The sequence below is a fragment of the Girardinichthys multiradiatus genome, chromosome 19, assembly GCF_021462225.1.
Source record: "Girardinichthys multiradiatus isolate DD_20200921_A chromosome 19, DD_fGirMul_XY1, whole genome shotgun sequence".
NCBI classification, from domain to species: Eukaryota; Metazoa; Chordata; class Actinopteri; order Cyprinodontiformes; family Goodeidae; genus Girardinichthys; species Girardinichthys multiradiatus.
The window spans coordinates 29,742,849-29,950,495 of record NC_061811.1 but is presented as its reverse complement, the minus strand read 5'-3'; the positions used below and the strand labels follow the sequence as shown (position 1 = coordinate 29,950,495).

The following is a 207,647-nucleotide window of genomic DNA, read 5'->3' as shown; positions in this document are numbered from 1 at the left end:
TTGTATGACTCAACTAACTAGCTGAGATGTATTTACTCACCGAAGACAGATGGACGCGCGTTCAGCAGCGGGGATATAGCGCCGGTAGTTGGTGTCCCGGAGGTTGATTCGTCTCCCAACGCAGGACAGCAGATCTTCGAACTGGGTACTGGATAGACAGAAGTACCGCTGAAATCGACCGTCATCCAGATGCAGCTCCTGGAGTAGGTGGTGGTAATCTCCGAACTGTTCCCATCCCTGAAGAATCTGGTGAACCCAGGGACGTCGGCGGCGTTTTTTGGCTCTCCACAGGTAAAAGATTGTGATTATCCGTGAAATTAATGTCCGCCATGTTTAGTTGAAACAAGCAAGCAGCAGATGGAAGCTCCTCCTACTTGATGACGTGGCGAAGCATTGCCGTTTGTTGACATTTGGCAACACGGAGTTCATGTGCAATGTCAACCGAGCAACAGCACACAAATAACGCGAAATATTCGCAGAATCCGCGTTCGATGTGAATGCACCATAAGAGCGCTCGTACTCATCGTCTTCCGCTTTATCCGGGACCGGGTCGCGAGGGCAGCAGACTCAACAGAGACGCCCAGACATCCCTCTCCCCAGACACCTCCTCCAGCTCCTCCAGGTGGAGCCCAAGGCGTTCCCAGGCCAGCCGAGAGACATAGTCCCTCCAGCGTGTCCTGGGCCGTCCCCTGGGCCTCCTCCCGGTGGGACGTGCCTGGAACACCTCCCGAGGAAGGCGTCCAGGAGGCATCCATTATAGATGCCCAACCCACCTCAACTGGCTCCTCTCGATGTGGAGGAGCAGCGGCTCTACTCCGAGCCCCACCCGGATGGCCGAGCTCCTCACCCTATCTCTAAGGGTCATTCTTTCGGTCATGACCCAAAGTTCATGGCCTAGGTGAGGGTAGGAACTCAGACCGACCGGTAAATCGAGAGCTGCGCTTTTCAGCTCAGCTCTCTCTTCACCACAACGAACCGGCACAGCGCCCCCATTACTGCGGCAGCCGCACCGATCTGTCTGTTGATCTCCAGCTCCATTCTTCCCTCACTCGTGAACAAGACCCCGAGATACTTGACCTCTTCCAGTTGAGGCAAGAACGCCCGTCCAACCTAAAGAGGACCAGCCACCCTTTTCCGGTCGAGAACCATGGCCTCGGACTTGGAGGAGCTGATCTTCATCCCAGCCGCTACACACTCGGCTGCGAACCGCCCCAGCGCATGCTGTAGGTCTTGGCTAGAGGGGGCCAGCAGCACCCCCCACAGAGTATCACGAGGGACACAGTCGAATGCTTTCTCCAGGTCCACAAAACACAGGTGGACCTGTTGGGCAAACTCCCATGAACCCTCGAGTACCTGTAGAGGGTATAGAGCTGGTCCAGTGTTCCACGGACGAAAACCACACTGCTCCTCCTGAAGCAAAGGTTCGACTATCGGCCAGACTCTCCTCTCCAATAGCCTGGCGTATGCCTTACCAGGGAGGCTGAGGAGTGTGATCCCCCTGTAGTTAGAACACACCCTCCGGTCACCCTTCAATTCAAATTCAAAAATACTTTATTAATCCCAAAGGGAAATTAAATGTTGTAGCTCATTGTGAAGGTTTCTTCAAAGAGTCGTTGTAGATGCTGATGGCTGTGGGCAGGAAGGATCTCCTGTAGCGCTCCGTCTTACAGCAGATCTGAAGAAGCTTCTGACTGAAGACACTCTGTTGTTGTAGGACAGTCTCATGAAGAGGATGCTCAGAGTTCTCCATAATGTTCTTAATTTTATGAAGAATCCTTCTTTGCACAATGATCTCCAGAAGAGTCCCCAGAACAGAGCCAGCCTTCTTTATCAGCTTGTTGAGGTTTTTTAAGTCCCTGGCTCTGATGCAGTCTGCCAGTCCAGAGGCACTGTCCCCGACCGCCAAGCAATGTTGAAGAGGCGTGTCAACCATCATTGTTTAAAGCAGTGGTCCTCAACCTGTGGTTCCTGGACGCCTGAGGCCCGTGAGCCATAGATTGTGGCTCAGTGAAGAAAATTTAAATAAATTGATAAAGGTATGCTATTTAACTGAACAGAGTACATTCAAATAAAAATAAAAAACAACCCAAAATACTACACTTATTACATAAAAGATCTAAGCCAATGATGGGTTCTGGCTTTAAAATCTATTAATACTCAAATTAGGTTTCTACTCTGGGGAACACAGATTGAGGCTGAAGGTTGTTTTGGAGCCAGGGCTAGGATTCAGGAAATTAAAACTCATAGTGATTAAAGTCCTTTATAGGAAAGACCTTTATGGGGCATAAAGGCATGTAAAGTCCTTTATTTTAGGGATAAATAAAGGCCCCTCTTTTAACATTAAAGAGGAAGAGTGGCTCAAACTCCAGTCTCCTCCCCAGGGAGAAATGTTTGAGTTCATGACAACTTGGATGAGTTTGAAAATGTTAATATAAAGGTTTCATTTTTGGGGACTTATAGGGTAAAATAATAATTAAATCCTACACTACCCAGGAGTACCAAACTAATTTTAAATTAGCACAAAAGATCATTTCAAATTACCAATATTTCAAATAATGGAACATTTTCTAGCATTTGAATTATAACAGAGGGGTCCTGAGAATAATTTTCTTCCCTAACTTTCAAAACTTTAATAACCCTGATTTAAAGAAAATGATGTCCAATTATGTCTTTTGAAGTGCTATAATGAAATAAAATCTCGTTGGGGATTAAACTTAATTGTTCATTTTTCTGTTTAAGTTTTAACACTGCAGTGTTTGTGTTTGTTTAGTGTCTGGGTATAACCATAAAATGTCAATGCCGGCCTAAAAATAATTGTCTACATTTAACCTGAGCAGAGAAATTCTGAAATACAACTGTGATCAAATTAAACTTAACAAAAAGAGAAATTGAACAGCAACTCTGCTGTCATTACAATGTTTAAAGTATGAAGAATTAGCAAAGAGTTTCAGCAGCAAAACATTTGGATTCATATACAGGTCCTTCTCAAAATATTAGCATATTGTGATAAAGTTCATTATTTTCTATAATGTAATGATGAAAATTTAACAGTCATATATTTTAGATTCATTGCACACTAACTGAAATATTTCAGGTCTTTTATTGTCTTAATACGGATGATTTTGGCATACAGTTCATGAAAACCCAAAATTCCTATCTCACAAAATTAGCAATTTCATCCGACCAATAAAAGAAAAGTGTTTTTAATACAAAAAACGTCAACCTTCAAATAATCATGTACAGTTATGCACTCAATACTTGGTCGGGAATCCTTTTGGCAGAAATGACTGCTTCAATGCGGCGTGGCATGGAGGCAATCAGCCTGTGGCACTGCTGAGGTCTTATGGAGGCCCAGGATGCTTCGATAGCGGCCTTTAGCTCATCCAGAGTGTTGGGTCTTGAGTCTCTCAACGTTCTCTTCACAATATCCCACAGATTCTCTATGGGGTTCAGGTCAGGAGAGTTGGCAGGCCAATTGAGCACAGTGATACCATGGTCAGTAAACCATTTACCAGTGGTTTTGGCACTGTGAGCAGGTGCCAGGTCGTGCTGAAAAATGAAATCTTCATCTCCATAAAGCTTTTCAGCAGATGGAAGCATGAAGTGCTCCAAAATCCCCTGATAGCTAGCTGCATTGACCCTGCCCTTGATAAAACACAGTGGACCAACACCAGCAGCTGACACGGCACCCCAGACCATCACTGACTGTGGGTACTTGACACTGGACTTCTGGCATTTTGGCATTTCCTTCTCCCCAGTCTTCCTCCAGACTCTGGCACCTTGATTTCCGAATGACATGCAGAATTTGCTTTCATCCGAAAGAAGTACTTTGGACCACTGAGCAACAGTCCAGAGCTGCTTCTCTGTAGCCCAGGTCTGGGGAATGCGGCACCTGTAGCCCATTTCCTGCACACGCCTGTGCACGGTGGCTCTGGATGTTTCTACTCCAGACTCAGTCCACTGCTTCCGCAGGTCCCCCAAGGTCTGGAATCAGCCCTTCTCCACAATCTTCCTCAGGGTCCGGTCACCTCTTCTCGTTGTGCAGCGTTTTCTGCCACACTTTTTACTTCCCACAGACTTCCCACTGAGGTGCCTTGATATAGCACTCTGGGAACAGCCTATTCGTTCAGAAATTTCTTTCTGTGTCTTACCCTCTTGCTTGAGGGTGTCAATAGTGGCCTTCTGGACAGCAGTCAGGTCGGCAGTCTTACCCATGATTGGGGTTTTGAGTGATGAACCAGGCTGGGAGTTTTAAAGGCCTCAGGAATCTTTTGCAGGTGTTTAGAGTTAACTCGTTGATTCAGATGATTAGGTTCATAGCTCGTTTAGAGACCCTTTTAATAATATGCTAATTTTGTGAGATAGGAATTTTGGGTTTTCATGAGCTGTATGCCAAAATCATCCGTATTAAGACAATAAAAAACCTGAAATATTTCAGTTAGTGTGCAATGAATCTAAAATATATGAATGTTAAATTTTCATCATTACATTATGGAAAATAATGAACTTTATCACAATATGCTAATTTTTTGAGAAGGACCTGTAAGAGAAGATTGCTGCTGTGCTTCTAAATTATTTGAGATCTCTTTGGATTGTGTGCGCTTATCTTTAAACAGGATCCTGATTATTATCAATCAAAGCATCTGGAGATATGCTAAGAAAAACATTTTTGAAAAGAGATTGTTGAAAATTTATTTAAATTACTGAAGCTTCATTAAGTCACTGAGTAGATTCATTAAAACATTTATTAAATTTGATATTTACAATTTGATCGGAAAAAAAACCAAAACTAAATTTTAGCCAACGGTGTCTCTGTCTGTGATGTGTGTCTTTGTTTCATTGGAATGAGTGTTTGTTCATATGTTGCATGCTATAATAATTCATGTTTAGAATAATGTTTTCTAACCCAGGCTGCTTAAAACCTTCAGTTTTCAGGAAAGCTTCTTAACTCCTAAGAAGCAGCGTGTTTTTGATGTAAGCTGATGTTAACAGTTCTGCAGTCTTAGGTCCTCTAAAACGGGTTGGAAGGACAGAACCGTGGGGACCGCCCACAGCCCACCCATAGACAGCCTATCAGAGGTTGGTTCCGCCTGGCTCCGCCCACCTACCAGGTTTGAACACACCTTAACTTCCATGGAAACGCTCACCCCTCCCTGAGTTCAACACTGTTTGAAAGAAAAGTGAGAATAATAAAGGGGGCTTGTTGTGATAACTTCGTTAAAATGCATATTTGAGTAAGGATGAGTAAGGATAAAGCATGAAATTTAGATGTATGTGTTTTTATCATTAAAATGTTAATGAAATAGTTTAAACTTCTTCAAATAATTAGTTTTGCTTGCAGAATCATTGGGGATTTAATGGACTGAAAACTTTATCCTGGTGCCAATAAATTAAACTAGTTGAAAGTTCAAGATATGCCACAAATAAGGAATATATTTTGATAACAAACCTGAGTCGTGATCCTATACTATAATTAATGATTAGGTTCAATTGGTAGGACTTATGCATTAAACCTGCATGATTTAAATTTACTCATCTTAAACCAAGACAAATCAAGATGATGTGACTCATTTAGAATTGAAACATTAAAATTAACTTTATAACATTTAATGTTTTATTGTTAAAACTGAAATGACTGCAAATAAAAACTCTGAGACCAATTTAATTAATACTAATTCATTTGAAATACATGATGATAAATTAATTCATTCTTAATGAATAATTCTAATGATGTAAATGGCTAAAACATAGAGCTAACAAAAGCTATAAATATTTTAAATGCATCAACCCTATGTGGTTCTAACTAGGTTAAAATTAAATGCATGAGTTCAAATGAAATTTAAAGGAAAATGCCACATTACCTACACAAACTGAAGCTAACGCAATTATAAAATAAACAGTCAAATAGAGAAAATAGACCTTTATATCAATGTACAAAATGAACCTTTTGAGGAGCAATCTATTGGCAAGAAGCAAATAGATTCTTAATTTCTTTAAATTATATTTAATGTGGTCTTGGTTGCTAAAACTTTTTTTTTCAATCATTAAAGACAAAAGTCAGTCAGTCATCTTCTACCGCTTATTCCATAGTGGGTCGTGGGGAAGCTGGTGCCTATCTCCAGCAGTCTATGGGCGAGAGGCGGGGTACACCCTGGACAGGTTGCCAGTCCATCACAGGGCAACACACATACAACCATACACAAACTCATTCATACATCTAAGGGCAATTTAGAGTGACCAATTAACCTAACAGGCATGTCTTTGGACTGTGGGAGGAAGCCGGAATACCCGGTGAAAACCCACGCATGCACAGGGAGAACATGCAAACTCCATGCAGAAAGACCCCCGGCTGGGAATCAAACCCAGGACCTTCTTGCTGCAAGGCAACAGTGCTACCAACTGCGCCACCGTGCAGCCCTCAAGACAAAAGACAAATGCTAAATTAACTAATGGGTTGAACCATGCGTACAAAGAGGGGATGTCAGCCTTAATAAAATAAAATGAAACACTGGGTTACAAAGGTTTTAGCACGTATGGGAGCAGTACTGTAACTATGGGGAAGGTTGCTCATATCTCCAGTGAGGACTTAGTGACATTGTGAGAGAAGATAATACTTTGTGTTTTGTCTATAAAACTGGTGCCCAGCTCCCTAAAGCCTCATCCTGAGAACTTGTCTGAATGTACGGGGTTAATTCCTCTAAATTAGTCAAGGGATTAATTTTCCTTTGCTGGATATTTTGATGAAGATCCATGTAATTATTAAAGTAGTTTCTGCTTAATGGAAAAGGTAAAAATACAAACATTATTTTAACCTTCAGTAACTGAACCAACTGTTGGAAATGAAGGAGTTCAGACTGCAGCAGATCTAAAGTTTGACATCGCCAAGTGATACAGTGGATAAAATGCAGACTCAGAATGGACCAGTCTTACTTATCAAAGTAAATATCCCTATTTGAAGATTTAAGAGCTTTAATATGATGGAAACTGAGTTAAGCACCTGGGCTAATAATGAACCACTGCATTTGGATTTCATGCAAAATAAAGGTAGTCATAAGTTTCATTTTGTTTTGGTGCAATGAAAACATAAAATAGTTTATTTATTCTAGAACTGTTGAATGCCACTGAAAACAGCTATTACTGTAGAAGTTTGTCTGCAACCGTATATCGAGCCTTCTCTCTAGGTGGAGCTGTCTGCTATTAGCAGGATGCAGTCAGATTACACCAACTGCAGCAAGGGTTATTGGACCAGCCAAGGAAGAGACATCGAAGGTCCAAACGCAAACAGAGTCCATTCCATGGTGCTGCTGGTGGCTCGAACAGTGGCTGCTTACCGCAGACAGCTTCCTAATCCACCAGACGACTCCACTCCTGAGGGACGTCGGCCCAAGCCAACGGGCTGGAGCACTAGGCCTGCTTCAACCATCACAGGATGTAAAGAAAGGAAATCACCCCATGAAGGACAATGGCCCACCACAAGCCAAATAACTGTAAGCTAATCACTGGAGAGTGATTGAAGAGGTGGGTGAAGAACACTGTTTTTACAATGGGCATAATAATCCCTTGGGCAGTGCAACGTTTGCTTTAAATAAGATCAAGGATGAGAAGAAGATGTCTTTTATCTACCTCAAGTCTCCCAAATTGAAGATGTACAGAAGATGGGACTTTTTGCATGTTTGTTCTCTGTCTTCATCATTGTTATGTTATGTTGGTTTATTCTTTCCATGTTTTTTTTTTTATCTAAGCTTATCAGGTCTGACAGAGCTGTCTCCACATCAGAACAACTGAGACAGGTAACCGTAAAGGTAACCCTAAGAATACCACAGTGGCAGCAAGGATTGACCTCTGTGACATGGTACCCCACAGAGGTTATGACAGTTGGTTCAGAATGCAGATGCGTTCATTTGTGTCACACCTGGGTCCGGACTGGACTTATGTGTACTGGAATTCAAATCCAAAAGGAAGAATCCCTGGCCTACTGTTAATCATGCAGAACTTAATGAACTTGTTTGGGTTTTAGGAGCTGATGTCTCTGGAAGAGACCCACTGGGATTGTTTCGAATTCAGTTTGTGGATCAACCTAAACCTCCTGATGAAGTTCTAGATATTTCTGGTGTTAGCCCTTCTCCTAGCCCAACCACACCTCCTCAAGCATTGGTCACTTACTTAAATGTCTCATTACCTGAAGTAATATTGCAGGTTGAAACTGGATTTTCTGACAAAAACATCTGGTTAGAATGGATAACATTTACTGCTAAAAGCAATAACATGACAGAGTGTATTGCCTGTTCTTCAGCCAGACCACAACTTTTCACTACTCCTGCTCTCCCACGTGGTGTTCCAGATGAGTATAAGTTAGCCAATCCTGTAGTCAATGGGTTTGAATCAATATTTCTTTGGATTACTCCTAACAAAAACGTTGATCGCATTAATTATGTCCACTACAATATGCAGCGCTTAGCAAACAACACCAGAGATGTAATGGTTGGCGTAACTGACCAATTATCCTCCAGTTCTCTTATGTCTTGGCAAACCAGAATGGCTTTAGACATGTTGTTGGCTGGAAAGGGAGGTGTTTGTGCCATGTTTGGTCCTTTATGCTGTAACTTTATTCCAAATAACAGGTCCTGATGGTTCAGTAACCAGAGCTCTGGATGGATTATGCACCCTGGCACCCTGACTGTTGCTGATTCTTTGTCTGATTGGTTTACTGCTACCTTTGGTAAATGGAAGGGTTTTATTTTTGCAGGTATTACTTCTTTTTCTTCGCAGGTATCCTCAATTGCTGTGCCCTGCCTGCGTACTCTAATTAATAGATTGATTAACTCTAGGTCATATCAGATGCCCCTCCTCACAGATGAACAGGAACCCTTGGATTGCTCTGATGAGTCTGAAAGTGACTCTCATGATGATGATGCTTTCTAATAAATTTACCGATATTCAATTTACATCTATTCAAATAATCCTCCTAATTCTAATGACGTAGATGTGTACCGAACACACACAGGGTAGATGATAACTCATGATTTTATTTTGCTATTATATTGGTGTACTAATATATTCTACTATATTTTCTTCAATTAATTTTTTTGAGTGTTTGAATTCTCTATATTATTTGTGTATTCATTTTATCTGATCATTCCTTAAAAGGTTGTTGATGGAAGAGATGTTTTGTTTCCATCAGAATGACAAATTGTTTCCAACAAAGAGGATGACAGAGTAGATTTGTTGTAGTATTTAGCTTTGTAATAATGTTTCATTATTCATTTTACATTATTTGGTCAATTTTTATTACTACTTATTTCATATAATCAATTTTTGATTCGTTTTTATTATTCATTTTATTACTAATCAATTCATATTTTTGAAATTCATTCTCTTGTACTTTCCTTTGTCATTCAGTAAACATTTTCTTGGGTGTTCGATAACATATGAAACTTGTTTCATTATAATCGAAGAGGGTGGATTGTTATGGAAATTTTTAGTGACTTGCTTGATTTGCTCTTTGATACTCTACAGGAACTGACAAGAGTATTAGAACCCCTCACTGTTGTTCCATTCTTTTCTTATATAGTCTTAGAGTAATGGTTTCTCAGCCTTCTGCTTGCACCTGTGTGAGATAATATGTAAGCCACACTGTTAAGATTATGTCTGGGACCTCATCTCTCTGGGTCTCATGAGAGTTACCTAGAAAACTTTTGTAGCTTATAAGGAGAAACTTTGCTTTGTCTAGGCAGAACGATTTGGCAGCACTACAGAGCATATCTCCAATGCTGTTAAAAATCTTTCTCTCTTGCAAGATTATAATAAAGCTGATTCTGAGTGACAGGGCGGATCTCATCCACCCCCGAAGCCCTGCCACCGCGGAGCTTTTTAACCACCTCGGTGACTTCAGCCTGGGTGATGAAAGAGTCTAACCCCGAGTCCCCAGCCTCTGTTTCCACCAGGGAATGCGTGATGGTAGGATTGAGGAGATCCTCGAAGTACTCCTTATCAGTAGCTTGAATTAAAACGTCTTTCTTTAATAGGTGTGATCGGAGAGAAAAAGTTGCTCTAGTTTTAAAAATAAAACTTTACAGGTGAATGAAAATTTCTTACTTGGTGTCGGATTTTGTTTGAACAACAATTTTGGGCCTACTTTGTATATTTTGTCTAAAAACATAACCGCAGGTGGACCGGTTTAACCCAACACAGGTTAGTACCACTAAGACACGCTACTAAAATGTAACCAGAATGTTGTGGCAGCTGAAATAGGAAGGACCACCTGTAAACATGCACAGACTAGGTGAATGACTGCAGTACTCTAAATATGTATGTAGAAATCCATTTTGGGTGACTTGACCTGCAGGTCTTGCATGTCATGTGTGCTACTGTGCCAATATATCATGCTGGCGTCTGAACTGGAATCTTCTCCTTAACAGACTTCTAATAAATGATCATAGTCTAACCCCTTGTGTACAGAGTAGGAACAGGCAGGAATGTTGGGTGGATGGATGGATGTGAATGAATGAATGTTCAGACACCAATCTAAAAAGAATTTAATCCAAGCAGTTTGAGCATTTATTACATTCTGATGTCTGGTTTAAACTGCAACTTTTTGGGGAAATTGGGTGAAGATACAGGAAATCAGTATATTGATCTGCTGATGTTCCATGTTGATTGTTGTGTTTACGTTGAGGGAGTTCGATAAGATTGAGCTGAGTCAACACTGACGTGCAATCTGATGAGGCTGCTGCCTGACCCTATCTGTAGTAGATTTGCCCACTGTAGTGGACTTTATTCAGGCCAGCCTGATCCAGAAGAATGTTGAGCTGACTAAAAACCTGGTGTGTGTAACTACTTACAGGGAAGTTTGGCAGAACATGTAAAAAATTGCACCTGGCCCATAATGCTGACCTCACACTCATCCACTAATCAATAAAGTTAAACTAAGCTTGAATTTATACAATAATTTAATGCAAATGACACACATTAAAGAGTTTAGAATAAGATGATTAATTGTAAATAAAAGCTTTACATAATCCTGCTTTTTTATTTTTCCTTTTATCTTTTAAATGGTCTCAGAAGGGCACTAAGGGTTCACAATTGTCTGAAAGGTGCTGAAAAAATAAAGCAGTTTGTCATTGTGTAAACAGGAAGACCTAAACGTATCGAAACTGGCTGTAAACAGGACACATGAATAATTAACTGAACAAACTCAATTCTGAGATTAACAACTGATGTCCACTTGATGTTTGATATGTAGTTCAGATGAGACGTTTTGGGCTTTTCATGTTCCAACAGGACAAAGATCCCAAAACACACCAAATGTTGTGTTGGAATGAATAAAGCAGCCCTACTAAAAGGTGGTGGACTATGCTTAAATGCTGGATCCGTGACAGCAAACAATCAGTTTTAATAAACTCAAAAAAGCTCACGCATTCAGCCAGAATGAACCCAAAAGCTTTGTTTGCAATAAAAAGGGTTGTGGAGGTGCACCTTGCTAGCATGTGTTCTTCACAGAGGGTGTGGACCAAGAAATAAGCCCCTTTGCTGACACGGGCACACCCTGAGGCTTTCAATCCAGACGACACTGCACCAACTGTCAAGCATGGTGGTGGTGACAACATGCTGTGGGCTGGTTTTGTTCAGTTCATTTGAGCTAAGATTACAACTGTGTCCTCATGCCTTAGTTTCTTGGACTGTTAGACCACCCCAATTATTGTTTTGATTTATTGCAGTTATTCAGAACCAGGGCATTCATAAAAGAAATTGGTTTGAAAAAATCATGAAAAATACAAATGACTGATGAATGCCTGTACATTTCTCAATTGAGCTGTGGCCTATATGTCGTTTTATGCTTACATTAAATCAAGAAAATTAATTTGTCAAATTTATTCAGTATAGAAACAGGAAGACAAAATAAAATATATATCTATACCCAAAACCAGTTTTTATGTATAGTGTTAAATGTTGTGTGTTATCAGATGTTTGCCCCTTTTTTATTTTCATACACACTATTTTATAAAACTGTTATTCTGACTGTTCTGTCATAACAGACAAATTCACTTTAGATACATTTTTCACATATGGTCAGCTTTTCTATTTCTTTAATTATTTTGTAGTAAATCATTATTTGATCAAGATCAAATCTTTCCATCCACCTGCGCATGATTTTGATGACATCACATAAGGGATCTGATTAGAGTTTAATTGAGTTCATCCATTTTTGAAATTATTTTCACATGTTTAAGCGAGAACACTGCATGGATTTTAAGTCAAGTTTGTCAACAATAAAATACCCATGAATCAATGTGCTCCAATAAGAAGATTTTCAGGTTTCAGCAATATTTCTGGAATAACTGCTGCATTACCTGCAATGAGCTAAATCCTACCAGATAGCTCCACAACGAACCGATCTTCAATACAATCCATACCACTTCCTGCAAATCACACAACCTTTTAAGGTGGTACAAGCGGAACACTTTACTTTTTTCACATTTTACAAGTGGAGAACAGACGTGGAAACCAATCCGATGGAAATTTGACAACCCCACGAATACAGAGATTTTAATCAATTTCAATGCCAACGTTTGTTCAGCTTCTCAAGCAGCATTTATTGTGGCTAGGGAGTTAAAAGTCATGGAAAGCCTTGCAACTTAAATGCAACCCTGATGTTTCAGAATCTATGTCGTGATCTGCCAAAAACCGCTGGTCTACCATGTTTACTAATGCCAGCTGATTTCAGTACCTAGCTGCGTTTTAATTGCCTGTTTGCTTTTATTAGTGAAAACGGAATAGCTTATAGTATCTATAAGTATTTCCCAGTTTGTAAATGAAATAATGAAGCAAATTCGATTCAATTCAAAAATGCTTTATTAATCCCAAAGGGAAATTAAATGTTGTAGCTCTTTATGTAGGTTCCTTCAAAGAGCTGTTGTAGATGACATTTACTTGTCTCGCTGAACTGTACTGTACTAGTTTCACGTTCACGTGAAAAAAGAAAAACACGACTCCAGCGAACACGTGACACTTGAGGGGGGAAACAGCACAATGGGGCGGGAAGCGTGCAGCTCGCGACCCGCCCTGAGGAGACACGGCGGCACCGAGCACACGCAACACACGCACAGGGAGCACACGCACAGCGAGCACACGCACAGCGAGCACACGCACAGCGAGCACACGCACAGCGAGCACACGCAGGCAGCGGACAGGGATTGACAGATTGTACGATCAGTGTGGCGGTTTGTTGATAGTGGAAGAAACTCGCTCCGCTGCTGAACTTTGACCCGTCTGCTTGTGTTCGTTGAAGCTCCTTCGGGAAAACCATTTTCATGTTCCACAGCGTGGCTCCCGCCGCGTTGTCTTGCAGGAGTTGAGGTTTTTTTCCTGTAAGGAATTGTCAAGTAGAACCAAGGTGAGACGGGGGCTTGTGCCTCTGCAGTTGCACAATGGTCGCTGCTTTGCATGCTCTCTGAGCTGAGACGACGCGTTTAGAAAAGCTTCTGTTGGTGAGTGGAAGTTGTGAATCTTTGTTTTAAGTCTATTGTCAAATTGGCTCTGAAATCTGTTTTCTCCCTCTCTATTGTCTCTGGGTTGTTTTTAAAGCTTGCACCCGAAGCATGTTTTCTACCTTCTGCTTTTTTCTTACATGGTTTAGCTCAAGCGTGGTATTGGTGCTTGTGTTGTAGTTATCTCGCATGATGGCTGCATAAACGCACCGATAGCTTTGCTCACTAATCCCGCAGTTTAGATCAGATTTGTATTTTCTGTCTGTGCAGGTCTCTACAGGGTAGCATCATGACAGGGGATGCAGTGGTTTTAAGGGGTCTGGGCTGGATAAAACAGGCAGCTAGCAGAGCCCCAACAAGCAGCCTGACCAGCTCCAACAACCACAGGCTGGTAAGCATCCATCCCACCATCAGATCACCAGGGGTGGGCTATGAGCAGTAATTTGTCCCATGATGCAGCTGCAGGGTCATGTTTCTTTGACATGCTACACAAGATTCTTTCTCACCTCACCAACAGTAGTGATCATGAGCTAGGTGATGGTCGGAGAAGACCATAAATGGGGTTTACAAAAGTCTGATTGAGCTATTTTAATTTATCAGTTGGCAAATAAGGGCTTCCAAAACGAAAGGCCATTTTATCAGCATTGTAAGGTAAACTTTTTCATTAAGCCAAGAAACTAAATAATAATAATTAGACACGTACCATTCAGACCGGCCATAGACTGGAATCAACGAGTTTTCACTTGATCGGCTCTGATCAATGATCAACAGGCCAAATGGTTGAAAAGATTTTTTTCCCCTGTTTATTAAATGCTTTAAAAGTCAGCACTGCCACCATGTTCAGTTTGTGAATGCATTTCTTAACAGGATGCACGTTTTGAGTAAAAAAGGGTTGGGGACATACGCTTTGATTCATACACCAGAATAATCATGTTACTCTATCCAAGAATCGGCAGCTCAGATTTTCTTCAAGCTGTTTTTTTATTTTAATTTTACATACAGCTGCATGTAAAGCTGCAGAGATGGCGCTTGCCTTAATTGATGTTGAAAATCTACTATTGTCCCTGATTCTTTGTAGTGGTTTTTGTAGTTGTCCGCTTAGCGAACCTGATTGGGGGCCCAGGGAGAAAATTCAATGTATGGATCCTTTGACCCAACTGTGGATTCTCTAGGGCCTCAGACACGGCTTTGGTTTCAGTTGACGTAAAACTGGTTTTAGTCACATTCTTGTGCTTAAAATTACCAGAGTTTTTATCTGTAAAGCACAATTAAACATGCATCTATCTGTACAGAGGACTTAAAGGCAAACAGAGATTTAAAACAACACACAGTGTTAATTTGAGACTTTTTCATGGTTTTCAGTCCCCTATTCAAGTAACTTGATCTGCAGACTAAGGTAGTAGAGTTGCCACCTGAGCTTTAAGCAAATGTTTTTAATTTCATTATTTGGGCAACGACATCATACTATGTAGCTAAATAAATTTCAAATGCGAGATAATTTACCACTGGAATGTTTTTGTATACCATGCAAACATTATAAATGGGTATAAAAAATCACATTAAAACGGTAAATACCTGAACTGAAAAAGTATCCTTGATGGTTTACCATACAATTTGATTGTAAAATCAGCTTCTAAATATATCTTATACGTTCATCTCTTGGTAGATGACTTCTGTGGTATTTACAATCTAAATAATATCTCTGATGGTTTAAAAAGCTAAAAATTTTTTTAAGGTTGTTCATAAACCTGAAAAACCAGTTCAACTGTCGGACATGTGCTTCAGGTTATTATTTAACCAAAAAAAGCCGAGTTGTTTTTTTTATTTTGAGTCTCATTCCTTACAAGTTCTGTGAAATGTATTTGTGATGTGATATTTCATAATTACTTAGGAATTACGTGTTAAAATTTTAACTCCACTGGACAGGTCTCCAGTTCATCACAAGACTAACATGCAACCATTTACACACACACACATACACATACACACACACAACATAGAAGTTGGCCATCTTGCTGCACAGGAACAGCACCAACCGCTGCTGTAAACATTGCTTTTTCTGTATTAATCTCTTCTATAAAGCTATTTTTCATAGGTTCTGCATCCTCCTTTGTTCCCATTTTCAGTCCCCATGTTCTCCTCAGGCTATGCCAAAAGAAATGTTTGTGGTTCTGGAGTGGACGGTATGTGCTAAAATAATCACTTCAGTTGCGCTTCAGCCGCTATGAGATCCCTATGTTAGATCAGTAAAAATGCCACAGTTTTCTTGGTAATTGCACAAAAATAAAAAAAGAAACGTATAACAACATAATTTAATTGCTTTTATTTTAAACAAAAAAGCAACAACGATTCCTTCGTGTGCTAAAATAATACAACTCATTGAGTATTAAAGTCATAATAATACTATCTAGAACATTTATTTTTTTTTTCTTTTAATTTTCATAACTCACCTAAATAAAAATATAGAATAAACACCTGCCGAAGTGCTTATTGCGCAGAATATTGTATGGTATTTTACTGTTACTCAGGCTATCTGCTCTGGTAGCTAGCAGCTGGATGCTTAACAGAGTTTTAAAACAGTTTCCCTCAATAGGAGGAATAGATTACTCATTTTATTTCCTGCAACATGAAGGTCTGTATTTTTCACAATATTTTCTATTTCCTGCGACATGAAGGTCTGTATTTTTCACAATATTTTCTAAACTGCTACATTTTTTGCATTCTTTCAGCAAGCTGACCAGCAGTGACCAGTGTAGTTATGTAGATTTTGATCAGCTCAAATTCTATCTCAGAGCATAAAATTAGATCTTGAACTGTGTAATATTTTTGGATGGATTTAGACATTAATGTTTAAATATTTTTATAGAAGGCACATAGTGGGCACAATAGCTGTTCTTAAAGAACCACTTGGCTACTTGTCTTTCTCTTTAATTGGGTGAATTCCTGAGTAAATGTATGCCTGAATGTAGTCATGTGCTGCAGTTTTCTCTCTCCTGCTCAGATAATTGATGCTGTTTTGTTTTTCATCCAACAGACTTTCAACAAGCAGATGGAAAGTGGCGCCCACAGAGCCACAGCGACGCAGTTTCACAGATACTTCAGCACCTGCTTAGCTGGAAGGGTGAATAACAGTCACGGGATGTACAGCAGAAGATCCGGTGCTAAACACATGAGGTACCACAGGAACTGGTCAGGCCAGCTGTACTCTGGACATACACGGCTGTTTAACCAGGACAACTCCACGGTGGGGCGGCTGACGGTGGAGGATATCGAAAAAGCAAGAAGCGCCAAGAAAACTGAAGCGAAGCAGTATAAACAAGCGGTACTGTGTCTTAACGTACTTAAAATACACAAAAATACTGTGTTGGGTTTGTAATTTTCTAACATGATTGTCATAAATACAATACTAAAAAAAATGTCTTCTTCTTTATTTAGCTGAGTGAAAGTGCTCGGGAGAGAAAAGTGCCCGTCACACGGATAGGAAGGCTGGTCAATTTTGGAAGTAAGTGTTTTTGGTATTTTTAAAATATTTTTTAAAAGCTCCACTGATCAGAGATCTGTGGCTGGTTTCTAATACCCTTGCTTTTATAAACCTTTGATGTGCCTTGACCTAGGTTTTTATATTAGGAGCAGATGGGATGTCACACTGTGTGTGTGTGTGTGTGTGTGTGTTCCTGTCTTGGCATCACAGTGAGAACCATGTGTGTGTGTGTGTGTGTGAACGCCATCACTGTAAAACAGGGTTTTAATTATTTAAAAGAAACATAAAATAATTTGGATCTGACTCTTTTTAAACTTTCTTTAACAGCTTACATAGGCCATAAACATAATTACCACACTTGGCTTTTCTGGCTGCATACAGTGTGTGTATTTCCCAGAGATTGTAGATCTTTGCCTTAATCAGCTTTCCAAAAGGCTGCCAACATTTTTCAATCCAGAATATTCCATTATGTATGCATGTGTATGCCTTCTTCCACATATGTGGAAGAAGGCATTGAAGTGAGGTGACATATATGGAAAAGCAATCTACTTGCATTATAGAGCTGAAAAAAGCTAGTATATGTTGATAATTATATATTTTCTAAGGCAAGTTATATTTAAGTTATTCCAATTTTGTGAGTTATTGAGTCAACGCACTTTAAATAAAAAGGTCTTAAAAAGTCCTAAATTTAAAATAATGACACATTGCTAATATACCTCACCAAGAATGTGCTGTGCAGCTGCAGCGTGCTGAGGCATAGAGCATGCAGGCAGAGGATCTTATTAAAAAGGTTCAGACCCAGCATACAGTGTTTGGATCCTGTCTGACTTTCAAAGTGTAGGTTGGTTGTTTTAATTACCATTTTTTTACGTTTAGTTTTAAACCTGCAAATTATTTCCAAACACCAGAATATAGTGATTCGATAACTAAAGCTAGCCAGTTGTACTTTTTTATGTTTCCGCCTTTCCCTAAACAAGTTCAGTGATCCAGAAACTATATAGAAATATAATTTGTTATATTGTTTATGATATCAAGATGATTGTAATAATCCTTAGTAATGCTATGAAACAAATCCATGCTACTCCTAACAGAAACCCAAAGTATGTAGCATTGTCATTTTTTTGTATTGTATTCATTCTCATTTAAGCATGTCTGTCACTGTGTGGCACAGAGCAAAGTTTCACTATATATTTAGTTAAAAGAGGGTGAGCTCATGGTGTTAGTCAGCAGTTTTCCACATGTGCTGACTCGTTCCCTCACAAGAATGGAAGTTCAAAGTATCAGTAGCTGAGAAAAAGTTTCCGGGACGTGCCGAGAATGCAGCTAATTTAAAAACATGCTGTCAGAGTGCAGCTCTCTCCCACTGGTTGTTTCCTCAGCTTTCTCCTGGCCTCACAAAGACTGAGTGTTACTTTGAGAAATAAGATCCATCTTCTGCTGCTGATGGCTGTTATCAACTCCCTTTCTGTTGCTGCCGTCATCAAATGCAAACTCAGACCTTACAATTTCCAGGCTTCTAATCATGACTTCCATCCTCAGTGAGCATCATGTTTGATCATTGTGGTGATTTCTGTCTGCAGGTCTGGCAGTTGGACTCGGTATCGGTGCGATCGCAGATATGGCTAAGAAGAGTTTAAAACTTAAACAACAAGGTAACTGGAAGGGCGCAGCACTGATGGTGTAGGGGTTAAGCGCTCGACCATATGCAGAGGCTACAGTCCTCAATGCGGCTGTCCCAGGTTTGAGTCCTGGACCCGGCAACATTTGCCGAATGTCTCCCCCTCTCTCTACCCCTCTTTCCTGTCTGCCTACTGTCAAAAAATAAATAAATAAAGGCCACTAGTGCCGAAAAAATATCTTTAAACAAGGTAACTGGAAGTGAACTGAGGTTTAGTTTGTTGATTAATGGCCTCATTACAGATGATTGAGGACTGTGTGTATATAGATCTGCTGGTGACGTCAGAACATTTAGTTGTGTATCTGAAACAACAAGAGCCTTAACCTATCATTGTGCCGCACCAGTTTAGATCAACACTAAGACCTACACGGAGCATTGGACGTCAGTGTGTGTTGGGAAATGCTGCTCCTGCATTTGTTCTACTCAAAATCTTATTTCAGTGTGTTTTATTGATATTTTGTGTGATAGCAAACACAAACAAGCTCAGGAAGGAAAAGGATGAATTGTTATCAATTTTGAAAGGTTTAATGTGCTAAGTATCAAGTAAGTATTCACTCCCTTAAGTGAATACTTAGTTAAGCCCAAACTTCTTCATACCCCGAGCAGATTTAGATTTAAAATTATTTCTACTATTCAAATTTTTTTTAGTAAAATAAAACAAGACACCATTTACTTACATTTTGACAAAAAATGGCAGGTCAAAAATTATGTATATCCTTAAAAAATAATGGAAGAATCTTTATTGGCATTAGAGTTCCTATACTAGCTAATCTGCTTTTTGCATATTTCCGCTAATGTTTTACATTTTATCTTTGGTGATGGGCTCCAAGTCTTTAAGGTTGGAAGGCCTATTTGCCATCAGCCTAATCTTTAGCTCCCTCCACACAAAGAGTGTCCTCTAACACCAGTTTTCATGTCTTGCCACAGATTCTCATTAGATTTAAGTCTGGACTTTGACAGGGCATTTTAACACATGAATATGCTTTGATCTAAACTATTCCATCCACCCCAAACTCTGAACTCTTTTGCCCCGTTTTAACAGGTTTTATTCTAGGATTGCCCTGTATTTAGCTCTAGCCTTCAGCTTCCCTCTCCCCGCTGAAGAAAAGCATCCCTAAAGCATACTGATGCCACCACCATGTTTAATTGCTGGTGCTTCTTGCTTTTTAACTCTTGACATAACAGCTGTGATGTAAAGAGATTAAGAGGTTGCACTTGGTTTTATTTCAGGGTCTCATGATGCAGGGAACTAAATACAAAGGTATATCACACATTTTGAATTTTAATTTTTAAAACATTTAGAAAACAATGTTTTATTTTCCTCCCACATTACAATTATGTGCTTCACTTTGACATATAAATAAAATTCTCTAATGTTTGTGACAAAATGTGAACCAGTGCAAAGGGTGCAAATACAAATCTATCAGATCACCATGCAGAAGTAGCTATGGAGACCTTTAGAAACACAGAAGCTCTTGGTCTGCCACTTGACCTCTGCCTTACTTAAGGTCAGTGGGCTACTTGACAAAACCCGACAACACAGGATGTTCTCTGCTGCATCATCAGGTCATGCTTGGATAATCAGACAAACTAACTGCTATGTTCTGAAACTTGGTCATTTTTCTGACCATCATTTGTGAATCATCTGTATTTGTTTACAAAGGGAATAAAAAGGGCGTCCTGGATTCCAACCCCTTCCTCTCTGAAGCCAACGCTGAAAGAATTGTTCGGACACTTTGCAAAGTTCGAGGAGCGGCTTTAAAACTTGGCCAAATGCTCAGCATTCAAGGTGAGATTAAATAGTTTGCTTGCTCTAAACTACATTTTCAGTCATTTTTGAGTTATAATATTTGAAGTGGCCTGTGTCTTAGGTGAGTCAGGCTGCTGCACAATATAGAGCCATATTAGGATGTGTTAATAAAGCTTCAGTTAATGTCTGTCACGGATTCAGTTTCTTCAACCAACAAGCGGAGTTCCTTCATCTGCACCGAAAATAACCCCCAGGCTGGCTGAACAAACTGAGTGCCATTCCAGTTGAGCTATTGTAGGCAGCAGTTTAAACTGACTCTGAGGTTGACCGGACGCGGTATGCTTATATTACTGTGCTGTTTTTGCTTCCATCCTCTGCCCGTGCCGCTGTCAAGTGTCTTTCATGTGAGCTCAATGAGTCAAGTGTTTGTTGCCTGTGACATAAATCCCCTGTTTTCTGAAAAATAAACCCTCTGCAGCCTTTCAAAATCCCACATAGACATACGGCAGCTAGCGGTCTGAATCCGCCATTCTTTTTTTTTTCAGGTTTCAACTTGTTTCCTAACTACAGCGAACACAGTTGGAATCATTTTAATAGTGACCTTCAGTTAAAAAACATGAATGTTAAGCATGTGTTTTTTTTACAACGTAAAACTATATTTTAGTCAACTCATGCTGCATTTTTCAGGAGGCTGTCTTGACTTGTTTTGTGGATTTAAAGTATGTTGCCATGTAACCATCTGACTTGCTGAGGCTACGGGCCATGACTGTTGACCTGAGCTTAGCATGCTGACTGTTCTGTTTTAGCTCAAAGACCTACAAAGGGCCAGACTGATTCTTAGGATTTTGCCAACCTTTCCCAAACTGTTTGACTTAGTCTATTTTCATCAAATTTGTTGATTTGATTAGTAACTCATCGGGTATTTAATACAAATGATTAGCTTATGCTCATCTATCTAACTAACCCTGAAGAAGACATGTTTTTCTTGATGACTCAATGAAATTTTAGTGACTGGGTTTGGTCAAAATACCACAGGTCTTCAGTAACAAAGCTCACATGGGTTTAGAATGATCTTTGTTATGGTCCATTAAAACAATAAACCCCACTACTTAGCCTGTGCTTTTGAAACAGTCACCTTTGTAAACCTGATTGTTGGCCATTTGTTAGTTTCTATACTCACTGTACATGATTCACGACTGGGAATATTTCTAAAAAATCTAATTTGTCTTTCCTGGAAGGCAGGGAAAAGTGAAATAGTCTTCTTCCATCCAGCCAACCAGCAGTGCACACCCACAGCTAGGGAAGAAGCAACGCTGCTACAGTTAGCTTAAGTATTTAGCTACATAAAGCTAATGGCTGTGTGTGATGCTATTGTTGCTTGAACCAGATAAGAGTGTTTTGTTTTCCTCTGTATAAAGCAAATGCTCCTTTTAATGTGATATTTTCCAACCTTCATAGTGAGGTGACAAAAAGTCAAACATTTCACACACAAAAAACAAAATGTAACACTAGCTACATTTAGCTTTGGCTTGTTAGCTACATTAAGGCAAAGCTAAATGTAGCTAATAGCTATATGTAGTGTTTCTGTAAGCTTTGCCTAAATGTAAAAAGCTAAATGTAGTGTTTTTTTAGACAGCGAAAAAGACGTGTCCAACACTTGTTTATATCTTTTGAGGTACATAGATAACAGTTTTGGCTTTTTGGCAAAGACTTACTACATAGGGCAAAAAACAATCAGGCACAAGGGTTAGGCTTCCAGTTTATTTACAGTGCCTTGCGAAAGTATTCGGCCCCCTTGAACTTTTCAACCTCTTGCCACATTTCAGGCTTCAAACATAAAGATATAAAATTTTTATTTTTTGTGAAGAATCAATAAGTGGGACACAATCGTGAAGTGGAATGAAATTTATTGAATGTGTCAAACTTTTTTAACAAATAAAAAACTGAAAAGTAGGGCGTGCAATATTATTCGGCCCCCTTGCGTTAATTCTTTGTAGCGCCACCCTTTGCTGCAATTACAGCTGCAAGTCGCTTGGGGTTTGTCTCCATCAGTTTTGCACATCGAGAGGCTGAAATTCTTGCCCATTCTTCCTTGCAAAACAGCTGGAGCTCAGTGAGGTTGGATGGAGAGCGTTCGTGAACAGCAGTCTTCAGTTCTCTCCACAGATTCTCGATTGGATTCAGTTCTGGACTTTGACTTGGCCATTCCAACACCTGGATACGTTTATCTGTGAACCATTCCATTGTAGATCTGGCTTTATGTTTTGGATCATTGTCTTGTTGGAAGATAAATCTCCGTCCCAGTCTCAGGTCTCTTGCAGACTCCAACGCGTTTCTTCCAGAATGGTCCTGTATTTGGCCCCATCCATCTTCCCATCAATTTTGACCATCTTCCCTGTCCCTGCTGATGAAAAGCAGGCCCAAATCATGATGCTGCCACCACCATGTTTGACAGTGGGGATGGTGTGTTCAGGTTGATGAGCTGTGTTGCTTTTACACCAAACATAACGTTTTGTATTGTGGCCAAACAGTTGGATTTTGGTTTCATCTGACCAGAGCACCTTCTTCCACATGTTTGGTGTGTCTCCCAGGTGGTTTGTGGCAAACTTTAAACGAGACTTTTTATGGATATCTTTGAGAAATGGCTTTCTTCTTGCCACTCTTCCATAAAGGCCAGATTTGTGCAGTGTACGACTGATTGTTGTCCTATGGACAGACTCTCCCACCTCAGCTGTAGATCTCTGCAGTTCATCCAGAGTGATCATGGATCTCTTGGCTGCATCTCTGATCAGTCTTCTCCTTGTTCGAGATGAGAGTTTAGAGGGACGGCCGGGTCTTGGTAGATTTGCAGTGGTCTGATACTCCTTCTATTTCAATATGATTGCTTGCACAGTGCTCCTTGGGATGTTTGAAGCTTGGGAAATCTTTTTGTATCCAAATCCAGCTTTAAACTTCTCCACAACAGTATCTCGGACCTGCCTGGTGTGTTCCTTGGTCTTCATGATGCTCTCTGCTCTTTGAACAGAACCCTGAGACTATCACAGAGCAGGTGCATTTATACGGAGACTTGATGACACACAGGTGGATTCTATTTATCATCATCAGTCATTTGGGACAACATTGGATCATTCAGAGATCCTCACTGAACTTCTGGAGTGAGTTTGCTGCACTGAAAGTAAAGGGGCCGAATAATATTCCACGACCCACTTTTCAGTTTTTTATTTGTTAAAAAGGTTTGACACATCCAATAAATTTCATTCCACTTCACGATTGTGTCCCACTTGTTGTTGATTCTTCACAAAAAATTTGAATTTTATATCTTTATGTTTGCAGCCTGAAATGTGGCAAAAGGTTGACCAGTTCAAGGGGGCCGAATACTTTCGCAAGACACTGTAACCTTTGTAGCTTAGTGAATATCAAGTTTATGTATTCCTGTTTTCTAATTTTTCCTCATCAGACGATGCCTTTATCAACCCTGAGCTGGCTAAGATCTTCGAGCGTGTCCGACAGAGCGCAGACTTCATGCCCACTAAACAGATGATGGTACAGTTACTTTGAATAATAGTATGAGAAAATAATTTGTCTACCAGTCTCTTCTATAGATCTTTATTTCTTCCTCATCCACCTCCAGAAAACCATCACCAATGATCTGGGTCCAAACTGGAGGGACAGTCTGGAGTACTTTGAAGAGAAACCGTTTGCAGCTGCCTCCATTGGTCAGGTGCACTTTGGGCAGCTGAAGGATGGGAGAGAGGTGGCCATGAAGATTCAGGTGAGTGTGGTGTTTGCACACGGATAAAGCATTAAGGTACATTGTGACATAATTCTGCAAACTGATGCCCAAATGTTCCACCAGTACCCTGGAATTGCCAAGAGTATAAAGAGTGACGTGAATAACATCATGACTGCACTAAGTTTAAGCAACGCTTTGCCTGAAGGTAACATTGTTGGAGGTTTTTTTTTTTTTATCACCAGTACGATAACAACTGCTATTGTGTGACGTTAGTCACGTCTGATAATGGCTATGTGCTAACCAAAGACACCTCGTCATGTACACCCCTACCCCACCTCCACAGGTTTGTTCCCTGAACACCTTATTGAGGTCATGAGTCGTGAGCTGGCTTGGGAGTGTGATTACATAAGAGAGGCAAACTGCGCCAGAAAGTTTCAGTAAGTCTTTCACTTTTATTCCTATGGCACAGTTAAATTAGTAAGTTTGTCACTATATAGACATATAGCACAATGATCAATAATAGATGTCTTTAGTTTGACCTGGCGGTTCCTCCAAAGTCCTTATTTCTGGATATATATATGTACAGGGGTTGGACAATGAAACTGAAACACCTGGTTTTAGACCACAATAATTTATTAGTATGGTGTAGGGCCTCCTTTTGCGGCCAATACAGCGTCAATTCGTCTTGGGAATGACATATACAAGTCCTGCACAGTGTCAGAGGGATTTCCCTGACCTAAATCCAATAGAACATCTATGGGAGATCATATTTAGGTCTATCCGATGTCACTAGGTTGCACCGCAGAATCTCTGGGAGCTCAGTGATGCCCTGGTCAGGATCTGGGAGGGGATACCCCAACGTTGTCAGGCATGCCTGAGGGGTCATACAAACTACTGAGAATCATTTTGAGTTGCTGCAAAGACATTTAAGCAAATGTACAGGGGTTGGACAATGAAACTGAAACACCTGGTTTTAGACCACAATAATTTATTAGTATGGTGTAGGGCCTCCTTTTGCGGCCAATACAGCGTCAATTTGTCTTGGGAATGACATATACAAGTCCTGCACAGTGGTCAGAGGGATTTTAAGCCATTCTTCTTGCAGGATAGTGGCCAGGTCACTACGTGATACTGGTGGAGGAAAACGTTTCCTGACTCGCTCCTCCAAAACACCCCAAAGTGACTCAATAATATTTAGATCTGGTGACTGTGCAGGCCATGGGAGATGTTCAACTTCACTTTCATGTTCATCAAACCAATCTTTCTCCAGTCTTGCTGTGTGTATTGGTGCATTGTCATCCTGATACACGGCACCGCCTTCAGGATACAATGTTTGAACCATTGGATGCACATGGTCCTCAAGAATGGTTCGGTAGTCCTTGGCAGTGACACGCCCATCTAGCACAAGTATTGGGCCAAGGGAATGCCATGATCTGGCAGCCCAAACCATCACTGATCCACCCCCATGCTTCACTCTGGGCATGCAACAGTCTGGGTGGTACGCTTCTTTGGGGCTTCTCCCGGATGTGGGGAAAACAGTAAAGGTGGACTCATCAGAGAACAATACATGTTTCACATTGTCAACAGCCCAAGATTTGCGCTCCTTGCACCATTGAAACCGACGTTTGGCATTGGCATGAGTGACCAAAGGTTTGGCTATAGCAGTCCAGCCGGGAATATTGACCCTGTGGAGCTCCTGACGGACAGTTCTGGTGGAAACAGGAGAGTTGAGGTGCACATTTAATTCTGCCGTGATTTGGGCAGCCGTGGTTTTATGTTTTTTGGATACAATCCGGGTTAGCACCCGAACATCCCTTTCAGGCAGCTTCCTCTTGCATCCACAGTTAATCCTGTTGGATGTGGTTCGTCCTTCTTGGTGGTACGCTGACGTTACCCTGGATACCGTGGCTCTTGATACATCACAAAGACTTGCTGTCTTGGTCACAGATGCGCCAGCAAGACGTGCACCAACAATTTGTCCTCTTTTGAACTCTGGTATGTCACCCATAATGTTGTGTGCATTTCAATATTTTGAGCTAAACTGTGCTCTTACCCTGCTAATTGAACCTTCACACTCTGCTCTTACTGGTGCAATGTGCAATCAATGAAGACTGGCTACCAGGCTGGTCCAATTTAGCCATGAAACCTCCCACACTAAAATGACAGGTGTTTCAGTTTCATTGTCCAACCCCTGTATATTCCTCTGTTATCTCAATTTAGAGACCCATTATCACTAAAACAAAAGCTCAAGATCTTGTTACCTCGAGATACTAAGATAAGTGAATTATCCGTAAGACAAAGAAAGCTCAAGGTAGTAAAACTGTTGGGATAAAGCAGTGAGAACATAATTATGTCAAAAATACTGATGTTTTATCTGTAGATAACATTGAAGTAACTCATTATCTAATTTCCCCTTGGGGATCAATAAAGTATCTTTGAATTGAATTGAATTGAATTGAATCTCATTATCACACAACAAGCATGGGATATTATCTTGATGTAAGCAGATATTTAAATTTAGCACAACAAAATCTGCAGATGTCCTATCTCGAGATAATGAGATACTGAAAATATCACTACAAAAAAAAGCTTGAAACCTTGTCATCTCGAAATAATGTACTCACTAGAACATACTGTAACAAGCATGAGATCTTATGCTGAGATAATGAGAATGTTACTATTATCACAACAAAATAACCTTACCTTAATATGAGATAAATTGACCCAAGCTCATGTTATTTCAAGTTAAAGAGATAATTGAATCATTATCCTCCCAAAACAGCTCTAGATAATGAACAAGACAAAGTGGGCTTAAGTGCTCCTTATGTCATAATGAGACCCCTATATCAAAATGAGCATGAAGTCTGTTTATCCTGGGGATTATGTTAAAATAATACATTCATTTCTAAAAAGCAAGCATGCGATATTATATTGGTACAATTAGATAATTAAAATTAGAAAGACAAAAAGCTTTTTGTCACAACAAATTGTAGCATTGTTGTCATGAGATAAAGAGGAAGTAATACTCTCTGCAAAACAAGCTTGAGTCACCTTGATACTAAATGATAAAACCTTATTTCAGGATAAGTAAACAATAATGTTACAGGCATGCTATGTTTGACATATTGAGTTTGTGAAGTTTTGGCTCTTTCAATGCTTCAAGTACTCTGAGCATTATCTGTTTTCCTCCTGTCTTGCTTTTTTTTTTAACTAACCGGCTTGTTTTGTAGAACTGAAACTTATGAATCATTATGCTGTAGAAACCGGCCTTCACTCCTTATGTGTTCCAGTAAACCCTGATTGCAGCCTGCAGAGCTGGGAGAGGTTTAGTGTTAAACAATTTATTTCCCAAGAGGTTTAGCTCATTTATGCTAGATTTTAGCTAGATTTTAAAATGTAAAGCTTGGTAATTTCATCAAAGGTAAATAGAAATTCAGATTTTAAAAGTGCCACTGAGAGCTCTGCGTCTGACATGCCAGTGTCTGCATTTTGCTCTAGTCCTAGACTTTATTGCACAAATGCAGGAATACACTCAAGTTTCACATTAGGGAACCTGCTCAGTGTCAATGGACAAGAGATAACGCTGAGGCATTTAGCTCCGAACAGAGGGAAACGTCCCTGGGGAGGACAACACCAGAGCCCACAGCTGAGTCAGTGTTGGACTGTGGTTTGGTTGTTTCACAGACTACAAAATGTTTAGAGAAAAGAAAGCTAGTGTTGTCCACAACATACTGACAAAATCCTTTTAAAGTCAAAAGCATTCATGAAATTAGACAAATCTTTGTGTTTTATTTAACCTTGTTAGGCTACCATGTGTACTTCTCTTTGTGGCAGACAGCTGCTGAAGGATCATCCCTTCTTCTGTGTGCCTGATGTGATAGACGAGCTCAGCAGGGAGCGTGTCCTCACCACAACGCTGGTGTCCGGTTTCCCTCTGGACAAGGCTACGGACCTTTCTCAGGAGCTCAGGAACGAGGTATGCCTCAAAGCTTCAGAGCACGCTGAACCCTGCAGGGTTAATGGTGGAGTCGACTCCTGTGGTCCGCCAACGCTCCAGTCCTTGTTGAAGTGTAAAAAGTGGTGGGCCAAACACTGTATTGTAAAGGTTTGCAAAGGTTTTCCTAGCCTTGAACTTTTCTTTTTTTTTATTAATTACATTGGTCACAATATAACCACAAACTTCCATGTTTTTGTCAGGATTTAATGTTAAAAAACCAGCTGGAAATAGTTTGAGAAATGTGCAGTGAAAGCTAAATTACACATGGTGGTGTGCATTTGTATTTAGCCACCTTGAGTCTATACAGAACCTCCTTTTCTTGTGATTACAGCTGCTAGATGTGAACATAAATGTTTCTTGTCAAAGACTCTCAATTGGATTTAGGTCTGGACTTTGACTGGGCCATTCTCACACATGATGCCAGATTTCTGGAGTGCATGACTAATGGCTGTTGACAGATTCTCCCACCTGGGCCGTGGGTCTTTGCAGCTCCTCCAGAGTTACCACAAACCTCATAGCTGCTTCTCTGGAGTCTTTCTTCCTCCAAATGGGTTAGAGTGCTTAACTGATGGTAGACATTACGAGCACCACTTCTTTGTTTCCACCGAGACAAAGTGAGTTTCATGTAGAAAACTCCAGAGTTTAGGTTAGTTTTTGACCGGTCAAATTTAAAACAAACAAAAAAATAACAAAATAACAACAGTAAAAATAGCAAGAGGGGCCTTGGCACCTCCAACCCCCACCCTGAAGTTCCCCCCCACCAGCCCCCTACCCACGCCGAGGACGGCTCTTTCCATCCAGGAGAGGGACGTCAACAAACTCTTCAGGAGACAGAACCCCCGGAAAGCTGCTGGTCCGGATTCTGTCTCACCAGCCAGCCTGAAGCACTGCGCTGATCAGCTGTCTCCAGTCTTCACAGACATTTTTAACACCTCACTGGAGACATGTCATGTGCCAGCCTGCTTCAAGTCCTCCACCATCGTCCCTGTTCCCAAGAAGCCAAGGACCACAGGGCTTAATGACTTCAGACCCGTCACCCTGACCTCTGTGGTGATGAAGTCCTTTGAGCGCCTTGTGCTCTCACACCTAAAAGACATCACCGACCCCCTCCTGGACCCCCTGCAGTTTGCCTACAGAGCCAACAGGTCTGTAGATGATGCAGTCAACCTAGCCCTTCACTTCATCCTCCGGCACCTGGACTCCACAGGAACCTATGCCAGGATCCTGTTTGTGGATTTCAGCTCTGCCTTCAACACCATCGTCCCAGTTCTGCTACAGGAGAAGCTCTCCCAGCTGAGTGTGCCCGACTCCACCTGCAGGTGGATCACTGACTTCCTGTCTGACAGGAAGCAGCGCGTGAGGCTGGGGAAGCACGTCTCTGACTCCCTGACCATCAGCACCGGTTCCCCCCAAGGCTGTGTTCTCTCTCCTCTGCTCTTCTCCCTGTACACCAACAGCTGCACCTCCAGTCACCAGTCTGTCAAGCTTCTGAAGTTTGCGGACGACACCACCCTGATCGGACTCATCTCTGATGGTGATGAGTCTGCGTACAGATGGGAGGTGGACCATCTGTTGGACTGGTGCAGCCAGAACAGCCTTGAGCTCAACGCTCTAAAGACAGTGGAGATGGTTGTGGACTTCAGGCAGAACCCAGCCCCACCTGACCCCATCACCCTCTGTGACTCCACAATTGACACTGTGGAATCTTTCCGCTTCCTGGGAACCATCATCTCCCAGGATCTCAAGTGGGAGCCAAACATCAGCTCCCTCATCAAGAAAGCCCAGCAGAGGATGTTCTTCCTGCGGCAGCTGAAGAAATTCAACCTGCCAAAGACTATGATGGTGCACTTCTACACAGCCATCATTGAGTCCATCCTCACCTCCTCCATCACCATCTGGTACGTCGCTGCTACAGCCAAGGATAAGGGCAGGCTGCAGCGTGTCATTCAGTCTGCTGAGAAGGTGATTGACTGCAGTCTACTGTCGCTCCAGGAACTGTACACCTCCAGGACCCTGAAGCAGGCAGGGAAGATTCTGGCTGATCCCTCCCACCCCGGTCACAGACTCTTTGAGACTCTCCCCTCTGGCAGGAGGCTGCGGTCCATCCGGACCAAAACCTCACGCCACAAGAACAGTTTTTTCCCATCTGCCACCAGCCTGGTTAACAAAGCCCGGAAACCACCCTGACACTGTCCCTTTCCCCCACACACCCCCTTTTTTGCTGACAGGACACTTGTAACTTGTAACTCTATGCGTTACATTAACGCTCAGCTTGGACTCCTACTTTACTTGCACTGCTTTACTTGCACAATGATCACCTGCACTGTTGTATTGCTCTTGCATCTTATACTGCTCTATATTTACTCTCACTCACTTAAAACTGTGCACATATATTTATATTCTATTGTAGATATGTTTATACTGTTTAATTTGTACTGTATTGCACCGACTACGCCAAAACAAATTCCTTGTATGTCCAAAAACGTACTTGGCAATAAAGCTTTTCTGATTCTGATTCTGATTCTGAAAATGTTGGATTAGCATCAGAATAACAGATACTGACTCTCCCTGTTCTTCCCACAGTTTATTTTGAAATCACCTGTCAGAGTTTAAGTTGGACATTGCACTGCTTACAGCTGCGCTGACAGCAGATTATTTTCCCCTGAATCCATAAGCGCCGTTTCTGACTCGGTTCTTCACTGCCAGTTCTTCGACATCTCCAGGTGGTATTTATAACACTAGCTCTGAAAGCTTTGCGTAGCCCCCTAATTCCAGCTGCTGGTGTGCATGAGGGACCAGCTGATTAAGATCGGGAAGCGTTCAGAAGCAGCACTACTGGTTGTTTAAACCACCGATAATAAACTATGGTGGTGATATTAGGCCATCTGTTTTAACTCCTCATAACTGTTTGTTTCCACTCCTCAGATCTGTCAGCAGATTCTGATTTTATGCCTGAGGGAGCTGTTTGAATTCAGATTCATGCAGACTGATCCAAACTGGTCAAACTTCTTCTATGATCCACAAATTCATAAGGTTAGTTAACCTGAGTGTCCCTAGAAGAAAAACACTCTTTAAGGTGACTTTTTCTCACAGTGATGATGGGTTGTCTGGTTTGGGGGGGTTCAGGTTGCTCTGTTGGACTTTGGAGCTACACGGGGATTTGACAAGAAATTCACTGACACCTACATTGAGGTAAAAAGCTGTGGACATCAAACCTTTTGTTCTTCACATCATATCTTGCTTTAAGTACATTTGTCTAAGCTGTCAAATAAGGGAGGTAAATCCTCATCTGGCCTCAATACACTTCTTAGCTACAAAAAACAGATTTTTCTGAAAATAAAAAAAAAACATTCATTTCTAGAAGAGAAAGCATTGCAGTCTGTAACAACAAAATAACATTTTCAAAAACTAACTACTTGTTAGAAAGATTTTATGAAGCTGAATTCTAATAATTTGACAATATTTGGGTTAAAACTTGCTAATCGTGTAACTTTAAGGCCAAGCTGAGCAGAAGAGTGTCTTCAGTTCAAAAACTGCCTGATAAATAATAAGTATTCAAGGCTTCTACATGATTGTATTTGGACGTTTCTAGGCGATTTAAAGCCTACATTTTGTATTGGACTCTTAGTCATAAAACGTTATACATTGCTTTATACCCTTTATAACCCAATTTATTCTAAAAGTCATGATGTAGGATTCACATTAAAGTCCTACTAGATGCAGTTCCAGAGTTAGATGATAAAAAAAATGTCAGCTAAAGTTTGTCCAAGGAAGTCCAGCTGATTGCATGAAAGCTCCACTTCCCCATCGTCCCTCATCCTGGGAGGGTTTCAAATTCCTGCTGAGAATGTTTGCAGCAGAAAAATGAAAAAAGGCACATTGAGTAAAGATCTTGTTTCTAAATGCATCGCTATGATGGGGCAGGAACACGGGTGGATTGAGTACAAATGCGTGTTTAGTCAGAACCCGTTATGTCAAGCAAACAAACCTGTATGTTTGTGTAAATTTGACAACAGATCATTAAGGCAGCTGCAGATCAGAACCGAGAAGGCGTCCTGCTGAGATCCAGAAAAATGAAGTTCCTCACAGGATATGAGACAAAGGTAAGAACCTTTTTCAGCTGCAAGAAGCTATACAGGTCCTTCTCAAAATATTAGCATATTGTGATAAAGTTCATTATTTTCCATAATGTAATGATGAAAATTTAACATTCATATATTTTAGATTCATTGCACACTAACTGAAATATTTCAGGTCTTTTATTGTCTTAATACGGATGATTTTGGCATACAGCTCATGAAAACCCAAAATTCCTATCTCACAAAATTAGCATATTTCATCCGACCAATAAAAGAAAAGTGTTTTTAATACAAAAAACGTCAACCTTCAAATAATCATGTACAGTTATGCACTCAATACTTGGTCGGGAATCCTTTTGCAGAAATGACTGCTTCAATGTGGCGTGGCATAGAGGCAATCAGCCTGTGGCACTGCTGAGGTCTTATGGAGGCCCAGGATGCTTCGATAGCGGCCTTTAGCTCATCCAGAGTGTTGGGTCTTGAGTCTATCAACGTTCTCTTCACAATATCCCACAGATTCTCTATGGGGTTCAGGTCAGGAGAGTTGGCAGGCCAATTGAGCACAGTGATACCATGGTCAGTAAACCATTTACCAGTGGTTTTGGCACTGTGAGCAGGTGCCAGGTCGTGCTGAAAAATGAAATCTTCATCTCCATAAAGCTTTTCAGCAGATGGAAGCATGAAGTGCTCCAAAATCTCCTGATAGCTAGCTGCATTGACCCTGCCCTTGATAAAACACAGTGGACCAACACCAGCAGCTGACACGGCACCCCAGACCATCACTGACTGTGGGTACTTGACACTGGACTTCTGGCATTTTGGCATTTCCTTCTCCCCAGTCTTCCTCCAGACTCTGGCACCTTGATTTCCGAATGACATGCAGAATTTGCTTTCATCTGAAAAAAGTACTTTGGACCACTGAGCAACAGTCCAGTGCTGCTTCTCTGTAGCCCAGGTCAGGCGCTTCTGCCGCTGTTTCTGGTTCAAAAGTGGCTTGACCTGGGGAATGCGGCACCTGTAGCCCATTTCCTGCACACGCCTGTGCACGGTGGCTCTGGATGTTTCTACTCCAGACTCAGTCCACTGCTTCCGCAGGTCCCCCAAGGTCTGGAATCAGGCCCTTCTCCACAATCTTCCTCAGGGTCCGGTCACCTCTTCTCAGTTGTGCAGCGTTTTCTGCCACACTTTTTCCTTCCCACAGACTTCCCACTGAGGTGCCTTGATACAGCACTCTGGGAACAGCCTATTCGTTCAGAAATGTCTTTCTGTGTCTTACCCTCTTGCTTGAGGGTGTCAATAGTGGCCTTCTGGACAGCAGTCAGGTCGGCAGTCTTACCCATGATTGGGGTTTTGAGTGATGAACCAGGCTGGTAGTTTTAAAGGCCTCAGGAATCTTTTGCAGGTGTTTAGAGTTAACTCGTTGATTCAGATGATTAGGTTCATAGCTCGTTTAGAGACCCTTTTAATGATATGCTAATTCTGTGAGATAGGAATTTTGGGTTTTCATGAGCTGTATGCCAAAATCATCCGTATTAAGACAATAAAAGACCTGAAATATTTCAGTTAGTGTGCAATGAATCTAAAATATATGAATGTTAAATTTTCATCATGACATTATGGAAAATAATGAACTTTATCACAATATGCTAATATTTTGAGAAGGACCTGTAATTAAGTTGATTGGATGATGTGTTCTGTTTTTGTTGTGAAAACAAAAATCCTCAGCGGGAAACTGAGGATTTTTCACACTCAGCTGAACTTCCTGCTGTCTGAATTTTGGTGAAGGTGAAATAATAGTTTTAATTTCAGATCCTTGCATGTTATTTTTAACCTATTTTGAATAGAGTTTTTTAATATGACAGTCTGACCTCCAACGAAGTGAGATAACTGATTGTTTCCTCCCGCCTTCATTTTTACCCCTCAGTCCTGACGTATAGCCGTGGAGATGTTGTCTTGTCGTTTGTATTTTTCAGAGATCTATCATCTATCTCTGGCATTCAAGTCAGGGGAGTTTGCTGGCCTGTGGAGAACAGTAACACCATAGTCACTGTACCAGCTTTTGGTACCTTTGACAGTGTGAGCCGGTACCAAGTCCTGCTGGAAAATAAAACCAGATTTTTCATACAGCTTGTCAGCAGAGGGAAGCGTTAAGTTCTTTAGAATTTCCTGGTAGACGGCTGTGTTGACTGTGGACTTCAGAACACATAGTGGACCAACACCAGCAGATGACATAGAACCCAAAACCATCACTGAATGTGGGAACGTCACACTGGACATTAACATGTAATTTAATTTGAGTCACATTTTAGTCAACTGTAGACATTTTAGTGTAATATAAGGCCTCGATTGTGTCAACTGATTGTTACCAGAATCTTTTCACCAGCTGTATGAGCATATCTGGAGTAAAATAGATTTGTGCTCATTTCCCCCCTTAAACTAATCAGATGAATGATTGTAGCTGAAACCACTGCTGTGTTTTAATGCTGCAGCCAGAAACCTCTACCACAGACAGATCATTTTAGTTTGAATGTGCCTTTAGCAGAGTGAAGCATGAGTCCACATATCTTTCCATTAATTATATGGAAACTGAATGAGTTGGTGTTGGATTCTAAAAGACACAAATGTGACCAGCTGGACCCACGCTGATGTGCACATGAGGATATGTTTTGTAGAACATGGAAACACTGTTTCCTATTAAATGATCCTCATTAAGGCTTTTCCTCTGAAAATATTCCTGCTCTCCTAGTTCAGGACTCCTCAGTAGAGATCTTTCAAGGCATGCTTTACACGTCTGCATTTGGCCTGGGTGCCGCGTAGGGGTCCATGTGTTCTTCTTGTGGCGGAGGATTGTTTTACAACTCTGTGTATGTTTAGCAGAGGCCTCTCTGGTAGGACTGCAGTTTTACACATTGCAGTATAAGGTGTTAACGAGGCAGCTTTAGAAGATGGAGTTGTGCTGTTTATTGCAAATTGACATAACCCTTTTTTTAAAAGTGTTGCTAGAAGCCAAGTGCTTTATAGCTGCAGCCTTTCTTCCGTTTTCAACATCCCTCTAAATATGAATTTAACTTCTGCTTATATAGTCAATGGAGAACGCCCACATAGACGCGGTGATGATCCTCGGCGAGGCCTTCAACTCTGAGCAACCCTTCGACTTCGGGGAACAGAGCACCACGGAGCGCATCCACAGACTCATCCCGGTGATGCTGAGGGAGCGCCTTACACCACCTCCAGAAGAAACGTACTCCCTCCACAGAAAGATGGGCGGCTCCTTCCTCATCTGCTCCAAACTGAAAGCAAAAATCTCCTGCAAGAACATGTTCCAGAAGGCGTACAGAAACTACTGGAAGGATGGACTTCCTGACTCCAAACAGTGAAGACTTTTTGTTTAATGCAGGAAAAACATGTTTCATTAGGATTGTCTTGATATTTTTTTGGTATCATGTTGGACAATTGAGTCAAAAATGTCCTAAAGTTGCCTTTTGTTTCTTTTACAACTGGAGGTCTGCTCTGACCTTCACTTAAACAGGAAAAAAATGGATGCCAATAGCTGCTATAGTTCTCTTAATTGCTTGTTTTGACTAGGACTTCCATCCAAACTAACCCTGCCTTTTTAATCTTCATGATTGAATAGTACATATCCTTTAAGTGAATTTGTTGTGCGTACTGTATAACCTCACTATAATGTGCCTAAATTGTCAAGACTATACTTGACAATACTCCGTCTGATCAGGACCGCCATTGAGAATGAACTAATACTGATAGTAACCCCCCTCCTCCCCAAAAAACGTATTTGACACCAATCTGCAACCTGAAAAATGCACAACACAAAAGCCAAAATGTTTCACAATGTGTGTCACGCCTGAGGGAGAAGTGAAAGTATAATTCTTTTAGCCATTTAATGTGCCGTGCCAAACCTAGTGTTGTTAAACAATTCTTCTGCTTTATCTGAAGAAAAAAAGACAAAAATGTCTAAATCTCAAATGGCTCTTTATGAATATATGAAGAATTTCTAGTTTTAGGCAAACAAATGTAAAATTAAATAAAATATCTTCATCTGTTGTCTATACCCGCTTTTCTGGGGAGGGTCATGGGGGCAGGTGCCCATCTCCACAGGTTGCGGGGTCCATCACAAGGCAACGGAGACACAGGATAAACAACCAAACCCTCATACCTATGGGCAATTTAGGGAGTAAAAATATGTAAATAAAAAATAATCTCAAACGAGAACTCCACCCTTTGCCTAACTCCAAATTACTTTAAATATAATGGAAACTAAGTTAAGCTAGAAAGAGTTGTTGCATTAATTGATTTCAGTGGTGCCTTATGGTTACGTGAGTGAGACTCACTGATGACTTATATTTCTTTTTGCTGGTTTTCTAAAGGTTTCTCAGCTGCAACCCTTTCAAAGTGTGTTCACTTACAACAGCCTACAATGGTGCACAGGCTCAGTTCTTTGAGAACATACATGCTCTTGAACAGTCGGTAAATAATGCATTATTTTTGCATATTTACCACCCTATTTTCCTCTTTCTGAACCCTGCCTCTGACTCACTTGCAGAACAAAAAAAGGAAGTGCTACTTCTGTCTAAATGTCGCTTTAACATATTGAGGTAATGCATCTCAGATATTTCATCTAACAGAGGCTAGAGACCAGGTTAACAAGTCCAGTTCTTTGTCCTTCCTCAATCGTCTTCTGAAACAGGTTTCGCCACGAATACGGACAGTTAACTGCCACAAGATGTCCAATAAAGTTCTCAGTGAAAAGTGTGAAGACTTTTGTTTTCATTTTCAATAAATACACAAAATGTTTTTAACTTTATTTGGACTTTATCAAGAATTGAATTATTTAAGTCTATGAGAGAAAACAGTTTGGATCCACTCATCTGGGATGCAAAAGCCTACAATTTTTAAAACCAAGAACTGAAAGCATGAGTATGAATCCAATCCACTTACCACCTGGACCACACTTCTCCTGCAGACAACAAGCTTCTGACATAACTCTGGCTGAATAATTCACTCATGTTCTGGGTGGAATTAGTAGAATTCATTCAAACTGGTTTTCTGGCACAGACCCGGCTTTCAAGCCTAGTCCAAGTTTGCAAAGTCTGCCTCATCCTTTCCAACAGCAGGTTTTGGATGTGTTTGGGACCACGGTTGTGCTGGAACATCAGATTGTTTGAGATGTTAAAAGGTAGTTCCTTCTTTACTTTGTGCAGTACCAGTTGCCCTTGGCATGATGTTGCCACCTCCATGCTTAACAGTGGATTGTTCATAGGTTTGAAAGCCTCATTTTGACACTTCCAAACATCCTTCTCACCATTGTGATCAAATTGCTCAATCTTTCTCTCCTGATCATGAAACAGTTCTTCAGAGGACATCTGGCTTGTCCAAATGGTGATTTGAAGCAGGAACCTTTCTTTTTTTTTAAATGGGCATCCTCTTAAACCTGTTTCATTATGGCCACCGACTCTGGTGTTCTGGTAGTTTCCAGTTTTTAACAGGCTTGAGGCTTGGTGGTTAATGAACATCCAAACCATTTTCCTTTTGTCTGAAGATGCTTTTTGGGTGCGTTATGGAAACTTTCACACAACTGGGTGTTCCAACAGAACAATGATCCCAAGTATGGATAAAGCAGGCAAACACAAAGCATCTGAAATAGCCCTGACCTCAAGCCTATTGAAAACCTAAAGGCAACGTTGATATCTGGGTCTGGAAAGTCCAGGTACCCAATCAATTTAAATGAGCTCTACTAATTCTTCTGAGAATGATTACAAACACCAGCCAGAAATATACTAAATGATTTTAGATAGCCACAAAAACCATATGGTTGGAATGCAGCTTGCTAAGGGATATTTAACCATAATATTAGTGAGGGGTGTGTATTTATTATTTTAACTAATATTGCCATTATTATATTTTGGCACATCAGAAAATCCAGATAAACTCAAACTTAAACAATTCACATAGGTTGCATGTGGTGTAATTATTCCATCCTGGAACAAGGACGTTCAGATGCATCATTAAAAACCCCAAATTATTGCAGGATGGTTGCATTTGCAATTCTATGCAACCTGCACATCATGTTGAGTCTTTCCTCTTTTAAAACCAGCAGTAGGTCGTCGCCACAGTGGGAGCCGCCAGTCAGAATCATCTTGCAGCAGAAGTCTCAAAATGCTCCACCTCAATTGTGATGCTGGAGAAACTAAACTTGGAACAAAGGAGCTTTGTTGCCTTCCCGAGGATGATCTGTGAATCTGCATCTTCATCTGTGAAAATACATTTTGTTTACTTTCTAACACACAACACCACAATGAACAGGTCTTAAACCCCCTGTTGAACTGTGTTACCGTTTTAGCCTCTACCTATGGCAATGTGTGCAACAAGCAGAGAATTATTCACGTTGAGGCTCCACGTGTGCAATCTGTTAACAGCCTTGGCTTTTCCCACGGACAGCAGCTGCTCTCCAACAGAACCAGAGCGGACGGCACGAGGAGCACCTAAACAAAATCAATACACAGAGAGAAACACGGAACATTACCTGCTGTCAATAAGTTCAAGTCAGCAACACGTGGAGTAAAAGGTTTACCTTCCATCAGTTACCTGAACACGTCTTTCGTGACGGGAAGTGTTGTCCCAATAACAAGGACGGAGAACAGGTGCAAATCGGATCTGCTTTATATTCAGGCTGTCAGGAAGGAACATTAATATTAACGGAAGTGAACAACAAAGCACTAAGGAGGTGGTTAATGTCTGTATGTAGTAGCCTTGCAAAAGTATTCATACCCTTTTAACTTTTTCATATAAGCACAAAGTTGAATTATGTTGGGAATTTATGTGATAGACCAACACAAAGCAGTGCATAACTGAAGATGAAGGAAAATATTGTTTTAATATAAAAAAGTATCGACTTGTGAAAACCACTTTTTGCAGCAATGTCAGCAGCAAGTCTTTTGGTGTCCATCTGGAAATTTCCTCCCAATTCTCTTTGCAAAAGAGCTGTGAATATCAATTGTGAGCATCCCCACAGCCTGATGCTGCCACTACCATGTTTCACTGTCAGGGTGCTGTTAATCTTTAGCCAGACATCTCATCTTTGTCCCTGTGTGTTCCTTGGTCTTAATAATGTTCACTAATGTTCTTTAACTAACCTGCGAGGTCTTCACAGCACAGCTAATTCTGTCACAAAGTGTGAAAAAATAAATAGGCATGAATGTGTGATAGTAGACTTCTTGAGTATTTGGAACAGAGCCGTGCAAAAGTACCAAATAGAGCAGTCATGTGAAGACCTCACAGGTTGGAAGCATGGCGGTGGCAGCATCATGCTGTGGGGATGCTTTTCTGCTTTAGGGACAGGGTTAGCTGGTGAGAGTTGCCAGAAAGAGACACTGGACGGTAACCTGCTAGAGGTTGCCGAAGATTTACTGCAGAATTGCAACAAAATGTGGTTCTGCAAAGTATTAAGGGGTTATTCGGGAGTTGTTTGCTACACGTTTCCTTTCCACTTCACAATTACATTGAATTCAATAAAATACATTGATATTTGTGGCAGTAACATGACAAACTGTAGAAAACTTCAAAGGGCATATATTTTTTAAGACACCGTTCACAATGACTTAAAACACAACATAACTTCAATAAAAGTGAAATGAGTTTTCAGGCCAATCACTGATCCTTAAAAAGCCTGACCTGCCGATTCCGATTTTGGCCGATGATGATTTTTTTCTATAACTGACAGGGTCAGGTGTTATAATACACCTTTAATGTTCCAATTTTTTTATTGTAAAACACTGAACAATATCTGTGAAACAATACAAATTTCTTTTAACTGCACATGAGGCAGTTCACATATAAATGAAAAGTTTAGAATATTGCTCTCCAAACTAGTAAATTAACTAAAATAATCAGTTCCTTAAATTTTTCATTCGTCACATTTTCAAACCTTTGTGGAGGTAGATAAGATCGGTGGATATGATTGGTTTCACAATTAAGTATCGGCTCTGATTTTCTTAAATTTTGGGTGATCGGCAATTGGGCAGCTGATTCTTATACAAAAAATTTGGCAGGTTTTTTAAATTTCATTTATACTTCACTTTCTTTTATATGAATAAGAGGTTCTATGAACAAAAAAATAATTTGTGACATGCCATCCCCCTTTCTATTAGCTGCTGGTCACCAGATTTGACTAAGATCGATCTTTTCAACAACTAACACTCCTAGTGGGTTTGGTATGAAACAAGGGATGAATAAGTGGAGCAACTCATGGTCCCTGTTACGGTACACTGAAGGTTCTGTGATGCTGTGGGTTTGTTTCACTTCCAAAGTCCCTGAGAAGATTTTATATAAAAATCTGGCAGACTCCGGGGCAGATCTGCTGTAGAGCCCAAGATAAGATAAAGAAGGTTCCCACGTTTTAACAAAGATATCATCTTTGTAGCGTAAGTGACATGTCAGGTAATCTAAAGGAACATAGTCAAGTACAACCTTCTGCCACTGAGTCTTGGAAAGAAATCTTTTTAGTTATGTAGTTCAGAAGAATGTATTTTCTAGCACAAAAAGTTAATCTATAGTTGTTTTTTTTTTAAATATTTATTACTGATATTAGGACCAGTTATTCAAAGTAACAAATACTTGGTGGGCAGAGCCCAACAGTATACTGTAAATGGGCTCTGACAGAGACTCTCAGCAGGATAATGATCTGAAAGATTCGGCCAAATCAACACAGAAACAGGGAGTACAGTTAAAAATAATCATCTCTTAAGTGGATCTTTCTACTCCCACTAAATAAATGGACTCAAAATAAAGGATAAAAGAAATTGTTACTGCAATAAGAGAGGACTTTGAGGGCTTTTTACACATCATACCAGGGGCACATAAGGCATTGATTAACCTTTATCTCTACATTTTGAGAATAACTAGTCATAACTAAAGAGCACATTATCTTTTCAGTCTTCAGACAAAATGAAAACAAAAACTTTTTCCTCCACTAAACAGTTTCGTGGGAGATTTGGCTTTCTGTCCTATAAACCTGGTCCCTCTGTTTCTGCAGCTTAATCCCACCTGCTCGATCCCACCCAATAGACATGGTTTGTTTGAGGCCTGAAGGAAATCACTAGGGAGGAGATACTGATCACAATGATGCCCAACTCCTTTAGAAGATGAGCTGTGTCCGTCATGATGGCCAAACTGCATGCAGAGTATCCACCTAAAGACAAAATGGATCTTAGTGTTTTTATTTCAACTCAAACTTTATTAGGCACAATATTTTGTAGCTTTTTTTCCCATTTGTTTAACCTAAAGGAGATTCCTGAGATAAATTCAGCAACAGGATTCATAACAAAAGACAAGAAATGATTTTATCTCACTAATCACCTCTCCTGTCATAAAAACGAGGCTGACGGCGCATGCGATGAGGAGCATCTTTCTGGACACACGTCTCGTATCATCTTCAGATGCTGACATGTTGCCCGTCTCCTGGCAGACCGCTCAGGCAGCCACAGGCTGTCCACACTGCAGGCATCTTCACGGAGCTCCGAACCCGAATCCCTCATCTGTGCAGGACACGTCCTTCACGATAACACACAGTCCACGTATTAGATACTCCAGCTGACACTAGAAAAGCAAACTGTGCTAAAAGGTTGAGATGAGACAGTAACAAGTACCTTGTAAGAGGCTCCAAATAAGTCTCAATGAGGAGTTGTTTCTCAGAGTCAGACGTCAACTCCATGTTTTCAGGTGTTTTTGCTTTAGAGGCTCCCTAATCTTAAGGAGCGTTGAAGTAAAGCTTGAAAACTTGCCACCTGTTTTAACGCATGTTATCTTCCAGGGGTGGAGTCAATGGTAGGTGTGATGCAAAAATTATATAGATATTTCCAGAATAGCCCAAACATTTGTTTCATCATACATTTGTGTTGCTTTCATTTTACAGAAACATTTAAAAAAGACAAATAGAGAAACCAATATTTGCAAATGTTGAGGCTAATTCAATATTTTAATTAAAAAAAAAGATTTTAGGCACATCTGAGTCATTTCTAACAATTATACAGACTTTATAGCATTTCATTTAAGCAGCCAAAGAAAAACAGTATCCAAATCCATCTAAATGAGGCAAAAATGATCATAAATATAAAAATATAAACCTAGTCAGAAATATAATTTAACATCTTAGTCATAAAACCTCTAATCAAAAACAGAGCTCTGGATTCACAAAATAACTTATTATACACCAGAAAGGAAACAATAGAAGAATTTGTTTGATCCCATCACCAGGTTCAAGAGAGCAAACATTTATGGTTTAAATCAAAAAATAAACAAACACATAACAGTGTGTATGGATGTAAGAGCAGCAAATAAATCTGAGTTTTTGTGAAAATGCTTTTAAAATATCCACCTGATTTTCTCTGGACACAGATTCAGGTACTCACTTTCCTGTTGTGGTGATCACTCATTTCTTGAGTGATCACCACAACTGCAGCAAATTACCTTAAACTGCTCAACATCTCCAGACCTCCTTGGTTGAGTTTGTTCAATTAAGTCAAATCAGCATCAAGATTTATGGTCACATTGTTCTTTACAGCGTATCCAATAATAAGCTCCACAAATTGCTTTTCTAAAACCAGAGAATCAGAAGACGCCATGCCGGCCATTTCCTCCACATTCAATGAAAAACACTAAAGCAAAGTGTGCCTCTGACTCCCCCTGTAGGCAAATTTTGAAATGGTCACCCTGAGGCCAGAATAATAAGCTCCTGACTCCTTAACTCCAAATGCTGTGCTCAATGCTACAGATCTATACGCAGACTACTGCATTGTTGCTGATTACTGACGATGCACAGACAGGTTACTGGTATCAGGGTTATTAAAAAGTCAGTTTCAAAACCACAAGAATTCCTACGGTTTAAAGTCCTTATAATGAGAGGCCAGAGAAAGTGCCGGAACGACCGTAGTCTTTTCGCTTCTTACATAGAAAAAGATTAATTTGGCTGTTTGGAAATGGTTCTGGTCACAAAAAACATAGGAATGGTTTGGAGATGGAAGAAAGCTCTGAGCAGCATGTCCAGCTAATGTCAGCTTGTTAAGCTCGTGTTTTCTTTATACAGAACCGAATGACAAAAAGGGACATTTTTCTGCGCAATAAGCAAATTTCCTTGAAACCTACCACTAATTTGAACAAGTTTTGATTTCATATTTTTGCTTGAAACTACATTAAAATGAAAATAAGAAATACATGTTATACATAACACTATAACCCTGTAAAACCATGGGGTTTCAACTCAAGGTTGTCATACCACGAGTCTCATAATGGCCCATGCGCAACACTAATGAAATCTAGCCAAGCCAAACCTGATGAAACAACCCTGTGCAGAATAAATAGGAAAACGCCTTTTAGAGCTGGCTAATTAAAACTAACCTGAACAAAGAGGTCTGAGGAATTAGCTGCAGCAGTTTTGGCTTCATATGTAAAGTGTTGCTGGAATCATCAGGTTGAACATCTCTTAATCTGCTGCATGCAAAGGAAAAACTAAAGGGGAAAAAAGCTTAAAAATAGTCATCTGCCTTATAATCCAGCTATCACATGATGTTGAATAGAAAAGAAGTTAGTCTGAAATAGATTTACAGGCATCACCTGACATTGAAACAAACCTGACGTTTCCACCAAAGCCATGAACTCATTTATTTTTTACTAAAATAATATGTTACTATGTACAGGAAGACAAGTGGTTGGCCTCAAAGTCTGAAAAACCTGAATTAGCCTGTTAAATATAAAAACACCATTCAACATGTAGGAATCCTGAGCAGACATTCTCAGACCATTATGGCAACTTTTAACACTAACCTGTGGGTTTAAAGTGCACAAGAAAAAACTGTATATATCAAAATTTTATTTAAAAAAATCCATGGCCATACCTTGATTCACGTAAACGAAAAAGCCTCTGGTGGGAAAATGTTTCCTGTGCATCAGTTTGTGAGGAAAACCTAAATGACATCGCTAGTTGATGAGCTCATAAGGAATGCTCCTGGTGTGACCTCACTGTCACACAAAGTCCAAAAATTTGAAGCTTGTGTTCTCAAAGATTCACTCATCCATGGTTTTATTCGGTCACTCTACAATCGTCAGAGCCATGTGGGTCTCCCTGGGGCTCGAGGTGCCGTTGGTTGCCTGGACTTGGATCACAATCGGTGTGTTCTCACCTGCAAAACGACACAAAGACACTCTGCTGTTTAATTCTAACAAAAAGGTACCTGCCACAAACATGATTTGCCAAAGGAAATCTGCCAAGATTTGTGATTGGATAAAACAGCTTCTGGACTCATTTCAATAACGTCAAGATTTCCTAACTTTGTTTCACAGCCCAATAAATCTTTAGTGGGTTGGCAGAAAAAGGTTGAGCCAAAACCTAGAGTTTTAATAAAAGACAACCCCTATGAAAGATGACCACAGGGGTTCCTGCTGTACGGATGGTAGCCAATCCTGCTTTCTGTTGAACTACAGATGCATCAAAATAAGTTAGAGTATCATTAAAAAGCTAATTTGTTAATTTATTTAAGTATTTTATCACATGCATATTAAGGTGTTTTTTTCTGTTAATCATTATGGCTTACAGTTAAAAAAATGTTGTAGAAAAATAGAGTTAAGGCGGGTTTCACCAGGCATGGACTGAATCAGAGCTTCGAGAGCAACGAGGCCAACCCTAAACCAGAGACATTGTCTTTTTTTTTGGCTAATCAGAATAAGGACCAGACTGTTCACTGATCCAAGGTCCTTCTTTTCAGATGAAAGCAAATCAGGGTCCGAGATTCTGGAGGAAGAGTGGAGAGGCACCAAATCCAAGCTGCTTGAGGTCTAGTAAGAATATTCATTGGGCTGACATTTCTGTAAAATAAATTTTTTTTTTTTGAAATTGGTCCTGTTGAATACAGCAATTGTCTGAGAAACTGAATTTTGGGTTTTCATCAGCTGTCAATCATTCAGATCAGCGGAAATGAACACTGGAATAAACCCAAATCCAGAATGAAGCCCAGGGGCTTGCAATTAGAAAGTTGTGGGTTGTCTCCAGCTTCCTGCTGCCACATCTTGATGTGCCCCTAGGCAAGGCACTTACCTACAAATCTGCATGTACAGGTCCTTCTCAAAATATTAGCATATTGTGATAAAGTTAATTATTTTCCATAATGTCATGATGAAAATTTAACATTCATATATTTTAGATTCATTGCACACTAACTGAAATATTTCAGGTCTTTTATTATCTTAATACGGATGATTTTGGCATACAGCTCATGAAAACCCAAAATTACCATCTCACAAAATTAGCATATTTCATCCGACCAATAAAAGAAAAGTGTTTTTAATACAAAAAACATCAACCTTCAAATAATCATGTACAGTTATGCACTCAATACTTGGTCGGGAATCCTTTTGCAGAAATGACTGCTTCAATGCGGCGTGGCATGGAGGCAATCAGCCTGTGGTACTGCTGAGGTCTTATGGAGGCCCAGGATGCTTCGATAGCGGCCTTTAGCTCATCCAGAGTGTTGGGTCTTGAGTCTATCAACGTTCTCTTCACAATATCCCACAGATTCTCTATGGGGTTCAGGTCAGGAGAGTTGGCAGGCCAATTGAGCACAGTGATACCATGGTCAGTAAACCATTTACCAGTGGTTTTGGCACTGTGAGCAGGTGCCAGGTCATGCTGAAAAATGAAATCTTCATCTCCATAAAGCTTTTCAGCAGATGGAAGCATGAAGTGCTCCAAAATCTCCTGATAGCTAGCTGCATTGACCCTGCCCTTGATAAAACACAGTGGACCAACACCAGCAGCTGACACGGCACCCCAGACCATCACTGACTGTGGGTACTTGACACTGGACTTCTGGCATTTTGGCATTTCCTTCTCCCCAGTCTTCCTCCAGACTCTGGCACCTTGATTTCCGAATGACATGCAGAATTTGCTTTCATCCTTTAAAAAGTACTTTGGACCACTGAGCAACAGTCCAGTGCTGCTTCTCTGTAGCCCAGGTCAGGCGCTTCTGCTGCTGTTTCTGGTTCAAAAGTGGCTTGACCTGGGGAATGCGGCACCTGTAGCCCATTTCCTGCACACGCCTGTGCACGGTGGTTCTGGATGTTTCTACTCCAGACTCAGTCCACTGCTTCCGCAGGTCCCCCAAGGTCTGGAATCGGCCCTTCTCCACAATCTTCCTCAGGGTCCGGTCACCTCTTCTTGTTGTGCAGCGTTTTCTGCCACACTTTTTCCTTCCCACAGACTTCCCACTGAGGTGCCTTGATACAGCACTCTGGGAACAGCCTATTCGTTCAGAAATTTCTTTCTGTGTCTTAACCTCTTGCTTGAGGATGTCAATAGTGGCCTTCTGGACAGCAGTCAGGTCGGCAGTCTTACCCATGATTGGGGTTTTGAGTGATGAACCAGGCTGGGAGTTTTAAAGGCCTCAGGACTCTTTTGCAGGTGTTTAGAGTTAACTCGTTGATTCAGATGATTAGGTTCATAGCTCGTTTAGAGACCCTTTTAATGATATGCTAATTTTGTGAGATAGGAATTTTGGGTTTTCATGAGCTGTATGCCAAAATCATCCGTATTAAGACAATAAAAGACCTGAAATATTTCAGTTAGTGTGCAATGAATCTAAAATATATGAATGTTAAATTTTCATCATGACATTATGGAAAATAATGAACTTTATCACAATATGCTAATATTTTGAGAAGGACCTGTAAGTAAGTAAGTGTGTGATGTGTGCAAGTTTTTTTTCTCTGTAACAAGAACCACACCTATGACTGTGTTATTGTTTAAATGACCGGTTTGGTCAGATGGCGAGAACACGGATTGGAAAGTTTTTATTTACTGTTTCTGATTGGCTTGTTCTATCATCGCTTTATGATGCATCTCTTGTAGATATTACATATACACTGCAGGACTGAAATGCTACCAGCTTTTTCTCTTTGCCCTAAAGAAGGTGTCTGAAACTCCAATCCAGGAGTCCTGCAACTTTCAGGTGTAGCTCTACTTAAGCACACCTGAATCAAATAATGAGGAAATTAGCAGGACTGCAGAACTCGATTGCGTCCTGGGGAGGCAAGCAGCCATTTGATGCCGGTGTATCGGACCAGGGGCATATCAAACGTTTTCAGCCAACCAGCTCTCATGGTCTGGTGTTTAAAAACCTCTGCACTATGGTCAGTTTGCTTTATCGCACGGTGCGTGGTTTAGCGGTAGTTCACGCGACCCATATACAGAGGTCCCAGTCCTCGACACAGCTGTCCCGGGTTCACGTCCTGGACCTGGAAATCTGTGCTACGTTGTCTTCCCACTCTCTCCACCCCACTTTCTGTTATCCTACTTGCAAAAAATAAAAGGCCACTAGTGCAGTAAAAAAAAAAAAATTATATTTTTACATGCTTAGATGGCATGATACAATACAAAAGTTTATCTTAAAAACACATACACAAGCAATTTTAGAACATGAAAAAGTGCTTAACAGCAAGCTATTAAAGCATTTTTCATAAATGAAGCTGAGTACAGAGCATAAGAAGCAGAAGTCTCTAAGTTGTTGAACTTTGCACTTTAAAGAACAGAAGGAAGCTGTTGGACAAGGACTCTTCAGTAGGGATGGGCAAACTATATTATTTTATCATGGCACTCTGTAGCATTTATTGCAATACTGAGAAAATGAGGCTAAAAGGTCTACATTATGTTGTCATGTTTTTGGGAATACCTTCTTCACCTTACTGTTTGCATGTGTCTTGCTTATGTGCAATAAAACCCCTGCAAGTTTTCCCAAACCATCAGGTCTCACATAAATGGGTGTATGAATCAGTGGATCTGTATAGTCGATTTCATTTATGGGTTCACGTTAACGAACAAATACCATCTGATTTCTTTCTTGACCTGTGAAAGAAACAGAACAAAAATGTCCGGCTCAAAATGTCATCACTCAAACCGATTTCAAGCCAATTTCTAAACTGCTTTCTATTGCCTTGATCAGTCACTCCTTATCCAACATGGATGAAGTGTAACAAGTTATGCTGATATGCTGTGTCATATTTACATGGTGATGGTGATATTAAATCAGCACTGTGGTGCCCTTTGCTTTATGGTGGACCATAAATCTGAACAGCTATCCTTATTCGGCTTTGGCCATTTAATAATATTGTTGAGGACGCACTCTGAACTTCTGCATTAATACAAAAATACAGGGGTGGAATCATTATGTTAATGGAAAAATAGAAGGAACGGAACACAGGGCGATCCTGGAAAACCTGTTAGTGGCTGAGGCGGAGGGTTCACCTTGCAGAAGGACAACAACCCAGTTGGCAATCATGTGCAACTTTGTGTTGGTCTGCCACATCAAATCCAAATGACATACGTTGATGTTTGTGGTCGTAACGTGACAACAAGGACTATAAATACTGTTCACAAAGTTTCCCTTTCATTAATGTATGATGATACAGGCATAAGATCAGTATGTAAAACAGGCAGAGTAGAGTTTAAGCAGTACAGAGCAGCAGAGAGCCAAGGACAGGTCAAGATTACCTGAGAAGGAAAGACTTACCTGAGGTCTGACTGGAGCTGGGCTGAATAACTATTACACGGTCTTGTGCTGGAAAACACAAATCCAGATTTTTTTTTTCTTCTAAATGCTAATGGAAAAAGGGAAATCTCAAACCATCTTGCTTGCAAAACAGCCTTATTGAGGTTTTTGTTGCAAATGTTTCATGATTCAAAACACAAAATTATTCTTTGATTAGAGCAAAAACAATCATTGATTTTGTGATTTAATGTTATAAAAGTAAGAAAAGTTTCCTTGTGGCTGCAATTAAAGATTATGTCAATGATCATTTACATTAGAATTGTTCTATAAAACCCAACAGGTATAAGATGAGGAATTTCATTTAGTTTTAAATTTAATGTACAAGGCTCAATTTAAAAACAGGGTGTTAGCAGTTGGAAGACAACCATCTTTTATGGCACAACGTGTATCTAAATCACCAGAAACAAACAAGGCAGACCCCTTACCTGTTTCCTGTTCTCCGAGCTCTGCCTCTAAATCTTCAGGGTCCATGTAGGGAAAATCGTGGTCCTCAGATTTGCACTTCCCACAGCAAAAACAGCAGCAGCAGAAACAACAGCAGCAGCTGAAGATAGTGCAGCAGCAGAAAAGGGCCTGAAACAGAGGAATTTTAATTGTATTTAAGACTTTTAAGCAAAAGCCAAATACATTCTGCACCCATGTATCCTCTGGTTTGTTATTTTGCAATGCAATGCCAAACTTCACCTTGAACCAGCACTTTGACATGAGGAAATAATATTTGACACCCTCTTCGCCAAACTGCTCAGCCACAGAGAGGCCCATAGAGCCATATTCATCGTAGATTTTACGTTTGTTCTCATCGCTAAGGATGGAGTTGGCATTGTTGAGCTCCTTGAATTTCTCAGCAGCTTCTGGGCTATCTGGGTTCTTGTCAGGGTGATGCCTTAATGCCAATTTCCTGAAAAACAACAACAACAAAAAACACAGAACAAGGATTATAATTTAGGTAGGGTGTAATCAATCAATCATATGGTTAAATTTAACAAACCAACGTTGGTGGATCTACTACACATAAAACAGTCCAGGCTTGGCATTCACCAGCCGACAACTAAAGGATGGACCCAGAGTGACACCCTGAACCCTGTTGGGTTTGGGTTTGGTTGTCTCAGCAGTTTTGGCAGCATGAGGAAAACTGTACTAACACACAGCACTTTGGAGAAACAAAAACTGTTAGGACTTTTAGGAACTTAAAAAAAAAAAAAGAGGAATCATATAAATGACTTTTCAACTAAAAGTATTGAAATAAGCCGGTTTTTATTCTCACTTTGAGTTATCATGACAGCAATTCCTGTACTCCTGACCGGCAAGCTTTGATTAGTTAACTGCATATTAAATCGAGCATCTGTTGGATTGATAAACATCCTACCAACCACCTCATTTATAGACAGATTGTTAATATTTACAACTCCTGAGTAATAAACTTACCTGTAGGCCCGTTTTATCTCGTCGGGGGATGCTCCTTTCTTCAAGCCCAGGACCATGTACAAGCTCTCTCCGGCCCTGGACATTTTCCTCGGTGGCATGTTTGAGTCCTCCATGGTTTAATGAACGCTGACTGTACGACAGGAACACCAACAAACAGGACATTTACCAATAAACCTGAGCTGTAACTTCAAACCTCAGGTGAGGAAGTCAGCAAACAGAAACCGTTGTGCAATAAACGCTGAGAGTCGTGGCAGCTCCTTGGTACCCTCTAAACGAGGTTTAAACAACTCCCGAGGCATTTACACGCTGAAAATCATTATTCTGACTGGGTGTTTTAGAGTTTCGTGTCACTTCATGCTAAACCATATGAGCTCGAACATATTTACACCGCTAACAGTTACAGGTAAGGGTAGCAGGGAGACGCGGAGAGCAAAATGAAGCTTGCTTACCGCCGGCGGAGTGATTAATGTCGCAGATTTGCGTCGAAACATAGAGTCCGACAAAAAGTCTCACGAAAGCACTATTTCAAGGAGAGAAACTAGTTCGCAACTTTCTGACTGAACTCCCGAATGGCCCCGGAAGATTTGAGGCAGAAAGGAATTCTGGGTAAAAAAAGGGGGGCGGGGGGGGGGGACTGCCGAGCCGTAAAGAGGGAGGATCTGCTGTGACATGTTAACTTCAAGCAGGTGTAAACATGCGCTCTAGATCCTGCTCGATTTTTCCAACAGGTAATTATAGTGAGCGCTTTATATTTAGTAGGTACCACTGATTTCCTGGATCTGTGTCAAATGTAATGAGAGCAAAACTCATGAAGCAACATTTTTTTCCTCACGGGTCAATGGAAACATGGCAAACAGAGAAGATGAGATATTTTATTCTTGAGTTGAGCTCCTCTGGAGTAGGATTTGAAGAACAGCGCCTGGACAAAGTGATCGTACCCCTGGCTTTCAATCTAAATAAAAATTATGGAAGTGTGGCATACTTGTATTCAGCTGATGTCCATAAATAAAATTCAGTACAACCAATTGCCTTCAGAAGACACCTAAGCGAAGTAAAAATAAAGCTTCTTTGTGAAGACCTCAGAGGTTTGTTAAAACAAACAGCATCATGGAGACCAAGGAACACACCACACAGATCAGGAATATCATTCAACGTCTCATGGATTATTATTCAGCCATGTGAAAATGGAACGTGTGATGTTCTGCACTCCTTCAAACAACTAGCCATCCACTGACTGACAGACCATGCAATGCGAGTAGTAACAAGCAGGAAAGAGGCTATTGGTAACTCTGGAGGAGCTGCAGAGATCCACCACTCAGGTGGGAAATTTGTTGAGAGGACAACTATTAGTTGTTTGCTCCACAACTGCTTTCATGAAAGAGTGATACAAAGACGTCCATGTCTAAAGAAAGCAATAAGACGTCCGACAGGCATCGTTAGACCTGGTCTACCAGATCAGAAGAACACTTGGTTTTTCCAGGGCTATTTTCTATATAGCCCTGGAAATGTCTTTGTTTTGAAGTCACACAAACAATAAAATATATTTTTTTCCTAAGTCATGGCAGTGCTGCTGAGTCTGGAGGAGGGAAAAAAAAGTTTCCTTGTTCTGCTGATGCAGTAACAACAGAGCTCAGCTGCTTCCTCTATAGAGGGATTTTATCAAGGGGGACTCAATAATAAGGAATAAGGAAGAAGATATATGTATGTTTTGAATATTTCAAACTACTTTTTCTCTTCCTCTGAGGAGTCAGACCTTCCTTCAGTGGCTTTAAGGGAACACTTCGCAAATTGTTTCTCTGGGCTTTGGTTGTTTTTTTAATCCATGTTTCAAAAAAGGATTTTAACAAGCTAAAAAATAAAAAGTAAAAGTATAGTGAGCAAATGAATGGATGGCTGGATAGATAAATTATTAACATAAATTTAATGAATAAAAAACCTTGCCAATTTAATTTAAAATATTACTATAAAGTTTGATTTCTAAACAAAATTAATTATAACAAAACAGGGCTGCTTTAAAACCTTTGCAAAGACGTGTTCACTCTGAACAATACCAGGTGCAGAAGTTAAGCTGGTGGGGGACAAATAAATCATATTTCGAGGATCTATTGTGTTCTAATGTTATGTGAGATCTCTGTATAAATAAAATAAAGAAATAATGGGATTTTAGTATTTAATCATTGCATCAAGATTTAAGAAAATCATCTTTAATAATTTAATTATTTTTAAAAACTTAAGAAATTAGGGACATGGAGGAATGGAACACTTTGATTAGACCAGAAGATTTACAAAGGTCATTTATTTAAATGAGAAAAGGGTCACATTCATGAAGAGTGAACCCAGTTTTTCTAAGTTTAAAAGCAACTTTTGTCCGAATGAATGAGCAGAATAAAGAATCTTTTTTTAAAATATCACAACATTTTCTCATCTAGTTTACCAAAGTATGTTGTTATCAATCCTAAACCCTAAGCTTTACTTAGTCCTTCACTTGAACTGTTAAAAAACAAGTTCTGATCAAATAAAAGGCTTGTCCACGTGTTTTTATTAAATTCTCAATACCTCGGTCAGATGAGACCAAAACTGAACAGTTTGGCCAACAAGCAAAATGCTAAGTGTGCTGGAAAACGCTGCACACCACCCTGAACACACCAAGGGAAAAGGGAAACCAGGCAGTGGCAGCATTATGCCGTGGGTTGCTTTTCTTTAGCTTGAGGCTGCTTGGGGCTGATGGGCAGATGACTGGTGCAACATGCAGGAAGATCGTTTAAGAAAACCCATTACAGGGACAGAGATTCACCTTCCAAGAGCACAATACTGCCACATCTATAAGGGAAGAATTTATATCAAAGCATATGCATCTTTTCGAATGGCCCAGTCACATTCTAGACCTAAATCCAATTGAGAATCTGTGGCACAACTTAGAAAATTGATGTTCACAGATTCTCTCCATCCAATCTGACCGAGCTTGAACTGTTTTGATAAGATAGAAATTGCAAGAATTTCCTTTTCTAGATTAGTTAAGACTGCCCCGAAGACTTGCAGTAAAATGTGGTTCAACAAAGACGGGCTGAATAGATTGCACAACGCACATTTCATTTGTCTAACCATTTTGAAAACCACGTATCATTTCCCTTCTACTGTTGGCCTATTACATAAAATCCAAATAAAATACAATGAAGTTTGAGTTTGTCATGTGACAAAACATTAAAAGGTTAGATGTGATCTGCTAGAGAGCAGAATTAATTCATAGATCCATTAATTACAGTAGTCATATTTATACAGTCATCAAGGAGCTGAAGCAGCAGAGCAGCCCCAGACCATCATACCACCACCACCATGCTTTACTGTCAGTATGATGTTCTTTTTCGGAAATGCTTTGTTAGTTTTACTCCAGATATAACGGGAAGCACACATTCCAGACAGGTCCACTTTTGTTTCTTCAGCCCACAGAATATTTTCCCAAAGGTTTTGGGGATCATTAAGAAGATTCTTGTCAAATGTGAGACGGGCCTTTGTTCTCTTTTTGGTCAACAGTGGTTATAGCCTTAGAACTCCCACATGGATCCCATTTTTATGCCCTGTCTCTTTCTTATTGATGAATAATACACTGACCTTAACCGAAGCAAATGAGACCTACAGTGCTTTAAATGTTGTTTTGGGTTCTTCTGTTACCTCTCGGAGAGTTGTCAGGGCGCTCTTGGAGTAATTTTGGTAGGTTGGCCGCTCTTGGCACTGTTTCATGTTTCTTCATTTAATGGCTCCCACTGTGGTTCACTGGTGTCCCAAAGCCTTAGAAATGCCTTTGTAACCCTTTACAGGCTTGAGTCAGTGACTTTATTTCTCATCTCTTCTTGAATTTGTGTGGAACGGGGGATGATTTTTCACTTTTTCAGAACCTGTGGCCTACTTCACGTTGAAAGACGGGTTCTAGCTAAGTGATCTCTTTATTCTACAGGTCTGGCACTAATTAGCCCCAAGTGTGTATACTTATGAAGATTAACCAGTTAATTCATGATATAAAAAGGATGGGGAATTATGTATCGGGCTAGGTTAGGTTACTTGGCATTGTCTTTTTTTTCATCGAAATCATAATTTGAAAGCAGGTTCTTGTATTTAATCAGGTTATCTTTGTCTTTTATGTTGATGCAGATTATTCTGAGTTCATAAAAACATCCCTGCACCTCAGTAGTGAATCGCCTCCTTTGAAAGTGCTGTTATTTCCAATCATGTAACTGAGCTGTTGCCCATTCGTTTGTTGCATTATGCACCTCCGTCTGTTCCTTTTGATTACTGTTATCATTTGTTGTTGTTGCTGAAACCGAGACCCATCCTGTTGCTGTTTTTAGATTCAGACTGAGCCGACACATTTCTTGTCTGCTGTTTTTATAAACCAGACATGGCTGTATGAGATTTACAAATAATTTGATTCTTTTTTTTTTCGATGAATCACACAAATGTTATTGAATTAAGTTTAAATAGGCAGTGGGGAGTATATTAGTTCTGCCCTTTCCATTTACTCTCCATTTTTTTATATGAATTTGTGTAATTTTTATTCCGTGTGCTTATCAGCTGACGCCGACTTTTATCTTTAGCAAACTAATATTAAACAGTAAGTTTTGGGTAATCCTCCTTTGCAGAATAAATGGCACAACAGAAAATCATACCAATTTTATTATTGAATGAACCATATGTAAGCAACCACAAATTTTACTGTATAATTTCTTAGCTAAATAAACATTTTAATTATACTGCATACCCATGATCATTTGAGCAGGTATTAATCAATGAGTTTCCTCACTTTGTGGAGTCACAGTAATAACAATCTTGCCTATGTTTCTGTTTGCTTCCATGTGTCTGTGAGCCTCTGCAATTTCCCCTAGCTTAAAGGTGCTGTCGATCACTGGCCTCAAGGTGGCAGGCTGGGCTGAAAAGCATGGCAACGTCCTGTCTGCAAAAGCTTTAACCAAGTCAGCCTTGTACTGTGAAGGAAACAAACGCATTAATATATATATAAAAAACTAAAATAAATCAGGCCCAGTCATAGACATTGAGGCAAGAACTGTATAAAGTGCAAGACAAGATGAGAAAGTAGGAAGGAACAGGAAGAAAAAAGTGCCACATTTGCACAATGGATGTGGTTGCAATGCATAGAGGGAAAAGAGCAGTGGATGAGAAGATGCCCAACACAAATTCTCACCTCAAGGCTGCGAGAGCGAAGGAGGCTGCAGAGTAGGTGGCCTCGCTTGGAGAGCAGCTTGCCCAGCAGATCTCCCTCCAGTGCCCTGCCTCCCATGGTGCCATACAGCACCCATCTGCCATCCACAGCCAGGGAGTTCACATTTTTCTCCCAGTTACACCCACCAATGCAGTCAAGTATCACATTCACTCCTTTTCCTGTCAAATAACACTCTGTTTACTCATATGACACAAGATATGTTTTACAAAGTAGCTTTGGCCAAAGTAACTTTTAAACACAGGCAAAATAAATGGAGGTTCCATCAAAAGAAGTCAAGACTATTACAAATACAGCCCAAACTGATGACCAATTAAAACAAGAAACAAATTATACGGAAAAAAGCTTTAAGAACCCTTTGCAGAGCCGCACATTTACCTCCTGTGAAATCACGAACTCCCTGAACAAAGCTCTCCTCCTTGTAGTTGTATCCAGCAGCTGCGCCCAGCTTTTCGGCCACCTGCAACTTTTCTTGACTCCCTGCAGTCACAATGGGCACAGCGCCAAACAGACGGACCAGCTGAACGGCAGCCGTTCCGACACCACTGGCTCCGGCGTGAACTTACACCACTTCACCCTCCTTCACCTGCGCTGTGGTGGAAACAATAGATGGAATGTATGGCAACCAAAAATGTTCTCTTGTTTTTATCATAACTCACTCAAAAGATAAAAAGTTAAATACAAGATGACATTCAAGCATGTTGAAGTTTTCTTCATTTAGTCATGCTAAACCACAAACTTAGTTGGCATTTTGAATAAGATTTTATGTGTGAGAACAACACAAAGAACATAAAAAGTAGAAGGAAAATGATACAAATAAAAATCTGAAAAGCATGGATTTGTTTTCAGCCCCCTTTTACTTTGATATCCCTAAATAAAATCAAGTGCAACCAATTGACTTCAGAAGACATGCATACACTAAAAGGAGTCCACCTGTGTGTAAAGGAATCTCAGTATAAATCCAGCTGTTCTGTGAAGGCCTCAGAGGTTTGTTACAGAACATTAGAGAACAAACAACATCATGAAGACCGAGGAACACAGCAGGCAGGTCAGAGAGAAAGTTGTGGAGAAGTTTAAGCCAGAGTTAGGTTCTAAAATAATATTCCAAGCTTTGTACATCTCACAGAGCACTGTTCAGTCCATCATCTGAAACTAAAGAGTATGACACAACTGCAAACTTACATATGCATGGCCTTCCACATAAACTGACAGACTTGGCAAGGAGAGCATTAATCAGAAAAGCAGCCAAATGGCCCTGGGCAACTCTGGAGGAGCTGCAGAGATTGACAGGTAGGAGAATCTGTTGACAGGACAACTTTAGTCAATCACTCCACAAAGCTGGCCTTTATGGAAGAGTGCCAAGAAGAAAGCTATAATAAGTCCTGCTTGTTGTTTGTCTTAAGTTATATAGGGAAACACGTGTGTAAGGAGGTGCTCTGGTCAGCACTGTTTGGCAAAAAGCTAACACTGCACATTGCCCTCAACACACACCATCCTCAAAGTGGAGGTGTCTGCTTCATGCTGTAGGGATGGCTATCTTCAGCAGGGACAGAGTATCAGGTCAGAGGTGATGGGAACATGCATGGAGCTAAATACAGGGAAATCCTGGAAGAAAACCTGTTGGAGGCTGCAAAAGATTTGAGACTGAGGTTTCACTTTCCAGCATCAAAAATGACAGAAGCTTTACATCAAATCTGACTGACACTGACTTATGGAGCAAAGAAGATTTGGTCAAATCAGTGTGATAGAGACAATCCTCCAAAGGCTTGGAGCTGTAATGGTGGTCTTACAAAGCAATTACTCAGGGGGCTCAATTTAAATGCACACCACAGCTTTCAGGTTTTTATTTGTAAAACATATGGAATACTATGCATCATTTCCCTTCCCCTTCATAATTAGGCACCACTTTGTGTCAGTCACATAAATACATTGATGTTTGAGATCGTGGAAGAGTTCAAGAAGTATGGATACTTTTGTAAGGTACTGTACTTCATCCCACGTTGGTCTGTATTATGTTTAGCGTAGCTTTATAAATTTGTTCAACGTATATTGTTTGTTCTCAGTGATTCATTGCGTACCTATAAAAACCAGCAGCTGAAAAGCAGTGAGCCAAGCCTCCGGGATGGCAGCAGCCTGGCAGAACGTGAGGTTGTTGGGAACAGGCATTAAAAGCTCCTCGCGCACAGAAACATATTCAGCATATCCTCCTCCACCCAGCAAAGCCATCACCCTGTCGTCTGGTTTCCAGTTCCCTTTCACTCTTTGACCCAGAGTGTCCACGGTTCCAGCTACCTCCAGACCAATGATGTCACTTTCACCTGCAGGAGGAGGGTAGAAGCCTTTTCTCTACAGAAGAAAAACATTTGATAGGTTTCCAAAATCTCCTTTAAACTAAACCAGAGAGTCTTGTTATTGCACAATTTTGTTGCACCTGTAATAAATCGGCCCGGTTGAGGGCAGCGGCGTGGACTTTAATCAGGACCTCTCCGTCTTTAGGTGTAGGTCTGGGAATGGATCGCAGCACCAGATTCTCTGGTCCTCCTGGGACATCAACGCAAACTGCCTGCATCATCTTTGCGAAGCTGGAGCAACTCCTATACAAGGTCTACAAAACACAGCAAACACACTCACAATCTGACTTGATTCCAGTTAGGTTTTATTAGTTTAAATATATCTTTGGACGCATATATATATATAAATATAATTTTCCCAAATTTTCATCCACTTACTGTGCTGTAGATTTTTCTTAGTAAAAATGTTCCACTTTGAATGATCTGAGGCATTTGATAATCTCAGGGTGGCTAATGTGATGTGATAGAAGTAGTAATAAAACAAATGATCAGAAAGAGATTAAAAACTCATTTAAAAAATACATACGATCAAATTATATAAAAAGTAAATAGAAACTTGATTTCAAAAGACAAAAGAACTGAAAAAAGAATAAGACAATTTAAATGGCAGCAAGTTTGAGCAGTCTTATGCATAATTTATAACCTTTAGCAAGTGCAGAGGTATATACATCTGTATTTTGGATGCTTCGGCTTCCCGTACGGAGCATAGCAAACAGTGGAAAATACGCTCTGCATTAATAACAAAACTATTAAGAGGAAGAAAGGGACGAGAGAAAGGAAGGACCAGATGTGGAAAAGCAGAAGAGAAACCAAGACACTGCAGTAATTTAGTACTGAAATGACACGATTACTGCCATAGACATATATAAAGATTTGTATGTCTACGATTACTGCAGGGTAATAGGCACTGCGCATGCGCTGAAAGATGAACTCTTTCTTTTTGAGTGTTTGATTAAAGCAATTAAAGTAATAGCAATGTTTGTAATTTAATGATGTGATTAGAGTGGGGAAATTCGAAAATTATAGATAATTTACAAATAACTGCAAAGCAACCAGAAACGGGTTATTTCAGCAATGTGGAAAATAAACAATTAACTCACCAAACAGCAACGTCAACAGTTGATCAGCTCTTTAGAGACTATGTTTATGGGGATTTCTTCTCTTTCTTCTTCTGGTGGTTGGCAGGAAATTGAAGGTGTGCCTTAACGCCACTGACTGGTAGGGAGTGTGGTTTACCATGGATTAATATCTAGATTGAATAATATATAATCAAATTCTATTGAATAATGTTGGTCTTTTAAAAAATCGTATAATAATTTGTATATGTTTGCTCCCTAAGTTCCTTTTCAATGTGTCTATTATACTAAACTTTTCTTTAATCTTTTCAAATTCTCTTCTCATAAACTTCTTTCTTGCTCATATTCCTGACACCCATCTTTAGTATTCTGAATGATGTAAGCTGTATTTCTAGTTAAATATATGGGCTGCTGTCTGAATTATTATGAGCATGAATCTGAACAAATTATAGTTTTTAATGGTTTTAAGTCCTCCACCCACTGTACTGCTAATAAAACTGCTAACATTTCTCCTGTGTATAACGATAAACCGTTTGTGACTCGTTTTCCTACTTTTATTCCAAATTCCAGTGTTGTGAAAGCTGTTCCTATTTTTTTCATTTGTTTGTGATGTAGGAGCAATCCTGCCATAATTAAGAATATATACAGAAATAAATAAATGCTCAGTAAATAAATGAGTATACGAATAAATACACAAAATAATTTAAATACTTTATTTATTTACTGCATTTTTTGTGTGTTTAATCATGTGCTTATTTATTTATTGAGCATTTTATTTCTGTATATATTCTTAACTATGGCAAGATTGGTCCCCCATAGTTTAAATCTGAATGTAATAATTATTTACATATTCCTGTATTGTATTTGATTCTAAAATGCACGTCCTTTTCTTTTTCATTAAAGTCTTATCTACTGTTGCTTCTGGTAAAATCCAGGGTGGTATAACAGCTAGAGGCAGTATCGGACTTATTTCTACATTTTGTATTTGAAAGTCTTCTATCATCTTTCTAATAATCCATCCAAAACTTCTTGTTTCAGTTTTTTATTTTTCCCAGCATGGCTTTAAGATTTCTCCTGTTGAATGATCTGGGTCATTGCCTTGTAAATTTAAGCAGTTATTTATTGTTAATTGTGTTCTTCTCAAATCTTATGACATTTCTATCATTTCTACCTCGAGAGGCTTAAAAAAAAAAAAAAAAAAAAAAAATATATATATATATATATATATATATGATAACAAAGCACAACATTCTGAGTCTCTGTTGCTAGGAAACATCTAAGAAAGATGATGTCACATACCGCTTTATGACTTCAAAGACATGACATGTCACATGAGTTTATGACATCACAGCTATATCTTCCAGAATTTCACACTTGTATCTCTTTGTGCCTGATTCAGTCACTCGAGCAGCACGCGTTGGAAACTAGTTCACTTGTTTGTTCCAAATACACGTCCAGTTATTTGGAAAGAGAGCTGAGACGACTGTCTGTATTATAACGACAGACTTTAAACGCTGAAAGCATGGAAACGCAACTTAGCTACAATCTGAGCAAAGACCAGAAAATGACAAGAGGAAACCCCACAGATTTGTGGGCATGGCGTAAAAACCTCAGGTATGATGTCCTTGCTAGATACAGAGGAATCACAAAGTTGACTATCGAGGAAGAAGGTGGATCCATGCCCCAATCTAGAGATCCCTCCTCAATTCCAGGTAAGGGTTATGCAGGTTTGAGGGCTCTACGTAAAAATTACAAATATGACTTGCTTGCCTCCCACAGAGGAATCACTGAAATGAATATTGAGGAGGAAGGAAAACTGGTAGTTATAACTAAACTATTAAACCAGTTCAGTAAGATTGCAATCTCTAACATCAGACGAAGAAGTCCAGCTACAATCCCTAGCAAGGATTTGTCTGGTCTGTGGGCTTTGCGTAAAAAACATAGGTATGAACTACTTGCACGCTTCAGGAAAGTTCACAAATCAGTGATGGAAGAAGCTATGAACTGCACTGAAAATACACCAGTGATAAACAGAAAATTGGTAAGTTGGCAGTCTCGAGAAAATCAAGGGTGGACTCCTCACTGGTGTCCTCCTGGTTTCTGGAAAAGAGAAGAGCCCCACTGGTTCAAAAAATATAATTACATGACAAGAGATGGGTCAAAAACGGATGCCACAAAGCAACAAGGCACCAAGAACTCTTACTATGGAAGCAACTGCGTGAACAGAACCCAAAAAAGATTCAATGATCGGCGTCAAAGAAATTGGGGATCCAACAATGGAAAGTGGTTCCCCCAGGTACAAAATCAGAGAATGTCTCCTGGGTACAATAGGCTCAATGCAGTGCTTCGTACAAAATATAGTATGTCCAAATTCAAAAGGGAAACTGCTAACTTTTACCAACACAATCAAGGTAACGCACTTACAAACGGCCACAGAAACAGCTGCGACCACTGCAAAAGACCTCTGTGGAATCAAAGATCAGGTCCACAGCAGGAACAAAGAAGACATTTTCACTCGTGGAACCAGACAGGGTACAGAGAAAATGAGGCACAGTCAAGACGCCAAGGTTGGACCAACAGAAACCGGTGCAACAGCTTTCATGGTCCCCAAACGTTTGGAGGACAAAGGATGAACAGAAATGGTCAAAATTTTAGAAGCTTCGAAGTTTCAAGAAATCTCTCAGCTTGGTCTAGCAATTTTAACAACAAAAATGGCATCAACAGATTCTCTGGCTTCCAGCGGTTCAGAAACCACAAAGCAAACCAGCAAAATCAAAACTATGGTTGCTGTGATTGAGCTCTGTTGAGAATAGAAAAAAAAAAGATAAAATACAAAACAAAAACAAAAAAAAAAAGTCAAAACAAAAAGACCAAAAAAAACTCAGATGTTTTATTGTTCAGTACTTTTAAAAATATTTTTCCTTTTCCTGCTTTCTTCTCCTTTAATAGAAAAAAAAAAAAAAGTTAAAAAACTAAAGCAAAATAAGCTCAGTTAAGAATTATGTTCTTTTTCTGCTACTTTCTTTTCCTTTACTTGAACATAAGTAAAAAAACAAAAACCTCAAAATAAAAAACTTAGGAGTCATAAAAAAATCTTATCAGCAAAACTAAAATCAGCAGATTCTCTGGCTTCCAAAGATTCAGAGGACACAAAGAAAAAACTGGATTACTCTGAAGAAAAAGGATTTATGAAGCTGGTTGTGGGAAAAGTCGAAGTGACGTTGGTATTACTCTGCAGAAAGCTTGATTTCAGTATTTATCAGCACGATTACACTGGTGGACCATTTACTTTTGACCTCCAGCCTAAGAGAGAGAACTTTATAAAGGTTTGATCTAATTAGAAGTAGTAAGTAGGTGAGTCGGCCGATGGCCTGTTAAGGTCTGGTAACATTCACCCGCTCTTCTTCTAGTTGATCTACACATCGAGGCCACAGCAAAGATACATTAAAACCAGTGCCTTACCACTAGTGCATTACAACCAGTGCATTACCACCAGTGTAGTACAACCAGAGCATTACAACCAGTGCATTATCACCAGTGCAGTTCAATCAGTGCATTAAAACTAGTAAATTACAACCAGTGCAATATCACCAGTGCACTATAACCACTGCACTACAACCAGTGCATTACAAACAGCACATTAACACCAGTGCACTACAACCAGTGCATTAAAACCAATGCACTACAAGCAGTGCATTAAAACCAGTACATTAAAACCAGTGAATTACAACCAGTGCAGTACACTCAGTCCATTACAAGTACTGCATTATGTAAGGATTATGATTATTGATTAATTCGTATTTCAAAAAAGTATAATAAATATAAATGTGATGTCATAAACTCATGTGACATGTCATGTCTTTGAAGTCATAAAGCGGTATGTGACATCATCTTTTTTAGATGTTTCCTAGCAACAGAGACTCAGAATGTTGTGCTTTGTTATCATATCTATCTATCTATCTATCTATCTATCTACCTACCTACCTACCTACCTACCTACCTACCTACCTACCTACCTACCTACCCACCCACCCACCCACTATGGAATAAGTGGTAGAAAATGACTGACTGACTAATTTCTTAACCAAAATTATTACTTACAAATAGAAGTCAGAGAAGTCCTCTGGTGTTGTGATTATGGGCTCAAAGCCCTTAATAATTACAATTAGTAAATTTGTTTTGAGAGATAAATCACTCTTGCATGAAATAAACACAAACGCTTCTCTTAATTATATATATGAAGATTTATTGAAGCCAAATAATTCTGAAATACCATCATTCTGGTCCAAAAAATCCTCATCTAACAGGCACTATTCTACACAAAGGGGATAAAAATGACTACCTAACAATAATAATAAAAGAAAAATATATGTGCATCAAGTGTCTATGAAGATTAAACCAGCAGTTTTATGGACAAAATTTGCAATTTGGGTTAAATGGGAAGATAAATCCTCTTGTATGGAAGCAAATTGTTACCATATTTCAGAAATGCTTTTTCATTTTAAGAATGTGGCTGCGTTATTTGACCCATAGATAAAATTAGTAATCAATCATCCTATTTGCATTTTCTTCTTCATGACTGCACATTTTATGCCATAATCAAAAAGAAAACAAAGCAGACATTGCTTTTTCGTTTTCATGGTCTGCCCGCAAAGTACTGCCCAGAACTTGAAAACGAAAAAGCATTCCGAGCGGCGGGCGCAGAAGAGTGACGTCAGCAGCCGCTCTTCCTCAGCTCCCTGCTGACCGAGCTACCCATATTGTTTAGTAGGGGGCGCTGTGCACGTCTGCATTGCATTACATTGCAAACGTGCTGAGAAATTGATTGAATTGCAGCAGGGCCGAGCTCAATTTGTGGCAGTGGCAGGCAGAACTGGTAGTTCCGGTGGCAGCCTTACGGCCTGGGACATCCAGCGTGTTTTTAAGCATTTATTTATAATTTTCTGTGAGTGACAATTCAGAATAGCCGCTTGTGCTCTATAATAAACCGGCTGTTTGTGCTATAAATCTTCGTCATCCTTTCAACACGTCACACATACACATAGTGCTATTTATTTTCCATGTCAAGTAAATACAATCACCTTATGTTATGGGTCTAAAGATGTTTATTAAATAATAATCAATAATGAAATTATTTAAAGGTAACAGGCTATAACAATAATGACAACCCATTTGCCGATAATCAGCATTAGCTTCCACAAAAACAGCGGCAACCGCATTGGCAAGCTTTTACGGCCGGTCTGGCACCTTCTGGCATCCTCGCGGAATCCCGTGCCACCCTGCGACAGGCTGTGGCAGTTCCGGTGGTAGTTCCGGTGGTGTTTTATAATCTCGGGTGACGCCAGAGCGGCGATGTCTGTTGAACAGTGGCGGATGCTGGTCTTTCAAGGAGGGGAAGCTCGATTTCAAGATTGCTGATTTGCTCATTTTGCTGTCAATGAAAAAGGGATTCAGCCTCAGACAGATCATCCAATCATCATGAAGAAGCTGAGCGTCCGGGCCAGCCCATTGCCCCATAGACCCCAGAGACGCTGAGTGTCCGATGGGCGGGACAAAGCCCAGTATTTTTACTTCGCTACTGAACTCACTGTTTAAAGCACTGTGAAGCTGCGGGAATGAGTGAGAGGAAAGTCGCATCGTTACCAGTGATAAGAAGCTGATTCTGAACAAAAGTTGAGCGCGTTGTAGCACATATTTAGTCAATGACATGAACACACAATAGTATATATCTGATCACTCATTTTTTTGACATTTTAGGGGAAGCCGAGCTTCCCTTGGAGTCTTAGAGCAATCGTCACTGCTGTTGAGCTGCGCATGTCGAACTGCCCAACCAAAATGGATGACCCCAACATCCCCCCTACGTTCGAACAATGTGATTAATCGCAGTCTTTGAAGTTACCGGGTCCATCCATCATAGGAGCGGAAGTTCAATGATCCATGATCCATGAGGAGGCAAAAAATAAAAACATAAATACTGTGTGTGTTCCTTTGCTTCTCAAAGGCCTATGACTGGGCAGGGTTAAACTCTGACTAGCTCATCCCTGTCTATGTTGTTCATTGAGGAAATACAAAAATAATATATTCACATCATCACATTCTGTTGGTCATCAGCTTTGGTAACCTTGAGACAACGTGAAACAACAATAAAAAGAAAACAAAAACAAACAAAAAAAACAAGATAACCAAATAATCGGGTCATAGCTTAGTCGTAGCAAATTCCAGTCAGGCACGGGAATCAGCCTGTCATTGGCATAGGTGGTGCTATGAACCATGGGAAAATAAATGTGAGGGAGTCAATCCTGGTTTTTAACCGACTGTGCAGAATGTGTAATCTTAACAAAAACCATTTAAGACGGGTTTAGAACACATTAGCTCTTTCAAACGATGATGGGATTTAACATAACTCCTGTCTCTAAACTATATAGATGAGAAAAGGGAAAAACAATGGAACTGCACTACTCAGGCTATAAGCCAGGTGTTTTTGTGGAGGTTGCAAGGTGTCTGCTGTGGTGGACTTTAGGATTTTTTTTCTACTAAATCCAGCAGAACTAGGCAAATAGGTATCCGTACCTCGCTGGGACTGTCTACAGATGAACCAACCTCTCTTAATAAGACTTTGCATGACATATCAGGCAGCATGTGTGTCCATTAAATCATTCTTAATCACTTCTGTGAGGGTCTGCAGTGCATGCAGAGGGTTAATGGAAAAATAGCATGCAACTTGAAGTTTAACACTGTGTCCTGAAAGGTAGATATATTTTTACCAGTTTCTGTTCAAGGAATTTGTTAGTGGTTAGTGCATGGTAGTGTGAGTTTTGAAACATGCACCTATCTAAACTGGTCTCTCCTTTCCCAGACATGGAGACTAGCTCTGTTCTTGGGGAGGAGAGTTCGATGTAGAACTTAATCTTTTTGGCACAAGCAGTCATACAGATCTCCACTGGTTGATACCTTTTTCCAGCCAGAATGCTAGAAGCACTTCTGGTATGAACAGGGTTTCCAGGTGTACACCTTCCACCACTTTGGGGTTGTAAGTTTTCACACCTGGGTTTTTTAAAGAGCAAAGTAATGAAAAATGACTGCAGGAAGGAGTTTTCTGGGTGGCTGGGTACAGATGTGTACCAGAGGTGCCCATGTCTGTCTCTCACAAGGGCCTGAGAGGTTCCTTGGGCTCCTCTAAGCTGGCAACCTGGTTGGTCACAAAGGATGGTTTGCTGCTTGCTCCAAATGGTTTTGGCACCTCCACCTGGTCCCAAAATTGGTCCTGATGGCAGTCAATGAGCGCCAGAGTCATGTCTTGGGTTGTGATGTCCAGCTCCACCCGACAAGTGATGCACGATCCGTCTTGGGTGTGGCTAGTGATACTTACATCACAGGCTTCGGCCTGAAATGGTTTACTGAGGGAGAGCATGGCTCTACTCACCTCCTCAAACAAGATTGAGCACATCAGACTGATCTCTGATCCTATTTTACAATGGAAACGTGTCCTCCTATACTGCTGAGACAGTATAGATGACGTTCATTTTGGTTCAATTTACCTAAGAACCTTGAAATAATGGTTTGTGGTGTTTCTCCTGGAGAAGTACCAAGGGGTTCTTGGAGTTTCCCTGATCTGTCTCAACATCCGATCAGTTAGACCCTGATGGCTGTGGAGACTGGGTCCATGCCTAGTCATGCTGGTGGGGGTTTTGGGTCCGGTTTCACCGAATGGTCGGCAGCCTCTAATAATGGTGGAGGTTGGGCGCATGCCTGGCGCACTGCTTCTGTTAGAATCTTGCAGAAGACATTCTACATTTCTCTCTTCAGGTTCCATCCTGCATATTGACTCCAACCTTTACCATCAGATTTACCTTTGGGCCTAACGTGATGATCAGGTAGTTTGTTCGACCGGAAGTGATCCGGCAACTTGGACGGTGGTTGGAACTCAGTACCACCCCTCCGGTCCAGCTGACCAAACCTACGTTGTTCCGTTAAACTGTTCTTAACATGGGTTCTGTTTGAAGGCATTTCTCGGCCTTATAACGCAAGACTGTCTTCTTCTGTGTGCACCGGAAAACTCTATCCTCACCTTCTGATCCATTAGCAGGGCGTGGACGTGTTTCCCAGGCCATCTGAGTATATTTACGGATCTCTTCCATGGTGAGGGTTTTTGTTCTACAGTACATAGTAATGGCAGCAGTTGAGGGCGGTATGAGCCCCCTGAGTCCCAGACACGGCTCTCCTGTCACCTTGTTGGAAGTGAGGGATCGTACAGGTGGGTACTGCGATTCAAGTGTGAAGGCTGCTCACCTCTAAACCTTGAACTATTTACTTCTAGTGAGTCCACTGCCAGGTGTTGTTCATGTCTGTCTATTACAGTGGGGTGGGACACCGCACCAGTGAATCTATTCTGCCTACTCATACCTGTTCTGGATTCTGTGAATGTGTGGGGAAAACCATGAGCTTGGGAAGGAAATCTCTGGAGAGCAGCTATGTTTTCCAGCTCTAAGTGGAAGGTTCTTTCAGGGTGTTGCAGGTGTGGCTCACCTTCAGAGGTTTCAACCTGTGAGACGGGATTTATCTCCACCCACCAGTCCTCTAGGGATGGGGGTGTGTTCTGGCTACTCTCATCTACCCCGAACCTTCCCGCTCTCAACTGCTTCAAACTTCTCTTCCACTTCTAACAGTTCACACCTAGAGGCACCTGCTGTCTGCAAAGTATCATTCAGCATTAACTGCAGATTAACACACTGGTCTCTTTCCAAGTAGTAGTAATCACACCAATATATAATGATTAATTAACTAGCAAGACATAAACAAACCTGAAATTGGCATTGACAACCCAGAGATTGTTCATATATTTATTAGGCCCTCTGTTGGTTATTTTAGGGTATGGAGCTGTTTTAGAGAAGCCTATGCACCAATGATTACTTCGTCACGCAGCCCCATCAATGAAACTGCAAGCTCCACCTTTGGGCTTGTGCAAACAAAATTTTGGTGTCGTCACTGCATGGGCCCCATCTTGTCCCTGTCTTTTCCTTTTTTGAATTCTGCTGTTCATTTTCTAAATTGAAAGCTTTAGATGTTTTATTTAGTTGATGTTAGTCCATGAATGTTCAGATAAAAGTATGCAAGTTCACATTAGATAATTTTTAGAAAAATTACCATTGAACTCTGTCAATCATAAATTTAGCAGGAACAAAGTAACCCTAAATAAACATTTACAGATTCATAACACACAGAATAAGTATTGTTATACAAATGTACAATGATAGTTAAAACACAGTAAGAGTATGGATTGTCACTGCCGGATTTTACAAAATAAAAAGTATGTTAAAGAAACATAGCCCAGTCTGCTTTGTGTATATTTGGGTTCATGATTTCACAGCAGGCACAAGAATCAAGCAGATCTGCTGGTATTACAAAACACTAAGGCAGATGAGCAACATTTTATACATTTCAACAGATTCTGTAGCACATAAATTGAAGGGGGATTAACTTTACCAGTTTGAGACAGAGTTTAGCTCCAATAATCCCAGAACAACCACTCTCATACTTCTTCTCCCTGGTGTTGACTGCAGCAGCGGTCGTGGTGTACAATGTGGTGCAGTTGGAAAAATGGTGAGGTTAACTAGTATAAATGGGATGATCCAGCAGGATGATACAGCAGTTCTGCATGCGTCCCACCAGAGACATAAACACACTGGACCACTGTTACACAACTTTAAAGGACTCATGCTGTTACCAGGGCTGCTCTGGGATTTGTGGATCATTGTCTTATCCACCTCATCCAAGCCGACAGGCAGAAACTAAGAGCTTTCAAACCTGTGGTTCACACTGTTGAGAAGTGGACTGAGGAATCAGATGCTACATGCCTGCTTTAAATGCACAGACTGGACTGTTTTTCAAACCTCAGCCACTGACCTAAACCAATTAACTGATGTGGTGACATCATACATCAGTTTCTGTGAGGACATGTGTGTGCAGACCAAGACATTGTGCACTTTTGGGAATAACAAGCCATGGTTCACTCCATATCTCAGGAACCTGCGCAGGGAAAAGGAAGAAGCTCACAGCAGTGGTGATTGGGCACGGTACAGGCAGGCCAGGAACAGACTAACAAAGGAGATCAAAGAGCCAAGAGAAGCTACAGTGGGAAGCCAAACAGCCTTTCTACTGGTGATGTTACGGCTGTTTGGACCGGTCTGAGAAAGCTGACTGCCTATAGGAGCCCCCCCATCCTGAACAGAATCCCCGCCTGGCTAACCGTCTGAATGGCTTCTACTGCAGACATGACAGGAAGCCGTTCACACCCCAAACCATCTCCCCCACATCCCATTCAGAAATAAGTTCTTCCAACAAAGCTACCAACCCCCTACCTTCAGATCCTCTGCCTACACTAAAGATCTCCGAGGAAGATGTAAATAGGCTCTTTCAGTGCATGAAAACAAAGAAAGCTGGAGGACCTGATAACGTCTCCCCATCATGCCTGAAAGCCTGTGCACATCAACTCGCTCCGATCTTCACCCGGATCTTCAACAAGTCACTGGAGACGTGTGAGGTCCCCTCCTGCTTCAAATGATCCACCATCATCCCAGTGCCAAAGAAACCCACCATCCTAGGAATAAATGACAACAGACCTCTAGCCCTGATGACTGTGGTCATGAAATCCTTTGAGCGGTTGGTGTTGAAGCACCTGAAAGACATCACAGGCCCCCTGCTGGACCCCCTGCAGTTTGCTTACCGAGCAAACGGGTCGGCAGATGATGCTGTTAACTTAGGTCTACACTTCATCCTGCAACACCTCGACCATCCAGGGACGTATGCCAAGATCCTGTTTGTAGACTTCAGCTCGGCCTTCAACACCATTATACCAGACATCCTCCACCAGAAGCTCACACAGCTCAACGTTCCAGCCTCCACTTGTCAGTGGATCAACAACTTCTTGACGGACCGACAGCAGCAGGTGAGACTGGGGAGCATCTTCTCCCGATCCAGATCAATAAGTACTGGTGCCCCCCAAGGGTGTGTTCTATCCCCATTCCTCTTCTCTCTGTACACAAATGACTGCACCTCATCGGACTCGTCCGTGAAACTCCTGAAGTTTGCAGATGACACCACTGTCATCGGTCTGATCCAGGACGGTGATGAGACTGCATACTGACAAGAGGTGGATCAACTGGTACACTGGTGGGGTCAGAACTACCTTGAACTCAACCCACTCAAGACTTTGGAAATGGTGGTGGACTTTCAGAGTACACCACCCCCATACACCCCCCTGACCATCCTCAACAACACCATAGCAGCTGTGGACCACTTCAGGTTCTTAGGAAACCCCATCTCTGAGGACCTGAGATGGTCCTCACACAGACAATGTTCGAAGGAAGGCCCAGCAGAGACTGAACTTCCTGAGGCAACCCAAGAAGTACAACCTTCCACAAGAGCTGCTGGTCATCTTCTACATTGCCATCATTCAGTCTCTCCTGTCTTCATCCATCTCAGTGTGATTTGGCTCATCCACAAAACAGGACAGGTCCAGACTGCAACGAATAATCAGGACTGACCTTCCCTCCATCCAGGACTTATACAGGTCTAGGGTCAGGAAAAGAGCTGCTACAACCTCCAGACCCCACACACCCTGCACATAAACTGTTTAGAGTTTTACCCTCAGGCCGTCGCTACAGAGCACTGTTTACTAAAACCAGCCGACACAGAGACAGTTTCTTTCCCCACGCTGTTTCTCTGATGAACATTTAATAGAATACCTAACAACTGCATACTGAAGTCGCAAATCCACCTTTGTATATGTGTATATTGTATATATGTATTTAAAGACAAAGATATATGCAGAATATATCACACAGAATATAACACAAAAAAGAAACCCAGAGAGCAAGTGCACCGGAGTCAAATTCCTTGATTGTTGTATGTACGAACTTGGCAATAAAGCTGATTCTGAAACTTTGTTGGGACTTGAAAATTATAATGGAACATCGACCAGATAGCATGACTTTTATAGCAACTTGGCTCAAAAATGATCTCTGAACATCTTTGTTAATGAAATCTGGTCAGCAAATTTTACCATGGTCCTCTTTACAAACCACTTCAGGAGAAGCAAAAAACAAGAAAAACACAAATATACACTCAGGAAAACTCTGACTGGCTGCCTTACGTGATGTCTCCAAAGGCATGTGCAGTCGAAGGCTTGCTTTGTGAGGGTAGATCGTGTCTTGATTAAAGATAAATTTAAAGCAAAATTAACACGTTCTCAGTGACAAGGTTTATGTAAAGTCAGTTTAACTGATCTTACAGATAAGTATAGACACAGGTATGCCCATAAACACCACTGTAATTTGTAACCAGAAATGTCCACACTTACTGAATTAGTCTTGAATGAAAGCGCATGCAGGTTTCATTAGATTCAAGCCTTGCTATTGTTAGGAATAACCTTTATTAATATGCTTATAGCTGTTTTCCCATTTATACCATAGTGAAGTAAAGTATAAGTTCTAATGTTTCCCCTTCTGTTACAATAGGATAAGAATGCTCATAAACATACAATACAAGGATAAATGGCCCAAGGATTGTCATATCTGAAGCTGGGGCACTGGGTTTGCTAGTGGAGCAGCTGGTATAACTGGGTTGATTAGAAATCTACAGCACACTTAGATTAAGGATGGAACCCGCTACTACACAATCTAACAGATAGACACCACAATGGTGACACAGTCTACTGATAATCACTGAGGGAGGGAACATCCATTGCATTGGAGAACCAGATATACAACTACATGTGACCTTCTATCGAGGCTCTTCATTATCCTCTAACAGACGGCGACGGTCCGAGACGGGAGCCTCAGTGCTGATCTCTGTAATCATTCCTCTGCCGTAACTTAGATTAAAGGAGCTAAAAGTTAGAAACTGAGAGTCGTTCCTTCAAGAGTCTTTAGATAGAGTGGTGACTGCTTCCGGGGTCCAAGTACCAGTGGAGCTCCGAGGCGTCTGACCACCAACAGGGTGTGGTAACTCGGACACTGTGCTGTTAGTATATTAAATCATAGAAATGGCCTTTATTTAACATGAGAGCCTCACTTCAGTGCTTGTTTTCTGCTGTCTCTTGTGCAGAATCATACAAACCAACACAAGCAGCAGTTTCGAGTAAATGATCGGCTAGGGAAAGGCCTCATCTACAAATGGCTGCTGAACAGCGGCGCAGGATTCATTTTAGAGGTGGGGGGCCGTGGGGTGTTGTGTCGCACATACTCAATTTTGTCACACTATAATGTTGGTGCGTAGTTAAGAAGCGTTTTTAGGGTCTTGATATTGTCATCTTAATGTTAACAGCTCTGACCCACATGCAGATAAACTCAGGAGACTTGAAAAGAGTTCTTAAGTTTGTTCATTGAATCGGTAACAGGCCGCCGGGATCAGGATTTGAAAGCGGCGGGGATCAGCTGCACAAGAAGAGAGTGGTGAGTTTGGTTTCTTTCATAAAAATGGTGACTTTTAGTGAAAGGAATTGTTTGCTTACATGGTGAGGAGGTAGAAGCCGCCAGAGGAGGAGATGCTAAGAAGCCTGGAGAAGTTGGATCTCTCCGGGTGAAGGTTCCAAGTGGATGAGGTAAGTTTCAGTCATTTCCATCCTTCAACTAGGAACGGTTAATGAAGCTGTGTGCGGTGGTTCGCTTGACTGACGCTGGAGAGTGGGCAGGTTCGTTTTGCAGATGTTTGATGATCCGGAGCTTTAGGAGGCAGCCAGCCAATATAGGTCAGAGAAGCTTCTATGGAAGGTAATGGAGACTGGATCGGAGCTGATGTCCTTCTCAGAACCAGGAGGCAAGGTCGCAGGAAACCTAGGAGGACCAGACAAGGAGTACAAAGAACTTGAGCGTTTGGGATACAAAACGCGGAGTAATTCTCAGGGCCAGACTATTTACCACTGCAGGCTAACACTCAGGCAAAGAAGTGCAGGCTGCTTCTCCCTTTTGAAGCTCCGGAGAAGAAGTAAGGACGATCATTGTTCCCATTGGACAGAAATGATGGGGGCGGGACAGAGCACAGACCCGGACATTTAGGAAAACAGCTGTAGACGTGCTGCGTGCAGCGTCTCTGTTCTGCATATTTATGCCGTTATTACAGCTGCAATATTATTGTGAGAGTGAAGAGCAGCTCATTCAACACAGACTTTGAGACGTTTCATTTATAATGTTGGAACCCCGTCAGAGAATACGTGCTGAACGCCGACGTTCTCTACGTTCCTTGTCACAGAACAAGCCAGTAGCTTTGCGAAGCAACACAGCTTATTAGGTATGATTACCTTACAACACATACCTTTGCTACCGGCTACGGTGGCTTTTTATGTCTAAAGAGACGTACGCTTTTTGTAGTTGGTTCGGATCGGGGCCGGTTTGTATTCAGACCATAAGCGAACCGAGCCAGAGTCCGTTTGGAAGCGGACCGAGACCACCTCAAAAAGTAGGTCTCGGTCTGGTTGTTTGGTCCGGACCAGGGTTCGCTTGAGTGTATTCACACCTGCACAAAAGGTCCGGACCAAGGGGGGAAACGAACTCTGGTCCGTTTAAAGCGAACCAAAAGTGGCAAGTTTCAATTCAATTCAGTTTATTTATATAGCGCCAATTCACAACACATGTTGTCTCAAGGCACTTCACAACAGTCAAGTACATACATTCTAATTAATCCTAACCATTGAACAGTGCAGTCAGAGTTAGTTATTTATTCAAATTGGATAAAAAGTTTTTCTATCTAAGGAAACCCAGCAGATTGCATCCAGTCAGTGACTTGCAGCATTCCCTCCTCCCAGATGAGCATGTAGAGACAGTGGACAGTCACTGACGTTGACTTTGCAGCAATCCCTCATACTGAGCATGCATGTAGCGACAGTGGAGAGGAAAAACTCCATTTTAACAGGAAGAAACCTCCAGCAGAACCAGGCTCAGTGTGAGCAGCCATCTGCCACGACCGACTGGGGGTTTGAGAGAACAGAGCAGAGATACAAAGAGAACAAAGAAGCACTGATCCAGGAGTCCTTTCTATAGGAAGGAAAAGTAAATGTTAATGGATGTAGCTCCTTTAGTCGTTTCACCTAGAAAGAAAGAACAGATAAACTCTGAGCCAGTTTTCAATGTTAGAGTCTGAAAGAGAGCACATAGAGTTAGTTACAGTAAAAGCTCAGTCAATCGCCATGTCTAGGAGAGAGAAAGGGTTAAACACTGAAAGACAAGGCCATGTGGGTCATCTGTAGAAGGTGAGCATTAAGTTGTTGCCAGCAGAAGCTTGGACGATGCCCCCCCTCCAGAAAGGTGTCACAGGTAGACACAGAGTCAGGCCAGGTGTAGCTTCTAGGAAGAGAAAAGAGAGAAAACATAAAGTTAAAAACTGAAATAACAGCAAATAATGCAAAATTGGAGAGTAGTGTGAGAATATAGCAAAGAGGGTGAAAGTGGTCATTATGTCCTCCAGCAGCCTAAGCCTATAGCAACATAACTACAGAGATAGCTCAGGATAACCTAAGCCACTCTAACTATAAGCTTTATCAAAAAGGAAAGTTTTAAGCCTAGACTTAAAAGTAGACAGTTTCTCCATCTAGAGCCCACTGAGGGTCATTGTTATACTAAAAACCACAACGATTGGGATACCTCTCTCTGTCAGATTGACCATAACCATTGGAAAAGAGAAGGGGTCATACAGGTAGCAGAAATGGAGGGTGTGTTTGCACCTCAACCATAACTGACCCGGTTTAGGCTAAACCTGACTCCCCCTTACTCCATCCAACAGGGAGGGAAGAAGACGGAGGTAAAAATAAGGAAGATAGCTCAGGATAAACTAAGCCACTCTAACTATAAGCTTTATCAAAAAGGAAAGTTTTAAGCCTAGTCTTAAAAGTAGACAGGGTGTCTGCCTCACAGACTAAAACTGGGAGTTGGTTCCACAGGAGAGGAGCCTGATAACTAAAGGATCTGCCTCTCATTCTACTTCTAGAGACTCTAGGAACCACCAGTAAACCTGCAGTCTGAGAACGAAGTGCCCTGTTAGGAACATATGGAACAATCAGATCTCTGATGTATGATGGAGCTAGATCATTAAGGGCTTTATATGTGAGGAGGAGAATTTTAAATTATATTCTGGATTTAACAGGGAGCCAATGAAGGGAAGCTAAAATAGAAGAAATATGATCTCTCTTTTTAATTTTCATCAGAACTCTTGCTGCAGCATTTTGAATCAGCTGAAGGCTTTTAACTGCATTTTGTGGATAACATCCTAATAGTAACGAATTAAAATAGTCCAGCCTTGAAGTAACAAATGCATGGACTAGTTTTTCAGCGTCAATCCCGGACAGGATATTTCTAATTTTGGCAATGTTCCGGAGATGAAAGAAAGAAATCCTAGAAACCTGTTTAATATGGGATTTAAATGACATGTCCTGGTCAAAAGTAACACCAAGGTTTTTTACTTTATTATCAGAGGTCAATTTAATGCCATCCAGGTTAAGTGATTGACTAAGCAGTTTCTTTTTTAAAGACTCCGGTCCAAAGACAACAACTTCTGTCTTGTCTGAATTTAGAAGCAGAAAATTTAAAGTCATCCAAGTTTTTATATCTTCAAGACATGCTTGTAGTCTATCTAACTGGTTGGGCTCATCAGGATTTATGGATAAGTAAAGCTGAGTGTCATTAGCGTAACAGTGAAAATTTATCCTAGGCTGCCTGATAATTTGACCTATTGGAAGCATATATATAGTAAAGAGAATTGGCCCAAGTACTGAGCCCTGTGGTACTCCACAATTAACCCCGGAGTTTAAAGATGATTTATCATTTACATGAACAAACTGGAATCTGTCAGACAAATAAGATTTAAACCAGCCTAGCGCTGTTCCCCTGATCCCTACGGCATATTCCAGCCATTCTAAGAGAATATTGTGATCGACTGGATCAAATGCAGCACTGAGATCTAATAGAACCAGTACAGACACAAGTCCATTATCTGAGGCCATAAGAATATCATTAGTGATTTTCAGCAGAGCTGTTTCAGTGCTATGATGAGCTCTGAAACCTGACTGAAACTCTTCAAACAGGTCATTGCTGTATAAATGCTCACACATTTGATTAGCAACTATTTTCTCAAGCCTTTTAGATAAGAATGGAAGATTGGATATAGGTCTGTAATTTTTCAAGTCACCTCGATCAAGCGAAGGTGTCTTAAGCAAAGGTTTAATTACAGCTACCTTAAAAGCTTGTGGTACATATCCATTTACTAAGGATAAATTAATCATATCTAAAATGGGGCTGGTAATCAGAGGGAACACTTCCTTAAATAATTTGGTTGGGATTGGGTCTAACATACAAGTTGAAGATTTAGATGAAACTAATATTTCTGATAACTCAAGAAGCTCCACAGGATCAAAGCAGTCCAAACACAGATCAGGTTCTACAGTTACTTCCAATGTTGTCTCACTTGCTGAGGATGAAGTAATCATCTTCGGGAGTATGTCAAAGATTTTCTTTTTAATAGAATCAATTTTATTTTGGAAGAATCCCATAAAGTCACGACTGCTGAGAGCTAAGGGAATGGATGGCTCAACAGAGCAATGACTGTAAGTTTAGCAAGTGTACTAAAGAGAAACCTAGGATTATTCTTGTTCTCTTCTATTAATGATGAGAAATGAGCTGTTCTAGCTTGGTGAAGTGTCTTTTTATACCACAGTAGGCTATTTTTCCAGATTAAGTAGGAATCCTCTAGGTGTGTAGAGCGCCATTTTTTCTCCAATTTTCTAACATTGTGCTTTAAAGTACGCAACTCTGAATTAAACCAGGGAGCTAACCTCCTATGAATAATTACCTTCTTTTTCAAGGGGGCTGCATTGTCTAATGCATCACACAATGATGAAGTAACACTATGAACAAGAGCATCAATTTGTGAAGGGGCAGAAACAAAATAATTGCCCTCCAATGTGTTTTTCCGTGATAATGAGGAAATTAAAAGTGGAACAGATTCTTTAAAGGTTGTTACAGCATTGTCTGATAATGATCTACTATAATGAAATTTTCTTTCAGGTGTGGGGTACTCGGTTAAATTAAACTCAAAGGTTATTAAAAAATGGTCAGACAGGACAAGGTTATGAGAAAATATTGTTATGTCTTTACACTCAGTGCCATATGTCAGCACAAGGTCCAGAGAATGAAGACAAAGGTGGGTAGGTTTGTTAATGTTTTGAGCAAAGCCAATTGAGTCTAAGATAGCATTAAGGCTTTATTTAAGCTATCACTTTCAGTGTCAACATGAATGTTAAAATCCCCCACTATAATAACCTTATCTGTATTTAACACTAAATCAGATAAAAGGTCTGAAAACTGATCTAAAAATTGAGAGTAAGGGCCTGGTGGACGATACAAAACAGCAAACAGAAGTGGTTTTAGTACTTTGCAATTTGGATGAGGAAAACTAAGGATTAAATATTCAAAAGAGTTGTAGCTATTGATTGGTCTGGGACTAGTCAATAAATTGGACTGAAAGATGGTTGCTACTCCTCCTCCTCGCCCAGTAATACGAGGAATGTGAAAATTTAAATAATTAGTAGGAGTTGACTCATTTATAGTAACATAATCCTCTTGCTGCTGCCAGGTTTCTGTGAAGCAAACTAAATCAATCTGATCGTCACAAATCAGGTCACTAACTAGCAAAGTCTTTGAAGAGAGAGATCTTATGTTCAGTAAGCCACATTTAATTGTTTTATTTTTCTTTTTAGTCTGAGTTTTGTTTATTTTTATTAGATTTTTCTGATTTCCTTGTTTTAGATTATTTTTTAATCTATTAAATTTTGGCCGTGGTCGAGACACTGTCTTAATAGGGTAATGGGTGGGTAGCAGTTCAGAAGCTGCAGAGAGGAGAGTTAAACTACGACCCTGCTTCCTGGTCTGAACCCTGGATTGTCAGAGGTTTGGAGAACTAATAAATTTGGCCAGATTCCTAGAAAGAAGAGCTGCTCCATCCAAAGTGGGATGGATGCCATCTCTCCGGATCAGACCAGGTTTTCCCCAAAATGTTCGCCAATTATCAATGTAGCCCACATCGTTTTCTGGACACCACCTAGGCAGCCAGTGGTTGAATGACAGCATGCGGCTAAATATGTCGTCACTGGTCAGATCGGGAGGGGACCAGAGAAAATGATGGAGTCCGACATTGTTTTGGCAAATTTACACACCGAAGCAACACTAACTTTGGTGACCTCCGATTGACATAACCGGGTGTCATTACCGCCAGGGTGAATAACAGAATAACAATCTTACTATATTTACGCTTATCCTTAGCCAGCAGTTTCAGGTAGGATTCAGAGTCTGCTTCTCAGTGGGTGTGTCGCTGAGCAGGGAAAATTTGTTAGAATTTAAGTAAAGGTTTAATTACAGCTACCTTAAAAGCCTATGGTACATATCCATTTACTAAAGATAGATTAATCATATCTAAAATGGGGCTGGTAATCAGAGGGAACACTCCCTTAAATAATTTGGTTGGGATTGGGTCTAACATACAAGTTGAAGGTTTAGATGAAGCTAATATTTCTGATAACTCAGGAAGCTTCACAGGATCAAAACAGTCCAAACACAGATCAGGTTCTACAGTTACTTCCAATGTTGTCTCACTTGCTGAGGATGAAGAAATCATCTTCGGGAGTATGTCAAAGATTTTCTTTTTAATATAATCAATTTAATTTAAGAAGAATCCCATAAAGTTATGACTGCTGAGAGCTAAGGGAATAGATGGCCCAACAGAGCTATGACTCTGTGTAAGTTTAGCAACTGTACTAAAGAGAAACCTCAGATTAGGTGTGAATACACCCTAGTTTTTCTTGCTATCGTATTGTTGAAAAGTTTAGAATTAATTAAAGCATAATTGAAAGCTTTTAAGCTAACAGTTTTAACTGAGTTAAAAACAATTAAATATCAGTTTCTGTATTGGGATCATATATTTGTACATCCGACTCTAGACGATTCAGGGCTTCACCAGTCCTGGACCACACTGCACGTCACTGAACTGAGATCAAATATAGCCCGGGAAATAAAACGGTGGACAAATATGTTCATGTTATAGACTATTATTAGATCACAAATAATCCCGACAACAATTTTATACATTGATACACAAACCAGTTGAATAATGATAAACAGGGGTGTTTTCATTGTAAATCTAATTTGTCAGATGTAATATTTTTTTTATTAAAATAAAGAAAATTATAAAATAAAAAATTGTCTTCTGTTTTGTTGTTAAACAGTTTTTGCAGAACTTCTGACAAAAAAACTGTTTTTTCCTTCTTCTCTTATTAACCAACTGTCTTTAATAAAAGAAAAAGTAAAATAGAACATCTCCAGTCATTAAAAACGGTTTTGTGCGTCCTGGGTTATGTGACGGCCGTTCCTGACTGGCAATGGATTCAGAAAACGAAACAATGACTCCGACAGGCTGCCACAGGTGCTGATGTTTTACTCATAAATGAACCAATTTCAAAGTAAATGCACGTGTTCTCATGAAGCTGGTAGTCATGTACTGTGTTTACTGTAGGATGTCATCATGTAAACACAGCAACAGTGTTCATTTAGCATGTAAATATGTATGACTCCAGCTGGTCTACAATAATTACAACTATGAAAAATATATGCAAAACAAATGACTGATTACCAAAAGACGGGAGACAAAGCAACATGACAGCTGCACCAAATCTAGCTGGTAATTACTTGTATAATGTGCAACAGGCCCCAGTAATTCAATCTTTATGGAATGCATAAGCTAAGAATTACAGCACATGTCCAATTACAATGGGCTTTTGTACTTCGAATGTTTGCATCCGTAGCAGCAAATTCCCTCGTATTACTGCTTTTTGCATGCTGCACACAATCAGGTAAGGAACGATTTACTCTTCAGCATTAAGGAAAGCAAAGTTAGTAAAAAGTGTAAAAGTTTAGTTTTATTTTAGTTCTTATAGATGATGGAACAATTCTACAGAGGACCTGTGCTGAAGGGAGGGTTGAGAGTGCAAAGAGTCCTGAACCAAAAGGAGGAACTAGATCTCCACCGTAAACTAAAATCGTTGGCCAAATAGTACAGCTTCACCTGCAAAAGGCTTCGGCAGAAGAAAGAATTGCTGGTAGCTGCAGAGAGAAGATTGTTGATGGTCAAATTCTGTGAGCCCAAAGCTAGGGTGAGCATCACCATGAAAGAAATACAAGAACAGAAAGCAACAGAGGCACGTTCCAGGAGGGATATTCACACGTCTGATGGGAAAATGCATTCTGGCAGATCCCAAAATCCCTATAAAGGGAATGTCGTTCAGGGAGATGAGAAACATCACAACTATTGACTCGATAACAGACAGAGAGCTGGCAAGACGACGTCTGGAAGCTCGAGGAGACGCAGAGATACTGAGACTCCACAGGGAAACTTTACATAACAAGGTGAAGGAATTTCTAGACAAGCTCAGAAACAGAGGCAGTGTGGAAAAATGACCGAAAATGTCAACTATTTAAGCAAAACCATTTAATATGTACATCAAAAATTACATTTATAAAATTGGACAATAAATTAAACAATATCCCTTGATTTCCTAATGGCTGTTAAAGCTCTGTGGACAGGGACCTCCGTCAGTAGGCTGCAGTTTTTCTTCCACTGTGGAGCGTCAGGGAGCCGTTTGTCTGTAAAAATGCACAGACTTTACAGTAAGTTAATATAAATAAATTACTTTATTCTAGAATATATTACGTTACATGAACTCTGGTATCCTCTTCTGTTAGACCACAGAATGGCGTCATTTAATGAAGACTTATAGAAACGTTGGAACATACAGAGATGGTCAAATAGTGAAAAAAAACTTTAAATAAACTCATGTTTTATTACCCTGGCAGAACCTCACATAGAAAGAACATTCAAATGGGAAATAAAATCCCATCTTAATATTTTTTTGTAAAATAAAACAACCAGTGGTACAATTATTGGCATGCCTCACAATCCATTTAAAATAAATAGAACACATTTATTTAACACATTATTTAAATGTAAGTCTTTATCAGGGCTGCGACATTTCCCCCAACATCTGTATAACCCTTTTAAATAGAAAAACTGATGGTTTTACCTCATTTGTGTTACAAAGAAACCAGCAAAAACCCTACCTTCCGATTCCAAATGGACCCGAGTGGGGAGACATCTGGTGTGATTGGTGTATTCCAACGTGCAAAGCATGTGTGTCTTCTCTTTGGGCACGGTGAACATCAGCACCAGTATCGAACACAAAAGGTTGCTCTCCATCACTTCAACAGACTTATGTTGCTCCTGTGACATTAACAAGAAGGCAATATCAGCTTAGGATTCATTCAGAACCAGAATTCCCTGCTCTTCTATTACTGTGACTAAGAATCTAGAACGGCTCGGGGACACACCTCTCTTCAGGGTCCAGCTTTTTGTAACCTAGAAAAGTCAATCATGACAAATCATGTCATGATTGAACCGGACAACAAATCTGTTAACAGTTAAGATCTAAAAAAATGAAGAGAAATTCTGCAACAGCCTGATTCAATAAGTGTGAACACGAATAAATACTTAGTTTCACCAACCTAAGATTCAATGCAAGCATTCAGTCTTTGAGTTTACACCTGAAAACAGTTACAAAAAAAAATCAGCATAACCAGAAATTACGATCAGCTGTCCTATCTGGATTTTCCTGATGTTAGCGTAATTTAATTAGAGCCTAGGTTTGCAGAGGTTAAAAAGGAAGTGGAAAAATACAGGACAAAAACGGCATTAAGAAGAAACTGATCAGGGAGGCTGCCAACGCCGCTGAGAGAATGGCGGCAATTTCTAATGAGTAGTAGTTGTGTTCAACATGTGACAACGGTGTCCTATACACTTCAGGATGCAGAACCGGCCTTTCTTCCATAGAAAAAATCCAAATGTCGCTAAAATCTCCCCAAACCTCGTGGGACAATGTGTTATGGTCTGACATCAAAAGAACAACAGGACAACAGTGAAACATGGTGGAATGGACTGACTGCATTTGTGAAGAGGATGTAATTGTAAAAAAATATTCATATACAGATGAGTTTTAAGCCAAAACCTTCACTGGTCTACTTGAACACTAGATAAAGCTAGATTTTTCAGCACCACAGTGAGTTCAAGCCAACATCTAAATCAATCTAAACACCTAAATCTAAACAATCGAAATCTAATCTAAACATGTAAGAAAGGCATCATGGGAAGAAATTTAAAGCTTTGGAATGTCTTAGCTAAGTCCAGAAATAAATACAACAGAAAACCTGCTGGGTCACCTGAAGAGATTTCCTCAAATCTAAAACTGGTAACCCTTTGCAAGGTAGAGGGAGCGAATATTACCAGGTCGAGATGTGGGATGCTGCAAGACTCCAAAGAACAGAGAAAAGTGAAATTTATTCTAAAAAGGTGCTTCATTAAAGCCGTAGCTTAAATGTCTACATGCAACCAAAGTATTGCAGGCCTTTTATTTCTTTACTATTTCTCCCAACAGATTAGTTTGATTTTAAGTTGAATTGTTCTGGATAATTATTACAATGAAGGTTTTGAAAGGATTTTATAACAATCTAATATTTTACACCAGTTTACACACAATAGCTACAGCAGAATTAAATCGTTGATGATGGTTTGGGTGTAATATTATTTCAGGCATTCTTTTAGTTTTAATTAAAGACAAAAAAAAAAAGAAGTCTGGCACCTTAACAAGCTGCAGCTGTTGCTTGCGACCTGCAAATGCATTAAGATGCTGGCTGACTGTGTCCAGAAAAGCCCTCAGGCCTGTTTGCAAGTCGCTCTGCTCAGCGAGGTTGTTCAGAGGAATGAAGGGGGGGATGTTGTGGCGGGTGATCCTCACTTTTGGCTTCAGGTCAATCTCCAGGTTGTAGGTGTCCAGATATATGCCCTCATACGCGGTCGCCAGAGAGAAGCACATGCCTTTACCTTGACGAGTTTTGATGACGTCATACCCACCTGGTGACATCAGTAGAGAAAGTCCGAAAAAGGGGATTCACAAACAAATAAACTGCAATTAGAGAACAAAGAAATAGAATCCAAACTGAGGTCATTACCAATGAGGTGATGAGCATGAAGAAGATCTGACAGCTCAGAGTGTCTGGCCATCAGGCGCAACAACTCTGAACTTTCTGAGTCTACATCCATGTCCTCTTCTTCTCCAGCTACTCGCCGCTTGTCTACGGATGGCCTCAGTTTCTGGAGGTTCTGTAAACATAGACAAAACATTATTTACTCAAGGATACCATGGCTTAACTTTGAGCTCAAGATTCCATGAGTTTAAACTTGAATTTTGAAATTGAAAAAGGTCTTATAAACATACATTTTTGAGCTGTAACTGAATAATGGCTGAAGGACACAGAAAAACTAATCCATGGCTCTGTTTGAAGCCCACTGGAGTATTTCAATGCACTTTTTTCCAGGCCTTTCATTTGTTAAATGAAAAAAAAAAAAAAAACCTTCTACTTCACAGTTATGCACCACACTGTGTTGGTCTCACATAAAATCCCAGTTCATTACGCATGAAAACCTTTGCATCCTCATCATCAATATTTACTCTGAATGACGTGATTAGTTGTAGTAGTAAATTAGTAGTAATTTGCAAATGTACATTTTTTAAAACATTTCAAGGAAAACGTTGCAGCAGAAGTGTGTGAAACATCTAAATATGGCTTTTCTTTAATAAGAGAGAGCAACATTTGCTCAGAGGCCCTGACGTCGCTTCACCTTGTGTGTCTGTATCTCTGCCTTCAGCTGGTCTCTCTGCGAGGTCAGCGCTTCAACTTTAGCCTTTAGCTCCTTCACACGACACGGCTGCTGGAGGACCCGACTCCCTCGGCTACTGGCCTGGTCTTCCAGCAGACTCAGGTGACTCAAAACACCTGGAGATAGGAGACACGTTCACAAACCCTCAAAGGAATTAAGAGATGGCTAATACGTTAGCATCGCAGAAACAAACTTATTTCAAGCTAACAACAGCGTCAACGGGCGAGTTAGCTTTGCGGGTTAAGGCGTACCTCTCGTCGAAACTCCCTCCATGTTTGACCACTTTCCTCCTTTTAATTTGGTTACACCTAATGAAGCTACTCAAACAAAAATATCCGCTGCTTTTTTTAATTTTGGCGGCTGTTGCGCGCGCACGCCACGCCCCCCTGACGTCAAAACCCGGAATAGAAACAAACAATTTTGCATCACATGGAGCAGCAGGTTAGCCTGCCTGGCTGTAGGTAAGAGGTGAACGCAAAGCTTAATGTGCTCAGCATAAGAAATAAAAACACGGAGTTCAACTTTCCGCAAAACGTGGCCACTACATTAAGAACAGCCACAGTGTTTACTCGTGGAAAAGGTTGCATTTAACGAGTGGCTCCTGAATGTCCCAGCAAACGTGTCCAATGACAGCGAATGTGACCCGGATGTCGGTGTTCCCTTCAACTAAAGGTGAGTTTGATTATGCGTTATATTTATATACATTTCCAGGCCTTTTTTTAAAGATCGGAAAACACTTTATTGATTTACTTCTTTTCTTTTGTTCATATTTCTTTAGTTTGGGTGAAGCTCTGTAGCTGTTTGAGGTATGTTTAATGCACTTTGGAGTGTTAAGATTTGAGTGATAAAAGGAGCAACAAGGTTTATTATTAGGCCCGAGCAGCGAAAGCCCTAGAATGTCGCTTGTATTTCGTGGATTTCTTTTTAATTATTATTTTTTGCATCTATAGGTGACTTCTTGGAGACCTAAATATATATGTAAAGTAAACAAACGTCACCCAAAATTGTCCCCCGCCTGAAATATGTGGATTTAATAGAATTTAAAATGGGCGTGGCCAAACAGCTGTGATTTGAAATTTGGTATACAGGTAGATCTCGTAGAATAAAATAAAGTCTCCTGGAGGTATGTCCTAAAACAGACATTATGGGTCAAATTGTCATTTTGGGCCTTTTTTGGCGAACTTCCCACAAAAATATTTGAGGTGTTAACTTCAAATTTGGTCAATATGCCCTTAAGGCCTGGAGGATTAAAAGTTATCAAAATCCTGATTTTTTTTTTTTTTTAGCATGTTTAGGGGGCGCGGCCAGACTACGAACTTTACCTACTCGCCAAACAATTTAAAACAGCTGCAAGTTTCACATAGAAAGACTAAAATACACAAAACTTTGTATGATTGATCCCCTTTGGCAGCCCAACGATCCTATGTGTACAAATGCTGACATTATCAAAGCCCCGCCCCCTGAGAACAAGAAGTCACTTGTTTTGCTGGAAAAGGTTCCCCTCTGAACCACTTGATCTGATCAACTTGAAATTGTGTCAGAAGTCGGGTAACAAGTTGGTCTAACTTGGTTTGAAGTTCAGACACTCTACGCTTGAGGGTGTTGCCGTGGTGAAGTGCGATGTCACGCTGTTGCCATACGTTTGGCTCTAATTTCCACATATACCATAGGGTCTTCTACACAGCAGTTGATCCTCATCCCACCCGCTTCACACTCGGCTGCGAACCGCTACAGCGCATGTAGGTCTTGGCTAGAGGGGGCCAGTAGGACCAGGTCATCTGCAAAAAGAAGAGACGAAATCCACTGGTCTCCAAACCAGCTTCCCTCTGGCCCTTGGCTGCATCTAGAAATCCTGTCCATTAAAGGTATGAAGAGGATCAGTGACAAAGGGCAGCCCTGCCTGAGTCCAACATGCACCAGGAACAGGTCCGACTTAGTGCCGGCAATGCGAACCAAACTCCTGCTCTGCTTGTACAGAGACCGGATTGTCTCTAATAAAGGGCCCCCGATTCCATACTCCTGGAGAGGTTCAGCTATCGGACGGACTCTCCTCTCCAATATCGTGGTATATGTGGAGGCTGAGGAGTGTGATCCCCCTGTAGTTGGAACACACCCTCTGGTTCCCCAGGGGTGTGACACTCATGATCCGATTTGCTTCAAACTGGATTTGAGTGATCTTTGTCAACCACCAATCAGCTTAATTGGAATAAATTGAAATTTGACCCAACTAACCCCTCTAGTATGTTTCAAAATGTTACATCGCCCTGTTGCATTATTGAATACGTGCAAAAATTTGTGTGCTTCGTCGTGGATGGACGTTCAACCCTTTGGCATGGTCAATTGATGACATCACTTTAGCCTCTTTTCTGTTTTTTTCTTGAGGTCTAATCTGCTGATTTGGAATGACACACTTTTATGACACATAAAAGTGAAACGTGTCCTGCAGGTTATTTGATCCAAGAGAAAAAATCCTCTGACTGAAAAAAAAAAAGAAGCCTCTGACTGAAGACACTCTGTTGTTGTAGGACAGTCTCATGAAGAGGATGCTCAGGGTTCTCCATAATGTTCTTCATTTTATGAAGAATCCTTCTTTCCACAATGATCTCCAGAGGTTCCAGAGGAGTCCCCAGAACAGAGCCAGCCTTCTTTATCAGCTTGTTGAGCTTTTTTTAAGTCCCTGGCTCTGATGCCGTTTCCCAACAGATGATGGCAGAAGAGATAACACTCTCCACAACAGACTTATATTTAAGAGTATATTTCCTTTCCAGTCTGCATCTCAAATCTTATTCTGCTGCTTCTGTTAAGATCAGCCAGTAGTAAAGAATTCAGTGCTTTGAGTTACCTGGCTTCTGTTTGTCAGCTGGTTGCTTATTTGCTAATATCAGACATATTTTGGGTCGAAGTAACAAAGTCTACATCGTACTTAACACAAGTGTTGTAACTGTGCAATAAAGTCTGTTTAAAATATGTTTATAACTTTCTGTAGGTTTGTTTTTTACTTACAGCTATCATTTGGTGCTCTTGAAGGATTTTAGAGCCATTCTGACTGTTGTTTTTGTATTTATACCAGATTGTTAACAGGCAAAACAACCATAAGACAGCTAATTTAGAATTAAACTTTTTCTCAGCTTCAAAGCCACGAGATGACAACCTTAGAGACCTGACGTGACCTTGTCCATCACCGATTGAACTGTATATTTGGTGATAAGCTAACCAAACAACCACATATTGACAGCTAAAACAGCCTCACCAACTAAGACATTTTTTTACCACATTTAACCAAACTTGCAATAATTCTTTATTAAAAAATATTGTTTATTTTTGAAACTCATTTGATTTTTGGAGATTCCTTCTTACTTGGAGTGTTGACCCACTCTGTGGTCCATATCCCAGCGTTCGGACCCACTGACTTTAAACAACATGATGTTTTCTATAACTGCATGTTCTGATTAAGGGTGGGCGCTACTATCTTGCAATACAGATTTATGAATGCCTCTCTGCCACATTGTATTGTGTTGACAAAAAGTTTTATCAGTGACCTTCAACATTCACAGAGATTGTTTGTAGCGCTGAAGCTGGAGAGCCCGACCTCTGATCCTCATGTTGCTGAAGCAGGTGGCATTATTTTCAGAGCTGCTCCGTCTGACCTCGTTGTGTTTTATTTCGCAGGCTGGAGGTTTTCTCATCTAACAATACACCTCTGCTGCTAACCACTTTGTTTACTGCATTCCTAAATGTCTTGTTTGATTTTTCTTATTTATGTTTTTTTCCTAGGCTTTCTGGACTCTTGACTGATGACTGTTTCCAATTTGCATGAAGGAGCAATGCCAAGAGCACCTTGAACTCTCCTGCCAGGAAACAAACCGAGATGGACCCGTCCGATCAAAAGCACTTCACCGTTGTAGACTATGTTGTATTTGCTCTTTTACTCGCAGCCTCTGCAGGCATCGGGCTGTACTACGCTCTCTCCGGGGGCCGTCAACGCACCACGCAGGAGTTCTTGATGGCAGACAGGAGCATGCAATGTCTTCCCATTTCCCTGTCGCTCATCGCCTCCTTCCAGTCAGCCGTGGCGATCATCGGCGTCCCAGCTGAGATCTACACTCACGGCACCCAGTACTGGTTCATTGGCTGCGCTTACTTTTTAGGGCTTTTAATTCCTGCTCACGTTTTCATTCCAGTGCTATACAGACTGCAACTCTCCAGCGCTTACCAGGTATGCAAAAACTTTTATTCGTGTCATCTGTACGTTCTCTCTAAGACCCACGCCTGTTGTTTCTGTTTTACAGTATCTAGAGCTGCGTTTCAGCAAAGCAGTGCGCATCTGTGGAACTTTAACATATATCTTTCAAATGGTGAGTGCATTCAGATACTTCAAATACCACTAGCCACTAGAGTATCTGATATATAATAACATCTGAGACCAAAATGGAAACCCTGCTGTGTTGTAGTGAAGTTCTGTTGTAGTTTATAGGAATGTTTTGTGAAAAATGCAGGAACTGTCCTTTGAACTTCAGAAATGCAAGGTTCAGGTTTCTAGCTCTAGTATAGCCACTCTAAATTGCTCTGAGGTCTGAGTGTTTTGAGTGAATTTTGGTCTTATGTGACTTCTTTCAATAAAATTCATTTCTTGCTGCCACTCTTCCATAAAGCTCAGATTCGTGGAAAGCACAACTAGTAGTTTTCCTATGAACAGATTCTCCCACCTGAGCTACAGACCTCTGCAGCTCCTCCAGGTTTACCATGGGTCTCTTGGCTCCTTCTGATTAATGCTCTCCTTTCCTGTCTTAATGATGCTGGTTGTTCACTGATGTTCTCTAACAAACCTCTGAGACCTTCATAGGACAATTGGATTTATACTGGGATTAAATTGCACATTGGTGGACTCTCTTTACTAATTGGATGCCATCTGAGGCATTTGTTTCTCTGTACTTTATTTATGGGGATCAGAGTAAAGTTGGCTGAATATAAATGCATGTCACACTTTTCAGATTTCTATTTATAACAAAGGTTTTCCTTCCACTTCAGTTATGTACTTCTTTGTTTTGGTCCATTTCAAAAGTTGTCCCATAATACATTGAAGTTTGTAGGTGTAAAGTTGCAAAATTAAAAAAGTTTACTTTTGCAAGGTATCGTAAACCACTGACTAAATATTGACACCCAGAATTTAACATAATTTGTACCAATATCATTTTGTACGTCAAGGTGAGATTCAGTAAAAACTGTCCAACCAGTGCAGGGTAAATGGTGCTTGGGGTCTGTTTCCTGTATTTGGTGTTTTTTTGCCTTTAAAATATAATAGTTTCTGATTTGTTTCTCAACTTGATTTCAGGTTATCTATATGGGTGTTTGTGTGTACACGCCTGCTTTCGCACTTAATGCGGGTATGAAGAGTTTATCTGCTTTACTTTGATTTATTGAAATGAAGTGAGTTTAATATGCTTTTCAGTATGTTGCTGTGTTTAATTTCAGCTACTGGATTCCAGTTATGGGGAACAGTGCTGGCAACTGGACTAGTGTGCGCTCTGTACACAACCCTGGTGAGTTGACAGACATGACTGATCTTCATTCTCTACCTGGGGCCCTGATTTTAACATGTTAAGGAGTTGTTCCCTTCAAGTACTTGACCATCTTATGTGAGGAGATTTTCAGCAACACTTGTTTCCATCAAAGATACGTTAAATCCTGTATTTGTGAAGCTAACCGCAGTAGAGTTTTGTCTGGTTTAGAGACGTTATGCCGTGAGCGGGACATGTTCCCAAAATAAAACGCTTTCCATTATTGAAAACCTTTATCTATTTGTCTGATGTAAAATGGCTACAAAACACAAAAAGGTTACTTTGGATTAAGGCTGCAAAGATCTGAAAATATCTCATTGAGTAAACATTTCAGCTCTATTAGAGCTCAAAAGAAAATTATCCTACATCTCTTTTTTTATATATCCCCAGAACTGTTCTAAACCTCACTAAAAGGGTATAGTATATAGTATTATTCTGCGTTGGCATAGATCTGCTATTGATACCAAAGTACTTAAATGTTTTTAAACAGTTACGTTCCTGTGTTTAAAAGTTCTTTAATCAGAAGCCAAATAAAGTTTTCCTCCAGCTGTATGAAGCATAGAGTAACAGAGTGTAGCCCCTCCCTCACTTGTTGCTGTGCACTGCCAGTTAGGAGGTTGAAATAAGGCTCCTATACGTCTCACATTTACTAGAAAGACAAGTTCAAATGTTTCTTTTCAAGTCTCCCGATGATTTTCACCTCTAAGCCATTAGCTAGACAAACAATGCCTTATAAGAGTATTAACACCATTTGAACTTTACCACATTTTCTCACATTATAACCACAAATTAAATGCATTTTATTAAGGTGTTATGTAGTAAAGCACAAAGTAGTGCATAATTCAAATTCAATTCAAATTCAAAAATACTTTATTAATCCCAAAGGGAAATTAAACGTTGTTATAGCTCATATTATGAAGGTTTCCTCAAAGAGCCGTTGTAGATGCTGATGGCTGTGGGCAGGAAGGATCTCCTGTAGAGCTCCGTCTTACAGCAGATCTGAAGAAGCCTCTGACTGAAGACACTCTGTTGTTGTAGGACAGTCTCATGAAGAGGATGCTCAGGGTTCTCCATAATGTTCTTCATTTTATGAAGAATCCGTCTTTCCACAATGATCTCCAGAGGTTCTAGAGGAGTCCCCAGAACAGAGCCAGCCTTCTTTATCAGCTTGTTGAGTTTTTTTAAGTCCCTGGCTCTGATGCTGCTTCCCCAGCAGATGATGGTAGAAGAGATCAGACTTTCCACATCAGACTTATAGAAGATATGCAGCATCTTGGCTAATGGCTAATTAGAAGGAAAATCATACATTTCTACAAAAATGCTTGCATTTGTATTCAACCCTCTTTACTCTGACACTTCTAAATAAAATCCCAGAGCAACAAATTACCGTTTTGTCCTACGTGCAACATGCTATGTGTGGTGGAGAGCTAACACTGCTCATAACCATGCCCTCCTCACAGAGACACATGATGGTGGCAGTATCATGCTATGGGGACCCTTTCCTTCAGCAGTGTCAGGAAATCTGACCAGAGTTGATAGGTTTGTTAATACAGGGTGATCCTGGAAGAAAACGTCTTTCTTTCTCATTTCCTGAACCGGGTTTGTTGCCGTTTAGATTTGATCAGGCTTTAAGCGAATGTTTCTGCTCTGTTTTTCACAGGGTGGCTTGAAGGCTGTGATCTGGACTGACGTCTTTCAAACGGTTGTGATGTTTGCGGGCCAGCTAGCTGTTATCATTGTGGGAGTGCGGCGGACTGGAGGAGTGTCGGAAGTCTGGAGGAAAGTGAAGGAGGGAAACCATATCTCTGGACTGGAGTGAGTTCAGTCAATACTAAGTTATCACAGAGCCTTGGGGGAGAATGTCAACAATAAGTCTGGAAGGAAAGCTGCACACATCACATGCTATCTTTGTTAAACATCTTTAGAAACTTCTGGACTGCAGTGGATCTGTAACAGTAGTTGCAAACAAACCCCCCATTTAAAATGATTAAATTCTTAAACTGCCTCTGCTGTAAAATGGGAGTTTTTACTCTCTTTCCTCCCTGTGCACCACCGGGTCCGTTTCTCTCCAGTTCCGAGATCCAACCAGTAAAACCAGCAAAGTATTTACCTTGTGAAATAATGAGAAATGCTTAAGTATAAAATCAAGATTTAATATAAAATGAGTCAGTGTACAAAATATGCCAATGAACAGATGCAGAGTGACATTCACCTTCGGTACCGGGCTCCACTTAGCACATCTAGGATGAGTCAAATGAAGCCAAGAGCAGTGCGTGAGTCCTGCTTTATCTATGCCTGTTCTTAACCCTCCTAAAGGGTGTCATCCTCTTGTATCAGTTTATCCTTGATTATGTGTTGCATTTTATGTGATCAGTGGTTATGGTGTGAAAGCGTGCAGCAGTGAGCAGTGCGGCAGATAAGTAACAAGGGCAGATATATTTAATTAGAGCAGCAAGGAGATGATTCAAAAAGGCTACAGAATCATACATCCATAACACTTCATTGTTTTAGCTTAAACCCAGATCCTACAGAGAGACACACCTTCTGGACTCTGGGGATCGGCGGTGTCTTCCTCATGCTGTCCTTGTATGGAGTGAACCAGGCTCAGGTTCAAAGATATCTCAGCGCTCGCACAGAAAAAGAAGCTGTGAGGTATGCGGCATGGCAAATCTTCAGAGATTTTCTTTTGTTTTGTTATTATTATCAGCTGTATGTGTGCAAATTATGCTGAGGAGTTCTGAGACTCAGACTAAAATTAATTACATCAGTTTCCAGCTTCTTGTAGAGACTTTTATACCGTTTGAACTTTTCCACATGTTGGCAAATTAAAAATCACAAACCCAAATGTATTTTAACAGAATGTTGTTTAGTAAAATAATGCATGATTGTGAAGCAGAAGAAATATTGTTGTTCAAAATTATTTAAAATTAATATGTTCTTCAAAAATCACCTAATTAGTTTAAAAAATAAACAGTCTACCCATGTCTCACTTGATACCAGAATAAATTCAGCTGTAAAGGCCTCAGAGGTTTGGTAGAGAACATTAGAAAACAAATGGCATCATGAAGCCCGAGGAGCACTGTGGGCAGGTCAGGACAAAGTTGTGGAGAAGTTTAAAGCAGTGTCAGACGGATCTCATCCTTAATCCATCATCCGAAAATGGAAGGAGGTAGGGCACAAATGCAGACCTAGCAAAAGATGACCATCCGCCTGGAGAGCATTAACAAAAGAAGCAGCTAAGAAGCCCATGTTGACTGTGGATGAGCTGCAGAAATACCGGCTCAAATAGGAGAACGATTAGTCATGCCTTCCACAATTCTGGCCTTTATGGAAGAGTGTCAAGAAGAAAGCTTGAAAACAAAAGCATAAGAGGAAAGAAAGAAGAAAAGTCATGTTTGCATTTTGCCAAAAGTAGGAGTAAAGGAGACGGCAAAGATGTGGAAAAAGATACTATGGTCAGAAAGGACCAAAATATAACCTTTTGGGCAAGCGTGTGAGGCAAGGAATGTGAGGTGTTTAGTTTGTACACCAGAGGGCACTGGTGGACTTATCACACACCTAATCTGTTGAGTAGACTGATTTAGGTACTTTGAGTGCCATCAGGGGATGTGTCTGAATGAATTTCATGGTCCCTGTTTTCTGTAACCCAACAAGCGAGTTGGCATCCTTTGTTCACGATTGAATATCAAAACGTTGGTTTTGCTCTGGGTGGTTTGTGTCAAAGAGTGATTCTAACCAACTTTTGTGCGGGCAGGTCGTGCTACATGGCGTTCCCTTCCCTTCAGCTGGCTCTGGCTCTGAGCTGTGTGATGGGTCTCGTCATGTTTGCACGTTACTGTGGAGAGGACTTTTCTGAGAAGCTGGGCAGCTCTTCGAGAGACGCAGTGAGTCCCATTCTGTTGTTTCATCCTTTGGTTATCTCCTTATATGTCCTGAAACATAATATTTATTTTTAACCATACACAAATTTAGTATAGAATGTTCTTCATTGTCAAGTTTTGTGAACTAAAAAAATTCACATGAAGAAATAATGGAGAAATGTTACTTGAAAATCATCCAACCCCTCCGAGGCCATAAACTACTACAGCCTGAGTATTTACATGTGTAACAGGAAGTTCCACATGACATGGCTCATGTGGCGTAAATGTGGAGTCTGTTCAGCCTCAGAGGTCACGTTGTCATATTTGTTCTGTGGTTGCTCTGACTAAATAGACATGCAAATCTGACACTTCCTGGAAGGTTTAATGTTACTTTGTTCTGCACAGATGGTGATATATTTTGTGATGGACATGCTTCAAGGCCTCCCGGGACTGCCTGGACTGTTTGTTGCCTGTCTGTTTAGTGCGGCGCTCAGGTACGGGACTTTCCACAGTGTCAGTAGATCTAATATCTGGCACCTGTTGGGCAGCTGAAAGTTGAATTTTGCAAATTTAGAGTTGTTTTTTTTTTTTTTTTTGCATGGTTTCTTTACAGTTGTGAAAAATTTGGGATGTTTTGTATTTTCCAGTTCTGGATAAGTCTCGGAATAAAGAACAAATTTAGAAAATGTTTGCATGATTAAAGTCTGTTCTGCTCAAATGCAATTTTCACATAATCATCAACAAAGAATATAACATTTTACCCATCAGTATGTTCGTTTTTATGTTACTCACTGAGACAGGCATGCTTATACAACTTTACAGTGCCCCCCCAAAAAATTTATAAAATTCTCCATGTTTTGTCATATTACAACCTCAGACTATTTTATACGTTTTTAAAACAATATCCCACATCCTACCATCTGAAAATGTAGAGTATGTCCCATCTGCAAACCCATCAAGATGTAGCCGCCAACCTCATTTGGCAGGCGGATCAAAGAGAGCATTAATCACACAAGCAGCCAAGAGGGTTGTGGTAACTCTGGAGGAGCTGCAGTGATTCACACCTATGAAGGTGCTCTGGTCAGATGAGACCAAAATTGAACTTTTCGCGCCTATATACAAACGTTATGTGTGGATGAAAACTAACACAGCCCATCACCTCAATGACAGCCTCCTCAATGTGAAATATGGAACTGGCAGCATCATGGTTTCAGATTCCTATTTTCCGCAGGGATAGGGAAGTTGGATGTAGCTAAATATAAGACAGTCCTGGAAATAAACCTGAGACTGAGGTGGAGGTTAAACTTTCAACAGGACACCGACCCTAAACCAGATTCCTGCATCCTTTACAATCCAGAGAGCCATGTTTACTCTTGTTTCTACTAACAAATGTCCAGGTCTAACAAAATGTATAATAACCTTAATAAATAAGTATATTGTTTAAGCTCATAAATATATAAATATAGAATTAATTTCATTGTGAAACCAAGGAGCTATAATTCAAATTATTTATGATTAGAAAATAAAAAACCTTTTGAAAATAATTTTTTTTTACAAGACAGAAAATACACTTTCTTGAGTAAAAGAATTTCAGTTGAGTCTTTTCCAGATTTATAGAAAATAAAAATAGTGGTAATAAGTAGCCCTATTAAAACAGAGCACTGAGTTTTCAGCCTAATGACAAATACTAAAAAATATCTGTTGTACAATTAATGCCATTCTGTTGTAAAACCAGATGTTGCTCATGATGAGAGGGCCTGCTTAAACCAGGCTTTCATATTTGTTTCTATTTACAAATTTAAAACGTCATTAATAATAAAAGTTGGAAGGAGCCACTGTGGGTTGGTTGAAGAGGCAGAGGCTGCAGACCCCTGCCCTAAACCCACAGCAAAGCTACAATGGAGTGATTTAGATCAAAGCATAGTCATATGTTAAAATGGTCCAGTCAAAGTCCAGACCTTAACCACATTGAGAATTTGTGGCAAAACTCCATCCATCCAATCTGACTGAGCTTGAGCTATCTTCCAAAGAATGGGTCAAAATGTCCTTATTTTATTTATGATTCAACTAAAGAAATTGGAACAAATTGTGTGTCTGTGATAGGCTGCAAAGAACCCCAAAGATTTAAGTTAGAATTCATTCTTTCCTAAGTTGTAAAATAAAATAAAACCTGAGATTATTTTTTGCATTTTGGAGCAGTTTTGCACCCTAATTTTTCAGTAGTGAGAAGAAAGTAACATCTGCAGTGAAGTTGGACCACATAAATCCGCTAAAACATCTGGAAATTTGGGTCTGGAAAGTATAAAATGGGAAAGGTTTTTTTTGGATAAAAAAGAATTCAGCTTACATGTCCAGGTTTATTATAGTTTATTAGGACCAGGTAACTAGTATCCCATACAGACACAAACCCCTTTCTATTAATCTAGCAGACAACCTTTTTCATATCAATGGACTGGCAGCCACCACATTATTGCATATTCGGTTTTAAAATGAATTCATGTACAGTGGGTCCCATAAGAGTAAAAAAAAAACTGATGCTCATAAAGTTTTAACAGAGAAAATTGAGTTTAGCTTCAATCATTGATTTATGAAAGAAAACAAACTGAGAATTTTATTGAGAAAGTCATAAAATCCTAAAACTAAGTAGAACAAGCTCACATTTGTGAGACCTGGAGCCCTCATCACCTGTAACCTGAATAAATGAGGAACATGAAGCTAAAAGGGGCCTTTGTGTGAATGCCGGCATTGCGTGACATCAGTTGGCTGAAATAAACGTTTTATGGCTCAATAATGTATTCAGACACAGCAGCAATGCAACCTGTGGCTGAATGTACTGTACATGCTTTAAATAGCTCCTCTTTACCACGCAGCTTCTGTAATGTGAGCCTCATAGCTTCATATTAACAGAGAAGTGGGATATGCTTAGTGATTCAGTTCATTTCCAAGGAGTCATTTCACAATGCAAGCTATATCGAGTTACTGGGTTACCGTACAGAAAAATAAAACATGATCCATTCAGATCCACTTCCATTACAGTTCTGTTTCTCCTGAGCGTGGCTGCCGATTCTGATTTTTACACCTTCCAATATTGCACATAAAATAAAAGATGGGCATCAGTTAATGTTTTGATTTGACCATTCAGCACCATCTCCTCTGCCTTCAACTCTTTGGCCACTGTGACGATGGAAGATCTCATCAAACCATATTTTCCTTCCATGTCAGAAGGGAGAGCAACAAAGGTGTCCAAAGCTTTAGGTGAGCTGCTCTCGACGCTAAATTCAGCCTTACGTGACCTGACCTACGTAAGCTGAAGTTTGTTTCTAATGTTCTGTCTCTACCTTAAGCGATGTCCTATGGGCTGCTCTGTCTGGCCATGGCCTATTTGACTCACCTCATGGGGGATTCAGTTTTACAGGTGAGCTCAGTACTCTATCTAATTATTTTCAGTAACTTTGACTGGATTAGCATTAAAGTTTTGTTATGGTTGACCCGCAGGTAGCTTTAAAAATCTTTGGGATGATTGGTGGACCCCTTCTTGGCCTGTTTTGTCTCGGGATGTTCTTCCCATGGGCCAACTCCATCGTAAGTTGGCCTTCGTTGTTACAGTTTTGTATGTTAAAGTCTTGAGGTTATAAACGATATGAAATTATTCCAGATCACGGGTTTTGCAGGGCAATGTAGTAATTAACATCACAAACGTCAGTGTATTTCATTTGTATTTTATGTAATGGACCAATAAAATACATTGGTCTGTTTTTGCAAAATCCCTGAAGGTTAGTCTTGATTGGAAGTAGAACATCTGTGAACATCGTTTTTTTTTTTTTAATCTTGCCACCGATTCTCAATGTAATTTTGGTCTGGACTTTGACTAGACCATTCTAACTCATAAATATGTTGTGATCTTCATGTGATGATCATTCCCTTGTAGGTGACTATGTTTAGGGTCTAGTCCAATCTAGTCTAATCTAGTCTCAAGTCTTCTGCAGCCTCTTAACAGGCTATTTACTATGATTGCCCTGTATTCAGTGCCATCCATCTTCCCATTAACTCTGACCAGCTTCCCTTTTCCACACAGCATGATGCTGCCACCAACATGTTTCACTGTGGATGATGTGTTCAGGCTGATATGCAGTATTAGCTTTTTGTATGAAAGCCAAAAAGGGTAGTTTTTGTTTGATCTGACCAGCTTGCCTTCTTCCATGTTTGCTGTCTCTCCATGGTTTGTCATAAACCGGACTTCTGATGGCTTTCTTCTTGTCACTCTTCCTTGAAGACCTGATTTGTGGAGTGCAAGACTAATAGTTTTGTAAACAGATGCCCCCAACTGAGCTGTTGATCTCTGCAGCTCTTCCAGAGTTACCATGGGTCTTCTTGCTTCTTCTCTGATTAATGCTTACCATGCTCTTTAAACATGAAAATAGTGGTCTGTGAGATGTTCAAATCTTCTCCGTGACTTTATCCCAGACAGTAAACATGCCAGACACTGTGTATAAAACACAAAGGGCAGAGCTATATTCAGCTGGTCACAGATATTTTCTGTGTAACATGGTTAACGTTTTCTGTTCTACATTTGTTTCCAGGGTGCAATAGCTGGTCTGGTTGCAGGTCTGGCCGTGGCTTTCTGGGTTGGCATCGGGAGCATCATCACTCGCATCTCTGGCACAAAATTGCTGCCACCCAGCTGTCACATCAACACAACAGCCGGCATCCAGACAGCACTCAGCAACGTAACAAGGTTGGTCTCCCACCATTACCAGCGAATTTTATCTGTACCGGGCTCATCTCACTCCTGAATCATCTCTGTGTTCTTCAGCCGACCCACGGGGCTGCAGAGGTTTTATTCTTTGTCCTACATGTGGTACAGTGCATTCAACTGCTCAACTGTCATTCTTATCGGGCTGATCATCAGCTTTCTCACAGGTGGGCAAACTCCCGACACGTATTCGTGCTTGCTCGCTTTTCTTTACATTCAACTTTAAAGCGTTTGAATGAATTTTTGCAAAGGCCCAATGAAAGAAGAGGAGGCGACGCCTGGAACAATCTATCCGTTATTAGGAAAACTGCTTTGTTTTCTACCTGAACATCTGAAAAAGAAGCTCTGCTGTGTGACTCCTCTGAGACAGTCAGTAAGTAAAGATGATAGTTTTATTATGGAACAAACAGCTGTCAGACATGCACAACATGACAAAAGTTTGCACACACCTTAATCATTTAATGGCTTTTGCTTTATTTTGTATCACTTTCTACATTGTAGATACATAGTGACAACATCAGAACTATGAAGCAAAAGTAAATAAACTTATTTAGCAGACAAAAATAACTGGAAACATCTTTAATATTTTAGATTCTTCAACATAGCGCCCCTTTGCTTTGGTCTGGTATTCTCACCATGAGCTTCACGAGGTCGTCAGCTGAAATGGTTTTCTCCGTCTTGAAGGAGTTCCCAGAAGCAGTAATAAAAATTAGAAACCATTGTATGACAAGGTGTCTCCAAACCTTTGACTGCTAGTGTACAGTCAGACAAAAAGAAAGTTTTCATGACTATTAATGCTGGGGAAAACAACTAAGCACACCCTTGGGGCTTCAACAGAATTTAAGAGATCAAGTAGCAGCCAGTTGCAGTTAATCAAATTCACTAGATTATTTGACCTTCATCAGCCAGTATGACCATTAAAAGCATGAGTCCTGGTTCTTTGCCTGTTTAGAGGTATGTGTTAAAACAATGCCAGGATGGAAAGAGATCAGCAATGACCCTATAGCAGCTCTAGAGATGCCTTTCATCAATCTGGGTATATATTATAGGATAATTCCCAAACAATTACCAGTCAGTCATTCTACAGTGACAAAACATTTTGGATGGTTCCCTATCCTGCCAGGAGTGGAAATCCTAGCAAATTCACTTTGGTGGGAACTTGCCTTATGATGAGATTGTAAGAACCATAGAGCCACACCTCAAACTCTTCAGATGTCACTTGGCATGTTAAATGATAAGTCATGGATAGTACTATTACTATTTGTTTGAAATGTTTTGTAGGATAAAGCTTTTTCTCACTACGACTGGAAAGTCTTATGTCCTGTGACATTGCTAGAATTAGTACAGACATTTGACCTTAATGCACAGTACCATGTTTGACGAAAAGCAAACACAGCACTTCTGCAGAATCACCTTTTACCAGCTGTTGAGCAAGGTGGTGGATGGATTGTGATTTGGACTCATTTTTTTTTAATGGCCACAAAACCTGGACATTTAGTCAACCATGAACTCCTCTGTTTACCTAATTATTTTGTAGCCAAACATGAGGTCGTGTCACAGTTACAGTGTTGATTTAATAAACTCAATGACACAATTAGAAATTGCCTAAAACATGTAGGAAACCAGATTCTACAGATGGTATACTTGAAATGCAGAGACAGGACAGAGTAAGGGCAAGGTGTGGCAAAGTTTCAATCAGTGTTTGGATCTCGGACTAATCTAAATGCTTTAACAGAACCTTAGGAGAGCTGAGCAGAAACCTCACTGAACTAAAGCCATGCTTTAAAGCAGTGGGCCAAATTTCAGACAGAATATTACTGTTTCACTTCAGTTCATCAGATTAGTAGCAGTGTAATTTCCTTACATGAGCAGTTTTTACACAAACAGACATTAATACATTTATGCATAAGAACTCTTAATTTGAATGTTGGATTAGTAAAACAGCAGTCTAAACTAACATGTCTAAATCAATTCCTTCATCTTTCTCTTTGTATTAATATGTTATAACTGTTCTGTAAGATCACAGATCAACAAAGGCTACACTCACACAAGGAAAATAATGGAGGGGCCTCTCTCCAGCACACCCCATCTCAGGAGCAGACGGAGGGTTTTCTTTCTGAGGTGGACTCCCGTGTTGTTGAGTGTGAAACCTCTGTGTAACGTCGAACTCTCCCACATGAGGCAGGAAATCTCCCGGAACCTAAAGCACTTGCACTGGATCACTGCTTGCGTTGGCATTTCTCAGTCTGACGCCTTTGATTTGGGATCAGGGATGTTCTGCAGGTTTGCACCTTTGAGCAACTGCAGCCCCTGACTAATTTGTGTGATTTAATGATTTGCAGCCGAGTCGGTAGATGTTTTGCAGACTGTAACAGTTTGTTTCTGTTTGAGTCAGCTGCTTGAATGTTTGAATAATTTGTCTTTATACTTGTAAACGTGCACTATGCTGTTACCTAAAAATCAAAGATTTCTGAGCTGAAGAGCAAGTCATCTTTTATGTACTTGAATGTTGAGGACTACTTCATAGATATGCACCAGTCAGGCTTTGTGTTTATAGACCAGAAAATAGTGGGAGTTCTTAGTTTTGATGCATTTAATGAAAAAGAAGTGATTTCACAGTATTTCACTGATTACAGCTGATCAATAATTGACTTGTCAATTGGTGCATCTCTACTATTAAAGTTGCGCTGATGGTGCTGTGACTTGGAATCCCCTAACTTTTAAAACAGTCATGGAATTATAACTGTAATACAGTTTAAACACAAGAAAACACTTTTTCTACAATGGATTAAAGATTTTTTTATACAAATTTCTAATTTGTGCGTAATTATTTTGTTACTTTTAATACTCCTCTTTGACATTTTTACACAACTGCATTACATAAGAAAGTCAACAGATATTTTTTCCCTCATTTTCTTTGACTTTTTTTTAGTAGTTTAGCATTTGACCAGGTTAAGTGTTGCTACTGGTAGCCAAAGATGATACCTGGACCCTGTAGAGGTTGCACAGGCAGTCCACTTCCACCAGGATGGTGCATCAATATGTGCCAGTGCCAGAAGGTGTGCTGCATCTCCCAGAACAGGCTCAAGAGCATGGAGGAGATGTCAGAAGACAGCCACTTACTCTAAGAGAGCTGGACAGGTCGTCAGAGGTCCTTAACCCATCAGCAGGACCGGTATCTGCTCCTTTGCGCAAGGAGGAATGGGATGAGTAGTGCCAGAGCCCAACAAAGTGACCCCCAGCGGGCCACAGGGTTAAGGTGGCCTGAGTGCCTGAAGCCCTCTAGTTGTCCTGGGTCCCTCATGTGCATCATGTGGTAAGACTATGGAGGCAGTTCCTGGAGGATGGAGGAGTTGATGCCATTAACTGGGTTCCATGCTTCCCTGACCTAAATCCAATAGAACATCTCTGGGAGATCATATTTAGGTCTATCCGATGTCACTAGGTTGCACCGCAGAATCTCTGGGAGCTCAGTGATGCCCTGGTCAGGATCTGGGAGGGGATACCCCAACGTTGTCAGGCATGTTAATCCTGTTGGATGTGGTTCGTCCTTCTTGGTGGTATGCTGACATTACCCTGGATACCGTGGCTCTTGATACATCACAAAGACTTGCTGTCTTGGTCACAGATGCACCAGCAAGACGTGCACCAACAATTTGTCCTCTTTTGAACTCTGGTATGTCACCCATAATGTTGCGTGCATTTCAATATTTTTAGCAAAACTGTGCTCTTACCCTGCTAATTTAACCTTCACACTCTGCTCTTACTGGTGCAATGTGCAATCAATGAAGACTGGCTACCAGGCTGGTCCAATTTAGCCATGAAACCTCCCACACTAAAATGACAGGTGTTTCAGTTTCATTGTCCAACCCCTGTATATATGTGTATATATGTACTGCTACATAGATATATGTATGTATGTATGTAAATGTGTATATATATATATATGTGTGTGTGTGTGTATGCATATATGTAGGGGCTGCAAAACAAGTTTAATAATTACACACATAAAACAGTATATATACGAAGTTACATTTACAAAGACACAGGTAACTTAAACACAATAGGCTACCTTTTTTTCTTTATTTTCGATAAAAGTGGGAACCACTCAATTGGGCTTGCTCTTCTCAAGAAAGTGTTTTTCCCAAAATAATTAAGCAACAAAACAATTTAAATATGTGTATGTATAAAAACATTTTTTCATCAAGCCTCAAGAATTGCAAAGATGGCTCTTGTAATTGTAATATATAACAAGAACAGAACCAGAAAATGTTATTTGAAAACCGAAACTGTGTGCCTGTTCAGGAGCATCACTGGTTTGGCTTTCAAATGTCCCTCATAATTATATGATCGTCTTGTTAACGATTGTTGTTTCCTGTGTAATGATGGTAAAAGGAACAGCACTAATATGCAAAGTTACTCTGCTGTTGTGCAACAGTTGTATAACAAAGTCTTTCATCAGGCCCAGTAAAGATGAATAGTGAGATAAGCACTGAGCATATGACCTTAAAGTCAAGAGATCAGAAAACTAACAATTAGATCAAAACTAAAAAATGACCAATATGACCAAAACTCAGATCTCAACACCTGCTTTCAAGTAACTATGAGATATAAACAAAGCTGCATTGCTATCCTTGTTTAAAACCAAAATAAACTATTAAATGGAAAATAAAATAAATTGAAGGTATTATATTTGTTGAAACTGATGGATGTTAGTTTAGAAAACAAATATCTGCTCTTTCAGTTTAAAGTGAGAAAACCGATAAATTACAGATAAACTAATTTTGACCAATACCAAATAAAAATTCTGGTTGATTCTCACAACCTGAATTAACTGGACACAAACCAGTGAAATTATTGGATATAAAAATCCGTGGCATGTTTGGTTAAACTTGCTAAGATCAGTGATGGTGCCAGTTTGACGTTCAGGGTTAATGTTTGGTCTGTCTTACGTTTAAAAACATTCTTAAAAATGTAAACATTTAATAAAGTAATTCCTGCTTGTATAAACATTTACCGCTTTTTTTTTTTTTGCATCTTGTAACTAAAAATTAATGATATTATCCCCACAACTAGTCCATAGCAGCATAACAAGTAGCTGCTGAAACAAATTCAATAAACATTTGAACAATACCATGAAGATACCTGAACAAATCGTAGAATTACACAGAGAAACGGGTTAAGAAAAGTTTATCAGCTGCATATGAGCACTGGGGGCATACTGGGGGTATATATATATATATACATACATATGTGTGTGTGTTAATTGTTACTCTCATCTGTGGCCCCAGTCCAAACTCCAATTAATTAAAATGTATCAATATTTTACTTTACTGTAGGCTGTTTGTACATGCAGAAATTAGAATCACTTGACAATGTAGAATATATATATATATATATATATATATATATATATATATTTCAATTGTTAAAGAACTGCCATGTATGAAACAATGATAAACCATTTTCTAATTCATAACTTTTCATCTTCAGTTTCCGTCTTTTCTTTTAAATAAAAAATTTGACAGTTCGGTTGTTTCCTGTAGATGGTAAGTGATTTATTGTTCATCATGTCCTTATGCAAGCGGCGGTTTTTTATGTCTGTGCACCACCTGTGTAAAATCAGCCAGTCCATTAAATCGAACGCACCAATCTCCTTGGCAACCGCTCTGTTTTGGAGGTAAGCGCGCATGCGCTCTCGTGTAGCGTGTGAAATCTCGGGTCATAAGCGGTGTTTTCGAACTGTACTGTGTTGTTGTAAATCAGCAAAATAACATGAACCACAACTAGTTAGTCTCCCTTTGCTTTTAACTGGAGTATTTAGCAGCGAGCAGACAGACATTAAACGTAGCGGTGCTCGTTTTAAACGCTGGCCGTTCACTAAAACCTCGAGCTCCGAGGGGAGAGAAGCAAAGCAGGAGCATTGAAGCTTCAGCATAGCAGAACAGTTCAGAAACTATTTAAGTCGTGTTTTAGAATGCCTATTGGTAGCGGATCTGATGTTCTTTGTGTGCTCGGGAATTGTTGCAGCCGTAACTGATTCTGGATGAAGGCTTCATAGTAGACAACCGTTGTTCCCTCTTCCCGGTACTGCGTACTGGCGCAAAATCTTTTAGTGGTACGCAGTACCAAACCGTACCGGCTCACTTTCACCCATAGTCAGAGGGTAGCACAAGCAGCTTCTGACTATGATTCTTCTATTGCCTAATTGTGTGTCAGGTCAATGTAGAATGGATGTGTCCCTCTATTAGGGCTGCTCAATCATGGAAAATACACTCACCAGCCACTTTATCAGGTACACATCGAACTGCCTTAATCCTTCGTGGCATAGATTCAACAAGGTACTGGAAAAGTTCCTCAGAGAGTTTGGTCCATATTTGTGTTCAGGTGCGGCAGCTGCTCAGGCGTTCAGGTACTTGGCGTGGTGTTTGATGTGGTCATTCATAAACGAATAGATGAAGAAGTAGCTGTGGTCGTAACCCGGCTGTAGTCTGAAGACGACAGGGATTTTCTTCTCTGAGCAGACGGAGAAGAAACATTCCTCAGAGAGTTTGGTCCGTATTGACATGACAGCATCACACAGATGCTGCAGATTTGTCAGCTGCACATCCATGATGCACCAGTGCAAAGAGGATTGGGTGGCGGACGAAAGTGGAGACCTCAGCGGCCCGATCCCCGGATGCTTAGGCTGGCTCTAGGGACGTGGAATGTCACCTCGCTGGGGGGGAAGGAGCCTGAGCTTGTGCGGGAGGTCGAGAGATATCGACTAGAATTAGTCGGGCTCGCCTCCATGCACAGCGTGGGCTCTGGAACCCATCTCCTTGAGAGGGGTTGGACTCTCTTCTACTCTGGAGTGGCCCACGGGGAGAGGCGGCGGGCTGGTGTGGGTTTGCTTGTTGCCCCCCAGCTCAGCCGTCTTGTGTTGGGGTTTACCCCAGTGGATGAGAGGGTCGTATCCCTGCGCCTTCGGGTTGGGGAGAGGTCTCTGACTATCATTTCAGCCTACAGGCCGAGTGGTAGTGCGGAGTACCCGGTCTTCTTGGCGTCCCTGTCGGGGGTGCTGGATAGTGCCCCTCCCGGGGACTCCATTATCCTGTTGGGGGACTTCAACGCCCACGTGGGGAACGACACTGACACCTGGAGAGGCGTGATCGGGAGGAATGGCCTTTCCGATCTGAATCCGAGTGGTGTTTTGTTATTGGACTTCTGTGCTAGTCACGGATTGTCCATAACGAACACCATGTTCAAACATAAGGGTGTCCATCAGTGCACTTGGCACCAGGATACCCTAGGCAGGAGGTCAATGATTGATTTTGTTGTCGTATCATCAGACCTTTGGCTGCATGTTTTGGACACTCGGGTGAAGAGAGGGGCTGAGCTGTCCACTGATCACCACCTGGTGGTGAGTTGGATCCGCTGGAGGAGGAGAAAGCCGGACATGCTGCTGTCCATAGCTGCGGCTGTAAGGTCTGCGGTGCCTGTCGCGGCGGCAATCCCAGAACCTGTGGGCCTGGAGAAGGCACTCGACTGTGTCCCTCGTGATGCCCTGTGGGGGGTGCTCCAGGAGTATGGAATCGGGGGCCCTTTATTAGGGGCCATCCGGTCCCTGTGCGAGCGGAGCAGGAGTTTGGTCCGCATTGCCGGCACTAAGTCGGACCTGTTCCCGGTGCATGTTGGACTCCGTCAGGGCTGCCCTTTGTCACCAGTCCTGTTCATAACTTTTATGCACAGGATTTCTAGACGCAGCCAAGGGCCGGAGGGGGTCTGGTTTGGGGACCAGTGGATTTCGTCTCTTCTTTTTGCGGATGACGTGGTCCTGCTGGCCCCCTCTAGCCAAGACCTACAGCATGTGCTGTGGCGGTTCGCAGCCGAGTGTGTAGCGGCTGGGATGAGGATCAGCTCCTCCAAGTCCGAGGCCATGGTTCTCGACCGGAAAAGGGTGGCTTGTCCTCTTCAGGTTGGAGGGGAGTTCCTGCCTCAAGTGGAGGAGTTTAAGTATCTCGGGGTCTTGTTCACGAGTGAGGGAAGAATGGAGCGGGAGATCAACAGACGGATCGGTGCAGCTGCCACAGTAATGGGGGCACTGTGCCGGTCCGTTGTGGTGAAGAGAGAGCTGAGCCGAAAAGCAAAGCTCTCAATTTACCGGTCGGTCTACGTTCCTACCCTCACCTATGGCCATGAACTTTGGGTCATGACCGAAAGAACGAGATCCCAGATACAAGCGGCTGAAATGAGCTTCCTCCGTAGGGTGGCCGGGCACTCCCTTAGAGATAGGGTGAGGAGCTCGGCCATCCGGGAGGGGCTCGGAGTAGAGCCGCTGCTCCTCCACATCGAGAGGAGCCAGTTGAGGTGGCTTGGGCATCTATACCGGATGCCTCCTGGACGCCTTCCTTGGGAGGTGTTCCAGGCACGTCCCACCGGAAGGAGGCCCAGGGGACGGCCCAGGACACGCTGGAGGGACTATGTCTCGGCTGGCCTGGGAACGCCTTGCGCTCCCCCTGGAGGAGCTGGAGGAGGTGTCTGGAGAGATTAACGTCTGGGCGTCCGCTGAGTCTGCTGCCCCCGCAACCCGGTCCCGAATAAGTGGAAGACGACGAAATACGAAATACATCCATGATGTGAATCTCCCGTTCCACCACATCCCAAAGGTGCTCTACTGGATTGAGATCTGGTGACTGTGGAGGCCATTTAACTACAGTGAACTCATTGTCATGTTCAAGAAACCAGTCTGAAATGATTTGGGCTTTATGACATGGCGCATTATCCTGCTGGAAATAACCATCAGAAGATGGGTACACTGTGGTCATAAAGGGATGGACACGGTCAGCAACAATACTCAGGTAGGCTGTGGCGTTGACACGATGCTCAATTGGTACTAAGGGGCCCAAAGTGTGCCAAGAAAAGCTCCCCCACACCATTACACCACCACCACCAGCCTGAACCATTGATACAAGGCAGGATGGATCCATGCTTTCATGTTGATGCCAAATTCTGACCCTACCATCCGAATGTTGCAGCAGAAATAGAGACTCATCAGACCAGGCAACATTTTTCCAATCTTCTATTGTCCAATTTTGGTGAGCCTGTGCGAATTGTAGCCTCAGTTTCTTGTTCTTAGCTGACAAGAGTGGCACCCGGTGTGGTCTTCTGCTGCTGTAGCCCATCCGCCTCAATGTTCGACGTGTTGTGCGTTCAGAGATGCCCTTCTGCATGCCTTGGTTGTAACGAGTGGTTATTTGAGTTACTGTTGCCTTTCTATCAGCTCGAACCAGTCTGGCCATTCTCCTCTGACCTCTGGCATCAACAAGGCATTTGTGCCCACAGAACTGCCGCTCACTGGATATTTTCTCTTTTCGGACTATTCTCTGTAAACCCTGGAGATGGTAGTGCACGAAAATCCCAGTAGATCTGCAGTTTCTGAAATACTCAGACCAGCTCGTCTGGCACCAACAACCATGCCACGTTCAAAGTCACTTATATCACCTTTCTTCCCTGTTCTGATGCTCGGTTTGAACTGCAGCAGATCATCTTTACCATGTCTACATGCCTAAATGCATTGAGTTGCTGCCATGTGATTGGCTGATTAGAAATTTGCGTTAACGAGCAGTTGGACAGGTGTACCTAATAAAGTGGCCAGTGAGTGTATCTTAACAAGAAGTTTAATCAATATTGAAATGATTATTTCAAACAACTATTCATTAAACTTGATAAAAACAATATGTCAATTGCAGTTGAAAAACAGTAAATTGCCTTGAAACCCCAAAACTCAGATTCATAGCTCTGTAAAAAAAAAAGTTGAATTTTTATTCCCTCTCCTCACTGCAAAAGGAGAAGCCTGGAGAAGTCGTAAATTTTATAAGATTTTTTTTTTAATCAAAGGCAGAACAGAGCTGTAGGACGAGGTCCTGCCTTTGCTGAGGGGAAAACATTTAAAACACTTTTAATGTTTGTATGTAAAGTGAATGAAATGTGCATTGTTTACAAAATCTGCTAATAATAATAGTATAGGAAACAGTGTTTTTATTTTGAAAGAATCCAATGCATTTGAAGTACAACACTTTGTTTCATAGCAGTTTGTGATCTATCATGATGGCTGGATACCACAAAGAGTGGACAGTCATCCCATTTGACAGTCAAATTAAACTAACATTGTAGCCATTTTACTTTGCATATCAGTTATAAAGCCCGATGTAAAACCTGACTTTCTCACAGGACGGCTGTTTTTTGGCTAGTTCACTGATGTGAAGGTTCACTGATGTGCCTCACGAAATAAACAGGTGAGCTTCTTTTCATTACTTTAAATAAAAATCAATGTGGTTATTTTCTCCGTACGATGTCTTTGGGTTGTATGCCTTTAATTAATAAAATAATTAACACAGAAGCTAAACAAAGTACTTTTGATGATGCATTCAGGGCTCTGGGTATTTTGAATATTTTGATCAAAACAAAGAAAACCTCTGACAGCTACTCCAATACAAATCTGCTTTAGCAACTAGAAATAATGTTGAAGCCACTGTAGCTGTACAACTGTATTATTAGACAGGCTTTTTAGTGTAAAATTAACAGAAAATAAAGAACAGTGTTCCATGTATTAATAATCTTGTTCCTACACTTTAGAAAAGTCTTAGTTCACAACATTTAGTTCACAGCTGTCACCGGAGCAGCACTATAAGTACATTTTCCATCTATTTCTCTACAAAACATTAAAATAGAGGGTTTTGAATTGAAGGCACCCCATTATTGCAACATGGACACAGTGTCAGCTGTTCAAGTACTTGCACCTGATGAGTCTCACAGCTTTTCATCGCTGATTTGTAGTCTATAAATTTGTATGATTTTCATACATATGATGAATGTATGCAAAATAATCCATGTGAAGCACTTTTAATAAACCTGTGAGAAAAATTGTTTAATCTTCTCTAACATATATCATTTAATGTCAGTTTCACAGTTTTTGACCTTTGACACATCAGATGAATTAGAGCACAACATTTTACAGCAAACAATATCTGTGGATCTTAATTGCTTTAAAAACAATGTCAAATAGTTAGACGTGTTTCTTATTTTTACCTTCCTTAAGCAATGCCTTTGGACCAAAAATGCTTCCAAAACTTATTTTATGAAATAAAAATGACTAAAGATGTCATTTAAATGTATTATTTAATGTATGCTCAGGTATGTGGCTGTTTTTTGTAGGATTTACTTTTTTATTTTGCTCTTTTTGTGGTTTCTTTAGGACTGGAGGCTAACTAGTCAACGAGTCAAACTAAACACATAACCCAAGTTTGACTCGAATGTACTTTTAATTTTTAATTTTTTTATTTTCTTTACCTTAGTTACTGAAATACTGGAACTTAAATGAGTTTGAAAAGTTTGAAACGGAAGACATTATTAGTTTTCATTCAGGGAATTATTTTAGAAAGTCCAGCTACAATGTGAATATATATCTTGTGTAACTCTTGTTGAACTCTTTAAACACCAAAAAATAAAAAAATAAAAGCTTGTTTGAAATTAGATTTAAAAAGCATGTTCAATTTCATATGTGATCTACAGCCTGCAGTTTCCCAGTGCGTCACACCAAGCGGTCATTTGAAGGTACAGTGGTGGTCTATTATTTTAATCCCAGATTACTTCAACCAGAACAAACTTTTTTGCTATGTTCTACAGTATTTTATTAGTTGTTCTTGAATGAATCATTCATCCATGTATAGAGGAGAGATGAAAACTACCATCCATCCATTGGCTTCCACTTATCTGAGATCGGGTCGCAGGGGTTACAGATCCACAAGTGAAATGCAGATTCCCTCTCCCCAGCCCGTTCTTGGTGTTACCAAGTCAGAAGTTTCATATAATCCCTCTAGCAATCTCTGGATTTCTCTAGGGTCTCCTCTCTGTGGGATAGACCCAAAAACCCACCAGATTCCCAAACGTCCTCCTCAGACTCGATGTAGAGGAACAACAGCTTCACGCTGTGCTCCTCCGGGATGATGAAGCTCCTCGCTCTGTTTCTCCTCTTTCCAAATACCGCCTGTGATTATGAGCTTTAGTTTCAGTAAATTATTTATTTTACAATTTCCCTCAAGGCAAACAGATCAATATACTGCTTACCTGCTATCAGAGGAACTCCTGCTTGTCTCCAACAGGTGAAGGACAGGGTACACCAACACAGAGATATGATACAAACAGGCAACCATGTGCAGAGTTTTGCTTGGTGATTTTTTGGAACCCAGTGAATTGGTTCAAAATGTTTTTGTACTATTTATTATTTTATTACAGGAACAAGATGTGGATCCTTGTATTTCTCTGCATGCTGAGTCTAAACATTACACAGGTTTGCATTAGTTGACTAAAAAATAATAACATTCAAAGTGAAAACATCAGACTGAATTCAATTTGTTTGTTTTTCCTTTATAGGCTCCTGTAAGAGGTAAAGATGGTTTTTATGAAGCTGTTGTCACACTGTTTATTATCCCACTACATTTGTTGCTGTATATAATAAACTGAATGTAAAGAAACGAAGAAAAATAAGTCCTGTCACATTACTTTCTGTGTCATTTATGATGCACCCGCCCTTTGTACAGTGTGGCCCTGATCTTCAAAAAATGTGTGTGTACGAAACCACATGAGGATATGCTAGTGTAATCCTTTACCAGCCACAACGCGATTTATCAAGCCTGAAAAGGATTGCGGGTGCTATTTTTGCATCTAATATATATTTTTTTATTTGCACAAATGATTTAGCAGTTCTTAAAGATATTTTTTCAGCACTAGTGGCCTTTAATTTTTGACAGTAGGCAGACAGGAAAGAGGGGGAGACATTCGGCAAATGTCACCAGGTCCGGGACTCGAACCCGGGACAGCCGCTTCGAGGACTGTAGCCTCTGTACATGGTCACTCGCTTAACCCCTACACCATCAGCACCGTACCCTGATTTAATGCTTCTTATTTGAAATCTTTAAAAATCAGAACCTCTGTGTGTTGGGATAAATGATGTAAAACTGAGTGTGCAGGTTTAACAGGACAAACCAGTTACTATTTCCATGATATCAGTGTCTCACCTAGATTTTTCCTTATTCAATGACCACCTGACCATCTTGGGATGAAATTTGTAATTATCTATGAACACTCTATCAGTGCCCCCAAGTGGTCATATCGATCTTAGCTGAATTAATTGAAAAATAAGTCCAACTGTCATGCTTATGCACCCACTCTGAGCTTTCTGTATGGCGTCACATTCCTCCCAAAATTCAGAGGAGCGTATAAAGCAATAACAACATCTTTTAATCGAGAGAGCGTATAGTTCTGATCGCGGGCGTGCAGCTTTATTCGAGAGCCTTTGAACGCAGAACGGCGAGCAGTAAAACACACCCTGCACCCATCTGTTCGCTCTCACAGAAAAATTCTGCTCTCTCGCTCTGTTTAGTGGGCGTATTTGTCAGTTGGGGGCAAAAACTCTTCTGATTGATCTGACTGGCCGGATTTTCACCTCATATCCGGTCGCAGCAGGCACAGGACATTGCCTTTTAGGAGAAGAAGAAGAGCAGAACTATACGCTCTCTCGATTAAAAGATGCGCTGTTGTTATTGCTTAATATGCTCCTCTGATTTTTGGCAGGAATGACACACCGTATTTCTGCATGCTAAGGTGAGTAATTGTTTATCAGTGCAAACAGAGCGTCTGCATAGTTTAACATGAGATTAGGTAATGTTATCCTGGCGTCACTACTGCAACCCTTGAGCAGCAATGGTGCATATGTGCACTGTGCACAATTTTTCAAAATGTTAAAAAACCATTGGCTGTTTGCCTTAGGTGTAACTCAAAATAGATATCCTACAGTATCAGATGTGTAGAAAGGCATTTTTATTGAAGCTCACTTAAAGGTACGTATCTTCATATGCTACTACTAACTAAGTATCACAGTGTTTGTAATGTTTCAGTGTCTCTTTTGTGTCTTTCAGGAAACTCTACACAGATGTATTATGCAACACTGATAATAGACAGAAGTGCAATTGATAAAATCTATGAGAGCCTACAAAAATTCATATTCAAAGACAGTAATGTAACTATCAGCGAAATTAAAATGACAACAGGTAAAAAAGAAACAAAGGAACATTCCAAATACTGTAATTTCAGATCTTTTAAGAAAACTACCTAATTAAAAAAATGTTTCTTCTGTTTTTTGTGGCTCAATTGTTTTTTACACCCCTAATAAGAGTGTAAAGTACAAAATGAAGGCATTTACCCCCACAAAAAGTGCATGTGCAAACAAGGCTACAGATGGAAAGATGAAGTTTGTAGCAATACGTCACATCATGATCAGGAGTGGTGTTTACATCAACCAAACTCATTTCCAAGGTGCATCTCAAATAGTTCAGGCATGTAGACTTTTACTGTTTTTAACCAAACGTTAATACTGTACATTTGTGTGCTGTCTATAAAAAGGATGGAATAGATTTTAATCGTCACCATTTTTGTCTTAATAGTTGGTGTCACAGGGAATATCCAACTGGATGGAGATGGGTATAAAGGCTGCCTGACAGTCAAGTCATCAGACGCTTATCGGACATGTAATGACAATGTGACAAAAGCGGTAAAGTTATGTCTACAAATAAACAGTAAATGTATTCATCTGATACCTGTAGCACTCCATAATTTAATTCAGTTAATGTCTTTTTAGATACAAAGAGAATACAGTCTAATAAGAGGATTTGACACTCTAGGAAGCCTGGAATACAGGTACTTGCTTTGTGTAATAATAGAATATCTACCAGCATCCATTTTGTAAATGTTTAAAAGAAACCTTTGTTTTTCACTGAAGGGTTGGAAGCGTTATTGTTAATTTTGCAATGAAGTTCGCATCTGCTGTTGAATCGCAAAAATTATTTAGTAGTTCCACAATCCTGGGTAGGACTCTGCCAGGCTCGTTAACTTTGGAGACAACAGGTAATTATTTATATCTCACTGGTTGGCTTTATATTAGTTATTTTTCACAAAAGCTTTCCTGCATTCCCAAATATACCCTAATAGGGCAGACTGGAACATGTATTCAAGGATTTCTTGATTTCTACTGTGCATGTAAACAGGCTCTGTAATATTCTCTGAGCGGTCTCCATCTTGTCTTTTCATGAATTTTGGAAAAACATCACTGTCATCTCAAATGTTCATCCTTTGTAACTTCTTCGCCAACTCTGGCTTTAACTAATAGATGAAATATTTTAAGAAAATCCTGCTAAGCCACCTGAACTTTATTTCAGGCAAGTCAGGTTTTCGAAAACCGATGATAATTCTGAAATAAATTACAGGGTTGCTCTAATAAACTCTTACTTTTGTAACTTTTAAAATATTTTTTCCAAAATACTTCATCTAAGATATTAGTTTTGTTTTCAGTTGTGTTTTAAAGAAAAATACAGTACATATTAAAGTTTATCATGGCCTAATTTTTTTAAGCTCACAAACCCCTGGCATGTGTACACTTTAAATCCACTGTACCTCTTATTTTCACAGGTTTTGTTAGTTTGAAAGTACCAAGTTCTTCAGTGCTGTACAACAGCAATGCTTCTATGAATTGTACAACTGAGGAAGACCTTAATGCCGAGCCAAAGTGGACTCTGAAAAGAAAAGATGGAGATTTTCTCATTACTAATGGCAGTATCTCAACAGTGTCAATAAGCCCAAAACAAACCACAGTCAGTCTGAAGCAAGTTAACGAACTCTGGGAAGGTACGTTTGTTCCAGACAACTTTTCAGATCCATTGCTCCCCAAATCATTTACATTAGATAATGATGACGAATAAATCGATCTCTTTTATATAATAATTACGCTCAAGTTTTATGGAACTCTATAATCAAATACAATTTTTTAACAAAGGTGGAGCTAAGGAGGTCTCCCAGCTCTCTGTGGCTCCTTTATTAATAATCAAACATAACGTATGAATCTCCGGCTGTCCAGTCAGTGGTCCAGTAATCCTGTGAGAGGCACACATTATCTTGCAAAACCCTGGAACTTTTTCCCATTTTGTCATGTTACAATCACAGACTTGCATTGTTTTAATTGGGAACTTATGTGATAGACCAACACAAAGTAGTGCAGAATTGTTATGTGTTATGAAAATGTAATCCTTTTGAATCCAGTCTGCCTGAGTGAATCCTCTGTAGAACCAATGTTTGCTGCAATTACAGTTGCAAGTCTGTTGGGATATGTGTTAGCCAGCTTTGTCTATCTACAGATTGGTGTTTTTGCTCAATGTTCTTAGAAAAATAACTCAGTCTTAGTCAGACTGGATGGAACGCATCTGTGAACATTTTTTTAAGACTTCCCACAGATTCTTGATCGTGTTTAGCTTCAGACTTTGACTAGACCATTGTAACACATAAATGTGCTTTGATTCTGAACATTTAACAGTAGCTCTGTTCTGCTTTCAAATCTTTTGAAGCCTCTATCAGTTATTCTCCCAGGATTGCCCTGTATTTAGCTTCGTTCCCATCAACTCCGAACATTTTCACACCAGGGTCACAGCATCAGCAGGTCAGGCAGGAATGCAGCTTTTTAAAAAACCCATATCAGTAATCATCTCAATTACCCTACAATCCTGCTTAAATAGCCCCAGACGCTACCACTGATCCACCATCATAGGGTTTTAGCTGAACAGTGCATTTACACAAAACTATACCGTTTGCTTCTAACGTTCTTTTGCAGACACACACAATACATCTGGCCACCCACTAATACAGATTGAATATATATAAAAAATAAAATAAAATCAAACTAAAGTTCAGTCCACTTCCCCCTCATCTTGAGCCCACTGATCTACCCCAATGAAGGGGATGACTAGGGAACTAGAGATTAGGGAACCAGAGAAATATATTTTTCTCACATTCTGTTCATTAATCATATTCAAAAATGTACATTATCTTTTGGATTAAATATTACAGGAATTTTTGTTACGACAAACAAAACAAAAATTCAAATCTGTCAAAAAAATTTAGTTTTGATTTCCATGACACTACACGGCAGTCTGTCACGAGATTTAACTGAGGTCATAAGGTGGGGAAATGCGGGCTGATTCCAAATTTTCATGTCTTTCTTTCTATTGAGAAGTGAAAGTAAATAAAATGTGTGAGATGTCTTTTGTTTGAAGTAGCTACTTACTAGAGGTCAGTTACGTATTTGTGCTTTATAGACCCAGCTCCTCTGCTCCTGATCGGACTGCTGTGTCTGTTTGCAGTGGTGGGGGGCTGCCGCTGAGCTAATGTCTGTGCTAATGGCACTATGCTAATGATTTGAAGACCAAGTTTGTAATCAAAATGTGGACAGGCCATAGCCAATATAAAGCGTATCGTTAATGTTTCGTCCCTACCAGTGAATGTGCCATAGCTGTTTATCCGCCATCATTGGTGGCCCTGCTTACTACCCCGCGTGTTTACAGCAGGCTACGCTATGGATGGAGGGCTGTAGCACAGCAGAGAGTGAGGGGGATGGACCTGTAAGGTGTGCTTGTTCAAACTTTCAGGCTACGTCCACCGTTTCCTCAGAACTCCTTACTGCAGCTTTAATCATTGACCAATTTTGTTATTTAGTTTCATTTCTGTAGAGGATCACAGCACAAACCTGTTGATTCACAACCCAGACCCCAGCATTAGGAAGTGCTGGACTTAAAGTCCAACACAATGTGTAATTGTCATAACCAGGATCATCTGTAGCAATAAAGCATACAAAAAACACAACTGTAATATATTACATTTATTAGAATGCCTCTTCTAAACTATATCAGTTTAGAAGGGGCCATTCCTTGTCTTTGATGAAAAATTAAACCTCAAGTCTACAAATCTTACATTTGGGACATAGAAGGAATGCTCTTATAATTTAGAATTAATTTTACTAGTTAATCTTTAAAAAAACAAAAACCTATAATACCCATTTGGTTTTATTCATGTATGGTGGGGGAGAAAGATCCAACTCATTCTCATTGTCTAGAGCAATATGCAGTTTTTGGATAGAATAAAGGTTTGGCATAAAAGACATATGCTGGTACATGTAAGGTGTGCTCACCTTTTTTTGTGCACAAATAAAGAGCACCCCCACCTCCCCATGCACTCCTACAGCACTTCTGGTTAGAACTGTACAAAAAACAGCAAAAAAGAAAAACAAAAAACAAATTAGAAGTTGTTAATTGAACATTAATCACATAACGGTTGTCTAATCCTCTGAAATGTATTTTGCACATGCCGCCTTTGTTTAAACCCACCTCATTGTTCTTTCTTTAGGAGAGTATGTATGTCTCTTTGTACAAGAACAAAACGGCACAACTATAAATCACAGAGCCAATGCTACAATGGATATATGTCTGAAACCGATAATTGAGACTTCTGCAGAGCCGACATTTCCATTGTGTAAAAGAGAGATCGATATTTTTCTTGTAACTGTGAAATGTACAATAAAGAAAAGCAGTGAAAATTACACAGTGACATGGAATAATGATGCCACTCCAAAGGGCAGCACTGAAGGTAGGACAATTTTCCTTGTGTTGTTCATGTTCGCTTATTATTTTTAAGCCATCTCATGTCTAAATTTGTTCTTGCAAAACTTGTCCTGTTTATGTTACTTTAACAGAAGATGACACACAGACTTATTCAGCTGAAAAAGTAATCGACTGTAAGAAAACCTCGAGCAGTGGTTCGACTTCTCCAAGTGTATCATGCACTTTTACTAATCAGTGCAATCAAACTCAAACACAACACATGATGGTCAGTGTCATTTATGGTATGTATTTTACTGCCCCCAAAGGCATTGTTTGAATTGATTAAAGTGATTAAAATGCAAATGCATCTATCTGATTAAAAAGTACTTTGAGAACAAATTAGAATTTCACTAAAAAGTTTCTTTATTTCAGTACTTTAATTTTTTTAAATGAAAAATTTGCAATACACAAGTGTTAATTTCCCTTAATTTTGATGATTATGGCTTACAGTTAATAAACCAACGAACAGCTTGAGCCGTTACAAATCAATTGACAGCAGCTCAGTAGGTATATCTGTCAACACTATAATGCACAGTTCCCACTCTGCTTATAGATTTATGCTTAGGGAGAGTACATATTTCTAGGTATCATAACGTCAGCATTTTTATCAACTTTAATTTGAGCCGTACAACATAAGAATGGATAAGAAATAGAGGCGCTACAATCATTTTTGTGACAGATGCATTCTCATCCCACATCGGAACAGCATGGCTTTGTTGACGTGAACAAACATATTCTCAAAGCTTTAGCCTGTGCTACCTCTAATTTTGCAAGATTAGTTCTGGCTGCATTACCATATACAAGAACGAATTATAGCTCGATAAATCATTAATATAATGGCTTTTTCAACTCCCCAACTGCTCCCTGGTACACTCAGTGTATTTTGTATTTCACTAAAAATAAACCCAGTATTCCTTCCTCTCTTCCACACTGCACCATCATCAGTGAAAAGACACAAACCATATCCTGAGCCGGAGTCCTTAAAAATTTCATTTACCATCACATTAAATAAATCTGGACTAATGATACTCCCTTGAGGGGTTCCATTTTCAATATCCACAACTCCTGAGAAGACCCCACCTACACTAACTTGAATTGAGCGAACTTTTAAAAAAGCCCTAATCCAATTCAAAATCCCCACTCAACGCTGTTTTCAGGAGGCGTGATTCTACGCTAAGCGCTACTACATTGTGTCTCAATAATTGTGTTGTAATTCATCCCGTGCTTTGAACAACTTTACTATTTAGAATGTTTAGAAGCCTTTGAAATGTGGATCTAGAAAATGGTTTCCCAAAATTATTAAAAATGCTTCGATTCAGAGCTAGGAGAAAAAAAAAACGTATTTGGAGCAATAGCTAATGAAGTGGACAATATGAAGACAGAAATAAACATGTGTTAACTTAGTCATTACAAAGAAAAAAACACTTTGTTTATTCCAATCAGAAACTCAAGATTAACAGGTTGTAATTTCATTCTATTAATTTTCTTAGAAAATAAATGCCTATTTAATCAATTTTCAAAATTATACAAAGCAACCTTTAGCAGAATAACAAGATTAAGATATAATTTTTATGAAAATTAATAGATTTAAAGATAATTATCAAATAATAATGAAGTTATGTAGGCCTAGAGACAAACAAGTTTGAAATACTAACCTACAGTGATGCAGGGTTAGAGGTGACCTATGTTCTGGATTTGACCTTAGTCAGTCAGTCATTTTCTACTGCTTAATCCATAGTGGGTCGCGGGGGAGCTGGTGCCTATCTCCAGCAGTCTATGGGCGAGAGGCAGGGTACACCCTGGACAGGTCGCCAGTCCATCACAGGGCAACACACATACAACCATGCACACACTCATTCATACACCTAAGGGCAATTTAGATTAACCAATTAACCTAACAGGCATGTCTTTGGACTGTGGGAGGAAGCCGGAGTATCCGGTGAGAACCCACGCATGCACGGGGAGAACATGCAAACTCCATGCAGAAAGACCCCCGGCCGGGAATTGAACCCAGGACCTTCTTGCTGCAAGGCAACAAAATGTTTATTTCATTCATTAGAGACTTGAGGCTCGACTTCGACTTAGGGCAAAAGACTTTACTTGGACATGTCCCTCAAAGATTTGAGACTTGACTTGGTCTTCAGTGACTTGAGACTTGGCGTGGACTTGTCATCACTTGTGCACATCTCCGGCTAGAGCTGTCACATTTGTTGTGTGAAGCAACGCCTGAACCAGAGATAATGTAAGAAGTGTCTTACCTGGAATAAGAAGGAAAACGACAGGAGAATAGTACACTGGTCCAAATTCCTCTTTTCAGATTAAAGTTCATTTTTTCCATTTAATTTGTAATTCAAAGTTTCAGAGTTTTAGGAAGGGTGAAGAGGCACATAATCCATTTTGCTTGAATTCAAGTGTAAAGTTTCCACAGTCAGGGATTTTTTTGAGAGCCTTGTCATCTGCTGGTGTTGGTCCACTGTGTTTTATCAGGTCTGCCATCTGTGCTGCTGTCTGCCTGGAACTTTTAGAGGGCTTAATGTTTCCTTCTGCTCACTTGCTTTATGGAGATACATATTTAAAATTTTCCAGCAACACCTGCCCACAAAAGTACCAATACGTGCTTTAATGCCCAGAGCCAGCAATGCAGATGAGCTGAAGGTCCCCATTAAAGCAACCCGGGTTTCCTGAACTCCTCAGCAGAGCCACAGGCTGATCCCCTCCTTGTCACATCGCACTGATGCAGTAAATCATGTAAAAAGAGGCCCAACCAAATATTCAGTGCATATACTGTACAAGTTTTCAGTACACTGATATTTCTATATTATAACTCCTTGTGTCGGTGTTGACAGATGTTCTCATTTACATTAGCTGTAAGTAATAATCTTCAACATTATTAAAAATGACATCTGAAATGTATCACTCTGTTTCTAACGGATCTTTAAATTTCCCTTTAAATCAAAAGCAGTTTAAAGATTAATACTTCAGTGTTTGCACATAAAACTTTACAGTATTTTTGAGATTGGAGTTATGTACTGTGTACAATTTGTGTACTAAATGAAAAAATACAAATTTCTCATTTTATTTTTATTTTTAATGAACAGTTGGGGATAAATACTGCGTAGGAGAAGGTGATTGGGGACACACCAAGGCCAATTTCACTGCACAAATAAAATGCCGTAAGCAAGCTGGAACAAGAAAGCGGAAGTGTTTACTTCCATCAAAGTAAGATTTGAACTCTTACTATCAGATAACCTTTTCTTCCTCTTCCCGACTTTAAAAAACACCCTTTATAATTTATTTTACAGTTAAAAACAAAAGTAATGAAACTTGCAGTTTTCAACATAACATTTAACTTTTTGTGTGGATCAGTTCGATTAACCTTCATTTAATCCTTTCAGTGGCGAAGGGATATGGCAAGACGAGGTTTCAGAATGTGTTGAAAAGAATCTCTATGATGTGCTCGAAAGTGCCAAAGTATGTGTATTTCTTAACATATTAACTTTCAATTATTGGAAAAAAATGTTAGCTTAGATATAACCTACTTATATTAGCACAGCGTAAAGTAAGAAATTAAACACCCCTTTTAAGTACAGATGTACTTAAATACTACTTTTTTCCGCTATATAGTTATTTTATTCTGACATTTATATAAGTATATCAAATTACTAGAAATGTTTCCAATAGAAATTCTTCTACTTAAGGTGTAATAATATGTCTCAGCTTGCTGGTTGAATTAGTTGCTACAGATTATACAATAATAACCTTTCATCTTTGTTGTTCTTACAGATTAGTGATATTGGACTTGGTGAACTAAGTTTAAATGCTGCAATAGTATTTGAGCGCTTTAAGAATGTCACCAAGACATCAACATTACCTGGTTATGCCAACTTAGATACATCAGTCACAGTACTTACCACTATGAATGAAAAGCTATCGAACAGTTCCCTGACGAATCAAACAGCAATCGACGTGAGTATCAAAGAATCCGAAACATCTCTAAATGATTTATGACCATCCAGATCTTGCTGGAAAAGAATGTACAGTAATATTTTATTTAAAGTTGCAATTCTTAGAAACTTTATGAGTTACAGTATATTCAGTATGCTTGAATAACTTCCTTAAAATATTTTATTTCAATACAACCTCACTGCTATCTTACACAGTTTAGTTTTAAACAAATCTAAAACAAGCCATGATGTTGAACATTGTGAAACAGGTTCCAACTCAAAGTTTTAAGCAAAAAAGGGATATTGTTAATAACTGTGAAATATAACAAACCAGTTGTCCATGTTGTAGAACAATTGTCCTTTTTGCAAATGTAAAAATGCTGATTATTTATGTGCATTTTCTATGAAATATAAATAAATAAATAACTCTGTCATCCAATTGGAGGGGGGATGGGTGTCTGCATGAACAACCTGTTTACTCAGGCCACAGTCTCTGAATCTGATATCCCAGGTGTTTTTGAACTTAAGGTCACAAACCGAATCACAAATTTCAATGACTTTGTCTCTTATCTGTTGGTGAATTTCTTTTGGTCAGGGCCAGAGGTGTTGCTTTTTAGGGTCTTTTAGCCTGCTTCATGTTGTCAGACAGGTTCTATTTAAGGGATTCTTGATGTCTATGGGGCAGGCGGTAATAAGGTCTAGAGGAAGCTGGTAAAATGTAACTTAGTTTTCAAATAAATGTGGAACTGTACCTGATCGATACTGTTGCTGTATGTAAATTAGCATTACCATCAACAGTGTGGGTAATAGCAAAAGCCATGAATAAGTTGGGGCCAATAATATGTATTTTTTCTTATGAACTAATGAACTTTCCAATAATATTATGACAATTTGTAACTGAATATGACTGCATATACTTTATATATATATATATATATATATATATAGTGCTTGTCACAACTATGTTGACCTGCAATTCTGCTTTTTTCAGGATTTTCTGCTCTCATCCAGTCATCTGCTGAATAAGAGTCTTGAAAGCACATGGAACACAACGCCTCCTGAAAAGCTATCATCTTCAATGGCTGAGAGATACATGCTTTCTGTTGAGGAATTAATTAGCAAATCAGATATCATAGCTAAGAGTAGAAATGAAAATCTGGAAGCGTTACCATGTAATGTTAGCAGCAACTGTAACAACTCTGTTTTCAATACCACAGTTAGTCTTTTAGATGCAGAGAAAATAAAAACAATTGGATTCCAAAACCTGGCGAACTATTTGCCCTGCAACAACAAATCAGTGCCCAACAGTATCATTGTGTCAACAACTACAGAAACTAAAAGTGAGGTTAAGATTTCTATTGACTTTCAACTGAACAACCCAAGGCCTCGCAATGTTGAGTTACATTGTGTGTTTTGGAACAAAACACTTAATGCTTGGTCAACAGATGGATGTAAATGGGAAGTTAACCACAATGAGGGGCACTGTGTGTGTGAACATCTCTCCTCATTTGCCATTCTAATGTCCAAGGAGCCCCTGGAGGTCCCTGGTTTAAATTACGTTACCTATGTAGCTCTGTCAGTATCAGTGCTGTCACTCATCAGCAACCTTGTGATAGAACTGATCGTCTGGAGCGATGTAGTCAAGACGAGTACTTTATATTTACGCCATATTGCCCATGTGAACATTTCTCTGTGTTTGCTGATCGCTGACCTCTGCTTTTTGGCATCTGACCCAAAGAATATTTCAGAACTCTGGTGTCGAACCTCTGTGGTGCTGAAGCATTTCTGCTATCTGGCCATGTTCTTTTGGATGTTTTGTTTGAGCGCCACACTTCTTCATCAGGCAGTCTTTTTGTTCCACAAGGTGAGCAAGAAAAACTACCTGAGGTTCTCAATGGTCATAGGCTATTTTTGCCCCTTGCTCATAGTCGTCATTACGTTTCTTACTAATGACGGTGGCATTGAGGGGAAGTACTACTCAAAAGATACCTGCTGGCTGGTTTATGGCGGACTTTTCGAGGGCACCATTTTTACATTTATCATTCCAGTTGGAGCAATTGTTTTCATCAATGTGTTCTCGATGCTTGTGGTTATCATGAAGCTCATAAGTCACCACACAGAAATACAGCAAAAAACTGAAATTTCACCAGAAAAGGAGAAAGCAGCTGCCAAAACTGTCATGAGGTCGGTTATCCTCCTGACCCCGATCTTTGGTGTGACATGGATCTTTGGATTTGCAATTTTGGTTCTTGATCTCACAAGCGGATCTCTAGCCTATGCAGTCCATTACATCTTTACCGTGGCCAATGGATTCCAGGTAGGGTCAAAATGATTTCGTCAGTTTAACAAATAAACAAGCTGAAGTCTTTTCAATACAATTAAAATCTCTTTTAATTCTAGGGTTTATTCATTTTGTTGACCACATGCTTTGGAGACAGAATGGTAAGGCAATGAAAAATGAGCTAGATAATAACATTACTAAGTTCTGTACAATCAGCAAATGTTCCAACCTGTTGTTAACTGAAATGTTAAGACCTTATGATGACAGTTTCTCTAAGTTTAAACACCTCTGTTAAAATTCCAGGATAGATGTGACCTATAATGACATACAGTGCGTCCCTTTTTTATTTAATTGAAAACACAACTTGTTAAAGAGAAAAGTAAAAAAAAATCCTCTGGTTGCATGTGTCCACACCCTGAAATTAATTATTTGCTCAAACACTTTTTGAATTAATTCCCGCATTCAGTCTTCTTGAGTTCACCTCTACTATCAGTTACAATGAATCTAAATAATCTAAATAATGTTCAGCTATCCTCGTATTTGCATACTTCAGCAAACAAATCCAAAGCTGCCTTGGCAATAACACCGAAGGAGCTGCAGACATATCTGGTGAGTACTGACCATGTTCTACATTTGACAACATATGCTCCATATGTTTGGACTAACAAGTAGGGTTGAAAGACAGAAGCCCTGTCTTCCAAGCAAAACCTCCAGAACAGACTTTTAACCACAAATGTAGCACAAAAACAACAAAAAGCACACCAAAACGAGATCACCATACCCACAGTAAAACATTTTGGTGGCAATATCATGCTGGTATCATGGGTTACTTTTCTTTGGATGAGACTGGGGGTTTTGTCAAGGATGATGATTTTAGAAATAGCGCCAAATACCAGTTGCCTCTGACCCAAAACCTTCAGAAGTCTGCTAGAAAGCTGAGGATGATGGGGATTTTATGTGAGTCCAAGCATATCTCAAAATAAACAAAACAACAGCTTCACCTGAAGGCTCTAGCCAAAATTCAGAACTAAATCTGACAAAAAGAAAGCAATCTGTTAGTTTGGGGAATGTTGGCAAGCGAACATTGCTGAGTCAAGCTGTGTGATGCTGACAGACTCCTACCAAGGAAGACTAAATGCCTAAATTGATTCAAACGTTGGTTCAGCAGAGTATTAGTATAGAGTATAAATGTATACTTATGCAATTAGTTTGTTGCATCCTTTTAATTTTAATTTTTTATTTTAATTTTAATAGTTGCGTTTGTATTTCAGTTAAACTGTACAGGATATACAGGGGTTGGACAATGAAACTGAAACAACTGGTTTTTTGCAGCCAATACAGCATCAATTCGTCTTGGGAATGACATATACAAGTCCTGCACAGTGGTCAGAAGGATTTTAAGCCATTCTTCTTGCAGGATAGTGGCCAGGTCACTATGTGATACTGGTGGAGGAAAACGTTTCCTGACTCGCTCCTCCAAAACACCCCAAAGTGGCTCAATAATATTTAGATCTGGTGACTGTGTAGGCCATGGGAGATGTTCAACTTCACTTTCATGTTCATCAAACCAATCTTTCACCAGTCTTGCTGTGTGTATTGGTGCATTGTCATCCTGATACACGGCACCGCCTTCAGGATACAATGTTTGAACCATTGGATGCACATGGTCCTCAAGAATGGTTCGGTAGTCCTTGGCAGTGACGTGCCCATCTAGCACAAGTATTGGGCCAAGGGAATGCCATGATATGGCAGCCCAAACCATCACTGATCCACCCCCATGCTTCACTCTGGTCATGCAACAGTCTGGGTGGTACACTTCTTTGGGGCTTCTCCACACCGTAACTCTCCCGGATGTGGGGAAAACAGTAAAGGTGGACTCATCAGAGAACAATACGTGTTTCACATTGTCCACAGTCCAAGATTTGCGCTCCTTGCACCATTGAAACCGACGTTTGGCATTGGCATGAATGACCAAAGGTTTGGCTATAGCAGCCCGGCCGTGTATTTTGACCCTGTGGAGCTCCTGACGGACCGTTCTGGTGGAAACAGGAGAGTTGAGGTGCACATTTAATTCTGCCGTGATTTGGGCAGCCGTGGTTCTATGTTTTTTGGATACAATCCGGGTTAGCACCCGAACATCCCTTTCAGACAGCTTCCTCTTGCATCCACAGTTAATCCTGTTGGATGTGGTTCGTTCTTCTTGGTGGTATGCTGACATTACCCTGGATACCGTGGCTCTTGATACATCACAAAGACTTGCTGTCTTGGTCACAGATGCGCCAGCAAGACATGCACCAACAATTTGTCCTCTTTTTAACTCTGGTATTTCACCCATAATGTTGTGTGCATTTCAATATTTTGAGCAAAACTGTGCTCTTACCCTGCTAATTGAACCTTCACACTCTGCTCTTACTGGTGCAATGTGCAATCAATGAAGACTGGCTACCAGGCTGGTCCAATTTAGCCATGAAACCTCCCACACTAAAATGACAGATGTTTCAGTTTCATTGTCCAACCCCTTCACATTGACTGTGGAAAAAGATTTGAAACAATTCATCATGTTCTGAATTGAAAACTTTAAAACCTGGAATCCTAACAGGGGTGTTTACATTGCTGAAACCTTGTACAGATAGCTCCCATTTCTCATTGTGATTAATCTTAGACATTTTTGTTCCATATGACGGATTTAATTATATCTTAGCATTACTAAGGCTGTTTACTGTCATTTCTACAGACCCGTGAAGCTCTGCGGAAGTACTTTAACAAGAAAGTAGGTCCCCAACCACTAGAATTACATATTTGCATGCTACCATGGCTACTTGTTACTGTCGTGCCTTTTTTCCTCTGATCTCCAGGCTCCAGCATCCAGTGTCAGTGAGAGCAGCACTACGATGGAGTCAAAACTGAAGAAATAAAACCACCTTCAAGATGTAAAACTAGAGTCACATTTAAAATGTACTTTATAAGAGTACATTTACTTTTACATGCAATTGCTTATCTGTACATATATAAATGCATAGTTAAGTTTGTTTGTTGTTTGTTACCCTTTGCATCAACTTCTTCTGTATATTCCTTTAGGTCCTTGTAGGTTAGCTCAGCTTAAAATACTGTGTGTGATCAGAGTAACATTGAATGCTGTGTTGCTAGTTTTATGTGGTATATTACTCTACATGCAGAAATCATGTTTAAAACCTATTTTGTTTAAAGCTGATTGCAGTCTAAGTCTGATCGCTGCTTTCAGAAACAATATTTTCTTCATTTCCTTTGCTTTGCTGTTCCCACTCCTCATCTGTGTCATCTAATAAAATTCCTTGTTGTGCTGCTTTCTTGCGGTAGGCCTGGCACTCAGGCTCTGCTCTGCAACATATTAAAAAATAAATGCCACATGAATCGTGAACATATATAATGGTTGTAAATAATAAAGCAAGAATTGGTGAAAAGTGGGATTTGGGTCTTACTTTTTAAGGAATCGAACACAATCTTGGTGTCCATATATTTCGGCTATCCTTACTGGCTTATCTCCACAGGAGTCCTCCTTGTCCATCGGTGCATGGAGGGAGTGCAGCAGCCGCAGCACCTCGAGCCGACCGGACTCCGCAGCAAAGTGGGCGGGTGTCCATCCGTGCTCCGTCCGCAGACACGGCCTGGCTCCATGCTGTATGAGGATCCTGATGATCTCTGTATCTCCTGTGAGAAATGCAATACAGAGTAATCTGAAACATGAAATCCAAAAAAAAAAAAGTTTTAAATCTGGTCTAATGAACCCAAACTGAGACTTTTTTATGGCAAATGTCACGACTCAAGCACAAGCAACTGGAGAAGCAATATTGATCAAATAAAATTGGATCACAATTATTTAATACAAGTCTAATAGCCAGTATCATAACAGTTTCTAAACCAGTCTTGAAATAATCTACATACCAGGGATGACCCCTGTCACCACAGTTACACAGATTGGCCTTTGAGGCAACAGTTAGAGCACATAGGCAAGCCTATGAGCATAGCTGAATGTAACCTTAGATGATAATCTGATTCTTTTGATAACTTTTCTGCCAGCCTATTTATTTTTTACATCAGACTGTATTATTTGGACAGGTTCTGGGATATGATACTTACAATCCAAAGTCATCAACACATTTGTAAATTAAAAAGAAAGCTAAAATCCTGTAGTAAAAACAATTTTTGTCAGTCCAAAAAAAGGATAAATTCATCTTGGTGTCAAATAAATAAACGAGTCACCCATCAAACAATACCCAGGAAACATATTCACAGAATTTGTTTTGCAATTCAATATTTTAAGACAATAAATATTCAAGCACTTTTTGTGCGGTCCAAGATTTTAGTTCAGACGTCTCTTCAAGACTTTTTGTTTCAAAGTTCCTTGTGTTAATTTTTTGTCCCCCAAAGTTCGAGTCCATCTGCCCAGGATAGTAAGTCCAAACGCAAAAAAGGGGAGGACAAGAAAGAAAATACATGCCCTACCAGCTCGCCATCAGCTCAAGCGTTCTTCAAAGTGTAGACAAAAAAACACCTGACCTGTAAAGAGGACTGTAACTTATTCGTAGGAGGTTTAGCCATAACTTCAGGGTGTCGGGTCAGGAGAGCAATTTATATGTTCAGGCGAGTTGAGATGACACAACACAATATCTGGGTCCAATCTTCGAGTTGTCTTTAATAAGGCATCAACATTGTTCCATACAGGTATCAGCAGTTTTTTGTGTGTGTGTGTGTGTGTGTGTGTGGTTTCTTCAAGGAGAAATAAACCAATAAGCAATTCTTAGTACCAGTCTGTAAGCACTCCTTTCACAAAGATAACTAAAATTGTCCACACGGGGGAATAAACATGTGACTAAAGTCTACCACAAGACTAAGAGTTTACTAATAATTAGCAATGAAAATGTACAACATTAATGCACATGAATAATAACAACAGCTGCCAATAATAGTCTAATGATAAAGACTTACAGCACAAATAAGTAATTTTAAATGTAAAATGATAGCAACAACATTAACAGAATTAAATGGAACTAATGAGCTTAATTACCAACGCTAAGCGGCTAGCAGTTAGTTTTCTGTATAGTTTGGGGAGCTATCTCAAACTATCTCAAATACAGCTTTAAGGCTTTTAAGAGACAAGGGTAGAGCACAAATAGTATTAATCACTTGTAATGGACGCACATAGTTAAGAGGCTGGATTAAACAATATCTGTTTCATGCTGATCCCTTTCAGAACAACGTGGGGCTCAGAACTACATAATGTGGTCTGATAGCTATCTAGTGGCAGAAATAAGAACTACACGAAAAGAAACCTTAATAGAAAACACTGAACTAGAGGCTGAAAACAAGGCAATTACAGTCTTTTGTACATGACCGCTGAGTCAAAAGTACGAGTGAAGCATTTAAAGGTTCTGAAAGACAAACCAGTGTTTTATTTCGCCCTGAACACCAGTCTACATGCAGCTAGCCAAAACAGAAGGAACATTTAAAAAATGCCACCATGCCAGCAGACAATGAAGGGCAATTCAGAAAGGGCTTGTGGATCACATATCGGTCATGTGATGGTTTTAATGATGCTTCGTATAATGGGTTACAACCTGTGAAGTAAATGAAAACCTGGACTGATGGATACCAAAGCACCCAATAATTAAATTAATATGTATTCAGTTTATACAACTAGAGAAAGGAGATGAATTTAGGGAAATATGGAACCTTTTTATCTGACGTTTTGGGGCCTTATGGACTGCAGTGATTGATGTGATACTTCAGTTTTGTTTTTCATTTAGTAATTTCTGCACTTTATTTTTCTTTTATTATATAAAAAACATGAAACATGTGCAGCAAAAATTTGTCCAGTTGTGCACAAATCAGTTTAACTACAGTAGCTGGGATCAAAAATATCTTAACAGCTTCTAAAAATATTTGAACTATATAATAAGCAGGATGGCCAAGTGGCAAAATGTAAAAACTGTGACAGCGGGAAAGACTAAAACAACTCCAAGATGCACATCTACATTGACAAAGTAACAAAAGTGGACATAAATTAAGGTGCAGAAACATCTCAAGGATGATCAATGGAAACAGGATTAACCTGAGCTCAGTTTGAGCTTCATGGCAAAGGCTGAAACTACTTATATACATGTGATTTCTTAAACCTTTAATTCCCAATATATTAGCAAAAATGATGAGGTGTGTGGAGTTTTGATGGCAAAATCATTTAATTAGTTTAAAACTGAAGATGCCCTTCATGCGTGTTAAAGATGAACAGAAATTTGCCCTAGTAAAAACAAATGTATTTAAATTTTTTAGTATTGCATTGCAAGTATACTGACAAAAATATCGTGTATGGTATATACTATATTTCTAACATTTCTGACTTAAGGTACATCATTTTTCAACATTAACTGAGGTATACTTACGGTTTGTCTAACTGTATGCATACATAAGTACTTCAAAATGTAATATACTTAGTAAATAGACCCCTCACATAAAATTGCATTAAACTACACTGTTTTTGTTGAGTAAGCTGTGCTCCTTTGTTCTTACCCTGCTCCAGGTGTGTTAAAACATCTAGGAGAGTAGCCCTGGAGTTGAAGAGCCCTGTTCTACAGCTCCTTCGCTCCTCACATCCACCAAATGACCCTGACGCAGCTCAGCATCGTTCCTCACTTTTGAGATACTGACCATTGAAGATCAGAAACACCCCACAAGAGCTGAGGTTTTGTAGGTGCTCTAATCCAGTTTGCTGCTTGTCAAACCTGCCCAAATCCTGCTGCTTGCTCATTTGCTTCCTAATATATCCCATCCACCACCAGGTGCAGTAATAAAGAGATAAGTATTCACTTCACCTGTCAGTGTTCATAATGTTATGCCTGAACAGCCTACCTTCATCATGTTGAGGTGCTTGGTAGTTTTTTTTTTTTTTTATGAGATCAGATCTTCAAACAAAAGAATGGCGGTAACGGAACTAAACCTGACATGACAAAAACATACACTTTACACGCTAAAGGTTATTTTACATGTACATTTCCTAAAAAAAGAGAGGAAGAACGGAAAAACTCGCATTTTTCCGCTGAACAAGGACAAGTGTAACTTGAGACAGCGTGAACAGAGTAGACCTGAAGGTAGAAGGTATAAGTTCCTCCTAAAACGCCCACCAGTATCTGCTGCCCAGTGCAGAGGTGTTTTGTTGCTCCAGTCGATGTCTTTCTGATTGGGACAGCATCTCTGCTGCGTCAGAATCTCTTTCACCTTCTCATAATCTCTCGCTGCTGCCGCTTGGTGCAGCTCTGTCATTGCTTTAAAGTTGCCTAGCAACGGCTTCTGAATTCAAAATGGCCGTCTTCACCTGAGCCAGCGAAAGGGAATGATGCCACCTGCTGGATAGGACGGAGCACAACGGGTTTGAAACCCGTCAAGAGCAGGAAACAAAGAGTACTTTTAAAACCGTGTTTCCATGTGAAATTGGTTGGCAAGTTCGTAAATTTAAACATTTTTGGTTTATGGAGAAAGATTAGAGATTTTTCTATCACGCTTTGCTGTAAAAACGTAAAACCTCACCATCACAAACTTAAATACATTTTATTGGGTTTCATGATAACCAACAGAGTTACATATAATAGTATGGAAAAAGATGGTTTTCAAAAATAGTTTTTTACCAATAAAAATGTGCAAAGGTTGACATGCATGAGTATTCAGTCCTTTTTACTCTGATGCCCCTACATAAAGTCTAGTGCAACCAATTGACTCTAGAAATTGCATGTGTAATTGAACCTCAATGTAAATAAAACTATCCTGCCAATGTATCAGGGGTTTGTTAGACAACATTAGTGAACACACTCATGAAGACCAAGGAACACACTAGTAAGGCCAGATGGAGCCAGTCCATAACAAAAGCCAACTAAACCACTTCTTAGAACCACCAAACTACCAAGGGCCTTCCTCAAATACTTGGTTTTTAACACAGACCATAGATCAAACATTTTTTTTGTTTACTGAGAATGAAAATATAATTAAAATTGATTTGATGGTTTCTGCACAGATAGATTGAGATTTAAAATTGTTTTAAGATTTAAATTGAAGAGATGTTTTGTTTCCATCAGAATGACAAATTGTTTCCAACAAAGAGGATGACAGTTATAGATTTGTTGTAGTATTTAGCTTTGTAATAATGTTTCATTACTCATTTTACATTATTTAGTCAACCTTACTTACTTAGCTAGTAACATTTGTGGATTATGGCCTGGTAATGGCTCATAATATGATCATGTTAGCTGTGGCTTCATAATAACGACCACATAAATGCATCTCCAAATGAATAGTGAATTAAATTACTTTGGATCATTTAGGAAACAAAATAACCTTAACTGAACTCCGACATTCTCTGTCCGTTTAGCTAGCTGCAACATTACAAGGGAACGTCTGTCTGAAGACAGAAAATAACAGCACTTTCTGTTCCATTTATCTAAAAATATCAGCATAAACGCACTTCCTGCTTAAAGGAACCACATTCAAGCCTTCAAAAGATTTGATTGACTAGGATGGAGATTTACTTTTCAGCAGAATGTCCCTAAACATACAGCCAGAGCTAGAATGGAATGGTTTAGATCAAAACATACATTACAAAAGCCTAGTTAAGTCTAAACCTAAGCGCAATTGAGAATGTGGCAAAACTTAAATGTTCAAACCCTCCACCCCCATTTGACTGAGTATAAAGCTTACAGCAAAAAAAGAAAAAAAGAGACAACATTTTCCATCTGTAGCAAAGTTGATCGAGACGTGCCCCTAGAGATGGGTAGAAGATCATAACTCAGAGGGGTTGACTACAAATCAATGTGGCACTTTCAAGATTTGTGAGACTGTTTGAGAACATATCCTTTTCACCTTATTCATTAGTGAGACATAATTTAGGAATTAGCGTTGGACACAGTGCAATTAAAAACACCAAAGGTGATTCGTTCTCCCAACTAGACCAGATTTTAATACCAGCAAAACAATACAAAAAGATGTATTTTTTTTCTAACTACCAAATCTATTTATTGAAATGTCCATAAACCTCTTTAAAAAGAAAAATGCCATCGTCATGGGTGGAAAAGTGCAACGTTTGTAGTTTGAGCTGCACAAGCCTGTAATTCTTTTTCTCTACATTAAGAATGAAATACACAGAATTAGAACGTAGAAGCTAATTAGCACCCATTTAAAAAATGTATTTCACAACTTTTTTTGACCATCACCTTTTAACTTCTGACTCTCTATAGGGCCTCATCTCTTTTTCATGAAAGAAAGACATTTGTTAAGACCAGTTACAGAACCAAACACATGCAGTACCACCAAATTACCCCCCCAAAAAGTTATAAAAATGCAATTACAGGCTTTTTAATTTAGATTTTTCATGAACAGCTTTATTTTGTTTTGTAAACGTTCTAAAAGGAAAAAAAGAAATGGCAATGAGCAATCCTCAAGGGCATTTCCATAGGTCTCTCTTTGGAAGCGATTGTGACTGCAAGTCACGAGTCTTTGTTTAGATCTTCCATGTAGAGAGGATTAACACAAACCCACTGTCATATTTCTGGATATATTTAAGTCTTTATATATGTGCCATTCATTTCCCTTGTAAGACACAAATGGGGGCAAGTTTGCCATTAGTTGATTATCTAAGGGTTTTCTGTCACAGCACATTCTCCTTTAGTTTCCAATGTTGAAGCAGTGATGCATTTATAGATACTCCCTTACATTCAATTTCCACGGAATACTGAGGAACTGGTATCTCCGAATGGCTCTCCACACTGAACACCTGCAGTTTTAATGGTTTTTCAATCAGAAGATTGTAGAAGAAATCATAAGCTTGGTCATCCCAAGAGCCCTTAGACTCATCAAATCCAAACAAACGACACAGAAAGGCCTGAGGTGCTTGCTCCAGGAGATTCTGAGGCAAAGGTCTTATGTCTTGGATGTCAATGTCTGACTCGTTTCCATAGTCTACAAACAGGACATGCAGCGTTTTGCTGCCTTTCTGAACTATCAATGCTCTGTACCACAGCTTGTCATCAGGAAACAAAGCGAGACAATGGCTGCCTGGTCCAATACGTTGAGGGAATGTCACATCCTGCTGTGCCTCACCGGCCTGCTGGGCTAGCTGGGATACTTTGCACAGATCCTCCGTGTTGGCAAATTGACACCAGAAGAATGTTGGTTCTGCAATACAGGATGCATAAACCATTTCGGTTTTGCTTCTGGACATTTCTGGTTGCTTATACATAGAAGTACTCATCTCTTTAGAAACATCAAGGTTATGCGTGTTGTTGCGGTTTTGAAAATTATGGGATGAAGTGTTGGTTTGTGCCACATCTCCACAATGTTCTGAAGAAAACGACTTCCAATATTTCTGAATTACTTTGTTAACCTCAATCTTGTCACACTCCACGGTTACGGAGTGCTGAGGAACTGCAATCTCTGAATAATTTTCCATGGCTGCAACTGTCACTTTAAGTGGCTTGTCAACTATGAGATTGTAGAAATCATCGTAGACCTTTTCATCCCAGGAGCCACTAGACTCCATACTACCATCCAAACAACACAGAAATCCCTGAGGAACCATCTCTAGCAGGTTTTGAGGCAGTAATCTTACATATTTTTGCTCAACATCACACTCATTTCCATAATCAACAAACATAACGTGGACAGTTTTGTCTGCATTGCTAGTTACTTGAGCTCTGTACCACTGGTTGTCTTCTGAAAACAGAGCGAGGCAAGGAGTACCAGGTTTAAGATTTTCAGGTGGAATTACATCTTGTGCCTGTGCAGCCGCTTTAGCAAGTGATGATACTTTGTTAAGGTCTTCTGTGTTGGCATGTTGGCACCAGAAGTATTGTGGTCCTGCAATGCTAGAAGCATATACATCCACAGTCATGTTTTGGGAAATATTTGGCCACTTGTACAGATCACAAGACTCAGCCAGGTGCTTAGGCAGACTGTCAGATGCAGATTGAATATATTCCATGTTCAGTTTTAGTTAATCTTCAGATGTTACGAGCTTCCCAGCACATTTCAATCTAGTGCCAGATGGAGGGCACAAATCCATAAAGATCAGAAATGATCTTGCAGCATCAGTCCATTTGACCGCAGTATTATTGGTGGGTTTTTGCAAGTTAATGGGTAATATTAAACAGCATCCGCATTCAGCCGCAAGAAGTCTGGATCTCCTTGAGTCTTTAATGCTGGTCTGAATCCTGTTGATACAAGAGCAATATTGTTAATGCATGCAGCAATACCAGCATAAATGTAGACTTTAGAGCAGTATTTCCCAATCCTGGTCCCTAGGGCTCACTGCTCTTCAGGTTTTTTATGCATTTTACCTCTTAAAGTGCTGCAGAAGCCTTAATCACCCATTCATTTAAGTCATGTGTGTGGCAACAGGATAACACCTAAAAACGTTCACAACAATGGACACCGAGTATAATGCTATAGGAATTTAACATTAAAATTGAACCCGTAGTGACAATGCGTCACTGGACAGAAACTGAGAGGGTCAGAAATAAGTTATTCAGTGTTATATTGAGCAGTTTGGCAAAAGGGCGAATATTTTTGAATAATTTAAAATGCAGAATACTTAGTAAGTGGATGGTGGATAATACAGTCATATTTAACAAATTAGATTATTGAAAAGTTTATTTATTTTAGTAACTTCATTCCCTAAGTGAAACACATTATATAGATTATTTACACAGTCTGTTTTCAAGCCTTTTTTTCCTGTCAATTATGATGATTTTCTGCTTACAGCTAATGAAAACACAACATTTAAGATTAGAATATTACATCAGACCAATAAAACATTTTTATTACAGAAATTTGAACTTAAAAGTACGTTTAACACCTGATTTCAAATTTCAAATTTTTTTTCTTCACAAAAAAAAAAGACTGCTTGTATTTAAATGTATAATTTATTATTTTAAGATAAATTAAATTGTTTTTCACTACTGGTTTCTGATTGGAACAGGCAAAAACTTTTTTTATTTTTAATCTAGATTGATATGTTGAATGATTATAGCAAAAAAAAAAAAAAAAAAAAATCCTCTTCTTTTTTAGAGTTCTTAACCTAAAATGACTAATCTAAAAAAAAAAAAAAAAAACAATTGACTGAAAACAATTCCAATTAAAAATAAAATTTTTGATCCTACAATTATCAACACAAAAACAAATATCTATGCATTAAAAATCAATGTTCCCTTCAGTCAATTATTCATTTTAGGGGTCATTGATGTTATTTTTATTCCAAGAAGAACAACAAGAAAGAGAAAATATAATTTAGAAAAAGTATTTTTTTCACCTCTAAAAAAAGACCAGAGCTATCTAGGCACACTGGTTTTGAAAGGGTTAAAAGCCCCAAAATAAATAGTAATTTTAGGCTAAAGTATATTAAAAGACTGATTTGTTTAAATTGGAAACATTTAACAGCAGTTTTAGGAAAACTGACATTTTCTATACCTTTTAAAACCTGTACTAAAGTGTGGGGTCCAGCAAACATGCCGGTATTTTGAATGAGTTAAACACACCCAGACATGCAGTCAATATTTAAAAATGAATATTTTATTCTGCAGTAGTGTTAAAAGAATTACATTTCTAATAAAAAGATAGATGGGTAGAATATGTTTGAGTTTTTTTGTCAATAGGAAAAAAAGGCATTTGCATTTTAAATGACTTCTTAATGTTTAGGTGGAGCAAACACAAACTTGCACACCTCTAATGCTTTGCACCAACAACAAAATGGCCACATGTCAAAAAGCATTTTTCTTTCCTTACAACAGGGGTGTCTAAAGTGTGGCCCCGGAGCTATTTATAGCCTACGGAATGATTTTGTGCGACCTCCAACCACAGATCAAGAATGATAGAAATGTGGCCCACCTGCATGGTTGGTTGATGCAGATGGATAAGTTTGTGGAGCTTAATTATTAACATCACATTAAAATGGTCTTGAAATGGAACATTTTAGGTACAACAAAACGCATTTTCCTTCTATTAACCACGCTTTTTTGCTTTCACTTTAAATAATAGTAAAATAGGACCACAAACATTCAACAACTTTTACTCAAAGTTACTCAACATGGGCACACCTATACATTAAACTTGGCTAAAGACAGCATGCTCGATCCATTTCCAGTCCAACTCAGCCACAAGATTTATTTTTTCCTTGACAATAAGGAGAAAACCATCTACCCCCCCTAAATTTACAAAACTACTTTACTTTGATTTGGGTTTTTGTAGGTAAAAATAAAACAAATGTGTAAAGTCAAAATAGTTTTATTTTTACTTTTTTAATTGAAAAACTCTGATACTTGTGGCCCTGGCGTACTTTCAACTTTGGCCCATATGTGAAAACATTTGGCCATCTCCAGCTTACCGTCTGCGGCTGACTGTGCAGTTTGTAGCTCTCGTTGGATTGGGCTTCGGTTGATGACGCCTCAGAAAACACAAACAGTGCGTCATCAGCAGGCTGCTTTAGCAGTCACTTTTATTGGTTGACACGCTGATTCTCAAAAGGGTTCATGTTCACAGGTGTATATCGCTACATTTTCCATTAAAAAAATCAAACAAAAACCGCAATCATCGTTAGACGCGTGCGCTTACGCAGGTGCACTGTGAGCCAATCAGAGGACGCGCTCTGAGTTCCGTGTTGCTGTGGTTTCCTTCGCACAGTCCGAGCAGGAAGTGGGAGACGTCCCCCATGGCCCCATGTTGTTGTGGAGGGCTGCTGCTACCGAATGATGGTAAGCGAGTTGCTGCTGTTTGTTATTGAGACAAAGGCTAAAGTTGTGTAGAAGCTTTTCTTTCCCGTTAGTATTTTGTGTTTTGGTTCATGACTATTTCGCGGAGGATTTCTGCGCTTAAAAAGACTTCGTGTGTGGTGGAAAAACAGCTTCATCTGGAGAATGCTTTTTACTACATTAGTGTACTAAATATTATATAACTGGCGTAGTTAATCAACGTTTTAAAAGTACGTGTGTTGTATTAACCATAGTGGAGAAGCTTTAAGAAGCTGTGGCTTTCTGCTTCAATTTAACGTTTTTTATTGTAACTAAATATAGCCGACAGTTTGTAGTTGCTGGGTGTGCTTACATATTACCATGCAACATGTGTGAACTCCTCAGAGTAAAATCCACTTCAAACTTTGTTGTCACACCTTTCTTTGTTGCATTTGTCCTTATTGAATAGCATTACTGCTACAATGAGGTTCTGCACATTAATTCAGGGATGAAATGAAAAAAATATGATTTACTGTGGTTGTTTTTAGTAATATTAGGATCCTGGAGATTCAGATTTTGCCATTATAAGGTTTTTGTGTAATTGCTCATCACAAAATGACCTAGAGTATTCTGTTCATATTTGTCAGATGGAAGTAAAAAGATAAATGCTTTTCAAACTGGTTATCAATGAAACTGGCATGCATTTGTATTACACCCCGTTTGCTCTGACAGCACTGAATTAAATCAAGAGGAAAGATTTGCATACACATTTGACCTAATTATGAAGTAGACTCAAACTGTGTGTAGTCTAATCTAAAGATGAATCCCACTGTTCTGTGAAGGCCTCAGAGGTTTTTACCGAGCATGAGTAAACAAACAGCATCATAAAGAACAAGGAACACTGAAGACAGGTCAGGGTTCAAGGGTTGGAGGAGTTAGAAGCAGAGTTTGGTTAAAAAACGGTGACCTCACATAATTCCTATTCAATCCATCATCCAAAAATGTAAATAATTTGACACAAATGCAAACGTGTTAAGACATGGCCATCCACCAAAACGGACAAGTCAGGCAAAGGGAGTATTCATCAGAGAACATGCCCATAGTAACTCTGGAGGAGCTGTAGAGATCCTTCCATGTAGGCTAGACTTCTGGCATGCTTTCCTTCAGCATGGACATGGACGCTAGTACGAGTTGAAGGGAAGATGGGCGGAGGTTCACCTTCTAGCAGGAAAAAAAAAATAATAGTGCACATCACACTTTTCTGTTTTGTGTTGACCTGTAGATAAATTCATAGAATCTTAATAAAACACACTGAAATTTGTTACAATAATATAAAATTGGAAAAAAGTTCAGGGAATATGAATACTTTTGAAAGGCACTGTAAATATTGGCTAGTGGGAGAATGATTAATAACTGCGCTTCCTTCCCTGGCTTTTAAAGCCTGTTTCTAAAAGAAATCTTTAAGACTGTACAATCTTAAGACTGAGATGCACTTCTGAGCATAAGACAAACATGATTTATTCAAATTTAAAACTAAGCATTATTTTGATCATTGTTGTACAGTAATCCCATGCATGTACAATTTAATGAAAACTTGCCTTCATACTCTAATGCTGAACCAGTTGTGCTTGGTTCTATTTTCAGTTACCCTTTCAAAATGAGTAAGCGAAAAGCCAGCGTGATTATTGATGCAACAACTTTCAAGAGCCGGCGAGTGACAACTACAGGTGCTGAAAATGCAACAGACACGAATCGTCAGGGATTGTCTTCAAACATCTTCACTCCCTCCGCATCGGTAGGTTTTTTTTTTGTAAACCTCAAGTCATGTTTTGTCTCTTTACTTCTCACCATCTCATTAGTTGTTCACTACTTTTTCTTGTTCTCTGTCTGTAGGGAGACATTGGGCTCATTGAAAGCATCACTTTAAAAAACTTCTTGTGCCACCACTCTCTAGGACCGGTCCAGTTCGGGCCCCATGTGAATTTTATCGTGGGCAACAATGGGAGTAAGTACATTGTTAACGTTCTTGGAACCGTTGCTAACTTTGACTGGCGTGTACAACACATTCAGACATACACTAGTTTCAGGAAGGTCCTTCTTTGAATTACATGCTTCATTTAGCTATAAAACAGAAATGAAAACAGTGCCATTGTCCATAATAGATGCCTTTCTCTTTTCACAAAGACCTTCTTTGTTATGGAAGCAAATCGTTACCATATTTCAAATGAAAAAGCCTTTTCAGATATGCTTTTTATTTGACCCATAAATAAAATTAGTAATCAATAATCCTATTTGCATTTTCTTCTTCATGACTGCACATTTTATGCCATAATCAAAAAGAAAACAAAGCAGACATTGCTTTTTCGTTTTCGTGGTCTGCCCGCAAAGTACTGCCCAGAACTCGAAAACGAAAAAGCATTCCGAGCTGCGGGCGCAGCAGAGTGACGTCAGCAGCCGCTCTTCCTCAGCTCCCTGCTGACCGAGCTACCCATCTTGTTCGGTAGGGGGCGCTGTGCACGTCTGCATTGCATTACATTGCAAACGTGCCGAGAAATTGATTGAATTGCAGCAGGGCCGAGCTCAATTTGTGGCAGTGGCAGGCAGAACCGGCAGTTCCGGTGGCAGGCTGTGGCATCCTTGTGGCAGCCTTATGGCCTGGGACATCCAGCGTGTTTTTAAGCATTTATTTATAATTTTCTGTGAGTGACGATTCAGAATAGCTATAATAAACCGGCTGTTTGTGCAATAAATCTTCGTCATCCTTTCAACACGTCACACATACACATAGTGCCATTTATTTTCCATGTCAAGTAAATACAATCACCTTATGTTATGGGTCTAAAGCTGTTTATTAAATAATAATCAATAATGAAATCATTATTTAAAGGTTAACATGCTATAACAATAATGACAACCCATTTGCCGATAATCAGCATTAGCTTCCACAAAAACAGCAGCAACCGCATTGGCAAGCTTTTATGGCCGGTCTGGCACCTTCTGGCATCCTCGCGGAATCCCCTGCCACCTTGCGGCAAGCTGTGGCAGCTTCGGTGGCAGGCTGTGGCAGAACTGCCACAGCCAATGCAGACGTGCACTGCGCCCGCCGCTCGGAATGCTTTTTCGTTTTCGAGTTCTGGGCAGTACTTTGCGGGCAGACCACGAAAACGAAAAAGCAATGTCTGCTTTGTTTTCTTTTTGATTATGGCATAAAATGTGCAGTCGTGAAGAAGAAAATGCAAATAGGATTATTGATTACTAATTTTATTTATGGGTCAAATAATGCAGCCACATTTTTAAAATGAAAAAGCATTTCTGGAAATGCTTTTTCATTGGAAATATGGTAACGATTTGCTTCCATACTTTGTTGCACAATTGAGCTATAAATACTTAACTACACTGCAGTTGGCTATAAACTAGATCTTTTTAAAAGAAATCCTTATACTGTTTCTATGAGGTCAACGTTTTAGTGCACTGCAAACTACAGTAAACAATGGTCACATGGAGTGCTGAGTGTGCCTATTTGCTTGTGTAGTCCCGTTTGTGGGTCATTTTTGATTATTTGCATACTGCGTTTTAGTTCATCCTGTACTTCTGTGCATAACTGTGACATGCTTTACATGCACTGATTTAATACCCAATCTGTGGTGCTTTGATTCCCAGGTGGAAAAAGTGCCATTCTTACCGCCTTAATTGTAGGCCTCGGTGGAAAAGCCACCATGACAAACAGAGGGGTGTCACTGAAGGATTTTGTGAAAACTGGAGAAAGGTGAGTTGGGGATCATTCTGAGTAGTTGGTCTACAGAAATGCAGCCCTTTTGTTTTTCATCCAGAAAGTCATGGTGGTGTTTTCATCTGCTTAGTACTGCAGATGTAACTGTAAAACTGAGAAACAGAGGTGCAGACGCTTACAAAAAGGATCTGTATGGTGACTACATTACCGTAGAACAACGCATCTCCAGCGATGGATCTCGGAGCTACAAACTCAAGAACAAATCAGGTGATTTTTCACAGATACAGATAAGTTTTTGCATTATAGTAAATTTACTTATTCCACTAACTCATGGATTTGCCAACACTAAGTCCTATAGTGTCACTTCACCTGCTAATTCTGATTCCTATAGGCAGAATTCTCCCCCTGCTTAACTGCATATGTGCTATATGCTTGGCATCACCTGTCTGTTATGAAGTGAAAAGCTGGACATGTGATCATTTATTTTATGAATGGAAACAACCTGTAGAATCAGTTAGACCATAAATACCATTATCAATTATTCTGTCTTCCTCAGAAAGCAGTTTATAACACATTTGGTAATTTTTCTTTACAACAGAGCTTTAGATTCAGAAGAAAACATGAGACATATTATGTGTCACACTTTAGAGGTTGGAACCAGAGATAATTTAGCTTCTTTGCTTTAAAGCACTTCAGGTTTCTTCCTGTTGAAGTTAAGTTGGTTCTTTCCACTGTCGCCACATGCTGACTCATAATGAGGAATTGCTGCAAAGTGGAGCTGCACAATATATTAACTTGCAGTATTCATCGCAATATCACAAACGTAAAGGACTGCTTGGATGCAGTCAGTTCCAGGCTGCAATATTTAAGGTGCCACACATTCATATGTCTGCTTGCCAGTATTGTATTTGTTGATTTGCATGGACTTTCCCCTATTCAAACAAACACATATGAGGCTGAAACTGGTCAGGAAGGCTGCCAAGAGGCCAAAAGTAGAACTGAAGGAGCTACAGGAGTTTCTAATAAGTACTAGTCGTGTTCTACATGTTACAGTGGTCCTCCGTATTCTCCATATGCCTGGACTGAGGAGATGCAAGACAGACTTATTTTATTCCAAAGACACATCCAGACCGGGCTAAAATTTTTCGTAACTTTCTGATAGAATGTGTTCTGGTCTCATTAAACTGAACTTGAACGTTTAGGCCACAATACCATGAAGTATGACTGGAACAAAAACAACACTTTACATCCCCCAAAAGATCACTGTATCTTTTGGGGGATAGATATAGATATACATTTTTTTCATGGTGTCATTGGTGAGTAGGATCCAAAGCTCAAGGTGAGTGGTGAGGACATTGTGATGATGGAATAGAACCAGTTTACTGTTGGGTTGGTTTTTATTGAAATTAATGGGAATGGGTATCCCATTCACTCATTCATTCAACTCCTTATATCATTATAAACTGTACTGTGTAGAGATACATCAGGAATCTATCCTCCTTGCTTAGCTTATGTTACTACTGTTTTTATATAGCACACTAGTACATAATAGTGTTTTGTTGTTTGTCTTATCTCCGTTTTGTTCCAGATGTCTTCTGATGCTTTTGTAACTCAACAGTTTCCCTCAGGGCATTAATAAAGTACCTGTATCTAATCTAATCTATATGATTTGAGCTGAATTTGGACTGAATTCTGTAAAATTGGATATGATCTAGACCTGCTTGTTTCGTGAAATGCCTTGAGATGTCATTTTTTGTCTTTTGATTTTTAGGTCAACTTGTCTCAAACAAGAAAGAAGAATTAATATCAGTTTTGGACCACTTTAACATCCAGGTAACAATTATATTTCTGTTCCTATAATCGTCTGTGGATCCACTGCTGTTTTCTTACATATTTGCTGGGATATTAAGCAAAATCAGTTGTTCTGAATGGCAATATTGTTTTGTGTTTGTGTGTTCCAGCTGGATAACCCAGTATCCATTCTCAGCCAGGAAATGAGTAAACAGTTTCTCCATTCAAAAAACGAGACGGACAAATATAAGGTACTACACCATGTTTATTATAAGCTGACCAATTTCAGTTTTCATCGGGTGAGCTTTGTTTTTGCCTCCACTGCTTTAAACTGAAGTTGTGTTGTTTTTTTTATCTCTAGTTCTTCATGAAAGCAACTTTACTTGAGCAGATGAAGAGAGATTACATCCACATCAAGCACACTGAAACAATCACACGGCAACAGGTTGAGAGGCAAGAAGAGGTACAGAACTGTGTTTATTACCTAAAGCTTTTACTCTTTAGTTGTTAAATCGGATGGATGGATGGATGGATTGCCCATGCTTTTATTTGTTCATGAATTGATGTCTTATAAAGTTATTCCACAGTTTAAAAATGTGGTCAAATATAATTACTTATGTTTATTTTTAGAAATAAGCAACATTTTCCTTCTAGGTAAACTGAATTGTTCTTCTTAACATAATGCTAGTGTTAACAATCAAGTTTTGGAACAATTTAATGCAAAAAATATTTTCTTTTTTTTATTATTTGATGTCTTACTTTTGTTAAGCCTGGCAGTCTAGAGTAGTTTAGTACACTGCCATACATTTAACTTAATTCAGTTCAGTTCAATTAATGTAGTGACGACACAGTTTACAAGACACACAGGTTCAGTTAATATCCAAATATATATTGAATCCAGTTTGGTCCAAATTAATTTGATATCAGTTCAGTTCATTTTAATCTAATCTAATCCTGTCATGCTTTCAAATTCAGATCCACTTACATGCAGTCTAATTCAATCCTAATTGGAATACATTACGATCAGATTCAGTTGGTAAAAGTTATGTCAATGACTTTTCTATTAAAAAAGGAAAATGTGATCATCTCTGTTTTTTGTTCAGTGTCTCAAGGACTTAAAGCAGGAGTTCCTACAGAAGAAAGAGCGATATGAAAGTTTGTCGTCTTTCAGTGATTTGAAGGAGACTTTGGAGAACCTAAAGAAAAAAATGGCATGGTGTTTGGTAAGAGGTTCTCTTATGTTGATATGTTCAACAGACTACTTTTTTAAAATTATATTTCCTTTTGGTTGTTTTTTGGGCTTTTTGTTCACAATATTCATATTATTTTCCACATCTGTAGTCAGCACAAGACAGCAGATCATTCAGGTTTTTATTGTATGAAACAGCAGCAGTGAATGGAAGCAGCTGAAAGTCTCACTTCTCTACACATAATAAGTCCTTGTTGTACTTGTCAGGGATTACGTACACTTCAGTAATTTAGCTACTTAAACAGTGATCTGAGGACACCATCTCTCAGACCACCTAAACTCTTAAAACCTGCCTACAGTTAGAAATGTAACTTCAGGCCACTGCTTCATATTTGGTGGATGGAAGAGAAATTAAAATACTGTTATACAAACACAGGGCAGCTGCAGTTAAACCACATCTCATTGTCTCACAGACTAAGAAACAATGGCTTGACGCTGTAGGTCTTGATCGCAGGTAAATATGCAGGAGGAACAACTGGAGAGAGTGGTTATTGATTTAATTAACTCATTCTGTGAAGGTTGCAGATGATCCACCAAAAAATAAAAACCCCACTCTACAAAAACATTTTCTTACCTGAAAAACTTTATGCTCACAAACACCACCTGTAGTTGCCTTGATACTCTGGCTGTTGAGTCACTGCTAGAACTGCCATGTAGCCATCTGTCGCAGCCATGTAGCTTGTCTTGTCCTGGTTCCTTTGGTTGGTTTGGCCTTTGGTTTTCCTTACCTCGAAGTTAAGAAATTTGCTGTTTTATAATCTTGATACAGAAAGCTTTTTGGAAAGAGACTGTTTTTTTTTTGGGAAGAAATCTGTCCTCTCCACCTTTTTACTTCCATAAAGCTCTACTTCTTTTCTTGTGTAGATATCTCTGGGAACAATTGAAAAGCTTGCTTCACCCTTTTTCTGTGTTCTATTAGGTAGCCATACATAGTAGGCCTGTTTTCTCCAAAAACAATTAGTTTTCTCTCTACGACCAAAGGTAGTCCCGTTTTATATTTCCAGGTGAAATTTTATAACGGGTTATGGCATTTCTGTATTAAAGGCTTTTTTGTGTCTGAAAAGTAAATTATCTGGGGAACCCACCTTTCCTATGATTTACGTTTCCTATTTTCTTGACTATAATATAGTTCATTTAAAATGGGAACAAGTTCAGGGAGTTAACTCTCAAAGGATGCCCTATCAGCTGTTTTGAAGGAAAAGGACAAGAAACAATCAGAAATGACAAACAGGGTGTTGCCTGCCACTATCACTGGGCTTTCTAATGTTTAACAAGCTGTTCTACTTAAACATGATAAACATGACTGTTTTATCCCCTTTAGGTCAGAGACAAGGAGCAGTCCATACAGCAGCTGAAGGAGGAAATTAGGAAAGAAGAAAAAAATAAACATGAAGATAACCTAAAGCTCTGTCAGGTATAAAGCAAGTTATCCCCCTCTGTTAAAGTGCCAAGCCTTTCAAGCCAAATGATCTCACAAACACATTAACTTATACTTTTCTTAACACATTGTTCTTAATGAAGCTTTTGCTTTTGTCTTTTTTTTTCCCTTCCTTGCAGTCAAAGCTCGTACAAACAGAGAAAAGACTGCAGATTATTAAAAAGAGAACTGACAGTCTACGAGAGGAGCAGAAGTCCCTCAGAGAGGATCATCTCAACTTCAAACAGCAAGCAAAAATAACTAACAAAGCTCACAAGGAGCAGGAGGTATGATTTGCACCCTGTCTGTTTATAACTGATTCTGTCAAATAGGTGTGATTTGTAATTTTTAAAACAACTATTTCTTTTCATAGCTTGTTTATTTTCGGGCTCTAAACAAACTGAAGCAAACAGAACGAGAGCAGAGCCTTCTCCAGGAGAAAATTAACAAGGCCAAAGCAAGGTGTGGACGTGTTGAAACATTTTATTTATTGGCTTAGATTTATGGAAGTCCTCACAACAAATTGAAATGTTTCTTTGCCATCAGCGAGAGACTGAACAACAGTGGAGAAACCAAACGCTCAAAACAGCAGGCGACCTTGGGTGATCTCAAAGAGCAGCTGGCAGAGCTTCAGAGGAAATGCTTACAGCTGAATGAAGACATTAAGAAGAAACACCAGGCACTTCTGAAAGGAAAAGAAGAATGGGACAAGCTGAGGTACAAGAAACACTTCCTGCTCTCATACAAACGTACTCCCTAGGTAAGAAGGGCAAGCAAAGATTCATCACTGAACACTCCTCCTTTATGTTAGAGTTGAAGCAAAGAGTGTGCAGTTTGCTTACGAGTCCAAGTTGAAGAGAAAGAACCAGCTCCTCGCCAGTCGATCCAACAAGCTCAAGCGTTTTGGAGATCATGTACCCGACCTGATCGCTGCAATTAATGATGCATGTGCTGCAGGACACTTCATCAAGAAACCCATTGGGCCAATAGGTAACTAACTCTTCACAGTTTACTGACTTTATGTTTTGCCCCTTTGGAGTAGTGTGTATTACTATCTATTCCCAAAACCTTTCTAATGTATAACAATGACACACAGATCCCAAATACAGTACCTTGCAAAGTTATTCATCTGTTTGTCATGTTACAACTACAAACTTTAATGTGTTTTTGAGAGATTTTGTGTCACAGATTGGTGGACACATAACACTGCACATCAATCTGAACACACTATCACCATGGTTAAACATGGTCATGGCAGAATAATAGTCTGGGCATGCATGGACAAATAGGTTGGTCCGTGTTGATAGGATAATGGATGGAACTTAATGCAGGGAAAACATTGTTAGACTCTGCAAAATGAGACTGGTGTGGAGGATCACTGCCTCAGATCAAAGCATATTCATGCATTAGAACAACCAAGGCCCATAGGAATCTGGTTAGAGTTGGGGAAATGTATTTTCATGGACCCTGTTGAATTGCAGGAAATGGTTAAATTGTTAAATTGACTTATAAAGTTTAATACAAATTCACACAACAACATTTTTTTTTCGTCCACTTCACATTTATGTGCTACGTTTTGTTGGTTAACACATGAAATCCAAATAAAACATATTGAAGTTTGTGCTTCAGTGTGTGTGTGTAGTTTGATGCAGAACTAGTAGAAACACTTCTCTTCCAAAAGTCCATCAGATAGTCTGTTATATTCCCAGATGATCATGGCTCTAAAAGACGAGGGGATGGTGTTTAAAAATATGAAAGCTTACTATGAAAAACAGACCATGTTTAGGTTCTATTTTGTTCGAGGAAGTAATGAGAAGATGGATATATTTTTATGTCATCAGTAAGCAGTTAACTAATCATCTGGTGCAACAGGTTTGGTTTTGAGCTTTGGTGGATTTCCATTTCCTGTTACTAATACTAAGTTTAGATCATTGGTGGCTATCGTTGCTTTCATACTGATGGTAAACGTGATGTCATTTCAAAGCTGTAACAATGCATTGAATTAGCTCTTACAGCACTTTGCCAAAGTAGTCATATGTGTTAAATGTTTTTTGTGACGTATTATTCGGATTTAATGTGATAGACCAGATAAATTCTGAATTAATTCTGAAGTGGAAGAGATGTGATTCATGTTTTTCAAAAGGTTTTTACAACTAGAACTCTGAAAAGTGTGGAGTGCATTTATATTCAGCAGCTTTAAGTCAATACTTGTAGAACCACCTTTCACTGCAGTGACATCTACAAGTCTTTTGGTGGATGTTTCTACCAGCTTAGGGATGGACAATTTTGACCATTCTTCTTTGCAAACAAGCCCAATATAATTGCCTGAAGAGCGACTGTGAGCGGATTCTTATTTGTATATAGGTCTCGACTTTGAGTGGGCCATTCTAACACATGAAGATGCTTTGAGCCTTTCCATTGTAGCTCTGGCTGCATGTTTAGGGTCATTCTCCTTTTGGAAAGTGGACCTTTGCCCCGGTCTCAAGTCTTTTGCAGCCTCTGACAGGGTTTCTTCCAGAATGGCTCCGTTTTCAGTTCCAACCATCCTCCCTTCAACTCTGACCAGTTCCCTGTTAAAGATGAAGTTGGTGCTGCCATGGTGTGTTCCTGTATCTTCACGATGCTGAGACACAATTTTACACAGATGGACTTAATTTACCAATCAGAATTAGTTATACTGGATTTTATGTAATTGCATCAGAGTTAGGGCTTTAAGAGTTAAGGTTTGTGGCTTTGATGTGTAGAAATGTGAAAAAGTTCAAGGGCTATGGATATATTTGCAAAGCAGTTAAATGATGATCTGAGAATCTGTGTTTGGTCTCAGGGGCGTGCATCAGTTTAAAGGATCCCACGCTGGCTGTGTCTGTGGAGTGCTGTTTGCGCAGCTTCATGAAGGCGTTCTGTTGTGACAACTACAAAGACGAGTCAGTCCTTCAGGGGCTGATGTCTCGCTTTTATCCTAAGGGCAACAGACCACAGATCATCGTTAGCCCCTTCTCTGATAAACTCTACAACGTTCATGGGCGGTAAGAACTCGTTTTTGCTTTTATGCTGCTGTTTCTCCCACATTCGCATTTCATGACACCTGTTTAAATACGGTCTTTTCATTTTCTTGACTGGTTTACAGAAAAGCATGTCATCCAGATTACCTAACCGTTCTGGACACGATCACAGCAACAACTTCAGTCATCATCAATTGCCTGGTTGATATGAGGGGGATAGAAACCATTCTTGTGATCAAAGTTAGTCTCTGTCTGAGTCCTGTTTAGTTTTGGCGCTGGTGCAGCTGTCTGTTTTCGTTTCTCCGCCTTCTGGCTCATCATGCGCGTTGATGTGTGGTTTCAGGAGAAAGACAAGGCGAGGAGGATCATGCAGAAAGGTCGGCCTCCAAAAAACTGCCGTGAAGCCTTCACAGCTGAGGGAGATCAGGTGTTTCCGAACCGCTACTACACCTCTGAATTCAGCATGGCCAAGTACCTCAGTGGAGACATCGAGACTGAAATAAAGTGAGTACTGTGAGCTTTATTCATGCCAGAAAATATGCACAAGATATACAGTTGGCCTGGGATGTCAAACTCAGTCATAGAATGGACTATAACCTTAAAGATGGACTTTTTCATGGGCTAAACAAGAGAAATGTTAATTATTTAAACTAAAAGCTTTGTTGTTACTGCAGAGGAAATGCAAAAAGACAACAAATTTTAAACAAATACTTATTTGTTTTCTCTGCTCTTTACACCTGTTCATATCAAACTTGAATGGATTACAGAGCAGTTGTTAGTTATTATCATCCGACTGACCCATGCCTAGAGCCCAGAGAAGCTGACTTGGTGTATGATGGGATTTGTAGTGCAATATGTAGCCAAATGGTAGGCCATTAATAATATGCATCCACATCACCCTTCATAGGACCTGTAAACTGATCCTGAATTTCTTGGAAGGTAAAACAAGTCCTAGTTTAACTGCAGACCGTATTACACATTTAAACTGGTTTTAGAAATTTTGAAACCAGCACATGTTGAATTTAGTCAGATCTTCGTGTAGTTTTTGGACTGTGAGAAAATCCTCAATGTGTTTTCACAGTTTACTGGAATCAGAACTGGAGAATCTCAAAGCTCAGCTGTCCAGGTTTCAGCTTCAGGCGAACTCCGTCACTGAGGATATATTAAGCATGGAGAACATCCTGAACAGCACCATCAAGACCTTGAAGAAGACTCAGGTCAGTGTGAAGAAACATCACCTTGTTATTCTAATTTTACTTTGCAACTAGTTACAGGTTTTTGTTTCCTTTTCATGGATTTTCAATCCTTTTTTTTTCTGTTTTGACTGGATCACAGGCCTCTGAGAATCAGGTCAAAGCAGCAATAAGTGAGCTGGAGACTGCTAGTGAGGAGCAAAGTGATGACCTCAACTCCTTGGTGACCCTCAACTTTTTATTTTTCTCACTTTCAAAATCAGGCCTAATCATAATGTGCCAGATTAATGTCTTAAATCCCGATGTGCAGGAAGAAGTTGCCCAGGAGAACCAACAGAAAATTGAGGTGGAAAAACAAGCCGTTCAGGAGGCAAAGGCAGAATTGGACAAGCAACGAAACACATCAGAGGAGGCAGACTCGAATTACTCCTCTGTCAGAGATAAAATTGATCAGCTGTTAGAGGAAATTGAGCCCCTGAAGGTAAATAATTGCCTTAAAAAATAAGACATATTTGACATTTTCACTCCTACAGGCCCTCAGCCTCAGTCTGTCCTCTGCTGCTCTTTAGTTGCTATATGTTAGATCTTTATATCATCTAGTATTTAAAGACACGGATCTCCTGATAGACAAAAATATTTATTTTGTTCTCGCCGTCCAGGACGAGCAACTGAAACTGGAGACGGAGTGTGTAAAACATGAGCGAAACCTTAAACTGTTAGAAAAAAAACTGAAGACTCACGAAGACAACGTCCAAGCCATGAACAGTGCACTTTCAGAAAAAGAACAAGAGTTACAGGTAACAAGAACTCTGTTTTTTCCCAGATTACTTTTAAATATTTCCTCAATCCGTTTCAAGTAAACCTAGTTTCTGCATTTCAGCAAATTAGGACAGATGGCGTATTCACCTACAAAGAGCAGAAACATTACCAGACTTTGAACAGACATGACTTGATGTGTTGACAGGAAAACGTAGAGAAAGCTAAGCAGATCAGCCCTGAGCGGCAGCATGTCACCTGTAGCACCAAGAGTATCGACACAGAAATCACACGACTGAAGAAGAAGCTCAAGGTGTATGAGAGCAACCACGGCGAGCAGGAGCAGGTGATCAGGTGAGAGACAGCAGACATCAGTCAAGAAACGTCGAAGAATAAACTGTAGGGAGAGCGAGCTCAATTGTTTTGGCTGACAAGTTGATCTTTGCATGTTGTGTACATTAGATGAATAAGATTTGGCTGATAATAAAGAGCGATAAAACTTGTGCTTCGCATTTATAAAGTCCGGTCTTTTAACCATAGCACAATGTTTTATTGCACTGATTTTTTATGCAAATGATGGAACGCAACAATATTTTTGTCACCTATAGCAAAGACGAATGTCCACTCCAAAGAAGCAGAATCCTAAACGCAACCAAAATAAATGGGGAAATGCGGAGCCGCAAAACTTTTAAGCGGAAAGATTTAGGAAACAAACTGCTACAAGCAAGTAGGTGATCTGGGAGCTAGCAAACCAATCGGGACCGACCCAGTCAACCCTGAGCGGAGCCATGCCAACTGGATGGGATGGAATTACATTTGTGACCAAATTCCCATAAAAATCAGTTGAACAAGCCAATGTTAAAGTCCAGTTTACATCAAGTCTGTTTGTTTCTGATGTAATTAGAGCTGCTCAAAAATTGCTATAAACCACCAAGAAAGGATGAAGATATTTATGTTGAGAGGAAGCATTTTCATTCAGTCAGTGTACAAATTTTATGTGATGCAAATACAGCTAACCAGCACCGTGGTAAGGGGGGCTGTTTTGATGCCTGATTCATTCATTCCGAAGAGTTTCAAGGTTAGAAACTGATTGAAAGCATGCACGGTGCAGGATGGGTGGCCTGTAGTGAGGAAATTCATCTAATTGTCCCAGTTTCAAAGCTGATTTCAGTTTGTCTCAGAAGTTGGAGCTCAGAGGTGATAATAATGTCGGAAAACACTGGGGTTTATTTGTTTTAGTACTAGCTACTATTAGTAATACAAGCTGTAACAATATCTTTCTCTACCTTTATGTGTTCAAACACTAAATGAACGTATTCACAAAAGGATTTTAGATGTACCAAGGAGATGTGCTTTGATGAATGAAAACGGATATTTTCTTACATTTGGATGTTTGTTACTTCAGTTTTCTCGATTACGTATGCCACATTTTTGTAGGAAATCCAGAGAAGGTCAAAGGTGAACCAGTGCAGAAATGTATAGTGCTGGATTATCCAAAACAGGTCAGAACAGGACAGGAAGACATTAGATTGGCAGCTACAGTATATTTATGATCACTAATATGCCCTCTTTTATTTCAGTGTATGGCATGGCACCTTTATTTGTACTTCATTGAAAGGAACCCAACTCATAGCTTCCCCATCAAGTCTTCATTTGCCTCTTTCCTCATCTAGATCCATTTTTGAAAATAGGACTTCCTTCAAGATTCTGGGCTCAGACCCATTTCTGGGTCACAGGCAGTTGGAAAGAGAGAAATGAAAGAAGCCCCAGAAAAAGATCTCCGGCGTAAAAGCGAAAAAGGAAGCAGCTGTAGCGCACACATAGACAAAACAAAGACACTCAAACTGAGGTGCACAAGAGAAAAAGCTAAACTAAGAGGGAGAATTAATAGAAGCAGCAGTCTCCTTGGATAGGCTGACCCTCTGCTGAGTCTCCTTTGTACCTTAATCAGATCTGCCTCTTGGCCATTCCTAAAACATCTTCTGCCCTGGTTTCATGCAGTTTAAGTCAGAAATATTTCCCCCATGACAACTTCTTCCCTCTGACCTTATTAGGGAGTATGCTGAGGCCCTCTCTCTCTACAAAGAGAAAACCAACCAAGTGAGGGATCTGCGCAGGTTCATTGATCGGCTCAACAACATCATGTCAGACAGGCAGAACAGATACAAGATAATGCGCAGGTAAATAACCAACCGTAACTTTTTAAAAGGAAAACATGTTGTTGTGTTACACCCACAGATGTCAGTTTGTTTTATTGGGATTTTATGTGACAGAACAGAAAGTAATGCATAGTTGTGAAGTGTAAGGAAAGAATGCATAGTTACCAACAGATCGTTTTACAAAACAAATCTGGCATCATTTATGTTTAGCTCACCTGAGTTAATACTTTGTAGGACCACCATTCGCTGAAATCTTCTGGGGTACATCTCTCTAAGCTTTGTATCTGGAGTATACATGTTTTGCTCATTCTTTGCAAAAAAAAAAAAAAAGCTCAAGCTCAATAATATTAGAATTGAGTCCTTCAACATCAGTTTTCAAGGTCTGCCAGAGATTCTCTATTGGATTTAGGTATGGGTTTGGACTAGGCCATCCTGACAGATAAACATGCTTTGATCCAAACCATTTCTTTGTAGCTCTGGTTTTAGGTTTAGGGTCTATGTCCTGCTGGGACGTGAACCTCCACTGGTAGCTTCTACCAGTTTCTCTTCTAGGATTGTTCTGTTTCTTAGCTCCATCCATCAGAGAGGGCTCTGGATAATGTGCAGTGTGGGTTTTCCACCACACAGAGTTCTGCATGTACACTAAAGTTTTCCTTTCATCTGATCAGGGCACTTTCTTCCCCACATTTGATGTGTCCACTACAAAGCCTGTGATGTACAGCAAATGGGACATCTTACTGCTTTTTTTAACAATGCCATTATTTTTCCACTCTTCGAGAAAGGCATGAATTGTGGAGTTCACCACTAATATTTGTCCTGTCGACTGATTCTCCTGCCTGAGTTGCCCTTCTATTCCAGAGCTACTATTGGCTGTTTCTCTGACTAAGGCTCTCCTATCTCCATGACCGCCATGTTTCGTGGGCTTGCAGGGCTGTATGGAACAGTGCTCAGTGACTTTTACAAAGTCTGTGATATTGGTTTTGAACCTAACCCTGCTTCAAAGTTCTCCACAGCTTTATCTCTAACCGGTCTGCTTCCTTGGCTTTCATACAGTTTGTTCACTGATCTTCTCTAACAAACTGACTCCTTCACAGAACAGCTGGATGTACACTGAGATTTAATTACAAACAGGTAGACCTCCTTTACTCATTAGGTGACTTCAGAAGGCTTTTAATTGCACTGAGTTTTGCACAGGGATATAAATGGTACTCTTTACTTTGATACCCCCAAATAAATGCAATAGCACACAATTATTTTTTGGATTCTTATTTGTACAAAAAATGCTTTTCCCACTTACAATTATGCACTACTGTGTATAGATCAGTCACATAAGATCCAAGTTAAATACTCTTAAGGTTTGTAGTTGACCCCCTGCAAACTGTCATGGGGGGGGCGGTCATGTATTCATTTCATACCTTCATTTCCTCCCTAAGGTCCCTCTCAGTGAGGTGTAAGCTGTACTTCAATAACTTCTTGATCAAGATGAACTGCTGTGGCGCCATGATCTTTGATCACAACAACGAAACGCTTTCAATCTCGGTATGTGTCTTCATACGTTTTTTAAGCTCTTTGGTACTCATCATATATAGCAGTGATCCCAGAAGCTCAAGTAGAAGTAAACGGGTCATCTGGAGGATGTTTTGACTCTGATCCAAAAGAATTCTTCAGATTCTGACCCACTGTAGTCATAATCTGAATACACATCTTTTTTAAGGTACTCAGCATGTTAACCCCTTCTTCCTCTGTTACTTAGTTTGCCTGTCTGAGCTATATTTACATTGAAATGCAAAGTAACACCAAGGCCTGCTTTCAGTATGATATAACTAAAGTAAACTATTCTTGATACTCAAGAATAATTCATGCTTTCATTTTCAATGCTTTAAACTGATTTTGTTAAAGTATCCTGGTTGGTGAAGCTTTTACGATAAAAAATGTATTAGCTTTAAGTCTTTAAAATTATAAAAACATTATTATTATTATACACACACACACACATACCTACATTTTAAGTAATAGCCCAATATGTTTTGTCACAAAGGTAAAGCCTCCAGGCAGGGACAAAGATGGTGCGAGTGACATGAGGTCTCTGTCTGGTGGGGAGCGCTCCTTCTCCACCGTTTGCTTCATGCTCTCCCTTTGGGAGATCACAGAATCACCGTTCAGATGCCTCGATGAGTTCGACGTCTACATGGTGAGTGCATAAAAATCACCCGAAGCAGCCTGACTCTTATGTATCTCAGAGTAAAGGAAGGAAAAGAACAGGTTGAACATTATGTTGACTTGAAGACCGTTTCTCCAGGACATGCACAATCGGAGGATCTGTCTGGACCTCCTCTTGGAGCTTTCAGAGCGGCAGCACCTTCGGCAGTTCATCTTCATTACTCCCTTGAACACCAGGTAATGCCTTATTGAATAATTCATTCGCATAGACATTCACCTACGTTTTCTATATAGAAGCCCATAGAGGCTAGTGGGAATAAATACATGTCCTAAAGCTTATTAAATTTAAGATATCTCCTTACTTATCAGCAGATTTTTTTTTTTTTTTTTTTGACTGCATAAAGACTTAAATAATGAAATCTTTGGTTGCCTTCGATAAGCAAGCTATAGTTTAGATTTTTAAGTTTTTGTCTTTCTACAATAAATATAATTTCCATTCTGAAAGCAGTTAAATATCAGTCACTGTCTTTGACATACTGAAGTGAAAAATTCCTCTCTTTATGTTGGATGCAATCAAAGTGATTGTTTTACATTTTCACATCCCCCCAAAAATAACAGCTGAGGACCTCTTTAATATTTGAACCAAAACAAAAGCTCTGATTTACAGTTGCTGCAAAATTGTCTCCTTAGAAAAGAAGGTTTCCTTGTAAACGTCCCGTTTGTGCTTCATCTGACTTCATTTTGAACAACTTACTAGAGGTTGAAACCGTGCACGTTTTGGGTGTGGAAAAATCTTCAGTCCAAATGAACGCATCTTGTTTTAAGCCTGTACACCCGCAGAACGTTTATGTGCTGGAGTGAAGTGCAGAGTCTACATTCTACCGCACAGCTTTAAAAAGCAACACCAAAACAAAGCATAAAGGACTCTCAGCCGTCACTGAAGTTCTACGGTGCATTCAAGTACAGCTGGTACATTGAAATGTCTATATCAAAACAACTCCAAAGTAATAGATTTTTTTTAAATTAACAAATGTCAGCATAATCCTATTCTAACATTCGTAAACAACTTTGACCATTGTAAGTAGTTTTTATAACTGTATAATCCATCTATCCATGGTCTATAACTGCTTAATTGTTTATTATTTTATTAATGACAGAATCAAACCAAGTCTCCAGCAGTTCTATACTTGCTATTTTTTTTAAATGCTAAGACATATGAAGATAATCAAATTATTATCATAGTATTTAAAAATTATTTGAATAAAGTACAAGAAATTTCTACATTTTAATTTATTTCTCTTGATCAGAATGTCCCAAAAACAATGTTCCATTACTTTGAAACCAAGGTACCAAGGTGATTTTTGTCCACCGTTGCATCCCTAATATGCTAACTAACTAACACTAATGGCTAGCTTTTGAGTCTTGGTTACCTAGTAACAACTTCCACACTAAAGAGTGTTGTTGCTATTCCGACGGAGTAGTTCTTATGTGAGGTGCATTCAATGATCGTGGAAAAAAGATTTTACTTTTTCTTTATTTTTGCCGGTCGATTAGTGATCAGGGCTGGTCAAGTTTAAAATTGTCTGATTCAGGTCACTCAGAAATTTGTGGATCTTTATTTTCAGAAATTTTTTATTTTTGTCTCTGTAAACTAGATGCTTAGAGTTATTAATTACTTGTTACGTGAACTGCACTACAGAGGAAATTGTGATTTATTTCCTGCTACGAGTGTAAGCTGGTCGTTTCCCGGCAAACGTCAGCAACCCTGGTTTACATTCTTAACCTTTGCTGATGCAGCAGTAATATTACCACAGTTACGTTTGGTAACCAGATAAAACTGTTGATTCTCTTTCAGTAACCTCCCCAAAACAGCCCTCATCAAAATTCATCATCTGCGAGATCCTGAACGAGAAGATGGCCACACAAGAGACAAGGCTATCTAACATGCCATCGGTGCCTTTAACACATAAAACAGTAAAAACATGCTAATAGTTTATGGGAGGTGCCCAGACTTTTAAACTCTGTCATTTCTCCTGCGATGCCTGCAGGAATATACTGTTTTATGAAACCTAAATAATTAGAATTTAAATATCTCTAGTATAATTCTTTTTCTATTTTCTCTTCTTTTTTCTGTGTATATAAATGATAAACATTTAGATGGAAACGTAGACTTATAATTTTTAAAGGTAGTACTGTATTTCTATAGTTGTACTTGATGTTCTACTATATTCTGTTTCAGAAAAGTGTTTTTAAAATGTTCCCCTGAAAAGTGAGGTTTCATCCTATATGTTTAGATGTTTATTTATGAAATGTTTATTTTTTCTGAATTATGTTTTATCTTTTAGCCAGGCAAAGACCTAAAGTGACCTTATTGTTGGAGTTTGAGATGTTTGTGTACAAGTTTTGCTGCATTTTAATAGCTCTGTAAACAGTTTTATGGGAATATTGTACTCTGATGGCTTTATTGTGTGTTTGGCTTGTTTTTTGTTTCTTCTGTATATTTTAAAGTGAGTCTATATTATGTACCACCTCATTCTTCACAGAGGCGTCTCACACACTCCTTCATTGTGTTGTAGCTGAGTCCACACACTGTTGGTTGAAGAAATGATCCATTTTACTTACCTTCAGCATCCGCTACTTAGTGTTTTTCTCTTCACTGTCTGCCTGTTCGATCCCTGATTTGTACTGGCGTTATATGAGGAAAGGCAGGTGGTCTTGACTTTGCATGGGCCGGCATGAGATTCTCACAATATACCTAAGCAGGAATACTGCATTTTCATGGTTTTTACACAAAAATGCAAAATATTAATGTATAACACGAACCACTTGATTTAACTGAATACAGAAAAGGAGCAATTATTCCTACTGCTGCTAAAATAATCTGAAATTCATTATTACAGTTATACTAATGTTACCTAGAACATTTTTTATTATTTTGATATACACTTAAAGACCTAAACACCTGTTAAATGAAGTATTAATTTTCAAGTGCTTGTGCAGAATATTGGACTTTTTGCAGTTCTGTTCTGCTTGTTATAAAGTAATACAAGTGTACCAACATGATTTTGCTCAGGCAGAAGCTGCAGTCAGCCATTTAACAGAAATGCTACTCATAGCTTGACAACTGTTGCTCTAAAACAGCATTATCTCTGTTTTTGGGGTTTATTTGTCCTAGAAATTGTAATGGTTTTATTCCTCATAAAGACATTTCCTTCATTTATTCAAGGAAAATAAAACAACCTTCATTCAGCAACCTGACTGGCAGTGTGCAGCAGCAGGTAGGGGAGAGGCATTGCTGTTATTCTATGCTCCATGCAGGTGGATAAAACTCTGGTTACCGTTAAAGTTTAGTTTATAAAGTAAATTTAGACTTAATGAGGGAAATCTAAACAGAGTGAAATGTATTCTATATTTTTTTTTACTAATTTCATGTAAAATCTAAAGATATTTTATAACTGTGTTTTTGTTGAAACAAAATGTACCCCAGTCAGATTTTTTTTCTGTCACTGGCTTGATCTCTCAGATCTGATCCCTCTGAGTTAAACATCCAGAGCAGAGCGACAAAATTCAAAAATTAATATTTCAATAAATCTGCATTACCTTTATGTGTGAATTTATTTTTTACATGGAGAGTTACCCATTCATTTAGTTCATCCATTGAAGCATAGTGCATCCAGAGGAATGACAAACTGAATAAAAAAAATCTTGAGATACTTGGAGTTGATGCAAAGCTGTAACTGGCATTGTCTTCACTCCCTTTTGTTCTCTCACACATAATAGCATCATTTTACGATCACACATAAAACGTTAAACGCTTTTAGATATAAATATCTGAAAAGTGTGGCACACATACTTTTTCAGTCACTTCACTCTGATACCCCTAAGTGAAATCCAGTGCAACATTTTGCCTTTAGAGGTCAATTAGTAAACCTTGTAATTTAGTCTCAGTATCTGTGTCAGTAAAGGCCTCAGAGGTTTGTTAGAGAACATTAGCGAACAAATAACATCATGAAAACAGGAACACAGCAGACATGTCAGTGATAAAGTTATGGAGAGGCTTAAAGCAGAGTTAAGTCTGTTACTGTCCACCAAAAGTGACAGGCCACGCAAGGAGGGAATTAATCAGAGAAGCAACAAAAAGACCCTTGGTAACTGTGGAAGAGCTGCTGAGATGCACGGCTCAAGTGGGAGAATATGTTGATAAGACAACCAATAGTTGTGCACTCTGAAAATCTGGTCTTTATGCAAGAGTTGCAAGATTGTTAAATTGTTGAAACATAAAGTGCTCTCCGCAGTTTGCAGAAAACAATGAAGAGGATCAATCAAGCGTGAAATTAGGTTTTCTAGTTAGATAAGAAAAACTTAAACCTGTTGGTCTACATCAGAAGACAGTGGTGGAAAACAAACACCCTTACAATGACCTCACCATTAAATATGGTGTTGGCAGCATCAGGTTGTGAGAATGCTTCTCTTCAGCAGGGATAAGGAAGCTGTTGTCGCAGTGAAATGGTGATTCTACCAAATATCGACTCGGGGGCTGAATAACTGTACACACCACACTTTTCAGATTTTTATTAGTCATAAATATTGAAAATTCATTTTACTTCAACTCCTCAGTTATGCACTACTTTGTGTTGCTCTATCCCAACACAAATTCCAATGAAATATATTTAAGTTTATGGTTGTAACCTGACAAAATGTGACAAGTTAAAGGGTGCAAGTCACTGTAAATTTTAAGGAATTTAACTTTTAAAATGTTTGTGTCTGAACTGAGCTGAACACCTAGGATGTAATTTCAGACCGATGTGCTCTGAGCTCAACAAACATGTAGGAGTCATTTTAAGGAACGTTTAAGATTCTCATTGCAGGTGGTGGCCTAAAGCAATCTACATTTTAGCCTTGGCGTTCTGTTTTCTTTCGATTTGTCATTTCAGTGCAGTCACGACTGATCCATTAACTCCACCTGCGAGTCTGTGTCTTTCCAAAAAGCCTGTCAATGGTTTATTCATTTCAAACACTACAGAACTGAGTTTGGGTGCAACACATGCCACATGTATAAATAATACAGTCAGTTGTATAATGAGTTGTCTTAACTGATACAAAACTTACTCAACAGAAAGAAAAAAAAAAATCTGGCCTGGTGTGTGGACTGAAATGTAGAAATAATGCAGTCACTGAAGATTGGAGGGTTGGCTTCAATTATGTTCCAGACAAAAACAATGAAAAGCTTCTTCTGCACCTTCCACTTGTGCAAGTGGACAACAAGCAGACTTGTCCATGCTTGCATAGCCTACACATGAGAGGAGGGGGGAAGGTGTGAAGGTGCCAACTATCAAAAAGAGAAGAATTTCTGCAGTAACCAAACGCAACTGTCTCACAGTGTACGAAACTTCCTCGAACGCCTCTTTGAGGTTCCCGCATCTTTAATGATCGCTACAAACAGGTACTTAGCAGATGAGACCATTCAATAAAAAGTTTCTCCTTACAAAAAAGTTTTACACAAAGGAATGCAGTGTGTCCAGTAAACATAGATGAGGCTTTTGTTGTTGTTTTAGCTGCATTGGGAGTGGAGCCACCCTCACAAGCTCCCTAAACCTTGAGAGCAAGCTCCCTGCAGCGGATCCAAAAGCTAAGAACGTACTCATTTCGCAGTGCTCTTTGTTTCTGTAAACATGTTGATATGTAAGTTAGTTATAGTTACCTTTTTTTTTAAGTTTTCAAGTCTAAATCAAAACAAACAGCCAGAAAGAGAAGCTAATTATTGGAGTACCGCGCCTAACGATGGCCGGGATTTTGACCTTTCCTCTAAAAGGGCAGCAGTACGATGTGATCAAAAGGAAAATCATGTCCATGTGAGTACATCTCTGCTCAACCCACAAGTCACCGAAGCCAAAACATGGAGCAGCATGTCGACGTGAAAGCTTTTCAACCCACGACAACGGCCTGAACACCTTTTGAACAACTCAAGTGTCAAACACGAACGCTTATCGAATGGAGGGGGGAGGGGAAGCATGCTCCCACGTTACTGGGGATCAACTAATGATCTAATGCGTCACATACTGTACAGCCCATGCAACAATACTAAATGAATTTCCAATTTGTCTTTTATAGCCACCAAAAGATGCAAAAAGGTAAGAGATTATATATATTTTTTTTTTTTCGACACGTAATATATGCATGCAAAGAACCTACTCTTCTTGGTTCCACTGAGTGAGAACATGTGGAACACATAGGAGCCTTTTCTATTCTCCGTCAGCTCAAGTCTGAATAGTAGAGACATTTACAATTATCATAGGAATTATTGTTTGTTACTATCATGTTAAGCATACAGTAGTTGCAGCAGTGAACACTGGAGGGGTGAGGGGGGTCTAAATACTGCAGAAACAAAACGGAAAGCAGTGCTCCACTGATATACAAGCTAAAGGTTGGATGAGAATATACAGGGTCACTGTGCACGAATCACACCGGCATGTCTGGAAATAGAAATCTGTGATATCTTATAACTATTTTTCAAAATTATTCTGCATTTGACATTCTCATGCATACGACCACAAGAAGCGAGTCCATTGAAAAATAGTCCAAGCATTTTGTTTTTCTTTTATATTATTATGTTGTTTTTTCCCCCACCTGAGGTAATGGCAGAGAACCTAATGAGACATTAAAGCGTGTGCTGCTGTCCAGGGTGTGTACAGACGAGGTGGGTGGTGTGTGTGTGTGTGGGGGGTAGTGAGAGAGAGCGTTGCAAGCAGGGTGATGGGGTGGGGGGTGGCTTCACTTCTGCATGTCACACTGCAACAGGAGCACGATGGACGGGTCGCTCTTCGCCGCCTCCTTGAACTCCTCCAGTGAGATCTGGTCATCGTTGTTCTTATCCATTTTGCTGAAGATCTTGTCTACCCTCTGCTCCGGTGTAAGGCCATCCTCGTTCATCTTCATCATGATCACGGTGCCCACCATTTTGTAGATCGCCTGTGGGTGCGAGGGAGTGAGAAATTAGCTCAGGAGTGTGCTTTGTTATCTAATGCAGTGAAGCCTACGTGCTTCCAGAAGCAACCAGAGTTGCTCCAAATAAACGTGTGCTGTTTTTAACAAGTAATATAATGTAACTGTAGAACCAGAGGACACGTTTATTCTGTAAATCCTAGTTGGGTTCAGGGCCTAAAAAAAAGCTGACTGTGTTTAGTAATCCTTTTATGAAATCATGGATGAAGATGTCACTTGATCTTAATTTCACAAGTCATTTGCTTATACACATGCAGTCCCTGCCATGTTTATTTATTCTCCTGATTAAGATGGGTAAAAAGCCTTAAATTAAATGTATTTTTTATTGCAGCAGTATAAAATACCTGAAATTTGAAAGTACTTGCTCTAACAAAGTCATTGTTGGCACAATTTCTATAAAATAAAAGTAACTGAAGCTTTATTTTAATTCAGGCTTGACTTTCAGAAGTTAAACAGAGTTTCTAGGAAGGCCTAATTAGTAACACACGACTTTCTGTTTACCTGGGGAATACATATCATGAGACACAGAAGTTTATTTTGTTTGCCCACTGGATGAAAGGCTTCACGAGTATATTTTTCTTGCCTACAAACATTGTGAGCAGGATGCAGAGAGATTTGAAAACATTTCCAAAGCTCGCTTTTACGTAACTGCATAAAGGAGTCTCATCTTGGTATCAATAAATCTCCGTAACAACCACTGGATGTTAACAATATGCTAACTGTAATTCTCAAAGTGCGAGGTGGGGTTGTTATGATGGGCCAGTGCAGCGAGCCTTCTGGCATTTTTCCATAAATTTTTTTTTGCAAGCGGAACTAAAGTTAATTCTTTGACTGTTGCAATCCTGACTTGTTTCAGCATTGCACACTGATCAAATCTGTGTTCCCATGGTGACAGGAATGGCGCTTAAAGTTCTCAGAGTGCCTGGCTGTAAGTGCAGTGCCTCCGCAGGCTCTACTAAGATGAGTGTGTCCTGCTGCCATGTGTAAGAAAGTCCGGGAGGACTTTATTTCCTCAAGAGTTTTGGAACAAAAACAGTTTTCTAATTTGAAAATCAGGTGAAGCAACGTATAAAGCAAGTCATGTCTTTGTTTGATCACAGTATGTTCCCTTTCAGTCGATTCACTCAGTACAACACATGAGTATGGGATATCACGCCCTGCGTGTCTTGGCTGAAGCCACCTCTAAACGTGCCTTTTAGGCAAATGATGTGATGACAACAGGTGACAGGCTGCGCCTGCACTATACACCTGTTTGTCATCACCGTCATTACTCAGTTCACCTCGCTAAGAACATCTCTTTGAGTCAGACTAGCTAGCTGTTGCTGGTTAGTTCTGTTTCTTTTCGTGAGGTTACTTGGAGTTACCTTTACTGCTTTTATTGCAGTTAGCCACTGCTGCATCCTGGTAAGCGTGTCTGCCTGCGAAGTGCTAATTTCAAGCAGTTCGGTCTGGCTTTTGTGTTTCGGGATGAGCACAAAGTTAACACAAGTGAAGCAGAAGTCATCAATTCGTCCCTATCCTTAGGGCTGCGGCTTCTCGCTTCATGAAAAGGACGAGCATGAGGCTTGTCCTGTCCGTTTCGGAATCGTTCACGCCCGAAGAGCGTTGGCAGAGCTCGATGCATGTGCGTTCTGTCACCAGCTTCGTCGCTCGACCCTGGAAAGATGGGTTAAATCCTTGAAAAGGTGCTGAGAGAGGCTGTTGTCTCACGGCGAGACCCACTGCTCTCCAAGTCGGGAAACCCAGTTTCGTTCTGACGGGGACAGCTTTTCGGTCGGAGTCCCCACTGCCAGCTGGGCAGACCATAGGAGCATGTTGATGGGTTAGCCGACAACGAAGATGCTCAATCTCAGCTTCGACTGGAACCCCTTCAGGGAGAGGAGAACATGCTGGACATCGGCTTAGACATTCATGGTCTGTCGGATGATGAAGATGAGTCGGGGCAGCCGGGTCAGGTTGCTGCTGTCGCTGCTGCGCCAGCGGACTTGGGCGACACATCTTTTTTTCTCTCTTTACTGTCATGCAACTGAAACTCTGGACGGGGAGTGGCCCTTCCCACCTCTTGTGGAGAAACCATCATGACTCACCAGGTTTTACCTCCCCACGGAGCCAGCCGCAGTCAAGCACCATCTGCCCACGTTCCCAGTCTTTGTTTCTGAGCTGACATCTTCATGGAACAAACCACTGTCAACCCACATCACAGTGCCAGGCTATGGACAGTATCTGGACCTGGAAGGCACTAAAAAAGCCAGACTGGTAAATATTCCACCTATGGAACCCTATCTGGCCCCATCCCAAAATCATGGTGTAGGTGGTCCAACATCGCTTCTGTCTGAGCTCTGTAGATTTTCCGCTGCTCATCTGGAAAAAATCTACAGGGCTCAAGAGACCACTGCTTGTGCCTTGAACTCCATCATCATGCTCCAGACATGCCAAGCAACGCACTTGGCAGAGCTTGGAGCCCAAACACTGCCGGAGAGCCTTGTGATGCTGCTCTTAAATGAGATGAGGATCATCGTTGACTACATCCTCCATGTGTCCAGCTATGCAGCGCTCTCCCCTGGGCAGAGGGATAGCATCAACGGTGATCACACAAAGGAACCTGTGGCTGATGTTCTCGGACATTCCGGATAGGGACAGAGCCGTCTACCTGGATGAACCGGTGGTAGCCGACGGGTTGTTTGGGCAATCGCTCAACACCATACAAGCGAAAATCGAGCTGAGGAAAAAGTAGACCGAAGTGTTACACTGTATCATCCCCAGATGTGATGTGAAACCCAAATTCAGCTCGGGCACTTGCAAACTGGCTGTGCCACCACCCCCACTGAAGAGGATGACGTGGCCCGTGAGCTTGAGCCCCCCAACAGCACAGCCACAGAACCACAGCCAAGTTCTCCAAAAGACACATTCCTCCTAGCAAAGGATGTTTTGTTGATGTTTTGTTAGTGTTGTTCGGGATCCCCGTCCCAAGAGGCACTGCGTTCCCCCCACACAGTCTCCCAAGTACAATTTCCACACAAACACAACATTTGCACTAAAAGCCCCCAGTTTGGGTCCGTTGAATGTTTTTCAGAGCACAACTGTTGTTCCAAATGTTTGTATGTATGCTCCAAAAGTTTCAAAAAAGAGTGCCAAATGACGCTGCACCTCTCTCGTATATCAGGAGGGAGTAGCACCATTCCACCAACAGTGCTGCAGGCCAGTCACCTAGATGCACATCTCCACATGTGGTGTGCTTGCCACTCCAACCTTGGGTTGAGAGAACCGTCACTATGGGTTACCACTTACAGTTTCGCCGGAGACCACTCCGTTTTATTGGTGTGGTAAACATACCAGTCAAGGCCAAGCAGCAGAAGTTCTGAGAGAGGAAATAAATATGCTGGTGGAAAAAGGAGTTATTCATGCTGTTCCCGTGTCGGAGACGAACAGAGGTTGGTATAGCCGTTATTTTGTTGTTCCAAAAAAAGGGGGCGGGCTTTGTCCAATCTTGGACTTGAGAGTTCTGAACAAATACCTTCCTCATAATATTAACATTCAAACAGCTGCTGAGTGCTATGCAATTGTTTCGCCATGATCTACCTGACAGACGCTTACTTTCATGTAGCGATACACCTGGACCACAGACAGTTTCTGAGATTTGCCTTTGATGGCCTATGAGTACCTCGAACTGCCTTTCGGTCTGTCTCTAGCACTTCGCACCTTTACAAAATGTGTGGAGGCTAGCACCTCTTAGAGAAATCAGTATTTGAACTTATCTGGATGACTGGGCTTTAATAGCCAGTTCCAGAGATCTGGCAACAGTGCAGCTGTCTCGGGTTCTGTCACACATTCTTCCTGACTCCAAGTCAGCATTTTCCATTTCTCGAGCTGAAAATATGCTCCCCGACGAGCAGGACCCGTCTCTCCAACCACTGAGGGGCCTCGTTTCACTGCTGCCTCGCGCAGTTTTGCTAGCTCTGCAACATTTCTTCCAGGTTCTTGTCAGACCAACATGTTCTGGTCAGGACAGACAACACCACTGTGATTTCACACATAAACAGACAGGGAGGGACGCACTCACTTCCCTTCCAAAAGGTATTGCACGTCCTCTTGCAGTGGTGCAGCATACACTTTCTGTCAGAGCTACTTGTGTCCCTGGACAACTGAATCTGGGTGCAGATATGTCCTCTAGAGGCGGATCTCCCGTGAGAAAGTGGAGGCTTCACCCCTCCGTATTTAAGTGTCTGTTTGGGACAACAGCATTAGATCTTTTTGCAACCAGGGCCAACACCCACTGTCCTGTGTTCTTTTCGATACTGAGTAAATCGACTGAAAGGGAACATAACGTTATCCATATAATTACTGTCCCCTGAAGGAGAGGAACAGATGGTTTATATGCTCTCCCCGTGCATGTTTTCTCTTCTCACCAGGTAATCCAGCATCTGTCCAAAAGCATTTTAGGTTGATTGTTACTTTAAATTGCGCATAGGTTGCAATGTGAGTGGGCTTGATAATGTGGCTCTTTTTTTGCCCTTTCATGGACTAGCATCCAGTCCACGTGTCCCAGCATTGATTAAGCGAGAAAACAACAAAGACGGATGGATTTTTATGGTGTATATGTGTAGAATGGGTATCTGGACATAACAATAACATAGAGGCTCAGGTTTAGCATTTGTTTTTCCATATGAGTGTCTTTCAGTCCTGACTCTTTTCCCATTAAGCTTGAAACGTTAGATCCAGATGCTAGAGACTGAAAGCGAGCGACTGTTACGGAAGAAAGTTTAGCCTTGTACTGCTGTAGCCATACTCAGGATGTTCCTCTTTTTAATTTTACCAACATTGACATTGTACCCATCTATTGCTGTGGTTTTTTAACACATCCCACAGATAATCTAGATGCAGATATTTTTCAAAATGGAGAAAAGAACATCCATAAAAATAAAAAAAATCCAGGGAGTGCTAGTGTGCATTCTGAGGATGTAGATGTGATTAGCCTGTGTTCCGACCACAACCTCGATAAATTACATTTGCTCACAGGCTTGTATTCTTTGGTTATTTACTTTGCTCAAAGTGTGCTCATTGTAAATGTGAACAATGCCAAAGCCGAACGTCTCAAGCAAAACCAGGGCCATGGAGGCTATGTTAGCACAGTTAGAGGTCCTAATGCTAGCGGCAGCCGCACCAGGAGCTCCTCATCTAAGTCCCGAGAGCCTAGCAATGAGCACGAAAATTGGCAAGGACATGTCTGCTGTCAGAAATGAAAGCTGCTCTACCAGTATTTAAATTCTCAGATCACAACAGAAAAATACTGAAGTTTTAATATGAATATAATGGTATTCTGAGCAGTCAGGTAAATGGCCATGGAACTTGGAGACTAACCTGCGAGACACCCAGCATGTCAGCTAAAAGGTGTCCAGGCTTCAAGACTAATTCATATCATTATATCTGGCGCTCTCCTAAATGACCCAGTGAATATTAACCATCGTTTCAGGGAGTTTTACAGCGAGTTATATTCTTCTAAGCACAACGTTACACGTTCTGATTGAAGTTATTTCTTTGAAGCTAGGAATCAGAATCAGAATCAGAATCAGAAAAGCTTTATTGCCAAGTACGTTTTTGGACATACAAGGAATTTGTTTTGGCGTAGTCGGTGCAATACAGTACAAATTAAACAGTATAAACATATCTACAATATCATATAAATATATGTGCACAGTTTTAAGTGAGTGAGAGTAAATATAGAGCAGTATAAGATGCAGAGCAATACAACAGTGCAGGTGATCATTGTGCAAGTAAAGCAGTGCAAGTAAAGCAGGAGTCCAAGCTGAGCGTTAATGTAACGCATAGAGTTGCAGGTTACAGGTGTCCTGTCAGCAAAAAAAGGGGGGGTGTGGGGGAAAGGGACAGTGTCAGGGTGGTTTCCGGGCTTTGTTAACCAGGCTGGTGGCAGATGGGAAAAAACTGTTCTTGTGGCGTGAGGTTTTGGTCCGGATGGACCGCAGCCTCCTGCCAGAGGGGAGAGTCTCAAAGAGTCTGTGACCAGGGTGGGAGGGATCAGCCAGAATCTTCCCTGCCCGCTTCAGGGTCCTGGAGGTGTACAGTTCCTGGAGCGACAGTAGACTGCAGCCAATCACCTTCTCAGCAGACCGAATGACACGCTGCAGCCTGCCCTTATCCTTGGCTGTAGCAGCGGCGTACCAGATGGTGATGGAGGAGGTGAGGATGGACTCAATGATGGCTGTGTAGAAGTGCACCATCATAGTCTTTGGCAGGTTGAATTTCTTCAGCTGCCGCAGGAAGAACATCCTCTGCTGGGCTTTCTTGATGAGGGAGCTGATGTTTGGCTCCCACTTGAGATCCTGGGAGATGATGGTTCCCAGGAAGCGGAAAGATTCCACAGTGTCAATTGTGGAGTCACAGAGGGTGATGGGGGCAGGTGGGGCTGGGTTCTGCCTGAAGTTCACAACCATCTCCACTGTCTTTAGAGCGTTGAGCTCAAGGTTGTTCTGGCTGCACCAGTCCAACAGATGGTCCACCTCCCATCTGTACGCAGACTCATCACCATCAGAGATGAGTCCGATCAGGGTGGTGTCGTCCGCAAACTTCAGAAGCTTGACAGACTGGTGACTGGAGGTGCAGCTGTTGGTGTACAGGGAGAAGAGCAGAGGAGAGAGAACACAGCCTTGGGGGGAACCGGTGCTGATGGTCATGGAGTCAGAGACGTGCTTCCCCAGCCTCACGCGCTGCTTCCTGTCAGACAGGAAGTCAGTGATCCACCTGCAGGTGGAGTCGGGCACACTCAGCTGGGAGAGCTTCTCCTGTAGCAGAACTGGGACGATGGTGTTGAAGGCAGAGCTGAAATCCACAAACAGGATCCTGGCGTAGGTTCCTGTGGAGTCCAGGTGCCGGACTGACCTTGATCTAACGTTACGTTACAGGAAGTAAATACCGTGATAAAATCTCTTCCATGAGGCAAGGCAGCTGGACCAGATAGGTTTGACTGCAAATTCTATAAGAGGGTTTGTGACATTCTAGCTCCACTTCTGCACTGAATGATATTTAATTCTAAAAATGAGAATATCTTGCCCTAAGCCTCGCATGAAGCTAACATATCTCTTATTTTAAAAAAGGAGAGAGAGGAAACTACAGTTCTCAGTCCAGCTGGGATGCCCTCTCTCCCCTGTCTTTTTCCACCATTGCATTAGAACCACTTGCTTCGAGAATAAGAAAGCACGCCCACATTAAGGGTCTTCAGGTGGGAAGACTGGAAACGCTCATTAGTCTATAAGCCGATGATGTGATAATGTACTTTTGAGATGTTGATGAGGCAGTTCCAACTCTTCTTAGATTGATAAACTATTTTGGCAGAATATCTGGATACATGATCAAGTGGTCTAAGAGTGACTTTATCACCTAAGCCAAGGTTTCTGAACCCAGGTCCTCATGGTCCACTGTCCTGCAGGTTTTAGCTGTTTCCTCTCTGCTGCCACACACCGGACTTACATAGATGGGTGATTAGCAGGCTTCTTCAGCCCTTTTTTGGATGAACAGGAGGTGATGCAATTAGTTGAATCAGGTGTGCTGGAGCAGCGACATCTCTAAAACAAGAAGGACAGTGGCCCATGAGGACCAGGGTTAAGAAACCCTGACTATACTCAAGAATCCAAAATTAATATTTAGGTTAAACTTGTCAGAATTCATATTGAAACCTAAATAAAATATTAAATATTGGAGGCTACCACCCCTATCTATGATTGGCCAAACAAATTCTATTAAGATTACCTCTTTCCCAGATTTGTTTATGTCAAAATCTCCTGTTTTTTTCTTGCCTCTGCCTTTTTTAAGGACCTACATTCCATTATTGTTTGCTATATTTGTAGCGATAAGAACCCCAAGTTTCATTGGCCAAAGTCCTAGAAAGAGGGGGGTTTAGGCCTGCCGGTCTTCAGGCACTATTATTGGACTGTCAACATCAGAGTCCTGAGGTTCTGGCCCATGATCAAGATTGAAGCTAACTCTGCTAATTTTTCCTCCTTACCGGCTATGCTCTTTTCTAAGTTTGACAAACCTGAGTCCCTTAGGACACTTTGCTTTGTGTTAAAAATACTCGAACAGAATGTTGAACCAGGTCAAAAGCTTTCCGGCACTGCAAGACACTTCTCTACAAACATCTACATGTTTTAACCATTCTTCTTTGCCTCCAAGGACTTAGTTTCAACTTAATATTCCTGCACTGGTGGAAAATGTACATCGGTCTCACCAATTTGTGTAGGTGTAGAACATTTGACGGTACTTTGTCTCATGTTTTTGGTTCTCTTCTTCATTAGTGGGTTTTTGGTGTAAAATATTTGACTGGAACTCTAAAGCCTATAAAAAGCCTCTTCAGCTTGATGCAGGACTAGCCATTTTTGGGATGTCAGAATATCAAGGATCTTCCTGCATTAATGCAGCAGCATCTGGTGCTAGGTATGATTGTTGCCAAAAGACAAATTTTAAAGGAATGGAAATCTTCTACTGTCCACTTGTTTCAGATGTGAGTCACTGACACGATATTAACGCAAATGGAAAGACTCAGATTTTTTGTGGACTTGACTGATGAGAACTTGCAAGTGCTCAAAATCCATTTCTCGCCCTTTTGGATTAGGTTAAGGTGGATTGCTAACTTGCCCCCGAGTTACTGTTATCCTCCAGTCTCTCTTTCTGCATTATTTTGTCTAGCTGCAAGATTGTGTTATTTATTATTATGAAAAAAATCATAATTACATAAGAAAACAAATGTGGCATTTTTAGCTATTTTAAATACCAGGAGTTTTTTGTTTTTTTTTTTGTGATTTTTTTGCAGCACTAGTGGCCTTTATTTTTCAGTGTTTTTTGACAATAGGCAGACTGGAAACAGTGGTGGAGAGAGAGGGGAAGACATGCGGCAAACGTTCCTGGGGCCAGAACTCGAACCCTGGACCGTCGCGTCAAGGACTAAAGCCTCAGCAGAGAAGAGTGGTCAAAGTGTTGTCCTGCTGACCAAAGGAGGATGTAAAAAGTATTGACAGCAAGGTTACTGATAATCATGCCACTGGTGATTTTGTTATAAACACATTTTTTCCCCTACGTAATAAATCTTATAAATTAAATGTTGAAAATTTCACATTTTTCAGTGGAACATTGTACTACTAAAGTAAAAGATGATTTATTTATTTATCTTATTACATTTTTTTATTAACTGTGCCAATACATGCGGTTCTACTTTCTAATTGCATTTTCTTAATTACTTGGAAAATAAACCTTACACATGTATTAGTCTCACCAAGATTTTAGATTAAAAAACGTTGTCCTTTTTACTCATTCTTTTTTTTATTTTTCCTCCTTCAGATTTTGTCTTTGTATTTATATTTTAATAAAACATGTGTTTTCTAAATCACTGCATTCTGGTAACATTCTGGTTCTGCAGCCCAAGTTTCATGAAACCATTGATTCATATATGAGTATCGGCAAATATTCGGTGACGTTCTGACTTACATGAAAAATGAAAATGAAAGGCCCTGGTGCTGATGTCAAAGCAGACTTGCAAAAATATGGCCAAATGCTGAGAATGCAGTCCAGGGTGTATCAGAGCTGTGTGGTTACAACACAAAGATCAGACACATTTGATGTAACTAGAATAAAACACACTATATTTACCCTGGCTGGATTTGTCAATATTCTCCAATATCACCAACCCAGATCAGATTCACTGTATAGATTGTGTTCCCTGAAACAGCATTAAGATATCCAATACAGCTGCAGCTTTGTCACTATGAGGTGTGTGCATGATGTTGCTGCTCTGCAGGTGCACAGCAGACTGATGGACAAAACGCAGCCAGTCCCCTGATGGCTAATGGCTTAATGACTTGATAATCCCTCACCTCGATTATCTCCAGCATCTCCACTCTGGTGATTTTGCCGTCACCGTCCAGGTCATACATGTTAAAGGCCCAGTTGAGTTTCTGCTCGAAGCTGCCGCGGGAGGTGATGGACAGAGCGCAGATGAACTCTCGGAAATCGATGGTCCCGTCTCCGTTTTTATCAAAGGTCCTGAAGGCATGTTCGGCAAATTTTGACGCGTCACCATATGGGAAGAACTGCACATGTTTGAAAACAAAGGCTTGTTGTGAGTTAACCAGTGCAGATTTTGCATGATTCCAATTTTTTGGTGGGGTGAGAGAGACAGCTAAACAAGAGGCAGATGGCCCAAACAAACCTTGACATAAAGCTGCTGGAACTCGTCCAGATTCAGCCGGCCGCTGGGGCAGTCTTTCAGGAAGCCTTTGTACCACTGTTTCAGCTCATGTTCATTAAACTCTGTGTTCTTCACCAGATCCTCCATCACCTCGGGGGTCAGCTTGCTGTTTTGCTTTCCCATGATTCCTGTGGTACAAGAACATGTCAATAATAAATTTCACGATGCTTGAAAGAATGTCACGATTGAGTAAAGACCTTGATTTTCTGTTTTTTGTTTTTTTTGGGTGGTACTGCTGCTGTAATACAGCAGACAAAATGACCCTGCGGAGAATAGTGAAGGGAGCTAAAAGGGTCCCCAGAATGTCGCTCTCGTTTGTTCATGATTTGGCTTCAGAGCTGCTGCAGGAACAGAGCTCTGAACCTTGTCAGACACTCTTTACACCCTCTCTCTCTTTGAGCTGCTACCATCAGACAAACAGCAACAGAACATCAAACACAGAACCACCAACTGTTAAAAGGCTGGACTGCTGTTAAGGTTATGCACTACGGTGCTTTGCAAAAGTATACACACCACTTGAACGTTCTTACGTTTTGTTATGTTACAAATACAAACATCAATGTGTTATATCAGGATTTTTATAGACCAACACAAAGTAGTGCATCCTTTGTAGATCCACCCTTTCAGCTGGGTTTACAGTGAGATTAAATAATACACAAAATGACTAATTAGGTGATTTCTAAAGGCAATGTGCTGCAATAAATTTGACTTAAGGGTATCAAAGTGAAGGGTGAATACAAATTCCACCACATTTTCACTTTTTTATTCATGCATCACTTTCTGCCCACTCCATCACAGTTGTGCACTAGTTTGTGCTAGTCTATCATATAAAATCACAATAAAATCAATTGTGATATAATGTGAATGTGGTGGTACTTTATGTTTTTATCTATATTGTGTTTTTATCACAAAGAAACATGCTTGTTCTGCTTTTTGCTATTAGTTATATAAAAAATGACAATAAATCGATTTGATTTGATCTTCGTCTTGGATGGAAGCACAAATACTTCCATGATGCTCATGTTCTATTTCTGTGGCCCCTGTCTGTGCCAGGCTTCGGGCCCCAGTTAGCTTTGACCTGGATCATCACTGTCAAAGCAGATCCAGTTCACCAAACGTTCGATCGCTGCTATCAAGTTTCCACTGCAAACACTGTCCCATACTGATGACAATCACAACAAAGCCTCTGCTTGCTTGTAAGGGAGATGAAGCTGCAGTGAGTCCACAGAGTGGAGCGAGGGGGGGCAACATGCAGGAACACGCAGCAGCAGTGGCTGTAATCTGGATCAGCAGGGAATATGGTTTATAACTGAGTGGTCTGTGAGTAATGTTGCGCTTAAAACCAGCTGTGGAAAGTCTGGTGTGCCATCAGCTTCGGATTAGTTTGTTATCCACATAATGAAGGCACTCAGCAGCCTCTCGGAAGCCCCATATTCATGAATTATTGACTCATGGCGTGGCAAATGACATAAGGTGGCCAAGAATAGGCAGAATTTCTGATACATAATTAAACAAATGAGACAGCCGGATATTATTTAGATGTGGGAATGCTGGCGTCAGTGAAGGAGATGTCCAGAATAACATACAGTACCATGTACATGTATTCATACACTTTTTTATCACATCACAACTACAAACCTCCATGTCTTTTATCAGGATTTGATATAATAGACCAACACAAAGATTGCAAAACATTTGGGATGTTTGCCCTGCAGCAGAACAACAAAAAGAAACATACATGCACATGTGATGACTTTGCTGGATTATGATTGATTTGTCTATTTTATTGACTATTCTTATGCCGATTTTAACTGTTCTTAACCTTTGTTGTGCTGCTGATGTGAATTAGCTTAAAACTATAATCTGGTATAATGCATGAAATGGTGACATTTATGTTGGAGTTGTACATTGTCCCTTTCTAAATATAGCCAAAGTTCAAAGTCCAGACCAATTAAGAATCTTTTGCAAGACTTGAAACCTATCTTCACAGATGCTCTCCCTCCAGTCTGACTGAGCTTGAGCTGTTTTGGACAGAAGAATTACTCTCTAGAGTACAAATATACCCCGAAAGCCCTTCAGTGGTAAATGGAGCAAAGGGTGGTTCTACAAAGTATTGTCTCAGGTTGCCTGAATAAATGCATGCCACACTGTTCAGATTCTTTGTAAAGAATTTGGAAACCATGTTTCCAATTCCCGCCGCTTTACATTCATTCATTACATTGTGTTTAATTGTGACATAAAATCCAACTAAAACACAAAAGTTGGAGGGGTATTAGTTTTACAAGCTACTATATGGTCCACATCTCTGCAGCAGCATGACAGCAGGCTGGACAGCTCCACCGCACACTGCACTGCATTGACTCGGGCCTTCCACAACAATCAGCAGCACTAATGTGCTCCGCAGCCAAGAATCAGCGCAAAGCCCCGCGTTTGACGCTTCTCTGCGTCTCACAGACCCAGTCCCAACCCGCATGATTGGCCGTTGCAGCTGCAGATCTATGCTCTGAACTGCATGCTTGGCTGCAGTTCAGAGAATGACCTTGAGGACAAACAGTTTGCAGGAGGATGACAGAAACATTTGGACTGAAACCGGATCGCATCAGGCGACTGCGGCGTTCTTAAATCTTTATAATGTAAAATAAAACGCCGAAAATCTGACTGATCACCCTGGGAATGACATGTTTTCTGTCCGACAGGGTGCCTGAAGATGCCGTATCCCCCCTCACCCCCACCCCCTCCTTCTTTGGCGCTTTGGGCAATAACAAATGAGTTAATGGTATTAGAGCAGTCCTGTGTGAGTGGACGGCAGGGGCAGGAGGGGGTTGCTGCTGCATTCCGATGGAAACGACGCAGTGAGAGCATTTTCCCACCAGATCCCCTCCATCCTCCACCCAATCACTGCCTTTCAGCTCATAAGCGACAGACTTGTCAAAATGCGATAATCTGACACACCTTTTTTAAAAGAATCTAATAAATATTTTTGCCTGAAAACACAACCCTGTAACCTCATTGCCTCCGCAGATCCACGTTGGAGGCATTTAAAGGCCAATTAGCTCGTCCTAAACCAAATGACATTTTATTGTTTCACATAATAAATCGTGTCTGTCTTGTTTCTGCTCTTCTAGCCGATTCCAGGCGGAGCACAGAGGCTTTATTTTCATGGATGCGCAGGTGCCTCAGAACCAGCCTTCCCCTCCATCCCCATTCATCCCCATGTAACATCATCGGCTCACACAGAAGCCACACACACAAACACCTTCATGGCTGCATGTAAGAAGAATAAAACCAACACGACATGCACACATGCAAACAGCCGTCGCTTACCTTATTGAAGCCTATAGTTGGTGATTCTCTATCGGAAGTGAGCAGCTCTGCCTTCTGCAAAGTCCAGAAACCCCCCTCTCCTTCCGATGGAAACGTTCACCTAAAAAAACGGATTATTCTCAACAACGATCGCCTAAAAAAAATCCTGAGCACACTCACACACACTCACACACACACGGACAGAGTCGCTTATGAAATTGCGGGATTTTCCCCGACGCTGTTCCAGATGAGGCGCAGCAGGGGCCGATCCCACGCCAGTCTTCGCCAGTGTGCGGAATACAGGAGCGCGGCGTCACCCGTGTGCATCACAGTCTGGTGGGATGAGGAGTTCGCATGTGCGCCGCCGCTCCGTTTGGCTCCAGCTGGGTGCTGTCACGTTAGAGCCGCAGCCTTTACCCCGCTGATGATGGAGGGGGGATCATTAAGCAGGTGGTGGCAGTAAGGGCCAGGTGAGCGGTGCTGCAAGATTTCTCATTAACCCATTCAGCAAATCAATCAGGCCAACTACTTTGGTTCATTTAGCCTTTTTGTTTTTTCAACTTAGATTTTGGAGCAATACTACATGTCTTTATAAAGTATTCAGACCACTTGAAGTTAAACTTCAGTGTATTTTATTGGGATTTTATGTGACAGGCCAACACAAAGCCCCCCTTCAGCTGCAAGTCTTTTAGTTCCTATGATTTTTTTTTTTACCTTTCTAGAGGGACTAAAACCTGAAGAGCAGGCAAGTCCAATTCTCAATTGGATTTAGGTTTGGACTTTGACTAGGTCATTCTCACACATCAGTGTGCTGTGATGTAAATCATTCCATTGTAGCTTTGGCTGTGTTTAGGGTCCTAGACGAAGGTGAGCCTCCGCGCCACTCTCAATCCTTCTACAGCCTCTAATAGGTATTTAGCGCCATCCATCTTCCCATCCACTCTGACCAGCTTCCCTGTCCCTACTGAAGACAAGCATCCTCACAGCATGATGCTGCCACCACCACAATTTATCACAATGGGAATAGTGTGTTCAGGGTGTGGCTCAGTGATAGTTTTTCATCACTCGAAATGTTCAATGTGCATTGAGACAAAAATATGTTCCGTTCGCTTAGATGAGCACCTTTTTCACCACGTGTGCTGTGTCTCCTACATGGCTTATAAACAGAAATTCTTATGTCTTGATTTCAACAATGACTTCCTTCTTGTCACTGTTCCATAAAGGTCAGATTTGTGGAGTACACAACACATAGTTATCCTGTTAACATCCACCTGAGCTGTGGATCTCTGCAGCTTCACCAGAGTTAGGGAGAGGCGCTGAGACCAAAGACACCTAAAACCCTTCTGAATATGTTGCCTCATGATTATGAAACTTCTAACTCCACTCAACTATGATACTAAATCCAATAAAACATTTTATAGTATTAATAAGGTATGAGTTTTCAGGTTTGGCTTAAATGCAAAATCAGAATCATTCTCAGACATTTTAACCTTATGCGTTGGTGTCTCCAAAATCCAATCTTCATGTTCAAACATGCATTTTAGAAGCTGTGATTTTTTTATTTTTTTATTTTTTTAAATGGTGACAGTAAGATCTACCCAAAGGGTCAGAGTTCACAACTTTTCATTTCCAGGTGTGGACAAAGGGATACAGCACCAGTGGTTGTGTGTTCACTAGTTCTGACTCTGGAAATGAGGCTTTCTGCAGGCTTCATTTCTTACTGTCGTTCAGATACTTGTTCCATCCATACCCAAACAAATGACTGTGAATGGAAAAACTGACTTTAACCTGATGCCTAACCTTCCATTAAGGTTAAATGTCCATATTGCATGTTTTCCTGAACATTTACATAGTTTATGTCATGAAAAAGACTTGACTGTGTCTGGAAGTTCTCAGTCTATAATGAATAATATGGGTAAGGGTAAGGGTCAAATAAGGGTACTGCACATTTCCTTCAATTACAACAAGGATACAGTTTAGCCCAAAATTATTTACACCCCTGACAGATTTAGGTTAAAAGTATATATATATATTTTATTTTACTAATACATTTCTTTTGAATTGAAGTAATGTTAACATTTGGAGTGGCTGAGCCAGATTCCCTGCTTAAATCTGATAAAGAATCTGTGGAGGGAGTTAAAGATTAGAGTGATGGTGAGGGACCTCCAACTTAAAAAACTAGGAGCTCATCACCAAAAATAATCAAAATAACAGCGGAAATATGCAAAAAGCAAGACAGCAGGTCAGCAATTAGAAGAAGAGTTTGATTGTTGTAACACCAGTAAAGATTTTACCATTGATTATTGAGAAGGGCATAAATGACTTTTTTTACACAAGTTTTGTCTCATTTTCTATTAGAAACAAACATTTTGGTGGAAGAAAATTAAGTTTTGATCTAAATCTAGGGGTTTATGACTAATCTGGGCTTAACTGTAAATTTGGCCATTTAAAAATTGGTCTGGAGACAAAAGCCCGAAACAATCATTGTGTGGAAAGTAAAAGAGAACCACCCAACAAGCTTGTTAATATAACACTGTTTAAAAACTGCAGTTAGCAAACTAAGAAAGGCATGACTGTCAAGCAGCTGACTGCAGGCTAGCTAACAAGCAGGCAGATGTCAAACTCTGACCTCAGAGCTATGTTGTATCTGAAGAGGGCGTGTTTTCATTGAAGCCTGTGGGATTAGCTTAATGTCGTGGTACTATTTGTTATTAGCAAGAGAAGTCGATGGCATGTTTTTCTCAATTTTATGTTTTCAAACACAAATGAAACTTTACAAATTTCTTGGCTGCTTTAAGATGAAATACAAACAGTCAAGAGTAAGTGAAAAAAGTATAATAATGCCTTCATGTGATGTGCACAGCTGCCATGTTGGATAGATAGAGCACACCATAAGCAGCTAATGTTGGGTTTTTATACTCTGCAAGAAGCATAATGTAAAATATGTGCAATAGTTGCTTGAAAATTTAATGGGTTTTTGGTATATATTCTTGCTTAAATCTATGAGTCAAAATCAAAATAATAATTAAACGTTGTTATCCTTATTATATCTGTAATAATCACTGCCTTATTTTAGCAGTAATTAATTCCTTGTTTCTGTGTTGTTTTAAGTTATATAGCATAACACATCATGCTATATAATTTACTTCAAATTCTTGTGCCAAAACATTCACAAAAATGTGTTTGTTATTTTATCATATTGTGAGAATCTCCTACCAACCCATGCTTAAATTTAATATGTCAAAGTATTCAGTTATCACACAGATCCTGCTAAATAAAATGATAATCTGACCTAACGCGGTCCAATCAGTCTAGTTTTTGTTCTGACATGTGTGCTTTAGTTGTTACCCATTTTGAAGGTACAATCTCATAGTTGGGAAATAAGTAATCACGGTGGTGGGTATTAGGTTTGAAAGCTTTGCCTTGACTCCTCCAAACATTGCGGCCAAATAGCTTTAGAGGAACATGCTCTTATTGGCATTCATAATGTCTGTTTTAGAGCAGGGCTGGGAACCAAATTATTTTTTAATAAAAGGGGGACTTTGATATGTAGAACTTTGTAGGAAGAGGACTGTTACGTCAGTGTATTTTATTGGGATATTATGTGACAGACCCAAAAAAACATGGTTTTCAACATTTTCTAGAAATAGAAATCTGAGGGGTGTGGTGAGCATTTGTATTCACCCCACTTTACTCTGATGCCCCTGAATAAAATCACTGCTTTCAGCAGTCACCTAATTAGTAAACGGAGTCTTCCTGTCATGTTACCAGTACTACATGATGACAAAGTTGTACAACTTGTGTCATAAAGTGGGTTTTTGATGGACCAAAATGCAGGGAAGAACTCCTGAAGCTCGAGGTTTTCAGGTAAGATGAGTCTTTATTATCCATGGCAGGACAGAGACAGGGTGGCAAACACACGAGATCAGACATAAACACTCACATAAGAGTTCAGGCGGCCGGGCCGGAGGCCGTCCCCGGCAGATCCAACAATCAGCAGGCCGGCGACCTAGGAGCTGAGCAGGCCGGTGACGTAGGAGCCGATGATCTGACAACCAGCAGCGGGACCAGGAGAACCCACGGTGGAGCTCAGAGGCGCAGTGCAGAGACCGCTGGGACCTTCGGCGGAGCCGCTGAGACACAGCAGGCGGAGAGGGTGCGTCCTCGCACCCCTCAGGGACAGGAACCGGAAGTGGAGACAGGTCCTCCACGAATTCCTCCGGAACAAGATCCAGGGATGGAGGCAGTTCGTCCTCGGAGCCCTCCAGGACAGGACCGGGAACAGGAGCAGGAAGTGAAGGCAGTCCATCCACGAGCCCCTCACGGACAGGAACAAAGTGTGAGGGCGGCTCGGCTCCATGAACCTCTCCGGAACTGGACCAGGAACTGGATCAGGGTGTGGAGGCGGTTCATCCATGAACCCTTCGGAACTGGCCCAGAAACAGGATCAGGAGTCGGAAGCAGCGGCGATTGCTGATCAGGAGCTAAACTATGAGCTGGAAAGCCGCCTCCAGCTTCAGTGGAGAGGCGAGCGGAGGAGGGGGCAGGAGGCCTCCTCATTGAAGCGGCGATTTCTCCCAGGGCCCTTTGTCGCTCGACCTCAATGGTGTGGTGAATCCAAGGATCAGGGAAAAAATCCCTCCTCGCCTCGAGCCAGTCTTGAAGGCTGCCAGCTATTTCCAGCCTTCTCCATGGTGAGCTGAGAGAGGTAGCAAGGTGGGAAAACAATTTGACCAGAATCTCACCCCTTTTGAATTTCCTCTCCATTCCTCTCGCTTGTTCCCGTTGGCTGGTTCCTTCTGTCATAGTTTGGTTTCTTGTTGGACCAAATGCGGGGAAGAACTCCTGAAGCTCGAGGTTTTCGGGTAAGTTGAGTCTTTATTATCCATGGCAGGACACAGACAGGGTGGCAAACACACGAGATCAGACATAAACTCACATAAGGAACCACCGGGGAACAAATGAAACGGGCTTAAATACAAAAACTGAACAGCAGGGGGAACCAATGACAGACGTGACAAGACAATCAGGGGAAAACACAGAACAGGTGCGGGTTCGGGGTGCAGGGAGACAGAAAACAAAGGAGACTAGACCAGGTAATATAACAAAAACATAAGCATCTTTGAAAATGTTAACCTGCTGTAGCTAAAACAGCTGACAGTGGAACCTTTTTCTGATTAATCGAGACCCTTGAGAGCCCCACAAGGAACCACGAGCAGTCTCCGGATAACTTTTAGAGTGCCAGAAAAATAGGTCACCTTTGTTAATCCCTGAGTGTTGAAGAACAGATGAGGCTCTGAGCCTATACTACTCTCAGACTTGAGGACCCAAATGCAAACCTAAATCCAATTCAAAATGATAAAAATAAGTCTTTTTACACACAAGCGTGTTTGACTCTTGAGTTTTAATGCTCACATACAGGACAGCACAGTCAGAAGATCCTCTGGAGATCTCACAAACACAAAAGCAAACAGTTAAATACGTTGATAAAGTGTAGCACCAGCTGAGTCCCAAATGGACTCGTCTAAAACTTTTACTCATGGTGATTTTCCAAGTAAAACACCTTTGTTTGATCTCACTAGACATGGTTTACCTGTAATATCTCACAGCAGCGTTCACTTATGAAAGCTAATCCGTTAGAAAAGGATGCATACTGTACACCAAAAGTGGTATACAAAAGCAATACAAAATTATAAATGCATTTACACAACCATCAGGATTTTACCAAGGTAGACCTGATGGGTCTCAAGTGTTTTGGCAACTTTTTGTATTAACACTAATGTTTTAAATAATAAAAAATAGAAAAAACAAACATCGTCTGAGAGTATCTGAAGCAGAGATTACTGGCACATAACAATCTTGCATTCTAAAACATAAACATATCACACTGACAGTGCCATCACCTTCTTTATGAACTGTTTACACAAGAGAGCTGCAGTCCTTATTGTCTTGCTTTGTTAGTGTTTAAATATTAAAGTTATACACAAAAAGAATGACAAATCCAGTAGTTTCTGTAATACAGCAATGTGAAAAAATAGTATCAAAGTGATTTTCTAAACCTGTGAATCAAATGCAACACTGTATTTAATGCACCATTATTCAGTACTGGTATAGATATGTAATCAGCCTGCTAAGCACTAGTAGACAAGATGATAACATTGTAATTATTTTTATGTTGATGATTTATGATTGTTGTGACACAAAACTCTTCAAGCGGCAGCCTTCTTTTTACTTATTAGGCTACATGTTGTATGAAAGATGTGTTTTAGAATCAAATGGTTTTACAGTTCTGGTCAGAAGTTTACATACACCCATCCTGGGGATGAATATTAAATCATCATGTTATTATCATATAAATATTTAGCATTTAATGATGAATTTGAACACCCCCCATGATAAATGTATCATAGCAGAGACGTTTTTGTAGTGAAGAGCAAGCTCCTGGCTTCATGCTATTTTTTGATATAAAGTCTACTTTTAGGCACAGTCCTTGAGATTTAGTAAGGTTGTAATCAGGGTAGAAACACTTAGTATCGGCCTGCTTTATCCAGTTTTGATGTCTTTGATAGAGCTGTAATATATATATATATATATATATATATTTTTTTTTTTAATATATATATATATATATAGATATAGATATATGTATAGATATATATGCCCAAAAAAAGTAAAGGGAACACTCAAATAAAACATCCTAGATCTGAGGCTCAGTATTGTGTGTGACCTCCACGTGACTGTATGACCTCCCTACAACGCTTGGGCATGCTCCTGATGAGACGGCGGATGGTCTCCTGAGGGATCTCCTCCCAGACCTGGACTAAAGCATCCACCAACTCCTGGACTGTCTGTGGTGCAACCATTACTGACCCACTGCCAAACCAGTCATGCTGAAGGATGTTGGAGGCAGCAGATTGCTCTCCACGGTGTCTCCAGACTCTGTCACGTCTGTCACATCTGCTCAGTGTGAACCTGCTTTCATCTGTGAAGACCACAGGGCGCCAGTGGCGAATTTGCCAATCCTGGTGTTCTCTGGCAAATGCCAAGCGTCCTGCACGGTGTTGGGCTGTGAGCACAACCCCCATGGGTTGGACGTCGGGCCCTCATACCATCCTCATGGAGTCGGTTTCTAACCGTTTGTGCAGACACATGCACATTTGTGGCCTGCTGGAGGTCATTTTGCGGGTCTCTGGCAGTGCTCCTCCTGTTCCTCCTTGCACAAAAGCAGAGGAAGCAGTCCTGCTGCTGGGTTGTTGCCCTCCTACGGCCTCCTCCACGTCTCCTGGTGTACTGGCCTGTCTCCTGGTAGCGCCTCCAGGCTCTGGACACTACGCTGACAGACACAGCAAACCTTCTTGCCACAGCTCATATTGATGTGCCATCCTGGATGAGCTGCACTACCTGAGCCACTTGTGTGGGTTGTAGAGTCCGTCTCATGCTACCACGAGTGTGAAAGCACCACCAACATTCAAAAGTGACCAAAACATCAGCCAGAAAGCATAGGTACTGAGAAGTGGTCTGTGGTCCCCACCTGCAGAACCACTCCTTTATTGAGTGTGTCTTGCTAATCACCAAAGATTTCCCCCTGTTGTCTATTTCATTTGTACAACAGCTGTGAAATTGATTGTCAATCAGTGTTGCTTCCTAAGTGGACAGTTTGATTTCACAGAAGTTTCATTTACTTGGAGTTATATTGTGTTGTTTAAGTGTTCCCTTTATTTTTTTGAGCAGTGTAGCATATATCGAATAGCAGCTGCCATTGTAATATCGATGTATGCGATATTGCAATCGCCAATGATTGCTTGGATGTAATAATTGGTAGGATATTATATTTTAAGTGCCATCCATGCAAATTGTGCATGCCAATAATAGTTTGCCTTTTAGATAGATATTCACTGCCCTCACACCTTACACTTGCATATTTTTAGTAATTTAGATGCAAAAGTTAAGAAAGAGTGGTAAGGACATTGTGATGAAGGAAAAGAAAGGGAAGCGTTATTAATGTATGGATTAGTCATAATTTATATTAGCTTCGCAATACTTAACAATAATATAGCAGTTACTTGTTTTCTTGATAGTGTGCAGTCCTGGTCTTCAGGAATATTGTCCGAATGGAAGACCCAGTTGTCTCTTAGTGTTTAAGTCTGACATAACCATAGAAACCACTTGACATGAAGAAAGTTTAGAGAAGTCACGGTGAGGCCTTCAGTCCTAAGAAGTCTAAACCAATTGTAAAGCATAGTGATGGCAGCATTGCCAATTGTAGCCCTGTTTGCACAAAGTGGGCAGATAAAAAAAAAAAGGAGGATTTTTCCTAAATTCTTTAACTTCATCACAAATCAAACGTTAGCTGGACAAAACAGGATGTTATCCCACAACCACATCAGAACCAGGTCCATACCCGTAAAGAAACCAATTTAAGTTAACTCTTCCATTTCTGATAAAAACAGTAACCAAATAGCCATCTAGAAGTAAATTAGGATCTTGTTTATGGCTACAAAGATGGTGGATGAAACTTTCTAAGCGACATTTATTTAAATATTAGAGGAAGTGTAGATACACACACTGCTGCCCATATAGTTAGAAAATGTTTTCAGACACATTCTCCTTTTAATTGTGGTTCGATTATCTGTCAAGAATAAATCAAATTATAAAAAATCTTTTACGGGAAGACGTAAAACATATTTTCTTTCAACTTTATGGACAACAGTGTATTTGAGCCTGTATGTGAAATTTTGAAGCTATTAAAAAAAGATAATCTGTACCTAGTTGTTCAAATACTAAAGATGCACCAATTGGGCTCTTCTGGCAACACTGATAACTGGTTTTCTTTGAAGGTCGGACCTACTGATTCCTAATTTTGATCAACTCCGATTCTTCTTTCTAAGGGAAAATTACACTTCAGTGTGGAAACAATGTGCTGCGGATTCTTTTAGAGGTAGCAGTTTTGAATCCAAGAGAAAATGAAGGCATTACAAGGTTGTCCCCAAGTTTTATGTTGAAAGTCCAAAATTAATATAACATCCATGCCAATGATGAGTGACTTCTGACTGGAACTGTATGTCCAGATCTGTGAAAGTAGATCAGGTAGGAAGAGAAAGAGAGACGAATTTGTGATATTCACATGTGACATCATGAAATGTTTGGCAAACTGTTTCAGAAAGAGTCATCTGGTCTGTGAGCCCCTGGGAATATAGTGTGTGTGTATGTGTGTGTGTGGGGTTGTTGTCTGCAAATGTTTGATCAGATTCTTTGGCTGTCCAACTGTTTGGATTTGCTCTGTTGGTTTGATTCTTCAACAATTTCACAGCCACAGACAATTGATTAAGTCTCTAACACATTTAAGAACCTGAAATTAACTTTTTCCCTCCTAACAGCAAACGTTCAGGTTTTTAGCCTCTTCCAGCATAAATTAGTTACTGTATGCAGGTTTATGTCCACCAAAACGCCCCCTTACTCCAAAATCACATAAGTGGCAGCATTTAATGTTAAAATTAAGGTAAAACTTTTGTTGAAATGTAACTACATGAAACATATTTCTAGAAGATTGAATATGTAAAGTATAGGAAGGAGACAGATCTTTATTGTGGGGATCCTAAATACAATGGAAACTTTTTTTCCCATTGGATCACAGACCTGCCGTCCAAAGAACCGACACCTTCTTGAATGTTCTACCGGACTCCGAGCTTGGCACAGTTTTCAGAACTTTGTCTGCTTTAGTTTGTCGATGTGGTAGCACAGCTTCAAGGCCGGTCCGAGCTTCAGTCCGAGGTACTTCATGATCATGTCGCTCTTCAGCAGCAACAAAGCGTTTCCGTCTATCTCCTGGAAGAAGGAGAAGAAGTTTACATGGAAATAAGTGAGGATTATTCTGTACTCACAGAAAAGCAACCTACCACAACAATAACTGTAAAGAATTAATAACAGCTGCTTAATAATACTTTTCAATTTTTATGAAATTCCCAATACTGACACTCACATTGAAATTGGATAGATATATAAGAATCAGTCATGAAATCAAGAACTAACCTATTAGTAATCCCAATACTATATTTTAATGATTAGGTAAGTAAGGAAATAACAACAAAACACGGAAACATGAAAATAAAACAACTACTTGTAGAGACGTTATGAATGGGACTGAGAATGAATGTTCGGAATATCATCACCTGATTTAAGCTCTAATTTATTTAAAGACTCTATCAGTCTCTCTTTCTGAAATTAAAGCACAACATTTTCTATTCTAAATACTTGAGAATTCGCAAGAGAGAGAAAAATATTAGAAATTAACAAGTGGTCCCCCAGCTCTGGCCACTGCAGAACCACCACAATAAAACAGATATCAGGGATCCTTATTTTGGTCCGAAATCAAACAGTTGCGTCACCTCTCTTTGGGAACGTGATTTGGACTGCAGCAGGTACAGTTTCCCCACCTTTCTCAGCTGCTGCTGATCGGAAATATTTTGACAAACACCTCTTGTTCAGCCGGGAAGGTCAAGCTCTGATTGTCTGTGAGTCTCTCTCCTGTAACTGGCCTCTGAATTACTTGGTGGGTTCTTTACTTAGACTTCGTAAACCAAATTGCTAACAGTAAAAATAGTAATCTTGCTGTATAAGTTATTAGGTTCATCTTTACTGCAGGTGCATGAAGGCAAAACAAAACAAAGTGTGATGGAGCTTTAAAGATTAAACAGTGAATGAAATAATTATGCAACCAAGCCTAAAACAAGGCGACAGGCTTGTCTTTTGATTCTGATCAGGCTCCTTCTTGGTTCTGTGTTTTTCTTAGACTGTCTCAGACTCGTCTTTGAGTTAGACAGTTCCAAAACACTAAATAATATCTTTCTTTTCTCAAAATATTGTTAAAACAAAATAAATGCTTATAAATTTGTTATGGATCATTTCAGAAGCTTTAAGAAAAACTGGCTCGTATTGAAAATCATTTAAACTTATGCTCTGAACATAATGGCTACAGGGTCTTAAACATTGGATGGTTTAACAGTCTCAGAAACATCATCTGTGGGATAAAATGATTATTTCAGCTCAATCTAAGGTCACGATGAAGGCCTTCTGTAAGATATTTGAGGGTTCACATTGCTGCACAACTGACTTACGTGTTTCCTGAAGATGTCTGCATGAGGGCCCAGAGCCTGGGGATCTGCATCTCGGATGAACCAAACAACATCTTCCACAGTCCATGTGGTTGGGTCCTTATTGGCTGGAGCTTTGGATTCCTGGGATTCTGTTGACACATTATATCCTCCTGAGAGAACAAGAGTGAGGGGTTTTAGTCATGAAGGGATACAAAGGCAGATGTAAGGACAGAGCGGTCTTGGACCATCTCTAACCTGTTCTGTTGCCATCTGGAAACATGTTTGGGCTGGAGGCCGGCTGCCTGCACATATTCATGGAGCCTGAGCCACTGGAGAACTGCTGCGAAGAGCGAAACCCGTAGGAGGACTTTGACGAATAGGAGGAGCTTATGGAGCCAAAAGCAGAATCACCATGGTCGACGGGATAGCGCTTGGCTTCTGACTGGTCTCCATGATAGTCCTCAGTCACAGATGTCTCAGCTAACGACAAGATAGAGAATCATATCAATACAGAATCAGTGCAGAATCAGTTTATCTTCTTTATAACTTTCACTCTTGGAGGCAAAACGATACCATCTGAGTGATAGGATCCACTGCTGCGCTGGCTAATGGGCTGATCACTGAAGAGGTTTTCACAGTGCAGGCTGCGACACAGCTTCTTGAGAAAACGAAGCACATAGTCGATGCTGTTCACCACAGGGAGGCTCAAAAGATGCTGCTTCCCATCAAATGTGGCTGGAGGAGCAAAATGACACCAGATTACACTTTATTTCTTACAAATCAGATCATTAAACCTTTTCCAAGCATATTTTGTTTCCCTGTCAACCCAATCTCAATTTAAGTGCAAAATAATTAAATAAACAAGCAGAGAACAACACCTGGTCGAGGTCTTGGTACAGCACCTGATATTTTTTCTCCTCCGTAGCCTTGCGTGAGGAGAGTGAACACCGTTTTTTGCTGGAAGGCGCTGTCGATGCAGCCCTGGACGGCCTGCTGCAGCACCACTGAGGGTCTGTCTGGTCCGAAGTGATCAGGAAGCTGCTGGATCTTCTTCCTGTCCAGGTTGGGGCCAGTGTTGGCCTGCTTGTTGATGTAGATGCAAACTGAAACAGAAAAATGAAAAGTAGAGGAAAGAAGAAACCTTTGATGTTTTTTTTGACCAGTTAAGGTTGTTTTTCTCTCTTGAGGTTGAGTATGTACAGAACCCTGGGAAAAGGCACTTTTTACTCTTTTTTTATTGGAAATAATTATGTTACTTGTTTCTTCAACTCTATTCCATCTGCCCTGTTGGATAAAATCCCAATAAGAAAAATTATAGTTTGTGGTTATACGCTGACAAAATGTGGGAAGCTTCAAATTGTATGTGTACTTTTTGCAAGGTGTCTGTCTTTTTTTATTGTACCTGTTAGCACCTGGGCTGTGGCAGAATGGGGGATAGTGGCAGCGTCCTGAGGGATAGAGCTCATATCAGGCTCAGGCGTGCTGCTGGGTGGGGAAATTGCCAAAGGAGTCATCACCATCCGGGGTTTGAGCTGTAGAAGAACAAGTTTTAGGATACCTTCTTAATCAAGGATGTATAGCAGACTTTTTAAAAGGTGGTTCCTCTCTAGTTGCACAAATAATATCTGTCGGCAGTCTGCAGCAGAACAAAGTTTTCCAGATGCTACGTTTTTGTGTTACCACAGGCTATGGGCCAGTTACGTGTAACAGAGTATACGAAGGTTTATACCTGGTTTCACAAGTTTAACAACAACTAGAATCTTCCAACAGACAATTTCTGTGGTTGAAGGTCATTTCACTTTAAGATGCAAGAGAAAATGCCCAGAAACGTTTGCAACTGTGTTCATCTGTTCCCCCTTCCCAACCTGCCGTTGTACACTACCGGTCAGCTGGCTGAAAATAGCTACTACGCCACCCATCCTCTTTTTTTACTGTAATGTTGCTTTTACTACAATTGAAAAGCTAAGATTAGCATGCATCTATTGCAAAATGCAACCAGCTTCCCGTCAGTTAAAACATTTAGGTTTCATTTAGGGTTTATTAGGCTCAGGGTTCTCCATAATGAAGAACATTATGGAGAACTCTGAGCATCCTCTTCATGAGACTGTCCTACAACGAGTGTCTTCAGTCAGAGGCTTCTTCAGATCTGCTGTAAGATGGAGCGCTACAGGAGATCCTTCCTGCCCACAGCCATCAGCATCTACAACGGCTCATTGAAGAAACCTTCATAATGAGCTACAACAACATTAAATTTCCCTTTGGGATTAATAAAGTATTTTTGAATTGAACTGAATTGAATTTTATTGTTAGTTTTCTAGGCTCTCTATGGTTTGACACTGACTTATCTGCAAGATATTTTACATAATCAGGTTTCTTTCAGAACAAAGAGGTGGAAAAGCAAAGTTTTTTCGCCTGTTCCAAGAACTTAACTTACAAGAAGAGCTGATTGTGCCTTTCTTTAGAATTGCTTGTCTTCCCACATAAGACGTATACAGAGCTTTGAAACCTTTAAAGCTCTTTGATGGACTCACTGTCGTTTTCAACTCAACAGCAGCTTAACAGGACACTGTTTTTCATGTTTTATTCTAATTTTAATCTGTTTATCTTTTTCTTTTTAATCTCTGATACTTCCTTCTATTGTTGTTCGTATGAACAGGTTGCTCTTGAAAATGAAATTGTGGATCTCAAGAGGCTAAACTGTATAAATGAAGGAGAAGATCATTAGATAATTTCCATTTTCCACTTTGTTTTATGAAGTTGTGTCTGATTTTTATTAAACTCAAAAAAGCGAAGCACAAAGAGATGCATTTTATTGAATTGGGGATCAGCCTCCAACTTTAATTTAAAGGTTCTGTGACTTAATGTATTTGTTTGAAAGGATAAATAGTTCAATTTGAGGCCAAACAAACTGTCAATCTGATTGCTTATTCTAAAAAACATTGAACCCCGTTTGTTAAACTGACTACATAGACTTTGCCAGTTATCTTACAATTAATAGAGTGAATATTATTGTAAAATTTTTTCTTGAGTGATTTATTTATTTATTTGTTATTCCTTACATTTATTTGTTAGCTGTTTTTTCCTTTTATCCAAGTTAAACCTTTTTAATTTTAAATTAAATCTCTTTAAGTTGCTGCCGTTAAATTAGTTGTTTTTGTAATATAAGTGGGGAAAAGACTAAGGATTACTGGATATAATAAATCTATGACTGGATTTGTGATTTTTTTTCTGATGAGTTCAAATTAAAAGTAAAATATCTTGAATCAATTAATGGGAAGAAAAGTTCAGATTATAGATTATAGAATGTCGCCTTGTATGTGTTTTCTTATGTTTTCATCAGGTAAAGCACTTTGAATGGTCTCGTTGCTGACATGTGCTATACACAGATAAACATGCCTTTCCTTGGCTGATAAACAATCGGATCCAACCAAAGAAAAACGGGTCTATTTTAAAGACCGACAGATCAGTACATTTTTTGTAAATACCGGGTTACTGTAAAACTGTTTTACCTCATGGCATATAAAAAACTACCAAAGCATATCAATCAAATCAGATGTGCACCACAGGCTGTGTCCAGCTACCTCTGCACACATCCATTTTTAAACCCAGCAGAGTCCCATCCCCTGTTTCCTCCCCATCTGGCTGACCTTGAAGCCTGGCTTTCTTCCCCTCTTCTTCGGCACTTTGAGCGGCGGGAGCAACTCGGGGTATCGGGTTGGGAAATCCATCTTAGCCACGCTGCGGAGGGGGGGCCTCCCCCTCTTCCTGCCCGGTATCTTTCCCGGCTGGCTGGGGATGAAGGAAGGAGCCACTGCGGCTGACTGCATGTCACCGTTGTTGCTGCTGTCTGACTTCTGTGCCGCTGCAGCAAGTACACTCATCTGGAGCTGCAGACAAAGGAAAACCCCATTTAGACCTGCGCTTTGCTTGTACATTGACCCTCCTCTGCTCTTCATCAGCTGGGTACTAAGGAGCCGCATTAGCATCCATTAGAAGCAGGGTGGATTGCAAAGGAAACATAGATTGCAGCAACATCTGAACAGTAAAACACTCTAACCCACTTAAAGAAGCAGCACTTAGCCGAGCGCTGCAATAATTAAACAACACAAAGAGTAGCCATGCATGATCTGTAAGGGAACACCACCTCCACCCTGCACTGATAACATATAAATAAACCTGATGGGAAAGGGAGGGGGGTGACTATTACCTGATGTCCTTTATTGTGAAAGCCCAGGAGCAGAGACCTTTTGTTTTATATCCTACAGGCCTAAACGTGACAATAAAACTAAATCCCTCACAATGCAAAACAAGCCATCTAGCTTTTTCTGTATGCGGCTTTCTCCTCCTTTTTGGTGAACACACTGCTGCTGCTGCTGTTCGGCACACAGGCTGCAGACATCTCATTAGACTAATGCATTCAGCACTACCAGAGAGAGGGAGGGAGGAGGGGGGTGGAATTGACTTCACCATGGCTACCCAGCTATGAATTACCATTAAGATGACAGCGTCCACCCTAGTCTTAAAAGAAGAAGGAGAAAAAAACAGATAAGGAATGTGGCTCATCTTCCCTGCTTCAGCACATATACCCAGAGACAATAAGCCTGCTGTTAGCACGTCCAAAATATCTTATTCTTAGGAGTGCAGTTGAAAGATGGGGCATATAAACGAACAAGAATCGATCATCGACTGCACTCACCATCCAAACAGATGTGGAGAAGTGGAGTATCCCTACACTCCGAAGTGGTGCTGCAGGCTTTCCTTCCTGCCTCCGAAAGCAGAGAGCCTATATGAAAGCAAGGCGGATTCCACTGTAATACTGTATATGTGTGTGTGTGTGTACAGCAGACACTGACAGACAGTGAGCGAGTGACAATATGTGTGTGTGTGTGCATTAAAGAGACAGGGAGGGAGAGGGGGCACCTCTGTTGTCATGACAACAAGCCTGTAAGCTCTGCCAGTTGTCTACCATGTTGTCAGTGACTCTGGCTCACTGCAGCTGTGGAGGTGCAATCACACATAGTTTCTGCTTTTCCTGTACCAGAAGAATTTCCTATTAGTTATAATGTGTTGTGGATTAAAACTTTCAGTAATTTGTTGGGCCACCACTAGTGGTTTTCAGATTTTTTATAATGAACAAAAGCTATTTAGAGCACTTTTAAGTTGAAAATGCAAGAAATATGATCGTTTTAGCAAGCCAAATGGGATCAGTTAGTGTTTTTCTTCGTTGTGCACCTTAAAACAGTGAATGTATTTTAAAAGGTACTGGTTGTAAAACAAACCGAAATAAGCCTATGAGCTGGAGAAAATCTGCAGGAAACATTTATCAAAACCATTTAAATAATTACAGTTTGATAAAGAAATCATCTGGAGAAACAATTAGTCAACTGATGTATTTCTAAAGCCAAAACTACCCTCTCAGACTAGCCAATTGATCAGTGCATCCAATACCAGGGTATTCACAATTGCACCCAAGAAATCGACTGGTCACCAGAATCAGACGGTTTTATCAGTAACATTGCGGCAGACACCACCACTGGATCTAATGAGAGCAGCACCAATGTTGTGTCCAATCAAAACTCATTTGGACAAAATGACGCAATTAAACAATATCAACTACACAAACTTAAAAGAAGTTATACATTAATTAAGCTCCTCCTCCTGCTGTATCTGCACACCTCATTCTCATTACCCAAGCTAGCAGAAATTGTTCACAATGGGGAGGAAGCGTGCAAGAGAGTCTGAAACTTGCTGGCAAAGAATCCCAGTGATCCAGTTGCCTATGATCTGAAGTTAGCATATCCGTTGATCGAGGACAACAAAAGTTAAGTAATGATCTGCTGTTAGTGGATCCGGCATTTATGAAAAGTGTAATTCGTCCACCTTCCTTTCTGCAAAAAAGTCATCTGAGCCAGAGATGCCCCAGAAGACACGTTGTCCCTAATCAAGCGGTTTTCCCCACGGCCTGAAGAAGAAGGGTTCGGAACAACAGCTCGGCACCCCCATGCGTGCCATTCCGGCAAAGGCTTCCTCAGCTGCTACAGAGAGCACCCGCCATGGCTTTTTTGTTCGCTGCCCACCCTGTGGCCAGACCGGACCACCTTCGCTACACAAACCTGTCCTTTTGGACCTTTCGTCACTTCTGCTCTTTAAAACAATTCACGTATGGAGTAATGTCTGGGCAGAGAAAATTAGTTTAGGAAAAATCTATCTAAACATTGTTATATTAATGATGTTTTGGTTTGTGTGCGGTTCTAAAGGTTTAACTATTTGAGTGAGCAGGCCATCTGCTCAGCTAATGTGAACAGGCCTCTAAGCCTTGAGGATAGTTTATTTGTTCTGTTACGACAATCTCTATTTAATGGGGGGTTTTAAACAAAGATCGGCCATAATGTGCCGCTGGCACTCATACGCACATTAATATGTATGTTAATGGTAGTACATTTTTGAATTTAAAAATAAAGGTGAACAAGCTATAAGCTTTCCTTTGTTAGCTAAAATCGCTAATGGCTAATGCTAGTGCCAGGAAGGTCAAATATCTACATCCGAGTTGTCGCCATCTTGTGAGAGTCCATGGGTATTCCTCTCTGCCATTTTAGTAGTCCATCACACCATGTGATAGCTAGTTGAAATATTACAATCAATTGTCCAAAGGATTATTGATCTCTGATCCAGCGAATAATATTTTCCTGTACTTAATTTTATTAAAATAAAGGATGACAAATTAAACAACATTAAGAATCAATTATTCAAAAAGGTTGATTTCTAATTTGGCAAATCATTCTTTAAAATATTTTTTTTAATGAAAATAATGTTTTACTTACGTTCTGAATTTACATTGTGACTGGTTGTTTAAAGACATTAGTGTTTAGTAATTTTACCTAATTTTCATATTCCTCAAGATAAACCTTGGTTCTTAAATATCCACATTGAACTGTCATAACATTGTTATTGGTTATGATTTTTAACCATTTTATTGGTTCCCTTGTTCCTTTTTTTCCTTTGTACAGAGTTCAGTTTCCCCCCTTTAGTTTACTTTATTGCTTCATTTTACTTGGTAGTTTAGTTGAATTTTTTCTAGCCTAGTAAAGAGTTTGTCAATAGAAATATGTTTAACTTGGAGTTGATTGGTTTCTGTTCTTCTCATACTTTGGAAATAATATATGTCATATGTGTGCAGAATTTGATTTTTAAGAATGTCAGTGCTCAAGTCACCCTTTCATCTATTGCTCTTATACCGCTGTTATATTGGGCTAGTATTCCCAGGACATTACTTGACACACTGGAATTTATTTAATTAAATATTAAATAACTTAAGCATCCTGATTGCACAACACAACGACCAGCCAATTTGACGCCTTGATTGCCGAGACTGCCCTTGTCAACGTGTTCAGTGACATCCGCATCAATGCAGACTGTGGAAGAACCACAGCGCTGGTATTATTGGATGTCAGCGCAGCATTCAACACTGATGATCATGGTTTATTACTGGAGCTACTGGAGAACTGGGTCAGTCATTCTGGTACAGCACTTGACTGGTTTGAGGTCTTATTTGAAAGACATTGACTTTTTTGTGTCAATAATTAACTTTATATCGGAGAAGATAAAGATCACATGTGGGATTTCCCAAGGTTCCATCCTGGGACCCTTCCTAATCAATACCTACATCATATTTCCCCTAGCTCAGATCATTACAAAGAACAAGATAAGTTACCATAACTATGCAGATGACACGCAGCTCTACACCAGGTGACTATGAAACTATTCAAGCGCTGGGTAGATACACAGTGTGAAACAAATATGGATATGCCATAATTTTCTCCAGTTGAATAAAAACAAAACTGAAGTAATTATTTTTGGACCAAAAGTGGAGCGATCAAGAGTCAGCACACAGCTTTAGTTACTACAGCTAAAAACCACTGATCACACCCAAACTCTGGGTGTAGTAATGGACTCAGACCGGAATCTTCAGAGGAACATACAGACATTCACTAGGTCACCATTCTGTCACCTAAAGAACATTTCCAGGATATAGGACTAATGTCCCAGCAAGATCTTGAAATACTCATCCACATTCACATCAACCCGGTTCTAAAGTCCTTCCACTGGTTCCCTGTATCTCAGAAAATAGACTTTAAAATACTTCTGTTAGTTTATAAGTCGCTAAATAGCTTAGCACAAAAATAAATAAAAAATTTATCGCTGTTGTATAAACTTTCCAGACCACTCAAGTCTTCTGGTTTAAGTCTACTTTGCATTCCCCAAAAATTCTAAAACCCTGAGTTCTTTTAAATCAAGGTTAAAACCCATTTGTTAATTTGACTTTGATTGTTCTACTTAAACTCTTAACTGAGACATAATTAATTTCAGTCTGTTTAAAGTTTTAAACGCCAACTTCTTGTCTGTGGTTGTTCTTGTTTAAATCTAATTTCCATATTGCCTGTCTGTCTGTAACCAAGGCAACAGTGATATTTGTTCATTGTTTGTAATGATTAAGCGGATCTCATATTAAGGGATGTCCCTTTCCAATCGCAAAAATTGGTTCAGGTTCCAATCAAGGCATTTTTAAAAGATATCGAGTCATTGGAGTCCCTGACTTAACTCAACTACTTACACTTATTGGTCTACTATCTGATGCATGTGTACTGTCAGATTGTGGGAGGTGCTACAACACGTTTGCATTGCCCTTTTTATTTAAACAAATGTGGGTTTTCCCACATTGAGTAAATCACAGCAGAAGAGAGATTGTGTTGGGTACTACAGCTTTCTGTCTGTTTGTTTGACATGACCATATCCTTGCATAGCTGTCCATGTTTGGGAGAGTTGCACAGAGAGCAGCTGAAACAGAGTTAAAATTTTTTACAACTTTCAAAACAAAGAAGCAATTTTTTAAGCAACGTTTTCTGAAGGTTTTGTCAACATGTGATTAATGGGAATATCCTACGAAACATAATGTTAGCTAAATTATCAATAACTCTCATTAAAACAGAGAGTAAACATGTTAACACTAGCCTAGCACTTCTGCAAAATCAACATCAGCAGGAGAAAGACATAAGTTTATTGAAGGCTATAGCTGTATGTGTTGAGTCACTTTGGTATCAGATGGCAAAGCTTTTGTCACATTTTCCGTGACATGTTGTCAAAACAATATAGTACCTTTCTTAAGCTAGCAAATCCCATGTTGGAGCAGTATATTCCAGCAGAAACTCCAACTATGACAAAATATACCCTGCTAAAAAATGGATACTGCAGCAACCTGACATCATTGGTGAGCCTGTAAAGTAAAACACAACCACAACACTAATGTAATACTGATGAAATGTACTGTGTTATTTTATTGCCAATCTTCTAAGCATTTAAATGGCACTGGTTTTATTTTAATCCAATCCAGCTTTATTTGTAAAGCACTTTAAATTATCACAAGGACCAAAATGCTGTACAGAAAACATGAGGCATTAAAATGACAAAAAGCCAACTACACAAACACAAAAACATAAAATAATAAAAATCGTTAGACACTATACAATACTGAAGACAAAACAAAATACGAATTACTAAAAAGAAAAACATAAAATACTAATTTCGCATATTTAGCAGTGAAACAGTCATGCATTAAAAGACTAACCTAAACTCACAAACTAAAGTCAACATCTCACGTAGTGTCAAATGTCAAGGCAAAGAGATGAGTTTTCAGAAGCGATTTAAAAACAGACAGACATGTAGCCTTTCTAATGTGCAAGGGTAGGTCATTCCACATCTTAGGAGCTGCCACAGCAAAAGCGTGAACCCCCTAAACTTTATTAACTTTATATGGTAATTAGTCTCAGACATGATACAGGCAGATATTTGAATGACGCATTTCAGTTTTGGGGACAACAAATGTTCATCGGGACATCTCTAGTTAGAATTGTCGATGGATTTCAGTGATCAAGTTTGTGGCTGAAACATGATAAAATGTAAAAATGTTCAAATTGTAGCAAAAGTTTTTCACTGCACTGGTTTGTTGTCTCCCCCTGCAGGATTTAACGGAAACTCCTCATTGTTCTGTTCGTTGTGGTTTTGCTAATAAAGTTTCGCTGACCACCTTTGACACCAAGATGTCGGCCTGCATGCCGCTGTCTATAAAGATGTCACCGTCAGCCTTGGTGGGCATAAAGTTTGTTTTAACGGAGCAGTTTTGTTATAGAAAGTTATTAAAATCCGTGACTGAGCTTTGCAGGCGAGGTGAGACGCGTTGGTTGCGGGTTTGATCCTAATTAGTCTTTCTTTTATTGAAAGAGGTCTGTTAATGTGTCATTTTCTCTCGTTAATTGTACGTTTAATGTTTTTTTTAAAAAGTAATACTGACACTTTTCACCGTCTCGGTTATTAAAATGGTATCTTTCTAAAATTTGCTCGCCTTTATAATAGCAGCTCAGAGTTTTGAAGCATTGTGGTTACGGTGAAAGAAGGGGCTGACGTACCGTTCTTGTGTCGGTGTGATGTGTGGAAGGTTATTCGGTGACAGCGGGTCAGGCGGCGGTAGAGGAAGAGAGCGGAGTGCGTGTCCCCGGGTTCAGCGGTCCTTTGGATCACTACGACGGGCTGATCAGAGCCGGGAGCCTCCGGGAGGACGAGCACCAGAGAGCGGTGCTGCAGAAACTGGACGAGCTGCACAGAACGCTGAGAGGATACACCAACAGACCCACATCGATCTTCTCAAGGGTAAACAGAAACATGCATGTCCTCCTTTTTATGTGCATGTGAAAAACTGTATTTTTTTATTTATTATATAAATATGAAAAACAATGTCCATTTATTTTCTGAAGCATAATAGTTAAAAGTATGGGGTTTCAAATGGGCCAAAAATGTTTGTACGCGCTGATATATACACTTAACGTGTAAGTAGAAATCGATGCATGTCTGTGTAACTTTCAACAGTGCAACAGTTGGTTGCTTCATTGTCTTTTTTAAATTTATAACTAGTTGTCCTGATGTGCTGTTGGACTATGTTGTTCACTCTGTGTACATGCAATGTTTCCCCCCATTGGTTGCTCGACCATGTCTTGATGTGTTGTTCTGATTCACCATTTGACCCTGTTATCATTTGATGTCTCCCTCTGCGGTTTGCCAATATCGTGGTATTGTCTCTCTGTAGTGTCTGGCTGTGTTGTTACGTGATTTCATCTGAGTCAATTTGGAAATTGGTGAAAAACAAACAGTTACTTAAACAATACCTTGGGTTTGAACAATATTTAATTGAGGCTTAAAATTTGATCAATTATTCATCAATAGCTGATAATCAAACATAATTAAAAGAGGTGTTTGAGATTAACAATTGTGGGGCTGATGGTTTAAAAAAGTCGATAGCTTTAAAATCCTGTTACATGCTGACTCTGAGTTAATGTGTTTTGTGTTATAGGACACAGGCCTCTTCCATTTTACTATTTAATAGGAAATGTATAATTTTTTTTATCCCATAGATTCCAAATGACTTGACCTTGTGACACCAGTGGTGAATTGTTTTACTAAACTTGATGCTGGGCTAATAAGACACTCATTTAAATTAAATATTGTATAGCCTCTAATTTCTCATTGAAATGATGAATTAATATTGTTTCTTTTTTCAATAGTTTCCAAATTGTTACAGTGACAGAGCATAACGTAACAATATGGCAAATAGCGCAGCAAAACATTGAATAGCACAGGGAGAGGACATATGTTGACAGGGTCACACACCGGAGCAGAACAACAAATCGAGGAAAACATTATTCAAACAACAAGGAAACAACATAAGACAGAGAGTGAATCTACAGATTCATCTAAAACAATTAATATTGTGAAAAAGTTCAATAATTCTTGTCACTCATTTCATACATATACTGAAATATTTCAAGCCTTTATTTCTTGTAATGTTGATGGTTATGGCTCACAGATGACGAAAACCCAAAGTTCATTCTCTCAGAAAATTTGAATACTGTAAAAATGATAATTATTGAAAATTCATGGCGTCAGACTCTAATGAGCTAATTAACCCAAAACACATGAAAAGGCTTCCTGAGCCCCTAAATGGTCTCTCCGTCTGGGTCAGTAGGCTACACAATCATGGATAAGACTGCCGACTGCACAGATGTTCAGATGACAGTCACTGACATCCTCCACAAGGAGGGTAAGCCACCAAAGGTCACTGCTAAAGGAGCTTGTTGTTCACAGAGTACTGTATCCAGCATATTCATAGAAAGCTAAGTGGAAGGAAAAGGTGCACCAGCAATAAAGATAATTGCAGCCTTGAGAGCAAAATACATTTAATAATTTGGGGGGAACTTTACAAGGAGTGAATGAAGCTGGAGTCTGTCAAAAGACACTATACTCAAGCAAATTCTGTAAATGAGCTACAAATGTCACGTTCCTCGTGTCAAGCCATTGCCAAAACGCAGACAATATTAGAAGCGTTCTACCTGGGCTAAGAAGGACTGGACTGTTGCTTAGTCGTCCAAATTCCTCTTTTCAGATGAAAGTAAAGTTTTCATTTCAATTGGAAATCAAGGTCCCAGAGTCTGGTGCCAGAGTGGAGAGGTCCAAGTTGCTTAAAGTCCAGTGTGAAGTTTCCACATTCAGTGATGGTTTGGGTTCCATGTCATCTGCTGGTGTTGATCCACTGTGTTTTCTGAAGTCCACAGTCAACACAACCATCTACCAGGATGTGTTGGAGCACTTCATGCTTCCTTCTGCTGACAAGCTTTATGGAGATGCTGATTTAATTTCCCAGCAGGACTTGGTACCAGCCCACACTGTCAAATGTACCAAAAGCTTCAGTGACCACAGTGTTACTGTGCTTGATAGACCAGCAAACCGTCCTGACCAGAACCCCACAGAGAATCTATGGAGTATTGTCAAGAGGAAGATGAGAGACACCGGAGCCAACAATGCAGATGCGCTGAAGGCTGCTAGCAAAGCAACCTGGGCTTCTAGCAGAACCACAGGCTGATCGCCTCCATGCCATGCTGCATGGATGCAGTAATTCATGCTAAAAGAGCCCTAACCAAGTATTGAGTGACTAGAAATGAACACACTTTTAAGAAGATTGACATTTCTGTTTAAATGTCTGTTTTTATTGATATTTAATATTCTAATTTTGTGAGAAACTGAATTTTCAGTTTTCATTATCTGTAAGCCATAATCATCACAATTACAAGAAATTAAGACTTGAAATATTTCAATCTATGTGTAATAAATCTATATATCAGTTGTACTTTTTTGAAATAAGTGAAAAAAACTATTGAACTTCTTCACGACATCTTAATTTATTTTTAAGTTGAGCTCATCTGGCACCCTGTTGTGAAGTATTGAAGAACTATTTTAAGCTCTCCTTTCTCTTTCTCCCTTTTGATTATCATCTGTAAATTCTCTTTAGTTTAAGTTGTGTGGGGGGTAGCTGTGTTATTTTCTGTCATTGAAGTGATTTTGTGAAATATATGATATATGTGCCGGACTAGTTTGTCTAATATTCACTATAATATATGAGAGAGTATATTTAAATGAACGGATGTTTTTATTTGTTATTGTTATACGCTATACAGTGTCAGACACATTTATTGGTACGCCTGGTAAAAATGTTTAGAGATTTTTAAATTCATCTTTTATTGCAGCAGCATAATCTCATGTTGAAAAATGTAGAACAATCCCAACTACAGTTTGAGTACATTTGTTCAGCTGGGAGAAAATCACCTTGAGAAATTATTGTTTTTGACAAAACCACCAGTGAAACAATTATTGACACCTCTAACAGTTCATTAAAAATCAATGTAAGAGACTTTTTTTAAATTTAAATGTTCTTAAGTGGATCAGAGTTTCTAGGAACATCTGATCCATGAGAGTAATCCATGACTTTCTGGCCTCTGGGGTATAAATATGACACCGACCAGATGTGTGGGAGTGATATCAGAAAAAAAGCTTTTATATAAGACCTAAATTCGCTTTTCAGCAACAAACAATCCAAGTGGGTTTGTTGTGAAACAAAGGATAAATATGTGAAAAGCACCTCTTGCCCACTGTTATGTTTGGCAGAGGATCTGTGATGCTGTGAGCCTGTTTCTCTACCAAAGGCAGGATAGTTATCCTACATTATGAGCATATTTACACAGAAGTGGTTCATCAGACTCAACATCAGTGCTTTTCCATGGCCGTCTCAGGCTCCCACAGAAAACCTGTGAGATGACCTAAAGAGAAGAGGGCATAAGAGAGGACCCAGGACGATTCTTATGATTCTTCTCTCTGTGTGCCACAGTCTTGTGAAATGTTATTGAAGAACAATGAGTTCTGTCCTGTTGGCAAAACAAGAAAGTTTTATTTTTCCCTCACTAAATATATGAGTTCAAATTAAAGGTCGGATTTTTCTCAAATGTATTACCCTTTTTCTTCTGCACATCCAATATCTTAGTTTTAAAAAAGGATCCTTGCCTCGCTTCATTAAATGTATTTTATTCTTAATGTGTAATCTGTTTAAGGATTTTTTTGCCCTGACATGAAGGGTTTATTTGAAGCTTTGTTTTAGGCTTTTTAATGCTTCGATGATGGTAAAACGAGAAAGGAGAAGCTGCTTGTCCATTAAACTGCTTTCAGTTGTTATTATTTTTTACATGATGAAAACTTTTGTTGCTGATTGCTGTTTTTGTGTTGTGTAGTTTTTTACCAAACCGAAGCCTCCAAAAGGCTGCTACATCTACGGCGACGTTGGTAAGCAAACTGAAGCACAAAGCCTGATCATCCGAATTTAACGTGCTTTATTTATTCATTCCATCCTAATTGTTATGTTTCTGTTTCAGGCACAGGGAAAACTATGGTGATGGACATGTTTTATTCACACGTGGAAACAGAAAGGAAAAAGAGGGTTCATTTCCACGGCTTTATGTTGGATGTGCATAAAAGTGAGTCCAGTTCCTGGTGTAGCGGTGCGTGAAAGAATCTATCTTTGGGGGTTTGTCTGGTTCTCAGGACAGATAAGGTAACGCTACGGGACGGCGCAGAATAATTCATGAAGAAAATGAGCTCAGAATGTGTCAGTAAAAAAAAAAAAAAACATGCTTCTTTTTTATAAGGAAAAGTCACAGAAAGATGTTTTTATTTTCCCAACTTGTAAAGAGCTTCTCATTTAACTGGCACAGTGCTTTTGATTGCCCATGTTGAATCTTATTGCACCAAAACTTCGCTGCTTCCTTTCAGGAATCCATCGGTTGAAACAGAGCATGCCCAAAAGAAAAGCAGGGAAAATGGCCAAATCTTATGACCCCATTGCTCCAGTTGCTGAGGAGATCAGCGACGAGGCCTGTCTGCTGTGCTTTGATGAGTTTCAGGTACATAAAATGACCTTTTTAAAGAAACAGAACCCCCAGATGTTTAGTGTCTGAAGCGCTTGACCTCAATCTTGTTCTATCGCAGTTAAAATGGTTGATGTCTCTTCTCAGGTCACAGATATTGCCGACGCCATGATTCTAAAGCAGCTTTTTGAAAACCTGTTCCTGCACGGTGTTGTCGTCGTGGCGACATCTAACCGTCCACCTGAAGGTGATTAGTAAGTTTTAGCACAACTTGCTCTTAAAGGCATATTTTGTTGTTGTTTAAGTCTGAATAAAAAAGAAAACTTATCAATTACAGACATTTTTTAAAAGTTTGCAGTTTTTTTTCCAAAATAACTGGATGGAAACATGGCCAGATCTCATATATAGCTCTCTTTTAATCAGTGAACTGTTGTTTAAAAACTTTGTATTGTATTGTATCACTCTAATCCCACTCTACAAGTAATATTGTATGTGAAAACATTTACCTACATTTATTGGCACCCCTGATAAAGATGTGGAAAAAGCCCTAAACCTTCACAATCACTCTAGGTCATCCAGAATCCTGGGTCCTCTCTTATACTATCTTCTCTTCAGCTCACCCAGAGAGTTTAGCGACATAGATCCTTCACCATACTTAGATAGGAGGTGTTGTTCCACAAAAGTTCAGAGAAAGTCTGATCAATTTAAAAAAGCATACATTAAAAAAGTTCCTCAGTTACATTCATTTAAAAGGGGTTGGTAGGGGTACTAATAATTGTGACACTAAAACTAATTTATTCATATAATGTCTGACATGAGCTCCAGCTAATACTTTAAAATCCTTTATGTTCCATCAGATTTGTACAAAAACGGACTGCAGAGAGTCAACTTTGTGCCTTTTATTGCAGTGTTGCAGGTAAGTTAGGAAACGTTTCTCACTGCTGCAGGCAGAAGGCCCTTTAAATGTTAACAAGATTCTGTGCCCACCTGCAGAAATATTGCCAAACTCTTCGCCTCGATTCGGGGATTGACTACCGCAAACAGAACAGACCTTCTGCTGGGAAGATTTACTTTCTGTAAGTCACGCTTGATGTAAACCAAACAGGACAAAGAAACACTGCTTTTCTTTGTTTTTCACAATTCTGTTTCATTCTGTGTAGCTCCAGCGAGCCTGATGCAGAGGCAACGCTGGATAAGATGTTTGATGAGTTGGCTTTTAAACAGAACGACAGTGAGTGAGCTTTTAACTGACATCTTGCTGAACTCTCCAGCCTCTCTCTGGCTAATGTGTATTTTTCATTTCGACGTTTAGTAACCCGACCACGAGTTTTAAATGTTCACAACCGGAAAGTCCGTCTGAACAAAGCGTGCGGGACTATCGCAGACTGTACGTTTGAGGAGCTGTGTGACAGGGTGAGTGCGTGTCACTGTTTCACATTATTTTTAATGTTAGATTGTTTGGCTTGATGGTGGTCATGCATTCGACAGGTGTCCATGAACACATGGGCCATGCTAAAGCATCCCTTTAATTTCTCACATTTTGTTTTTTTGAGCAAAAGAAACATGTTTAATGCCTTTATATTCAGCCCCCTTGAGTCATAGCTTTGTAGAACCACCTTTTGGGGCAGTTCCTGCTGCAAGTCTTTTGCCGTATATCTCTACCAGATTTCCACATCTACACACTACATTTTTTACACTTTGTTTTTCAGCAGAATTGCTCAGTGTCAGCCGGATTGGATGGAAAGAGTCTGTTAACTTTCAAGTCATGTCACAAATTCTCAATTGAATTTAGGTCTGGACTTTGACTGGGCCTTTCTATCACATCAGTATGCTTTGATGTAAACCATCCCATTGGATCTCCGGCTGTATTAATGGATGTTGTCCTGCTGGAAGATGGACTTCTACCCCAGAGTTGTGTTTTCTACAGCCTCTTAACATGTTTTTTGTCCAGGATTGCCCTGTTTTAGCTCCATCAATCTGCCCAAACACCTTGTTAAAGAAAAGCATTCCCAAAGCATGATGCTGCCACCACCATGTTTCACAGTGAGGATGGTCCAAAGGTTTAATTTTGAGTTTGGTCATGCATTTTCTGTCCATTTTACAGTTGTGCTGTATTTTGTGTTGGTCTTTCACATACATTCTTTTAAAATACGATTAATTTGTGGTTGTAATGTGATAAAATGTGAAAAAGTATACGGGGTATGAATCCCTCTACTTATTGAATGTAAATTCCTATCTGTTTGTTTTGCATCATGTATATCATGTGATGACGGAACCTCAGGCAGGAGTGTTTTAACTGACTGACTTATGAGGAAAAAAGTTGGAGCGAAACCAAATAAAATTAAAAGGTGGTTTCTGTTAAAAGCTTGGGACTAAAATTTGTTTGATTCTATCCATGGGATTAACATAGAACAATTTTATGCAGTGTTTTGAAGCGGAAAATCTCTCTTTCAGCCTTTAGGAGCCAGTGACTACCTGGAAATATCCAGACTGTTTGACACAGTCTTTATCCGAAACATTCCTCTGCTGACCCTCAACAAGAAAACTCAAGCCAGGCGGCTCATAACGCTCGTGGACGCCCTTTACGAGCATAAGGTACACAATGCTGCAGTCGTTTACTCGCCCTTTTAACCTTTAGTGTGAGACGTAAACATCGAGTCTTCTCTTGGCTCAGGTGCGGGTGGTGATACTCGCAGAACACCTGCTGGAGGATATTTTTGTACATGATGGGGATCACAGTCACGATGAGAGCCACATTCTGATGGATGACCTGGGGCTGAAGAGGGTGAGAGCTGGAAGTCTGCCTTTACAGTAAAATCCCTTTTCTACGAATAGTCTGTGCTGTCAGGATAAAACATCAGGAACTGAAGAGGCTGTCACTCAGCAGAGCTTAGAACATGTCTGCTGACTCAACCATGTGAGCTGTAAAATCACTGCAACATGTTAATCAGAGTCTTGGAGCTGCACCTTTCTCCCATATTTAGATGACAATTATTAAATACAGTCATGTGAAGAAATTAGGAGACCCCTTGGCAGCCTGTATATTTTTTTAAATAGTTGGACTTACTGATATAACATTTCTGAAGAAGGTGTGCGCTGTTTAAACCTCAGACATAGAGTCTGGTGTGCTCACTGATCAAGTAAGAGTGAACAACGTGGTGAGATCCAATGAGCTCTCTGAGTCCTTAAGAAAGAAGGTTGCTGCAGATTATGAGTCTGGAAAAGGATTTAAAGATGTCTCAAAAGAATTTAAGGTCAGCCATTTCCCTGTAAGGAAAAAACACTAAAAGTGGGGACATTCAAAACAGCTGCCAGGATGCTCAAGTCTGGCCATCCAAGCAAGTTCACCCTAAATACAGACCGCATTGTGCTTAAAGAAGACTCCAAAAACCCTAAACTGTCATCATGAAACCCACCACAGGCTCTTGCTAGAGTTGATATGAAAGTGCATGCCTCTAAAATGAGAGGTAGACTGCATAGGTTTAATCTTCCTAGAAGGTTTGCAAGGAGGAAATCATTGCTCTCTAAGAAAAACATGAAGGCCAGACCGAAGTATGCCCCAGAAAATATGGACTGAGACCAGGATTTCTGGAATAATATTCACTGAACAGATGAGTCTAAAATTAAATTATTTGCTGACCAGAACAGAGGAAATGTTTGGAATAAATATTATACAACATTCCAGAAAAATAACCTCATATCAACTGTGCAGCATGGCAGTGGACGTGTCATGGTTTGGAGATGCTTTGCTGCAGCAATCCCAATTTGCTGTGGTTTTTAGCTGCAGGTGGCACCTGGACCGCCTAGTCCCTGCCCCTAAATACATATGCAAAGTGGAATAAAAAAACAGAAGTCACCCACCACGTGTCAAAATAACCATGGCAACGGTGCTGTGACAGTCAAAGAACCGGTTCCTGTCGGCACAAAAACGCTAAGATAGACTGTGTCTGCACATGATGAGGGATGTTTGTAGTGAATTAAAGCAAACCTACAACTTCTTGAATGACATCAGCAACTCAAACCTGACTTGAAATAAAAAGGTTGTCGGTTCAAACCCGTTAGTTCTACAATGTCTACATCACATCCACACAGCACTCTAGTTGTTGCTCTAAGCTCAATTACTGCTCAATGATGATCATTACAATGACGTGAATATGACTGTCAGCACACACACTATGTGAAGTACTTTACATCTTTAAAACCAATCAGGACGCCACATAAAAAAATTGAAAATCACCTAGAAGCCACCGAGTCTGCTTGAGGTTTGTTCCCAACAAATCTATTATAATTAGAATAATCTAATTATTATTATAGTATAAAGGAATTATGAGCTGAGGAGCCCTACGTGCCTCTGCATTAGTGAGACACATTAGCATGTCACAAATAGGTTGCACATATGTTGAATGAAAATGCTTTCTATTCATAAATTCATATTCACACACAGATGGGTCCCTTATAGCAGTACGAGTTCAGTCCATAGCTCTGATTACATTCAGAAATCAGTTCCTTGCTGTAAATGAGAGCCTCAGTTTAGGGGAACTTTTTTTATCTAAACAACCTACGGATGAAGCCAACCCATTTGGCAGGCATGGCCCGGCTCAGGGATGACTGTTAAATATCCGACCTGTCAGTCAGCTCCCTCTGAGAACCTCCAGTTGAAAGGACCGCTGCATAGTGAGAACTGGAACCGGCACCAGAGACGCACGATTCCTCCTGGTTTCCCTCTGTAACACTGAGGCCAGCTCCATGCCCTGGGCAATCTAAACTGGCTAATAAACCATGCATCATCATGTACAAGGAGGTCACCTCTGACGTCTTCCATCCTCCAGCTGTGCCAAAGCTGCCATCCTTCCACAGTTGAGCGCAACTTTAGCAGCTATTTAAGTACACGTGTGATTGTCTCCAGCTTGTCCAGCTTATGAATTATCAAACCCGACTTGTTAGGAATTAATCTGATGATCCGACACCGTTTTCTTTTTCAGTGAGAATGACGGATTCACATGCATTTTATGTACAGGTGACAGAAACAGAGGAAGTTTAACAGTTTACATCCGACTGAGGTTGTTTCTATCATTTGCTGAGGTGTGTTACGTTATTGTATGAGGCTAAATGTGATTCCGTTTCAATTTAAACCATAAAAGCTCAAACTCATGAAAAAGCATCATGTTTGATGCTCCATGAATTGAATAAAACTGAATGGAGTCATATTTCAGTGGATTTAGGTGAGTTTTAGTTCTCTGTAGTTTATTATTGTCGATTAAAAAAGTTTGCGTGGATTTCCGCACACTTTCACGCAACGGTCCTTTTTGTACATGCCAAGTTGTGCGTAAAACATTGAGCCGCAAGATTTTTGTACGTAAGTACACTTCGTACATGAGGCCCCTGGACTTGATCTCCACTGAATGCTGAGGGGTGGCTTGATAGACTGATAGATAAAACGTCTCGCTGAAGTTGTTTAACCCAAAGGGAGTAACACTAGCTTTTAGGGTGCAAGGTGCCATAACGTTTTCTTCAGCCAAAAAACACTTTTTGTTTTAACTTTTGTTTAAAGAGTAAACCATAGTTGTTTATGATTTAAGTGCAATTAAATAACTTTAATTTCCAAAGACCAAAAATCAAATTAGACATTGATTTTTGAACATTTCTTGATGAAGAACTGAATGTTTTGTGAAATGTTCTTAAAGTATTTTTAGTTCACAAAATTTAGTAATTTTTTATCTGTGTATCTGTACAACAAAAATAATAATTTCTGTTGTACTTCTGATAGGTCCAGCGTTAAATGGGTGACTGGACCAGGGGTCATTTATTTAATTTAGTGGATTTGTTTTTTTATTGTGGCCAAAATCTAAATTTAGTGTGCCAGATCACACTAAAACTTCAAATGTTTCCACTAATATTCATGACAGGTGGATTTCTTTGAAGCGTTGCATGTTATCATGAAGACCCTGTCTTTCAGTAAACTTTATTTTTTCCTCTGTAACAGGAAGAAGCCAGCAGTCTGTCCATCTTCAGCGGGGAAGAAGAGAAGTTTGCCTTTCAAAGGACCGTTTCTCGACTCACAGAAATGCAGACGGAAGATTATTGGCTGGAGGGGGACAGAAGCTTAAAAGGAAAGGTGTAACAATTGGAAAAAAGGCATGCAGGCTACTCCATGAACTATACTCATATATGCCAAAAACACTCTACTCCATCCCACTTGGGGGGGGGGGGGGGGGGGGGAACTGTTTTACCAGTATTTGTTCAAATGTACATACTATATTTATTAGTATCTGAATGCTTTTTAACATTTAAATGCAAATTTGCACTTTAAGGATCATTTTAAAATGAACTTTTGGAGTGTCATGTTGCTTTTAATCCAGTGTCATATAATAACCCAAGGTTTTACTTTTCTGTTTGGGGAAAAGAAATAAAAACGCAACATGGATCATTTATCGAACTACAATCCAGTACTATACAGGAGGTTAATGGGACGTTTAATCTGGTTTACTTTAATTAAATGATTACTTGCTAAATTGTGTATTAATTAATATTAAGTCTAAATATGGTAACGGAAGTGACTTTTTGAGATATGAGATGATTTGTATTGGTGCTGCTTGGGAGGTGTTTGATGTAGATGGATCAATCCAGACTGTAATGATCTGCTGTTTTATGATTTTTATGAAGAAAAGATAATATAAATATATCTACTCTAATTTTCTGTTTTGTGTTATTTGCAATGTGAGATACTTTTAATTTCCATTATTTTTATTTATTTCCCTCATGTCAGTGGACAAACATACAGCACCTTGCATAGCTGTTCTTACCCCTTTTTGACGTGTTGTCAGGTTACAGCCACAGACTTCCATGTGTTTTATTGGGATTTTCTAGGGGTAGTGAAAATAGTGCATATTGGTGAAGTGAAA

The 207,647-nt window shown here is 40.1% G+C and overlaps 12 protein-coding genes and 1 pseudogene across 19 annotated transcripts; 5 read left to right on the top strand and 8 right to left on the bottom strand.

Moving 5' to 3' along the window:
- Nucleotides 1-13,147: 13,147 nt before the first annotated feature.
- Nucleotides 13,148-36,975, top strand: coq8ab (coenzyme Q8A, genome duplicate b). 2 transcript variants are annotated; one of them, XM_047344736.1, is made up of 15 exons: nt 13,148-13,393; nt 13,758-13,878; nt 16,522-16,809; nt 16,923-16,989; nt 18,549-18,620; nt 20,310-20,435; nt 23,854-23,939; nt 24,028-24,168; nt 24,253-24,334; nt 24,473-24,566; nt 27,964-28,105; nt 31,052-31,159; nt 31,253-31,318; nt 32,143-32,229; nt 35,289-36,975. In XM_047344736.1, the coding sequence occupies exons 2-15, from the start codon at nt 13,777-13,779 to the stop codon at nt 35,580-35,582; spliced, it is 1,755 nt and encodes a 584-aa protein (XP_047200692.1). In that variant the 5' UTR covers nt 13,148-13,393; nt 13,758-13,776; the 3' UTR covers nt 35,583-36,975. The 2 variants fall into 2 exon arrangements, with proteins under 2 accessions (XP_047200692.1, XP_047200690.1); XM_047344734.1 differs by having other exon boundaries at nt 13,148-13,487.
- Nucleotides 36,976-37,004: 29 nt separating this feature from the next.
- LOC124855666 lies at nt 37,005-42,030 on the bottom strand (annotated as a pseudogene).
- Nucleotides 42,031-42,177: 147 nt separating this feature from the next.
- Nucleotides 42,178-50,847, bottom strand: dnajc5gb (DnaJ (Hsp40) homolog, subfamily C, member 5 gamma b). 2 transcript variants are annotated; one of them, XM_047344737.1, is made up of 6 exons: nt 50,687-50,847; nt 50,238-50,367; nt 49,497-49,710; nt 49,238-49,385; nt 48,774-48,821; nt 42,178-44,396 (listed from the first exon to the last, which is right to left on the bottom strand). In XM_047344737.1, the coding sequence occupies exons 2-6, from the start codon at nt 50,348-50,350 to the stop codon at nt 44,305-44,307; spliced, it is 615 nt and encodes a 204-aa protein (XP_047200693.1). In that variant the 5' UTR covers nt 50,351-50,367; nt 50,687-50,847; the 3' UTR covers nt 42,178-44,304. The 2 variants fall into 2 exon arrangements, with proteins under 2 accessions (XP_047200693.1, XP_047200694.1); XM_047344738.1 differs by lacking the exon at nt 48,774-48,821.
- Nucleotides 50,848-54,887: 4,040 nt separating this feature from the next.
- tp53i3 (tumor protein p53 inducible protein 3) lies at nt 54,888-58,902 on the bottom strand. Its single transcript, XM_047393280.1, is given in 6 exon segments — nt 54,888-55,213; nt 55,432-55,628; nt 55,846-56,058; nt 57,546-57,813; nt 57,899-58,072; nt 58,197-58,902. Coding segments are annotated over 6 exon segments (1,104 nt in total). The 5' UTR covers nt 58,251-58,902; the 3' UTR covers nt 54,888-55,015.
- A 21,499-nt stretch (nt 58,903-80,401) lies between these two features.
- On the bottom strand, nt 80,402-84,086 carry cenpo (centromere protein O). Of its 2 annotated transcripts, none has more exons than XM_047345434.1 (6): nt 83,947-84,086; nt 83,657-83,811; nt 82,987-83,137; nt 82,617-82,888; nt 81,046-81,205; nt 80,402-80,571 (listed from the first exon to the last, which is right to left on the bottom strand). In XM_047345434.1, the coding sequence occupies exons 1-6, from the start codon at nt 83,966-83,968 to the stop codon at nt 80,462-80,464; spliced, it is 870 nt and encodes a 289-aa protein (XP_047201390.1). In that variant the 5' UTR covers nt 83,969-84,086; the 3' UTR covers nt 80,402-80,461. The 2 variants fall into 2 exon arrangements, with proteins under 2 accessions (XP_047201390.1, XP_047201391.1); XM_047345435.1 differs by having other exon boundaries at nt 82,773-82,888.
- Nucleotides 84,087-84,231: 145 nt separating this feature from the next.
- On the top strand, nt 84,232-100,682 carry slc5a6b (solute carrier family 5 member 6). The gene is made up of 16 exons (XM_047345433.1): nt 84,232-84,367; nt 87,470-87,911; nt 87,985-88,050; nt 89,028-89,079; nt 89,168-89,235; nt 90,914-91,068; nt 91,765-91,905; nt 93,008-93,137; nt 93,519-93,607; nt 96,256-96,368; nt 96,458-96,528; nt 96,609-96,695; nt 97,694-97,848; nt 97,927-98,033; nt 98,118-98,239; nt 99,886-100,682. Exons 2-16 carry the CDS (start codon nt 87,564-87,566, stop codon nt 100,024-100,026), a joined length of 1,845 nt encoding a protein of 614 aa, XP_047201389.1. The 5' UTR covers nt 84,232-84,367; nt 87,470-87,563; the 3' UTR covers nt 100,027-100,682.
- A 6,836-nt stretch (nt 100,683-107,518) lies between these two features.
- adgrf3a (adhesion G protein-coupled receptor F3a) lies at nt 107,519-125,603 on the top strand. Its single transcript, XM_047393177.1, has 19 exons — nt 107,519-108,143; nt 109,420-109,461; nt 110,143-110,197; nt 110,281-110,293; nt 111,825-111,956; nt 112,080-112,241; nt 112,350-112,456; nt 112,544-112,602; nt 112,685-112,809; nt 113,371-113,586; nt 116,131-116,370; nt 116,477-116,626; nt 119,483-119,603; nt 119,780-119,855; nt 120,168-120,350; nt 121,320-122,645; nt 122,729-122,770; nt 125,344-125,379; nt 125,465-125,603. Exons 3-19 carry the CDS (start codon nt 110,150-110,152, stop codon nt 125,522-125,524), a joined length of 3,096 nt encoding a protein of 1,031 aa, XP_047249133.1. The 5' UTR covers nt 107,519-108,143; nt 109,420-109,461; nt 110,143-110,149; the 3' UTR covers nt 125,525-125,603.
- Nucleotides 125,566-129,918, bottom strand: LOC124885015 (ankyrin repeat domain-containing protein 66). The gene is made up of 3 exons (XM_047393178.1): nt 129,764-129,918; nt 126,068-126,296; nt 125,566-125,966 (listed from the first exon to the last, which is right to left on the bottom strand). Exons 1-3 carry the CDS (start codon nt 129,900-129,902, stop codon nt 125,828-125,830), a joined length of 507 nt encoding a protein of 168 aa, XP_047249134.1. The 5' UTR covers nt 129,903-129,918; the 3' UTR covers nt 125,566-125,827.
- Nucleotides 129,919-131,985: 2,067 nt separating this feature from the next.
- LOC124885076 (tudor domain-containing 6-like) lies at nt 131,986-136,197 on the bottom strand. Its single transcript, XM_047393273.1, has 2 exons — nt 136,003-136,197; nt 131,986-133,834 (listed from the first exon to the last, which is right to left on the bottom strand). The coding sequence occupies exon 2, from the start codon at nt 133,603-133,605 to the stop codon at nt 132,274-132,276; it is 1,332 nt and encodes a 443-aa protein (XP_047249229.1). The 5' UTR covers nt 133,606-133,834; nt 136,003-136,197; the 3' UTR covers nt 131,986-132,273.
- A 38-nt stretch (nt 136,198-136,235) lies between these two features.
- smc6 (structural maintenance of chromosomes 6) lies at nt 136,236-157,407 on the top strand. 2 transcript variants are annotated; one of them, XM_047393270.1, is made up of 27 exons: nt 136,236-136,369; nt 137,990-138,140; nt 138,239-138,350; nt 140,006-140,111; nt 140,206-140,342; nt 141,847-141,908; nt 142,037-142,117; nt 142,228-142,329; nt 142,970-143,089; nt 144,437-144,529; nt 144,673-144,819; nt 144,906-144,994; nt 145,079-145,249; nt 145,344-145,522; nt 147,357-147,558; nt 147,660-147,774; nt 147,878-148,038; nt 148,616-148,751; nt 148,870-148,950; nt 149,038-149,208; nt 149,387-149,524; nt 149,692-149,837; nt 151,538-151,663; nt 153,076-153,181; nt 153,681-153,833; nt 153,942-154,039; nt 155,658-157,407. In XM_047393270.1, exons 2-27 carry the CDS (start codon nt 138,003-138,005, stop codon nt 155,743-155,745), a joined length of 3,258 nt encoding a protein of 1,085 aa, XP_047249226.1. In that variant the 5' UTR covers nt 136,236-136,369; nt 137,990-138,002; the 3' UTR covers nt 155,746-157,407. The 2 variants fall into 2 exon arrangements, with proteins under 2 accessions (XP_047249226.1, XP_047249227.1); XM_047393271.1 differs by lacking the exon at nt 136,236-136,369 and having other exon boundaries at nt 138,032-138,140; nt 138,300-138,350.
- Nucleotides 157,408-158,359: 952 nt separating this feature from the next.
- Nucleotides 158,360-174,806, bottom strand: vsnl1b (visinin-like 1b). The gene is made up of 4 exons (XM_047393274.1): nt 174,381-174,806; nt 171,018-171,184; nt 170,683-170,898; nt 158,360-160,771 (listed from the first exon to the last, which is right to left on the bottom strand). Exons 2-4 carry the CDS (start codon nt 171,177-171,179, stop codon nt 160,574-160,576), a joined length of 576 nt encoding a protein of 191 aa, XP_047249230.1. The 5' UTR covers nt 171,180-171,184; nt 174,381-174,806; the 3' UTR covers nt 158,360-160,573.
- Nucleotides 174,807-181,973: 7,167 nt separating this feature from the next.
- Nucleotides 181,974-196,050, bottom strand: LOC124855138 (sex comb on midleg-like protein 4). Of its 4 annotated transcripts, none has more exons than XM_047344717.1 (8): nt 195,913-196,050; nt 189,100-189,339; nt 186,855-186,984; nt 186,331-186,555; nt 186,026-186,187; nt 185,708-185,932; nt 185,474-185,622; nt 181,974-184,184 (listed from the first exon to the last, which is right to left on the bottom strand). In XM_047344717.1, exons 2-8 carry the CDS (start codon nt 189,331-189,333, stop codon nt 184,059-184,061), a joined length of 1,251 nt encoding a protein of 416 aa, XP_047200673.1. In that variant the 5' UTR covers nt 189,334-189,339; nt 195,913-196,050; the 3' UTR covers nt 181,974-184,058. The 4 variants fall into 4 exon arrangements, with proteins under 4 accessions (XP_047200673.1, XP_047200671.1, XP_047200675.1 ...); XM_047344715.1 differs by lacking the exon at nt 195,913-196,050 and adding an exon at nt 190,149-190,343; XM_047344719.1 differs by lacking the exon at nt 195,913-196,050 and adding an exon at nt 190,149-190,343 and having other exon boundaries at nt 186,355-186,555.
- Nucleotides 194,628-207,437, top strand: afg1la (AFG1 like ATPase a). Its single transcript, XM_047345660.1, has 14 exons — nt 194,628-194,717; nt 195,427-195,673; nt 195,942-196,153; nt 200,113-200,164; nt 200,254-200,355; nt 200,651-200,781; nt 200,893-200,992; nt 201,603-201,661; nt 201,739-201,821; nt 201,906-201,976; nt 202,058-202,158; nt 203,200-203,340; nt 203,420-203,530; nt 206,729-207,437. Exons 1-14 carry the CDS (start codon nt 194,628-194,630, stop codon nt 206,864-206,866), a joined length of 1,638 nt encoding a protein of 545 aa, XP_047201616.1. The 3' UTR covers nt 206,867-207,437.
- The last annotated feature ends 210 nt before the right edge of the window (nt 207,438-207,647 follow it).

Excerpts from the sequence above, each read along its gene's own strand:
- LOC124885015 (XM_047393178.1), bottom strand. The coding sequence starts at position 129,902 with ATGACAGAGCTGCACCAAGCGGCAGCAGCGAGAGATTATGAGAAGGTG. Across the intron at positions 126,297-129,763 it reads GCACTGGGCAGCAGATACTG|GAGATACAGAGATCATCAGG; the intron begins GTGGGCGTTTTA and ends CATTTCTCACAG. Across the intron at positions 125,967-126,067 it reads TGTGTTCGATTCCTTAAAAA|AGCAGAGCCTGAGTGCCAGG; the intron begins GTAAGACCCAAA and ends AATATGTTGCAG.
- slc5a6b (XM_047345433.1), top strand. The coding sequence starts at position 87,564 with ATGGACCCGTCCGATCAAAAGCACTTCACCGTTGTAGACTATGTTGTA. Across the intron at positions 91,906-93,007 it reads ACAGAAAAAGAAGCTGTGAG|GTCGTGCTACATGGCGTTCC; the intron begins GTATGCGGCATG and ends TTGTGCGGGCAG. Across the intron at positions 93,608-96,255 it reads CTGTTTAGTGCGGCGCTCAG|CACCATCTCCTCTGCCTTCA; the intron begins GTACGGGACTTT and ends TTGACCATTCAG.
- vsnl1b (XM_047393274.1), bottom strand. The coding sequence starts at position 171,179 with ATGGGAAAGCAAAACAGCAAGCTGACCCCCGAGGTGATGGAGGATCTG. Across the intron at positions 170,899-171,017 it reads TCCAGCAGCTTTATGTCAAG|TTCTTCCCATATGGTGACGC; the intron begins GTTTGTTTGGGC and ends AAACATGTGCAG. Across the intron at positions 160,772-170,682 it reads AGATGCTGGAGATAATCGAG|GCGATCTACAAAATGGTGGG; the intron begins GTGAGGGATTAT and ends TCGCACCCACAG.
- afg1la (XM_047345660.1), top strand. The coding sequence starts at position 194,628 with ATGTTGGAGCAGTATATTCCAGCAGAAACTCCAACTATGACAAAATAT. Across the intron at positions 194,718-195,426 it reads GCAGCAACCTGACATCATTG|CAAAAGTTTTTCACTGCACT; the intron begins GTGAGCCTGTAA and ends TTCAAATTGTAG. Across the intron at positions 195,674-195,941 it reads GACTGAGCTTTGCAGGCGAG|GTTATTCGGTGACAGCGGGT; the intron begins GTGAGACGCGTT and ends GATGTGTGGAAG.
- adgrf3a (XM_047393177.1), top strand. The coding sequence starts at position 110,150 with ATGTGGATCCTTGTATTTCTCTGCATGCTGAGTCTAAACATTACACAG. Across the intron at positions 112,603-112,684 it reads CTAGGAAGCCTGGAATACAG|GGTTGGAAGCGTTATTGTTA; the intron begins GTACTTGCTTTG and ends TTTTCACTGAAG. Across the intron at positions 119,604-119,779 it reads AAGTGTTTACTTCCATCAAA|TGGCGAAGGGATATGGCAAG; the intron begins GTAAGATTTGAA and ends TAATCCTTTCAG.
- LOC124885076 (XM_047393273.1), bottom strand. The coding sequence starts at position 133,605 with ATGGAATATATTCAATCTGCATCTGACAGTCTGCCTAAGCACCTGGCT.
- cenpo (XM_047345434.1), bottom strand. The coding sequence starts at position 83,968 with ATGGAGGGAGTTTCGACGAGAG. Across the intron at positions 83,812-83,946 it reads GGAGGGAGTTTCGACGAGAG|GTGTTTTGAGTCACCTGAGT; the intron begins GTACGCCTTAAC and ends TCCTATCTCCAG. Across the intron at positions 80,572-81,045 it reads GGTCCATTTGGAATCGGAAG|ACAAACGGCTCCCTGACGCT; the intron begins GTAGGGTTTTTG and ends GCATTTTTACAG.
- coq8ab (XM_047344736.1), top strand. The coding sequence starts at position 13,777 with ATGACAGGGGATGCAGTGGTTTTAAGGGGTCTGGGCTGGATAAAACAG. Across the intron at positions 16,990-18,548 it reads AAGGCTGGTCAATTTTGGAA|GTCTGGCAGTTGGACTCGGT; the intron begins GTAAGTGTTTTT and ends TTCTGTCTGCAG. Across the intron at positions 32,230-35,288 it reads TCACAGGATATGAGACAAAG|TCAATGGAGAACGCCCACAT; the intron begins GTAAGAACCTTT and ends CTGCTTATATAG.
- LOC124855138 (XM_047344715.1), bottom strand. Across the intron at positions 186,188-186,330 it reads TGTACCAAGACCTCGACCAG|CCACATTTGATGGGAAGCAG; the intron begins GTGTTGTTCTCT and ends TTGCTCCTCCAG. Across the intron at positions 185,623-185,707 it reads TCCAGATGGCAACAGAACAG|GAGGATATAATGTGTCAACA; the intron begins GTTAGAGATGGT and ends TTGTTCTCTCAG.
- smc6 (XM_047393270.1), top strand. The coding sequence starts at position 138,003 with ATGAGTAAGCGAAAAGCCAGCGTGATTATTGATGCAACAACTTTCAAG. Across the intron at positions 142,118-142,227 it reads ACGAGACGGACAAATATAAG|TTCTTCATGAAAGCAACTTT; the intron begins GTACTACACCAT and ends TTTTATCTCTAG. Across the intron at positions 144,820-144,905 it reads AAGCTCACAAGGAGCAGGAG|CTTGTTTATTTTCGGGCTCT; the intron begins GTATGATTTGCA and ends TTCTTTTCATAG.
- dnajc5gb (XM_047344737.1), bottom strand. The coding sequence starts at position 50,350 with ATGGAGGACTCAAACATGCCACCGAGGAAAATGTCCAGGGCCGGAGAG. Across the intron at positions 49,711-50,237 it reads GAGATAAAACGGGCCTACAG|GAAATTGGCATTAAGGCATC; the intron begins GTAAGTTTATTA and ends GTTGTTTTTCAG. Across the intron at positions 49,386-49,496 it reads TGTCAAAGTGCTGGTTCAAG|GCCCTTTTCTGCTGCTGCAC; the intron begins GTGAAGTTTGGC and ends CCTCTGTTTCAG.